This window comes from Netta rufina, assembly GCF_964035555.1.
Source record: "Netta rufina genome assembly, chromosome: 28".
NCBI classification, from domain to species: Eukaryota; Metazoa; Chordata; class Aves; order Anseriformes; family Anatidae; genus Netta; species Netta rufina.
Window position 1 is genome coordinate 1,953,480 of NC_140152.1, and position 254,503 is coordinate 2,207,982.

The 254,503-nt window shown below is 46.9% G+C and overlaps 13 protein-coding genes across 17 annotated transcripts in view; 7 read left to right on the top strand and 6 right to left on the bottom strand.

Annotated features, from left to right (window-relative positions):
* Positions 1-7,853, top strand: part of ANGPTL4 (angiopoietin like 4) — a gene marked incomplete at its 5' end in the record, with an annotated part of 8,754 nt that extends 901 nt beyond the window's left edge. Inside the window, 6 exons of the mRNA XM_084302798.1 lie at positions 219-329; positions 849-981; positions 5,202-5,315; positions 5,408-5,503; positions 5,785-6,060; positions 6,586-7,853. Coding sequence (XP_084158924.1) covers positions 219-329; positions 849-981; positions 5,202-5,315; positions 5,408-5,503; positions 5,785-6,060; positions 6,586-6,767 — 912 coding nt within the window. The 3' untranslated portion in view covers positions 6,768-7,853. The remainder of the gene's footprint in view (positions 1-218; positions 330-848; positions 982-5,201; positions 5,316-5,407; positions 5,504-5,784; positions 6,061-6,585) is intronic.
* Positions 7,854-11,834: 3,981 nt separating this feature from the next.
* Positions 11,835-27,681, top strand: RAB11B (RAB11B, member RAS oncogene family). Its single transcript, XM_084302815.1, has 5 exons — positions 11,835-11,940; positions 17,853-18,048; positions 19,931-20,124; positions 21,641-21,721; positions 25,873-27,681. The coding sequence occupies exons 1-5, from the start codon at positions 11,901-11,903 to the stop codon at positions 26,016-26,018; spliced, it is 657 nt and encodes a 218-aa protein (XP_084158941.1). The 5' UTR covers positions 11,835-11,900; the 3' UTR covers positions 26,019-27,681.
* Positions 27,682-28,745: 1,064 nt separating this feature from the next.
* On the top strand, positions 28,746-63,282 carry MARCHF2 (membrane associated ring-CH-type finger 2). 3 transcript variants are annotated; one of them, XM_084302809.1, is made up of 5 exons: positions 28,746-28,831; positions 40,850-41,055; positions 44,301-44,496; positions 57,397-57,606; positions 60,171-63,282. In XM_084302809.1, the coding sequence occupies exons 2-5, from the start codon at positions 40,880-40,882 to the stop codon at positions 60,327-60,329; spliced, it is 741 nt and encodes a 246-aa protein (XP_084158935.1). In that variant the 5' UTR covers positions 28,746-28,831; positions 40,850-40,879; the 3' UTR covers positions 60,330-63,282. The 3 variants fall into 3 exon arrangements, with proteins under 3 accessions (XP_084158935.1, XP_084158937.1, XP_084158936.1); XM_084302811.1 differs by lacking the exon at positions 28,746-28,831 and adding an exon at positions 36,483-36,644; XM_084302810.1 differs by lacking the exon at positions 28,746-28,831 and adding an exon at positions 39,455-39,575.
* Positions 63,283-64,501: 1,219 nt separating this feature from the next.
* On the bottom strand, positions 64,502-71,255 carry LOC311219600 (butyrophilin subfamily 1 member A1-like). Its single transcript, XM_084302800.1, has 7 exons — positions 70,682-71,255; positions 70,479-70,568; positions 69,353-69,700; positions 68,863-69,141; positions 68,326-68,424; positions 67,250-67,282; positions 64,502-66,035 (listed from the first exon to the last, which is right to left on the bottom strand). Exons 2-7 carry the CDS (start codon positions 70,549-70,551, stop codon positions 65,515-65,517), a joined length of 1,353 nt encoding a protein of 450 aa, XP_084158926.1. The 5' UTR covers positions 70,552-70,568; positions 70,682-71,255; the 3' UTR covers positions 64,502-65,514.
* Positions 71,256-71,459: 204 nt separating this feature from the next.
* On the top strand, positions 71,460-90,941 carry LOC311219457 (butyrophilin subfamily 2 member A2-like; the record flags this gene model as incomplete). The annotated part of the gene is made up of 18 exons (XM_084302595.1): positions 71,460-71,729; positions 73,701-73,796; positions 74,012-74,239; positions 74,408-74,430; positions 74,997-75,112; positions 75,929-75,988; positions 76,246-76,753; positions 82,119-82,168; positions 84,210-84,302; positions 85,011-85,358; positions 85,975-86,256; positions 86,789-86,893; positions 87,251-87,271; positions 87,906-87,926; positions 88,546-88,566; positions 89,017-89,037; positions 89,541-89,573; positions 90,025-90,941. 18 exons carry the CDS (start codon positions 71,460-71,462, stop codon positions 90,540-90,542), a joined length of 2,814 nt encoding a protein of 937 aa, XP_084158721.1. The 3' UTR covers positions 90,543-90,941.
* On the bottom strand, positions 80,076-83,440 carry LOC311219612 (E3 ubiquitin-protein ligase TRIM7-like). Its single transcript, XM_084302816.1, has 4 exons — positions 83,364-83,440; positions 82,159-82,443; positions 81,942-82,016; positions 80,076-81,300 (listed from the first exon to the last, which is right to left on the bottom strand). The coding sequence occupies exons 3-4, from the start codon at positions 82,012-82,014 to the stop codon at positions 80,780-80,782; spliced, it is 594 nt and encodes a 197-aa protein (XP_084158942.1). The 5' UTR covers positions 82,015-82,016; positions 82,159-82,443; positions 83,364-83,440; the 3' UTR covers positions 80,076-80,779.
* A 3,590-nt stretch (positions 90,942-94,531) lies between the features above and the next one.
* Positions 94,532-97,400, top strand: GP1BA (glycoprotein Ib platelet subunit alpha; the record flags this gene model as incomplete). The annotated part of the gene is given in 5 exon segments (XM_084302782.1): positions 94,532-94,570; positions 94,572-94,622; positions 94,624-94,687; positions 94,690-94,694; positions 95,184-97,400. Coding segments are annotated over 5 exon segments (2,307 nt in total). The 3' UTR covers positions 97,332-97,400.
* Positions 97,401-103,552: 6,152 nt separating this feature from the next.
* KLHL33 (kelch like family member 33) lies at positions 103,553-107,761 on the bottom strand (the record flags this gene model as incomplete). The annotated part of the gene is made up of 5 exons (XM_084302596.1): positions 107,748-107,761; positions 106,453-106,980; positions 105,219-106,152; positions 104,666-104,836; positions 103,553-104,129 (listed from the first exon to the last, which is right to left on the bottom strand). The coding sequence occupies exons 2-5, from the start codon at positions 106,973-106,975 to the stop codon at positions 103,553-103,555; spliced, it is 2,205 nt and encodes a 734-aa protein (XP_084158722.1). The 5' UTR covers positions 106,976-106,980; positions 107,748-107,761.
* A 1,625-nt stretch (positions 107,762-109,386) lies between these two features.
* Positions 109,387-113,374, bottom strand: NDUFA11 (NADH:ubiquinone oxidoreductase subunit A11). Its single transcript, XM_084302819.1, has 4 exons — positions 113,244-113,374; positions 112,942-113,034; positions 110,466-110,588; positions 109,387-109,578 (listed from the first exon to the last, which is right to left on the bottom strand). The coding sequence occupies exons 1-4, from the start codon at positions 113,323-113,325 to the stop codon at positions 109,466-109,468; spliced, it is 411 nt and encodes a 136-aa protein (XP_084158945.1). The 5' UTR covers positions 113,326-113,374; the 3' UTR covers positions 109,387-109,465.
* A 7,622-nt stretch (positions 113,375-120,996) lies between these two features.
* On the bottom strand, positions 120,997-162,698 carry RANBP3 (RAN binding protein 3). The gene is made up of 17 exons (XM_084302797.1): positions 162,568-162,698; positions 151,975-152,030; positions 141,376-141,412; positions 141,199-141,285; positions 137,650-137,721; positions 136,376-136,441; positions 134,857-134,949; positions 133,660-133,763; positions 131,586-131,705; positions 130,212-130,315; positions 128,887-128,965; positions 127,887-127,989; positions 126,845-126,969; positions 125,411-125,531; positions 124,593-124,735; positions 122,487-122,667; positions 120,997-121,309 (listed from the first exon to the last, which is right to left on the bottom strand). The coding sequence occupies exons 1-17, from the start codon at positions 162,587-162,589 to the stop codon at positions 121,266-121,268; spliced, it is 1,557 nt and encodes a 518-aa protein (XP_084158923.1). The 5' UTR covers positions 162,590-162,698; the 3' UTR covers positions 120,997-121,265.
* A 24,585-nt stretch (positions 162,699-187,283) lies between these two features.
* LOC311219596 (excitatory amino acid transporter 1-like) lies at positions 187,284-214,843 on the top strand. 3 transcript variants are annotated; one of them, XM_084302796.1, is made up of 12 exons: positions 194,150-194,271; positions 198,257-198,514; positions 199,449-199,586; positions 200,304-200,508; positions 201,455-201,497; positions 203,028-203,368; positions 205,988-206,221; positions 207,264-207,458; positions 207,897-208,031; positions 209,543-209,646; positions 213,727-213,763; positions 214,435-214,843. In XM_084302796.1, exons 1-11 carry the CDS (start codon positions 194,238-194,240, stop codon positions 213,729-213,731), a joined length of 1,692 nt encoding a protein of 563 aa, XP_084158922.1. In that variant the 5' UTR covers positions 194,150-194,237; the 3' UTR covers positions 213,732-213,763; positions 214,435-214,843. The 3 variants fall into 3 exon arrangements, with proteins under 3 accessions (XP_084158921.1, XP_084158922.1, XP_084158920.1); XM_084302795.1 differs by lacking the exons at positions 194,150-194,271; positions 213,727-213,763; positions 214,435-214,843 and adding an exon at positions 187,284-187,394 and having other exon boundaries at positions 209,543-209,806; XM_084302794.1 differs by lacking the exons at positions 213,727-213,763; positions 214,435-214,843 and having other exon boundaries at positions 209,543-209,806.
* Positions 214,844-217,824: 2,981 nt separating this feature from the next.
* Positions 217,825-237,803, top strand: LONP1 (lon peptidase 1, mitochondrial). The gene is made up of 18 exons (XM_084302780.1): positions 217,825-218,230; positions 219,735-219,823; positions 220,229-220,348; positions 221,807-222,035; positions 222,564-222,625; positions 223,189-223,318; positions 223,720-223,803; positions 225,046-225,266; positions 226,951-227,089; positions 228,612-228,790; positions 229,951-230,038; positions 231,825-231,947; positions 232,635-232,751; positions 233,054-233,194; positions 233,280-233,445; positions 234,609-234,817; positions 236,112-236,276; positions 236,957-237,803. Exons 1-18 carry the CDS (start codon positions 217,841-217,843, stop codon positions 237,119-237,121), a joined length of 2,817 nt encoding a protein of 938 aa, XP_084158906.1. The 5' UTR covers positions 217,825-217,840; the 3' UTR covers positions 237,122-237,803.
* A 1,921-nt stretch (positions 237,804-239,724) lies between these two features.
* Positions 239,725-241,928, bottom strand: RPL36 (ribosomal protein L36). Its single transcript, XM_084302823.1, has 4 exons — positions 241,888-241,928; positions 241,710-241,804; positions 240,343-240,477; positions 239,725-239,855 (listed from the first exon to the last, which is right to left on the bottom strand). The coding sequence occupies exons 2-4, from the start codon at positions 241,800-241,802 to the stop codon at positions 239,766-239,768; spliced, it is 318 nt and encodes a 105-aa protein (XP_084158949.1). The 5' UTR covers positions 241,803-241,804; positions 241,888-241,928; the 3' UTR covers positions 239,725-239,765.
* Between the last annotated feature and the right edge of the window lie 12,575 nt (positions 241,929-254,503).

Below are 254,503 nucleotides of genomic sequence, written 5' to 3' on the forward strand. Positions count from 1 at the left end.
ACTGGTGGGGACCCACCCTCCCAGGACACGGGGATCAGCACGGAGGGACCCGAGCCACCCGGAGCACTGTGACAGCGGTTTGGGGGGGACCCGACCGGTCTGGGGACACGGGAGCTGCCAGCGGGGACCTTGCCCCAGGGCACCGGGAGCACCGTCCTGCCCAGCTCCGTGCCGTACGTGCTGCTGCGGGGTTCACCGAGCTCTTCCCCCCCCCGCAGACCCTGATGGATGCCCAGAACTCCCGAATCGAGGAGCTCTTGCAGAAGATCAAGCAGCAGCAGTACAAGCTGGACAAGCAGAATCTGCAGATTAAAAGCCTGCAGAGCAAGGTGAGCACCCATCCGGCTCTGCACGCAGCAGCCGTGTGGCTGGGGACCACTGCTGAGTCCTGAAGCCATCCCTCAAAACCCGGCTGGCACGGCACGCTGGTGGCAGCAGCAGCAGTGTTGCTGTCCTCTGGCTTCAAGTCCCTGTGCTGTGGTGTTGGTGCACGGGTAGCAAAAAAGCAGAGCCGGGAGCTTCCATTGTGTTTGCACAGTGAAATGTGAGGTGTTGCTGTGTGGGAAATGAGCAGCTCCGTGCTGTGCTGTTTAGTTTAGCTGTAGAGTAAAATCATTAGCATGGGTGTGAAAAACCCACAATAATAATTCCTGGCTGTGCCAGCCTTGGATGCCTCTTGCTCCTTGAGCTCTCTGGGCAAGTTCAGCCCCCAGCTCTGGTCTGACCCCAGCAGCATCACCCTGGTGATGGGGGGCAGCGATGCCGTGACCCCTCGGCTCTGCTGGGCAGCGGTGTTGAAAACGAGCCGAGATAAAACTGTTCTGACTTGCATCTTCTCTTCTTTGCAGGTCAACCTACTGATCCCCTTACACCTGAAGGACAACAAAACGCAGTCTCCGAAGTGGAAGATAAACCTGAAGAAAAGCCTCAGCCACACCAACCAAAGCCAGAACGCGAGCGTGGACTCTGTGCTGACGCAGAGTAAGTATCTGCACGTGCCGCCCTGATTCTTGCTGGGGCGAACCAGCAGCAGTTGCAGTCATTCGGAAACAAAAGGTTCAGTTGTCCTGACTCAGGATGTGAGATTTGCTCACAAAACTGGGGCTTGGGAGCTTGGCCAGGCTGGATAAGATCTGGAGCATGGGCAGAACCCAGCCTTCAGGATCAGTATTAGTCCAGCAGGAATTTAAGGGTTTAGGAGGAATTTTTCTGCCTGATGTTAAGAATGCAGTGGGAAGCAAAGAAATTGCTAGCAGGTATTTTTCTCTGCTCCCTGGAGTTGGCTCTTGTTCACCTGCTCTCACTTTTGCCAAGCAGAATCTGCCTCTTGGGTAGAAGGGAGTGTTAGGGTGTCCTAGACCATGAGAAGACAGCTACATCCTTGTGCAACCATCTCCCTCTGCTTGTATTTGGGTCTCGAAAATGAAAGGCAAGTGCCTCAGCTCGTACTGTCCTTAGAGGACGGTGCTGAGCTGCAGCAAATGTCCGGGAGCTGCACTGGAGAGTCGCAGCCCTGGGAAACGTGTGCTAGAGCAGGCGAGTGGATGTCGTGTCCAAAGCCCCTGTTTCTGCCTGGAGCATCCCCTGGGGTGGTAGGGATGGAGGAGCTCCTGCAGGGCAGCGGAGCAGCCTGGAGAGGGGTCTTGGTGGCTTTCCCCGCCACGCTGTGCCTTGCAACCTCCCTCCCAGACAGAAACCTGCGATCCCGCAGGGTTCACTGGCCGGGAGCAGCTGCTCTCGTGTCGTGTCAGCTAAATCACAGCACTGGCTCCGCTGGCCAGGGAAGCGTCTGTGCAGCTGTCTGGGGATGTCCAGTCTGAGCCAAACAGAAACCGAGCAGGGCGAGGATCCACGGGGATATCCTGCTTAGGGCTTAACGCAGGGACAGCTATGGGAAAGCACATGGGAGGTTGTATGTGGAGCCCCGAGCTGTCACCGCTGTGCTTGAACACTGGGTGAGCTGAACAAAGAATCCGTGCAGATAAGGAGAGAGGGGACACGGTGCTCCAAACTCCTGGCACCTGACTTGGTGGGGCTGTGCAAGGTCTCCCCTGCTCAGAGCAATACTATCAAGCTGGAGGACTGTCTCCAAACCTCTTTTTTCCAGTTTCCTCCCAGCTTTTTGCTTTGTGGCTTGTCTCCAGCAGCATCTCCTGCTCTCCTCTCAGCTCTGGGTTACGCCGAAAGTGGGGTGCAAGGAGGTGGGCGAGGTCTGTGCTATTTCCTGGTGTCGAATGTGGGCTGCGCCGGCTGGTGGGTGCCGGGTGCTGCAGCCCTTGTGAAACGCCTCAGGGCGCAGCGAGGACCCCACCACCTGTGGGGGTGCAGCAAGGGGGTGTGTGAGAGCTCAGCACAGCGTGTTCCTGGCTCCCATCTGCACACCGTGGACCCTGCACGCCCTCAGCCTGCTGGGCATCCCAGCCACAGCGATGGGCTGACCGAGCCACGAGCTCCCCCCTTCTCTTGCCTAATCCCTGTTGTTGATATCAGTGACAGAAAACAAATTGGCTTCCTTTCGTTACCAAGTTAAGTGAGTTTTCTGGCAAATCTTAAAGCAGACAATATCTGGCAAGGCTGGCCCTGTGCCCCCTGCCTGGGAGGCTTGCTGGCAGCTCTTGGAGCAGGCAGTCGCGGCTCAGCCTCGTGCCCGTGGCTGCTCCCTGCCTATTGTCAGGCAGACCCACGATGCTGGCACAGCCCGGGGGAGCAGCAATGAACTCCACCAGCAGCCTTTTCAGAAAGACCCTTTTATTTGCATCCAGCGAACACAAGTTTTCAGGCCAGGGATGGCGGCGTGCCAAGCATGTGAAAGTTGAAGGCTTGGAGCAGCCTCGAGAGTGAAAGGTTTAATCACTTGCAGAAAGAGGATCACGTCTTTAGGCAGAGCCTGCGCTCCCTGGCAGCTGGCCCAGTAGGCGAAAGGTAAAGCCCCGCTCTCCCCGTGGTGCCGGGACTCCAAAATAATCGGGCTGGGGAGGGTGAGGGGCAGGCGATGCAACCAGCCCTGGTGGGGCGTGAGCGCAGCCAGGCACACCCAGCCCTCCGCCAGGACCGTGCTTGTCGCAGGTTGGTGACCTCCATCGTGGCTGGAGATCCCGCTGGGGAAATACTGTGCCATGCCTGGGGCTGCTCCAGTGAGCCTTGTTGATTTGAAGCCTTGTTTGGCTAAATAAAGGGGGAGGGAAAGGAAAACATCCAGTGCAGCCAGGAGGTCTTGTTGTTCTGCTGGTGCCATACGGATGTGCAACGCAAGCTGGAACGAACGAGCATGTTCCTCAAACAAAGATTGAGCTGAGGCTGTTCAAGCAGCTGCACCTCATTCAGCTGCTCGAAAGTCCCCATTGCCCCAGGAAAACAGAAGAGATAAGAGCGCAACGAGCTTGGTCAGAGCCCAGTGAAAAAACCAGCTGGGACAGGGCTGACTTCAGCACGCGGGAGCCACGTGGCGCAGCCGAGCATCCGCCTGGGCACCGTCCTGCCCAGGCTGGCGATAGTGTGGGAGAGGAGGCGAGGAGAGCACCAAGGGCTTGCTGCTGCTGGGAGCCTCCGGGACATCCCTGCTGCCTCTGTGTGAGCTGGGCTCGCCGTGGGGTCGGGGACCACCCTGGGTGGTTCCTTCCCTGGGGGCTTAAAGCCCCCTTTGCCTTCCCTGGCTGCTTTTGCCTAGGGAGCGTGCACGTTGGCGATGTGCTGGGTGTCCCAAAGCTCGGTGCTTTGATCCTTTGTGCAAAAAGCTCGCCCTCTGTCCGCGTGCATGCGAGCTGGGCTCTTGTCCTGTGCTGGCACCGGTGGCCTTGGTGGCACCTGGTCCTGCCTTGGCATCAGCCGGGGCTGAGGGATGCGAACGGCAGCACTGGGTGTGAGAGGGGGGCCGCCAAGGCGGGGAAAGTTCATGGCAGGGGGGGAGTGAAGGGGGGATAAGGGGCTGGAAGTGGGTGAAAGGTGGCGGTGGGTGTCACATTGCCATCCCCCGCCCCCCTCCCCGCTGACCTTTCCTCCAGTTCTGGCTCCGTTGCCCCAATGGGGATGGGGCCGGGGATGGGGCTGGTGTGATGTCCTGTGGGGCCGCCCTCCCCCTCAGCAGCCCAAAAGGCCCCACTCCCACCCTTTGGCCCCAGACGAAGCCCTGCGGCTCTGAGGGGAGGCTGCTCACCCTGCCCGGACCCCCGTGAGCCGCTGCTGCTGTGGGGGGATCCCAAGAGGGGCTGCAGGAGGGGGATGCCGGTGTTTGGGTCTCCCCAGCCGCCTGCGTTGGGGTCACGCCGGCAGCAGCTGCGAGCCACCCGAACCCACCCCACGTTCAGCCGGGAGCTGCCCCCACAGGCAGGGAACAGAGCGCCTTTGTCTGGGGGTGACAGGGCCGGGGGGCCGGGGGCACCTGTCCCGGCACACAAAGAGCCCCTTGAGCGTGCCGGCACCCCGTGGCTGAAGGCTCTACGCATCCTCCAGCAGCCTTTCGACTCGGGTTTTGTAACAGTTTTTTTTTTTTTTTTTTTTTTTTCCTTGCCGGGTGCTGCGGGTGGCGGTTCCCGGCTGGACTTTTATCAGCGCTGTTGAAACGCTGCGTTGCTGGCAGCCAGGGGCAAAGTCCCCAAGGGGTGGAAGGAGAGGTGGGAGCCCCGTGCCGGGGGTTGGCCTCACCCTGTGCGAGATCAGCCGGGGCTCCCCGTGCCCATCCACCCCGGTCAGCGAGTCTCAGGGCACCGCGGGCTCCCTGCCGGCCAGCAGCAGCATCAGGCTTGGCTTGGATGGGTGTTGGGCACCTTCTGGACTTTCTTCCCACCCCATTGCCCTTGGAGGGCTCCAGTATGGGGCTGAGATGGGGAAGCTTTCCCCTTGCAGGTGATTGCCCTGTCCCAAACCCTGGAGGGAGCTGGAAGTGCCTCGGTGTCTGCCCTCACCGGGGAGCCGTGCTCCCCAGCCCTGGGCTGCTGCCGCCTGGCCCGATGCCCAGCTTCTGCCTTGGATGGGAGCCCAAATAGCTGCGTAAGGATAAATGGGAAGATATTGGGTCACTGGCGTTGAAATGCTGGGGACCCAGGGGCTGCTGGCTCCAGCACACATCCAACACCACAGCCGTAGGTGCACGCAGCCGGTGGGCTCCTGGCGAGGGCTGTGCCTGCTGGGGTTGTGTTGACAGCAGCTGGGGGACATGGGACACGGGGATGTTTTCCTCAGACACCTTCTCCTTCTTCCTGCAGAGCTCCCAGAGGACTGCCAGCAGCTCTTCCTGGCCGGGCAGCAAAGCAGCGGCATCTTCCAGGTGCAGCCCTCGGGGTCTCAGCCCTTCAAAGTCTACTGCGACATGACTGCAGGTAACGCGCTGGGGATGCCGTGCGCCTCACAGCACGCTGCATGGCGGCCTTGCCGACGGTAGCCCTGAAATGACTGTCTGTAATCCCCGCAGAAGGTGGCTGGACAGTGATCCAGAGGCGCACAGATGGCTCTGTAGACTTTGACCAGCTTTGGGATGCCTACAAGAACGGCTTTGGAGACCTTCATGGTAGGTGGATGGTGGCATTGATCTTATCACAGGATGAGTGACAGCCTAACCAAGGACGAGTTATTCCCCCTTGTTGGCCCCTAGAGATCTCCACGTGCTGGAGCAGTGTTGGGGTGAGGAGAGGGGGGACACCGCTGTTGTGTCTGGTCTTTCTGACTTGTCCCATGGCCTGGCACGCAGCGGCTCAGGTGCTGCAGTGTCCTGGCTTGTCCCGTCCAGGGCCCCGTTTGCCTCTGCAGCCCGTCCTGTTCCTGGGACCAAGGCAAAGTTTCTTGTTTCAGGTGACTTCTGGCTGGGTCTGGAGAAGATCCATCACCTCGTCCAGGAGGGAAGGTACAACCTCCTGATCGAGCTGGAGGACTGGGAGGGAAATTCCCAGGCGGTTCAGTTTGAGTTCAGCCTCGGTGGAGAGAGCACAGCCTACACCCTCAACCTGCTGGGACCTCTGTCTGGAGAACTGGAAAATGCCATTGGGGACTTCAGGCAGCTGCCCTTCTCCACTCGGGATCGTGACCACGACCTCAAAGCTGACACAAACTGTGCCAAGCACCTCTCAGGTCAGTGTGGGCTCTTCCTTCCCAGGGACGGGTGCTTTCCCTTCCACCCCCGGTGGTGGGCTGGGGCTGGATGCTCCCTCTGGTGCTGAGCTGCTTTGTTCCCTTGCTCCTGAGACCTGGGGGAGGAGGGACCCATGGGAAGAGCCACGTGAGGAATGGGGATGGGAGCTGAAGCCATGGTTCAGGTCTTGCCCCAAGAAGTTGCCTCTGTAAGGGCTTTGCTGGCTGCCACCCTCAAGTAAAGCAGGGGCCAGACCCAGGCCTGAGATGGGGCTGCCGCAGGGTTTGGTGAAGTTTTATTGCATGCAAGAAAGAGCAGCAGGGACATACAGACATGTCCTGAACTCCTACTGGGTCCGTGCAAGGATTTCCAGTGCGTGGGACTCCTCAAACGTGTACGAGGTCTTGTAAGCTCCCAAAGCCCTGAGGTATGGGGAAAGCAGGGGCAGCAGCTGTCTTGAAGCTGGGTTTGTGTTCTGGCTGGAAGTGCTGTGGATTTAACCCTTCTCTGCATTGCCCTGGTAGGTGGCTGGTGGTTCAGCACCTGTGGCCATGCCAACCTCAACGGGAAGTATTTCCGCTCCATCCCTCGCCAAAGGCACGAGCGCAAGCAGGGCATCTTCTGGAAGACATGGAAAGGCAGGTACTACCCTCTGAAGTCCACCACCATGAAAATCCAACCCACAGCACTGGAAGCAGAGCCCTGAAGCTGCCATTGCAGACTTGACCTTCTCCGTGGAGCGCGGATGTGAGCTCCATCACTTGGTGTTTACAGAAAAATCAGCCCACCCTCCCCAGGAAGCCCCCAAGGACAGTTTCTCTTTGCTAGCAGCCCTTTAGCGGGCAGGGGCTGTGGCACGGCGCAGCTCCTCACTGCACGTAAAACAGCTCCGTGTCACCGAAACCCCTGGATGGGAGCTCCCAAAGCAAGAGGGGAGCTGCCGGCAGGGAGGCCAACCTCCAGAGCATGCCTGGGGGGTCTTCAAGTCATCTGGTGCTTTCTGTCCTGCCTCAACACTTCCATGCTGGTTTTGATGAGCTGGGGTAAAAGGGAGGCACGGGAAGGGTTTTGCTACCCTGCCCCAAGCCGTTGGGTACTGAGCCTTGCCGCATCCCACCGCTCACCGTTGTTCCCAAGCCAGTTGTACGCACCCCCTGTGAATTTCCCCTATTTCCCCCTGGCCCCGTGGGGCAGGAGCCTCTGACAGCTTGATCTTGCTTCTGCCATGCAGCCCTGCTCCCGTGACTTCAACCCGCTGGGAATGTGGGTGTCACTGGGAGGATGCAGGGCTCCTTTTGGACAAGGGGACTTTGGGCTCCCTCACCTCCCCTGGCCCCAAAGCTTTGAAGTCACTGCGATTTCTGGCTGTGCTGGCATTTGCTGGGAGCTGGAGAAAACACTCCCAGCTCCGGGAAAGGAGCTCCTGCCTTTGGGGTGGGTGTCAGGAAAGGGGGGCGAAGCAGGTCCCCAAAAACTGTTACGGGCCAAGCTGCCGTCTTGGGACTTCCCAAGCATCCTGCCCTATTGAAGTCATATTGACTACTGTGCTAGAGCTCCTAGCTGCTAAATATTGTACATAGTCATTTGTAGGATGTTGGATCTTTTTGATGAGTTTCCTGTTTTAATTTTGTTTCTGTATTTAAATGCAGTGTTAAAAACAATGTGGTGTAATTTATAAATGTTGACGCTGGAAAAAAAAAACAACTGTAGTTTGTGTATTTTAAACTTTTTTTTTTGTACTAAAATATCTTTTCTGAAGATGTCTTTTAATAAAAACAAGCCTGTAACTGTCCTGGCTGGATTATTTGCCTGATGGTTCACCAGTAAAGTTGTGTGGGAGCTGTGTGAGCACGCAGCATTCATAAACTTTGCTTTTATGTGTCCTTGATGGGAACACAACTTTTCCTTCTTGGCATTTTGCAATAGGCTTGTGGACCTCTGAGACAGCAGTGCCTGCTACAGCCCCAGCCATAGTTTTCAGTCTGCTTGAAGCTGATGGGTTTCTATGTTGTTTTTTTCACTGGAAACCAAGCCCTGGGACAGCAGTGACAGTGAGCAGGCCCTTATTCTTTGAAGGCAGAGTTTCACATGGGGGAGATTCCTTGCAGTCAGCAGGAAGGCTCCGTGCTGTGCAAGCACTCGCCAACACCTCGAACAAGAGCAGAGGCTGAGCTCTGAGTTACCTGCATGGGTTAAAGTCAGACCTGAGCAGGAGAAGCCCCAGTAAATAACTTCTTACCTGTTCATAACATACGTGCATAGTAATCTCCATGAGTATTTATTGCAGGTTTGGGGCAGTTGTTATGTGTAAAGGAATCTGGGGATCCAGCAGAAGCCTTGATGGTCTGCTCCTCAGGTAGAGCAGCGGGGCATGTGGTCCCGGACACGTGGCTCATCCAGAGTGATGGCAGAGCTAGAGAGAACAGCAACACATCTTTAGCTGATCATAGGTATTCTACAAGCACAAAAGATTAAAAAAAAAAAAAAAGAGGAGAAAAAAAATAAATAAGAATTGCTCACGCCAGAAGGGAAAGACAAGAATAAACACGGTTTGGGAAGTCCCATGGAGCAGCTGCACAAATACCTGACGCACCTATATGTGGCTTGCCTTCCCCAGCTCCTGTGTCCACCCCCCCTTCCCTGGGGAAAATCCCGGGGTTAATGATAGCCCCAAGCACAATTGCACAAAGAGCCCATTACGCTGCCCTCTGCTATCTATCCGCTCCCTCTTGCCTTCAGAAATACATTTTTAATGTTCCATTTGCTTAATCCAAAGCTTGTTTAGTCCCTGGGTACAGCAGCAGACCCCGGAGGGCCGTGTTTTAGCCTGGATGCCGAAGTGATTAGCCTAAGGTGGGCTTTGTGCATAAAATATAAATCAGTGCGGCAGCTACACCGTGCCCAGCCATGGCCATTTTTCGGCAGGACACGGGGTTGCCCCCAAGAAGTGCATTTATTTGATCTTCAGGCCTGAGAAGAAGAAGCTGCAGGACAACGTGGGGGTTCCCCAGCTGGGGGATGGCCGAAAACCCCAAATCCTGCCCACACCCGACACACACCCGCTGCTCCCTTCTCCGCCTGCGCCCCCCGACCCCAGGTCCCCCCAGCACCGCTCCCCGGCCGCCAGCTGCACCAGCTTTTGCGACCGGTCTCTGCGCACACAAAACGCGTCCTGGGTCTGTGTTTTCCTCCGAAACCTCCCTCGGATCCTCCAGCTCCTTCATTTTGAACAAACGCCTCGAATGCGGCGTGTGGCAGCTCCCTCCAGTGACAGCGACAGAAACGGCACCGGGCGCCGCTGCCCCCTGAACCCGGGGCAAGCACCTCCTGGCACCCAAAAAACCCCTCCATCTGCCGTCCTCCTCGAGTCCTCTGAGCAAAGCCTCGCCCTGCAGCTGGAAATACAGGCTGCCACTCGATCCACTTGATTTTTATTTTATTTTTTTTTGTTATCCAGCCTGCGTCACCAAGGGCAGCCTCGCCCCATCCTCGCCTCGCAGCTTTCTGCCCGTCTCAGCGGTGCCCGGGGGATGCTTGGTGCCCAGCGGTGACACGGAGGTGACACACAGCCTGTGCCTCTTTTTGTCAAGAGGCAGCAAAAATTGGGAGGAGGACAGATGGGAGCAGCACACTGAGCCCTCTCCGACCGGGTGGGCTGTGCGGTGCGGTCTCACTGAGCAGCACAACAAAATGAAAAAGGCAAATTGGCAAAGCGGTGCTCGAGGCCAAAATCTGGGGCAAGTCCAAGAAACAGCTGATGAATAACATGGCCCGAGTTCTTTGTGGTTCTCCCCTCCTGGCACAGCCCAGGCAGCCCCAGACAGGCTCTCTGGAACCCACAGAGAAACCAAGTCGCCAATGTCATCAGCGTGTCTGCTCTCAAGGCTTTGCATCCTGGTATATTGTAGTAAAAATGCTTGGGGTTTGTAGGACATCTGCAGACAGAGGCTCAATGGCCTATGACCAATTCTAGATGTGGGATTCTCAGAAAGCATCTGCAGACACGTTGCTCCAGCAGCAGCTGGTGACACGTGGCTGGTTTTGGTGACACAATGCCAATTCCCCAGTGCAAAACCCGCCATGAGCCTGGGGGACTCCTGAGGGCTGACAATGGGGGCTTGGGGCTCACACATAGCTCGGCATCGCCCTGGACCTCAGGGCACTGATCCTCCTCCTGCCCAGACATCATCTCACTGCCTGCAGCCAGCATCAAAGCTCTGCACACGCATGTCCTAGGACACTCTCTTCAAAACTTAAGGCAGCATTTCCCAGGCAGGGGGAGAAAGGGATTTGGATCCCAACCAGTAGGAAATAACTTTGCTTTTTCCTGCTAAATCCCCCTCCAGGATTCAGTTCAGAACTAATTAAGCTGCTTGTGATAATGAAAATGAGATGTTTCACTTCTGCTCGCCAGGGCTAAGGGAGGTGTGGGAGACGTTTGCCTTAGGGAATCCCAGGGTAATTCCCTTCCCCAGGGGCTTCTGCAGCTGACATATCACAGCCCTGCTTCTCTCGATAGCATTTAGCTGTTCAGCAGTTGGATGCTCGATATCCTGGGAGTGCTCGAGTCACTGCACAGCAGGGCCATTGGCTGCGGTCCTGCGGGAGGATGAATATCACAAACGGGAGAAGCTGATAATGCCTTCCTGCAGTCCTGGTTGATAAAACTCCCTTCTGCACAGATTAAAAGCCTGATGCCCTACACCGTGTGTTCTGTGAGCACTGAGATTGCAAAGAAAATGTGAAAAGAGACTTCCTCCCTGCTTCCTCAGAGATCTCTGTCTGTTGGAGAGGAGCAATTTGCCTGAACCTGTGCCGGGCCAGGCGATAGCATCTCCCCCAGAGCCCCACACGTCCATGCATTTATGGCTTTCCTCCCCAGCTGCTTCCGTTGCCTTTTATGCGATGCCCACACACAATTCCCCAGCATGGCAGCGGGACCGCAATGTGTGATTGCAACGCGCTCCGTTTCTCACCTCATTTTTAGACTACCGTTCATAAAAATGAATAATTTTCACTGCGCGATAAGCTGTTAGGCCGGGTGCTGCCTGCTCACAGGCTCCCACACGTTACCAGCAGGCACCGGGACCCCCCGAAACCTTGCTCCTGCGGGCCTGGGGGGCTCTGAGGTCTGGGACAAGTTGGGGGCTCCCCAGAGCCACAGGGCCTGGGGGGGTGCACAGGCACCCCCACATCATGCACCAAGGTGAGGGGGGCCCAGGCGGTGGGTGGCACCCCCAGTCCCCTCCAAGTCCCCCCCGGGTCCCCTCCCGCTCCCCCCCATCCTCCCCCCACGCCGCCGCCGTGCGGACTGAACTCCGAGCTGCGCAGCCCCGCCAAGCCCCGCCCCTCAAACCCCGCCCCCTCAAACCCCGCCCAATCAGGCACCACCCCCAACAAGGCCACGCCCACACTCCCAATAAGCACCACCCATCCTCGCCCAGACCCCGCCCACCCTCCCCCAGTCCCCGCCCCCTCTCCCCCCCGCCCCCTCTCCTCCCCGGCCCCTCCCTGCCCCCTCTCCTCTCATCCCAGGGTCCCGGCTCAGCCCGCCAAGCTCCTCCCCTCCCCACCTCCCCCCTCCCCATTGGACTCCTCCACCCGCCACTCAACGTCTCTCCGACCTCCTATTGGACAAAACCCACAGGGCCGGCGCGACGCCCGCCTCCCGCGGGCTGTGGCGGCCGCTGATAGGCTGCGGCGGTGAGGAGCGGCCCCCCCACACCCTCCTCCTCCTCCTCCTCCTCCTCCTCCTCCTCCTCCTCCTCCTCCTTCTCCTCCCACCCGGCTGGGCCGCGCTCGGTGCCTGGCAGCCAGAGGGGTCGGCGCCGCCATCGCCATGGGCACCCGCGACGACGAGTACGACTACCTCTTCAAAGGTACCGCCCCGCCGCCTCCTTTGTGAACGGGGCCGGGCCGCGGGCAGCCCCCGGGCCCACCCCGAGCCCCCTCGGGCCCACCCCAAGGCCCCCCCGGGCCCACCCTGAGGCCCGCGGGGTCGAGGCCTCGGCGCCCTGAGGGTGCCGCTGAGGCGGTGCCCCCCCCCCCCTCAGATCCCCCCTCAGGGCCTGCCCCGGTGCTGAGGGAGCTCGGGCACCGCTCGCTGCTGCCTCACGGCGCCCCCCGGCCCTCGGAGCCGCTGCCTGAGGGGTCTCCCGGGGGTCGGCGTCGTGTGGGGGCAGCCCCCGGCTTGTTCTCCTCGCCTTGGGCTCCCTCTGGGGGTCGCCTCCGTGAGTGTTTGGGGCCGGTGTTGTGCCCAGGTGCTGGGGCTGAGCTGGGGCAGCCCAGGAGAGGAGCAGCTGGGCTGAGCGGCCGGCCTCGTGCTCCCCAACCTGTTGTGGTTTGGGTTGCACCAGGTGACCGTGGAGCTTTCTTCCAGCCCGGACGATTCTTTGATCCCGTGGTCTCCCGCTGCTGACATCCGTGGGTTCACCCGCAGAGCTGCCCCTCTCCGAGGGTGCCCTCGCTGGGTGGCCTCGGGGCTGGGGGTTTCTCCATAGGCAGTCACCGAAAAATTCCCCCGGAGCTGGACGTTGGTGCTTGCTTTGTGGCCGTGACCCCTGGCAAGGGCAGCAGCAAGGCTCCATTCGCCGGTTGAGGAAAGGAACGAGCGGTTACTCACACGCTGGAAATGATTTCTGGGTGGCTTTGGCTATGTGGTGCCTTTGTTTGACAGTCTTCAGGACGGTGGGAAGGAAAAGCCCTTACAGGTAGAGTTAGAGGAGAACATAAAGCAGAGCTCTAGCCTCGGAAAATATGCTAAACTGTCTGGGTCTGAAACTAGTTTCTTTCTGAAGTCATTCCATCGTCTATTTCCCAAGTGGTTTAATAGCTGGGAACTTGAAAGCCTAAAAACTTAGTTTCTTGTTTCTTTCTGTGACTAGTCAATTAGGTAGGCAGAGCTGTATTCATCCCAAGGAACACTTCTGCTGCTTTGAAATGTGATTTTAATTTTATCGGGAGTGACACAACCTAAAGCTATTTGGGCAGGGACCATGCTGTTGTGTTGATACAGCAAATTGACTTGGCACACTTTGTAGCACTTAATTTAATGAAACGTGGGGGAGAGGATTGTTCTTTTCTGTGTCTTGGGTAGGGGTAGTTGTGTTATTGTTAAATAATAAAACAAAACAACACAAAAACCCCTTCCCTATCTAGTTGTCTTTCCTTCCTTCCTTCCTTCTGGGCTTTTTAGGACCGGACGAGAAGTGGCAAATGTAAACAAGATCAAGTGGGATGCGATCTCCACTGTAATAAGAAAATGAAGAGGATCAACTCGCCTTCTTTTCCCTCCTTGCCCCTCCTGTAATGGAATTAAATATCAAGGGGAATTGACATAATGAAAAAAATCAATGTCCAGGGGTTGATTGAGTTCTGGTCTAGCCCCTTCTTTGCTCCACAGATGGTGTTTGAACTCTTCTCTGTCAGGCACGTAGTGGTCAGAGATGGGGATGGTGGTGGAGGGGGTGGTTGCTGGCTGGGAGGGATTCATTTCGTTTCCTTACCTCTGAGGTTGACTTTAATTTCTGACCATTTCTTCAGCCCCCTGTTTCCAAAGGAAATCTGACTTCAGCCTTCACAGTTGCACTTGAAGAAATGATCATCCTCACGTTGTAATATTATTTAGGGACGGCTGCTGCTGCTGAATCCAGTTTTTAGCTTTTTATGTAGTGGAAGATCTGGAACTGCTTGTATAGGAGCTTGACTTCTGCCGTGGAGCACAGAATATATTAAGCAGCTTTATGAAGAGTTCAAAAGGCAGAGCCCCATTTGTTGGGAGCATCCTTTGTAAGAAATGCTGTAAGAAACAATTGCTCAGGGATGAAAACAGCGAAGGAGTTGGTAGCAATAATTTCCCCACGCAGCTGGCTCCCTGCTCTTAGGGTTCCCTCATGCAAGAGAATGATGACTGGTGTTGTCAGCCACTTTGTGCTCTAGGACTGGCCGCTTCAGTAGGGCAGTAGAAAAGACACACATTATTGGCTTATCGGGTGTAGCACGCAGAGGTCAAACCTAATTTGAGGTTTGGTGGTACTCTGGGGATGCAAATGTGGTTTTAGTCAAAGCTGCTCTGCTAAACTGGCTCCCCTTTATCGTTATGTGCAATTTTCCTTCCTTCTGCATGCACCCCTACAGCCAGAACTGCTCATTTTATCGATCGAAACAAAATGTTGTCAAAAAAGCAATGATCTCCTCATGTTGAGTTTCGAGTGGTTTGGGTCCGGGGTAGAATTTGACGTTTTAATAGCTGTCGAACTATGGGAAGCCTTGTACCTATTGAAGTGCGATCTCTGCGTCGGGTGTCCTCTCGGGAAGATAGATGCTATCGGCGTTTCTTTAAAGAATTGAATTTGAGATTGTGCAGACGTGCTGGCTCGTGAAAAAGGAAGGAAAACAGCACCCATAGGGAAAAGCTTGCTTTTACCTTTGTGGGAGATTGCGCCGCTCTGATTAGAGCGTAAGGCTAATGAGGGCTCTGCTTATTAAAATCAAATGTGTGTCGCGTTATTCATCAATACCTGCCAATCCTACGTACTTAATATTTATAACGAACTCTGCTGATGTGGGCTCTGCTCGAGTCTTAATCCTCCGCGTTGTGCAGAGCAATATTCTCCCTTTGCCAGCCAAATGAACTCTTCTGTTTATAATTATATAATAAACTTCACGTTTCCATTTCCCTTACCATGGAAGGGTTGTGCCAGGTTTTTAATTCTTTCGTTTGCTTCGTGCCAGGATCCCGAGGCGTGACGGGTGATGTGCGGAGAGGCGCTGTGCTCTGCCCTGTAGGTCTGTGCTGGAGGTTTCCCTTTCCTAAGGCCCAGAACCGAGGCATGGTGCCCGTGCTGCTGACACGGAGGCGTTAGGAGAGGCCTCTGATGCTTTGCAGTTGATGGCGGGGCGATGTGGTGAATGGTAAGCAGCAAATGGACACAGGGCAGGGGAGGAGAAATAAAATCAGGAAGGGCCAAAGGAGGGGCACTGCAGTTTGGGATGTGAACTGGGCACTGCGAGTGGCTTGCTTTTGTACTTCCCCATCTGATGAGGACTGACTGTTTCAGATCATGTCCGAGTCAAAACCAGCGTGCCTTTCCCTTAGCAGCGTGGCCCAGAGGCTGTTTGAGGAGAGTGATTTCAGTGGGAGATGTAGCGAGGGTTCACGCTCCTGCATTTGATTTGGGACTTGAGCTCTGTTCAGGTTTGTGCATTCTGACACGCAGTCCTGTCTAGTGAGCAGTTTCCAAGTAGAGGAACTTCCCCAAGTTCGATTTGCTTTTGTCCTGAAGTTCAAAGGTGTCTTCCTGCTCGATTCGCAAAGAAAATAGAGACGTGGGCTTCTTTGTGTCCTTCAGCTGCAAGAGAAAACGCTTGATTAATGGTCAAGATCAAGAATTAGCAAGAAGCACTTGCAGACTGTGAGGCAGAGAGAACATTGCTTTTGGTGCTGAGTTTGCACCTGACTGCCTTTCTTTGTCACTTCTGCATTCAGTGACATCTCAAAGCTGCTCTGAGCAGCAATGTTGGAGTGGGAACAGCCTGGTAAAGGGACGCTGCTGCTCTGAAGGTAGCCAGCTTGCAGCAGGGGCAGGTAAACCAGCTAAAGTGGCACGAGATGCCCTGAATTTTCTTCCTGCAGCAAATGGAGCTAATGACCCAAGAGCCATTTGCGGAGTTTAGGCTTGAAATTGGTGATTTTAAAACACCAGAGGGTGGAAGATGGATGTGACCTGGAGAGCTGGCTGTGCCTTCCTGAGCTGCAGTTTCATTAGAAGGTAACTCCTGTTAGAAGCAATTGAAAGCTTCGAGTTTTTGTCAAGCTGGGCTAGCCTGTGTGATTTATACTCTTGCTCTTGTGGCCAGGTTTCTGCTGTGGGGTGCAGCCCCCACAAGGCAGCAATCGCTGTCCGAAATGGGTGACCCGCGGCCCGTCCCCACAGTGCCCAGTGGGATGAGTTTTGGGTAGGGGTGAGAAGCATTGGTCTGGAAAATAAACTGACAGTCCTAGAGTTAGAACTGAGATTTTTTTTATCTACTCTCATGCCTGAAAAAAAAATAAAATTATATATATATATAAAATGCCGTAGGCTGCTTGCGAGTGAAGCCAGAGCTGCACGGAGCTGGTTTGAGCCATCCCGGGTGGGGAGCCATGGCTCTTTGCCACCACCTGATCTGCTGGCTGCTCGTTCCTGCCTTGCTTGTGTTTGGATTTTCAGCTGTGCGGGTACAATTGTCCGTCTGTCCGTGCTGTCAGCTGGATGAAGGGCCGGTGGCTGAATCCGGAGCCTTTCAGCGGTCTCCTGGTGCAGCTCAGGAGCTGGTGCAGCACGGCGAGGGGGGGTACAGCAAGAGTTAGGGAATGCTTGGTTGTGTTGTGTTGGGGGGGGTATGGGAGCTGGAGAGTGTGCTGCCAAATCCGTAGCCTGAAACAATGGCCTGAGCGTTGGAAAACAAAAAGCAAATCTGAAATAACACTGAGATGAGATCAGTTTGCAGCCAAAGTTGTAGCGAGAAGTATTCTGTAGTTTGCGGCGGATGGAGCAGGAGGGTCTTCTGCCTGTGCCTGCTTTTCTGTACGAAAAACAAATAAAAATAAGAAAGAACAACAAATCTGCAGTTTAAACAGAAGGAGGGAATATTCCCAAGGTTAAAGAAGTCTGCCTGAGAGTGTCTTTCTTCTGCTCGAGCTGTTAGCTCCAATACCCAAAGCCAAACGTTGTGGGGGGCTTGCTGGGACTACGGGAGGGTGGCTCAATGGGTTGTAGTCTCATTTCTCTTTGCTGAGCAGAGCAAGCAATAATGAACACAGGGATTTAAGAACATGCATGTAGTTGCTTTAGCAGTACAGAGAAGCCCCTGGTGTGACAGATATTGGGGCTGTCGAGGAGGAGAGCCCAGTGAAGAAGCAGTCTGCTGGACCAGAGGTGGGAAAGGGGTACGTTGGGGTCAGCTGGGAGCTTCAGCCCCAGAGCAGGGGAACTTCTACCATGAGATGTACCTTTTATTGCCATAATTCTTCTCAGCACAGCTGCCTTTCATGTGCTAAAAATCTCCCTGCACTAATGTTTTCCTGTTAACATGGCAACACCTTGTGCGGAGGCAGAGATTTTTAGCTCATCCTTTACTTCTCGTGCCATCCAGAGCTCGTCCTGCTGGATGAAGTTCGGGTTTGTTTTGTGCCTTGTTGATAGTATCAGCTGTATTTTGCTCTCCCCTTTTTGTGGGGAACGTATTGATGGATTAAATCATTAAAATACAACACACATGTGACCCCAGCAGGGACTGCAAGCAATTATTTACTTAGTGGTTGTTTTTTTTTTTTGTGTGTGTGTTTTTTAGTAAAAACAGAGCAGCCTATACAGTGCAGAGGCTCCTGGCAGGCAGGTAGCTGGGTGTTGTGCTCTTGACAAATGTTTCTCAAAGGGGGGTTGCAGCCTTCCTCTGCAAAAGGTTGGATGTGACGGGGACACCTTGTTGCCCCTAATTACTGGTGGTGGCGTGGTTCCTCCCAGACACCGCTGAGCTGTTGGCTATTGCTCTTGCTATTTCTCATTTCCATCTCTGAGGAACTGAGCAGCTGTGCGCAATGAAAAGGTTTGGGGCCGTTTTGGGGCTGGGGAAGCAAGCTGTGAGTAGTGAAATCCGAGGTGTTGTCGATGTAACTTTCTCCTACATTTATCTGGCTGTACATCTCTGGGGCTTGACTGCGAGGCAACGTAGCAGCCAGGTAGCACTACTGCTCTGTGAAAATGCTGGTGCGAAGAACTAATTCTGAAAATAATGCCTTTTCTTCCAGTTGTGTTGATTGGAGACTCCGGAGTTGGGAAGAGTAATCTTCTGTCACGCTTCACGCGCAATGAGTTCAACCTGGAAAGCAAGAGCACCATTGGGGTGGAATTTGCCACCAGGAGCATCCAGGTGGATGGGAAGACGATAAAAGCACAGATCTGGGACACTGCAGGACAGGAACGATACCGCGCCATTACTTCAGCGTGAGTACTGTGCCTTCCTCAGGCCAAGAGCAGAATTGTGGCAGAGACAGCACAGATACACCTCCAGGTGGAGAACAAATAAAACACATTTGGGACCTGATGGAATCAGACCTCGCTGTAGATCCAAGTCATAAGCTAGGAAATAACGATATGTGATTAATACAATGAAAATAAGTTTTAGATTCTAGTGATATTTTGATAGGTAAATGACACCTTAAATCTTAAGTCTGGGAAATTCTGTTTGAGTCTTGTGGTTCGGGTTTGTTTGTTTTTTTTTTTTTTACCTGCCCTCAGTGTGCTGTCTTCATCACGTGGAGTGTCATTTCTGATAGAAGCTGGGTGCTGTTGTGCATGAAGTTTGGGTCTAGGTATGGCAACTTACTGTACTGCAGGTGCCTTCTGGTCTTCATTACCGCCTCAATCTTGCAATTGAAGGCATTTTTAGGACAGTCTGCAGCCACAGACTCCCTTGAAATCTCAGTGAGTTGGAATTAGTCACGGCCCTGAAAATTAGGTCCAAGAGTGCATGCTGAACACCCAGTAAATGTAAATTACCTCTGGTTATGCTGACTTCAGCAATGGGCACGTCCCTGTTTAAAACAGGGGATGCTGAGGAGCTTTTGGGGCACTTTGTTAGTCCAGACAGTGCCTTAATATGTAACCTGTGATTGGATTTGTTTCTATACAGTTAGTAGGCAGAAGTATCTTTTAGAGGAAGAAAACTATCGGCAGGCTTGCTTATCCAGAACATATTCTGATCATGGGGTTGAGATGTTAGTGTTACAGATGTATGTCGCTGTTTAAAGGTTCAAACTTCATCCTGACTAATGCACAGATTGAGCCATTTATATTAAATTTAAGATGAGGGGAGTTTCTCTTGCTGAGGTGGATAGGGTAAGGCAAAACAGATGGGAGAAAAATAGAAGAGCACAGACCAAAGGGAATAATCTGTAGAGAAGGAATGCAAAAGCAAATTAATGCAGGAGGAGATAAGTGGTGAGTTCAACTTGCATTTTTTTTTTTATAGTCGCTAGTTTGTTTTTTCTCAAGTGTTTTTGTGTTCTTGCTGCTGTAAAAGTTTAGCAGAAACTAAGTCCAGCGATGCTGCCTCTCCTTTTGCTGGTGCAGGCTCTTGCCTGACACATTGCTAGGCCAGTTCAGCTTGCTAAGCCAGCAGAAGGCCAACCAGCAGTGAAAAGCGTGTGTTTTCTGCTGACTTGGTGCTCTGAATCGGTTCAGTGATTGCTGCACAGGTGCTGGCAGAGCAGAGGAGTAATGGTGGGATTGTGTGGACAACGGGTACGGACATCATAGGGACACGATCTAGGGTGATGATGGTGTCTTGAGCTCTTTGTCTTGAGTTGAAATGGGCTAAGACCTGCCTCAGTTTGCCCTGAGGGAGGGAGCAAACTGTTTTTAGTTTACAGGCTTGTAGATGTGTTAGTATAGCCTCGGGGTCTCCCTCTCAATTTTTTAGAGGGGCAGGAGATATTTGGAAGATCAGCAACAAATACGTTTTACCAGGGATTATCTTTCCTAGTTTAAAAATAAGCTATAACTTCACAAAAACTTTCTCATAGCGCTGACTCTGAAATGCACTGTTTTAGTAGACCAAAAGCATCATATCTTCTGCAGTCTTCATTTTGTTAAATGCATTTAAATTTTCTAGAAATGCCATTAAAAAACGCATTTGGAACTTGTTTTTAGGAGGTTTTTTTTTTTTCCTTTTAAAAACTAAAACAGTATTAGCATCAGCACAACTTTCTAAATGGGAGGGAACGTTTTTCGCTTTTTTAGTAGTGAACAGCACAGAAGAAGCAGGTAGGAGGTTTGGTGTAACATGGATAATTTCTCTAAAGACGGGTGCCTTTTGTGGTTCCAGGTATTACCGTGGTGCCGTTGGGGCTCTTCTCGTCTATGACATTGCCAAACATCTCACCTACGAGAACGTGGAGCGTTGGCTAAAGGAGCTCAGAGATCATGCAGACAACAACATTGTCATCATGCTGGTGGGTAATAAGAGCGACCTCCGCCATCTGAGAGCTGTGCCCACCGATGAGGCCCGGGCTTTTGCAGGTTTGTAGGCAGTGTGTTCTGGGCTGGTGCTTTCTGAACTCGTGTGTTGGTGCACACTGGAATCATGTTGTTGTTGTCCAGGACTGAACTTATACCTTACATTTTATTTTGGCCTAAAAAAAAAAAAAAAAAAGATATTTAAGACTTTGTAAATGAAAATATCCTGGCTTATTAATAGTTTATGGTGGATTTTTTTTTAAATCTGTTGGTAGGACATGTTTGTGAAGTGCTGTCCTTGAGCTGCCTGATATCTGAAGCATAAACGTGTCCTCTAGCAAGGCTAGAAACAGTAAGCAATGTTTAGAGGAGAAAATACCACAATATAAATATAAAATATCACAATGCAAAATGTCTTTCCCTCCTTCCTAGAGGCCTGGTTCTATGGAGAACTGCAAATGAATTCTGAACCTTCTCTTAGATGGTGTAGTTTCTGCTCCAGACCACTAATGTGTGTAGTAGTGTCATCTGGTTTCATTGAAATGCAATGATAATCAGACCTGGAGATAACCAATTGTTGGGAAAAGTCTAGTTGGTGATGTGAGCTGCTCCCTCTGCATTACTTCTCTCTCTCTTCCTTACCTTACAGAGGATCGGTCAAATATTCTTTTTGCCTGTATAGGCCAATGGACATTCAATTTACTGTTGTGTGGCTGTCAGGTTTGAGCTGGAATTTAAATACACAGCTTTTAAATTCCTTCTAGGAATATAAACGTTCTTCTGAAATTTGCTAGTAAGCGAGTGCCCTGTGTTTAGTGAAGCTGCTTTAAATTTTCAAATGAATGAAAGAGCCTATGTCAGAGTCATAACAAATTTGGTAGGCACTCTGAATAGAGCATTGCTGTGATTATTTGGTTCAGCAACTTACTTTTTTGCCCCTAACTTCCTACTAAGGCTGTTTTAAATATCTCACGATGGTACAGATGTTGCAGTTGCTCTGCCTGTATGCCTGTGTCTGGGTAGTGCTGTGCCACTCCAGGCTGGATGTTTGGTTGCTCATTACAGTTGTTCACTATGTGTAGATGTATCTTTTGCATTCCAAAAGGCAAGGAAAAAAAATAGATTGTATCACCAGGAGGTTTACTGTAGTTTGGAGGCAGGGTCTGTTTAAGATAGCTTAGATCTATTGATCTGGTTTGGGATGCAGAGGAGTATTTTGATTCCCCTTTCAGCTAACGTGTTAGCCTGTGCTCTTGCTGAAGGCACTTCTAGGAGTGATCTGTAGCCAGATGGGAATAATATTGTGCGAGACTGGAGAAAACGCATTGCTTGACTAAATGAGTGCAGTGAGGAAAATATTCTCACGCTGTGGAGAGGCAGTGGTCAAAGGTGCTGCTGCTGAAAGGCTTGTAGCTGATTAAGTGGTGCACCTAATTGCTCCCATTGTAACTGGGGGGGAGGGAGGGGGACCTAGGTCTTGGCTGACTTGGCCTAAAGAAATAAAGGTGAAAACCCCAAATAAAAGCAAAAATAAAGTGTTTTTAAAATTCTTAACTGAACCACTTGTTGTTTATTACAGAAAAAAATAACTTATCTTTTATTGAAACTTCTGCTCTGGATTCAACAAATGTAGAAGAAGCCTTCAAGAACATCCTTACAGGTATGGTTTGTTAGGGATTGAGAGGGCCTGCTGAGGTAGTGATCCTTTTTCACGGGCACTGTTTGCAGCTATCAGGACTGTTTTGGAAATGAATGTTGGGAATGCTGGGAATGATGATTTGTTTGCAAACCACCTGATCTTACCTTGTGTTCTTGCTCTCAAACCCCACGTGCCTTTCTGCCAAGGAATCTGGAGATGTTCTAGGCTCCTGATGTCATTGTAGTTGGTTTGTTGTAAGGGTTGCATGCCGCTATGCACCAACAGCGTAGTGGTACGCAGGCTGCCTTCTGGGAATGTCCCCTAACAGTCCCAGGAATCGTCTGCGAATGTGATAGCAGTCACGGGCCAAAATGAAGCCAAGGATCCTGATTTCCTCTGCCCAGGAATGTTCCTCGGCGTGTGTAAGTGGTGTAGATGAGTGCATGGTGTCCGGTTGCAATTTCAGGACTCGCTGTGGGAATACCACGTGGCTTATGCAGTGGATCCACTGTGCCTAGTATCAGAGGTACTCCAGGTAGTAGCATTATCCTACTTGCCAAGCCCCTGTCTGAAAGAGGACAAAAGCATTTCCATTCCTTTAGGTGGGACTTGTTTTCTGCATGTATCTTCTTGCTCCTGGAATAAGGGAGTGCCCTACTGCATGAGACCTAGGAGTCACCAGCGAAGCTTTATTACTGTAGATACACCAAGTCCTCCTTGCTGTACTAGGCAAAAAAAACAGGGGGGGAGGAATGATGAAAGGCATGATGAAAGCCCTTCCGCTGATTAGCTCACAGGGGTTTCCAGCTGGTGTTTTGCAAACTGAAGCTGAGCACTTATTTGGCTTCTGGAAGAGTGCAGCTCAGTTTTATGCTAAATACAACACGTGGGGAACTTGCTGTTTTCCTGACAGTGAGGTGGGCCCAGAAGTATGAGTGGTATGGTCAGCGGGTAGCAGGAGCAAGAAAGATGTGTACTGGGAGGTCTGCAGGCTGCGAAAGTGGGAAGCACATGGAGCAAGAGAGATGCTTCAGATAACTCCGCTGAGATAAGCAGTGCTTATTTGAGTGACTTCTTGGGGTATAGTTGGGTGGGGAACTTCTGCAATGGGTCTGGCCTGACCCTGCTCTAACTTCAGTTAGCTGCTGGTTTGCATGAGGTGCTGGGGTGTGTCAGCACTGCGTGCTCGAGCGCTCTGTCTTCCAGGGGATGCATTATTTTGGCACTACTCTGAAGTGACTCTCTGCAGTTGGGTAGCTCAGAGCCCGAGCTAATCCTTGGAAGCAGAGTTCTGGGAACCATGGTGCAGGCACATCCGAGCATGTTTGAAGGAAGGCAGCACGGGCCTGCAGGCCTGCTGAGCTGGAGCTAACAAACCCCAGTAAACTCGAGCATCTCTGCTGTCAGAGACTCTGCCTTCACTCTGCGTTCTGCAGTAGTCATATTATGAGGAATTCTGTGCTGAGGGATGTTCTGGCACCTTTTTTTTTTTTTTTTTTTTTTAATGGATAAGCAGGAATTTACTCTATAGCTACACTTTCTGTTAGTCCAGTCTCAAAATGCTATTTGATGTGACAGGGAAGTTACCTGCTGATGTTTGAAGGCATAGTCTTACGCTCCTGAAAGTAGAATTGGAAGTAATGGGTGATTAGCAAAAAAATCTTTAAATTTCAGTTTGACTTAAGTAGGAAGAGAGCTGTCAAAGAGGCATTGAATTACCGTGCTACCTCCGTCTGCCTCATGCAGTCTGAATCTTTTCTTAGAGGGGAGAAAAATCCATACAATTTGTCAGCTTGTTTGTACTCTCTCTTGAAAAGCTCTTTAAGATCCATGACATGGACCCTGGGCGAGGTCCAGTTCCTGGCTTTTGCTTACCATAGCTGAGATCTGGAAGGATAAACTATTTCTGTGTTCTCCCCCCCGTATGCCGTTTGGTGAGGTTGTGCCTAATTTGTGTCCTACTGCCCCTCAAGGTGACCATTTTCTGAGCTTTGTTGTGAGGAGATACTGGTGGCAGGTAGATGGGAAGGAGCCTTTGTTCTGGTGCTGCTCGGTGATCAGGAAGTGTCTGGTGTACGTTGGTTGTTGGACACTGACCAAAAAATGGGCTTTTTGTTACTGTTCCTTGATTACAGGCAAATGAGGACCTATTACTAGGAAGAGAGCTGAGTTTCAACACTGAATTCTGTGGGTGAAACCTGAATTCTCTCTCAGGCTTGTTTTACAGAGGTGTGAGGGTAAGCAGGGAGAAGAGGATCAGTAGGTCTGGTGCTGCCCAGCTCTGCTGATACCAAAAGCATGTTGCAGTGGGAGGAAGATGACCAAGAAGGAGGCAGGCAGGAGAAAAAAGGATAGCCCAGCAGGATTTGGATGTTACCAGAGCTGCTGGTGAAGTAACTGGGGGATATTGCTGTTGAGACAAAGCTGTAGAGAAGAGAAGACTGCCTAGGGCCTGAGCTCTTGCGCAGGGCAGCCTTGAGAGCAGGCACGTTGCTTTTTCTTGGCTGGACCCGAGGCAGCCTGCCTGGAACTGTCGGTGGGATCTGTGCTGTCAGTGGGGTCTGTGCTCTGCTCAGCTGTCACCATCCATCCTGTACTTTCCTTGCAGTGTTGTCCCAAGACTGACCCAGGGTAGAGAAGATGGGCAAAGGTTCTTCTAGGAGAGAGCTGTCCAGTGCCGTCTCCTGTAACAGATAAGGTGCTTCAGAGCCAGAACTTGAGCTGAGGTCAGGCCTGGGCAAACTGAACTCAAAGCACGGCCTCTTAGCAGCATCCTGGGCTCCCAAGGGTGCTGAGATTGGCCAGCTGAGGTACAGTGGGGATGTAGCTAGTGTGGCTGAGTAGCCCTAAAAAGGCTGTTCCTAGCGGGGGGCAGTCGTCCCTCTGAGGAAGGAAAAGAAACAAAAAATGTGCTGTGCAGAGCAGTGAGCTGGGTGAGACCATGGTCAACTTGGAGGGAAAGGAGCAGCAGGACAGGAGTTCCCTTGGTGGCCACCAGTTTGAGGGAGGTTTTGGTAATAATTCTGAACAGCTAGTATTAAAATTCACCACTGAGCACAAAAGAGGGTGGATGTCATTGTCTCTCCTTTTCCCTAACAGCAAAAAGGGGCTGAAGGTAGCAAGGGGATCAGTCTTGGGTTAAAAGATTCTATTTGAAACAGGGCAAATATGTGCAGATTCTTTCAAATGCAAACAAAACAAAAAAAAACACACCCAAACAAAGCTTCACAATTCCCCGTGATTTTTAATCTTTGATAATGAGTTGGCTGTTGCTGTTTTGAGGCTGTGGCTCTATGAATGTGGCCATAATATTTACCGCAGACTTCCAGGGAGGTGCTTGCCCTTTTCCTGTGTTACAATGGAGGGAAGTTGGAACGAGGACTTAGGCAGCGAAATAAATGATTTAAAAATATTTCAACTTGACTTATTTTTACTGACTCCGCAGTTGAGATGGTTTGTTTCTGAAAGCTAACCTGGCAGTCTCTCTTCAGCAGTTACGGCTTCGTGAATCCCTGTGCTTTCAGGCATAATTTGAGTCAAAGAAATCAATTCTTTCAGGAAAGGCATTTTCAGATCAGTATGGGGCCTTACGGGACCTCGTGTCTTTTTTACTGCCATAGGTGGGAAAAATGAATTGTTACAGAGAGGAACAAGCGTTTCTGTCACTTGGTAGGGACAGCTTGCCAGAAGCTAAAGGGTGAACTAGATGCTGTCATTGCTGCTGCATGGCGATGTTTTGCAAGCATCCTGTTGAATAATGTTTTAGATAACATTGCCAATTTTTATCAAAAAAAAAAAAAAAAAGATTCCCTGTTCTAGAAACGAGCATTGCTGCTCCTTTCTCATTTAACAAGCATTTTAGTAATATCCATGTTCATGGAATCATTGCAAAGAACATAGGAACATAGGAAGTAGCTGTCGTGGAAGACAGTAAGGAATCTTGTGTTGCTAATTTTTCCAGGCAGAACTGGAGTATCCATTACAGAGCTGGAAAGCCAGCCAGATGTTACACTGCACAGCTGCTCAGACCAGATTCCTTTTCACAGCTCACGAGTTAAAATCTTCTCCTTCCTGGGTTCAACCATCTTCATTGACAGCTTGCTGTGAGACGTGCACATGCTCTGTTGAAGAGAGTCTCTTCCTAGGCTCTAACAAGTCTGTTCTCATTTCAGAAATCTACCGCATTGTTTCGCAGAAGCAGATTGCAGATCGGTCTGCACACGATGAGTCTCCTGGCAACAACGTAGTCGATATCAGTGTCCCACCAACCACCGATGGACAGAAATCCAACAAACTCCAGTGCTGTCAGAACCTGTGACCTCCTGTAGATGACTCTTGTGCCCCTCACTTCGTCTGTGCTTCATTTAGAAACTTGTGTGCACTTCTTTATCTCCTGTGATTCAGTGACTCCCTCTCCCCTCCTTTACCCCATCCCAAGCTCCTCCTTCCATCTTAGAGCTTTAATTGTAGGGCTAACATTCCCTTGCCTCTGAAATCCCCTTGAATGTGATGACTTTTGGGCTTGAAATGTTGGCACTGATCTGATAGACATGTTTGTGTTGGAACATCTGCTGCTGGATATTATCCCATGAAACACTCTCCTCAAATGGTTCTGGGTTTTCTTTCTGGGAGAGAAGCCATGGGGTCTTGACTATAACAGTTGAAGAAATAACTACATTTAGGTTACAAGGTTTTTTCCTCCCATAGTCAGATTTTTCTCTCACGTTTCTGTAAACATAGGGGAGAAATTAAAAGAAAATAGCTATCCTACCAAATGCTCTGTTTTCTGTCCTGATGAAGTCTCACAGTGAGGTTTTAGTGGCTGCACACACATAAGAAAGGTGTTGAAAATAACATTACTTAATATGTAATTACCCCTAATACAGTTAGTCTGGCTGTGTAGTTTACCGTTTCCTGCTTGGGAAATCTTTCTCTATCCTTGTTTTATTTGGGAACAATGAAGTATGTCTGCATTGCTTTTTCTGCCACCATGAATGCCTGTGCTGCTTATGCAGGCTTTATGAAGTGGTTTAATATTTATTCATGGCTTATGTTAATCAGTTAACATTATTGTACAGTAAGTGCCAGCATATTCCTTTGAAAAAAAAATGTTTGCAACCTGTACAAGTAGGCTTATTTTGTACTGTAGATCAGTGTCTGAACGCAGGATCTTCTCTAGTTCCAGAATTTTTTTGCATGCTGCTTTTTCTCTAGATCTCCCCTACCCTGTTTTGAGTGAGTGAAGCAATATTTTCATGTCATGTATATACCTGCACTTGTAAGGGTTTGGTTGTTGTTAGAGAAACACAATACTTTATACATTTTGTAAAACTTCGGCAGAACCATAGCATCTTAAACTTTCTTTTCATGATCTTTCACTATTGACCTTGTGCATAAACTTCTTGACCTTTACTAAAACGCATAATATTAAGATTTCACTGAACTACTAACCTGTTGTTTCCCTCTTATTCTGTTTTACTGAATTGCGAACTGTAATTCTCAAATGATTGTACTTCACCTGATGTAACAGACCTGTTGTCAGCAGGGTTAACTACTATAATATTTTGTTTTGCTGAATGGGAAGAATGTTACCACAACATGTAGTCAGTCTCTTGCTAGCTTGTGGAAACTCTCTATGATGATGGCTTTTCAGCATTCACTAGCTCTTACACTTGCATCCCTCTGGTAACCACTGAATGTTATGGCGAGGCAATACTGGGTGAAATGATCTCAAGGAAGAGTTGGAGGCGATCTGCTGCTCTCTGAAGGCTAGTGAAGCAATTTGCAGTGAATTTTTGCTCTGTATTCTTCCAGATTTGGAGAACGTGCCTCACTTGATGAATCCTACCTGCATGTTAGCGAGTTGAAGTATTTTCTGATACAAAGCAAATATGAAACTGTAAATTGTGCTCGAAGGGGAAATCTGACATTCCAGTCTCAACTGTTCTGTCTGGTTATGTAATAAAATTAAGGGCGGTTAACTCTGATGGCTTTTCTTTTACAAGCTTTCCAGACCAATGCCTTCAATTTTGTAGCGTATGCACCTAGAGGGCTGTAGTTCAAAGCCGAGGTGGTGCCTACCCTTTCCATTCTCAGCTTTGTTTAGGGGATCCACTCCAGACAAAGGGCTGCATGCTTGCAGCCTGATCCCAGCGAATGATGGTATGAATTCCTCCTTGGACATCACAGGAATCTGTCCTAAGGGTGTCCCAGCACAGGAAGCACTTTGAGCACTTGGTATGTACTTGAATAACATCCTCTTGGGACGAAGTGCAGCACGTGGGAGCTGGAAACTTCTTTTTGGTGGTCCTATTTAGTAGGGTGAGCGCGGCGGCAGGGAGAGGGAACGCAGAGATACTGAAAAATCTCTCCTTTAAGAGCAGGTGGCCACGGGAGGAGCTGGGCTCCTTGATTGTTAAACAAAACTTCTAATAAATGAGTTGAGTGGTGTGAATAATCCTGCATCTGAGAAGCCTTCTGGGCCAGGGTGCCGTGTCAATGTGTTTGCTTTCCAAATCCTGTTCTTGACAGGGAGTTTATTGAGGTGATCGACTGCTGCACGAGGTTGAGACGCAGCCTGGCTGCTTCCCGGCCTCAAAGAGCTTTCCTTTGGTTTTTGACCCTGGGGGAGGCTCTGCTGTGAGGGCTGCTCTGTGCCCCCCATGCCCGGTGCCAGCAGGAGGGGGCAGGGGCTGGAGTGGGGCCAGGGGCGGCTCGGGGTGGCCACGGGGGTGCTTGGGCCTGCGCTGAGCGCGGGGCGTGGCCCCGCCCACAGCCCCGCCCCACATAGGCGTGGCATTTCCCGGCCCCGCCCCGCATGGGCGTGGTTAGGAATAGTGGGCGTTGCCACTCGCAGGGGCGTGGCCTCGACCCCCCGAGCCGCTCCCCTATTGGCCGCCTCCTGTTGCCAGCGTGGTCGCGTCGCGCCGCCGGCCCCCTCTCGGCGCGGCCCATTGGTGCGGGCGGGGGACCCGGCGTCAAGGCGGGGCGGCGATTGGCGGGCGGGCGGGGAGGAGGCCCCGCCTACTACCGCGAAGGGCGTGGCCCGGGTGGGCGGGGCCCGGCGGCCGCAGGAGCCGGCGATGGGGCGGCGCGCGCCGCGCTGAGGGGCCGCGGGCGCCGGGACCGCAGGTACGGGGCTGGGGGGGGGGGGGGGCGGCCACGGGCACGAAGCGACCGCACCGGGACCGGGACCGGGACCGAGCCCCGCAGCGGTTGGGGGGGGAGGCTCCGGGCGAGCCCGGCCCCGGGGGTCCCGCAGCCGCTGGGAGCCGGCGGGGACCGGCCCCGGGGTGGCGAACGGGGGGTGGGGGGGGCTCCAAATCGGCCCCCGCGGTTCCCTCCTCGCTCCGTGCCCGTCCCGGAGCGGCTCCGCTCCCGCATCCCGACCCCGCGGGGCCTGCGCGGCCCCGGCTTGGCCTCCCTTGAAGTTTCGCCGTCTCCTCTCCGCCGTTTTTTTAAAAATTTATTATTTTTATTTTTCTTATTTTTCTTATTTTTGACGTCTCAACCGGCGGCGGCGGAGGCCAAAAACTGCTGGATCACGGCACGCGTCCCAGGGGCGAGCCGGCCGGTGGCGGAGGAAGATGGCCGTGACATTGGAGGGGCCCTCCCGGCCTCCGAGCCTTCTGCTCCTGCCCGCTGGGCTCTGCCCGGTGCCGGGACCCCCTCGAGAAACCCAAAAGCCCCTCGGGGGTCTTTGGCCGAGGCCGCTTTGAGCAGGGCGACCTGTGGAAACGTCACGGCTCCGGGCTGGACGCTGCCCCTCAGGACGGCCCCGGCTGCCCCGCACCTTGGAGGAAGCCTTGCGGGGCTGAGGCCGTGCGAGGAGGCAGGTTGGGAACCGTGGGCAGCGGTGTCGGGGCCAGCAGGAGCAGCTCTGGTCACTCATCGGCACGGTGGCGTTTGGAGCTGTGGCTGCTTCACCCCAAGAACCGGCTGTCCTGCTCCAGCACGTGCGAGGGAGATCCCCCAGTTGGGGACCTGCTTCTCCTCCCGCCCCATGTCCCTCACGTATCCCTCCCTTGTGCTCATGGGGCTGTTTGTTCCCCCCTCTCGGCCCTGCTGCCAGCCCTTGTTTTCTTCAGGGCTCTGATTCTGCTCCTCTCTTCTTCCACCGAGCATTTCTGTGCGCCTTTCCCTTTGGATGTGGTTTCCGGCACTTTCTCCACCTTCCAGACCCTTTCCAGACTCTTGCCAAGAGTCCTGGTGATGCCGCTGTGCTGGGTCAGCTCCGGTGGCCGTGGCTGGTCCCCTTCACCCTGCTCACAGGGACGTGCGACCCTGCGTGGCTGTCAGGCTTGCACACGCATGGAGTAATCCTTCCAACAGCTGGATGTGAGCCTCGTCTTTCCAAAGCTTAAGTGTCTGAATACAGTTTTTGTATCTCCAAAGGATTACGGAGACAGCTGCAGGGCAGAGTGGAGGACTAGAAAAGCGCTGCTTTTCCAGGTGCACTTGAAGCACTGACGGTAAGGAGCCCTTCAGGAACAGGATTGGAGGGAGAGGAGCAGGGACTGGAAAATCCCTTTGTCACATGCGCCGTAGCGGTGAATTTAATAACCCAAACTGAGGATGCCAGGTCCAGCTTCCCGCAGGCGTGGGCTGGAGCGTTGCAGGCCAGCAACTGTGGGCCAGGTGGCACAGGAAGCCTGTGCTTCACGTGTGTGCCGTGGATGTTGAGTACCAGCTGTGAAATCTGGGTTGTCTGCGGGGCTCGCTGATCAACACCGCTGGCGTTATTGAAAAAATAAGTGGAAACAGAAAAAAAAGCAATAGAACCGATGGTTTCTTGTTTCTGTTGTGCTTGGCTGTGCTCGTTGGTTTTATTTTGCTGTGGAATTGCACTGAGGCTGCAGACTGAGGTCACCCCGTGCTGGACACCAAGGAGGCCGAGCAGAGGAGCAGTGTCATGAATGTACTGATCATAAACAGCTTCTGACAGAGTCCTTGCCTTAAGAGATGCTGGCAGAGGGGCTTTCTCATTCCAGGTTATTGATGCTGGCCTGGATCAAGCAAGTGGAGGACACGATGTTTCCCCAGGAGGAATTTGCAGAGATTCCTTCAGACAGCATGGCCAGAATCAACCCCAAATGCTTCCAGCACGATCTGGGAACTGGGGAAGGAGAGGCTGGATACGGGCTCTGAGAGCCTGTTGGCCCTGAGGGACTGCTGCAGGTCCTCACTGTGTGACTGCCTGGAGTAGTTCTGCAAGCCAAGATACAAAGTGTAGTGTAAATTTAGGGGCTTTTTTCTCTGTTGTTTAAAACATCTTAGCTTCTGACTCTGAAAAACGCAGAACCACTTCCTAGAAGATGAAGGGAGGAATCAGGCATCCTGCACTATAAACTACAGGATGAGATTGTTTTTCCCCTACTTGACTTTGACTCAGTTTCGAATATTTGGAGCTTTCAGAGTTTCCGTTTCATAAACTCTTTGCTCGTTTTCCTCTTGGAGCAGAGTTTGTAACTGGTGTGTTTTTTCCACCCCCCAGTTTTATTTGCTTCTAGGTGACTTGTGCTCGTGTGCTTTTAGCTCAGACTCTCCCCACGAGCGAGAAGGGATCTCCGTGTGCCTGCGTTTGTCCCCCTGGACACACGCTCACTGCTTCCAGCTTAGTAAGGAAGAGCCATGCGGGCCCCATGAGGTGAGAGAGGAGCCAGGTGAGAAATCAAGGGGGTCACAGGCAGAGCTGAGCGTGGCACAGGATTGATGCGAGTGCTGGGCAGGCAGCTCCCGTGTGGGTTGTGTCAAGCTGCTCTCCTTGGTGCCAACCCGCGGGGTTACCCTATGGGTTACCCTATGCCAGCCCAAGCCCTGGCTCCGTCTCTCCCTGCTCTGTGCTGGCCGTGACAGCACCGATCCCCTGGGGAGGACGTGGTCCCATGGGCTGTGTCGTGCTTGTGCCATGCTTGCCATCATTAGAGTGGGTCCCCTCTGGCACAGCAGCACTACAAATGCCACCAAGAGCCCCTCGGTGGTGGAACGGCTCCGTTCGTGTACCTGGTGTGTGTTACAAGAGCTCTGCGCGCTGGTGGCAAAATGCAGAATGGCAAAATCCTGAAGGCAAGGACTGATTAAGCATCTCAGGGGAGGGACTGAGCCATTCGTGTCCTCTTGTAAGCAAGCACCCACGGTCAGCCACACTGCCCCGGAGCCTGCCCTGCCTCTTGTGCTCAGTGCTGGCCTGGGCCTCTCCTGGGTGAGCAGCGACCTGTGATTTGTCCCCAGCTGCAGTCAGAACAGGCATCTCCATGTCTTTCCTTCCAGGTTTCCAACTCTCAGCTTCAATTTCTCAACTTTCCAGTTTCTGGTCAAACAGAAGGTGATTGAGTGTGGTTAACCTCAAGGACAGGCACTGGAAGGGCTCTTGCGATGTTAGCCGCCTGTCGTGGAGTCAGCGACAGGCTGAAGGAAGCATTTTCCTGCTGCTCCCCAAAAGAGGGTGTTTTTTCAGAGGAGCAAGGAGCAGTGCTGCCTTGGACAAAGTGTCAAGTACAAACAAACGAGCCAAGGTCTTGAAGTCTTGCTTTAACACCTATGGTCCTGTTTGAAGCTTTGATGTCTTTAGCCCTGTTTCAACCAAAAGCTTTGAGAGGGGTGAGAGGGGAAGGTGCTGTCAGCAGTTTGCAAGGTAAACTGAAGCTCTGGACTGTTCTCAACTTTTATTTCCTCCACGGTTTTTTGTACTTCCCTGCAGACAGATCGGTCAAGGCCTGTGTCTCCACAAGAAATGCAACCTAAGCAAAATCTCGCAGACTTAAGTGGGGGGGAGAGAGACTGGGATTTTGCAGCACTGGTATCAACAGTGAAGTTTCCCTTCAGAATTGAGTAGGGAGCATGTAGCAGTAAGGAGCAGGTGAAAGGGAGACGCTGGTGAAGGCAGCAGGGAGCAGCTACTCCTCCTTGGCCGTGGGGACTGAGGATGCTCATGGCTGGAGCCTGCCCTGGGGCTCTTCAGGTGTGGAGGGGTGGGAGCTGGCTTTGCTAGCAATCTCTTTGGAGACTGAGCAAGTGAAATTTTGGTGATATTTTGGTGAAATAGCAAGGTTGAAAAATATAAACAGGCAAGTTAAATTCCAGATCAGATACCTGCTCACAGATCAGCCTGGTTTCGAGCGCTGGCTGCGTGCTGGCCTGAGCCGTTGGCACGATCCCTCCTGAGCAGGGCCGCTGCGTGCTGCCAGGCAGCTTCCTCCAGCTCCAGTTTGTCTCCAGACGAAGCATTATTAATTGTAAAACAGCGTAAATGGTGCTTTGTAAACCAAGGGGGAGGACGCCGAGGCGAGCGCAAATTCTGGCACAGGATTCCCGGTCCCAAAATAATGTTTTGCATCCTTCTGAGTAATGATTGACCGACCCAACATTGTGTGGGCGCTTCCGTGTTGATCTGGTGCATGCGTTACTGCTACAGTAAAGTGTGGTTTGTTTTTTTTTCCTTCTGGTGTATTGCCCAGAGCTGGAAAATGCATTTGTTCCGAATAAAACTGAAACTGCCTGGGAGGTGACTGCACAGGACAGGGGAGCCGCTGAGCTTTGGTGTTGCTGCAGATGCTGCCTCTCTTTAACGGGGAGCTCTCTGAAGCTCTCGGGATAGGAAGCAGGAGCATTCATGCATTGTTACTGCTGTTATTTTGGTAGAAGTCTGAGGTGCAGAGGGAAATGAGAGGCCACCTAGCTCGGCAGGAGCAGGGGTGTGCTGGCAGGTAGCTGGGGGTTGTTTTCCCCTCTGCAAAGTAATTTCTGCAAGCATTGCTTAGTGGGCGTAATAGCCATGTGGTTTTCATCCTGGTTTGTGATTTAGAGAAAACTTGCAAGCCTTTCTAAAGCATCTTGCTTTCCCTACAGCAAGGGAATAATAAGGTGCAGGGGGAGGTGGGAACAGAGGCTGTACGGTTGCGTTACGTGGTGAATCATGCTGCTGCTCACCTCTTAAAAACTGATGGCCTCGGACTACTCGGAGGAGGAGCAGGTGTTCCTCATGTCCCAGCTTGTTTTCGATTGTTTCCTTATGGAACTTGCTATTAAAATGGCTGAGTTTTGGTTGGAGATATCCTCTGCAAAGAATTTTCTCTGAATGTTGCAATTCATTTTTCCAGATGTTGGTAATTAAGGAGCAGTAAACTTTCCTTTCATACGGTCTCGGGGCAGATAACAAGTCTCAGAAGATCTGAGATAACTTTGTTCGTTTTGGCACTCCAGCTGTTAGGCATGGCCTGATCTTTCCAAAGTACAGCCTGTAGCGAGAAAAAAAGTCATCCTTTCGGCTTCTCATTTTTACACTGATTATTTTCCAGCATCTTCGCTTGAGTCTTTTGCTTTTTGAGCACTGAGTAACACATTATTGCCTAATATAACCTATATTAGGCAATGATCTGCTGAAATAGTTAGGTTGACAAACCAGAAGGTGAAAGACACGATGTATATCCCAATCTCTGGGCTAACAGGAGCCCTGCCGTGTTCCAGGAGACCCATTCCTACAAAATTAAGTGAAAATGAGGGCCCACCTAAGGGGGAGCCCAGGGAGTAGCACTGGATACTCGCTGTCTGGGTTTCATCATTGCCAGTCACTAACCTGCCTGTGTGTGCTAGGCCTGGTACTAATGTGCAGGTAATCTTTTTTATTTTTTTTATTTTTTACCAGCAGGGAGTAGAAATCAGCTCACAGAATCACAGAATGGTTGGGGTTGGAAGGGGCCTTAAAGAGCTTCTAGTTCAAACCCCCTGCCATGGGCAGGGATGTCTCCCACCAGCCCAGGCTGCTCAAAGCCCCATCCAGCCTGGCCTTGAGCACCTCCAGGCCTGGGGCATCCACAGCTTCTCTGGGCAGCCTGTGCCAGGGCCTCACCACCCTCAGAGTAAAGAATTTCTTCCTTATATCTAACCTAAACCTACCCTATTTTAGTTTAAAGCCATTACCCCTTATCCTATCACAAAGAGTCCCTCCCCAGCTTTCCTGCAGCCCCTTCAGGTACTGGCAGGCCGCTGTAAGTTCTCCCCAAAGCCTTCTCTTCTCCAGGCTGAACACCCCCAACTCCCTCAGCATGTCCTCAGAGCAGAGCTGCTCCAGCCCCTGAGCATCCCTGTGGCCTCCTAGTATCGTTCTAATACATCCCTGTCCTTCTTGTGCTGGGGGCCCCAGAGCTGAACACAGGGCTCCCGGTGGGGTCTCACAAGAGCAGAGCAGAGGGGGACAATCCCCTCCCTCACCCTGCTGGCCACGCTGCTTTTGATGCAGCCCAGGATACGGCTGGCTTTCTGGGCTGCAGGCACACATTGCCAGCCTGTGTCTGTGCTTGGGATTGCCCCAGATGCAGAACCTTGCACTTGGCCTTGCTGAACCTCATGATGTTCTCAGAGGCACACCTCTTGAGCATGCCCAGGTCCCTCGGGATGGCATCCCTTCCCTCCAGCTCGTGACATCATTTTTCTCTGTGGAAAAAAAATAATAGAATCACATCCTTTGGTAGGCTGTGTTGTCATCTGTGTTTGGAAAACAAACACGTTCACCATCAAACCACAGTAAAAATGGTCAAGGCTGCGGAGAGCTTCTAGAATATATCCGAACAGGAGTTGGCCCAGAGATGGGAAGTTTTGGTCGTTGGTACCCAGCAAGAGCCTGGTGAGGGAAGGTTTGTGTTTCTATTTGATTTCTGGTGAGCTGAGGTATTGTAGATGTTGCAGGGCAGCTGAGTTGAGTCCCTTACAGAGGCAGATAAAATGCAAATGTGACAGAAACACGGGTCCAGATGCTTCCCAGAAGCTTCCAACGTCCTCCTGGGTGTGACACGGTGAAACCTGGAGAGCTGCACGAGCAGGTCCCGCACAGCATCTCCATCTCAACCTAAAGGGGCAGGAGGAGGTTGTTCCCAGCGGGAAGCTTTATTAGAGGGTTCACAAGTTCCCAGGACTTTGTCCCTTGATATTTTTTTGTTTATTTTTTTTGAGCCTAGGATCAGGTTTGGCCCGTGATGGACTGGTTCACAGCACTGCTCCACTGGCATCGTCTGAAGAGAAAGTTAATGCTGAAGGTCTTGCAGCATCTCAGCGAGATGTCGCAGGCCAGGCAGGAAATTGAGAAGCTGCCTGGGGAGCGAAATGCTTTCCTGTGTGCTGTGTTACAAAATTCTCTGGGACTCCAGGAGGTGTTGTGCAGCATCGGGTTTGATTCTGTGCTGGGTTTTATGGCGTGAAAGGTCGTGAGCATTTGCGCTAGGGGAGGGCTCTCCTTGCACCCCAACTCGCCGGGCTCTTGCCTTCAGAGCCTCTGGTTCCCGAGATTTCTTCCCAAGTCCTGGGCTGTGCAGGGGTAGCGCTGAAATTGCAGAGCTCCCTCCTCTGTGTCTGAGGGCACGTCTTGTGAAGCTTCACAGCTATCTTCAGCTGATGGATCAGGCGTGGGCAGATATGGCTTTTCGGGTACCTTAAAGCATTATTCAGCAGACCCACAGGGTGACTCCTGGGAGTCAGACGGGTGCTGAACAAGAACTTGTAGTTTTTTAAAGAACAAAGCAGTGCTGCTGTCTTCAGCCCTCAGCAGAGAATGTGTTTAAACAAGCAAAAATAAAAAACAAAGCCCTGCAGCAGCTTGGGGCTGATGGTTGGTTTTATTTGGATTTCTGCTTGTTTGCTTCTATAGATTAAAGCAGCTCTGCAACCGGTTAAAAGCAGCTGGGAGGACTTCAGACCACTCATCCCATCCCTCCGTGTGTGGACTTGGTGGCAGTGCCTCGAGGTGGCGAAGGAAGCAATCCTTTGTACCGACTCCCACAAGAAGTTTGAGTTCAGGCAGTCGTAGGGCCCCAGGATTTGGGAAATCCAGTTTTTGTGGTGAAAAGGAAAGCGCTGGTGTTTGAAAACGCCCTGCAGCAAGTGAAAACCTCTCAGTTCACTAACAACATCTGTAAGATCGTATGATTAGGAAACGCAGTGCCTGCGATCCCAGGTGAGATAAAAACTGGGTTGGAAAGGCAAGCTGGGAAGCCGTGCTCCTGGGGGTGAAATGTCAGCTTGCGTGAGCAGTGGTTGGATATTTGGCCATCTGCACACAAAGAATCTAATGGATTACCAGCTAAAAACAAACCAAACATTACTTGTGGTTCTGAGTGGGTTATGTTGCCTCCAGCTTGGTTATCTCCTGAGGTTGCTGTAGCCTGGTGCCAGATCTTGGGTATTGTCATCAGGGGAAGGGACTGCTCAGGGAGAGCAGCAAACGTGGCTGCTGGCAGCGCTGCCAGGAGGTGGGCTTCGTAGTGGAGACATTCCAGGGAAGCCATCAGCTTGGAAGATCACTACAAAAGCTGGTGAGCAGCACCCGAAGAAGGTGGAGCTGCTTCTGGTTCCAGTTTGCTCTGGATCCCATCAGAGCTCCAAAACTGCTCCAAGGCTTTACACCGGTTGAGATATTCATCATGTAGACAAGCTACGAGCAGCCCAGAGGAGCCACAACCTGAACCTAACAATTGCCCACTATTTAGCATCTTTCTTTCTTCCTTAGTCATTCCTGCTGCCTTTTTGATCTTGATTCTGGCTTTTCGCTGCGTGGCTTTGTTCCATACATTTATCTGGCCTGCTGTGGTTCCCCTGTCTGGGAGAAGGAGCTGAAGAGCTGTCTTATCAAGCTGCAGGCTGGAAATATGCAGAACAGAGCCTTTAGCTCCTTGTCTTTTGCTTTTCCTGCTGGGCATGACTTCTGGACAGAGAGCAGCCTGACCTCTGCAGCCCTGAGCTGCTCAATCGTTTTGGGGAGTTGAGAAACTCCCGTTGCCCTCTGGATGATACAAACCGGATTGCAATTCTCACTGCAATGCTGGAAGACTGCTAAGGAGGATTTTTTACAGGAATGTTTTGCGTGAGCTGGGCAGCAGGCAGGATCCTGCAGGAGCACCACGGGCCCTGCGGTGCAGCAGGGTGCTCGATGCTCTTCGAGGGACGCCTCATCTCGCTGCACGTGTTCGAGTTTTGGAGCCCTGGTGCACAAATCGCTCTGCTGAGCCAACTTTCCACAAACAGGGTTTGTTTTTCTTCAGCTTGAATAAGCCCTGAAAGCTCGACCGTTTGTATCCTGGATCTGCTTAGCAGCTTAGGCTACAAAATGTTGCTGAGAAGAGACCTCTGATTTATTTGCTCTTGTCTAAGCGAGCAGCAGAGGAGACATTGGTAATAAACTTAATGTCTCGGAGATCTTTATTGTTTTTTTTTTTTTTTTTTTTTTTTTAATAATGCGAATAAGAAATACATCTCCAAGGAGTAGGCTCAGAAATCACAGCTGCCCAGAAAAAGCCGTGTGTGGTTCAAACCAGCTGTTTGGTACTTCATCCCGGCTGTGTTTTTGGGGTTTCTGCTCAGAGGTTGGGTTTGGATTCGGTGAGCTGTTGACAGTTGTGAGAGGAGGCTGCGTGGTGATGAGCTGAAGCCTTCAGGGAGCCAGGAAAGGGACTGGCTTGGCTGTACACCGTGGTTCATGTGCAGCTGGGTATGGAATTGGAAATGGAGCACACCGCAGATGTTATCTTTGGATTTCAGTGACTTCCCCGCTAACTGTATCCATGAAAATCTCGCTGCTTTTCCTTTGTGTTTGCTGAATGACATGAGTCAGTTACATATTAAAGCGGTGAGTTCAGGCTCCACCCTGGGACGGACCCCGACAAGGAAATGCCAAATAACTTGTAATCGAAAACCATGCGCTTCCTGATAGACTGCGGGGTGGCGATTCCCCCGCACCCCGAGTGGGGCTGCCAGGGCAAGGACACGGGGCTGCCTGTAGCTGTCAGATGCGGAGCACAAAGAGCCTCAGTATAAATACTCCCAGGACACAGGGAGTGAGAGCAGTTTTATTCCAATACACAAAATGGGCCTTTTTTCCTCTGGACTTAAAAATAAACAAGATTTTGGCTGAACAAATGGAACCAACCTTTTTATTAAAAGCATATATCTTCTCATGTCTGCTTCAGTCAGAGGCTTTTAAAACTGAAAGAACTCCTTAACTTGCAAAACAGCTGACTTAAGTCATTCCAATAGCATTTATCATCTTACTTTTTGCTCTTTAGAGTTGGAGCAGCTTTTTATTTTTGCCTTTTTTTTTTAAAAAAAAAAAAAAAAAAGGAAAGCAATAAGAAAAGTGGCATTAACTCTGCATGCTCCTTGCGCAGAAGGACAGAGATGCTGAGCTGAGGCCATGCTGGACCCGTTCAGTTCATTTCAAAGCTGATGGAAAGATCTCTGGTCGTTTCAGCGGGGATTGACCTGCCCATGAGCTCGAGCCTATTCCTGTCCCAGTGCAGAGGAAGGGTTTGAAGATGGTTATCCAGAACAGCTGTGATAAATTAGAAGCTTTTCTATTACAAATCAGAAAATGTTCTGTGACTTGGGTGGATGCTGCTGAAGCGTTGGGTGCTGAGACACCAGAGAAGTGCTCCTCCTCCCCTCTTGAACGTGCTCACCCTGAAGGGAGCCATTTGGGCAGGTGAAGCTTTTGGTTGTGAAAGAATTGCTTAATTTACAAGAGGTGAAAAAACACCGGTGCTTACCCAAATCCGTGTTTTCAGGGCTCCAACGATCATGTTCTCGTACTGGCTTTTTGTTTTCTTCCTCTGTAGTCTGGCCAAGCCTCCGACCAGGAACAAGCCCTTATTTTCTTTAGCTATTTTAGTTTGATTTAGGCTTAGCTGAACCCGACAAAACTGCAGTTTCGTGGGAATGTTTGACTCCTGTTGTGCACAGAGATCTTGAGACAAAAAGGCATTTCCTCAGATGCGATGGCGAAGGTTTGTTTGTGTGCTTCCACCTCTGTGAGGCAGAGACTGAAGATTCCCTCTCACATCCCCCCATCTTCCCTAAATTAAACGAGCCTAATTCTTATAATATTTTTTCTCGGGTAAGTTGGTTTTTGAGACCTTTTTTCCTTTATTCGTTGCTTTCATTTGAGCTTTGTTTAGGAGTTTGTTTCTCTCTTGAAAGCCAGCCACCAGCATGAGACACTTCAGCAGCGATCCTCGTGGTGCTGGTGCTCAGGGATTGCTGTGCATGCCTTACGTAAGGCGGTCCTGTTTACAGACACAAGGATTTTGGTCTTTTCCAGCAGTATGATGTTGTTGGCTAACGTCCAGCCTGTGACTAATTGTAACCCCAGCTTTTTATTTCTGTGCAACCACCTCTGAGGGACCAGGCTAAGGGAGGTGGTGGGAAATGTCAGCTCTTTTTCTGAAGCTGCAAAGCGCATCTGTCTTCGGGGTTGAGATAACCCTGCCGGGGAGGAACGCGGCTCTTCCTGGCAGCCTGAGCAAGCTGCTGCCCTCCCTCGAAGGCAGAAAGCTCTCCTGGGTGCGTGGGGCTCTGCGCTTATCGGAGCCAGCTCCTGTTTTGTCACCTTGGGCTCTTTCTCTGCACCTCCTCCCTCATTCTTGCATTTGCTGCTTGTTCCTCGTGCTCTCTGCTGGGTAAGTCCCTGAGGTGCCAGAAGCGTGGCTGGGTGCCTTCGCTGTTTGCACAGGCTGGCGGAAAGGCTGTTGTAAAAGTCACGCCTGGCCTGAGGCTTCAAGAGGGAGAGGAGCAAAGGTGCGCCCTGCTGTCCTGGGTGAAGACCTGCAGCGCTTCTGGGTGGCTCACGCCTGCACACTCGCTGCGGGGACGTGGAAGTGGAGGCGCCTGTGTTTCTGTAAAGGAATAAAAAATGAAAAAACAGAATTTTTTGGATTTGGTGGCTTCGATGAGCTCAGAAAGCACCTGGGTGCAGCTGGAGAGAAGGGCCCTGCAGAGCTGTTCGGTCAGCGAAATATGACGGCTCCAAGGGGCCTGGGCCTACGTTTTGGGTCTGGCTGTGGCCAACCCAACCTGGCCCCGTGGGGCTTCTGGTGCCTGCCCCACATCGGTCAGTTCCGTCGGAAAGGCCTCATCAGGTTCAAGGCTGCGTGCCTACAGCTTTCACTGGGAAGGGCGGATTTGCAATGCTGAGGCGAACCAACAGAAGTAGGACACTTGGAGCCTCAATTTAATGTCCAGGCGGCCTCACATGACACATCAGAGGGGACAGAGGCTGAGCAAACCCTTGTTGATGGGGCCTGGTGGCGCCCGTGATGGCGAGGGGCTGGGGTGGGGGGCCTGCAGCAGGCACTGGGGTGCCGGGCGCTCACGGCGCTGCTGTCCCTGCAGGTCCCCGGGGCAGAAGGACCTGGAGCTGCGATGACGACGGGCGACTGCTGCCACCTCCCCGGCTCCCTCTGTGACTGCCCGGGCAGCGCTGCCCTCTCCAAGTCGGTGGAGGACTCCGACATAGGGCGCCCACAGTACGTCACGCAGGTCACCGCCAAGGACGGCCGCCTCCTCTCCACCGTCATCAAGGCGCTGGGCGCACAGAGGTAAGGCCGTGCCGGTAGTCGGGGCTCGTGCTGATCGCATCCGTGTTTTGTTTTATTTTCCCCGTTTTTCACAGCTCTCAGGGTGGAGGGGGGCGGCGAAGTCTTGCGAAGTTCTTGGTGAGGGGCTTCGCCAGCGGTACCGAGCGTGACTGCTGGTCGTGGAGACGATTTGAGGGCTGAAAACGGAGCAAAGCCCCTTTCCCAAATGGGCTTAGCATAAAGGCACGGGGTCGGTTTTGCAGCCCTGGGGAGAGGAGGGTGTTTGTGTTGCAGGAACTGCAGCACCCGGCTATTGCTGGAGGGGCTGGGTGGCACCTCCAGTTGCTCAAATTCTTCTTTCCCTGACTTCTCATCGTGTATTTTGAGCAGCTTCCGGAACAGAGGACATTTGGCAGCATTATTCAGCCCAGCTAGTAACATCGGTCACATTTTGTGTTTAAATCCTATCTGAACAGCTGTTACTTTTTTTTTTTTTTTTTTTTCAATGAAGTCAGCCAAACGTTGATGAGGTGTGAAAGTGGTGACTGCAAACGTGGGAGAGGGAGGTGGGAAGGCTGGATGGGAGCTGAGGAGAGAGAATTGCTCTGTCCAGCAAACCTGAGGCAGGGCATTAGAAATGCCAGGGGAGGTCACGTTGCCCTCTGACAGCAGAGAGCAGTTGTGCCTGCCCTTAAACCCCATGGAGGTGGGGAGATCAGGTGGGGAACTGCCTGAGATGACAGGTTTAAAAGAAAAACAAACAAGATTTGTTGTGGGGACGTCCACGTGGCCCAGTGGCCCATGCAGTTTGGCAGTGGCTGTCTCCAGCCTCTTCCCTGCCACAAGTACTTCACCGAGCCTGAAGGAGCCGCAGGACTTGGTGTGTCTGTGACGTGTCCGAGCTGAGGGCGTGTGAGACCAAACCTGACTGAAACACCCGAATGCAAGCCTTTGCCCTGCTGGTTACTGGAAGGACGTGAGGTGAAAGAGAAGCCGGAATCCAAACAGGAAGGTGGAAGGCACCGTGCTCGGAGAATACAAAACCTCCACAGCGGCAGACATCAAAATCCTGCGAGTGAAACAAGGCCAGGAGCAGCGTGGCTGCACGGACAGCCCGAGTTGGTGACAATTGGTGACAGCCCGAGTTGGTGACAAGGTCTCTCCAGGCTGCTGGGAAGCTGCCCCTGAGGGGGAATCGTGCAGGAACGGGGCCAGGCTCCTTCCCCCTCCAGACAGGGAGGAAGGAAAATGGAGTCTGATAACAAATACATTATTTTTTTCTCGCACCGTCAGCGAATTTTTTCCTCCTGGGTTGTTTATTGGTAGCCAAGGTTATATTAATGCTCTGGAAATATGAAACTTCTCAAACAGGAAGAGAAGGGATGAAATGTCTTACAGATGCTTTTCTTAGGAAATAACAGATGCGTGAGAGCACCCGAGGCCCGGGGGTTTTGTTGGTCAGTCACTAAGGCTTTACAGCAGCAGTGCTCGGAGGATCTCCAACTAAACCTGTGTGGAAGGGCCCTTTGGAGGGTGTCTGGGCCAGCCTCCCCTCAGAGCAAGGCCAACTTCAAAGTGGGGTCAGGCTGCTCAGAGCCATGTCCAGAGCAGTTCCCAGTGCCTCTGGGGATGGAGTTTCCAGCACCTCCCCTGTGGTGGGGATTATTTCTGCTGAAGAAGTCTCTTGAATAAAAGGCATTTAACAACTAGGAGACTGGGGTGGGTGGTGTTTGGCAGAGGGAAGGGGGTGGCACAGGGGTGTGCACGAGGAGGAGGGCTCAGAGCACCGGAGGAAGGATCTTGCTGGCTCACGGAGGGTGTGCTCACACCCCTCTGGTGCACCTCCAGGAGAGGAGCCTTGCTTCTGCTTTGCTGAGCTGAGGTGCACTTTTCGTGCTGGCCCTTCTCAGCCCTTCATGTCCCCCCGATGTGCTTCCCCATGGGCTCCTTTCCTGTGCGCTGTGCTCCCAGATCTGTTCCTTTCTCACCCTGTCTCCCGCTCCCAAATCCGTGTGGCTGTGGATAGAGGAGAAAGGTGGTGTTGGGTGAGAGATGCTTGGAAGGCAGGAAAGGGAGATAGCAGTGGTTCAGCAAGGGTAGGGCTGGGTTGGGCATCTGTTTTCCAGTGTTTTATTCCTGAATGCTGAGGAGATGTGTGGAGTTGTGGAGACCAGTGGACTCTGAAGTCTAAAGCCATCACAGGTTTTCCAGGGAGCCCAAGACATCGTCATGGGGCTGGCAGATGTGGCACGGGGCTTCCAGGAAACCTGTGCTTTTGGAGGCCAGCCAGGATGTCCTTGCAGCTAAAATGGCTCCAGCTGCCTAATTTAAGGCAACCAAACCTTACTGGAAGTGACCGCAGGCTAGAACAATAGGTGCAGTTCAGTGTGAAACGATGCAGCTGAAGGACACCCATCCCGGATTTGCGTGTGTGCTCAGGGGTTCAGAGGAAGGAGACCTGAGGCACGTGGCAGCAATGTGCAAGCTCCAGCAGAGAACAGAAAAGCAAATAAACTGCTGGGAATTAGGAATCGACAAAGGACAGAACATAGTCACTGCAAAAATCCCTGCTGTGCACGGATCCTGAAAACCATATGGCTCTGGTCCCTGCAGCTTTAAAAGGATGCTTTAGAAACACAAAAGGTACAGGGAAGGGTAGCAAAGGCAATCCGAGAGGTGGGTGTGTTTCTGAGATGTGATTGAATAGACTGGGACTCCTCATGAAAGACATGACCGGGCAGGGTATGGCACAGGTCTGTAAATCTGAGGGGCGTGGAAAACCTTTTTTTTTTTTTTTTTTTTTTTTACAGGACAAGAACTGGAGGGTAGTACACAACTTAGCTTGTAAAGCATTTCTGGTACTACGAGGTCCCAAGAGAGCAGACTGAGAGCACAGTCAAGGGATTTGGGTCTGTGGGTTGAGGCCTCGAGCCAAGAGGGGTGAGAAGTGGTGGCTGTTGGAGCACCGAGGTGTTCCCAAAAGGGTCCAGGTGGTTGGGGGCATGCAGTGCTCTCTGACTGGGGGTCGTCAGGCTTTGCTTTGGGCCTCTGGGCTTGTTTCAGCACTTTGGGGCCAGTCTTGGGGCTGGTGTCAGCCCCAGCCCAGCGCGAGTGGAGCTGCAGCCGGGGCTGTGGGTGCTGCCACCCAGGGGTGCTGCGTGTGCACCCTCCTGGGGCCCGGTGGGGTCTCCCCCTGATCTCTGGATGTGGCCGTGTCGTTGTGTCTGCTCTCACCGTGATTTCGTTCTGTTTGTCTGCCTCTTTAGTGACGGTCCCATCTGTCGAATCTGTCACGAAGGTGGAAATGGGGAGGGACTGCTTTCCCCGTGTGACTGCACAGGAACACTGGGCACCGTGCACAAGAGCTGCCTGGAAAAATGGTTATCCTCCTCCAACACAAGTTACTGTGAGCTCTGCCACACAGAATTTGTTGTAGAGAGAAGACCGAGACCTTTGACAGAGGTACTGCTTTCTTCCTGCTTCACTCTATTTCCTTACCGTTTGATGAAAAATGAACTGATTTGCCCTGCTGCCCCTGTGGTTCTGTCTCCTCCTCCTTGCAGCACTACTCACAAAGAACTATTTGTGCAGAGGGATCGAGTCTTTTATCAGACAAGTGACGTAGCTGTGAAAATGCAGTAGCAATGTTTGGGGCAGCCCTTATCTGTGAAGCCCCCCTTGCGCTACCGACAGCGGGCTGTTGAGCTGCAGAAAGCAATGCAGCAGTAGAGATGCTTCAATGCCTGAGCATCCAAACGCAGAGGTCACCACTCAACCCCCTGAAATATGAAGCTGTCAGAAATATGAGTCTTTTTTCCTGTTGGCTTTTATCTTATCTCCGTCTTACATTAGTGCAGCTCTCTCGCATGTGACTTCCTCGTCATGTTCTGCTCTGGAAAGTGAGATGTGGCGATTGCTGGCACTGTTCGTAAAGGACCCACACTCCTTGAGTAACGCTGATGTGTGCTTGAAAGCATTTGTCTGGCTCCTTCCTGCTGACCTGAGGTGTCCTGAGTAGCTCTGTCACTGTCCCGTGCTCCCCAAAGCCAGAGCAGGCAGGACGTGGCCCAGCCAGCCCTTACTCCTCTCCGCATTGCCTTAGGGGGACCAGGCTTTGGATGGGTCCGTCAGCCTTCTGGAGATGGATGGCACAGTCCAGGCTGCAGTTGGTGTTGTGTTTATATGTGCTTTGTGGTGCTTGTGTGTGTGTTTCCTTTTTTTTTTCTCATTTTTTTTTAATCACAGTACTCTCTTCCTTCCCCCTATCTAGGTGGTCTGCTGTGCTCCCCTGTAAGACTTCCTTTCTCCCCCAGGGATTGCAGTAGCTGCCTGCAGCGAGGCCCCTGGCACGCGAGGAACAAGGGCAGCTGGGCCAGGCCATCCTCTGTCCTCAGAATTCAGGTGCAGGTCCCCAAAGAGGAATGAGGAAATGAGTGCCTTACAGCCCCAGAGGGGCTTGTTTCAGAAGGCCGTTTATTCTAAGTAAGCTTGAGAGGTGCTGGCAGCTGAGCAGTTGGTGTAGATACGGCTGGTGTTCCTCAGGGTGCTGCAGGACCAGGTAGAAGGTGACGTAGGTGTGACTGAGATGCAGCCTGGAAGAGCAAAGCGAGCTCCTGTGCTCCTCACTATTCGGATCCTGTTCTCTGCCCGTGCCTGCATGCTGCTGGGCTGGGCTGGGCGCTCATCAGAGGCCACGAGGTGCCTCTCTGGCAGGGTTTGGACATAGCTCTGGGTTCTGTTTCCAAAGCTGCTTTTCCTGTTCATTATTTCAAACTGTTGCGAAGCCGTGCTGCTGCTCGGTCATCAGCGAGGCCACGGGAGGAGGGCTGTGAGCTGAGTCCCAACAGCGGGCTCCTTACCTGCCAGCGACCGGAGATTTGTCGGTGCCTGCCACCAGAAGTGCGTGAGGTTAATGCTGGTTTCTGACTGTGACTGCTCGTAGCCCACTCTGTCTTCCCCCCTGCTCCATCATCCAGACTAAAACTGAGTCACCACTGCAACAGTGAATTGCTTTTCCTGGTCCCATTTTTATCTGGTCCCATTCCCATTAATTCCAGAGGAATGATGTTCCCATCCCACCTCTCTCTCGAAGCCGTGCTCTCTTTCCCACGTTTTTATGTCCTCTGGGTGCCTGGAGAGCTGGCAGGGCAAAAGCCCCCCCTGGCTGGAGAAGCATTCAATCTGCATTTTGCAAAACCAATGCTCGGTTTATAATGATGACTGCTGAGTGGCCCGCTGACTGTCATTGACAGGGCAGCCCCATGCAGGAGGTGGCTTTAGACCACGGTGCTAAACTGAATCATGTCTTTAGAAAAGCAATTTGTGAAAGAGCATTACAGCAGTGGTTAGGACTGGCTGAGCCTTATCACTTTGCTCCCAGCTGCTGAAACATAGAACGGCTCTTTGACCAAAACCTTTGAAATGACTGTTTCAGAGGTTGAAAACCAATGCTTTAGAGCACTTGGGAAGGGCCAAAACATTTGGGAAGGGCCATATCTGGGCCTTGAGGACGTGCTGCAGGCAAGCCCAGTACCAGTGAGCTGGTTTGGGCTTACACTGGCCAAAATTTTGAGTGCGGGTTTCAGATGTTTTAGCTTAAGAGCTAGTAAAGTATTCAGGGCCAGAAACAAACATGTGGAAGTGCATTTAGACATAGTTCACAGATGCTGTAGCACCTCATAACTAGTACAGGCTTGGAAAACTGCACATTTGAATAAAAGGCAAAAGAGAGGCGTGTGCTGGAGGAGTTTCTCCTCTGCCACTGACCTCTGTGCCCCCGGCAGGCAGAGGAGTGAGCTGTGATGGTGCCAGCTGCACCCGCAGGTCCACCGAGCCCCAGGCTGGGTGAAGAGGTTTTAATTCCTCTTGAAACCTGCGATCAGTCCCTGCAAGCTGTGACCAGCGAGCACTGTGCGAGGAGCATGAGGCAGTGAGCGCTGAGCGCGCAGCGAGGCAGCATTTCGTGATCGTAATGCAAGAGAAACGCCGCCGGCTACAGGCAGGAACAGAGCCTCCAGCCACTCCTGACCGCTCAACAGCTGCCAAAGGGGTTGAGAAGCCGAGGATTTGTTACTTCTCAGCCCTGGGGAGAGTCAGGGAGCGCAGAGGAGGGGACGATCTGCCCTGCTGTGCTGGGGAGCGGGTTGTGTGGGGTGCCCTGAGCGCCTCGGGGGCTCGGAGGCTGGCTGAGAAGTCGCCTGTTACCTGCCTGAGGGCGATCCCTGCCCTGAGCAGAGCCCAACTGCAGCTTGCCATCATCATACGGCCCCTGAGCCAGTCCCTGGCCTGTGGTTTGTTGGCACCAAGCTTTTTCTCTGACTCACAGAGCAGCTGTAGCCCGCTTTAATTAATCTGGAGGTGGCAGCCTGCTCCAGAACTTCCCAAAATTGCTCACCTGGCTGGCAAGACCTCATATTTTGGCTGTACCACACTGTACAACACAAACGCACTGATCCCTGCCCCTGGAGCCCAGGGAAATTGCCCTGCAGTGCAGTTTCTGTTTTATTTTTTTTTCTTTTTCCTCTTTGTGCAGAGCCCTTCTGAAACAGCCCCTAATCGCTCTGCCAGTTTGCCAACACTTCCCATTAATACCCTCCGTCTGCAGCCTGGCGTAACCTCATCCCCTTGGCAGCTCGGACTGAAACTCGTCACCAAATCATTTTGGGAAGTTTCAGCCCCAAATTGTTCATCTGGTTCTCAGAAGAGGGCCAGGGAAAGAGGCCGCTTAGTCACTCCCAAATGACACGCTTCCCTCCGTCGCCTTATCTGAGCGATTCTCCCCTCCCGGCTGATGTTGCTGGGGGGTAGGGAGCGTTTTGAAACTTTCGGGGAAGTGATGCTGGCGTGTGAGCGTGGGCAGCAGCTGTGCTGAGAACCTGCTGCTCCCTGAGTGGAACTGGAGGGCACGTGCCAAGGAGCACCCCCGTCACGCCGTGAGAGCCTCAGCCCTGGGACGGACGGAGAGCTTGGAGTCTCCAGCCCTGGAGCAAAGCTTCCCCTGGGGTCTGCCCCGTCCCTGCTGCTCACCAAGCCCCCGCCGTGGCTCTCAGGGCTCTGGCCCAGCCCTGGGCATCTTGTGGGGCTGCTGTGGGCCTGAGCTGGGCCCTGGGTGCTGGGAAAGTGGCTGCGTGCTCAGGCAAGGAGCTGGTGATGGGAAAGGGACGGTCCCACGTGGCCGAGCAAGTGAAGCCTCTACTTTGCATGCTAAAAGGCTGGGAAGTCAAAGCAGGGATTGCTGAGCAGAGGATAAATGGGGTGCAGAGCAGGGCTGGAGGGAGAGCTGGTCTGAAGGGCTCTCAGGAGGGAGCCCCAGCTGACTGGGGGCTGGAGGAAGCATTTTAGCGAAAGCTGTGGGGAGGCTGCACGGCTGAGTCGAAATGCTTCTGCAGAAGCTGCAGGAAGTTCTTGGAAGTCAGGAAAAGCCACAATCAGAGTTGCCTTAGCTTTTCATTCAGTTCTCTGGTAAGCCTGCGTTGCAGTGTGGTCTCTGTGTGGTCGCAGGCTGCGCTTTCCAGGATCAGCACGGGGGCAGAAGATGCACACTGGCCAACTTTGTTTGTCCCGCTGTGTTGAGCCATGAGCTCTTCTGTCCCTGCTCTCAAGACAATTATTTATTTCCCCGTGGGCTTCTTTGGGGCACTTGTTGCTGTGACAGCTGAGCACTTCACAACCAGTAATTTAATTTTGCAGCCTTCTTTTGAGAAGAAGGATGGCAACTTTGCGCAGCGTGGATTAAAGATAATTTTTTAATAGAATCGGATTTTTATTTTCTTTAACTAGCCATTTATTTATGTTGTAGGCTGTTCAATCTTAAAATAGTAACAGTGTTTGCTGCCAGCGTGCCTGATCTCTCCTCCAGCAGTGAGGGACTTGTCAGAGCCCTGAGCCAGCTCTGGCAGCCATGGGCTGGCCCGTGGGTGCGGGGAGGAAACCTCCTGCAGTTCAGCCTCATTCAGTTATTTTTTAACTAAGAAGCTAGTGGAAAGCTGAAAAAAGCACAGAAGACTTTTGTTGACTGCTCTGCTGTCAGACTACGGGGCTGAATGCTTTTTTGGGAGCACGCGTGAGGCGCTGTGGGTGAAGATGGGGAGTCAAACAGCAGCCCTGGGTGCGTAGGAAGGGTGGGCAGCCAGCAGTGCGGGGTGCTGCCAGCTGGTGCCTGTGCTGCACGGGGCTGGGGCAGCTCCTGCTTGGCTCTTTGAAACCCCCTCTGGCACGAGAGGGTTGCAGAGCAGGGTTGTCGTATGAGGAGCACGTCCCCAGCAGGCAATGAGACTGCAGAGCCTTGGAGAGAGACGGCTTGCCAGTACTTAGCATCCCTGCGTTAACGTTAATTTGATGTGCATCTGTGTGTCTGCAGGGAAGTGACCTAAATCTGTGAGGCTAGCGAGCGTGGCCGACACGGGTGTGAAGTCTGGAGTAGGCTGCTGTGTGTGCTTCTTGGAAGGCTTCAGCAGCAGGGGTTCCGGTGAAGCATTCAAACTGCAAGTTGCAGTGCATGCAGCTTTCCTGGAACAGGTAGTTTCTGCTTTTTTTTTTTTTTTTCAGAGGTTAGACACAGAAAGGAGCCATCTTCTGAAGATACCCATATCTCTGGTGTCCAGAGCGTTTTGGAAGGAGGAGCACAGCCCTTTGGAAGCGTAGCACTGCTTCATTCTAAACAGCTTTCCCCCAGGCCATGGATGGTCACGCAATCCTCCAGGCAAGGTTGGGTTTATTTGCCCTAGCTTTGTCCACCTTAAATTTGCCTCAGCCCCGTTTTATTCTTTAGAATCCCATAGTCTCTGGAGAGAAGGAAATGCCTCTTGTGACCAGTTCATTCCTACCTCCTTAGAAACCTAGGTTAGGGTGGGTCAGCTTGTCTGGAGGTGCCTGGCTTTTTCTGGCTCTAGACAGAGCCAAGAGAAGTGCTGTTTCAGGCAGCTGGTTGTACAGGGGTATGTGTCCCACCTCGTAGCATTCTCCTTTTCACATAAACCCCTTTCTTTGGTTTGCAGTTCAATCCATCACAATCCAGTTCTCTCTTGCAAGGTGCTGTCTCTGCTGAAGATTTTGTCCTCTAGGATTTGGGGCAGGACTGCATGGATTGGGATATTTGGTACTGGATCTGATGCATCATGCATTTCTAGAAAGCATCATCAAAGGTGTTGCTGTGGCTTTGTTTCTGTGGCCACAAGCGAGCGCTGCCCTTCTGCACGTCTCCTGGTTGGTCCCTGTTCCTGAGACCTTCTGGCCTGATTTTGTTTTCAGACTGTTCCCTCTTTGTTTTCTCAGATTATCAGCAGAAGTATTTCCTTTCCGTGGATTCTTTGCCATGTGTATTTTGCCGTGGCACTGACCTTTGGGTCCCATCTCTCATCTCCCTGTGCTGCCTCCTCAGCCTCATCCCTTCTGCTGGACAACCCCTGTGTGCACGGGGAGCTCTCTGCATGGAAATGGCCGGGGCTGGCAGCTCGGGGAGGTGTCGGAGCAGCAGCCGTTTAATCCCAGCAACACGTCAGCCCATGTGAAAGAGGAAGGATGCGTTTCTGTCCACACATCATTTAAGTCCCAGGGAGAGGAACAGGATGACAGGGCTCAGTTGCGAGTGGATGTGTGTTTTTGGTGCTGGGGCCAAAGCTCTGGCTTTGCTAAAATTACTGGGATGTTGAAAGCCAACGTATCCTGGTAGCAAAAGCTAATGAGTGTTATGCATGACTTCTTCATAATGCCTCTCTAAGCCTTTAATGCCATTGCTAAAGCAAAACTTATATGAGACAGCTCGCTAATTACAAAAAACACCTCTCTGGTGAATCAGCCAAGGACTATTTCATATTGTCACTGCTGAGCAGCTTAACCACTCCCCACATTTCTGTCCTTGCAGGCAGGTCTCATGGTGGAGCCTCAAGAGAATTCCCCATCCATGTCTTCAGAGCTGGTGTTTTCCTGCAATGTGTGTGTCACTGTGCTTTATTTCAAAATGCCAGCGTTGGTAATATCTGCCTGTCCCTGTGCTTCTGCAAAACAGTTCTTTCCAAGTGTGTTATCCACCACGGGAGACTGACAAGTGTTTTTGTTGTTGCTGTTCCTACTGTTTGTGTTCTATTAGGCAATTTCGATTAAAGATGTTTGTTTTTCACTGATTGCTAATGCTTTTGGCTTGCTTAAGCTGGATGCTTTATATAGGTCAGTGAATTTTGTTTTGTCTCGTTTGGAAGTCGTGCTTTCCTTACACAACCGCTGTCTGCAAAGCTTGTTACACGTTCTCAGAGGCGTTTGTTGGAATGTGGGGTCGTGCTGTAGCCCAGGACACCTCCGTGGGTCTGCCACGTGCAGTCTTTCTGCTCCTCTCACAAGTCTCCTGTAGCTGTGAGGTGCTGATGCAATATCTCCATTACAAGCAGGATGAGCTTTGCAGGGAGCAGTGGTGATGTTCCTATTTAGCCCTGCTTCTATAACTAGGAAAAGAAATTTTGCTTTTGGGCACGGTGCCCAGCGCAGCGGTCACTGCCCCTCCTCCAGTTCAGAGAAGTGAGATGTGACGTGAGCTCTCCCCACCCTTCCTCCAGCCTTATCTTCCTCACAGACAGGCTTTTTTCTTTGCTTTCCTCGAACTCCTCTGCTGAACTCACTGCACCGTTCTCCATCTCCTCCACGTTCCTCTGTCCCCTTCCCCAACTTGTTGCTGTGGTCTCTCTCCTTTCTCAGTGCAAGCTGATGTTAGACTCCAGCACCTAGTAAAAATAAAACAAATCACTCAGCTTCAGCTGAGCCTTGTTCCTCTCTCATGTTTTCCTTCATCTCTTTGCTTGCATGTGCTGTCTGGAGATGTTCTTTCCCAGCTCCCACCCTCGATCCTCTCGGTGTTTCTCAGTGCGCTCCCTGGCATTGCTCTGCTGGACCCAGAGTGGCCTCTTTGAGGCCAAAGCTAGGAATTTTCATCCTTGCTCTCCTGGCAGTTACCGGCACCAGCATCTTTCTTACATCTCTGCCTTCACTGCATCGTCCAGCCCTGTTTGTGCTCTGGGGATCCCTAGGAGCGGGGCTCCTCTGGGGTGCAGCTGCTGGTGGTGCCGTGATCCCATAGCTGTGCATTTTGTGGCGTGGCATTTCCCGTGGTGGCAAACCACAGAAGCACACACTGGTGTGTAAGGAGGGGTCCTGGTGAGCTGCAGCTCTGCAGAATGGTTGCGTGGCCCTTTTCGCGAGGAGCACTGGGGGCTGGAGTCGGTTCCTGTCCTGTGCGCTCCTGCAGCACCGTGCGTGCCACTCCTGTTCCCTGCCCTGTGCTTCCCTGCAGCTGGAGCTGGGCTGAGGGTGTGGAGAAGGGGTTCTCAGGTCCCTCTCGAGAGAGATTCAGCTTTTGGAGGTTTGTGGAGCATCAGCAGTAGCTGGCTGTGCAGTAGGGAAAGGAGGCTGAGGAGGGTCAGCTGTTCCGTGGCACTTGACTGCCCTGCGTACAGGGCCGGGGGCATTTCTGGCCTCAGCTCCCTGACCTTTGGGTGCTCCATCAGAAAAGGTTCCTCGCCTTGGGAACAGGAGCAGGACCGTCCTGCTGGGCTGCAAAAGTGGCTTGGCGACCTGTGAGGAGTTTCAGTTGTTAAACACGGACCTGCAGGGAAGGGATGGGACAGTCCCTCTGCTGGAGCTGTGGTTTTCGAATCAGCGCGATTCTCGGGGCAGGACAGCGCTGGTCGTGCTCCTGTGAATCCAGGTCACGCTTTTTGTTCCTGCCTGACGTAGCCACGCAGCAGGTCAGCGATGAAAGGAACAGGCACCCGAGCAGCCACAGGTTAACGGTGGTGGATGGGAAGGACACAGGATGTTTTGTACACAGGTGGCTTCGTGCAGCCAAATGTTTCCTGTTTGTGGTGGCAGCGATGGCTGGAACAGGCAGCAGGTTACTGCGGTTGTGACCGGTGCTCTCCGGAGCAGGTGGCCCAGCTGCAGGGCAGGGAGAGACCCGAGCACCCGCTGGGACACTCCTTAATCAGTCCGTGCCCCTGCTCCTAGGTGGCAGGATGTCACCCAGCTCTCTGGGCTGGGATGGACTGTCTGGAAGACTGCTCTGATACGCCGTGAGCTCTGCCGTTGGCTTCCAGAGCAGCTGCTGATATGCTGGTGCCTTTTTCTGTGTGCCCTCCTCCTCCTGCTTTCCATCACCTGGTGCTTAGTCTAGTTTCGTGGGCACTGGAGCACCCAAAAATCAGAGACTCATCATTGCACAGCCCCGCTGTGAGTCCAAGAATGATGCTCCGCTCCACAGCCCTGCTGATCCCAGTAGAAAAAAACAGCTGAGAAAGCCCCAGGATTGTGCTGGAGGACAAAAAACTTGTGTGTAACAGGAGGACCTCTTGTCATGCAAGCAGGGTGCTTGTTCCTAGCGGGGTGTCCTGGCAGCCAGCTCATAGCCGAAGCGGGCAGAGCGGCCAGGCCAGGCTCTCTGCCTCCAGGCTCACACTTGTTTGCAGCACGGAGGCAATTGGTTTTGGACTTGGCCTGGAAGAAGATCAAGCTGTGCTTTTGTTGCTTTCCCATGTTTACTTGACAGTTTTCCCTACAAAAATTGTTTAATCTGACCACTTTTTGGATTGTTTACAAGGTTTATTTTAAGTCCCATGTGCATTAAGCTGCTGCTATGCCAGAAACCCTGCGCCCTTAGGGTGCCTTATTGTATTCTTTTTTTTATTGTGTCAGTGCACATTGGCTGAGTAAATCAACTACTTCAAAAGGAAATTAATTTGCTTCCTGCCTTTACATGTTTGGCTCCTGTCTTGGGGAGAAAGGGGGAGCTTCAAAGGTTACGAAGAATATAAATAGAGTAAGATTCAATAAAATACCAATTTGCCCTATTGTTACTCGTATTGTACAGGGGTCAGAAGTGACCCAAGCTGTCCTTGTTTACAGGGACAGGATGATCTGGGACTGCTGCTAGAGGGCTCTCAGCCCAGGTCTGGACAATTCAGCATTCACCCTAGTGCCACGCAGCCCGGACGGGTGGGTGCAGAGCTTGGGGCTGCCCGTGCCCTGTGTGTAGGAGCAGTTTTGCCTTGCAGCTGAGCTGCCATCCGCCCTCGCTTCCTTCCAGGGCTGCTCAGGACCGTGTGTGTGGTCCTTATCTTCCCCTCGCAGCTCATCACCGCTAATCTCCTCTGCAGAGACACGCAGAGGGTGACTTGCAGGGCTGCCTCCCTTCTTCCAGCTCCTCCTGTCCAAACCACAGTTGTGGCTGCTCTTCAATTTCCTTCTGGCTTTCAGGCCAGCCAGTCCTACTCAGAGTGGCTTTAAAAATGCTTTCAACTTGACCTTTCCTATTGCAGCATTGCTTGGTCTTTACCTTGTCTGTGCTCTTCAGTTCACTCTCCAGGTCCCCTCGTTTTTGCTCTGTTTGGTCTCTCAGATGCTTCAGGTCACATCTCTGAATGAGCACCCTGCTTCCGTCAGTCCTGCCAGCTGAAATTCCTAGCCAGCCTCTAACATGTCCTCTGGAAGTCCTCCTGTCTCTCCTCTGGCCTCATCCAGCTTGGTGTCCCACCGCAGACATCTGCAGAGCACGCTGCCACCACAGCCCTGAGCGCTGCAGCTCTGCTGCTGCCTCTTGCCCGGATCTGCCATCTCTCCCTTCTCCTTCCCATCTCAATGAGAGGCGTCTGCAGTTCTCAGCCTGCCTTTGCTGCTCTGCCACATCCTACTGGACATCCCTCATGCCAGATTTTCTCCTTATTTAACTCTGCACCAACCCGTGGGTATCCTTCCGTGCTCCCCTTGCGGGTCAGTGTTGCTTGCCTGTCCCTGGATCTCTTGTGGATATTCCTTTCCCTGCTCTGACTGCCTTTTTGGTCACGTTCTCCAGTTTTGGTTTGGTTTTGAGCAAAAAATCCTAAACAAGCCAAGTAGTTCTGGTGCAGGAAACAGGGAAGGCTCCAGCAGCCCAGCTATAGCAAACCCAAATGCACCGCAACAGCTCTGGGTATTGCTAGGAACGGCAGTCACTTGCTGTTCTAAAAAAAGGAAAGGAAAGGCTGAAAATAACATAATCCCAGGAAAACTAGAACAATTGCTGTTGTAAAAGTCAACTGTCTGAAAAGAATCCACACTTGGAAGCACGTCAGGGCTCTTAGAAGTAGTGACAGCTTCGAGGTTGTCTGCAGAGGGAAACCTGCCTGCAGCAGAGCTGTGCTCTTTTTGCTACCTGCTCACTGGCGAGTGCTGCAAGAAAGAAGCACTTGCAAAACTCGCAAAGCATCTTGATGACTGAGAGCAAGGTGCAGTCCCCATGATGGATCACTTAATGCGTGGGAGGAAGGCCACCAAGCCTGCAAACAGGAGGGAACCCAGCAGGATCAGCTCTGACGTAGTCCTGGCAGGTCTCTTCTGCCTGCCCGTCGTGTGGTGGCCAGTGGGAATGGAAAGGTTTGGGGGATTTTGCAGCTGTGGAGTTTTCAGCAGCTGTGACAGTGATCCTGAGACCTGGGAGAGAGCGGTGGGGGATCTTCCCCCCTGCACACCGAGCTCTGCCTCCCTCCTGACCTGACAGTCATGCTGATTTTTCTTTAGAAATAATCGACGCCTTTCTCTGGGAATTGGAATTTTTTACACCTGAAGACAAGGGTTTGGGCACAGATATTCCGTAAAAGAAAATGAGTTTACATCACCTTCTCCTTCAAGGGCCAGCCTGACTCTGCAGCCCCTTGGTTGCAGTTGCACTTTGCCTGCTCAGGTGCAAAGCTTTCTGGTAGCTATTCGCTTCCTTTTTGCCTTTTTTTTTTTCAACTCCTGGTTTCTTATTTGCTGAAGAGAGATGTTTTTTTCCCTTCTGTCATCATCTCAGTGGACAGACCAGGTGCGTGGGTGTTTGTGTTCCTCACTTGGGTGGGCGCGACGCTCCCCATGAGTAGCATTGCTGCAGCTTGCTCAGGCCCCAGGGACGGCACCGTGACCCTGAAGCTCTGCTTTCCCATAGCCCCTGCACCAATTCTAGAAGGGTTTGGAGTTGGAAGAGACCTTGAAGATCACCTTGTTCCAACCCCCCTGCCATGGGCCATGTTTCTCAAAGCCCCATCCAGCCTGGCCTTGAGCACCTCCAGGGATGGGGCACCCACAGCCTCTCTGGGCAGCCTGTGCCAGGGCCTCATCCAGCTAATTCCTCACCCACTGAGTGGTCCCTCTGTCAAATCCATGTCTCTTCAATTTATGAGACAAGGATATCATGGAGGACAGTGTCAAATGCTTTGCACAAGCCCAGGTAGATGATGTCTGCTGCTCTTCCTCCATCCACCAAAGCTGCAACCCCCTTGCAGAAGGCCACCAGATCTGTCAGGCACAAACTGCCCTTAGTGAGGCCATGCTGGCTGTCACCAATCACCTCCTTATTTTCCATGCCCCTTAGCAGAGCTTCCAGGAGGATCTGCCCCATGATCTTGCCAGGCACAGAGGTGAGATTGACTGTCCTGTAGTTCCCCAGGTCTTCTTTTTTTCCCTTTTTAAAAATTGGGGTTTTATTTCCCCTCTTGCAGTCAGTGGGAACTTCACTGGACTGCCACAGCTTCTCAAATATGATGGATCCTGGCTTAGCAGCTACATCTGCCACTTCCCTCAAGACCCACAGATGGATCTCATCAGGTCCTGTGGAGTTTTGCACCTTCAGGTTCCTTAGATGGCCTCACGCCTATCTCCTACACTGTGTGGTTCACCATTCTCCCAGTCCCTGCCTTTGTCTTCTGGGGCCCAGGCCATGTGGCTGGAGCTCTTGTCAGTGAAGACTGAGGCAAACTAGTCATTGAGTACCTCAGCTTTATTCATATTCCGGGTAACCAGGTCTCCCGCATCCTTCCAGATTGGGCCCACAATTTTCCCGGTCTTTTATCACCCATGTACCTATAGAATCCTTTCTTGTTGCCCTTGATGTCCCTGGACAAAATTCATTGTAAAAGGGCTTTGGCTTTCCTAACGTGATCCCTGGCTGTACCGGACAGTGTCTCTATATCCCTCGAGGCTCTCTGTCCCTGCTTCCACTCTCTGCAGGTCTCCTGGTTCTGTTAGAGTTTGGCCAGGAGCTCCTTGTTCATCCATGCAGACCTCCCTCTGCCTGCTACCTGCTGCCTTCTCTTCCAGTGCGGAGCCCAGCCTGCTCCTGTGTTTTCTGCCATCCTCCCTCCCACGTATTCTTCAGCTGTCTCTTGCCTTTCCCTTGATGGTTATTAAAAATGTACTTGATGTGCTCTAGCCCTATTTTTATGATGGTTTATGTGAGTTAAGTGGATGCAGCGGGTACGTATGGGCTGCAGAGAGCGTGTGAGAGCTTCCTGGTGCAGCAGTCCTGTTTCGCTAGCCCCCTGTGCGCCCTGCGTGCTGCTGATGCCCTTCTCACCTTCCTTCCCGCAGTGGCTGAAGGATCCTGGTCCCCGCAATGAGAAGAGGACCCTTTTCTGTGACATGGTGTGTTTCCTGTTCATTACTCCTCTGGCAGCAATCTCCGGCTGGCTGTGTCTTCGTGGAGCCCAGGATCATTTGCAGTTCAACAGCCGACTGGAGGCCATTGGACTCATAGCACTAACTATAGCACTTTTTACAATCTACGTCCTTTGGACGCTGGTAAGTGTGGAAGAGGGCTCTGCTCGCTGCTCCCGGGGGCCTTGTTCTTGTTCAAAATGTGAGGCTGAAGTCTTGGCTCACACTGCTGCGGTGCAGCTGGCCCGCGCGACTCCCCACGTGAGAAAAGCTTGGGCTCTTTCTCTTGAACGTCCATTTAATTATCTTTAAATGGAAGCTGTTAAAGTTGTCACTTAAAAAATGAGCTGTCTGGGAATGAGAAACCACTTCCTGGTGATCTCCTTTCCAGATTGACATGGGAGTCACGTTCCCCAGGGTGTAGTGTGCCCAGGCACAGGCGGGCCCAAGCGCGGCTGAGGCTGGGTGGGGAGGCCTGGAGCTGGCTGTTCCAGCTGCTGTGCCTGTTCCTATTTTCAAGAAAGAGCAGAAACACAATCTTGGCACCCGTGTGGTTTAGAGAAAAGTAAAATCTGGAAAATGTTTGGTCCCTTCAGAATCTGCCATCACATCCCTCCACGCTTTGTGGCCCACAGCTGAACAAATCCCTGCAAAAATATTTTAAAAGCATTGTTAGCATGGAAGGGTGTGTGCAAGGAATGCTCCAGCCCGGGGAGACCTCTGACTTCTCACACCAGATTTTCAGAATGGAACCCTGAGCTGAGGCCAGCCTGCCCTGGCCCACCACCGCTGCTTTACAGCTGCGCTGCTGGGGCTGGAGGTGCTGGGGACCAGTGGGAACCTGCACTCGATGCTGCCTGGATGTTTAACTGCTCCATGCTGGGAAAGGGCTTCCCGCAGATGCCTCTCTGTACTTCCTTCTGGACATGCTGAACTAGGCAGCCAGGAGCTTACAGCTTGGAGCAGGGCCAGAATAGCAGGAAAGCAAACACACATTGGTGGTGCAGCACGTATCCGTGAGCGCTCCCAGCTGGGCTCCTCCCTCTGTTCTCAGTTCAGTTCTTTCACATTCTGTTATCAGGTGGGTTTCTGGGTTTGAATCTCATTTCAGCTCTCCTCCTCTCAGCCCTGCATGTGCTCAGTACCCTTCTCCAGCCACTTGCACCATTTTGGGAAGGGAAGGGGTGCAGTCGCTGGGGGAGAAGCGGTGGGACCCTAGAAGATGGCAGTTCTGCAGTCAGTAAAAATGCCACAGCCCACCTGCCTGCCATCTGATGCTCTGATTTCTCAGAAGCAGAGCTTTCTCTGGGGTTAGGACATTCCTTGCAACTAATCCCAGGCAGATCCTGGTGCCAAGGAACGGTGAGCTGGGGCTTCAGCCTTCCCTTTGGTGGGACACATGCTGCTGTCGAAACACACAGAGATAGCAATGCACAGGGAGATGTGAAAGAAAAGCTCTGGCTGCATAAGGTTCACTTCTGTAGAAAGCCGAACTAAAATTGGAAACTTTAAGAGGAAGTGCTTCCGTCTTCTCTGTCCTGGGACTAGTCTGGTGCTGCCCCAAATCTGGAGGAAACGGAAAAATGTTTTCAGTGATATCATGCGTCATGACTCAAGTTGCCCTGCTTCTGCTGCACTTCCCACTTCCTTGAACAGGGAGGGATGTGAAGTGGAGCCCCTTTATTCAGCTTTACTGTACTCAGCTGCAGTTCCTCTGTGCCACTGCGGGCTGTGTGACACACAGGGCTGTTACACGGTCGGTGGTGATGTGCTGTAATCAGCGTGAGGATTGCAAGAGATGCCACGGCCGAGCTTGCAGCTTCTTCCTGTGGAGCAGGGTCTTTCCGTGAGGTTTGCATTACTTAGCTCCTCGTTTGCATGCTCTCTGAAGACTGCAAGATCCATTTGCTTCTTGTTTATAAGCAAACAACCTTATTCCCAGTTGTACCTCTACTGCAGGCAGAAGGGGAGCACAGATCAGTAGGCTGGATCACCCCAATGCTGCGGTGCAGCTCTGCCTCTCATAGCAGATGTCTCAGTCTCATACAAAAGCAATGGGAGTGCTGATGTTTCCTTGCCCAATCTGCTTCCTGGTTCTTCCTACTTGTCAGCAAAATGACACATTTCTTTTACAAAATGAGAAAGTTTGGTTCTGATGAGTGGCTGACTGGATTCAGCATTTAATTTTCTTTACCGCAATTTCTAGGAAAATAGACAGCAGGGAAATATATGCTGCTTTTATTCCTTCCTCGAAAAAATAAAATCATCTAGAAACATTTAATTTCAAAGCTAAGGAATTGGCAGGAGCTGTGAGAAAGTCTGTGGTGGGGTTTGTGATTGCAGAAGGGCACGGCAAGAGGCGCAGCCCATGCGGAAAGTGCAGCTCGAAGCTCCCCCTTGCAGGGCTGCTCTGAAACTGCAGGGCCAGCTGCTGCCCCTGGGCCAGGCTGCTGCAGGCACCTCCAGTCCCATCCTGCTGCTGCCCAGAAAGCTCCTTTGGCCACGCCAAGCTTATACATTTAGCACGAATTAATTTATTCCTCATTAGAGGCTTGGGTGACGGAGTACCCCAAACTGTTTTGGGGTCAGGGTTGCGTCCCTCATCAGGGGGGTGCTGGTGGGACAAAAACTGGGCAGAGCCTGCACGGGGTGGATGCTCTCTGTGTCTCCCCGGCCCTCTGCCTGTAACCAGCCTTGTTGCCCGCCAGGTCTCGTTCCGCTACCACTGCCAGCTGTACTCGGAGTGGCGAAGGACCAACCAGAAAGTCCGCCTGATGATCCCGGCCTCGCGGAGCCCTCACCCCGTGCCCCACTCCTTGCTCTCCGCCAAGCTCCTGAAGAAGACCGCGGACGAAACCACCGTCTGAGCCGTGGCTGCGCCCGCGGCCAGGGTGAGGGCGGCCCCCCCGGGGCCAGCAGAAGCAGAAGGGGCCGGGTCTCCCCCACACGCGTGCAGGGAGCGCAGCAGCCATGGAGGCACTAGGGAGCAGTCGTCCCACCCGAAGGGACTTCGCGGTCGGCATGTACTTCGTACGATGGCAAACACAGAGGATAAAGGTCTGTCGTGTGAAACGGCCCAAAAGAGCCAGATGGCGGAACACGCCTGTCTGCAGGGACACTTTGCTATAACTAAATACCGTACGTGGAAAATCTCTCACATATATATATATATATCTATATATAATATTATTTTTTAATGGCCATGAATATTGTGTTTCAGTCCTTTTGTGTTGATGTTCTAAGCTTCAGTATAGAAGCTGGCAGCCTGATCTCATTCAGAGGTTAAATCTATGCCTTTTCTCTAAATGAGCGTATAAAGAACACTTTTCATTGACCGTTCTCGAAAGTCCCTTCTCCTTTGCACTAAATTGGTTTTGATAATATTGCAGCAGCCTTTCCCGTTACTCTTTGGTCTCTTTCGTGGTGTTTCTGTGCTTTCTAGAAAGTTATGTGTTTTTAATAATTATTATAATCCCAGAAGGAGTAAAATGACATAATACTGAATGGAGACATTTTGTATTGTAAAGTACTGTAATTTTGAGGATTTCAAAATAAGTTTCAAAAGCGGAAAATCTGTTCCTGTGCAGACGTGATCTCACAAAATGCTTTCCCTGCAGATCCTGGCTCATCCCCAGGACTCAGATGCGCTCAGCTCTTGGCTTGTCTGACAAAGGTAGATAGATGGAGGATCTGAGGGTGGGAAATGACGGCTCATCCTAGCTAAACCCACCGTTGCCTTTTCCTTTTAAAGGGTTCAGAAAGGCTCTTTCCCAACCCCAAAAGCTGAGAATAGGAGTCTCTGTTTTTGCTGACGTCCTTACACAATCTTGAGGCTGGACCTCTTGTAGTGTCAGTTATCCACATACCTTCCAGGGACAGGCCATGCTCTGCAGCTCTCGGCAGGACATCTCGGCTGTCTCTGTGCGCTTTATTTGCACATTCCTTGGCAGCAGAGGAGCTGCTGTCATTTGATTCATCCCTGAAATCGCTGCCTGCCCATTATGTGTCCTCTAGCAAAACACCCCAAGTTCACTGGTTCCCAGAGGCGTGCAGGCTCCGGGTCCCTTTCCTTGCAGGGCTGGCTTTCCTCCTCCTCCTTCATCCTCCTGCATTTCCAGCATGCCCAGCTCCCAAACCCCTCTGCCCCAGAGTGGCCAGTCTGCTGCAGGTCTCTAGCACATAGCAGAGTCTCTCCCTCTTCCTGAGCTTGGTGTTAGTCCGTGCCTCTCCAGCTCCTCGCTGCTGTGCCAGGCAATGCCTGTGTTTGGTGCTGTGCTCTCCCGAGCCCTGCTTGCAGAACAGACCGTAAGGATGCCAGCACTGGCACTGCTCTGCTGAGTGCAGCTGCTCAAGCATGAGACAGCTCCTGGTCCCGCAGCAGTGAGGGTAGAAAGCAGGGAGGAGGCAGGCTCCAAGGGTGTCTTTGCAGTGGGTGGTCACAGAGCATGTCCCTCAGTTCCTTTCCTGATCCCAAGTGGATCAGTTGATGCCCTGCAAGACTGAGGCCTGTAATTTCTTGAATTCGCAGCACCACGTGCTGTTCCTGCTTCCTTCTAGCTGCAAAGCTGGATATTTTTCCTTGTGTGCCCCTGTTCTTTGGTTGTTTGTGGTTTTGTTTTTGTTTTTTTTTTTTTGTTTCTCTTCTGCCTGACCCTAGGCTGGAAGTCCCTGGTGGACATGAGCAGCAGTGGCCAGTATCCTCTCTCCAAATGGGATTGCTCCAACCCCAGGGCTGGCTCTGTGTCTGCTTTCCTCCTTTTATCTCCTGTCCCATGGTTATTCATGCGGCTCAGTGGTACCCCAGCACATCCTGCAGCAACACCTGTGCAGCTGTGTACCTGGGCAGGTCTCTGCTCTGAGCACGAGGGTCTCGTTGGATCACGGGCTGAATGCTGTGGCACAGCCGGGCTGTGTGTCTCTGCTCCCCTCTCTCTGGCCCTGTCTGGCCTGTTCCCTTCTGCTGCTTGCCCTGGGCACCTTCCCTGCCTTTCAGCTGTCACAAAGTGGGGGCTTGGCCCCTAGTGCTCTTGGAGGCTTGCAGTGAGGAGGCCTCTTCAGTCCAGCCTCAGCATCCTACAAGTGCTCGCTTTGAATCAGCTCGTGCAGAGGAACTGTTCCTGCTGCCCCCAGCTCCTGCCTGCTGCTCCCCCTGCGTGGAGGTTTGTCTGTGCTCTGAGGCCATGCAGTGGGCCCTCTGCCCCCGGCTCTGCTGGCTGCACTGCGGGAAGGGAGCTGCAGATCCAACGCGGGTGCTGCCTCCTTTCCCTTGGCAGTGGGCACCGCAGCACCACCCTGCCTTGTCCTAGGTACCCCTGCACTCAGCCTGTCCTAACAAAACCCGTGTCACCGAAACATTCCCGCTGCAACAAAAATCTGGGGATTTGGTTTAACCTTCCCAGCCCTGGCTGCCTCCCAGGAGCTTTGTCTTCCAACGCATCTAGTTCTGGCAGGTATGTAAGGATGTGCACTCCCACACCACGTTCCCATAGTAAGGACTTAAAGGAGCCAGTGTTCCGGCTAGGAAACCCACTGTTGATCCAAATATGCAACTGTGAAAGCCAGAAGTCCCTGGCTGGGGCAGATGGGACCTGGCCCTGTGCTGCTGCACGGCCATGGCTTCACTCTGCTTCATTGTCTTTATTGTAGTTGCCAATAATTGGAGTTGTTGCATGTGCCCCTGCAAAACCCAATAGTGACTCTTTGAGTTCTTCTCCTCCTTCCCAGAGGAGATGTTCAGCTTGTGAATGTGGGAAATCAGTGTCTCTGACCCGCCACATTCCAGTGTCATGGGGAAACGGGCTGTGCAATTATGTAAATAAAAGTGAGACAAACTTTGGGCTGTTGTGTTGTTACTGGAGGAGACGGGAGGGCCCAGGCTATCTCTGTGATAACGAGCCATGTATGCTGCCTTCCCAGGGCAGCTTTCCTTAACTGCCTCCAGGAGGGCTGGCAGAAGGTTTTGTATTGGAGCCGAAGATGGACAAATCCCAGGGCTTTTGTTTTGTTTGTGCACAGAAACTTGCCTCGTGTGAGCCAAGTGAGGTGAGTTCTGGGACAAGAGGCTCCTTACGGCCTCACCAGGATGGGCATGGGGCTGCACAGATCGGTCCTGGTGACCCTGCAATGCAGCCCCAGGGAGGCTCTGACTCTGCACTTTCTCTCTTTCAAAAAAAAAACATCCATAAACCTAACCCTAAGTATGACCCAAGAAAACATGGCTGTTGCCAAGTTCTCCCATCAGAAAGTGCTCCTAACAGAAGCCTTTGGGTAGGCCTGAACTCCCTTGGGGAGCCTTTTTGCAAACCCACATGCAACAGGACTCTGCTCATTCTCTCTTAGAGAACGTGGGTGTATCACATCTCCTATCACCCGCAAGCCTCTGGGAAGGTGGAGAAGTACAATGGGCTGTTAAAGACTATGTTACGAGCACTGGGTGCTGGGGTGTGGAAACACTGGGACATAAATCTACCAGAGGCCACTTGGCTAGCTAACAACAGAGGGGCTGACAGCTGTAACCCTAACCCTGACACAAAAAAGTGTCAGGGTTAGGGTTAGCGCCAATGTGTACAGCCTTCCGGTGACACTCAATATCCTCAGGGATGCCCTAGAGGCCTCCCAGGGCACTATAGGACACCCTATGAGCCTCCTCTTGTAACCTGGAGGCAAAATAAGGACACTTCCTGGAATCTAGAGCCCTCTGGAGGCTTCATAGGGCTCTCTAGTGCACTCTCATGCACACTTGAGCCCTCCTGTGGTCCTCCCCTGCACTCTAGATCCTCTGCAGGTCTACCAGGGCCACCCAGTGCCCTCTAGCTCCTGAATGCCTCCCAGTGACTCCCAGGTTCCTTTAGGATGTCCTAGAGGCCTTCAAGGGCATTCTAGACTGCCCTACAAGCCTCCTCTTGAACCCTAGAGGCAAAATAATGTGAGAAAAAAATCTCAATAATTTTCTTCAGACAGGATCTTCTGTGAAGCTATTTTATTCATGATTGCAACGGCGGGAGTCCTGCAAGCAGGAGCACGCAGTAAAATTTTATCATAACCTTATATTCTGTATTACCCGACACCTGGTTTCTCCCCTGTTTCCTCATTGGCTGAGTACAACAGGTTCACAACCTACTCGACGCACTTCTATACCGTATGTGTACAATTTGATTTGACCAACTATTAATTCCTACTTTTCCTTTTTTTTCCTTTTTCTCTTGTGACTAGAGGGTCCGTGATTTTTGTATTTACTGACTTCGTACTGCTCATCCTGTTTTCCTTAGCTAAACTCCTTATTTTGGGACAGTGGGACCATCCCCTTATCTGCTTAACATACCCCCCACTGCTATGCCACACAATCATTTTTGAGTATGCATGGTTAGTGGAATTTTCCACTGCAAAAACACCTTCTACTGCAAAAAACACACCTTTGTTTCTCCCAAGACTTCTTCAAGCCCCATGTTGAGTGGTGCCAAAAAGGACTGTGGTGGGCTAACCTCAGACAACAGCTAACCTGCTGGAAAAAAGGGATTGTGGAGCCACCACATCCTGAGGTTGGTGGTTATTCTGGCACAGGACATTTCCAACAAGCTGCAAAACCAAGGCAAAGGTGCTGAGTGGTGGTCATGGAACTCTGAGTTCTGGTCTCATAATCTTGCTGTTGTGTGCCAAAAGACGAGAGCCTGGCCTAAAATGTCATGTAGGTGGACAGCCGTGAATGAAGCTCAAGCTTTCTCATCATCTCTTTCCATTCATAGAAACACATAGTCTGTGCACCTTCAAAAAAAACAAGCGCCAGCCAGTAGGAATTGCTTTAGGACCACCCAGCTGTTACACAACACGTGGAAGAACTGCAAGCAAGGCTCAGCATGGACTACTGCCCTCCCAAGAGGGAAACCCTTTCTCTAAGCTGCCTGTCACCTTTTGACCCCTGCTCGCCTGTTAGCCTGCTGTTCGACAAAGCCATCCTAAAATATTGACCCTGCAGTTCACAAATTAATTCAGTAGGAAGTCTTCAGAAATGTAGAGTCAAGGCTAAACTAATACAGGTTCTCTAAGGGCCGTGCTTCAGGGAGACAACCTGAGCCAGGATTCTTTATCCCATACCCAGAGCCAAAGGTGGATTCTCTCTCCCTTGAACAATGCTGGCAGGAAAGTGAAGATGAGGACATCCGTATCAGCGTTTGAAAAGGCTACTTGACCCTTTTCATAATCCAGAGAAACGCGCATCCTTCTTGGGATGCAGGTCAGTGGCAGTGGGGTGCATTTAGGGGACGTCAGAGCCCGAAAAACTTTGTCCAGCTTCACCACAGCCCAGAGCCCCTCCTGGGGGCTGAGTGGGATCCGTCCCTTCCTCTGCAGAGAGGCCCTGGCAAGTCCCACGCCCCAGCTCTTCGCACTGTCCACGGTGACCTCCCAGGTGTGCTGCCCAGAAGTGAAGCCCTCGTAGCCCAGCACACAACACCACGTATCAAACCTCTCCGGTCCTTCAGGCCGCTTTTGCCACTCTGCTCCCCATCTCACGCCTTTACCATCCTTTGAGAGGAGCAGCCAGGGGTGAGCGGTGTCTGGATCCAGAGTCATGTTTGCTAGGAGAGAGAGAGACCTGATCAGTGGCTTAGGGTAGAGATTGGGATGGGGGTGGTGGCAGTGGTGGGGAAGAACCCCACCAGGGAATGAACCCTGCTGCTAGGATGCACCCAGTCCGGGAAGAAGACTCTGACCCACAGCAAAATGCCAGTGAGGTCATTCTCTTTCTGTCACTGCACTGTCTGTGCTGAACAGCACTCAGGGGACTGGGTTTCAGAGAGGTAATTTCTCCTCCACCTCACCCTTTCCCAGAAAACTGAAGTTTGACAACATAAACAGCATTGCTAGTTGTGATAGAAGACCAGAAAGGAGGCCAGGAGTCAAGTTTCTGTTTCTCTGTGAGATAGAAGAGCAAAGAGAAGAGTGAGCAACATGAGTATCGCTGTGACAGTCATTTGTCTGGGTGAGAAACAGGTGAGGAACTCACAATCCAGCTGCCTTGGCTAGGAAGAATGTCCAACACCAAGCACCTCCTGAATGACAAGCTAGAAGCAAGAACAAGCAAGAAAAGACAAACGGAGAAAGAGAAAGGAAAAGCGCACAGCAAGAAGAAGAAGGGGCAAGGAAATGGTGACCCACTGAGAGGAGAGACAAACAAAAGCCTCCCTCCCCAGTTGGGCTTCTGGTTGAGCAGATTACTTCAGGGAAGAAAGGCCATCCCATAATCAATGTATAATCATCTCTGCTAGAAAAAGAGGAACTCGAGGATGGACTTTGAGGGCTTGGCTCAACGCTGCATTGTAGTGCTGCAAATGGATCTTAGAACCCCGTAACTGAACCACCACTGACTCTTTTACATAAGCCAAAGTACAACCACACCTTTCTACCCATTCTCACTTTGAGTCTACTTTCTTCCCCTTTTCCCCCTCCGTGATACCTTGCAGTAGGTAAAACTGCTTGTATCTGCATCCACCATTTCCTGCTCTGGCTCCCAACCATCTCTCTTTGCCTGTGCAGAACTCTCAAGGCTATGTTTTCATCGCACTGTCTCCCAGACTCTTTTTCACTTGACTTTTTTTTTTTGATTCCCTTATCATGGGTACTTGGAAATTAGATAGGGTTCAGCCATCCTATTCTTTGAGCCACGAGTCTTCCCTTTGCAGCTGGTGGGGAGGAGTAAAGCAAAAGATGAGAAGAGCTGGGTAGGGAAATTGGGATTGTGGTTTTTGAACCAATGTAACAGGGGCTGCCCTTGAAGATGCTCTTAAATTACCTTTTCCTAGTTTGTCTGCAAATCTCTTCCACCCTGAAAATTAAAAAAAGATTCAAATGAGAAGTGACACAAACAAAACTTGCTTTCCTCTGGACTAGTTTATAGCTATGTCACCAAATCAATGGGCAACTATAAGGCAAAGGTGGATTCAGAATGTCTTGGGCTACACACTGTTTACCTCTCTATTCAAATGCATTTCCTCCTTGCCTCTTGAATTACCCTGACCAGACTTCGTCTCTCCAGAAAAACAAGTTAAACTGCAGCAAAAACAAACACACAGAGCTATTTATAGTTCCTGTTTCTTACAATGGGCATCTGTGATCAAACTCCACTAAATTCAGGGCAGTAAATATATGCATGATAAAAGAGAAGAGCCTAGCTTCTGCATTCATCGCTTCTCTGAGTCACTGAATTAGTAGTATTTCCTCCAGAGCATGTGTAAACCCGGAGAGACGCTCTACAGTTGCCTTAAAAGACGCTATAGTGAGGTAGGGATCAGGCTCTTCTCCCAAGCTCCAAGTGATAAGATGAAGAGAAATGGCTTCAAGTTGTGCCACGGGAGGTTTAGGTTGTATGTTAGGAGACACTTCTTTACCGAAAAGGTTGTGTAGCACTGGAACAGGCTGCCCAGGGAAGTGGCTGAGTCACCATCCCTGAAGTTTTCAAGAAATGTGTAGATGTAGAACTTAGCATGGTTTAGTGGTGGACTTTAATACTAGGTTAAAGGTTGGACTAGAGGATCTTGGAGGTCTTTACCAACCTAAATGATTCTGTGATTCTGTGAAATGGAGGGAGATCCTGCAGAGACTAGCAGAGGAGTATCAGATAAAATTTAGCTGTACATCTCTTGTTTTCCTCATTCTTGTCCCTATTTTTCCCTTTCACTCTTTCCACTCCATGAGTTTCATGCACCCAAGAAAAGAAAGCTCACTTCCTGTCTCCTCCATTCAGCATTTTCCTCCGCTTGCAGAGAGCAGCCCATGATCCTGCTCACCCTACCTGGATGTGTTTGCTAAAGGGCAGTTTCTTTGCCATAACCCAGATTCTCCTCTCTTGCAACTTGGGGAAACTTTTACCTTTGATCTTCAGCAGATAAGCAATGAAGCCAATGACAGCAAACACTGTTAGGATCACACTTGGAACAACCATGCCTGGAGAAGCTCCTTGTAAAAAGTCTAGGAACAAAAAAAATCCCAAGTTTACATTTTTTTTTTTTTTTTTCTGGGAACAGTAAGAGGGATGGCTGCAAGCCTATCACTAGCAGATCGTAGTACATATCAAAGCAAACAGGAGATCCTGTTTATGGTACACCAAGGTAAACGTACAAAATCTGTTCCACTTTTAACTTGCAATGGCCCCACAATGCAAAGACACCTCATGCACCAGAAGAGAGCTGAATTTAAATTTAAATTATTATATTTCTCACCAAAATGCTGGAATTATTCAGGCACCAAAGAGTAGATATTTTTTCTTTGCACAGCAAAAAGGAACCAATTAAACCTCTTTCTCACCTTCCAAAACACAAAATTCCCCACAAGAGGATCCAGGACATCAACCTGTTCAGAAACCCAGCTTTCCTCCAGTCTCACCATGCCTGCACTGGGGCAACTAACCTGACATTCGAAAAGCAGTTTCCTTTTCTTCATTGAGGTACATGTTCCTCACCACACAGGACAAGTCCTTTGGAGTACTTCCCATGACAAGGAGGGTGCTTTGTGCTTCAAAGAGGCCCCTTGCGTCCCGGGATCGGTTTTCAGCCTCTGAAGGTATGTGCTGATGGCTGGAATCTCTCCACAGGACCTGGGGCTCTGGGTACCAACCAGATGATCGACACACAATTCTGATGCCTCCTTGGATATTCTCCATGGAGATATGAGGAGCAGACCCCATGGCTAGGATGACATTAAAAAAAAAAAAAAATGGGTTAAGCTATTCATGTTTTCAAAATCTAAGATCTACTTTTAGATTCCAGAAACCGCCAATGGGGAGTTGCAACTATTTTGTGCAGGGCAGACTGGAAGAATAAGCTTTTCCGTCTTATCCCAAGCCAGTATTAACCTACAGGTATCCTTTAGATTTCAGAAGCACATGTGTCTGACGAACCTGTCACCTTCAGTTCCAGCTCAGCTTCTCTGTAGCTGATGCCACGACGAACCAAGCAGGTGTACTGCCCCTCATCAGAGGGTCGGACAGCAGAAAGTCTCAAATCCATGCAGCCCTGGCGGATGCGGTGCATCAGCAGTTCTGTCCTGCCTCGGTACTCCGGAGTCTGCTCCCTGTCCTGGCCCTTCTGCTCGCTGTAGTGATGCACAAGTGACGAGTGCGGCATCCGGAGCCAGCTCACCTCTGAGGGCCGAGCGCTCGCCCCCAGGTCAGGGCAGCAGGGCAGCACAGCAGCCTCCCCCACAGCAGCAAGGACAGGGTGACTGGGTGCTGGCACTGCAAACCCATCTGGGGAATGGCACCGGGGTGCAGGGGGAGAGAAAAGATTAATTAGAAGCAAACCTCCAAAGAGGGGGAAGATGTTAGAGAATGCAGGGCTGGACCTCGACGTTAGCCACTACGGATTCGCTGACCACCTGAGATCCCTGGATTCAGGAGGGGCCTGTAGTCAAGTCCCCCACTGAGGAAACCTGTGCCACCTCACCCAGCATCTCAGCAGGGTTTTCCTCTTTTGTCACAGTCCAGGAACACAATGCTGTCCTGACCCCCACATTCTTGTGGATTAAAACAAAGAGATTGACCCCTGGCATGGAAGATATTTGGAGGACACTGGGATAGTTTTGCTTGTATGCCTGCCCTGGTTTTACTGGGGAGGTGACAAGCTGTTTCAGTGAAAGGCTTTTGGCTCAGTAACGCACCCTCCCACCTGGCCTGACCACTGCATGTAGACAAGTGGTCCAAGCATCTGCTTGGTGGAAGAAGGAGCTGATTAAAGAGGCAAGGAAAACAGTTTTAATAACTTTAATCCCTTACAAAACATCCCTGACATGCATGCAGATTCATGCAAATACTCTTGGCACTTCTGATACTTGAATATATCCAGCCACCTGCCTGAGCTCAAAATAAATGGGGAGGCACATCAAAAAGCAAGCCAAGAAGTAAGCCACATTTAGTCCTGGAGTTAATCTGGGCTGAGAGCAATCTCTCCCTAGGACCTTGAGCCACTGCATCGGGTGGGAAGCAGGGAGGGAAGCACAAAGCTGATCTGAAACGGGCAGAGTCCTACCTGTCCCCAGCTTGTGAGTGAGGAGCATCATGACGCACGTAACAAAGGAATGGAAAAATGAAAGAAAATTCATCTCTGCCAACGTATGACCTATAAAGGAGGAAAAGGGCAGGAGGGAAAAAAATGCAGAGGGTAACTCAGGTGTAGAAGGAACACAAAAAAATGGGAGACAGTCTGTAGAAAAGGGTGTTCAAAAGTGTTACCTGGGTGACCGATAGAGGAAAATCTTGCTCAGGACAGCTGGGCTTCTTCTGGGTTACAGTGAGCCAGATCAAAACACTTCCTTTTAATCTTCAGTTCAGATTAGGGCAGGCTGGAAGGAGAGCTGGGGGCTGCGCTCCCCCTCCTGGCTTTGCAGCCACGTGGGGTCCCACAGCCGGGGCTGGTGCCAGTGGTGCCCCAGAGCCCCCCGAGGAGTCCCACGGCCACTGGGGCACCTGCAGCTCGGGGGGTGGGGGGGGACACACACACCCTGCAGCCCAGGGACCCTGCACCTGCCTTGTCCCAAAGCCACAAGAGGGATACCGAAGCCACGAGGGGGTCCCGAAGGCACAGAGGGGTCCTGAAGTCACTGGAGGGTCCCGAAGCCACAACGGGGGTTCCAAAGCCACGGGGGGGTCCCGAAGTCACCAGAGGGTCCCAAAGTCACGGGGGGGGGGGGGGTCCCGAAGGCACAGAGAGGTCCCAAAGCGACAGGAGGGTCCCAAAGGAATGGAGGGGTCCCGAAGCCACGAGGGGGGTCCCAAAGGCACCGGAGGGTCCCGAAGGCACTGGAGGGTCTTGAAGGGATGGGGGGGGTCCCAAAGCCAGGAGGGGGGTCCTGAAGTCATGGGAGTTTCCTGAAGGCACGGGGGGGAGGTCCCACAGCTGTCGGGATCTCGCAGCCGTGAGGCACCGCCGCCACCCCGGGCTCCCCTCCCGGTTCCGAAAGCGAAAGAACCCCAGAGCCAAGCCGGGAGCCGCACCCTGGGCCCCGCGGCCATGGCAGGCGGCAGCGAGGCGGCAGCGGAGCTGCAGGAAGAGGCGACCTGCGCCATCTGCTTGGATCTGTTCCGCAGCCCGGTGATGCTGGACTGCGGCCACAACTTCTGCCAGGCCTGCATCGGCCTGTGCTGGGCGAGATCCGCTGGGGCTCCCTCTTGCCCCCAGTGCCGCCAGACCCTGCCCAGCCGCAGCCTGAGGCCCAACCGGCAGCTGGGCAACATCGCGGCCGGGCTCAGGCGGCTCGGCCGGACCGCAGAGCCCCACCAGGTGAGGGGGAGCCAGGGAGGCCTCCGGAGCACCCTCAGTACCCGCTTTGGTGCCCGGGCTCTATCAGAGCCTGTGCGGCCGTGGCTCAGTCCTGTGTTGTGTGGGTCTTGCCCAGGGAGGCTGCGGAGCCTCCTCGGGAGGTAGCCAGCACCCGCCTGGACACCCTCCTGCACTATGGGGTCCTGCTCAGTGCAGGATTTGGGCCAGGAGATCTCCAGAGATCCCCTCCAACCTCGGCCATTCCGGGGTTCATTCTGCTCATAGCTTTCTCACACATCGCTTGCAAATTACGATTTTACATCTACATGCCTCTGAGCTTTGCAATCTGTCGGCAAAAGGCCACGCTCCCTGCAAGTTCACCCTGTGACTGCACCTTCTCTCTTCGCTTCTTTTCACCTTCCCTAAACGCTTACCAAGTTTTTGTAATGGAAGTCTGTCCTCAGGACTCTGGTAGATGGTTGGCATATGTGATGTTAATCATTTGCTGCCCCCGTGGGCTCTCCGGTGCCCCTCGGTGTGTTGCTGTCTCCCAGACCAGGGTGGTGGCAGTGGTTATAATAACCTTTAGTATTCTATTGATTTGTGGCTTCTCACTCCAAGGGAATTTTTTATCACTCTGTGCTTTGAATTTGGCTGTCTTCCTCCCACAAAGCTGTTGCTGCAATTACTAAATCTATATGATTATTATATCTCTTTCCTCTGTGGTGTTCCTTAGACATCCAGGATTTGTGCAGAAGCACAGCTTCACTGGGGGTCCAGACTTCCTCTAGTGGGAGACTTGGACTGCACAGAAGTTGCTTATTTTCTTTAAAGGAGGAGCAAAATGCGTAGAAACCAGCGTGTCCTTCCCCCAATCCCCACGGTAAGAGGCAGGAATCCCATGCACAGCTTCTGCTTTCCTTATGGTCCCTGCTAAGGGATGTGGCCACCACTGCCTGCACAGCACTGGCCCAGCACCTGCCTGCCCAGCAGCTGGTGCCCTGCCTGGGGACTCATACTGATCCCCCGTGAGCTGGTTTTGGGGACACACGGTGTTCCCACACCACTGCTGGTGGCTGAGACCCCCCCCCCAACACACACACACTCCAGCAGCTGCCACCGCAGCCCTGGGGCACCTACACCCCATCCAACTGCAGCAGCTGGCACCAAACCCACCCATGCCAGTTGCCCCAGTAGCTGACACTTGGTCCTTAGCACTCACACACTCAGGACAGACACTGTGGTTATGCAGATTTAATAACTTAAAGGATTTAATTAGAAGACAGGACAGACTACAGTGATCACGTGCAGGGCTCACTCAGGCCAGTGCACCAACCAGCCCTGTAGTACATGCAGCTGGCCCCTTTTATATCCTTTTCTGCCTGCTCCTCACCTTCTCCCTGCAGCTCCCTCATCGGTTTGCTCATTCCCACACCTGTGAGCACCCTGTGCCCTCAGGGCAGCACCCTCATTAGCTGCTAAGTTGCGGTTTACCTGCCCTTTCTGAGCAGCCCATATGTTTGTGACTGACCAGGTTTGTTCCCAGTCTTTGTCTCTTATGTTTTTCTGTCTGGTTTGTGTTTCTGGGTGTTCTTGCTTATGGCTTCCTGCTTTTCTTATCGTCCCCTTTTTGCAGTGAAAAGGTCCTTGACCAGATGCCCATAAAGGAGCAGGTGTTGTCCTACCATGTACCCTTACAGCCCCCAGTTCCATACACTTGCAAAATGGTACTTGACAGCACCATGCCTGCACTTAGCCTGCCCCCAACAAGCACGTTGAACCCTAAACTCTGAGAGAGTTGCTTTGTGGGGTGGCAGGGACATGACATTGCCTTTTGCTGCCCAGTTCTGCTTTGAGAGCCATGCTCTTGGTTGTTCAAGCAGGAAATGAGGCTGACTCAGTGCCAGAGGCTGTGTATGTTCGCCCCAGGGAATAAGCTGGTTTTTTGGATACATGTGGTGGGGAGCACCTAAAGGATTTCTCTCCCTCCAGGAGCAAAACCAGTCTGAGCTAGAGAGCCTCAGGAGAGAGAAAGGAGAGCTGGAGGAACAGCTAAAGAAGGAGCGATGTACCTGCCAGGGCTATCTGGTAGGTGCACAGGGCTACCTGAAGGAAATGTATTTGGGAAGGGTGGGGAAAATTTGATTCTTGGCCCTTGGATATGAAATCACTGTGTCCAGCTGTTGGTGCACAATATGCACATCAGGAAAGTAAAAGATAACTTTTAACTACTGCCCAACCCACCTTTTAATTACTCTTTGTGGTCCCACCCCACTTTGAGAGGATTGTTTCTGCTTATAAAGGACAAAGTAAAAGCAGAGAGGCAGAAGATTGCGTCTGAATTCAAGCAGCTGCACCAATACCTGGAGGAACAAGAGTGCCTGCTGACGGCTCGGTTGGGAGAGCTGGAGAGGCAGATTGAAATGAGAGTGAAGGAAAATGCTGATAAATTGTCCAAGAGGATTTTTCAGCTGGATGGCCTGATCAGGGAGAAGGAGGAGTCTCAGCTCTCAGGATGTGAGTTCCCACAGGTGAGGTCTACTAGAAACACCAGCACTGTCTTAACAAACAGATCTGAGGTACCAGCAGACTTGAAACACACAGCAGGCTAATTTTACGTAGATGCTGGTGTGACAGGAATGTGAGGATTGGGTATGGGATAAATTGCATTAAGCTGCTTCTGTCTTTCTCCCATCTAGGGTACTGGTGACATTCTGGGCAGGTAAGTACCTTTTTTCCCTGTATATCACAATATGACTTTGGGGGTACAAAGATTCCTGCCCCAAAACACAGACGGATTCCTCACGTGCCAGGGATGCCCCAAAAATGTTCATATTTCAGTTTTCCAGAAGTTGATGAAGTGGTATGGCTCTGACAACAAGGTCAATTCTTGAGGAAGCACTTGCAGAGGACATTTCATTTCTAAGGTCTCTGGTTGCGAGCCTGGCTGTCTTCTCCATGACCAATGTTTAGCAATACTAAGGCACAGAGACCAGAGCAAATGCAGCTTTGCTCTGAAGGGACAGAGTGACTGAGGACACCAGCACCAGCACTCATAATAGGAACTGAATCAGCAGTTAGAGCATCAGGACGGAGCAGTGGCCTAGCCAATGAAACCCGCTGTCTCTTTTCTCGCTGTACTGTGTAGAGCTGAATTGGAATGAATTTTCTGGAGGTAACGGATCCAGCATCAGAGCCGTTCAGCTAGGAAAAGGTCTCTAGCAACTGGCATTAACAGGAGACTGAGTTGAGGGAGGAAGATAAATGGTATGGCTTGTACATCTCCAGGTGCGAGAAGGGAAAATTCCAGCAAAAGGAGTGGACGAACCACAATCTGGAAAAGGCAGCTGGTGTCTGCTCAAAAAAACCTCCTGAACTAGAAGAGACAGCAAGAAAACTCCAAGGTACAAGGAAGGGATCCCAGAGAAGATCAGAGAAATGCCCCAGGGGTGGAAAGAAGGGGGTGGGAAATGCCCTGCAGAAGGGAGATAAAGCTGAGTATCCTTCCCTTCCCTTCCCTTCCCTTCCCTTCCCTTCCCTTCCCTTCCCTTCCCTTCCCTTCCCTTCCCTTCCCTTCCCTTCCCTTCCCTTCCCTTCCCTTCCCTTCCCTTCCCTTCCCTTCCCTTCCCTTCCCTTCCCTTCCCTTCCCTTCCCTTCCCTTCCCTTCCCTTCCCTTCCCTTCCCTTCCCTTCCCTTCCCTTCCCTTCCCTTCCCTTCCCTTCCCTTCCCTTCCCTTCCCCCCTTTTTTTTAGTGCATCTAGCAAGAATTTCACGTTCCAAGTTGTATTTGCTGCCTCTTGTCCTTATCACTGTGCAGTACCAAGAAGAGCCTGCCCCTGCTGTCCCATTAAATAACTATAGACATCAAAAAGATCTTGCCTTTACTTTTCTTAAGGCTGAACAAACCCAGTTCTCAGTGGTTCCCCATACTTCATCTTGTCCAGCCCAAACCATCCTGGTGACCCTCTGGATGTACTGCAGTATGTCAGCGTCCACTTCATACTAGGTAGCACCAAACATTTTTGGTCCTGCTGCTTTAGGTCCTCCTTTCCTACTCTAACCGGAGAAGGAGGTGAGCAGAGCAAGTAGTGCATGTGCTGGGAAAGAGGGGTGTAGCATCTCTGCTTGCTCCCTGGAGCTGATCTCCCCGGAGCACCTCCCAGGACTGGCATTATTATCCAGATGTCAGAGTTGATCTCTGGGCTCCATTTCCCTTTCAGATGCTTCAACAACTGCTCTGAGGGAGGAAGTGGAAGAGTCACAGGGCCTGTACACAAAAGGTGAGTTGTGCTGGGGAGCCTCCTAACATTAACCCTGCTTGCAAGGTATTCAACAGCCATTTGGGGGGAAGCAGTGAATCTTTGCGTAGCTTGGCTTAGGGTGCAGAGCTGCTCTTCACTTTGAGATCAGCATGTTCTGGAAGAAAGGTATTGCCTGTTTTCCTTCCAAATAGGACCAAACTTGTCCCCAGCATGGTGAAACTCTTCCCAGGACTGGTCTCTACCCCCAGTGCTTTGACCTGACCTCTCTTCTGCAGTGAACGTGACTCTGGATCCAGACACAGCTCAGTCACGGCTCATCTTATCAGAAGATCAGAAGAGTGTGATGCAGGGAGCCACGCAGCAACACCGGCCTGACAACCCGAAGCGGTTTGACCCATGGCCATGTGTGCTGGGCTGTGAGGGATTCGACTCAGGGCGACCGTGCTGGGAGGTGGAGGTGGGCCGTGGGTCCTGCTGGGCTGTGGGGGTGGCCCTGGAGTCTGTGAGGAGGAAGGGGCCGATTGACATGAACCCCGTGGGGGGGATCTGGGCAGTGGGGCAGTACAAGGAGAAGTTCCAGGCTCTGACTTCCCCCACTCCCACCCCTTTCCTCCCCAGCATGGTCCCCCGCAGGGTACGGGTCTGTCTGAACCATGCAGAGGGGCGGGTGACGTTTATCAATGCAGACAACGAGGCTACAATTTTCACTTTCCTGCAAGCCACATTTTCAGGAAAGCGAATCTACCCCTGGTTCTGGGTGGGGAAGGGGTCCCAGCTCAAACTGTGAGGCTGAGGAAGCACAGTCCTCTGAGGAGTCTGCACTGTGGCCACGCTGGCCTCTTGCACCCCCATCTCGCTAGGCCTTGGGACTCCTGCCCATTAGCAAGCCTGCTACCGTGATCCTCAAAGGCAGTTGAACTCATCTGCCTGCCCGTGGAGAGCCTCTCTGGAGCAGAGGTCCATGGGCTTCTCCAGTGGAGAAGGGCTCTTGGTGAAGAATGACAATTTCTGGGGAGATTTTATTTATGGAGGCCTCGAGGGGGAATGAGGGGCATAGCAGTGGCATTGGAGTAGCTACTGATAGTATACTTTTACTTGAGGAGATAAGTAGATGGGTAAGGAGGATAAAAACTTGCTCAACAGCCCACCTAGCCATGGGGTGACACTTGCTCTTTAGCCCTGAAGCCCAGTCAGTCTCCATGCGTTGTCCCTGTGGTGGGCCTGATTTGATTCTCTTAGCTCATGAAACCACAAGTCAACATTCATTTCTATGGGAGGTGTGAGTAGGATTTACATTTCAAAATAATTTAATCGGTTGAATTATAATCACTGTTTTTCAACGTATTAATGTACCTGATAATTCTTCAGTGTTTGACTACTTGATTTGTTTCCCTGGTTGTGATGGGCTTTTGGAAAGAAAATTTAGAGGTTTAGATCTTTTCCAACCACGGAACTACTACCAGGAATTTGCTGAAGTGTAGGAACAAACTAGAGGAATTGCTGTTTAGAGACTTGCAGATTTGTAGCAGTGCTGGGATTTATGGTGTTGCATGGTAGAAACTAAAAATATAAATAATCACGAATAAAACAAAGTTATACAAATAACCAATAAATAATCAAAGTTCAAATGCTGGTCAAACAAACACGCAGCTAAATCACATCCCAAAAAACCTTCTTGGTAGATTCAAAGGGCTTTAAATGTTTTAGCTCCGTCAGTTCCTGTTCAAAGAGCTGACGTGCAAAAGGGAGGTTGGGTGCTGGAGCCTGCAGGAGGAATGAGATTCAAAGAAAGGCAAAAGGGAGCAATGCTACAAACAAAAACAGCCGTGGACTTTTAATACAGTTTGTGAAAAAAGCACTTGTGAAAGTCATAGCTTGCTCTGGAGGCTTTGCAGGTGAAGCCCCCCCTGCTACCTGCCCCGTGGTCGGACGCCCTGTTGGCTTGCAGATGCCCACGGTGACCTGGATTTGTCAGCACTGCTGCTGTGGGGTTTGCTTCCAGCTCTCCCCACGCTCACACCAGGCTGCCTTCTTGTTCCACCTGAAGGCTCTCACTTTCCCTCTGATGTGCTTGTGGAAACGCGGAGCCATGGTCCCTGGCAGAGGTGAGCACAACGTGGGCACAACATCAGCTTTGGCACCAGGAGCTGAGGATGTGCTGGGAGGCTGCAGGGAGACCCTGTCCTTTCCTCCCAGGATTGGCTCCTCCTCTGTGCCCTGCCAGGAGCAGGAGTTGCCCCTGCTTTTTGGGGTCAGTTCCTTGGATGGTTGCTTTGCTGGACTTCTGTTCCAAAGATGCCTGGGCGCAATGGGGTGTCACCCCTCCCTGTGCAGTGCCAGAGGTTGGTAAGCCCATCCTCTCACCCTTGAGGCAGGATAACTCTGCCTGACCTCGTGCCGCGAGTCTTCCCAACTACTGGAGTAGCTTAGGGAGACCAGTGCTGCTGCCCATGCCTTGCTGCCACCGCAGCCTCCTCTTCTCCTAAGAGGAGGAGATAACAGACGAGGACAAAACAAGGTGCCTGACTGTGGGGACAAGCATATCCTTTGAACACCATGCCCCAAAAAGGTCTCGGAAAGGGAGAAGATGCTGGAATGGGTTGACATCACTTTGGGCTCTGCTATTCCTCCCCGTATCCCTACCTTCATCCCCTCCCACCCTTCCCTACCAAGTACATGCATACACAGGCTGCAGTGTCCCACAGGGCAGGAGAGGGCAGCTCAAACTCTGCCCGTGAAGCAGAGCAGGACTTGTGCTCCTCCAGACCCTGCAGGTGATGGGGAGAGACATGTCTGGTTTAGCATCTCTGCCCAGAGGTCCCCTTTTCCAGCTTTACCTGTGGTAACATAAGCTTACGTATCTGCTGTCTGCACAACAGGCTGGTAGACCAAGGCTCAAACAACTGCCATGCTCTCAAAAGAGATTGAAGGCAGAAGGTACGTTCAAATAAAGTCACAGCTGGATGTTTCAAAGTTGGAAGCTGCTGTCTTAGCTTGCCAGGATTTGATTTCCCATCCTGTAGAAGAGTCACCTGCCATTTCCTACAGGTCTGTGGCTCATGAATCCCACCCTAGCGCCGTGCATCATCAAGACAGTTACCAGTAATTCCTTCCCAGCCACAATCCTTTTGGATGAGATGCAATCACAGATTGGACCCCACATCACAGTGTTGGTTCCTGTACACCTGCAGCTAATCAGTCTTGTAAAATTAGGCCCATGTCCCATCACCTTTGCAGCTCTCAGGTGGGATTCAGCTGTGCTGGTACTGACTGCTTTAAGTCAGCACTTGTCAGACAATCTCCACAGATTTTCTTGGCTAATATTTAATAGTCATATTGTATGGACATAGAAATAAAAGAAATAAAACAGCTCCTAGCAAAGGGGGGAGAGAGGGGTGTGATTCTGTACATTAACCATTTCATGGCAAACTTATTTGAGGTGAGGTGGAAATGCAAAGCAGTTTTCAAAGATTAGAGAAAACAACTTTCTGATTTTCCTGTATTCTCCAGGAAAATAAAAGTTCTGGAAAGCCCAGGTGGGCTCGCTGCAGCTGCTGCAGCTGGAGAGGACGTGTGTGCATCTTTAACAATCCTTTCCCGACATTCATGTGTTTTCTTGGCCCCAGCAGCAGATTCTTGGCAAACAAGGAAGAAAGTTTAATTTCCTGTTACATCTCAGCCTTGACTGCTTCTGTTGACGAAACTGTGTAAAAGATCAGTTTCTAGCAGTAGGATTTCCCTGAACAGATTGCCTCTGAGTTATTCATGGGAGAGGCTGAAATTTTTCTGCACCCAGAAAATCTTTCTCTGATCTTTCTCAGATGAAAAACATTGACCCTATTGTTATAGAATTAGGATTTTTTTTCTCTCAGTCTAGCCCTACAGTTTCACGTCCTTGAAAACAGGTTATTTTTATGGCAAAACTTCTGCAAAGAAACATACAGCAGCTAAAGTCCCAAGGAGGCCGAAGGCTCTGTTAACTGGTAAATGTTTTTTGTAGATAAAGTTTAGGGGAGCAGAGTGGAAGATAAAGTGCTTCCACTTCAAACTGCCTTCCCTTTCCTTTATCCTTTCTATTTTGTCCACAAGTGGCCTGTGTGTTTTTTGACCAGCTGAAAGAATCTATAGGAGATGAGGAAAAGGAGACAGAGATGGGGGGAGGAAGAAGATCCAAAACTGGTAGATCTATGGGAATTATCTGGCCCATGGGATTCAGGCACCTCGATCAGTTTCTTGCTCACTTCCCTTCACGCATCCCTACAGCTCTTCCTAGTCTTCTGCTGTAAGAAATGTGAAAGAAAACACATGTGCCTAATGCAGATGCCAGTGAGAGCTGGAAATAAGGCAGGGAGAAGTTTTGGATGTATGGAAAAGATAAGTGTTATCATGAGGCCCAGAACCCAAATATGTTTTTATTTTTTTGACTTAATCATTAAGCTTAATTAAAGAAAGCCAGACACGGTACTTGGAAATTTTTAAGGCGTTTGGACCCGATGCATTTCTCACGGCCTTGCATGAACCTGCTCCACAGTGTCCCAGCACTCAACACCACATCTTTGCCTTGGGGCCTCCTTGCACCAAGCTCCTCTGTGCCTCAAATCCCCGTACCCCCATTGTCTCTGCAGTCCCCCCTGTGGGATCGAGCGGGACAAAGGAGCTTCTTTGGTGGTGTCCATCTCCAGGACCTTCCATTTCTCCCATTCATTGGCCAGAGGGACTGTGTGAGGAAAAAACAGCAAGGACACACGATGCTCCCAGCACCGTGATCCAAGGCCACGGCATTCATCTTTCTTCTGGTCGTCCTCCACGTCAGGGGCACAGCCTGAGGCACGAGTCCATCCCCACCCAGAGCCACGGGTGTAGCCTCTCCTCAGGACATGAAGCCAGGCAGAAAGCAAAGATTGGGGCTTCGTTTTCAGCATCAGCAAACGCCACCTGCCTGCCCACCAAGTCCAAAGAGACCTGGATGGCCCTGGGCACCTGGGCGAGGTGCAGGGGTGTCCAGTCAGGGTCGGTAAAAGCGTGGTACTGTCCAAACCACTGCCCCACGGCCCAGATCCCCTCCTCGGGGGTAAAACTGAGGACCCCCTTCCTCCTGACAGACTCCCGGGCCACCCCCGCAGCCCACCAGTCGCCCCCCTCGGCCACCTCCACCTCCCAGCAGTGCTGCCCCATGGTGAAACCCCGGCCCCCCAGCACACACGGCTCCGTGTCGAACCGCTCAGGGTTGTCGGGCAGCGACGCCCACGTGTCCCCACGCCTCACGTCTCGCCCATCATCAGCCAGGATGAGGAAGGGGTTGGCAGTGTTTGGGTCCAGGGTCACATCCGCTGGGGACAAGAAGAGAAGCCAGTCAGGACAGGCAGCCCTCGGGGGGTGCATCAGGGCTGTGCCCACCGCGGCAAGAGGAGGGATGGGAAAAGAACTGGAAAGATATCTTCCCCCTGGCCAGAACCCCCTCCCCCTTGTGCTGGACTGCCCCAGACTCAGTTCTGCCCTGTTCCTGCCCTCTCCTGGACTGTCTTTATGGTTCCTGGCCAAGGGGACCCTGATTTTTTCCTAAGGACAGTGCACCTGAGCGTTGGGGTGCACATCTGCTGTGCAGACACCTGGGCCTGCATGCAGGTTTCTGTGGTGATACAAGAGAGAAATGGGCATGTGGGGGCACAAACCAGCACACACTGTGACAGAGATTGACCCCAAGACCAATAACCCATGACCTCAGATTCCTCTTTCTCTGTGGGCAATGAAGAGAGACAAGGATGGCAGCTCAGGTGTCTGTGGTGGTGGTGGTGGGTCTACAGATAAACTAGAGGAATCCAGCTGGGGACAGTGCAGCCACCACATCTCAAACCCATGACAAGCCCTGGCTGGGACAAGCCCCAAGTGCCTCGACCTTAACTGGCTCCTCCACAGAAGAAGCAGGGTACAATTTTCTCCCAAACACGGCAGTTACCCTCTAAAAACTCACCTCTTCCACCCCCCTCCTCCACCTCATTGGCCAGGGTCTCCATCTCTTCTATCTCCATACTGGACGCCAGCATTCCTGCAGAAAAGTACCAGAAAGAGAGATGTATTCCCTGCTGAAAGTGGAAATTGCAAGACATAGAGACCATGTGAAGATGATAAAGGGGTCCCTGTCCCCCAGATGCAGAGGTAGTGATGAAGAAGCCAGAGCTAGCACTCACCTGCGGGAAGGTAGGTTTCAGATGGGTCTGAACATCTTCAGTTTGCTCTCCACTCCCTTGACCTCAGCAGATCTTGGCTAGACTGGACTTGCAGTGTTTCCTCCTCGTTCGAGTGAGTGGGTTGAACCCCAGAGGAGCTGGAAGGCTGGGAGAGCACCGCTGGGTGTCTGGCACCATCTGCTCCTTGCAGCTGGAGCTGCCAGCGGCTGCGTGGCCTCATCTAACACTCGTTTTGCTCATCTTTCTTCAGGAGTTCCCTCCCGGCGCTCCTGCAGTGCCCCTGTCCTGTTTGTGGAAATGCAGTTACTACATCACGGGAATTGCCATATCTCCCTCCCTTTGGCCAGCTGCAGGTTGGTGATAAGGTTCTCCTGCGCTGCTGGCAGAGGCTGCTCTGAGCCCTGCTGGGCCCAGTGCCCTGCACTCATCTCTGGTGTGCTGGGGGTGCCCTGGGGACCTGGGTGCCCTGGGGACACCATCCACAGACCAACAGTCAGGTCAGGCTCCTTACAGGCTTCCCCAGATTTATCATGCTGCCAGTGGGTTATGGGGGGAGATGTTTTCAGGGCATGCATTGCCTCAGTTTCTCTACTGGTAAACAGGGGAGTGGGGGACAGTGGGTGCCGGGCTTTGCATCCCACCTCCCCTTTCTCCAGGCAGCTTTTCACATGCCTAGAAGCGATGTGAAAAGCGTGGCCCCTGCCCCCGGGCACTCAGTCCGGGTTTCTCCTTGCCATCCTGCATGTTCCCAGCTCTTATTCAGGACTGGATTTAAAAAAAAAAAAAGAGTCCTCCACCCTTCACATGCTTCTTCTGAACCCCCCCCCCCAGTGCCTGCAACCTCCCATGTTTGCATCTTTATGAGTTGCAAAGCCCAGGCTGGCCCTTCTTTGAAGCGGTGCCTGTAATTTCTTGCTAGCCCCACAACTATTGTGAATTACAAAGCTGTTTTAATTATTGCTGCTATCACATCTGCCAGGCAGTGTCTCTGAATGCTTCGTTTATTGCCTCCCCCTTTTCTTTTCCATCCTGTTTCAACAAAGTCCTGGGAATAGCTGTTCTCACTCTACCAATCGGCATGAATGGATTTATTTCATGTTATCATCTCCGTTACAGTTTGTGGCTTGTGCCTCTGTGTGTTTTGCTTCCCCCTGTCCCTTGTCACCCTTGGCAGGTCCCGGAGCAGCCCCACCTGATGCTCTCACCTCCCAGATGCTGGGGCCGGACCGAGCTGGGGCATGGGGATGCAGCCGAAGAGCAGGGCTGGAAGGGAGTGTTTCCGGAGCAAAAGCATTGACAAGAAATGACCACATCTCTCGGTTACTTTCATTTTCCAGCGGAGGTGGCGCAAGAGGAAACAGGCAACAGGCCGGCAGTGACATCTCATTGAGATTGCACAGAGAAATTGCTTCCTGCTCCCTGACGAGACCACCCGTGTGCTTCATCCCTTGCCAGCAAAGCCGGGACAGAGGGAGAGGTAAGCTCGGGGCCAGGGTGGGTTGTTCGGGCTGCTGTTGTTGTGTTCCCCTCCGTTCTGAGACCTCCTGCCCATCACATCCCCAGTTTGGGCTGGGGGAGAAGCGTGGCCCCAGCCCCAGGGGCATTCAGTCTGAGTTTTTCCTTGCCATCCTGCATGTTCCCAGCTCTTATTCAGGGCTGACTAAAAAAAAAAATAAAAATAAATAAAAAAAGGAACTCTATATTCAAGTAACTGCTCGGTGCATGCTGCTTTGTGCACAAAGCACCCAAGTGGTATGAAAAGTTGTAGAAATTTCCCACATGGGGAAAGAAGGAAAAGCTACAACATCTCCTTTAATGCAATGAAAAAGTGGCAAAGTCAGACTGATGATGTAAAATTGACTTCAGCCTCGGGCAATTTAATCTTAGATTTTTTCCTGGATATTATAAAAAAGGTGCTGAAATCAGCAATAAACTCCTTTAAAAGGAAATTATTCCCTATAATATTCTGCCTTTCAAATCTTTACTTGTAACCCTTTTGTTCTGCCTTTCTCCCTTAACTTCTCCTTCTCCATCCCCAGGCTGAGCTCCAGCAAAGAGGATGGTCTTTGGCTGCCACCTCCAGTGCTCTCTGCTGGCTTTTATCCCTTACAGTTTGGTTTTCCATGTTTGTGAGCTTCAATCAGGTATGGATTCCCCTGTTTCCTGCTGATCCTTGCGGTACTCACTTCCAGCCTGAATATTTTCCTGAGCCACTCCCTGTGAATGGTTTAGCACTGAGCAGGGTCAGTTTAGCACGGAGTAGGACCCTTTTCAGAACCAATTCAATAAAGGGAGAAAGAACACCAACAAAAAATCTTTTAAAAACTATTTGAGTTTTGTACGTGCACAAGTTGTCTGCTTTCTCCAATCACCCACCTTCCAGCCACTTCCTCCTTTCTCCTGCTGTGGTGGTTTTTACCATGCTGGGCAGCCAGATTCCACCACAACCACTCTCTCACTGCCCCTTCTTAGAAAAAGAAAGTATGCTGGAAATAAAAAAAAAAAAAAAAAAAAAAAATCACGGGTTGAGATAGGGATAACTTAATTAAAGGGAAAAAGAAGAGGGAGAAAAAAAAAAAAAAAAAAAAGCAAAGGCGCTGCATGGCAGCACAGAGAGAAGACAAAACTTCTGTCTCCCCCCAAGCAGCATCTTGTCCCCTTGAGAACAACTCATCCTTTCAGTAGTTTGAAGACCTTGGGCAGGGCAGAGCAGGGGATGGTGGCCAGGTCCTGCTCCCAGCCCTCCTGCCTCCTGTTTCACCTGCTGTGGTTACCCTGCCACAGAGCAGCTCTGCTGGTTTTCAGGGCTGTCACCACAGCAAACTCATGGTCATTTCTTCTTTTTCTCCCAGCCACATTCAGCGTCAAGGGACCCCCTGACCCTGTGGCCATGGCTGTTGGCCAGGACGTGGTGCTGCCCTGCCACGTCTCCCCGGCGCAGAGCGTGCAGGACATGGAGGTGACCTGGTTTCGGGAGCAATTCACACCCTTTGTGCATCGCTACAAGGAGCGCCAGGACCAGTATGGGGACCAGATGGTTCAGTACCAAGGGCGCACGGAGCTGCTGAAAGACGGCCTCACCAATGGCAGCGTGGACTTGAGAATTTTCCGTGTCCAGTTGTCTGACAAAGGGCTTTACACTTGCTTTGTCCGCAGTGGTTCAGAGTACGATGAGGCTGTGGTGGAGCTGAAGGTGACAGGTCTGTAGTCTGTGTCCCTGTCTGCACTGCGGGGCTCTTCCCGTTACCTCTGATTTGCTTCCTTGCAGCCAGTGCTCTTCTTACCAGTCCTTCATCCCAGCAGCGACTTCAGGTGCTTGCTTTAGGAATAAGTCTTTATCAAGTGCTACAGTTGATAATGTTAATCAAGTTGTCTCAGAGATATAAAACCATCCACTGAGCAGCTGTGAAGAGCTCATGAGATATGTCCCAAGTGTTCTTGATCTTATTTTCTTAATATAAGTGGGTGTAGGAAAAAAAAAAGTCAATGGATAATAAAGTAAGAATGCCTTGTTTAATATTTTTATATTTTAATATCCAGGTCTAAGGATTAATTTGTTGAAGTAGCAGGTTCCAGGGCAGAGCTTTGGGTAATATGAAAAAGACTGGAAGAGGGGTCTCTGTGCATCTCTCTAACAGCTGGTGATACTGGTTAAGCTGCTGCTATGGCCCTAAATAAAACATGCATTTGCCTGTGTTGAGGCTCATCCCTTCTTGCCAGTAGAGGATCAAGCAGACCCCATTATTCCCCCCAGACCTGGCATCCCGTGGAACAGCTCCATCCGCACAATAACCCGGGTTCTCTGTTTTCCTGCAGCCAGCGGCTCTGCTCCGCGCATCGTGCTGGAGCGCTACCAGGACGGGGGCATCCGCGTGGCGTGCCACTCGGCCGGCTGGTTCCCACAGCCCCAGGTGCTGTGGCAGGACCACTGTGGGCAGCACCTGCCCTCCCTCTCAGAAAACATCACCCAGGACGAGAGCGGCCTCTTTGCAATGGAGAGCATCCTCATCCTCACCAGGAGTGCAAGCCAGGAGCTGGCCTGTGTGGTCAGACCTGCCCTGCAGAGCCAGGAGAAGGAGTCCTCTTTCTACATATCAGGTAAGCAGAGGACAGGAGCGTCATCCTGGTGACGTTTCCAGGGGATCAGTGCTCTTGGAGGTGCTGTAGGCAGAAAATTTGAGGTTCACTTGCACACCGGGTATGAGGTGCATCGAGTGCATTTTGCATGCTGCCACTGCAAACAACTTCCTTCCCCCTGTAGTTTTGGGCAGCATTTGTGAAACCTCCATCTCACCTGCTGTAAAATCCTGGTCTGATGATAAGATTTTCACAAGATCACGTGGTTTTCAGATCTAATTTGGTTCATTCTTATACTGGGGATGAACAATTTGGGAGAATTTATTTCCCCAGCAGGCCAATACCTTTCCCCTGATGGCAGTGCTCTCTACTCGAGTGTTCCTGTTAACACCCCTGTTAACCCGGGCTTTTACTGCTCCTATATTGACCAATGAAACATATAGAGAGATAAGATTCAGATCTGCTTGGAATAGGCTTGTATGAAATGGAAATAATCTGCTTTCTCTTTCTGCTTGCAGAGTAACCTAATCCCTTTGAGGCTTCTATTTTTCAGATCCCTTTTTCCAAAATGCCCATCCTTGGAAAATTGGCCTGGGCGTGGTCCTGGTTGCTGTGCTCTCTCTTTTCATCATCGCCGTTTATCTATTTAGAAGGAAAGGTATAGTCCTGGTACAGTGTTTGGGGCTGGGAGCTCTGTAAACCATCTTATTCAGCCCCTCTGGTTCTGGCTCATGGGTAGGTTTGGGCTATGAGGATGGTCCTGAGCCTGGAGCTCAGTGACGCCTCTGGACTGTGCCCCATCATGTAAATCATACAGAGGGATAAAGGAAATAGAAATCCCGATGTCTTGCAGAAGGGGCAGGGAGCCTGTGGGTCACAAAGGCACTGCAGCACGTTTAGACACCTCTGCCTTGCTGCCTTGTGTGTGGTTGTAATGTGGCTGTAGTTAATCAGAGCTCATTGGAAGTGGTGATTTTTTAAATGACTGACATTTCTTTCTTTCCCTCTTTCATAGGACAGCATGAGAAAAAAATAGGTAAGCTTCACTTTCTGTTTTCCAGAAACTGGAAAATGGGAGAATTCCCTTCAATTGAAGACTTGATGGGACATATTTTAGGGGTAGGAGTGGTGGAATCAAATGGGTTGCCTAGCAGCTATAGAAAATTATGAAATTCAATTCTGGAATGATGAAACTACAAAGCTGTGAAATAGTGTTGAAAGTTTAAGAAAAATCATGGCAGAACCAAAAAGAGCATGAACAGATATTGTATCAACAGTGGTCTTTGCTTTGCAAAGGGCTCTCCAGGTTCTTCCCGATTGGGGATCACACATTTCACGTTGTAGGAACACAGCCTTGTATCAGCACTAAAACAAAACAAAACAAAAAACAAAACAAAACAAAACAAAACAAAACAAAAATGTGGGAACAGAATGGTAACACAGCATCACAGCAATGAGTGAAATTTCACCCCTGCTCCTCCCCTGCTCATGCAAACCTGCTGGTGTCCAGCAATGTAGCAATGACCTCTGCCCTAGGGACTTGGAGGAACCCTTGGGCCGCAGCTTTTCCACCATGAAACAATTTTAGCCCCCTCCCTGCCCCAACAGGTGTATCAGTGAAAAAGGAATTGACTTGGGTGGTAATGCACTTTTTTGTTTTTGCTTTTCAGCAATGCAAGCAGCAGCACTGTGTAAGTCTCACTCCCTGTCTTCCCTGGTGAAATCCTCTGCAAAAACTTGTTATTCACCCTGTCGTTACATTCAAATGTTCTCTTTAGGCAAAGACTTTCCTCCCCCAAATAGCCAATAATATGAACATTCACTCTGTAACATTGTAGGAATTTTCTTCCTGAGTGACTGTCAGTGCTTTTTAACACTCATTTTAACTTAAGCAGTGAAGTAGCACTGAAAAGTTTGTGCTTTTTAGGGGATGACTATGGAAACATAAGCCCTTGAGAATTTTGTTATCAAGAGAAGGATGGTTTGACTACCAAGGAATTAAAAAATAAGAAAACATTTGAAGAGGGAATATAAATATATATTTGTTTGTTTTCAGCTCATTACCAATAAATAGTCCTTTGGCTATTAAAACGGAGCTCTTGCTCATTGCTAAAGTGATGCCATTACAGTTTGATAGGGAAAAGAAATACAGCTCAGCTCACTGGGAAATTAGGAGTCCATGCCAGGAGAGAACAAATCCATGCACCTGTCCTTTCAGGACAGCTCCCTTCACCTGTGCAGCCCCTTAGCTGGGATCCAAGGGCAGTGATTGGAAAGAGTAACCGGGATGTGCTTCTGTTTGCTGTTTAGGGCACCGTGCTGCTGAAATTGGTGAGTCTTCTTCCTTTCCTTAAAAAGGACTTTTTACTGACTGTATATTCTTAAGACGTGAAGCGAACCTAAGAGCAACTGAGAGTGTGGGGAAAAGAAAGAGTGAGGGAATTTAAGACCGCCAAAATGCAAGATGATTGAAAATGGTATCTGGGGTTGGGGTGTGGCTGACAACAGTGGCAGGGTGAGCATGCTGGGGGCTCCCTGCACACACCGTAAGCTGATGGCAGCGCTGTGGGACACATCCCCTGGCCAGGGAGGGACCTCTCAGGGACCTCTCTCAGCCCTGGGCTGAAGCAGGACCTGCACTGTCACCCTTCAAGGGCTTTGCATTGCTGGGGTCGGCAGAAGTACAGCCTCCTGCACAGGCAGATGGTTGCAGGAGAGGTGATATCCAAGCCGACATCCCACAACCCATTTGTGATGATTTACATGCATTTTGTTTTGCAGAGAGACAAGCTGAGGAGCTTGGTGAGTATCATTCTCCTTCCTTAGTAAGAGACTTCCTGGTAAGAGACTTTGATTTTCTCATTTGGGTGTTGCATTTATGGCCTAGTTTTGTTTTTTTCTTTTGGGAAAGGAAGAGGTGGCAAATGCTGAACTCATTTCAGAAACATTGTTTTCCTTTGCTCTGTATGTGTTTTTATGTTACTCTCTGTAATCCTTCTATACCAAGAAAAAATTGCTTTCATTTCACAAAGTACAAACAGAGGATAAGTATGTGTGTGAGGTCAGACAAAGGGATCATATTTATCAGAATGGATGAAGCACTTCCATGTAACTAGACACTGAAGTTTTGAAATTACACACTGTGAGATGACTTTTACAAATACAGCTACAGTTCAGGAAATGTGCAATTACACCAGCATATCATTATGTTGAGCTATTCCAGTACCACGAGGGTGTTCAGATTACTTCTCATCAGTATTTTTCTTTTGTTTGTTTTTGTTTTTGTCTTTTGTTTTTGTTTTAAGAATGGAGAAGACACGCAGTGCCTATTGAAAATGGTAATTGAAGTTCTGTCTTCCAGGGGGCTGAATCATCTTCCCTGCTTTTCTTTCTCTTCCTGACAACTCCCCTCCTGCAGTGACACTGGTGGCACCAGGGATGCTTACTTTGCAGTGCAGCACTCAGTCCCCTCATTCACTCGGTGCATGTTCCACTCTCAGACAAATCTGAAGAGTCCTGGTCCTTAGTGAGCAGCGCTGGCCATGCTTTAGAGATGCAAGGACTTCTTCAGCCTGGAGGTGTGCTGATGGTCCTCTTCCCTGTGTGCTCAGGGTCATCTCTCTGGTTCTTTTTCTGCTCCTCACACTAATGCCATCGCTTGTGCATCTTCCCATACCACAGCCAGCAAACTGTCGCCTTCACCCTTTTTCTTCTTCCTGAGGCAGCCTCAGCAGAGGCCTCTCCTGGGGAGAGCTCTGCCCTAACGTGTTGACTCCCTCTGTCCCACAGTGGCAGTGGTTCTGGATTCAGACACAGCCCACTGTGACCTTGTCCTGTCTGATGACTGCAAAAGCGTGAAGCGAGACGACAAGCTGCAGAACGTCCCCAGCCTCCCTCAGAGATTTGACCCCTGGCGCTGCGTGCTGGGCTGTGAAGGCTACGCCTCAGGGAGATACTACTGGGAGGTGGAGGTGGTGGATGGAGGAGGATGGGCCGTAGGGGTCTCTCGAGAAGATGTGAAGAGGAAGGGCGAGATTCAGTTCAGCCCGGAGGAGGGCATCTGGGCAGTGGGGAACTGGGCAGGGAAGTTCAAAGCTTTCACGTCCCCTGAGCACACTCTCCTTCATGAAAGCCAGGCTCCCACGCGGGTCCGGGTCTCTCTGGATTATGAAGTGGGCCGGGTGGCATTTTTCAGTGTTGATGAGAAGAATTCTATCTTCACATTTCCACTGGCATCATTCGATGGGTTCAGAGTCCACCCATGGGTCTGGCTGGGTCCTGGTACGTGGCTCAAAATGTGTCCCTGATGAAGGGAAGGGAGAAAGAGAAGGCTTCATATGGCACTGCCATAGTTCATAGACTCATAGCAAGATGGAGGTTGGAGGAAACTTGTAAAGGTTTCCACTGCAATCTCCTGCTCACAGCAGAGCTAACTTCAAAGCTACTTTAGGTAGCTTTGGGCTTTGTTCAGGTGAATTTAGTGTCTCCAAGGGTGGAGATTGTGCTACCTCTGTGGACCCAGGGCTGCACCTCTCTCATGGGGAAGACAGAATCCCTTATACACGATGGGTTTCCCCGATTGCAGCTTGTAACAGTGGCCTTTCATCCTCTTTCTCTACCTGTTGAGCAACACTTCCACTGAAAAGAGACACTCCCTCAGCAGGGACTGTTTGTAAAAAGTACAGAATAAAGTTATTTTAGCAGGATTTTTTTATGTGTGAGTCAGCATGAGATGTCTGTGCCTGCGGCTGTTGCATCCACATCCTTTAGGCAGGGGGAAGTTGCAGACACTTCTGAGACACGAGTCACCTCACCCTGCAGAAGTCCATGAAAGCACAGCAGTAGAACTTGCCCAGGCTGTACTTGTGCAGCCCCCTGGCCACAGCACAAGTCCAGGCAACTAGCTCATCTATCCACTTCCTAACATAGAGGGCAACTCCACCTCCCCTCCTTCCTCACCCACCCCTTCTGAACAGTTTGTAACCATCAAGAGCCACACTCCAGTCATGGGAATCATCCCACAAGGTTTCTATGATGGCAACTACATCATAGTTTCCTACTAGCACGGTGGCCTCCAGCTCCTCCTGTTTTTTACTCATACTGTGTGCATTAGTGTAAATGCACCTCAGCTGGGCCACCTTTTGGGATGATTCCTAATACCCTCTTGACCATACTCAGGTGCTTTCATAGTTACCAACCTCTCACCAACCCTTGTGTCCTTTCTGCAAATTGCTGTGTCATCCTCATCCTTCACCAAAACACAGGACTGCAAGGTCTTGCTAGTACTTTCCTCACCCACAAGAACTGGCATGTTACATTCAGACTCCTTTCTAGTGACCCCGGTTCTACCCTCACCCCCCTTCATACCTAGTTTAAAACTCTGTCAATGAACCCTGCCAAGTCCCATCCTAAAACCCTTTTCTGCTGGTCACCTGCCGGTGACACCAGGCTCGGAGCCAATTATTAATCTGCTGGCTCATCATGTCCAGTCCCTCATTATTTCCTGTAACTAGAGGGACAGAGAAGTACACAACTTGTGCTCCTGAACCCTTGACCTCTCTCCCCAAGTCTCTTTAATTGTACCATGGTTTCCAACTCCTTCTAATCGTTTCCCATGCTGTGTGCATTGGTGTAGAGGCACTTCAGCTGGGCTGTCGGTCTCAACACCTTTTCAGAGGAGCCCTTCCAAATTGCTTTGAGACAGTTCACAAGTATTTCCTAAAGGGACAGTGTTCCTAGGTTCATTTCCATCACTCACATGTACATCCCCCTTCCCCATCTGCATCTAGTTTAAAACCCTGCTTATAATCCCGGCAGGCTTATTATAATCATTTTGTCTGTAAGAGTATTTAGAGTAGGACAGTTGTAAGTATCAAAACATTCGGACTGTAAATTAAGTAGACATTAGGACGTTTTCCTTAGAAACAACTTTAGGTTTAAGAAGCTGACTTCTTTTCAGACAAAATAAAGTGCTACTTAAGCTGAGGGTGGGTGAGAGTCTACAAGGTGATGCAGCAGGGACAGCTGACCCTAACTGACCAAAGGGATGTCCCATATGCCGAGACTGGGGAACTACAGGCCAGTCAGTCTCACCTCTGTGCCTGGCAAGATCATGGAGAAGATCCTCCAGGAGACTCTGCTAAGGGACATGGAAAATAAGGAGGTAATTGGTGACAGCCAACATGGCCTCACTAAGGGCAGTTTGTGCCTGACAAACCTGGTGGCCTTCTACAAGGGGGTTACAGAATTGGTGGATGGGGGAAGAGCAGCAGACATCATCTACCTGGACTGTGCAAAGCATTTGACACTGTCCCCTATGATATCCTTGTCTCTAAACTGGAGAGACATGGACCTGACAGAGCGTGTTAGGACTCAAAACCATTAGGTAGGTCCAATGTGAAACAGGCATTATGAAACTAGCAAGGCGGAACGCTGACCTTGTGGGAACACACATTGCTAGCTCAGCGATATGGCACCAGGCCACAGGTCATCCGGCACGAGACAATGCTGCCATCCACACAGCACGTGCTGGCCATGCAGTTGTGCGTGATCGCAGCAGCCTATCAACTAGCAGCCTGTAGGGTTTGGGAGCACACAAGGGCAAAACTTATAAACAGAGCAAGTTGCTCTGCATCCGAGAGGCAGGAACATCAACCGAGGTCAACGTTGCCTCCACGGGGACACCTGCAAGACATTGATACCTACCACACTGACAGGGTGCCAATCATGACCTGGCTAAGTATCTGTGATCTATTGGGTTTCGGTAATGGACATCAGTGACCGGGAAAAGCATCACGCTCATTGGTACCCTTGCCATCACCCTGGGGTCGGTATGTTAACAAGCTAACTTATTAATAAATTCTTTGTTTTTCTATCTCTCCTCAGCTGTGTGTGTGTGTGTGCAAGTGTATTTGATATGCCTGAATAACTCGCTTGCTTTATATATATATACTCTTTTCTGATCCTTGCTGGGCTGAACTAATCAGCTTCAGCCCCTGGAATCTAACTAGAACACAGAGGGATCACTTGGTGGGTAAGGAATTGTCTGGATGGCCATATTCAAAGAGTTGCAGTTAGTGGCTCCAGGTCCAGGTGGAGACCAGGGATAAGTGGTGTCCCTTAGGGGTATGTACTATTCAGCACTACCAGCACTCTTCAACATCTTTGTCAGCGACATGGACAGTGGGACTGAGTGCATCCTAAGCATGTTTGCGGACAACACCAAGCTGCGTTGTGTGCTTGACACAGTGGAAGGATAGGATGCCATCCAAATGGGACCTAGATGGGCTTGAGACATGAGCCTGTGCTGAGCAACCTAATTTAGTGGAAGGTGTCCCTGCCCATGGCAGGAGACTAAACAGGTTGATCTTTAAAGGTCCCTTCTAACCCAAATCATGCTGTGTTTCTATTCTATTGTTCTATGACAGCATGCTCAGCAATAAACTTTGGGGTGTCTTTCCTAGGTACTGTGGGTCAGGGTCTGACTGGGCATTGGTCTGCTGGTGGGAGGCAATGAGTGATTGCCTTTGCATTACTTAGGTTTTCCTCCCTTCCCTTCTCTTATTAAACTCTCATTAACTCAACACATGAGGTGTTTTTTTTTTTGTTGTTTTGTTTTGTTTTGGTTTGGTTTGGTTTGGTTTGGTTTGGTTTGTTTGTTTGTTTTTTCCTTTTGCTTTTCCAGTTCTCTCCCCCATCCTGCTTTGGGGGGCAGTGGGCAAGCAGCTGCTGGGTCTTCAGCTGCTGACTGACATTAACCCGCCATGACCAACAGAATGTAGAAACAGTACAAAACCCGTATCTCCCCGCCTCTGCAGCACCTGCCCTTGTAGATTTTGGGTGACCCCCCAGCCCTGTTGCCCAAAGTGCTTGGTGGTAACCTGTGGGCCAGGGAAGTGGCGATGGCTTGGCCATGGGAATGGAGAGCAGGAAGAATTGCAAAACCCAGTTCCTTCCTCTGTTCCTAATCTCCTTGCCTGCACTGTGCTGTGGCTTCTCCCACTAACGTTAAAGCTGCCTTGCAGCTCTCCAGAAGAGCCATCCCTCTCTTTTCTGGGAAGCCAGAAAGAAAGGAGCCCTCCTGGACACCACCACCAACCAGCTGAGGTGATGTGCAAAAGCTGCTCCTCTCTGGTATGCCAAGCAGGCTGCAGTCCCCAGGTCAAGGGACCTTGAGCAAGAAATTATGTAGCCAAGCTGATCCACAGTTTCTTATGGAAACATGAGATGGAGGCGTTTGCAAAGAGCCATGTTGTGGCAGTGCAATTAAAGCGGGGGCTATACTGAAGGACAGCAGATGAGTTTGGCTTCTCCGGAAACCACAGCTCCCTTCCCAGCAGCTGGGGGTGCTGATAGAGGGCCTGGCCAGCCCTGCTGGGAGCGCCGCTGCCAGGGCAGCTTCCAGTGCTGGGGCAGGAGGGAGGCAAAGCAGCAGGAGAGCAGACGTTGAGGGGTTCACGGTGAGTGCCAGGGGAGCGGTGGCCATCGGGGGTGCTTGGGACAGTTATGCCTGTGCAGAGGAAGCCCTTCTGGTGATTTGTACTCCTGCCGCAGGAGCACAAGTCTTGCAGAGGGCTTCACTGGGCAAAAGCCTGCTGTCCTCAGAGGAGGGTGAGGACGGGAGGATGGGGTGGACACTGGCTGAGGCTGCAGGACTCCTCTGTCCCCTCGGCACAAAGCGATGAGGTGAGGGTGGGGGGGGAGGCCCCACATGGCTCTCCAGGGCAGCTAGTGGAGCGGGTGCTGCCACAGCACATGCATGAGCTCTGCACCATCCTTGGGGCTTGCTCCTGCTCCCCACATGCCAGGGAGGAGCTCGGAGCTCGGGGGGCTTCTGGGCAGGCTCAGGGGACTTCCAGAGGGCTTCATGTGGGCTGGCAGCACTGTTGCCAATGGTGGGGAGCAAAGCTGGGGCTGTACCCATGCGTGTCCAGGGCTCTCCCCTGCAGGCCATGCGGTTCCCTGTGCTGCTTGTGTTGATCCTCCTGGCCCTGCTGCCCCTGGCCAGTGCCACTGACCCACAACAGCCCTGCCCATCGGAGATGAACAAGGTGAAGGACGTCCTGGAGGTGAACTGCACGGGGCAGGCTCTCAGCGCAGTGCCTTCTGGCCTGCCCGAAGACACGGGAATCCTGCTGCTCAATGCCAACCACCTGACATCTGTCTCCACTGCCGCCTTCCTGCCCCTGGCCATACTGCAGGACCTCGACCTGTCTGAAAACGGGATGGTGGCCCTGAACACCGAGTCCCCACTGCCTTCCCTCAGGGAGCTGCTGCTGTCCCGCAACGCGCTGGTGGCCCTGCCCAACCTGCAGGGCCTGCCCGCACTCATCCGCCTGACCCTGTCCTACAACACCCTGCAGAATCTGGCCCCGGAGGCTTTCCGCGCCGTGCCGTTGCTGCAGGAGCTGGACCTGCGAGGGAACCGGCTGGAGACACTTCCCGGGGACACCTTTGCAGGGCTTCGGGCACTCAAGGATTTGGACCTCTCAGACAACCTTTTGGAGGAGCTCCCCAAGGAGCTGCTGCAGGACTTGGAAGCGCTGGAGACCCTCTGGCTCTCAGGGAACCTCCTCCGCACCCTTCCCAACGACTTCTTTGTTGATGGGCACATCTTTGCCTATGTCTTCCTCACTGAGAATCCCTGGCACTGTGACTGCGACCTGTCCTACCTGCGGAATTGGATCCGGATAAATGAGGGGAGCGTCTACCAGCCAGAGCGGGGCCTGGAGAAGACGAAGGTGGAGGTGGCCCCAGAGAAGGTGCTGTGCCACAGCCCCCCTGAGCATCAGCATCAGCCTGTCATCCACTTCAAGTCTGACTGCGGCAATGTGGGGGACACAGATGGGGATGAGTATGACTACAATGAGGAAGAAACACCCCAAAAAACTACCATGTCCCCTTCCCCCACGACACATCCAGCTGTCCCCAAAGAGCACACTACTACCCTACGTGCTCTTACCCAGCCTCCTCTCACTACCACAAATCCTCCCATCAGCTCCCCTTCTAGCTCCAGCCTTGCCCCAAGCACTTCCGATGAGGTTCCTGCAAGCACCATCACTCCCAGCACCATCGCTCCTGCACCAGTCAGTCCTACCATCCCATCCACTGTACAGCCCCCCAGCACTACCCCTGTTCTAACTGCTGCCCCCCCCACCACCTTCATCTCCACCACCTCACTGACAACTGCTGTGAGCACCGGACTCCCCAGCACCAGCAACCATCCCCAAACCAGCCTTGCCACCAGCACTGCCACCAGCACTCTCCCGATGTCCACTGGCATGTTTTCCACCAGCAGTCCCACAGCATTGCCTTCCACTAGCACGCCAAGGGCCTCTTCCGTCGTCGAATCTTCATCTTCTCTAACGTCCACCACACTGGTGGTCTCTACCACCATGCTTTCTCCTCATGCCCCAAAGTTGCTGGCTCCCCTGAACACCACACATTTCCTCCAGCCGTCCCCTCTGCCCCCACCTCAACCTCTCTGTCCTTGCTCCACCACAGCAGAGACTGTGCCCATGCTGCTCTTGCGGGCGGGTGGGGAGGGTCCTCAGTGGGTGCAGTGGGTGCTGAGCCACTGCTGCCTGCTGCACTGCGTGCTCTACCTGGCCTCCTTGGTTCTGCTGCTCCTGTCCATGCTGGCTTTAGCTTGCTGGCTGCTTTGGATGTGCCTGGTGGGATGGCCTTCCTCGCGCAAATCACTGCAGACCCAAGAGGTGCAGTACCCACTTTTGAGGCAGAGGGAATCAACAGAAAGTCCTGTGTGGCATCTCAGCAGCTTCCAAAGCCCCCTCCAACAAACCACATTCTGCACCATCAAGGAAATAGATCTGTGCCCTGAAGTCACTACATCCCACACCTACTGCACAATTAAAGACCTAGGAATACAGGGCAGTCCTCCTGCAGAGTCCTCCTTCTGCACAACAAAGGAGCTGTGGGTCTGCCACTGTCCCCCGAATACTTCATTCAAGTCTTTCTCCAGGAAGCCGACAGACACAAACCTTGGCCCCCTGAGGGCCCCTTCTGCTTACAGCCTGGATAGGGGTGCCGAGGCCATCGGCACTGTCAGCGTGAAGAATGCTGGCAACACCTTGTAAATGCTCCTGTATGTTCAGAGAGAGGGATGGAGGGTCATGGCTCTGCCTCATATACCTTTGTTGCACGAGGGGACGATCTACTTGCTACAGAAGGGGAAGTCATCCCATCCCTCCCCCTAGCACTCCTCTCACACTCATTGTGGTTGCTGGATCTGAAATAATTACTTGGGTAGTTGGCAGGGGTAGAAGTCACCCTAGAGCAGAGTTTGGGGCTGACACTGCCTGATTTTGGGGTGAGAACAGCTTTTTGAGCTTTTTTTTTTTCTTCTTTTGAGAAGAGCTTGCTTTGTACACTGTGTCCTAATCGCTTCTGTCTGAATGGTGCACATAAAGATGTGCTATGCTTTCAACTCAGTCTCAGGTTGCTAATCACAGAATAAATATTCTCTTTGCCTAACTTTCAAATGGGTGCTAGTTTCATTTTACTGGACCTCTGGTAGTCTTAAACTTTAAGTGATGCTTCAATGTTAACCCATTCTTTCCTGTATCCTTGAAGTAAATGGACAAGAGCAATCTCTATACAAGAAGAGACTGAATAGATGCAAAATAAATGTGATGTGGCACTATAGACACCAGTCCCCAACTTTGGTGTCACATATTGCTCTTTATAGGTACCTCAAGGGAGGCTGTAGCGAGGTGGGGGTTGGCCTGTTCTCCCACGTGCCTGGTGACAGGACGAGGGGGAATGGGCTTAAGTTGAGCCAGGGGAGTTTTAGGTTAGATGTTAGGAAGAACTTCTTCACTGAAAGGGTTGTGAGGCACTGGAACAGGCTGCCCAGGGAAGTGGTGGAGTCACCATCCCTGGAGGTCTTTAAAAGACGTTTAGATGTAGAACTTAGGGATATGGTTTAGTGGGGACTGTTAGCGTTAGGTCAGAGGTTGGACTCGATGACCTTGAGGTCTCTTCCAACCTAGAAAATTCTGTGATTCTGTGATTCTGTGATATGCATGACCCAAAAGGCCTTGAGAACTACATCAGGGAAATAAGTCACTTTTCCTTTCATGCATGACGACTCTACCCAGGATGCTGGTTGATGTCTGGAGTGAGGAGACCTCTTAGTGGTGTCCAGTGCTGCCTGAAGTCATCATGAGCTGGTGGTCCTGACTGGAGACCAAGTGTCCATCCTGTCCGTTCAGATACTTCATTTGCAACTATTAAGCAGGGAGCCACTGAGCCCTATATAAAATTTCTGGCTCGGTTGCACAATGTTTTAGACTGTCAGGTGGAGAATCCTGCCACATGGGAGAGTCTATTGCGACAATTGGCAATTAAAAACGCTAATGCAGACTGTAGGAAAATTTGGGGATCTATTAAAGCCGCTAACCCTACTATAGCCGATTTGATCAAAGCCTGACTGGATGGAGGAACAGAGAGCCATAAGATGTCGCTGTTGGCTGACGCTTTAACCTCGTATGTCAGGGTGGGGGTGGCACAAAAGGCCAATTGTTTAAATTTCGGGGAAAGCCTCTGGAACGAAAGTGCATAAAAGGAGCATAGCCAGGTAAAGACTCTTACTTACTTGATCACAATAAGAGTCCGTGCATTCAGATGCCACATATTCAGAAGAGGAAGCTGCAATGCAAAATCCCTGTTGGTACTGAGTACTCACATGTTTCTGAATCAACCAGATTCAGAAATTATCAACTGATTCTATTTTTCTGATGAATCCAATCAAAAGCACACATTCAGAAAAAACAGTCTTCACCAGGGTGTGATTTGCAGCTACATCTAGGCTGAGGTGAACTATTTCTATTGGCAGTGTCAGATAACATGGTCAACTCTATGAGTAAATTCACCTGTAGTTGACTGGAGCTGCCGATGTTCTCTGTCTCTATGCCATTCTTGTCCAATCTTATTTCTCTACCTGAACTAGCTCGGCCTTCTTTGGTGTTTGCATCTTGTTTTTAATAAGCTGTATTAATATTAGCTGATACTTGTCCTCTGCAATGATAAGGAAAAGGGCTCAGAAAAGAACATTCATTGATACGAATCTTGCACATCTTACACAAACAGCAGGACAATATTCCAAGGAAATTTTCTTTTTCACTTTGTTACTACTTTTATAAGGGTAAAAACCCCAGGACTGCAAAAGTGTCTGAGTTTTCTGAGGAGCAGCAATCACAGAATGGCTTAGGTTGGAGAGGAGTTCTGGAGATCATCTAGTCAAACAGGACAGTCAGAGCAGGTTGCCCAGGACCATGTCTAGTTGGTTTATAATATCTCCATAGATGGAGACTCCACAACTTGTTTCAGTGTTTGACTGCCCTCACAGTAAAAGTTTTTTCTTGAGTTCAGATGAAGTGACATGTGATCTGATCCTGTCTGAGCACTGCTGAGAAGACATTTCAGTCCACTTCATTGTCCATTTACCTACTGTGTACTTTGTTTTTGTCCCCAAAGAAGTCCAAGCAGGACTGATGGACCATTCCAGCATGCTTTGACAAGGGCAGGGAAACACTCCTGGCTGCTCCCAGCTCTGAAGCACTGGTCGTATGCAACTTTGAAATGTGCTAGCATGCATACATAAGGGGAAACTATCAGGCATACAGGCCAAACTTCTGTATGTATTTACTACAGAGAAAAGTGTTTCTGTGCTCAAGGAAAGCAAATAACTATGCACTTGTTAATTAGAAAAAAAAATTAAAATGTTTAAAAAATTCTTAATACTGCTAGGCTGTGTTTGCAACTTTCAGTTGGTTGTAGCATTTGAAAACACCCTGAGACACCACTGCTGGCAAATTCACCAGTGGTTGTACTTACAGGTAATGTTCTCTGCTTCTACAGCAATTCCATCATTCCATGTTTCTTTCCAAAGTTTGGTCTTGCTTCTGCTGTATTTGGGCCTACTCTTTTATACCAGGAGTCTGCAATAGTAATGCAGGTAATACCAGTACTCTGCAATAATAAAAATACGTTTATAAAATATATGTATATAGATTGATATGAATGACAGGAGGATTCCTTCTTCTCCTTGCTGCCTACCCAAGCACTTAGAGAAAGGTCAAGCAGGAGGGAGCAGTTTCCATCTTCACGAGCACTGTGGTCCCTTGTCAGCTGCTGAAAGCTTTGCTGATAAAGCACTGAGGGTCATGTCCTTGTGATAAAGACAGCTGCAATTTCTATGTTTAGGGGTGACTTGCTGAGCTTTGTTATTGAGGAGCGACAGAGAGGAGCTGTTACAGACTGGCCACATCCCCCACAACCCATCGCCCTGCACTGCTCGAGGTGAGGACAGGTGTAGGTGTCAGGAGAGAAGGAGCAGCAGAAGACAGTCTAGTTTTGGTCCTTGTTTCTCACAATCCAACACTATTTTAATTGGAAATAAATCAGTTTTCCCCAAGTTGAGTCTGTTTTACTCATGAGGGTAGTTGGTCAGTGATCTCCCTGTCTTTGTCTCAACTCACAAATGTTTTCATCTTATTTTTTCCCCATACCCTGTTGAAGAGGGGAAGTGGGAGAGCAGCTGGGTGGGTGTCTGGCAGCCAGAAAAGGTTAATGTGCCACAGCCAGCAAGAGTAACATGGGAATTAGTAAAACAGTCAACAAATGGGGAAAAAGGTAAACAACTACAGAAGGGTTAAGAGATCATCTAGGTTCAGAACAGTCTAACTTCCTCTAATTGCAAGCCCTTTGTACACTTAAAAACAATAAAAATAAAAATCTCAGAATAGTGTTCTCTCGGACACAAGGGCTGTTACACAAGCAAACATATCAGATTATAATGCATATACTAATCGTTTTATAATACTAAGTATTGCATAATTTCATGTAGATGCATGTAGGGTACAAGGTCCTGTCAGAGGACAGTGCTCCAGGGGGCGTGTGCAGGACACTGGCAGGTATTGCCTCAGCGTGGGCTCTTGAGTGCCAGGTCTATTGCTACAGGTGATCAAGGAGATGGGCATCTGCAGAGCTGGCCCCTGCCTTCACAAGAAATTTAAGATTTTGCTGTGTAGACAAAGGGTGGAATATCATACACTGAAGCTTACACAGAAGCACCAGGCAGATGGAAAGGCTCTACAAAAATGTTAAAGACAAAAAGTAAAACCATTAAATCTAGATGTGAGTACTGTGCAATACATTTCAGCAGGCAAATGAATCAATAGATCGGAGTACAAGTTCCATATGCAAAGTATTACCTGTAGAACAGGTGAAAATAGCAATACCAAAAGATAATTCTCTCATCTTGGTTGCCACAAGTCATGCTGAATAATATTGACATGTGGCAGGGGATAGGGCACACTGGAAATTGGACAGCATGGGCTTTAAATGACATGCAGTCATTGATGGAACTGAAAAACAGCAATATGTTGTAGGAATACAAGCTTTACATCAGAATCAACACATCGTTCAGACTGCAAGGCAAGTAGCTAGCTCTGATTCCTGGCTACTGCACTGTTAGCAATCACAGCAAGCATGCTGTGCATCAAAATTATGTCTACTATGATGAGCTGCAGATATGAGTACCAGACTGGCATGCAGGTGATCGCCTCCATGTCCATCAAGGAGTGGAGTGTAGTTGTCACCTGAATGATTGTTGTACAACTGCTGAAACACATAATGGCCAATCCAAGTGTATCGTGAACTCAATGTGACCACTGCTTGATCCTAAAAGACTATTTAATCAAATAATATTCTATCAGAAGTGTATGTGTATTGTATTGTTCTGTCCATTCAAAATATTATACATCTTTGATCACCATTTCTGGGTGTTGTCCCCAGGAACTGCAGGTTTATTAAACTCATTATCCCTCCTCCCCATTGCCCCCCCTCCCCCCCCTTTTTTTTTTTAATATGTGCTATGAATACCTTGTTATCACTGGTGATGACGGCAGCAGGAATAAGTCTTTTCCCCATGTGCTGGAAGTGGAAAGGTCCTGTCCTTCCAAAACATTTCCTCAATCGTTGTTTCCTGTGACCCATAACTAGCTCACTGTTCTGTCTGTAGTGGCTGGACAAAACATGGAAGGATATCTTTGTCTCTGCCACAGCACTTGTGCCAGCTGAAGTCCTAGAGACACACATTTCTTGCATAGTCTGCTGTTCTAACAAGGCACCAAGCCAAGAGGCCAGCAGGCAGCCAGTGGGGTGAAGAGCGGTACGTTTCCTCCAGGCAGGAGTTTGGTTTCCCAGTCTGCCATTCCCAGCCAGGAATAACACTCAGTGAAATGTCAAGATCGCTTGTGTCACGAATTGGTGAGGCTTATAAGGATTACAGTTATCTTTGTTCCTAAAGCCGGAATATTTCCTTTCACATAAGCTCCCAATATACTCAGTCGCTTTTTTGTTGTTGTTGTTGTCGTCTGTTTTTTGTAATCCCTCTCCCCCTGCCTTCTTCACCCAGAACCCTCAATTCCCTTCCTCAGGCTATCACGAGTACCCCAATTAACCCCGGAAACCCCATTGCCTCAGCCTCTCCCTGCAAGACCTCCCTAGAATTCCCCCCACCTCCAGATAACCTTCCAGGTAACTCCAGGAAGCCAAGACCCCCTAGGAACCTCCCTCTCCCCAGGAACCTCAAACCCTCCAACAGCCCTGTGTAGGTGGAGTCGCCATCCCTGGGGGTGTTTAAGGTTGGACTTGGTGCTTTGGGACACGGTTTAGTGGGTGATGTTGGTGGTAGGGGATAGTTGAACCAGATGACCTCGGAGGCCTTTTCCAACCTTAATCATTCTATGATTCTATGATCTACACCAAAACCCTGGCACCCCAGGACTCCCCTATTCTCTCAGAATCCCACACGAACTCCAAGATGCCTGTAAATCCCAAGACCCTTGCTCTATGCCCAATGAACACAGGCATTCAGAGTCCCAGTGCCCTCCATAACCATTCCTCAGCAGACCCCAGAATACAGGCAAGCCTGGTCCCCACCATCACCCGTCCAGGATACTCAGCCCTCTAGTCATCTGCTGTACTCATGTTCCTTGTGAGAAACCTCTGGATGCCTGGGTTCTCCAGCAGAACAAAGCAGACCCAGACGAGCTGTTCAGGAACCATGTTTATTCAATCCAAGTGTGGGGGGGAAATTGAGGTGGTGGAGCAACCTCCTGAGTATTCCTGGAGGCACAGTTTTGCAGTGTGGGGGTCTTTGTGTCCCACGGGGTCCCCACAATTTAGGGCAAAGTACCATGGGGGCTGAGGAGGGATCTGGGGTCAATTTTGCTCTGTAGAGATGCCCATTGGGAGACCAATAGGGGGGGTACAGAGTTTTTAAGGTCCACTAAGTGTTACGGTGGATGTCAGATGATCTAGAGGAAACCTCAAGGCAGTTGGGGCCACGTAAGGCTGAGGGCACAGTGAGGACACACACACGGAGGTCAGTATAGGCATGGGGCAAGGTGCCCCGGGTGATCCAGCGCCGGGTGCCTGGCTGGTAGGCATGGATCAAGTGAGTGTCCCGGTAGGTTTCATGACTGTACCCACCCAGTACGAGCAGCTCCCCTCCCAGCACAGCTGCACCCCCCACTACATGGGCTTGGGGCAGGGGGCTGAGCAGGACCCAGATATTTAGCTTGGGACTGTAGACCTCAAAGGCCAGCTGGTCCTTGTAGCCACTCTGCCCATCCCGCTGGCACAGCCCCCCAGCCACATAGAGCTGCCCACCTGCCTCCTCCATGACGTGGCCAGCTCGCTGGCCATTCATGGGGGCCAGGAGCGTGGCAGGAGCACCCGGAACATAGCGCAGAAGGGCCGTCTGGCACTGGTACGCCTCGTCACAGCCCCCTGACACATAGAGGGCACCATCCAGGGCACATGCTGCATGCCCACACAGAGCCATCGGCAGGGGCTGGCACGTCCTGGGCAAGGAGAGAGGGAACAGTGAAGGGCAGGTAAAGCAGGGCTGCCCCTCAGTGGCTGCCTGGCCAGCAGGTCCCTGCTGAGCACTGCTGGCCATGGATCTTTTGATCACTCAGCAGGCACTGCTGGCCGAGCCCCAGCGGGCAGCATTAGCTGCATGTAATGGATGAACAAGGGGCATTGCTCTTCAATAAATGACACCCTTAGTCGACCCACAAGGGACTCCCCCAGTGAGCAGTGTTGGCCAACACCTGGCAGAGCACCCAAAGAACACAGCTGGAAGGTATTTAAACGATTCCCGTCATTGGCAGATGCCCAGCAGACCCTCAGTGAACACTACTGGCCAACCCATTCACTACCAATAGGCATCACTGGCCAGCACCCAGTGTCCCAAGGGACACTTCTTCCACACATGCCAACTGCAGGCCAGTGACTCCTCCATGGGAGCGTCAGTGGGCACTCAGTGGGCACCACTGGCTAATTCAAGGGGCTATGAGGGCAGAGGAAAGCAGGTGTCCGAGAGGAGAGGTCTCACCTCCAGGTGTCAGCGGACAGGTCATAGCACTCCACGGTGTCTGTGCAGTAGAGGTCACCTGAGCTGCCCCCCAGGGCATAGATGAAGCCCCCAAGTGCCACAGCAGCGAAGTAGCTCCGCCCGCAGGTCATGCTGGCCAGGCGCTCCCAGGAGTCGTCCATGGGCCGATACCTGGTGTTAAAAGGACATGGGGGCAAGAGACTAGCTGTTACCCACAGCGGCATGAGGTGGTGTTGGCACTGCTGAGGACAGCAAACCACCCACAAGCAACCAACCCCATAACGCCCTGGAGACCCTTGCATAGAAACATCCTCCCCCCTCCAGCAATACCGATCCCATAAGGCTGTGAGGCCACATATCCTGGTGGGGGCCTCCCTGCCCTGTCCCCTACAAATCCTGTAACAACCCCAGGTGGGATAGCTCCACAGGGACAGGAAGCTCCCAGTCCAACAGACAACCGAAATACCACAGAGCTTTGGGTCCGTGTGGTAGCTCTTGCTCCCCCAATAATTCCAGTCCCACAGGACGCCTCTCGGTCCCCTGTAGCCCTCACCTGTAAACACTGGCCAGGGTGTCATGGACCCCATAGTAGCGCTTTCCACCCAGGACGTAGAGGACATTGCCTACCACAGCTACAGCATGGCGGAAGCGTGGACCGTCAGGAAAGTCCCCCAGTGCCCTCCACTCCACACGCTTCACCAGCCCCACAGCACTGAGGTAGCGGTGGGCAAACCAGAGGTGCCTGCTGGGCTTCCGAGCAGCCATGTTGGTTGTCAGTTTGTCTCCACCACAGACCACCAGCACCTCTTGCAAGGAACGCACCCGGCACGGCAGCTGGGCCACCGGCTCCAAACTTGCTATCATGAGCTGGCGGAGGAGGCCTGGGTCAGCTGCCCCCGCGGCCACCGACTGGACCTTCTTCAGCTCCTGACCGGACATGAGGGCAAAGCGAACACATGACAAGACTTCCTTGGCTATGTCCTCTTGGCCATCTCCATTGGCCACGAGCCACCGGGATGCTGCTTCCAAAGCCTCCAGTTCATGGAGGACATTGAGACCATCAGAGCGGAGGAGGCGGATCAGGAGGTGTGCAGGAAGCTCCAGGAAGGCTGGTGTGGTCACCACAGAGGGGAAGGTGGCCAAGATGTAGTCCTCTGCCACGCGGCTCACCTGGGCCAGCCCATAGTCCACAGCAAAGGCCAACACATCCAGACCAGTTTCTGGGGTCAGGCCATGGGTGAAAACATCCAGGCAGAGGGTGAGGAGCCCCCAGGCCTGGTAGCGCAGGGAGGTCTCGGCTGCCTCCAGGACTACAGGCCATGGTCCGGCCACAGCCCCTGTGTAGGCGAAGGAGAGGAGGAGGCGCAGCTCCTCTGGGGACAGTCCCGTGGCCAGTGGGGCAGCAGGGTCATGGGTTGCCTCCCGCATGGGGCAAGTGAAGAGGGCCCGGAAGAAGTCACAGGAGCAGCTCAGGGCCAGGCGCTGAACTAGGTGAAAGGAGGGAAAACGATGGGGGCAGGAGGGGGACCCAGTGTCTGGGTACTGCCCTTTGCACCTTGCAGCCCCCCAGAAGCTCAGGCATCCCCTGCTGGTCCTCCTGCTGACCCGACAGGACCAGACATGGGGCACCTCCAGCTCCCGCCCCACTTCAAGACAGGCACTGGAGACCCTGGCACTGACCCTGTGCACCCACCCTCCCTTCCCAGGGACCTAGGGGTCCCAGCTAGCCCTACCACCTCCTCAATTCCCTCCCTTCCTCCCCCCACAAGAGCCCACCCCCGGCTCACCTGGGATAACCTCATCCCCTGCCTGCAGCTGGAGGTCGCAACCCAAGCCGCAGGCATGGAGCTTCTCCATGGCTCTGAGAGTCTCCCACTGCTCCTCCAGGGCCTCAGGACCCCCCTCCTGGTGGTCATTCTCCAGCCTGGAGGCACAAGCTACCACCACCCGGGGGGCCCCCAGAGCCCTTGCAGCCTCCTCCACCTCCTTCTCTCTGCCACAGGGCACGGTTCCCTCATAGGCAAAGGCCAGCACGGCTCGCCAGCCCCATAGTGTGACCCCCGGTGGAAGGGGGACATGGGAAGGGGGTCCCTGGCGCAGCTCTCTGGTCCTGCCCTCCAGAAAGCGTAGGAAGAAGGAGCTGATGGATGCTAGGACCACGGCATGGGCCACATCACCCTCCGGACCCACAGCCACGTCCACCAGCTGTCCTGCGGTGCGGAGGTCATTGGCGACAGCCAGGAACTGTCCGGCGTGGGTCCCATCCCGCAGTTGCCATTGGGATGGGGATGGCCCCTCTGCAACCCACATCTTGCCTGTGGGAACATAGGGAGCAGAGGTAAGGGTGCCATCCCCACAACCAGAGCCTCTGGCCAATGGCAGGAGTCCTGGGTGGGGATGTGGGGTGCTGCTGCTGGCACTGCCCCATAGCGAAAGCCACTAGATCCATTGCCAAAGGCTCTAGAGACCACCACCAGGCTCTGCTACTGCCCCACAGCTGAGTTTGATGCCCCTTGCTGAAACTGCAGCTCCATAGATGCAGATGTGATGCCCCCTATCTGCCTCATCACTCAACCCTCTGCTCTACAGCATGGGATGAAGCTACTGAGCCATCACCAAAGCCAACTGAAAGCCACAGCCCCACAGCTGAGTGTCCCCATCAAAGCTTCTGCCCCATAGTAGAAGCCACGAAGTTCTGGCCCAGCCATTGCCCCACATTTAAAACTACTGGAGCACCACCACCACCAAAGCTGCTGACCCCTGCCCTGCCTCTCCTTGAAGACACCGCTCCCACCCCTTTGGTGCCTACCGCACGCAGCCACACGTTGCCCCATAAACCATGCGTGATGCCATGCGTCGTGCGTCCTCTCACACCGTTTGCCGTGCTGCATCGTGCCGACCCTGGCATGGCACATCACGCTGCATGCCCCGTCGCCCCGTGGCACCCCGCACATCGATCGCGTTGTTGCGGGGTGTCAAGTGTCCTTTGCAGCGCTGCCTGTCGCGTGGCACGTGCCGTGCGCTGCATCCTGCGCTGCCGTGCTGCGCGGTGTGCGGCAACCGCGCGCCTGTCCCCCCTTACCGCCTGCCGCAGCTCCAGGACGCTCCTGTGACCCCCTAGGAATGTGTCTGGGTAATTATAGCCCAGCCTGGACACGTGGCCCCAGCAACGGAGCTGGGATGGGCCCGGGCAGAGGGAGGGCCGTGGCCCCTGTCCCCGGGACGGGGCGGTCAGACACTGGGGTTCCCTGAGGACGGCAGGGCAGGAGGACACCGCTGGGATTATTTTCACCCCTCTCAGGCAAGGAGGGTGCAGGTAGGGCCATAAACCCTGGGTTTATCCCCAACAGGCTGTGCCAGCCTCTGGCCCATCAGATTCCCCCCCAAACCTTGCTCATTCTTATGGAGCCCCTTCCACAGCCCCCACCAGCACCCCCCACCCCAAAAAAGCCCTTGTGTCAGAGCAACCACCCCCCCTGCACTGCCAGCTGTATGGCAGGGAGACACCCTCACTGTTCTCCCAAGGTGCTGCCCAGCCCCGCCAACCCCCCCATAGAAGAGGCAGGGTTCCCCAGCCCACACAAGGGGGCACACAGGGACACCAACAGGGACACGACCCTTGGGGCCCTCACGTGCACCCATAGCAGCACAGCCTACCATGGCCGTGACCATGTCCCCACCCCATGCTGCTCCATCCCCACCTCTTCTGTCCTTGGATCCCCAAGTCTCCATGTCTGCTGTCCCAACCCCCTCCCATCTCGCTGTGCTCCCCTCTCCAATCCTGTTTCCCCTAGTACCCATGTTTCCCCTCTATGAACTCATATTCCCAGCCCCGAATTTCCTGTCCCTATACCCTCATGTTCCCATGTATCTGGCTCAATTTTCCATGTCCCCAGAGATGAAGGTCCATTTTATTCTCCGGGTCCATTTTCCGGTGCTTATTTACCCCATCTGTAGAGATTATATTTTCTTGTTCTAGCCAGGCACAATTTCACTTTCTGCAACTTGCACTTATTTTTGTCCTTTCACTGTGCACCCGAATCTGTCTTTTCTGTAACCACCAACTTGTGAAAAATCCTATTTGATCACCCCATCACCTTCTTTTCTCTGGGCTGAGCAACCCAGTTCTATTAGCCTCTCCTCATGCATCCCACACCTCAACACCCTAAAGCTGTTTGGTGGCCTTTGCTGGATGTGCTGCAGTCTGCACACAGAACATTTGACCACATCTGCTCCACCTCTGAGCTGGAAGACCTCTGGAGGTCCCTTTCAGCCTCAGGTATTTCCCAATTCTTTAGTTGTGGACTCTAGACTTCCTTAAAGTCTTACAGGAGAAAGCAACCAAGCTTCCAGACACTTAGCTATGGGCAAACCGTAACCCCTCCACCCCTCAAATTCTTCAACCTTAACCTAAAGCCAAACGTATCAGCTGTGACTCCAGACCCTAACTGACAGACTCAGTGAGGTGCCATCTTGCAGGACAAAATCTTGCAGGACTCAACAGAAACTACACGGTTAAAAAGCCTGAACGAAAACATTAAATCTGCCCCTCAGGTTTGTATGCACAATACAGAGAGATGGAGGCAAAGTGACTGATGCATGAAAAAATTCTCAGCAGGAGCACGAGATCAAAACTTTGTGTTTCAATGCCTTCAGCTTTTTCCACATCTCAGTCCCAACCCTGTAAACAGCTGGATGATGTTAAAATTTAGCGACAACTCATTTGACAGTATCTTTATTATACAATGTCTTATTACATACAGCACTCAAAGGACAGCTTGCACGGAGGAATGGCAACATTTACAGCCTGGGAGGTCCTGTCAGCCTCCAGCCCTCCTGTCTACCTATCTTCATTAAAGCAGCAACAGCTCCAAAACCCAAACACGCAATGGTGCCCGTCATGTAATTGCGAGCTGGAAAAAAAGAAAGAAAAAACAACCAATTAAAGCAAAAAAGATCTATCAGGACACAAGTACTACACAGTACATCTTGACATACTCTGCAATTTTTCATCAGCAGTTTGTGGTCCCTTGACCAAAATATCACTGAGGGCCAAGAGAAATCAGAAAAATGTATTTTTTGAATTAAGTTTTCTCATGATTTTGCCTACAGTTTCAACTATAAATATCCATAATCCACTGCCCTGTCTCCTTACACAGGGAATCTTAAATTGCTTACTTCAATGACTAAAACAACTGCTGCTTCAAACTCTCATCAGTTTAGCAACCAGGAAAAGTAAAGAGAAATCCTACTTCACCAGAATAGCAACTTCAGAAAAAAAAACCACACTCAGATCTTTAATACTGAGTCTACAAATGCCTGCAGAAAACAATACTGTGTAAAAATCTGCAGGAATTAATCTAGCCTGACAGCATCACATGAGCAAGAGCCAAAAGATACAGCTCATCCCTCAGACTGCATGAAAAATTCACAAAGCAGATGATAGACTGCATTTTCAATGTAAAATAAATTACATCTGCTGTTAAGAAAACAGATTTCCACAACTATGTTTTTCATATCCTGCAATTTCAAGTTACAACTTGTAGTTATAATCGTCAGAGCTGGGTCAGCTCCGTTTCAAGCTGTAAATCATCTTGCTATCATCTCTGGTCTCCTTCTGTATTTGTAGTATTTGTTTTAGCACACCTATGCAATGAAGCATCACTGAAACTGGCATAAAAGGGAATATACACACAGAGATGAATCTTTACCAAATAAGCCTGACATCAAGATTATTTAACTATTTTCCCTAATACAAAGGTTTCTGAAAACAGAGGGCTCATTTCATTGCAGGCATTACCTCTTGCACCTAAGACAACTCCTGTTGCACAGCCTCCTATGAAATAGTTCAAAGGATCCTCTGGCTTCTCTCGGATTTGGGCGCTGAGGCAGGTAGTCAAGCCAAACACGGCTCCTAGTGTAGCTGTAAACAAAAGGCAAAGAAACCAAATAAACCCCCTCAAGAAACTGAGAATAAAATATAAAGCATATTTTGGAGAAGCATGGTGCCATTCAGCAGTTCCTCTGGGAGGAAAGAGGATAATGAAGCATTAACATCTGCTTATGATTACCTGGGGCCATCGTAACCCAGGCACATGATTAGACTCCAGCACTGTGTAAGTCCCACGGGATTCTTTCCGGTACCTCCTCTGGTTCAGAAGCAGCACAGCCACCCTGTGCAGTGCAGATCCTGCACCAGCAGGTCCAGCTCGGTCGTGGCTGGAAGGGGCTGTGTGCCACAAGGCCGGCACATCCGCATGGCTACAGACAAAGGCCACCACGTCCAGCTTGCTTATGAGCTTGGAATTCATAAGAACCCTTGCTCGTGAGACAATGGGACAGCCCCCAGGCACTCAGAGGGTAACAGAAGAGAGGAGCAGGTTTCTCTGGAGCACTTTTGCTCAGGATGCAGGAGATAGCAGAGCAGTGTTTGTGCTCTTTGCTGAAACTTTGCTCCTGAGCCCCTCTGTACCCAGCCTTGCAGGGAATCAGGTAGAGAAAGGCAGGCGGCTCTGCTCTCTTTAAAGGTTGGTTTGCCCTTGCACTTTACATCCTGCTTTTGCCTGCCTGGGACTTGTAATGATTTTTAGAAAACAGAAAAATTGACTGAATTTGTAAGTTACTGATTTTTTAAAAATTGATTTTGGTATTGTAAATTGATTCCACAAACTGAAATAAGACAATGCAACTGTAGCATTTTCTTGTCTACTGAAGTACACATCCCGTTCCATCTGTGTAACTGAAAACTTTGGCAAATAACCATGTCAAGCAAACATATAAAAAGCTTCTTTGGTTTATAATACAGGTTCTTGATCAGAAACATAAAACTGGCTACCAGGCACTGTCTCCAGGTTCTAATTCATCCTTCTGGGAACAACACACTGACTCAAAAATGCCCAAGATGAAGTTTCCAGCCTGTATGGTAACTCATAAACTGGAAGCTCATGTTATAAAGCCTATCACTTTTTTCTGCAGAAAATGCGATTACACTGATCCTAAAGTCAATTTAAAAGAGTTCTAAAGAAACAAAACTCATAGACCAAGCACTGTACTTCAGCTCCCCCCACTTTTACTGCTTTGGACCAAGGACTCTGCAGGCAGAACACAGGGTTCCAGCCCATCAGGCTTGGCCTCCTTAGCAGTGGACATGATAAAATTCTTCCTTAGGTGTGAAAAGTAGCAAGAGGATTCTGTGCTAGTTTAGGATTACAAGATTTATGCAAGTAATAACTAATGACATTATCTGGTCCATTACAATGACCTGTCAGGGCTCAAGTCATTACGTGAGATTGCAGGTCCTATTTTAGAGTTGAAAAACTCAAAACTGCAGACGTGGATCACTTCTGAATCAGCTTCTAGTTCAGAACACCAATGCTGGGGTGACAGATAGAGGTGGCACAGGCCATTAAATTACACTGAAAAACAAGGTGAGCTTAGTGAAAAGAAACTGCATTTGCCAAGGGTTTGGGGAGGGAGAGGGGGCACCCTTGTGGATATGTACCTGCATCTGGAACAGACCCTCAGCTCCCTGCTTACTTCTTCAGCATCCTCTCCCTCTCGCAGACCACAGACAACTCAAGACAACTAAATGGTTTCTTCTTGGCTATACAACATGATTGGAAAAAAAACACTCATTTTCCTTTTAGCTTTTCAGAAACAGAAAGTCATTTATTAAGGGTAGTGCCTAACTTATATGAAGTAGAGGAGTAAAATAATTTTGCTTTTAAGTTTGCTTAAAAATAACTTTTGCTTCCCTTATGCTTTTGTCTTAGAACTGAATGCACACACACGTACATATAAATATATTAAGTATTAAAAACATGTACCTTTTACTCTAGTTTGTAAGAAATGCATCCTTTAAGTTTTAAATAAAGACTATGGTACTTGTTCTTATCCAGTTTTAGGGGCTGTCACCACAGGATGCACCTTCAGCCTGAGCTGTGATGGCTGTTCTTGTGTCTCAAGCACCTAACCAGGAGTTTCTTCTGCCATCCCCCCTGCAATCAGTGGCATTCCATTATCCAGCAGAAAACATTACCCACACGCAAGTGACACTTGCGCATGTAAATAAGTCGCAAGTTGGAATAAAGCAAAAGGAAGACACCAGCTGCAGTGCTTTGCTCTTAGGTGCTTTGAGGGGCTTTAGCATTTTGGTTTCCAGCTCCTGTCCTTAAACTGCTTTGAGGTCGGTGAGCGGTGGAAGCGCTGAGCCAAAGGGCCCCAGGGGACCGAGCACGGCCGGAGCCGAGACACCGCTGCAGGGCGCAGCCCCTTACCCATCGTGGCGCTGTCGGCGGCTGCCATCTGCAAGGCGGCGAGGGCGGTGCTGGGCCGGAGCAGGATGATGCGGTACGCCGACCCGACCAGGCCTGCAAGACGGAACGGGCCGGGTGAGCCGCGGGACGGGACCCACCGGGAACCCCCTGCAGCAGCACGGCAGCACCGGAGCCCGAGCACCGGGACGCGTCCGAGGGAACTGCGACCGGTCCGGGGCCGCCCTGCCCCGCTCCGCCAGCCCACCCCCGGCGGAGCTCGACCCCCGGCCCGGCCTCGAAGCCGCGGTCACCCCGCTCCTTACCGGCGGCGGCACCGACGCGGGTGGTGAGCCAGGTGCGGCGCGGGCAGTCCTCGCCCTCGGGGCCGTCCCAGTAGCCCGCCATGGCGCCGCAAGGGCACGGCCGCGCTCTCGCGAGATGGCGGCGCGGGGACCTCGCCTCGCTCCGCCCCGGGCCGGCGGCTGAGGGAGGCGGCGGGGACCCGGGGGAGCCGAGTGGGGGGGGTGGAAGCGGCTGCAGCGGAGCCCCGAGGGGGTTTCTCGGGGGCTGTGAGGGGATTGACGGCTGGGGAAGGGAGGGGGGAGCTCCAGGGCTTGAAGTGCTTGCAGTACTTGAAGGGAGCGTATAAAGAGGAGAAGGAGGAACTCCTGTTTATGCGTTGGTAGTGACAGGACAAGGGGGAATGGTTTTAAACCAAGACAGGGGAGATTTAGGTTGGAAATTAGAAGAAAGTTTTTCACTCGGGGTGGTGAGGCAGTGAAACGGGTTGCCCAGGGAGGCTGTGGATGCCCCACCCCTGGAGGCGGCTCTGGGCAGCCCGCTCTAGTGGTGGATATACAGCCCCCAGAGCAGGAGGGGTGGAACTGGATGATATTTAAGGTCCTTTTCAACCCAGGCCAGTCTATAATTTCGTGAGGAGAAGCATTCATCCCCGAAATCCCCTCGCGAGGTTGGATTCTGTCGTGGTTTTAAGCCACGGGGCGAGGCAGGTGGGTGCTGTGCAGCTCGCAGGCTTCTCACGAAGAAACTGCAGGATCGGTGCTTCTGCTGCTTTCCGGGGTTTTAATTCAAATCATGCTCCTGCCAAATCCCCAGCAGTGGTCCGAAGGTGCTGCTGCACCAAGCTCTGCCTGTCTGCTGTGCGACCCTCAGGATTTACCAAATTCCCGTCATTTTTCTAAGTTCATCTTTAGGTAAAGCAGAATCCCAAAAGCCCAGCTGGCGGTCACTGTACCTGCATTTTGATGAAGCTGGTGACGTGCTGCCCATCACAAATACCTTTCACAGGGGATGGGCTGTGTTAATTCCTCAGTCACAAACGAGCAACAAGGATAAAATGCTTCCAGTAGAAAAATTAATTTTGAGAAACTGTTTTGAACAAACGTATATTTATACAACTAGTTTTGAGGTGCACCACTAACCTGCTAAAACTCTTTTAATGTCCCAAGGAGTGATTGCTTTTTGCTCAAAGAAGCAGAGGCATGTAGAAGAAACACCTTCAATGTGATCCGTTCAGAGCTGGGCCAGTAAGCACAACTTTGAATAATAAATGAATAATAAATGTCTCGGGAAGCTCTGTGAGTGGCTTTGCTCAACTGTTGGCATTTTGTTACCTGATGGAATACTTGTGAGATGACTGCAGAGTTTGAAGAAACAGCCAGGAAGTTCCCTAATTCACCTTTTTTTCTGTTGTTGGTCAGCCGTGGGCCAACAGACAGGTTCTCTTTCTAAGGCTTTTTCCGTGTAGCTGGCACAAAGTCTCACTGTCATGACCTGACCTGGAGACGCAGCTAGGTTCAGGACAGAGCTGGCTGTGGGTACAAGTACTGGTCAGACTCCTTCCTCATCCCACCCCCAGAACTGATTTCTGCAGGTCCAGCCTAGATGTATGTTTAGGCCAGGGGTAGGATACCTTTGATGCAGAACTAGCTAATTTTCATCCAGCAGAAAGCAGATATTACCATGAGCTTGTGATCTTGTCCGTGAGACCTCCAAGACCTGTTGAATTCATTGCATGGCCTCTGTATGCCCAAATGTTTTCTAAAGGGAAGGGCTTCCTGAATGTGCTCCTATTTCCTGAAGTTCTTTAGTAGGACAAACTCTGGAAGATTTGTGGCTACTTCTCCTCCTCCTGCTGTGAATAGGCTCATCGTGCACACACAATGAAGTTACCCTGTTGGAAAACATCACATCAGCTTTATATTCTAATGTTTCCTGCTGTGAAAGCATTGGCTTTCACAGATATAATGCCTACACAAGGACTTGATTATACCTGAAATTCTTTAGAAAAGTAATTGTATTTCATGTTTCAACACATAGCCAATTCTTGGCTCTTAAAGTATCACTTGATTCCGGATAGTACAGCTCTGTACTAACAACACACCCTTCTGATAACTCCAATCCTTTAATTTTTCAGCAGTGGATGGTTTTGTGGTTGTACTTTTATTTTTGGTTTTGTTTTTGTTTATTTGTGTGTGTGGTTAAGGGCTACAGATATAACTAGTTAGGACTAGAGCTATTTCCTTTGGATTTTCAAGGGCTCTATTCTAATTCTGTCCTCTGTGTACTGTTTTATCTTTTTCTTCCAAAATAATAAAGATGTATTGATACATTTAGGCCACACTATGTATTTTTCAGTGGTTGTCACTTTGCTAATAAAAATATTTAGCAACTTACTATCATTCTTTCTCAGCAGTATGCCTTCAAATCAGGCTCTTCCATTCTTATTTTGCCACTGTTAACATAACTTCAGTAGCTGACTGGATGAAGTCCATAACTGGCTGGAATCTTGGTTCAAGCTTTATCTTCTCTTTAAGCATCTTTAAGATATGCTAAAGCATGTAGCATAAAGCATGTAGCTTTAGCATACCTTAAAGATTAAGTTGGAGCTGCTGGGTGGCATGCAAGATGAGGATGGCAGGGTCATCTCCAGTCCAGAGCTGCCCCAACTGTCAGTTTTAGGGTTGGTGTTTGGGTATATTAATGAGTCTCAGCCTAATCTTAAAGTGTCTGGTTATGGTGATGGTTGTATCCAGCAATAGCAGTAGGGCCATTGTACTACTGCTCTGTGCTCCAAAAATGTGCCTGTTCTTAAAAATAGAAACCAAACCCAACAATCAAGTACTTGCAACTTATTAAAGGAAGCAGTTCATAGAGCAGTTTTATTCCTCCTGCTAAGCACATCTAATGAAGGGTAGAATCACTATTACAGACTGCAGGGCTAGAAAACGCACGACAGCAGTCACACAGTGTCATGATGCATTTGCCCCAATGTAAAAAAACTGGGGCCAGTAAGCCTTGCATGGAGTAAGGCTCTATACCAGGTAACAAGTGACACTCCACAGTTTGAGCAGGTATCAAAAGCCTTTCTGGCCTGAGCACGTTATGTGTAGTTATTACCCGTAATGGATTCATACTGCATCTCCTGCACGCTTTTCATTTTTGCGCTCAGGTCAAGTCCTGGACTATTAACGCTCATCACAGAACCATTAGGAGACAGGAGCTTGCAACTTATTATAAACAAGCGAGTTCCAGGTAAAGCAACAAGCAAGTCAATCTAATTAATTAACATTACACTTAGACCAGCTATCTTGAGTCAAAATATTTTGGTTGCAGAGGGTTTACTGTAAGCCATGGCTACATGCCAGAGTTAGCTAATCCAGGCACAGTATTTGTGTTACCTCCCTGAACTGTTGGAGGTGGGGGGTAAAATGACTTGCCATTGTGCTACAAGAAACTCATTTCCCTTCTCCATCTGGAACTGTTGTAGAAGTAAGGACAGAACCACTGCCCTGTAAATCATATCCAAAAGAATTCCCCATTCTCCCCTCTTTGGAGCTTTTTGCATGGACTTACTCTCCACGTAGTTCAGCAGCCTAAGCTTGTAATCCGTACTTGTCAGAAAAGGAATTTTACCTCGCCTGCAAAACAGGCTAATCAAATCCAGTATCAACAATCAGTAAGCTGCTTTCCAGTGCTCAGTGTAAGAAGCAAGCTCCTCAGCCCATGTGCACAACTGATAGTCTAATGATTTTTTTGGGACTATTCAGGTAACTGCCATCAGTAGCCATGCCCCAAAATTGAAGAGACCATGCCCTGGTCTCTTCAAGAGTGGGAGGAGGACAAATACAACATTATTACTTTTTTTTCCTAGGTTTCATTAGAATCTGAGAGTAACCTACCAAAATTCAATCAGCATCTCCTTTAAAACATACCTCCCACTCAACGCACAGATACATTCACTGCCCCCAGCAACAGAATTCCTGGGATTCCTGCTGACAAATTCAGCTGTAGTTCTTTAAACCCTTGAAAAAAGGCAGTCACAAAAGGGAACTTTGAATACTATCTTTAAAAAATTAAAGAAAAATCTTGGAGCATTTCTGTATAAAAGAGCTGTAACCAAAACCTATGCGTTAGGAATTGACTTCAGGAGTCTTGCATAGCAATTGTATCTTGGCACCTTTGTTTCTCTCTCCTCATCTTTACAAGGTGGAAAAAAAAAGTTATCCTGGAAAATTAAAATACCATTCTGTAATGTTATTTCTGAATTTATCTGCTATCCATAACCTGTGAGCTCAAGTCCATTATACGAAAGTCAGTGCACCAAAAGACCAAAGAACAAGGGGAGAAAAAGCGCACAGTGAAAAGTCAGTTTAATGAAATCTTGCATGACAAATTATGGCAATTATCATAACTGGAATTGCTAAGACTAGAGATTACGGAGAAACATGGTAAATTTTCAAATCTGTCAGATGTTTCTATAAAGGAAATAAACCATTTTCTATACTCACTGGGAGAACAAGAGGCCAGTCAAACTGCAGAAAATGGGATGCATTAGGAAGAGTCTATTTAACGGCAGCAATACCTAAGCAATGGAATTGATTGGTACCTCAATGGCGAGACAAGGGGGAGAGCCATCGAAACGTTGCGGGTCTTTTATTATCTTATTTGGGTTTTATTCCCGTAGGCTTCTAACAATTTGGACACCTGCTCGGCCTGCTTTCAGTGGCAGACTGCCAAGGACTAGTTTGAGATCTTTCCCTGCCCCGTCTTCTCTGAAGCAGTGCGTTGCACACTGGGAAACGGACTGTGGAAAGATGCCAAAATGACACATTTTCTTATCTCAATGTTTAAATTTCCTGCAGGTCTAATCTTATTTTATATATATATTTTTTAAATAGGTTTATTTTTTTGTTTTACTAACACCACCATACTTGTAATATTCCCCCATCAAGTGTGTTACATGTTATTATCTTCAGTAAGCTGTTTTCCTGGAAATTGTTAATAACTATGGTGACATCAGTCAGCAGCCAGAACAAGAGATGCAGTAATTGCTAACAACATCCATACATCAACAACAGACTTAGAAGCAAAGATGCAGGGGGGAGGGTGGTGCAAGGGAAGATCATCGTAACACAGCACAACTGGGCATCGTAAGCCTCCAAAAAGCAGGAGGCTCAAGCACAGGAAACACAACACAGGGCTTGGGTTGTTTTGTTTGCTTGTTTTCTGTTAGAAGATTTAATGCAATCCCCAAATACACTTTCATATGACAGTCTTGCATAAATCTTTCAAAACACATGGGCATCATCTGGTTTTACTTGTCAGTAATTTACTAAGGCTTAAAGCAGAGAATTAAACAATTTTTGTTTGGTCTAACTATACCTTGCTGGACAGGGCTTGAAGTAAATCTATAGCTAATTCTGTTAGTGATTCACATTACTGTTTTTCTCTTCGTTGTAAACATATGCAAGGCTTCCAGCTGAAATAAAATTTGTATCAGGTAGTAGCTGCCAGATCATTTTTTTTTTTTTGGAATGCTGTAGGTGCCTGTGTACCACCACTAAACCCCATCAAAGCTGGCATGCTTAGGCCATTATTATTAATGTTCATGCACCATCAATTTCATGTTTAGGTAAAGCACCTCAAAGTGAGACTCTGCATAGACCCCAAAATTAATGGATTTTGGGACCAGGAAATAACACCTGTTTCTCCACAATTAGGCTCTGCTGACAAAGACACCTTGTTAATTTTCTTATGCTGACAACAATAAACTTTACGCTGCAAGGTTGTTTAAAAAGAGTAGTTTAAAATCTGAGTATCAGTGTAAAAAGATCAAAGATCCAAAATGCAGATCGCTCATTTGAAAATACAGAAGTTCCCCAGGACATGTGATGAAGAAACAATTGTGTGGGTGGGTGGTAAGAAACACGCTCATTTTCTGTTAGCGAGTTGCAAGGGAAAGGGTGCATCATAGGTTTGTGCGTGGTTAAAAAAAAAAAAAATAAAAAAAAAAAAAACAGAACAAAAACCCACAGCTGTAGGGAGAAAAAAATACAAAAGGAATGAGCAGACAGTCCAGAGAAATCATGAATACAATGGCACAGCTAATCATTAGCCCCTTTTTACTCCCAAGATGCTCCTTCAGAAGGCTATCACAGGAAAAGCAACCTTTCTACCCCCCACCCCACCAAGTGAAGTCTCAAACAGTGGCTAAAATTGGCCAACAATTAAACGTTCTCAACCCCCAATGAAGAAAAGTGTGTTTTCATAAAATAAAGGCAATAAGGGCTGTTTTGATCTTTGAATAAGTTGAAAGTTGCTTTTGTGCTGCAACCTAGGTTTTCATTTTCAATTCATGCCACATTAAAATAAACTGGAAGGGGAAGAAGCATTTAAATGGTGCATTTAGACCTCCTTAGTCTAAAGGAGAAAGGGCAAGCAAATGAGAAATTATCTAGCAGTAAGCTACTTATAAAGAACACAGAACACTTTGGGGAATTTACAGAAAAATGATGCAGTCACTGCTCTTAAGTGACTACCAAATTCCAGCTGTGCTCCATAACACCAGATGTTTTAATAACAAAATAAAACTCAACTTTCACACAAAAGGCCCAAATGATCAGAAAATGTCCAAAGTAAAAAAGTGAGTTACGGTTACAGTAGGAGTACTTCAGAATTACACACAGGAAAACACATTCTTGCTTTTATTTTGGTGGAACAGAATACAATATCCTTCAGCCCAAACTATTCAAAGCTGGCAATATTACCTTTTTCTTCATGCTGCAAGACTTCAGGAAACAGAATAAGGACAGGAAGGGTTAAAGGTTAATTTTCTATTTAAGGCCGTTAATTCAGCAAGATATTTAAAAATGTACTCAACTTTAAGCATGAATAGTTGCATTGACTTCAGTAAGATTATTCACATGTAGTTAAGTCAGGCAAGTGCTTAAATGGCTTGTTGAATCAAGCCATTAAATGAGAGCTGCTTTATTATACAGATTTATTTTAATGGCTGACCAAGCTCATTACATGAGCCTATTTTATTCTTCCAAGGGCTAACAGCTGCTTCCTCATCAACTTTTCTGAAGGTGTAACCTGTATGCCTCCCTACACTTTACTGTAGCCACAGAAACATATAATTTTCTAAGAAAAATTGTATGCAACATCTATTATATATAGTGGCTTAGCTCTCCCTTAAATAGTAACAGAAAAGAACAGTACAAAACAATAGTTTCACTTTTTCAACACACAAGAGCATCTTATTGAAAAACTAAAATAAAAAAGTATCACCACAATATAAATCCCCAAATAATAATAATGAAATGGGAAGAAAGAAAAGGAGTTAGCAAAATGTCCTGTGGACTTTAAAGTCTCTTATTAACGCATTAAAAAAGCTTCTCTGGTGAATCACAATGTTTTGTTTCTTTCTGTTTACAAACCCACTAGACAGGGAACAACGGTGTCCACAACCTACGTTGGGATTAAAAGGTAAAAATGCAAGCTGCCCCATCTGCAGTCCAAAAAGAGAATGAACCCAAAAGGGCAGTCAGTGAGCGTAGGAACTGGTGAGGACCCGGTTTCCCTGCAGGTGGCAGAAACTCATAAGGGGGAGTAGGGGGTTACCAAAGCAGAATTCATGTTGGAACCGTGTCGGAAAGTTCTATCTCGGAGGCCTGCAAGACATGAACTACTGAAGAAACAGTCAAAAGGTCCCAATGAAAAGCTGTGACAAGCTGTAATGTGCCATTTCAATTACAAGGAAGAGGGGAAATGTTTGGTTGTTTGTTTTTTTTTGGCTCATCAATATGATGAGCTTTCACGTCCCAAACCACATTCAGGTAGTTTCCAAGTCTGCTTTTTTTTTTTTTGTATGGAATCTACTGATCCAGACCAAAAAACCAAACAAACAGAACAGGGATGCACAGTTCTTAAGTCCTGGAGCCTTCAACACTGCCTGAAACAATAGCTGGCCTGGGGTATCCAGAGAGATGCCTGCAAGATGGTGTTCATAGCAGCCTTGCAAGCAGATCGGCTCACATCTGCTATGTGCTGCCAACATTCTGCCCATCACCTTCGTCATTAGGACCTGAAACAGACAACAGTTTTGTTATATATATTTTTTTCTTGCCTTACACTAAGACACCTCACTTGAGAGGCCTATAGACGTCTCACATTTAGGATTTCAACGACAGATTAGAATGACAGTTGCTTCTCTCCCCCCTCCCTCCAACTGACATATTCCCTCTACAGATAAAGTTCTGTCCACTGCAAAATTTTATATTCTTGACTAGCCTGGTTTTGGGATCCCAGTAGCATCCCAGAGCTCAGTTTGCAGCCTCTTCAAGTCTACACACTGTGGGTTTTTTTGGTTACGTATTAGTATTATTAGCATTTTTCCCCAGCAATGAACCAGGTTGGAGCACTGATCTGAGTAAAAGATGGAATGTATTAAGCCATAGGAAGGCAAAGCACAGACAGCTTGAGGTCAGAAGGAAACCTTCCTCACACTAATGATTGGTGCTCTGTTCATCTATGGTCTCTCTGCATACAACGAAAGCAATTACACTTTTTCCACTCCTTTTTGTAAATCTGCTTTCCAAACAGCACTCTACTCAAAGGTCAGCCTGTTTTGTTTTTTTAAAGTGCAAGCCTTGGCCATGTGGAAGGCAAAATTGAAACTCAAATCACCCTTTAATGGTCCTATAAACAAAGCCAGAACTAACTGAAGCATAGATCACTTCCACTAATCTGTGACGTAACTCAGCAGACAGAAGCAGCAGCCTTTTTACCAGTCTGGAGAAGTAACTAGAATCTTAGAATCGCTTGGGTTGGAAGGGACCCCACAGACCATCTAGTTCCAATCCCCTGACGCAGGCAGGGCTGCCACCCACTAGATCATGTTGCTCAGGGCCTCATCTAACCTGGTCTTGGACACCTACAATGATGGAGCATCCACAACCTCTCTGGGCAACCTGTTCCAATGCCTCACCACCCTCTGACAGATGAATTTCCTCCTAACCTCTAATCTAAATCTCCCCTCTTTTAGTTTAAAACCATTCCCCCTTGTCCTGCCATTATCCAATTGAGCAAACTAGAAACAATTTGGTTCAAAAAAGGCAACTCATATGAGTCATAATCCACAAACACTCAGAGAATTAACAGGCCAGAAGTGTATCTATGGTGTACAGAGAGGACAAACAGTCTGCCTTAAACAACAACAAAGAAAATGTATGGAGAAGAAATCCCATGTCTTGCTTGCTTACCACTTCCGACTGATCCTGAAGGTGCAAGGACATCATCATCACTGTCTTCCTCATTTGATTGTGTTACTTCTGGCTCAGGTGCTACATTCTTGACTTCTTGTTCTTGTTCCACTCTACTCCTCAAAGCCAAGATCCGGTGGTGTAATGCAGCATACAACTGCCCTGTATCCTTAGAGCTTGCCTAGATATTTTTTTTTTTAATATTCAGAAACAAGAAAAGGTGCAAGGAATTACAACAGAATAAAGCACTTACTTAATCTACAACAGTGAGGCCAAATTTCTCAAGCTACTTTTCAGTTTTCTCACATGGAGATTTTTCAAGCTAAGTCACAATGGGTTGTGGTATACATATTAAGATGTTAGATATACTCAATTCTGACATTCAGAGTATATTCCCCTCTGCTCAGCACCAACCTTCTCTGGATAACACAACTAGTACTTGCTGATTTTATGTAAGCTTCTTCACCCAGGTGTCACAAAGCTTTCATGACACCCCAAAAACCTTAAGATAAAAAGATCTTTTTAATAAAAAGTTTGTTTTGCACAGATTTTCCAGGTTTGCCAATCATTCAGCTTCACGTATTTGTTAATCATAATCAAGTCATTCAAATGTTTCACGATACAGCTACATAAAATTTCAACATGTGATATACTGAGAAAACTGAATGGGCATGCAATTGGGCAGGTGGTAGGTTGGTGGTTGCTTTTTTGTTTGTTAAAAATACACACATACACAAAAAAAAAAAGCCAACACTCCCATAAGAGAGCCATCAGTTCAGAGAGCCTCATTAGTGACCATCTGTCCAGAGTATTTTTTCCTCTTACTCTGAAAGTGGTTTATGACCACTTCATGGCTTCAAAAATAGTAATTTTTAGGCCTGTCAAACAAAATGTTCTGTGAACATTATAATCAATTTAAAAGAACTCTTCTATGAAGCTCTGTATTCACCATATCAATGAATTTCTCGCATTAACTACTATTACCTTTACACCCCGAATTAACTTTAAGATAACAATTTCACTTCTTAGATTACTTCATAAAAACAAGTTTCCACATCCAGCCCAACCTGTCACTTAAATCAGTCACCTCTGTATTTGTAAAATTCCCCTGAAGTGAGCTGCGGTGCAATCATTTATTCCATACAAGGTATTTTTAGAATTGATTAAAAAAGGAATACTGAATAACCCGATGACTTGTCAAGTCTAGAGAAAAGTGGTAAGGAAAGTTAACTGCTCGTTTCAGTGCTTTTTCTTCATCACTGGGTATTTGGTACCTTTAATACCAGACTCTGGGATTCCAGATCCCAGTCCTACAACCTTAACGTCACAAGAGAAGCTTTTTGTTGTTGTTCTCTTAATTTCTGTTCCACTTTAATTCCTTAGCAACCCCTTCTGTAAAACCAGCATAATTCAAAATAATGTGTTCAGACCTCTCAAATCTGTAAATGCTCTTGGCAGGCATTAGGGAATGACCCCTCTTTCTTGCTGAGTACATTATAATCTCTCAAGTGTTTTGGTAATTCTAATTGGCATTCCTGGTTACCCACTTAGCAAGCATCAAAATCACTTTAACTGTCCTGCTACTGCTTGGTACAGTCTGTATTAAAGGAAAATCAAAGATAAAACATGTTACTCTTAACTAGTAACATGCTGTTCTTGACAGATACTTAGTGTTCCAATTTTAGTGAGTCTGTGCATCCACCCACACTGTAGATGGACAACAATAACTTTCTTGTACTACAAATTGTGTAAGAATTTGAAACTTTGGTTTCATTACACAGAAAACTATGAAATTCCTATTTTCCTTTGATAATAGAAAATGATTAGCATTAATCTTATGCTGCAGTTATAGCCTGAATAGACATGAAAGATTCCACAACTCCATGGTAAATGCTTTGGAAAAATCAGGCTTCCTAGAGCAGCCTTTACATGGCACTTCTTCAAAACTAGTGATGATTTTTCAGAGAAGAAAAGTCTGTTAAGCCCCGTGTCTTGGGAGGGGGGGGGAACAGGGTGTGGAGAAGAATGGGAACGTTAGCTCAACTGCAATTTAAGCAAGCACCAATTTCAGTAGAGAGATTTAAGGTGTAAACCAAAACTACTCACTGATATAAGAAAAACTTTAACTCCCTGGTCCTCTGTATCCATGGCGGTGATCCGGATGCTCTTCTCACTGGCTTTATCGATCTGCATCTGAGCCCAGAGCTTGGTATTTAAGATTAACCTGAGACTCCCCTGAGTCCTCATCACTAAAGCAAACATACAAGACCAGTTAGGTGGAAAAAAGACAACAGGAACACGAGAATAGCCAAAATGGCTTTTAGTGTCTGTGTGTGCTGTAAGGCTGGGGCAGGGAGAGGAGAGAGGAATTCTTAAGTCTCCTCTACAATGAATAAATGTCAAGGGAAAGCCTTTGAAAGAGAAGTCTTGTCATGAGTGTTCAGCAGAAAGTAGGCTATTAAAGATGGTAAGACATGTCTAAAGATATTAGCCCAACGTCTCATATGTTTAATACATCAAAGTTCAATGGTCAGATCTGAGCTGATAATCTCAGGCTAATGCACCTTCCTGAAGGTCTGAAAACTCGTGCAGTATCCAAAGAGATTTCCCCCACAAGTCCTGAAGAGCAGAGAGCCCAGATCTGAAGAAGGTTGCCATACATTCCTAGTCAAATATACTAGTTGGCAAATACAGCTTGCTTTTAGGGGGAATTAAAAAAAATGGAACATTTGCTACAATAGGAAAATAGGCAAATATCCTGTCTTTGGAGGAAATAGTCTTAAAATAAAGCAAAAGGGCCAAACTTCCTTCGGAGTTGCTATAGCTAAGAGGACCTAAAGCAGACGCTACTGTGTGTCATGGAAACATCCTATGAAAATTACCCAGACTATTGTACAGTAACTCATTTCCCCAGTTCCTCTTACCCAGCCGGGACTGTAATGTTCCATCGTCCGCTGAAGCCATATCATTGAGTCTAAGAAGTCCTCGACCTCTTTCTACCCAAGATTGAGAGTTTTTATCAAATACAAACAGCTTGCATTGAATCTGTAACAGAAAATATCTCTATAGCGTAATGGTTGATTTTCAAATTCTGTATTTGAATTTTAAACTGTTTTAGCCGTGTCATCATCCCTTTTGCAATAAGTCTCTCAAAATACGCTAACTGGTATCAGAAGGTTTTATTAATGGAAGTTAGATATTCTTAGAGAACATCTATGTTCAAGATGAAACAAAAAGAGTGATTTTCAGAGTTACTCTCTTCAATCCTTCACATCCCTTGTTCCTCACATGGTATATATATTTGCTTTCCCTCTGTTTCTGTCTTTCTCTTATACAGAACACCCAGCTCCGTATACTTAATTTATGCCAGATTAATGTTGTTCTGTCTGTACAAGTCCCATTCAGTATTCCAGTGTATTAAGTATCACAGGGAAAAAGAAGAGAAGTTGGGTGAGAGACTATTAAGCTACAACATAACAGAGGACTGATTTGCATGAGTAAGCATATTACTGCTAAAATTTTCGAGTTGTGGTTTTCCTAAGCAAAACAGGACACTCCCATCTTGCTATTATTATAGATTATATCTTGCTTGGTCTGAGAAAACAAACATTATGATTACTTTGTATAATAATACAACTTCAACTGATATGCATTAGTTACTGAAAAAGTACATCTGTTTGGTGTCAGAAGAGACCAAAAAGTCATGGCAAAAACCTCTCCAAAAAAAGTACCCCACAATGTAATTCAGGTGCCAAGAAACTTAAAAGATCAAGAAAAAAAAAAACAAAACCATAAACAGAGGTACAAAGGGAGGAAGAAAAGAAGTATATGCCTTTCAGATTCACAGCAAAACCCTGCTTGTTTCTCTTAAAGACACTGAAGTTAATAAGTAAATTTAAGGTAATGAGTAACTACAAAGTTAAATAAATCACCACTGAAATCAGAAGCCTGAGTCATAACAACATCTTTTTAAAATGTCACTAATTCAAGCAAATATCCTCAGAATAAATTCTTGAGTACTGTTTTTTTTTATTATTATTATTGTTTCTGCCAGGCGTAATGGCCCATTCTGAGTTTTAAAAAAAAATATTCAGAAGTACAGTAATTGTTTTACACTTAATTCAAGGAAGTATGCTTAAGATTTTTTGGGTTGTCCAAATGCTGAAATTTCTCTGGAAAGAGGAAATTAAGAAACAACAGAGTAAGGATCTGACAATAAATATCCAAAGTCTGCACTCTAACACATGAAAGCACATCAGAGATAAAGAAGATGGCTCAGCTGAAGGAACAGGTGGTACCCTGGTCACCCATATTAATCCCCACAAGCTCAAAGCTCCCCTACATTATCAGTTTCTTACCTGTAAAACATTACTTTCGGCTTCCTCCCCGGTAATCACTTCTACCTTTGCTAATAAACACTTCCTTGCAGTTGCTTTAGTATAGGCTGCTGCAGACTCGGCCAGTGACTCTGAAATATTATTAGCTGAACAAAATTTTGAAAGTTTATTTTGAGAATGATTAGCTTATACTTATATAGGATTTCTAAAGTTCTCACAAGTAAACCAGTGTTTAGAGGGAAAAATACAGAAGAGGGACAGGGACAGAACATTAGAAACAGGCTTTAAGTTTAAAGTAGAAGTTAAAGCCTGCCCTTTCAAGCCTCGTTTTATAAACACAAGATACAAAGCACAGAAGAAAGAAGTTATTGAACATTTTGTTCCCACATAAAATGTTTTTTTTTTTTTTTTACATACAACTACGCAAAACCTTTACTAACTCATATACACCTACATATCTGTAGGTGTTCCAGCAGTACTAATGCTGCTACCAGCTAGCTACACTGTTGTGCCTACATATGTATACCATGATTCATTTTCCAATTTTGCATTGGCCTGCAAGCAGTTTGCTGGAGAAAACCCACTGCTCCCCAAATTTCCAGAAAATCTTGCGCATCTGAAGAGTCACAGAGGTCTATAATCCAGCAAACAATTCTTGGTTGAAACAACACATTTGGTACACCCACGCAACACAATATACAATCATTGGAAGTATAACAGAATTGTTAAAAAAAATGGTTTGCAACATTTCTTCTACACTCTAGAGGTCCAAGTATCTTCTCTGTTAAAACCTGCTTTCATTGCTGAAAACAATCCTAATAGTGCAGAAAAAAAACACATGAAAAAGACAGCATAACCTGTAGGTGTTTAATAGTAAAGACAGAAGCACAAGAGTATCTATAGCATGCAACATGTAACCCCCCCAACCCCAAAAGGCTCTATCTTTGGTTAAAAGAGACAATAAAGGCAACATTAAATGTTTTTATAAAGTAACAATATTGAAAACTTCAGTCATTTAAACAAGGCTTGACTACAGCTCCTGAAAAAATGTTTTATTTTTCACCTTTCTCTGGTGTGGCTTCCTGAGAAGATGATTCAGACCCAGACTCTGTAGCAGCATTCTCCTTATTACTCTCTGTGCTACCTTCATTTGATTTTGGTGGACTCTATCACAAATAGAAGATGAAGTAAACAGAAGAGAAAGCATACGCTAATTTTAGTTTTGCAGAAGACTAGTCATCAATCACGGAGGGAGGCCCCTAGTGTTTATAAACCATGTGGCAAGAGAAGAATCCCACAGATGACATCCTGTCACAGTAAAAGCTGCTTTACCGCCCCAGCCAAGGAATTAAATGGATTCTGACCTAAAAAAAAGCACTTCAAATTATTTTGTCCTCAACCGAAACCAAATTTCAACCCTTAATTTGAGGTTACGTCCAAACAAAGCTAACTAATTCCAGCCACAGTTCAGGCAAGTATGTCTCAAGTTGACCTCCCTGCTCAATGGTTAGGTAATTATGAATGCACAGTATTAAGTGCTTCCCTTTTGCACAATCATAACGATAAAACAGAAGTAGGAAACACTAAAGGCACTAGAAATTATACCTGGGGGTTGGCAAACAGTTAGGATTTCCTGAGTTGTACTGAGGTAGCTGCCTTACTGCTGGACTTGAAATCCCATCATTTGGAGCATCATGCAATTGAATTTCTGTCAATTTAGTTATAGTGAAGAAGCCATTGAAAGGAATCGAGCTGTGCCATATTTACACTGCTTGGATTTGAGAACCATGTGTGCCACAGAAAAGGGTATTCTACCTCCTTACACTGGCAGTGCTTAGCAGGGAAATCCTGGAGGGCACTGCAGTAGCACCCAATAGTTCATACAATGAAACCCCCAGATTTCACTCAGTTACCTAAGTGGGAAACACCAAAAGGAATCTGTGCTCCAGTGACAAGTATATTTAAATACTTGTAATACTTGTATATCGCACATTTCCTGAGTGAGAATCCATAGCACAAACTTCACAGAAAATTAGAACACTTCATAAAAAGTGGATACTCACTAGGACACGCTCACTCATGTTCTGTCCAAAAACAAACTTGTTGCTAGATGCATCTGCACTGTTTGTAGAGTTCTCTATACTAGAGGGGAAAAAATGTTTCTGTAAGTCAAGAAAATACCTGTTTATCCTCTACAGATCAAATTCCTCAAAAAGTGAGCAACTATTATTGACTTTAAAAAATTAACTATTGGCTTCCATAGAAACAAAGTAAAAAATTAATTTAACTTGGTAACATGAGAGCATGCATCATTTTTACAGAATGAGAATTATCCCAGAATAATGGCAAATTATTTTGTCCCTGTAAATATTTTCCCTCTGCATATCTAATTACTTATTAAGCAATGCTGAATGCTAAGCAAGGGCTTACTATTTAATCACATAACATACTTTTTAAAAAAACAGTATTCTACACGCACAGAAAACTCAAACCACTACACATCCTTAGGTCAATTTTCTCAAAAAGTCAGGGAAAGAACTGAAACAAAAACACCTGCAATACCAAACTGAAGCAACAGTAGCAGGGATGAGCCATGTCTTTTCTTGGACTAGCTGCAATGTTACAGACTTCCCAAGAAGTCTCACAATCAAGACTCATCCCTCTCATTTTCCTAATAGAAGAGCAACCTCCCACATGTGACATTTTTATTAGAAGATTTTAAACCCCTGTTTAGGAAGGGCGATAGTTTTACTACCATTTTACATACTCAAAAATTGAACAAGTCATTGTTCACCCATCTTCCCTGGGTACATACCTCTCTAAAAGTTAAGTTCAGCTCTAATACTCAGGTCCAAGAAGGAATACTCAATGATTGATAAGGGAACTGATATATTTCCAGAACAGGTACTATATGCCTACCAACAGGTAGGGAACTTCATGTAACTGATCTGCAAATCTGAAGGCTAGAAGTGCTTCAAATGAACAAGACAATAAACTAGAGGCTCTATAACTGCTAATACACGGTAAGGTCACCAGGAAAGATGGCCCAAAAAAAACAAAAACTGTTTTGGGACAGCCAATTCCTTAGACCGCAGGTAGGCATGAACAGGAAGACAATGTCCTGGAGACTCTCATGAAGTAAAGACATCCAAAGTGCACACCTGAGCTCATGTTATGAACACACCTGTTTTGCAGAAGGAGCTGTTCTGTGTAACCATGATCAGACAGAAATTGAAGACAAAAATAATTCAGAAAAAAATCTGAAGCTTGCTACCTGCTTTCTTCAGTGGGTTCCCACTGACCCAGTTATAATCCCTGCATCCAAAAAAGCAGAATCACAAATAATTTTAAGCACAAATTAAAGATATAGGATTCTCTGTAGTCTCACCTGGAACTGATGTACTGTAGGAAATAATTTGTTGCAGAAGGTGTGTCTGATGTCGGAAGGCCAGCATTCTGCACATCGGCAGTTTCATCACTTTCATCTCCTAACTACAAAAACAGTATTTATTAAGACAGCTTTAACTATGAACCACAAACATTTCAGCTCTTTTCTCCCTCAAGAAAATGCTCTGTTCGCAAACACTTTCTTAAATAAAGTAAGATAACCCCATATCCCAGTACTGCACTTTTTCTTTCGTTACGCTAGGAAACCTGTACTAACTTGCATTATAAGGGGGTACAAACAATCCAACCCAAATACTTCATGTACAGATTTGAACCCAAGCTGCCCTGTTTTTCTTTTCTTACTTTTTCTGTGAAACCTTGGTTGCATAGGAGCATCTTAGGAACAGATGTCAACTTAAATCTAACCCAAAAAGTGAGAGAAAATATTGTGTTGCATTGATCTGTTAGAATAGGTCCAGAGGAGGCCAAGAAGATGATCAGAGGGCTGGAGCACCTCTCCTATGAAAAAAGGTGAGAGCTGAGAGAGCTGGGGATGTTCAGCCTGAAGAAAAGGCTCAGGTGTGACCTTATTGCAGCTTTTCAGTACTTAAATGGGGACTTAGAAAAAAGACGGAGAGCAACTTTTTGTGCTAGGGCAGACAATGACTGTGCAAGGGGGAAAGACTATAAACTAAAAGAGGGGAGATTTACAGAATCACAGAATCACAGAATTTTCTAGGTTGGAAGAGACCTCAAGATCATCGAGTCCAACCTCTGACCTAACTCTAACAGTCCCCACTAAACCATTTCCCTAAGCTCTACATCTAAACGTCTTTTGAAGACTTCCAGGGATGGTGACTCCACCACTTCCCTGGGCAGCCTGTTCCAGTGCCTCACAACCCTTTCAGTGAAGAAAGTTACATTAGAGGTTAGGAGGAAACTCTTCACTCACAGGGTGTTGAGGCACTGGAACAGGTTGCCCAGAGAGGTTGTGGATGCCCCATCCCTGAAGGCACTTAAGACCAGGCTGGACAAGGCCCTGAGGAACCTGATCTAGTGGGTGGCATCCCTGCTCATGGCAGGGGGGTTGGAACTGGATGGTCTTTAAGACCCCTTCCAACCCAAGCTGTTCTATGATTCTGTGATTTGTAACAGTAACAGGAGTTTACTAAATAACTGGAAGACCAGTTTTACTAAGCAGCCAGCTGAACTGTGTACAGTTTTGGATTTGGCAAGAATGAAAGGAAGTTTTAACCCCATTATATAATGGCTTTGAATAACTTTATAAACAGTGTGCAACACTCATGCCAACAAATAGTCAAGTCCAGTGTTTCTTATCCTCAACTCCTAGTCAAGATAACAAGCATGTGTTTACCTTAACCCTATCTCTTAAGTTTTGCCCAAATACAAATGCTTGCTGTGCGTTTAACTCCGCCTTCTCACAGCTGTCGTCATCTGAAGTGTTGTTGGACTCTTTTTTCTGACATTCTCCTGCCTGAAGAAAGACATTGAAAATCTTAGTCTAGATAATTAAAAGCATTTTCTTTAAGCGAAAAATGAAGGTTATGATATGGTGAGTCACAGTCATTTACAATGCCAAGCCAATAAAATCTTCAGAGCTACAAGGCAAATTTTACATTTTAAAAAAACTGTTGTTGTTCAGATAATCTTTCTAAAAGAAACACAGAATAGTTCAGGGAACTTTAAATGCCATTTTGTTCAAACTGTGCTCAAAGCAGTATCAACTTCAAAGTTACACTAGGCTGGCTGCCTAGGACACTGTATAGGCAGGTTTAATACAAATCTAAGGATGGCAGCCCTACATTGTGTAGCCTGTTTCAATGTCTGAATGGACTCAATTCAATCATTTTGCCCTACTATCCAACTGGAGTCCTCCTTTCCCATGCTTGCTGCCTTTTATTTTTTTGATAGGCACTTCCAGGCTCATTCCACCTTGCTCACACTAGATGCAAGCCCCCAGCTATACACGATATTCCTGATGAAGCCCACAAAGTGGCAAGTAAACAGGGAACAGTCACTTTGCTTAACCTATTGGCTACCGCCTTAGGGAAACAGCCCAGCATGTTGTTTGTCTTAAAGTATGAACCCCTCTCATTCACATTCAACACTGTCTCATAGGACATTAAGGCTCTTGAACTTTCTGCAGTGTTAAAGTCCTTGTATCTGTACATCTGCATTGAACTTTCCACCTGCAGCCTTTCACTGCAGCTGCCAAGACAGGGGCATAGCTGAGCAGGTGCCCTGCTATGGCTATGCTCAGTGTGGCATCAAAAAGCAATCTACTCTCTAATGAATCCACAAAAACAAACCCCCAGACAAAAAGATGGTGCAAAATCACCGAACATCTCCTTATGCCCTCAGTCACTGTATCATAAGATACCAGTAGTTAGCTCAACACCTGCTGGCAAGAATGGACTAGACACGTTACAGAGAACACAGAAGGAACTACTCCACTGCTTTCCCTTCAAAATACCGCGTAACTTTTTTATGCACTTATATGCCTTTTCCCCCAGCTCAAATTTTTCAGCCCCCCATTACCTCTGCTCTCCCTCTACTGTTTCCCATATGGAATTTACTTGCTACCTCTTTACTAATTATCAGTTCCAACTCTATCACTCTAAACTTTTAAGTGTCACTCATTCACTTCAGTTTCTTGTATGCTTCCTGTCTTCAATATTTCCCAACACCATTCTACATTCAATTGTTAGAAATCAAGGTGGTAGCAGTAAAGCTATCCATGGGTAGGTGATGGCTTTTTGCTAGGCAGTCTAAGAAGGAAGACTGAACACAGTGTAAACTGCTCAGTGCCCCTTGCTCAAAACCAAAGGTTCTTCAGACTGGAAATGCTTCCTAGACTCCGGCCTGACAGAAGCAGCAGACCTGGCAATGGCCACTGGATGTTAAAACAGCTTTTCTCCCCTCAAAGAAGAAAGTTCCCTGAAATTCATGCCATCTGATAGAGGAAAAAGCAACATTCTGTCAGTCCACAGAACCAAGATACCTAACTACAGAAATTCAATGCCTATGATGGCAACAGCATCACCCATGCAGCAATAAGATTTTACCGTAAGATGAAACAAAGTAAGAGGGACAAAAGAAAACAGTGAGAGTAGAAGCAGAATTGAGCAGTTTTTTTCATACTTTGTAAGGAAAAAATACAGACTAAATTAATTCTAAATTCTCTATGATATTTCAACTCAGCAATCTTTGCCACAGTTCCTGATTTAGTAAATATAAACAGAGTAGTATTAGAACCGATAAAACCTACTTACTATTACTCCTAAAGTGGGCTAGCATAGTATGGATCGACAAAGGAGTCATCAGCTGATGAAACTGCACTCATATTAACGAACAGACAGGCTCCATTCAGAGATACTTGTTTTAAATTTTCTCAGATTGAGTGCCCTTTAAATCCTTCTCCAACTCACCTTGTCTTCAGAGTCAGAACTTTTCAGTGTTGCATTACTTAGTGATTCTGATGTGGCTGCAGAATCTGGTGGAATATTTACGCCATTGGTCCCACTGCTCAGAACTGCAACAAGGAATAACAAGCTGGCATTGATTCTCTAGCTATTTAGAGCACCCTAAAAGAAGCAGCAGTTTTCTATAGTAAATGGCATACTTGTCTCCCTCTCCTTTTTTTTTTTTTTTTTTTTTTTAAAATATAGGAAACATGGCAATGTAAACTACAGGGTTCCCATAGTATTTTGCAGAATGAAAATTCCAACTGCAGAAAACCATGTAAGGGAAATGTCACATAGTCTGTATAAATATGGGCTTCACCACATACAACTTCAAGCAACAACCCCCAATTTAATACTTTACAGCTCCTCTTTGGGCTGATCTAGAAACCTACATAATGAACTCCAAGAGGAAATTTTAACCCCAAAATTTAGGTCCTCTGTAGAATTAATTCTGCCAACAGGCAGACCAAGAAGTCAAGCTAGAAACGTTCAAAACAGTGTCAAATTCAGCAGTAGCTGACGTTACTTCTGTTTCACATCAATTAAACTTCCAAATAACAGAAGGCAGAAGAGCCAGGAAAGCATAAAAGTTTAGGAGATGTGGAAACCTTGAACAACTTTTTGCTTTAACTTTCATTTTCCAATAATGCCTGTTTCTAACTGCTATATTAGATTCCATAAGAATACATTAAATAATTAACATGCCTAAATTAACAATGAAAAACCTTGCTCAAAGTCTCTGCTTCACAAAGTTCCCTGGCTTGGAAACACCTGCTAGTGGTTCAGGCATTTTACATCACTCTGCAGGTAGCTGAAGTCTACCACACGGGCAGTAGCTCATTATGCCACGGTCAATGTTGTTGTTTGAGACTGCCAATTTACACACTTAGAAGTTTTTTTTTATTCCAAAAATGAAGCATGGATTACAACAAAGTTCAGGGCCTGGCAATGTCAGATAGTCATCCACACACAACTGAAAAGGTGACACAATCAAGCCTTATGTAACACAGATACGCTTAACGTGTAAGATGTTTCATTTCAGAAAGGAGAAACCTAGAAAAACAAAGGCAGCTGCTGAGTAAAATCAGACTGCTGCATGAAACAGATTCAGTATTTTTGTTCTTCCTCTGTGGTATTCCAGAAAGCAAAAGCATTATTTACCCATCTGTGAGAAAGCTTTTGGCTGTGGTGCCTGTAATACTGCAGGACGTAGCACACTTCGCTGCTGTTCCTTCGGTTTCTGGCTTGGGAGTCCTGCAAGTAGGAAATTTTTTCAAGAGTTATAAAGCTTTGAAGTCGAAAAATTTAGCTTCACCTAATCTTCTCCAGAAGTGCTTCCAATAGAACATGTAATGGAACACTAATCATTTTAAAAGCTTCCACCCCCCTGTTTTCCCATCCCTCATTCCACCCTGAAAAAATAAATCAGTCCCACATAGAGAAGCCAACCATTTGTTTTCTAGCCATAAGAGAGACCTTTGAATATATTCTCTACCTTAACCAGGAAAGCACCCAAGGAGAGGTTATGACATTAACTCAGAAACAAAATTCAGAAATGTAGGAAGTGAACAGTACATAAGCAATCCTATTTATTCACCAAAGTATTACTTGACTACACATTCCAAGTATTTTTTTCTCCTTCTAATGACGTCACTTTTGGATACTGATAAATTAATGTTTTCATTCTTCCTATGATCAAATATTGGCAGCATAATAAATGTACATGTTTTATTTAACAACCTTTTGGATTTGAGTTAACTTGGCCTCTCTGGTTTGCTGTAGAAAGATACAAGGCACTACAATTCTTTGTTTCAGCTCTGATTCAAAAAAGTCAACTGACATAAAACAAACCACTCAAAAAAAAAAAGTAACATCAACTCTAGATGGCTATGGTAATTCTAAAGGATTCAGATGTCTTCACTTAAAAAAAAAAAAAAACAAACAAAAAAAACACCACAAAACCACCACTAAAGTTGAATTCTTGATCCATTAAGATACTGTGATGGAAGCTACCCATACTGACTCACTTCAATATTTTGTATATCTAATATCTTAAGTCCAAACATTTATATGTCAGCTTCTTGTAAGAACATAATTTGATTACTTTTTGTTTTTATTTTGCTATGCCTCCTGAAAATGAAACCATTTCTATACACATTACATATAATTTCTTCCATTATCAAAACGTGTTATTTCCTTAAACTCCAATAAACTGTAATATTAACGTTCTTCCCCTACTGGCTAAGTCTACATTAGCAAATACAAAGCTCAAAACAAAACTATACTGCAGAACAGGTGTCATCAAGGACACCACACTTGTGCTGCATTCAAAGGCCAGAGACAGGGAAAGTGAAGGTTAAGAGTTTGAGTGCACATTAACAGCTAAGAACTTTCTGAGCACACTCGTAGTGCATGCCTTTTGTCCCCATTTGACACTAAAGGAACTGAGTTCATGAAGCCCAGGACTACTTTAAGTGAGCCAAAGCATGCTCAGCAGAGGCAACTGGGAATCCCATTTCAGAAATACATGGCTGGTCCAACCCAAAATTGTAATATGTCTAAGCAAAGGTTTCGCCACCTGGGTTTGCCAACAACAGGAGCATGAGAAAACTCCTAAATAGATAAAAATGCTTGAACTACCCTGGTTTCATTCCACTGCTGCAGAAAACATTGAACTTACCTGCACTGGGTGCTTGACCATGAATAAGTATTGGTGGCTTCAGCCGGAATCCACTGCTCTTTTCCTCTAGAAGCAAAACAGAATTAAAAGGACATAGATGTAAAATTCTACAGATGTAACCTACTTTCAGACAGTCATAACACTGCTCATACTTTCCCCATTGTAACAACCCACAAGCTTTATAAATATCCAATGCGAAGTCTTATTGAAATTTCCAAAAAATGAGATCCCTTCTACCAGAAGTCTAATTCCCAGTGATCATCACAGCACACATATACAATTTGTTGCAAGTATTCAAAGGTATTTTTCAGGAGAAAGATGAAACAGCATTTTCAAAAGAGAAACAGAGTTCTTTCTGTGTAAGTACTTAATAGATCTTTTATGTGAGAATCAAGAAAAAAACGGCAATCATCAGTAACTGAGCATGGCAAATGCTAACAAGCACCAACTGCCAATTATCATTAGCTAAGTCAAAGATTAATCGCTTAATATTAATTTATTGTAAATCCATTAGCTATTACCTTATGCTTTCATAGTATGAAGGCAAAAAAAAAATCCATGGTTGTACTTACTAAAGTTAAGGCTTTTAGATATAATACCTAAATTTCAAAAAAATAATATTCATAAATCCACAACTATTATGAAATCAGTTCCCCACAAAATTTACAAGATGTAATTATGAAGTGTTTTCTTTAAGGGTTGTAGCAGCTGTGCTCAGAATAAGATGACTGGCTCAGCACCATATCATCTTACTGTACTTCATCAGTCTCATGCCAGTTAAGCATAACAACATGCTATACAGTGGCACTAATACAACAACCTTGCAGAACAAGTGTGTTCAACAAAATAAACAGTACTGTGAACATTTGAAGGTCATGGTTCAACAAAATCATGACCATAGGTTATGGTTGATTGGATTGTGATATCAAAGAAACGGTATTAAACAGGTAGACAAGTGACATTTCCCTTAAGTTTTATCTTGAGGTTAACAGGTAAAAATATTCCCGTTGCACTCCATCACTCCCAAAGCGTTTATAAATTTTTGTATTCATTATTTTAATTACCTCCAGCAAGCATGAAAACAAGTAAGTATGAACAAGAGAAGAAGTAAGCAAGTGAGAACAAGAAATAAGCATGATAAAAGCTGTAAGACCAGACCCACCATTTCCCTTCTCCCAGATAGGGTCTAATTTCTGAAGTGTCAGAATATTTTGGATTGTCATAGACTGCCAGCAGTTTGCTGAGACAAAGGAGGAAAAACTAAGAAATCTCACCTTGTTCTGAGTCAGAATTGCCTGTAGAAGGTTCACAGAAGCTTGATGGCATAAAGACATTGTTCTTTGTTACTGTGGTCAAGGGGAAAAAGAAAAAGAGAAGTTGGGTATGTTGTTCTTAATGATAAACTCCCTTCCAGGCATATCATGGCTACAGATTGAACACAGTTTTTCTGGTCATTTGTTTTATTTTAGGTTTTTCTGTCTTTAACTTATATAGTATTGCAACCACAGAAATAAACTGTTCATTGTAAAATAAATAAATAAATAAAATTAATTTGAAAAAAACACTTCAGTTTCTCCTGAAACAGAGAAAAAGTAAACTTCAGTTGTAAAGGGAAGACAAACACAGTATTCCTGGTCTGAATTCTATTTGAACTAGGAATTAATAAAGATAATAGAATATGAAATACAATTACAAAACACATACAACATTTCAAAAGTTAAATTTTTTAAGTCCATGGGACCTGATGGGATTCATCCCAGGGTACTCAGAGAGCAGGCTGATACCATCACGGGACCCCTCTCAAATATTTTCAATGGTCTTGGGAATCCGGAGAGGTCCCAGTTGACTGGAAGCTGGCAAATATGGTCCTAATTTTCAAGAAGGGCAAGGAAGAAGATCCTAGCAATTATAGGCCTATAAGTCTCGCTTCAATGCCTGGTAAAATTATGGAGATCATTCGGGGAGTTATTGAAAAACACCTGAAGGACGCCACAGTCATTGGTAAAATCCAACATGGTTTCACAACATGTTTAACAAAATTTATTTTTATGACAAGATCACCCATCTCGTTGACCAAAGGAAGCCAGCTGATGTAATCTTTCTGGATTTCAGTATAGCTTTCGATACCGTCTTTCACAGTATCCTTCTGGACAAATTGACCAGAGTACAGCTAGGTGTATATAATACATAACTTCTAAACTAACTTCTACATTTTAAAAAGCCTTGTCATTTCTCCAACCGGTCTGAGTCCTTACTTAGTGGGCAGTTCAAAGGATCCTTTGAAGAATTTAATGTCAGGTAAGAAATGCACTCAATCATAACAGCTGCAAATAACTGCTCAGTCAAGTCCATTCAAAGTCATCCACTTCCAAAGGTACTTTCTGAGATAATTTGAGATCTTGAAGAAGTGATATTGAAACACTGTGGAAGTGGATCTCAAAGATCTGTTATCACTGCGGGAACCACCCTATAAAGGAACACACAACCCTAGAAACAGAATCCAAGCTGGTAACCCAAGAGCTGCCCTCCAAAGCTCAACTGTCCCCTCACGTGGGCCCTCTGCTGAAGGAAATGGGAGACCTAATTATGCAGGATATGAAGAAAGCTGAGATACTCCACAACTTTTTTTGCCTCAATCTTCTTTGGCAAGTGTTCGAGGCAAAAAAATAAAAGTTAAAATTGAACTCTGGGGACTTCCAGAGTTGCATGAAACATTTAACAGAAGATGATTAGTAATTAAACTACTAAGGCAATATACGATAGCACTCCTGTTCAGGCATAAGACTAAGCCTCACAAAATAAAAGGCAAAGTATCAGGGCAATCTAATAAAATCAGCAAAAAAAAAAAAGTCTTAATAAATCTCTCGTGTAACATTAACAGCAAACGTCAGAATCATAGCAGTAGCTGTTGTATACAGTGATCTTAGAAGTAGGTTAAAAATAGTAGCTATATGAAAGATGTTGAAGAGGTTTCCCTACCTAAGTAAGGTAAGGTGAGGGAAGTACATGTAGGATGCTTTTGCAGTGAGCTGTACACTTGCAAAATCTTCACAGTATTTATCACTACTTAAAAGACTTGGAGCGATGAGAAGGCTGGCAACAACAAGCTTCAAGCAATGAACAAGAGAAATGAGCTTTTAAGCAGTATTCTTAGTAAACATAGGGAAATTATGTTGTTTCCATAGCAAGAGAAGAGTCTGGGGCAGAAAACGTACACAGCAAATTCTTGAAGCCAGGCTGAAGAAAATACAACCTTTGAAGATTTCTACAGTTAGAACAGAAACATCAGCTAAGCTGTGTTATACAAAGCAAGTCACAAAAGAGTAGAAAAACAGAGGGAATTAAGAGTCTTAAGTGATTTGGGAAATAGTCCTTAAATGACAGAGGATGGAGAATTCCTCCCAAGTGGCACAAGTGTTTCGAAAATGAAGACAAAAAGAGTTCAACTTTAAAAGCTGGTGTAAAACACAGTGCTCAGAAGGAAACAGCAGATAGGATCAAATGCCACAGAGATCTGTTGGATCAGAAGTTTGGATCTGTTCAAGGAGGCAGCAAAAGCTGTTTGAACAGACCTGAAAGGACAAACTCACTACAGGAATAGACGTGAGGCTAGCCAAGTGAGAAGTGTTTATAAGAAAACTAGAAATATGAGGTCCAATAAATAAAGAAGCTCCTAAGGGGCTATACACATTCTGTGTTCCTCTAAGAAAATCTGCAGACAAAAAAAAATCCATTATTTTTGTGCAAAGTGTTCTTCTACGAAGAGTGATGAGAAAGCAGACAGCAGCAACACTTGCCCCCTGAAACTTACTCAGTTAACAGGACTGCACCTTGAAACTGGCTAAACACCAGAAAATCTAGATCTTGTAATTCTCACCCTGACTAGCACTGGTGATATGAAATACTCTGTCCATAAAATAACAGCAACTGCATTTAAAATTCCAGTCACCTATTCCTTTAAAGGACAGCAAAATAATTAATTAGTTCTGTACCTTTTAATCACACTTCCTGAATGTGCTGCATATGCTAGAGGAATATTTATTGTTTGACTGTTTTCCCAACCTACTTTCCCAGCTAAGACAGAAATGAAAGATCAAAGTCTCCAAGCATTGAAGTCTCTTAATTAAAACAATCCTCAAACAAAACTAAAAACTTTGTATTGTTTGTGAAGAGAGAAGGCACAAATTTTAGAGACAGTTCCTGTACGTGAACACAGGTGTCAAACATGACCATTCCACTGTATATGAACTGCAAAAACTTATCCAGGCCCTCTCCAGTGGTGTTGCTGTACTAACTACATATACATTCAGATGGTGGTCAGTATCGCTCACATATGCCAGGTGTGAATATTGTTGAAATGCACTGAATTCTCTCAATTTCAGAAGGAATGGGAGAAAAGAAACAGACTAAAGGAACTCAAGCACAACTTGAGACTTGGAAGATTTGCTTGGCAGCAGAACAACTAAAGGAAAAACACAGCATTTACATAGATTTTGTAAGAAGTGACCTGATCACAACAGGGCAAAAAGATTTCTTATAAATTCTTCCATCGAACAGCATAAGATTAAAAGATAAAACTAGAAAGGGTGTGTGTGTATAAACAGACGCACATAAGCTTGTCTATCTCGATTCCTCCAGGCTTGATTCAATTTACTATCACAGACCACAGAAGAAAATCTGAAATCAGACTACATGAGTACATGGTTGCTGCAGTCTTTCAAACCAAAGCACAGCATGCAATAGTAAGACTGACAGCATGACTGTGAAAAAAAATAAACAACTCACCTCTCTCGCATATTAATATGGTAAAAATTAATATTTACCTGACTGAGAAGGAGGGAACTGAGTTAATGATGAAGTTCTCTCACGCTTTACAGGCGGACAGTAGTTTCCATCCTCTCGATCAGATTCTGTAGAAAAAAAAAGCAATTAGAGAAAACACATAAAATCCTGGAAAGATGTTTACTAGTGCTTCTTAATCTTATGATCAAATTTCTTACCATCTCCATCTTCTGGACTTGATCCATCTGCTGATCTCTGAAATCAGATGACAGTGATAAAACAAAATCACATAATGAACATTTCAGTCTTTTGGGTACACAGAAATGCTTTAATCCTCAGTTCAGAGGCTTTTTCTTTACTGCCAGTGATATACGTTTAAGGAAAAACATCTTTATGAATTACTTATATGCATATCAAATTTCCTCCAGACACTATACATAACATTATTTCAAAACATTTCATTTACAAGATAACTGAAAACTCAAGTCCAGGGACTAACATCCGTAACAGAGACCATGCAATGATTGTTAGTTTTCTCTACACTGAAAATGGTAATTCTCAAATGTGGTTTGATTTAAAAAAAAAAAAACAAAATCATTCAAGTTCTAAACTCATCGTGAAGACATCTGTTGTTTGGGAGTTCATTCCAAAGCACTTTTTCTAATTAATGTCACTGACATCAGTTCCTTCAACAAAACACCAGTGTTGGAGGGATGTCTTTCAAAGCACTATTGACCAGCACTATGAGGTTTTCATAGGAATTAGCAATGGATAGTTTCATAGCATCTTCACAGTACCAGAGAAAAAAAAAGAGGCATCACTGGCTACAACATTAAGAAGTCTTTGAACAAAGTTTTCACGTCTTCTCTGAGGATTTCTAAGTCTCACCCCTCCTACTCACCCTGTCAGTTCCCCAGCTAACATTTCCCTTGTTCCTGCAAAATGTAACCCCACAAGGGATTCCTTCCACAACAGAAGGCACCTGGAGGAGCCTAAGCCTGTCCTTACAAGACCTCTTGACATACTGCACTTTGCCCTACACCAGCACTGCTCACTCCTTCGTCCTGCTCCTGCTGCAATACAAACCCTCGGCGGCTCGCAGCTGCTGTCCTCCAGCACAAGGAGAGAACGGGCAGACACAGGGATCAGGCAGCACAAACCGGGACTGCTTAGAGCTGCACAGAACTACCAGCTAAACGACAGACTGGATACATGAACAGCAGAAATCACAAAATGTTCTGTCTGGTACTGTATGTGTTTATAATCTAGATACGGATGTACTATCGGTGTTCTATCCAATGTTAATAAGTACTTTATCCAATGCTAATAAAAAGCATGTTTGCTTCAAGGCAAGCAATTCTGTCTATGCAATAAAGTCTAAGGGTTAATGGAAGAATGTCAATATTTCACTAGCACCCCAGACAAGTACCACCTTTGAAACCTTCACCATACAGAATGAAAAGTCATTTACAGTTTTGAAATGCAATTTCCCCACCCCAACACAGCTGTCAGCCCAACCTCAATAAACTGTTTGATAATCCATGCTACTCCTACATAATTCACCAAGTAATCCACATTCTTGTGGATCACTGCAATATGATCTTATTAGGCATCTCTGTTGCCAATATACCAGTGTCCTAAAAGGAAAGGGTAAGTGGGAACCCATGCTATCTCCTATTTCAGCAATCACTATCTGAAGTAAGAAAAAAACTCTGTTTTGTAGAAAGAGCACTATTGTCATACACCAGCAATTTGTTTCAGTTGTTAGCAAAAATCCTAAAAGCAAAAGGAAACTATTTGGTAACGGAAAGTTGCACTAAATTGCAGATCTATATGTGCAAAAATTCTTGAAAATCAACAAGTCCAGAACTTAAAAAACTTCTAAAACTGTTAAATAGTACTCTGGCACTGAGAACAGAGCAATGATGTATGCAACACTGACCAAAAAAATCAAATCTGTACAGAACAAGCTTCAAATTATCACATCACTGTCTTTTTATTAACTGATGCACGGCTGTCACTGTACTTAGTATGCAAGGAGCATCAATAACCAAAACCAAGTCTGTAACCTATGGAGGGCAAGGCAGAGCTGGTATCTACTCTCTCTGAATTATTTCTCTGCTTTCGAGCCCAAGAGTTTCAGGAGATTAAAAGTTGGGCAAGAGCCACATGACAAGTGTTACAGTGGTTACTGACACAGCCTGCCCTAGCCGAAGCAGCTGCTGCACAGAATAGAAAAGGTATTCCTTTGTCTCAAATATATTTTTCCTACCTATACATCTAAATATGTATATCATTTGGTATGCTACCTCCTATCCTTACCCATTCACACACTGTTAAAACCGTCTATTACCACTTGGAGAAGTAAGGGCAGAGTTTGCTAATAACTCCTACCAGAAAAACAAGCAAACAACAGAGTTAAAGCTTTCATAGGCTCAGGAATTCAAAGGCCATGGGAAAAAAAAAGTCTTAATCTCTTAGGCTGGCCTCCATGCACAGACAGGCTGAAGACCCTCATTTGTGTCTGCCTCACTCCTGAAAGTCCTGCATTTAAGACATCCAGGTTTGATTTTCTACTTTTAAATGAATGAGGATATGCAAGAGTTATTCCACTGCAGTTACCAACACTGTTGAGAACTGCTTTTAATTTTGTTATATTTAGCTTCCAGCAAAAGACACACCCCATACCTTTTCCTTGCTTTTATTAAAAAAAAAAAAAAAACCTGCAATAAATATTTACTCCCTGTTAGTTTGGCATTCACTAGTCAAGTCTCGCCAGCCTTGGATAAATCTTCAGTTTTCTCAGTATGATGCCTTCACAAGTGACCAATTCACTTACAGTGAAGGACATTCATTGTCCTTCTTTGCTAGGAAAAGATTTTACAGAAAAAAAAAGCTGGTCTAAAGAAACCTGATTTTCCATGGATCCTACAGAGATGACGATGTGGAATAACCTACAGTGAGAAGACAAATGCCAGTGGCGGAGAGATGTTTCCTATCCAGCTTTCATGTATCCACAAACTGTACAGAAACTGTATAAAATAAACAAACAACAGGTCATCAAACAAACCCAGACAGTCTGGGTGCCAGAAGGTGCATAACCTACAGATGTTCATACCTTGTCATGACAATCCATTCTGCCCTGGGTTGAAAAGATCCGTTCTTGGAAATAAGAGCAGTGCAAGGAAAAGCGTGCACATAAAGGGCAGGGCAGCCCTAACAGACCAAAATCAAACAGCCCCTGCCTGTGAGCGGTAGAATGTGTGGTCACAATTAGGAATGAGACTCCCCTGCACCCAGAAACCACGCTTCACCAAACAGGTTAGGACCAATTTTAAAATCTCTCTGAAAGACTGCATGGTGGCCGTCACTTAGTCACCTCATCTTTCCAGAAGTATTTGCCTGCACCAGCAGTAGAAAAGTCTTAAGCTGGCACTGCTGATAGCTTTCCATACCTCAAGACACTGAAATTGTGCTTTTTCAAGTACCTAAATTCAAACTTCTGCTTAAGCATCTTTCTTGCTGCTTTTGACCTGTTAAGTACATTACTGGTCGGCATGACAAGCTCCAGCTCACATCCAGTGCGAACGGAGCATCAGCTACTTGCTTCGTCAGGCTGCAGCATTACTGCTCAGAAGGAACAAAGAATCCTCCTCTAACCTGCTTTGAGGCAAATCCTTCTCATAGAGCCACCTTCTCACTCACTTTCCTTTCATCCCCTTGGCAGCAGAAGCACTTGGTAGATTCACGTTTACCCGTGCCAGTTCCTGTTGAATAGGAGCAAGCAGGGCTTCAGAGATGGGGCTCAGAGTAGCACTGACTGAGGCAACAGGAGCAGAAAGCTCAGAGCTGTGTCCACCAGCTGGGGCTTTGCAACCCAATGGGGGGGCTCAACCTCTTCCTGGGGGTCCTCACCTGAATCCAACAAACCTTTTTGTCTTTTTTTACTCCCAGTCCCCTGCAGGGCAAAGTTCCTTCAATGCAAGGTTGCAACATGATGGAGGAGCGGTCCTAGCGAGAGATCTGTTTCAGCATTTAAAGCTCTATCCCCTTCCTATCGTGAGCAGAATCAGCAAGCTTTCAAGGTTATGGGGAGCTCATCAGAAGAGCACAGGTAGCACAGCCTCATCAGCCTGGCTTCCTGCTTCAAAGCAGGCTCCCAGATCCACCCGGACAGCCACCAGAGATGCCACCAGTACGACCCAACAGATCACAGACCTGCTCCAATTGCTGCACTGGTGGAGGAGACGACCCTGCCATTATTCACAGAGCCTCTGAAGAACTGGGGTAAACCCTAACATCCACAGTGGGGAAAATGCTGAAAAATATAAACAGAATGTTACTAAGGAAATGGAGAAGACCATCCTTGTCAACGGACCTCATGAATCTCAGGATGAGCTTACTATGGACAGACACTGGGGCTGATGATGACTTGGAAGATTCAGTGTCTGTAAGAAGCAAAATAACGCATAGGAAAGGGTACAGAAGTGTTTCCATATGAAAAATAGATAAATAACTTAGGATTCTTCAGCCATAACGCACAGATTTTTTTTGGGGGGAGAAGGAAGAATACAAATCAGGAGCTGTACACAGGATGACAATGTAGTGACTCAGTACAAGAGCTAGAAGTAGTCAATTAAACTAGGCTGTAAGAAGTTCCAAACTCCAACCCCAAAAACCCAAACAAGATGAAAAGCTTAGCATACCGAACCCCTTGTTGAGGATCATGCGGATGTCTGTAGCTCATATGCTTGGGTTCAGCAAGCAATTGGAAAAATTCAAAGAAAAAAAAAAAAAAACAGAGTCCTACTACCAGTTCACATTCACCTCCAGCCATAGATCATAAAATTGTCAACAATGCAGGAAGAGGCAAGAACATTGAAGGCACACTTCTGCTATATTGTTAACAGGGGAAATGACAAATTCTTTTCCAAACAATTCATATCAATACAGTTCAGAACATTTCAAAGTTAAACATGCAACAGATTTAAGTAATTTAAGTAATTCTTGTAATATTTGGCAAGGGTCAGTAATTGAAAAAGTGAAGCAAGGCATCCTACTGGTATAAATCCGATTTCTCTCCTAAGCAAAACCGTAATATGTGCTCTAGGACATAAAAAAAAAAAAAAAAAAAAAAAAAAGAGAGAGAGAGGAATTAAGCAAAACTAGCCATTAATGCCAATCACCACTTACACAGAAAAATCAGATGTCGAGGTGAGAGTCTCCTGGCCAGGTCAATTCATAAAACATATTTTTCTTAATTAATATATTAAATGGAACAAAAGCTGCTGCAAGTGTTAGATTTTTGCAATTGGATTGTCCAACCAAAACTGTGAGACAGACATTTGTACAGCTGTTCTGAAAAAAGCACATCCAAAGGGAACTGCAAACTCCCCCAGAATTCATTTTAGACTTCAGTCACGCTTGCTATTTAAAGTACTTCCTAATCTCTTCAGAAATTCTGATCTGAGTTCTTGTTCTAAGTTCCTTGGCACTCATAAGGAACAGTTCCTTCTCTTCCTTCTTGCCGTAATGTTTTATACCAGTGACAACCTGTCTCCTTGAGCCTTCTCTTCTCTAGAGAGTCCTAAGAAGCACAGCTCTGGGGAGACCTTGGCAGAAACCTGTTCCTGTTTCTTAAATGCTAAGACGATCGTTGGATCATCAGCGAGACTAACGATGCTAGGAAGCCACTTACACCAACTCACCTTGCTCAACCAGATGAAACAAAATCTATTTTATTAAAATAAACAAAAATAACATATCTAGGCCAAATATGTAGAAGTCTACTTGGAGGTTTGGCCTCCTCTGTATTACACGAAATAAATGAGACACAAAGAAACAGACAGACTAATATGATGCTGGAATATCAAATACAGGCAAGGAAGTAATACCACTTTTAAATAAAGACTGGCACAAACCCTCTTAGCCTGTTTTTACTCACAGTTATGTTTATGTGCTATTTATGGTTCCGTTACTCTTTCCCCAGCCTAGCATCCATACCCAGTGGCCCCATGTACGGCTTCCAGTTTCGCAATCTTTATCTGCTTAGAGCCCAGGAGTTGTACAACTCTTGTTGGTACTCTCAGAAGCCTTTGGCATTATCAGCCTCTCAATATCCCTCTAATCTCTGCCACATACAACTGTCCTAAAACATCTACAATTATTCTTTTAAGTGCAGCAGTGTAGCAACATATTCACAATGAGCCCTTAATTTTAAATATCCTGTTGACTTCCAGCACCGTTCAACTCACTCTCCCCAAGAAACCTCTGACTAGCTATGCTGACACTGCCAAGGCTGTCTGTAAAATGATATTGTTGCCTCTCCCCTGTAAAAGTTACTTTTTCCACATTTCTTTCTCTGCCACCATCCAAACCCTACCAATCATACCCCAGCACGCAAACATCTTCTAATCACCCAGTTCCTCAAACCACCAAAACCCAGACATACCCAAGTCACTTTAATTAAATCAGGACTTCAACCCATCCCTTACTGCGTTGTGCACTAACACAACTTTCTCTTTTTTAAGCTCAGACACATGACCTTGCTCTCTGGACTACATGCGAATGCCACCAGCCTACGTCACCTTTTCGACACCACATCTTCTAACACTCCACAGCTAAGACCTCGGTAACAGATTTAACAACTTAGGGATGAGAATCGTTGTTCACTGCACAACTAACCCCCTACCTTTATGACCCAGGTGTCATTTACCCCTTAAACTCTGCATCATCTTGCAGTACCATTCAGGTATGAGCCATGATCCAAGCAAACATCACACAACTTACCTTCCTTCAGAGCCATCCTTAACAGCTCACCACTAGCACTTCACCCCTAGAGCACACTGACCAACACCAGGCACATAACAAGCTAGAAGCAGTGTTCATTTTTATCTTCTACCACCTTACCCAGCCCAGACTGGTGGGGGGAAGAGAACAAGCTACAGGCCATGTGCAATACTGGCCTATTTTAAAGTGCAAAATTATTCTGAAAATCTGAACAGAGCATCTACCTTTTGTAGTATTCACAACCAATGTCTTTAAGATGTTCATAGCATATACTTGCAGAACAAGGGACAGTACTGTAAAAGCATTTTTGGACAAAATATTTCTTGGAAACTGTTTCTTAGCTTGGAAATGAGGAGACATTTCTTCTCAGAAAGAGCAGTCAGGCATTGGGACGAGTTGCCCAAGGAGGTGGTGGAGTCACCGTCCCTGGGGGTGTTCAAGGAAAGGTTGGACCTGGCGCTTGGGGACGTGGTTTAGTGGGTGACGTTGGTGGTAGGGGGATGGTTGGACCAGATGATCTTGGAGGGCTTTTCCAACCTCAATGATTCCTTGATTCTGTAAGTTATTGGTACAGATAACAGAGTAACAGTAATATTCTATGATCAGCATAATGAGGTTAGGACTTTATGGTGCTTTCTGGTCTCAGTAAGTCCAGAGTCTTTTAAGTCTTCATAAGCTGAGGCAATTTTCCAACCAGTGCCAGCACCAGCAGCTCTGACTAGCAGTGTAAAAGAAACAAGCAATGTATATGGTCACCACCGTTCAGATATGAAGCTGAGGGAACACTGTAAAAAACTTTATAAGGAGACAAAGAGGTAAGAATAATTAAAATACAGACTCATTCAACAAATGTGGAAACTGAGGAAACACCAATGTGTGAAAGGAACAAGTCCAAAACAGAAACTCTGAAAGGAACTGAAAACACGGATCTGAAAATGCAGCTCAGCAGTTACAGCACTTCAACAAGAGAGGGCAGGGGGGGAACAGCATGCCTGAACTAGACAATTGAAAAAAAAACAATGAGGTTAGAATTCAGAACATGACACAAGAAGAGCAGTAAGACACTAGGCCACATACCAATAAGTAGATACACCACCACTACACTCAATTAGATTTTCAAACAAACATATGTGGAGGTGTTCAAGACCAGGTTAGATGAGGCCCTGGGAAATGTGATCTAGTGGGTGGTGTCTGGGCCTATGGCAGGGATTGGGACTAAATGGTCTTTAATGTCCCTTCCAACCCAAGCCATTCTGTGATTGTATGATACCTGGTCTGTTATTTGTTCCAGCTCCTTGGAGCATCCAGAATAATTGTAAAAAGCCCTGCTTCGAAAGAGCAAGTAACTGTCTTATGAAGCAACAAGACTTAGAAATAATTATGGACTAGTCATGGGCATCCAGCTTTACATCCACCATTAACTATTATAATACAAATCAGAACAGATACGCAAATCCTCTATTTTTAACTTTGAAACAACCAGAATCTCCTTATTGAAAGTTAGAGACATTACTCTGAACCACCACTTTGTATCCCCTCTAAATAAACACGACAAGCTGCACATCTGATGCTTCACTAAACTGTATACACATTTATTTGGAAAAACAATTCCAAAATTACTTTACAGATTAGCACGCATTTTGTTCTGCAGCATGCTGAATCTTTTGCAACTGCTAACAAAGAAATAGATGTCTGACACCTTCAAAAAAACAAACTTAGGTAGAGAGAAAAATATTCCTTAACTTAATCATAGATAACGTTAGCTCCGGAAAACCACTGAATAATATCAACCCAGCTTGTAGACACTGCCAGAAAAAAATTCTGCTCAGGATGTCCTGTTTGATGGAGGAGAGCACTAGACAAACATCTCAACGTTCATCATGGACAGCAAAAACTTAACTGGAATATACAATGCAGTGCCTCCTCCTCGCTCTCAGCTCACCATCAGATCGCTGTATTGGCACTGAAAAGCCTCCATGAAGACTTTGTTTACAGCTCTGGATGAAAGCCAACTTGACCACACAGATATCTTGCTAAACGGAAATTATGATTTAGATAGCTGACAAACAACACACTTGTAAAATACGTCATTTCACTTTCTTATTCTTTTCTAAATGCTATCCTAGGAAAAACTCCTCTTAACAGATTTTCTTGTTAGCTTTACTAACGATCAGCTCTTGTGGAAGGTAATTCACTTACCCAAACACCTCACACAGAAGGTAGTCTGCTGGTAACTGTAACACTCACAGGGCTATCAATCCTTTCAAAAACACAGTGAAAGGCCTCAACCAGCATGTAGCCCGAACACCACTTCTTGATTAAAGTTAGAGACACTCAGCTGGCCTGAATGTTGGGTTCTGATAAATTCAACACGTATTAAGCGGCTGTTGCTTTTGGCTGCCAGCACCACAGCCTGGCTGTATTGCTGACCTACCAGCTCCACAAAGGATGGCTACTGGAACAAGCACCAAGCAAACTTTGGCCCTCCACTTACAAAGCGGCACACAGCACAGCACCAATGCTTCTGTTGCTCTATTCCAGTCTCAGTTGCACACAGTGTAAGCTACTAAAGTGATCATTAACTCCCCTTAAGAAAATTGTACATCTCCGCACGTTTACACAGCTTAACATAAATGTTTGTATTTGTTACTAGGTGTGTTTACAGTTTGGAAATCAGCCACCACCTGACAGATGCCACTGGTGGGGTCTGAATGACCTCCTTCAAGGAATGAGCTTAGTTCCCCAGCAGACCAGGGCTCCTCCACAGCCATGCAGACCATGGCTCACCCCTTCTCAAAAGGTCTGATTATATCAACATGACACAGTACTTAGATCAGTTCTTAACTCATTTCTCTCCAGCGTGAGGTCAAGTTGCTTGGCTCCACTACAAATCTCCATGCAGTCGCTCCGCTCAGCCCCCAGGCCGGCTTTCTGGCCAAGCCTTAGCAGTCCTGAAGGCAGCACCTACCCAGCACCGCAACCACCTGCAGCATCTGTGTAGGCAGCTAGGGAGAAGAAATGATAGACCTCCTTCTCTGCAATCCACCAGCCCAAAGAGACATTGAGCTGTTAGTTCCTTCAGATTCTTTACGAATATTTTCTTGAAACACACCAAGTGCAACAGATCCATCCCACAGCCTGACACAAGCTCCTACAGCATGGCCCCGCAGGGATGCGCTGCGTGCAGGTCTGCACCCTGTGCAGATGGCACAGAAAGCAACACGACTGTGCAAGACCTGGTGGCTTACAGCTGGGGAAGGAGGCCAGAGAAGAAAGGACACAGCCCCACATCGCTCTGCTCGGGCTGCATGCTCTGATCACCATTTTCAAGCCGGCTGTGGAAGCACTGCCAGCTTAAAAAGGGAGAAAAATCACCAGCACAGAAGGGACTTCAGGAACTGTCCAAACAACAGTGGGTGACTGAGAGCTGTCTCCTTGATAGTGCTAACTCTACTACTCCCGGCGTTCCAAACTGCATGTAAATTGTCACTGTGAAGACTCGTTGGAAAGAATACCTCAAAACTAGTACTTACAGTAAGATACATTTAACTGGATGAGCTAATATTAGAAAAAAACAGCAGATTTAATCCTTGCTAATCTGACAAAAGATTTCAAGCAAGCACCTGCTGATGAATATGCCCCCCAAAAAGTGAGAAAACTCACATCTTGTTCCAAAGAAAAGCTACAAACCACAAAACAGTTTGATATTTCTATTGAAACATTTGATATTTTCTGATCGTGCAGATAAACATAACAATCCAGTGATTCCAAAAAGGTCTCTCTCAAAGTAGCATTTGCAGTTTTGAGAAAGTTTATTGTGAAAGACTGGCTACAGTGGGGGAATATCCACATCTAACTACCACTGCAGCAGCTTCTTCACCCTACACCCAGTAATAGTGTTACTGCTCTATTGTCCATCTTCACCGTCAGAAAAATACACACAAGTGGCTGCTCACCACAGAGTATGAGTTATACGAGTTAGGGCTACAGAACAAAGAAGTTAATATACATTATCAACATCTCCTTACCTTCTGTGCTTTATCCTTCTGAAATACAAAGACAGGTGGAGCAATGGCAGGTTTTTCTGCAAAAAGAAAAATTGTTGTTGTTTTTGTTTTTCCAACCACATTAATTAGTAACTAATATGTTACACTTTATGATGCTTTGACAGACAATGAATCTCTAGACCAGTTAAATCTCGGTTACATGAATTGTTTGACTGGTTCCTGGTAATGTGTAGTTATTCTTAAGCACTTGATCTTCAATAGGAAGAAGTGTTTTGAGAACAGCAATACAACTGACAGAAATGATACCTGAAAGCTCGATCAGTTTCCTTGTCTCTGCAGATCTCTCTGTGTTAAAGCAGTACTTTCACCATCCTTGGGTACATCAGCAGGAAAAGGCCCTTTACTACGACACTTCACTTTTGTACACACCAACATTCTGCTTTCGTAGAGGAAAGCGACTGTTTACAGATACATGATTTAAACCAAACATCCCATGTGTATTATCACAGAGGCACCAGCCTCATGTATGTAACTAGAAAGCAAGTCCGCTATGTACTTGAAGTTCAGATTCAAACATTAGCAGGACATTTTTCTACACATACCACCATTTGGTCAAGTCCAGACTGAATTTCTGAAATGAGTGCACGTCTTCCTCTGTCCTTAATGACCTCAAAACAAGGGGGTGGGTGGTGTGAAATCACAAGAAGCGAGCTTTCCTCAGAGTTCAACAAAATTATACCACACGTATGTGTTGTATTTGAAGACAAACTGCACGTACAGTATGCAGTCAGCAACCCTCCTCTATGTTTGCAGGGCTTAAGGTGAGTATAACATTTAAAACTGTCTTCAGACTGAGACTGCAGTGAAATGAGAATTCAGGGAGGGCTGTACTTTGGCTAATTTCTTTGCAGAAGTTCCATCTTTGCAATTATTTAGTTCTATGAACAAGACCAGGCTCTTAATAAAAACTGACTGTAAATCTTTTTGGACTTGAAAAGATACCACAAAAAAGAAATAAAAACCAACAAGAATTACCTCGCTCTGAAAAAAGGACAGGATCACAAAATTCTCCATACGTCAGTTGGGTCAGTGCAGGAATACACAGAACAGAAGAAAAAAGGGATGAGATTTTTCAGGGAACTGCTAGCTATTAGATTGGTTGAGGTTAAGAAATGAACCTTTACCTGGCAAGCACACACACACACAAAAAAATTTCTAAGAACTCCGTGCACTTATTTGGGAGGGTGGACTTTCCACCCTCCTGTGAGTCTCACCCAGAGGGACAACCCAGCAAAGACTGACTTTGCAAGATCAGTGTTCGACGTGTTCGACAAAAGGTAAAGCAGCCATGAAATGAAGACCATTATTACAGCCTTTGTCCTGCTCTTTTTCCTTTGTTTTCTAAGGTCTCTGGCAATTCTACCCACAACACAGCGCTGAATCTTAAAAATGCTTATTAATGAGAGCAATGCAGACAAGCTATTTCAAAAATCAAAAGTAATCTACAGTCAGACAAACTTAACTGCTATCCTTGTCCTAAAAGGAGAGTCTGCTGAAAGGGAACGGGGTCTTCAAATTACTCTGAAGGAACACCTGCATCCATAGAAGCCAGGGCTCCTCTTTAATTCCTCTGGCCTCCCTATAACCTGTGTGGGGGAGGTTCCCCGTGCAGGGGGGCGAGCTTTTAACACTTTACTTCAAAGAGATTTTCGTTTTATTTTTTCTACCACATTTGGTCTAGTTTAATATTCATTAATGAGGAAGTTACAGCAGTGACTAGCACGCATTCTACCCAACTAGTTTTATCTAAGACCACCCACCCAGTCAATAATATCCTGTATTAGTGCTCTTCCCTTTTGGAGAGCTGCCTGAAATCAGGACTCAATTGTGTAGTGCAAGACATACCCGAGACTCCTGTACCGAGTTCCAGAGATACCACAGAGGATCAAACAGAAAGCAGCTACTTGTCTATTTAGTACTTAATACGGGATCAAAGCCCTGAGGCAGAAGAAAGCAAACAGTAAAAACAAAATGAAACAAACAAACAAAAACAGACTCAGCCATGCAAAGGCCAGAGGAAACACTGGCCGGCTGGCAAAAGGCTACAGCAGGGAGCCAAAGATGAGGCAAAGGAACAGGACAAAATAAGAGACAGGGTCTGGTGACAGAAAACAGAGTCCTCAAAGAAAGGTACAGGGATGCCAAGAGCAGAAAACTCACAAATAAAGATGACTGGCTGGAGGAACCAAAGAAAAAAGAAAAGAAAATCAAGTATTGCAGATTGTGCCCAGCTACAGCAAATAAAGCTGGGAAAAGGAGCTAGTGAAAAACTGCGGTGAGATCCGTTAGTGAAGGTGGAAGGAGAGATCAGACGTGTGCAAGATAAGGGAGTTTCTAGGTACTGAAGGAACGCCATCCTCCAAGCTGGAGGTTTAGAAAGCTCCCTGTTCCTCGCTGCTTGTGAGACACCGGACAAGCTGGCAGCCGGCAGGACCAAGGGCACTACAGCAGGCAGTCGCTGCTACCAACTATCCCATGGCTTAACCAGGCACACTCCTTACTGTGGATCCTAAACTTACAGCACTGCCGAGGATGTGTGCATGCGCTGCTGCACCGTTACACAATGGATGTGCTGTTTAGCAGAGAATACTTTCAGAAAATTACTTCCACTAAATCAGCATTAATTTTTTAGAGGTTGACTGCCACTGCACACTTCAGTGACAACCGCATGATCTTCAGTCAGTTTCTGGTGCGTATATATGAAGCCTTTAAAGAAATGATCATTGTTTCTCTTGCAGACTTACTTCTTTGAGAAGCACAAGAGATCTTTATATAGGAAAAAAAAGTAAGGGGAGCTGTATAAAGGTCATCTTTTCTCTTGTTCATCGTGTCCTTAAGTCTGCAATGCAACCACAAGGCTGGAGAAGCGTTTGCCTAATTCTAGCCCACAGCAAGCAAGGATTGCTAGGTCATCTAATCTGACCTTCATACCAAGCCATTGCGTATTTTCCTGAGCCTTAAAGTTTTGAGGAAACATTTTCAGCAAAGGCATTCATTCTTGAAGACATTAGAAGAAAAGCTTTGTTACCATTGATCATTTGTTACCTCACTTGTATAAAAAAAAAAAAAAAAAAAGAAAGAAAGAAAAAAAACGCTGCAGCGTCTAATTTCCCATTCAAATGTCTGGCTTCAACTTTCTGCTCTGATTCCTAAGTATGTTTTTGGAATGCATTTCTCTGCTGTATTAATGGGCTCTAGTATTTACTGTTTTCCCTGTACCCAGGTCCCCTTCCATATTGCTTTTCATTAAAGAGGACAGAACCAATCTCTCTCAATTGATGACTTACATCTTATCAACATACGCCATTGTGAAAAGCCTGCCTCTTTCTGATAACCTCCATGTAGACCGTGGAAAGCTCCAAATGTGGCTCTCTGAAGCTTTCCCTTTTCTAGGATGGAAAATCCCAGTTCCTTCAGCCACAAAGTGTCATGCAACCCAGGCCCCTTCCCATCTCGGTCACCCAAACGAAACTTTGAAATGTTAGAAGAAGCCCAGACCCTAAGTCATGGTAACAACTCCAAATTCCTCACCAGCACCACTGTAGCAAGCTCATGACAAGGTGATTTCATCTTTTAAACCTAAGAACCACAGCATTGCAAACCTTTTCTAAATTTACCATTTAAAGGTACAACAGCGCCTGACTACACAGAAACTTGTAACACAGGCAAAAGAAATGCGTACAAGTTGAGAACAACTGCCTTGACTTCAACTCATAACTTATCACCTGAGACAAAAAGTAGATAGTAGCTATGAACCATGAGTAAGTGTTAAATGGCTAAGGACAATTAGGTTGTCAATTCATGAAACAGATTCAGTGTGGTAAACTGTTATCTATTAAAAGCTGAGGGGTAGACCAACACATGAACTGCAATGCACTATAAAAACTGTATTTGTTGTACCTGCAATTCTTAATATCTAAGGCTATTTCTGAATTTTAGCTCCCAGACATACTCCAGAGGATATTTCCTGGGAGGTAGCACTGAGGAATAGATCCTAAGAGCTGTCTTAGAGAGCCCCTCACCAGGATCTAGGTGTCCATCCTTACCAGCTGCCCAGTAAGAGTTCACTTCCACTCCCAGCTCTCCAGAGGCTTCTGGGGTTCATTACAGTCTGGGCAGTACAGCTATGAAAATCTAGGAATTTTGGATATTTCTGTTGAAGCAAGGATTTGCTGGCCTGTTTGAAATCGCTGCCCGTTCCTGAAGCACAGGCTAGTTCCACTCAAGAAAACATTGGTGCATTTTCTTCTGATGTTACTGAGACTGAAGGCAGTACAAAGGGGAAGGGTTCCTTGGGGGGTATCTTTCTACATCAGCTTTTTCCTGTGTATGTTCTACTTAATATTTTGACACTGTGGTTGCAGACACCAGGAATACATGGTAGTCAATCAACTGATACACACAATCAACAGAAAGAAAAAAACAGTTATCTGAAAACATGATGTACTTCCCCTGAAGTCTAAAACATTAAGCATGCATTGGGTGGTGAAAGAGCATTTCCCAGGAAAATGCTCTTCTTTTCCACCTCAAGGCGCTCCACGTTGTCAAGAAGAGTTAAACTAAATCTTCTGGGCAGCAGCGCACAGCCTTACCCATTCCTCTCTTACTTATGCTTTCTTCTAGACTCAGAATTACCAACTGCCTTTCTCCAGGATGGTTGAACTGATTAACATAACCAAGTTAATCACTGACCCGCTTGGTTCTCAAATTATGTAGTTATCAAGGTAACTACCTTTAGTTCAGATCTGAAGACAAGCATGTATGTCCCGAAACTGGTCTGCTTTTTCCAACATAGACCAACTGTCCTAATGAGATATTTTCTTTCCCACAAACGATTCCTCCCTTACATCCTTACACCACTGTAAAACATACCAGCAATCACCAAGAACACTACTAGTACGTCATCTTCTCATCTTTTAAGAAAAACATAAGGAGCTTCAACAGCTCATAGGATCGATATCATTTCTTCTCAAGACTTCCATTTGCAGCAGCTGCCACAGCACCTAGCCACGCACACCTGCTTAGCTCTTCCCAAGCAGAACCTATCCTTTCCAGCTCAGCTTGGTGGGAGCACACCAAAACGAGGTAAAACCAAGACAGAAATAAACACTAAAGCTGGGTGACAAATATTCATCAAAAAAAGAATGACATAAAAGAAGGGAGAATGAAAAGAGTACCTAGGGAGGGGAGAAGCACCAACGTTTTGACACCCTGATAGGATTTGAAGAAAAACTCATCTTGTTCCTTCACACTAACTGCAGTACTAAAATATTGCTGAGGATACAAGGTAAAAGGCCTATTTAAATGCCACAGAAGGTTTTCTTTACGATTCTGTAAGATTTTGGTAAAATAAGTACCAATAAAAATATTCAAAAAATAAAAACAATGGGCAATAAAAAAAGCCTATTAGTTATAAACAGAACAAAGTGTTGGATATATGGATTGTAAGCATTTTCTCAGCATATTCCGCTTCCTTATCACACAAGCTGTTCTTCCTGTTTGCTTTGGTACCAGTCAAAACACAGCTATGAAATAGCGGCTGAATCCTACATGTATACAAGCCTGCATGGTATCAATCCTGGAAAAGAACTGCATGTGTTTGCTTTATACTACATTCTGGAAGAAAAAAAAAAAGAAGTGGTAGTGACAAAAACTGTGCCAGTCATAGAATATTAGATGGCAATAGCTTATTAAGAAGAAGGAAAAAAAAACGTTATGGAAGGAAGCATGCAGGCAAACAGAAAATGTTTGATTTGCGAACAACTGCACACGCAGACTGCTTCCATTCCTTTAAGGAATAAACTTGTATGTGGAATCAGATAAAAACACAGCTCTGCAATTTTACAAAGACAAATGTCTTTCCAACATTCCCTGATATAATACTGTTTCATAAAACAAATATATGTTTAAAAAACAGTACTCACTAAAATCATTTGTTCCTTGCTTAAAAAAGGTTATGCTGAATGCAACCAAACATAGAATCACTGAGGCTACTAAATTTGTTTCAAGTTTAGGGACTTTCTGTCTTAAAGAAAAAAAGAAATCGCATGTTAAGAAAAAAAAATGCTTTTCTGTAGGTGCTGATTTACAGCCTGCACGCAGGAAGTTCCAACCACTGTGAACTCAGAAGTAACCTTCTGATTGTGATGGGTGCCAACTCAAAGTAGAAAGACAAGTTCCTTTGACTAAAGGTTGAATGAAAGGAAGATAAAAAATTAAGCTCAAGGTTAAATTTAATTATGCTTACTTGAGCAGTTCAGATAGCAAAAAATGTTCTTTCACCTTAATACTACTTAAGTTATGAAAAGCAGAGTAATCATGTCACAAAGATAATATATAAATTAAAAAAGAGACAAACAGGCTTTTGTAGCTTTATAAAAGGGGCTGATACCAAAACAAGACTCCTGTCTCTCCCAATAGCTATGACTAGACTGAAAGCAATGAGCAAGCGACCAAGCCAGCAGCTGATCACTGAAAATGACCCCACAAGAAAAGTCCAATCATACCTAATGTCATTAGATCACTTACATCCAGACTTCACAAATGATGTCATAGCGAATATAACTGACAACAGGAGGGAGAAAAAAAAAAAAGAAAAAAGATGCTTCTGCCTCACTTTCAAAACTCTAATAAATTGCTTGTTATGAATTAAAACATCTGATGACTTGGTTCATCTTCAAACCATTTATTTTGTCTTCTGTAACATGAACAAGGCTACTTCTAGGTAGTACTTCCACAGCTGGCATGGGAATGTGGAATGCTTTTTACATATTTAAGACGAGAAGAAATTTTAGATCATATTTGAAGCGCAAACCTTTTGTGTTTGCAGAGTATGTGTTGTTTTGTTTCCTGCACCCTTGTCACATTAATAAATTACCCTCTGCATTAGGTCATTTTACTATTTCAGCACAGACACTTCACACAAAGCAAATGCTACAAGTCAGAAATGGAAAAAAAAGTAGCTTAATTTCAGCTGGTAGGAAGAAGAAAACCATGAGGCAGACAATTACTCTGCAGTGTAGATATCTATAAAGAACTCTGAAAAGTGCTAACAACAAATTTTAAACATATGTAGACAGTTCTGTCTTGTAAACTAAACGCTCGTTTGTGGCATTTGGATGTGAGTTATTAGCACATCTCAAAAAAAAAAAAATCCCAACAGCAAACAAATCATTCAGTCTAACTTTGTATCCGTTAGTGAAGAAAATTACCAAGGAGGGGAAGATATTGCTCAAAGAGTCTGTAAGGTTTAGAGACAGTGGCAAATGCCAGGTTTTGCCCTCAAAGTAGCAGAAGACCTCCCTCTCTCCAAACGTAGAGCTGGAGGGAAGAACTGACACAGAAGCACCTACTGAACGGGAAATGTAAAGGAAGTCATCAAGTGTTAGCCATGAAAAAAACCTGTACCTCTTCAACAACTGAAAGGAAATAAAATAATTCACGCTCACCATGAAGAGATCCTATCACCTAAAGAGCAGCTTCAGAAACAAGTTATATACCAATTAGTAGTTGTCTATTAACAGCGAGTTAACGAGAAGAGCATTCAGGTTTATGTGAATATACGCCTGACAGTGTTCTAGTTCTCCATCATACAACACTGACAGACTCATGAATGTGAAGTGCCAATTTTAAGATGCGATCTGGCTAGAATACTGATGTAGAAAGAAGATCATACCAAAGACTTCAGAGGAAATTTCTAACACCATTTGATAACTATTTTATACAATAGTGACAATAACAATTGTGAATACTATTTCAAAATCCTGGTTTTCAGTGATGGTATAAATCAAATCAACAGTCAAGGTGCCAATCCCCAAAGCCTGTATCTCAATCTCACTAAGTCTTTGTGATAAAGTCAATCAAACTTTAAACAGCTGGAGAACTCTTCCTTCTTCCTCCTCATTAGCTCCATAATCATCAGCTTCACCAGTGGTTTCACCAGGTGCAGCTTCACCAACACACCAGAGAAAAAGAAGGAAAGACAAGTGAATGAAAAAAAAAAAAAAATTGAACAATTAGATTGAGGGCAATTAAGTAATTCTGAGAATACTGGAGCTATCAAGAAATGCATCACAGAAAGACTGTCCATGAGAACAGTTTGAAGACTTTGAGGACATTGAATGGTTACTTGGAGACTACTGACATCTCAGTGGTGGTTTAAGACAGACAATAGAGTAAGAGAAGAGCAGTCAGCACCTAGAAGTAAAAGTAACAAATCTACTTACTCCTGGAAAAGAATGAATGAATTGAAACAAAGGAGTGCCATGATAAAAGTGACAGGTTAAAAATGCTACGCATGAGTGAGCTGTAAGGATATGAGCAAAACGAAATGGCACTTCTCAAGGCCAGAAGAAGGTTTGTTGCAGTAACCAGACCGATAAGATCCCAAGTGAGTTTCACTTGCATGAACCAACAAGAAGAGCTATTGCTTAAGCATGCTAAGCAAAAACATTCCACAAAAATGACTGAAACCACCTTCTACGTACTTGTGCCTATTATGTGTCAAGGAATAATTAGCTTTGCACTTCATAACGAAGTATGATTGAGACAGCACTGCTGTACAAACCAATCAAGATTAAGGAATGTTAAGAGCTTTGTTTTAACCATGCTTGGTTTGTGAACATGAACATTTAGCTATCAAACACTTAAAAGAAGATCAATAAAAAGTATAAGATCAAATAATTAACAGTACTGAAATAGTCATTACTTATATTCAGTGAAAATACACAGTATGGGGAAAGAAAACATTCACCTACGGTCCTGGAAAAATTAAACACTGATACGTGTTAGAATGAGGAGAAAATGGTCAAAGTCACCTGAGAGTATTGCTGCAGTATCAGAGACAGCAAACAATGCAAGTAGAGAGATCACAGAATCCACTGACTTCCAGCAGCCACCAGTTCCAGAAAGTACATGTATTTGCTCCGCTATACCAAGAACAGATACCTCAAAAGTGGAACTGGAGGAAAGAAAACTAACACCATACAATGACATCAGAATGAGCCGAACAGCCTATAGTTCAGAGGTGATCTTGCTTAACTTTAAGGCAGTTTAAATCCCGTTCTTATTGAGAGAAGACAGACAAAAGGGACGAATGAAGACAGCAACTCTGGAAGGAGATGCAAGCACAAACTAATGAGATTAGCAAGTGAGGGAAATCACTGGAGTCAGGAAAGGGTCTGAAGGGGAAAAAGAGAAAGATGAAAAAGAATAGATGATACCACATTGGGATTTTTTTTCCACCACAGAAAGTGTACAAGATTCTGCAGAAATACAGAGATAAGAATAGCAACACAAGATAAGTCAGCATCAAATGATGTAATGAACACTGGTAATTTAGAATTCACCTTTCAGCTATTTCCTACTAGAAGGTAAAGTGAGGGACTTGCATGAATTAAGATAGCCATTCCCAAACTTTGGGCGCTAAAAAATGCAACAAGCCATCAAAATTTATTACAAGGTTTTACATACCATCAGCAAATTTCTCACCAAAAATCAGTACATATTTGACTATGTACTACAGCCCTCAAAACTATTTATCGTGCCTCTCTGTGCACTGACAGCACATCTTCAGTTTGGGAGCCAGCAGCTCCAGACATGCTGCATCAGAGGATTTGTCAAATAACTTCAGTGTAATTATGTGGTTAGCTGCTGGTAGGATTCCTCTTCAAAAGCTACACCTACAACAGATATCTGCTTCCTGGTGTTTAATATCAGAAGCATAATTATAACTGAAATGCAATTTCAGGTATCAGAAAAATTCTTGACAGAAGGGGCTATGCATGTTTTCATTTGCCTCCTACAGAGATTCACCCCCTCTGTTAGCCCAAGAAAAATAACGAGAAATGGACGGTTGAGAACAAACTTGGTTTTACTGAGAGTTCAAGGGGAGTTACTCTCAAACACACGCTGCTGGTGCCCGCTGTCAGTTAACCAAGCCTGCACAGCTCGGAGCAGAACCCTCAAAACCTACACCGGCGCAGCCCAGCTTACCCTAGACTTCTGCCGAGAAAAAGAGGAATTCTTTATTTCAGAGACACTCCAGCTAAAAATAAACAAAACTATTCCACTTCGCCTAGCGCCCCCCAGCCGCCTCGATCACCCCCTTTTGCCGGGGGAAGGATTAACGAGCGCGGCAGCCGAGGGAGCGCTGCGAACACCCGCAGGCTGCGGACGGCGGCCCCGAGGAGCGGCGCGGGGGCCCCGGGGCACGGCCGCTGCGCGCAGGAAGTGCGGGAGCCGGGAGCTGGGACCCGGCGGGAGGCAGCCGCCGGCGCCGCCTCACGGGGCGCAGCGGGCGGCCCGGCCGGGCGCTCCCTTTGTCCGGGCCGCTCGCCCCGCCGGGGGGGGGAGGCCGGGGCACGGAGAGGCCGCGGGGAGGGGGCACTTCCGAGGGCAGGCCCGCCGCCGGGGCGCACCCACAGCCCCCGCCGGGAGCAGGGCGCGGAGGAGGGAGCCGGGAGCGCGGCGGCCCCGCGGTGAGAACCAAACCGGCGGGGGAAGCGGTGACGGGCCCGCGGCCGGCATCGCTGCGCAGCGCCAGCGCCCGCCTACCTTCGTTCGCTAGGTCCGCCATTTTACTTCCTCAGTCACGCCCAAGATGCATCGCGCAGCCGGGCGGCCTCCACTGCCCGCCGGCCCCGCCTGGCGGCGCCTGCGCTACCTCACGGCCGGCTCGCGGCGGCAGCGCGCGTGCGCCGCTGGGCGGGCGGGGAGAACGGGGAGAACGGGGGGGGGGATGATGGCGGAGGGGTGGTTACCGGGTGCCGGGCGCTGCCGCGCGTGCGCAGTGGGGGGGTGCGGGGGGTGCTTAAAGTGTGGCGGCCGCCTCAGAGCCGTCAGTGTGGGGATGTTGGTGGAGGGCGAGGTTGCGGTGTGTGGGGCTGTCTCTTAGCGTCCTGCACTTGTCGTCCTTAGGCACCCGCAGTCCTTCAGGACTGGCTGGCCGTGAATCTTTCTTTTCCCCTCCAGTCAGCCTCCGTGGCTTCCTGTGGCTGCAGGGTTCCGAAGTTCACTCCAGAGTTAAATGGCTTTTTAATTCCTGTTACTCCTTTCAGTAGTGCTCCACAGTTTTGGTCTTGTGGGATTTGCTGGGCATAAGTTCTGTGTTTAGGTGTGACTTTATGATCGTTGCCTGAATCTGCCATAGCCATGCCACAGACTGAAGAATTCAAACCGTTTGTTTCTTAGAAGGCTTTTTCTCCATCCCCAAATCCATTTTTTAGCTCTATGTGGACTCTAAGCCTACTTGTTAATGTGGCATGGACTAGGTCTCCACTCCAAAGATAGGGACCCAATAGCAACAACTAGTTCAGAGGGAGACATCTGGGGTTATGCTACTTCACTCATACCCTTAACATTTTTTTCCAGTGTGGTGGCACAATGTAACAACTGCATTCATAGATCCTGATCATTTGAAGGTATCACAAGCATAAAGCAGAATCCAAACAGCTGGCTCCTGATCTCTATTCAATGTACCCTGTATAAAAACCATCCAGTGTAGCTGCTGGGAAATTTTTCAGCCAGGAATATGACAGCAGAACTGGCAAAAGTTGGTAAAAATAAATGAATGGTGCTAGTTTAGAAAAGTTATAGGATATCTGTCTAATTTAGTCAGTTGTTAGTAATCACTGAAACTTTTCTGTAGATCAGAAATACTCAGGATTGTCTGTCACCAATCACCTCCATATATTCTATATCCCTTAGCACAGTTTCCAGGAGGATCAGCTTAATGGTCTTGCCAGGCACAGAGGTGAGACTGACTGGCCTGTAGTTCCCCAGGTCTTCCTTTTACAAATGGGTTCCCCAGGTCTTACTTTTTAAAACTGGAGGTTCTGTTTCCCCTCTTCCAGTCAGTGGGAACTTCACTGAACTGCCACAGCTTCTCAGATAGGATGGACAGCTTAGCAACTACATCTCCCAGTTCCCGTAGGACCCATGAGGGATATGATGATGTATCTCATCAGGTCCTGTGGACTTGTGCACCTTCAGGTTCCTTAGATGGCCTCACACCTGATCTTCTCCTATGCTGGGCAGTTCATCGTTCTCCCAGTCCCTGCCTTTCCCTTCTGAGGCCCGGACCATGTGGTTGGAGATCTTGTCTGTGAAGACTGAGGCAAAAAAGTCATTGAGTACCTCAGCTTTATCCATATTCTGAGTGACCAGGTCTCTCACTTCCTTCCAGAGAGGGTCCACAATGTCACCAGTCCTACAACCATACATAGATTTGCCAGATTCAAATGGCCCTTTCAGTCCCCTTCCCTTTGTCAGAAAAAAAGCTACCTGTACTCCCAAGTCTTTTCTTGCTGCTCCCAGGGCTCTGTAATCCCACATGACTGCTCCTGCCTGTATCACTGGTGCCCACGTGAAACAGCAGCAGCAGATAATAGTGCTTAGGCTGCACAAGGCTTGGCAGTCTCTTGGTGACAGCCCTGATACGAGCCCCTGGTAAGCAGCAGACTTGCCTCAAGAGTGGATTGGGTTGGCAGAAGGACGCCTCAGTACCTCTTATCAGAGTCTCCTGCTGCTATCACCCATCACCTTTTCTTAGTGGGACTGGTTGTTATATGGGGAGCAGACCAGACTGCCTTACTCAGCTCCAACCCCCTGCCACAGGTCTTTCCTTTTCCATCTGCAGAGGGGTGAAGCAGTTCTGTAAGTGCACCTCAGGCTTTGGGGGAAGGCTCTTGGGAAAACTCTTCCTCCTGCTCATCCTCGTTGTTGTCAACTTCCACTCTCTGGTGTTATTGCCCCCCCTGCTTCTCCTGTGAGTGCTGGTGAGGGAGTCTAGGGGTGCTTGGCCATGGGCTGTGGGTCCAGCTGTCTAACTCCTCCTCAGCCTCCCTGTTCCTGGATTTTCATTATCTCCACGCATGGAGATTCCACCAGTTCTCTGAGTCTCTCTCATAGGTTTGGACACAGTTGGAACAGACACAGTACAAGCAATGTAAGCCTTTACCCTACCATTTCCGATTACGTCTATTGGATACGGTTGGACTGTTTCAAGAATGAGTAGTCCCCATGACAACTTACTGGGTGGTTTCTGCAAAGAGCCCCAGAGCAGGGGCTGAAAAACCTGGAGGACACACAGCAAGGCTTCAGAAATGTTTGGGTTAGGCCTCTGCAGGAACATCTCCTTTCTGGAGCTAAGAACATGAAAGAGATTTGCAAAATTATTGTTTGTCTAGAAAAAGTCCCAGATCCTCAAAGTTGCTGAGCTCACTGACTTCCATAGGGATTAAGCATCTAAGGCCTGGAGAGGATCCAAGACTTAAAATAAAATGGACTCAGCAGAGAAAATCATTCAACAAAATTATTAATAATTAATTAATTATTCTGTGTTTGGTGCAGAGTCTGATTGCAATGCATTTGAAAGCAAAGCACGATGCCTGTAAGGAGGCTCAAAAGAGAGGCTGGACAGTTACCTCTTCAGTAAGGACAGTCACATTTGCTCCTAAACAGGAAAAAAGTTTGAAAGGACAGAGCTACCATGACTGTCTATCAAACATCTTGTTCACAAGGCAGCTGTGAAAAGCTGAGCAACCTTAATGGCCGCTCAGTGTAAAATTTTGAGCAGTAATCTTATACACAGGAACGGGATTTTCCTCATGAGGGGTAAAGCTGCAGCTGCACTCAGACTAAATCCAACTTTGCAGAGACTAAGTGCAACTTCTGACTTTCTTCTTCACAGAGAATAAAAACTGTTCCTCCTCATTTGGGTGTAAACTCTCTGACTTCACATGCATTATACTTCAGGCATTTTCCAGCTCTTATAAAAGTGTCAAATGTACTTGTTTTTATAGAAGATAATGTTTTAAGCACTACAAGTGGACTAAATCCAAGAGCGAAGGGCGCTTCAACTTTTGTGAAGGAGAAAGTAAAATGATCCAGTGAAACTGCAAATGCAGCCTGTCAGTCAGTCAGTGCAGTTTTTTTGAAATTCCCATGGTAATTGTATGTCCTTCCCAAATATTAGATTCTGGTTCTTCACTTCTTTTTTCCAGTTAATGGGGGTATTGCAAAATAGAGCCTAGGACTCCTTTTCAAATGAAAATGTTTATTTTCTATCTGAACTGTCATAATGAAATGAACTGCATGCTATTTATTAGGATGTGTTATCTGGGTTAGGAACACAATTCACTGCAGTACCTTAAGAGCTCTCTCAACTTGGAAAGTGACAGGACCAACTTTATCACCCAGAGAAATGAACAGATGCCTTTATCTGAAAGTGTAGGTTTTCTGTTAACAGCATCTGAATGAAATAAGTAGCTGATATGGCTCAAAGAAACCACCACAGATACAAGAAAATATCCAGCAAGCAGCTGGATATTGAACAGCTTTGTAAGATTTTATCATTCTGTGCATGTCCACTGGAAATTTACAGGGCTAGGCATTACTGCTGGCAGCTGTGTGATGTCCAAACCTAGATGATGTCTAGACCTTGGCTGTGCCTCTTCACTGGATAATTGGATAATTGTGTTTGGTGCACACAATTTGCAGAAAATTTAGCTGAAAACATTAGCATGTCTAAACCCATGAGAACCGTAGTTTTCACACATATACAATGTGGCTGACTTAGCTCCAGTTTGCATGGAATTAAGTCCCTGTCCCAAAGCAGACATGCCCTACAAACCGAGGAAATCACTCATATTGAATTGGTGAGAGTAATTGCCCATTATTTAAGTATCTAAAACCCAGAAATTATATTTTGAACTTAAGCGCTTATTCTGATACACTTACCTGTCACAGAAATTTTCACTTTCAGAGCATTAAAGCCTGTTAAACCTATAAGAAACTGCAAACATGCTTTTATCATGGAAATGTTGGGCAACTTTAATTATAAGCACTACTGTACTGTGCTTCTCTAATGAATACATGGTACTAGTGGGTGGTGTGACCTAGTTAAAGGAAGTGATTTAGCAAGAATTTACCTCTGAAAGTTACACTCACTAGACCTTAAGAGCCAGCAGGTCACAGTGTGTTCTCTATTCATGTTCTAATTAGAGCCCATACTTCTCCGGCATTAACACAAGAGAGGAAAATTAACAGTTTTATCTTATCACAGTTTGGAGGCCAGATTCTGATTTAATTTACCTCCAAGTCTATAATAATACCAGGGTAAATGTGATTCTGGCACTTTATTATTTCAATAAAAAGTAAACTCCACCCACACCAACTTTACAGTTCCTGTGACTTTTAGAAATTAATTACAAGAGGTGTCTGTACCCTGTGAGCTTGTCAACTTGCTGATATAACTAGAATCTATTTTGGGTGCATGCCATTAAGATACTATAAATGCCGTGCTTTCTGATTAGTACTATTGTTAGGTCAGCATTTCTAAAGGGACATGGCCTAAAAGTCACTATGACTTTGACAAATTAAATATTTTTCCATGGCAGAGTGCTCTCTCTCTCTCTCTCTCTCAAAAACAAACAAACAAAAAAACCCACAACCACCCTGTTTGGACACTTTCTTCTTCTGAGACTTCATAATTTGAATGAGCTCAGACCCTGAAAGATTTACACAGTGTTGTGCTTTGTAGCATGATACTAATAATATCACTTGGCATTTTGATCCATAGGTATAAGCATGCAGCAGCAGTATAGGAAACAGGCTGTAGAGTGAAGACAGCACCACAGGTGATCATAATCTCATTTCCAGTTCTTATCTCTCTACCACTGCCCTGGACCAGAAGACGATCACGCTGGATGTGCACAGCATGTAGGTCAGTGGATGTACAACCTTTTCTGCTGTTGCTGGCTCAAGCAGAAAGTTGTACAAGAGGTCTCCATAGATGCCTTCTACCAGCACTTGTATGATTTGTAATGACACAGTGACCATTATAACTCGGGAGTTCTATCCAGGACACGAAGTCAGATTCTGCTCAAACTGATCCAGTCAAACACCTCTTTTTTTTTTTTTTTTTTTTTTTTTTTTTTTTTTTTTTTTTTTGCTGGTCTCTGCTCTGTTGGACTGATTACTTGTGGTACAAGACAGCTGGTGGGAACGAGCAACCTCAGAAAGGATAGGACTTCCCTTTTCTTTTTTTCAGCAGCATGGGTTTATGTTAAACTCAGTTGACCTATGTCACAGCTAGTGGTAGCAGTTCACAGCCTTTCCCAGCTGGTAGAACCATTTCTGTGGATCTTCTGGACCCACTTCTGCACGATGTAGTATTAGAATCCTGATCCCTCTCATGACTGCTGATCCCTCCTGTGGCATCATGACCCCTAGCCAGAAACCACTGTGTTAACGACATTGGGTTATTGAATACCTGCTAAGCTACAGATTTGCAAACATTTCCTTGCTGGAAATTATAACAATTAAGAAAATGCATCTGGTGGACTGACTTCAAGGCACCTGCAACTGTGAAGGCAGTAGTTCATCCCTGAAAACTAACAGCTGTGTATAAGTTAATGTGAGCATCCTTAACACCATAACAGTGACATTAGTTACCACCATTAGTGTTTTCAGGGGTTCTAACTCAGCACATGATTTCTTATCAAATATTTACTTCCCACTTAGCAAAGACGGTGAGCCACAGAGCCTTCCCCAGGGAAGGAAAGTCTTCCATCTTTCTCCATCTGTAAGGAAAGAAGATATCTGATAGTTTTGAGGAAGTCCATATGAGTCCATATGAGAAACCTACACTTACTCTTGTCATTGGCATCTGGTACAGTTTCAGTAAACTTTAAAAAGGGGGAAGAAGAAGAAAGTAGAGGAGCAATTTTCTCTTCATATCTTCTTAAAAGAGGAAAAGAACTGTTGCCAACCTCTGAAAAGAAATGTTGCATGCCTGTTTCCTTGTAGGTATGGTTATTTCAAGATCAGGATTACTTTTTTTTTTAAACTTCTTTCATTACTTTTAACTGAGACCTATGGACAGGTACCTTGAGAAATTGTAAAGTCAGAAGAGACCCTTGCATATCCAAAGTCCATTAAAATTCATATGTTTAAGTCCTTCTTTTATATTCAGTAACTAAAGCACTAAAGCACTATATTCAGTAACTAAAGCAATTAATGGTACCCGAAAGCACTCCTTCTGGAGAGAAACCATGCATCTCACCAACAGATCCTTACATCACCAAAGCTGCAATGTCTGCCTCAAAACACCAATACCCCAACATAACACTGTTACATCCCTTTCACCATGCCACTCCATCCATGACCCGTCACTACAGTGTCTTCTTCACTACAGCTTACACACCTGCCCCACACAAATCACCATCATTTTTGCTTCACCCTTACTGCATCCTTCACAAAATCATGTAGCTCTGTCCTATGTAAAAAAAGCTTAATGCAGACAAAGGTGCATTGGGATGTTTTTGAAGCAGGTATGCTAGGTTGCTGCCTTCCAGTTTTATCGATTGGGCCTTTGCTGCTCAAATAAGCCTGTGGCGTTTTTTGTGAGACATCATAGTATCAGTCTCCTGGCAGTAGCTACCTAAGCACCAAGGCCTGGAGGTCTCCAGTCCCCATTCCCACCCAGAGCAAAGCCAACTTCAAAGCAAAATCATGCAGCTCAGGGCCTTCCCATTGAGTTTGGAATACCACCAAGGATGGTGATCCCCACCAATCCTTTTCATAGAATCAGAGAATTACAGAATGGCTTGGGTTGGAAGAAACCTTAAAAACCATCTATTTCCAACCCCACTGGGCATTTTGATCCATAGGTATAAGCATGCAGCAGCAGTATAGGAAACAGGCTGTAGAGTGAAGACAGCACCACAGGTGATCATAATCTCATTTCCAGTTCTTATCATCCCTGCCCCACTGGGCAGGGATGCCTCCCACTAGATCAGTTTGTTTGTTTGTTTGTTTGTTTGTTTGTTTGTTTTTAAACAAAAACAACACCAACAAAAAAACTCTAACTTTTAGGTCCCTATTCCTGGGGTTTCTGCAAAGTCTAATTACTGATGGTAAGTATATGAAAACAATGGATGTTAGAACTCTGCGAGCTTGTTTCATTTCTTTTCACTTCTGATTTGATCCATCTGGAGTGTCTTCATCGTTCCTCTTTGGTTCTTTTCTGTTTTGACATGTGAGTTGTCATCCTAGCCAACAGTACAATTTGCTTCATATTTATTTTCTTTAACTTTTCTTATATCAGAATTCCTTCTGCATCTTACCTGATATGTTTAGTCTATTTTCCTCTCCACTGAGGAGAGATGCAAAGTACAGCTGTGTTGGCAGACAGTTCTGCTTATTTTTCAATAGTCTGATAAAAAATCAGTCTCATTTTATTTTTTTTCTTCCATTAATTTGAAGCACAAAAAAGGATATGGGCTCATTTGAACTGAAGCTGGGATAAGCAAGCCAGGCCTCTCCCATGCACTGATTTCTGTTTTAAAAAATAACAATAATCCTCCAGCATGTGAGTTTACTCCTCCTTAAGAATACCGATCTGCAGCACTCATTACCAAAAGCTGCATTCATCGCTGAGGTTTCCTGCGGACATGCACACATGCCTAGACACAGAGACGCAAACACAAGCACACCTCTGACAGTGACACTTGCATGTGTGCACGTGTACATACTTTCATGCACAGATACTCATGCATGTGCACACACACGCACAGAGAAATGCTTGTGGTACATTGGCTTTCTTAGTGCCTTCCATTAAAAAAACAGACAGCTTAGTAAGTGCTGCATGCGGTTATAGCTGGCACGGCCATCACTGGAACTAAATGTCACAAAACCTCTTACTAGGTCTCTGCTTCTGTTTTCACTTCTGCTTGAGGGTGGACCTTTTCATGGAAGCCAGGTGACTTGGGGGAGTTCATGTATTCCAGCAGCAGAAGGTCCACATCCAAAACACACAGGACCTGGAACAGAGCTGAGTCTTATCATTGCCCTAGCCTTTGTGCCTACTTACTGCACCCCTCTCTGGAGGCACGCACAGGACACAGTCACAACTTACTGACCAATAACACCTGACAGTGCAGGAGACCTTGGCTGTTGTCAAGCTCAACTTCCCTATAAGAGTATAAAAGTGATGACTGCAAGGTTTTCAGGTAGAAAGGTCCACATCCAGGTTCTCTGCAAGGGGATGGTCACTGCCCTCCCTAGCAGGGCTGTGTCTTCCAAGAACTTGTGCCTCTGTAGCAGGCAGCTGCCTTTGTTTTCAGAAGTCTTGCTATCCTATTCTTCTACATCAGTTGAGGGCCATTCAAGGGTGGAAACTTCATGGAGTTAGAGGCCAGGAATATGAATCCCCAAAGGATATCCATTGCCAGGGTGCCTCAGGTGATTGTCCAGTGCCCCAACCTCTCCAACTACTCCAAGCTACAGGGGGTAGCTGGGGTTTCACACGTGTGTGTTATGCCAGGGAACTCCTATGACTGAATCATCTGCAAGAGGAGACTGTCAAATTGGGTGGAAAGCTGAGCAGAATACCAAAAAATGTCATGTTCAGCATCATCTGGTACCACAATTACACATTCAGTTCTAGCACCTCCACCTCCCTTCTGTACACATCCAGGCTAGGACTTACCCCTCTCTAGCTGTGAATATCAGCCTGCATCTGACACTGTACCATACTGGTATGTGCCAGTTCCCTGCTACAGCTGACAATCATGTAGTCATTTCAAGAAAACTGCAGACAGGTGTGATGGCCAGCATGACGTGGATGAAGAATTCATTCAGCCATGCATCTGCAGGTTGATATGCCCTGGAGGACGCATTGCACAGTGGTGTCCCTCAGCTGTGCACTACACTGCAGGCTGTGGTACCATGCCCCATCCATGTGAGGACATTGTTGAACCATTCCAGACAGACCCTTCAGCTTTAGATGTTGAACTTAGCGATATGGTTTAGTGGAGGACTTGTTAGTGTTAGGTCAGAGGTTGGACTCGATGATCTTGAGGTCTCTTCCAACCTAAACAATTCTGTGATTCTGTACTGCTAGCAGTGAGGGCAAGAAGTGCATGAAGCAGAATGGGTCCCTCTGGTGCTTGAGCATCAGAGCTGCTTTATCTGAGTTCAGGAGTTAGCCCAAAAACAGATGTCCCCTTCTTCTCATTGCTCTATACCACCCACCAGTCAGTCACAAAAGATATTTACTCATATCATTGCCAATGATCAGCTTCATTGTTTTCATTGCTGGTCAGAGCTGCTGTACAAATGAGTGGCATTGGCTTCACCCAGCGTCCGTGGTCATGTCCAGACTCACCTGTTCCTGGTTTGCAGCTGTGACATCAAGGTCAGAGATGGGAAGGTGGTGCACTGGTTCTTCCCCGGGCTCCTCAGGAGCAGGTGGCCATCAGGATGAGGAAGGAGAGCCTGTTGCTTCAGGGATATTCTTGGCTTTGAAGCCAGAAGACACAAATGAGATTTGCCATAGAGGCAGGTGAAACCTGTGACTGTGAGGTGTTGATTCACAGCTTCATATGTGGTGGATGATAGGAAGCAATGCGTGAAGGGTTGGGCTTATTGGCCTGGCTTTGAGGACATGGCACTATGTTTTCTGCTCTGCAGGGACATGACCATGTTCAGGTGCCAGACAGTTCTACTCTTCAGCAGTGCCAATCTGTGTCCCAACAGGACTGGTGGTGAGGATGTCTGGTGGAAATGCAGAAGGGATCTCAAAGATCTACTGCACCTCTGTAACAAAAGCTGTAGAAGATTTGTTGGCAAAGGCTTCTGCTGGTATGCCAGACCTGGTCTCCATCTGATTTGGGTGCTGTATGGCCTGCATGTCTTGCTTGCCAGCCATGCTGGATATCTGAGAGGCTAATGGTAGAGGGGAAAGGGGCATATAGGAAAGGTGCTTGCCCTCCCCAAAGCCCCTTCGTTCTGGAGCCAGAGCAGGCAGGCAGGTGATATGAAGGCCAGGTTGCCATCTCGCCCAAGTTCTAGAGGGGGACATCTCCCACAGCTCTTCAGAGCATTGCCTCCCAGCACCCATATGCATCTCAGCACTGCCAGGTCAGCCATCCAGAACTGCTCTTGGCATCTCTGGGATGCCATGAAGCAGGTTTCATCTTCTTGAGCTTTGGGGTTAGTCCTGCTTCCTGCTGGCACACAGCTCTGCATCAGGGCATTTCTCTTGGGTCAGTTCAGAAGAGCAACCTGGTCTCAAATCACCACATATCCCTCGTCTATGGCTGTTACGTGATCACCGGCACCCACTAGATGGTAGTCTAGGATAACAAGAAGGAGGCTTCATCGCCCCTGAGAGCAGCAGGCCAGGTGTCATTTTGCTTGAGGCGCTGCAGGAATGTGTTAAAGCACAAGACCTGTCGGCCCCATCCTAAAAATGCCGAGGGGGTGGGAGGGAGGATCACTGAAACTGCCCTTCTGGAAAGAGATGATGTTTTGTTTCAGAGGGAGCAAGCTGGATCACTCAAAGTTGTGGCTGACTTCCAGAAACACGTATATGTGAGAGGGCAACTAAGAACACTCATAAACACAAAGAAATGCCTTAGAATGGTTCATAGTCTATAGTTCCCATCTCTATTTCTTTTGAAACTCGAACCCTGTTCTCAGGATTTGACTCTCTGGACCCAATGGTATAAAAGGGTGTGCTGGTAGCTCTCACAGCTCTTGGTGGGTTGTACATAACAACAGGGCCTAAAAGTATGAGCAAGAGCCTCAGCAATTACAGCTGTACAGGGGTTGAATTAAATGGCTTATGTACTTCACTGATCTCCCTGCAGCGCTGGGAGATGCTGGCAGTTTGAGTCTGTGTTTGGCACAACCTAAGAGGTAAAGAGCAAAGAGCATCTTCTTTGATGCAGCCTTTTTCTAAACAGGAAGTTAAAATATAAAATGTCCTACCCTACATGTATCGTTCTATGATTTTGTTATATATTTGATCTCTTTCACATTCAGAGTACTGTCTAAGATGAGCTGTGAAGGTAGAAGGGGAAGAGGATGTGGACCAGTTACCACTGGAACAGCCTTACCATCTGAAGAGGACCTGCAAAACCATGTATCATCACATTTGTGGTGTTCGATCCTAGCGTTCAATCCCACAGGTGAATGCGTACAGCCCCAGCCTTGTGACCAACAGCCAATTTTTACTGGAGCCTTCTTCCTTCTCAACATAACCACTAGATGGGGAAGCAAGCACTTCATTTTACACAATTTCTTACTCCAAAATTTCACTTTCTTGCTTTTGGCTGTTCTCATATAAAGTCCTGATTCACTGCATTCTTGCCTTTCTTTCTTGTTGGTGCCTCTGTGATACAAAGTGTAGTAAAAGTTAGAGAAATTAGTGTATAATGGGCACAAATAAACCCTAACTTTCTTTATTTGTCCTGTCGACATGTCTGCAGGAAATTTTGAAAATTAACACATTTCTGCATCTTGTTGGTTTATTATAGGACTATCACTGTGGTCTATAGGAGGCACTACTGCATCTGAGAGCACCAGCAAGTCTCAAATACAGTACTGCAAAATGTACTGCAAATACAACAGTGCTCTTCTGCTGCAGAACAGGTATCCTGGGGGGCTCTGAAATGCCTCTGGTACACAAAGTAAAGCAAGGTTTTGATTTTAATCACCACTGACTAGAGGCTTCATGTTGAGTACTTATCCATGTTGGGCTGCTGTAGACTTCAGAAAAGATGCAGAACAATTGGAGAAGCCAGACAAGGAAAACAGGCAAGATCTGGAAAACATAACCCACAAAGAAATATAGGTGAATTTTGAGTTGTTCAGCCTTTGACATTGTTCAGACTTTCTGTAGCTCTGGTGAATGCATTCATCACAGAGTAAGTGGGCACTTCCAAACTTCAGTCTGGAAGAGGTGGATTTATAGCTGCTTATGAACAAAGCAGTAAGATAGTTCTTATTGTAGCGGAAAATATATGTGTATCTATAAAGCTGTTTTCAAAGTCACATTAAAGTAATGTTGATTTCATTGAAACAGTGCTGGCAACTGAGACTATTCTTGTATTTTTCTAAGGATTTTTCTATTCTTGGAAGATATAGAAATGACCATTCTTGCTAAAGGAGTAAAAAAAAAAAAAAAAAAAAAAAAAATTGCAAAGAAGCACTTATGCGTGCAGCAGTGTGTGATACTGTGCATGGGAGTTTGTGCTGTGGCTGCTGGCTGCAAAGCCAGTGCTTATGCTGCTGCACAGGACACAGCTGGAGGCCAGAGCTGCTGCCTGTCTCCACTGATGTCCTGGCAGACCATGAGACCTTCCTAGAAGTTCCATTCTAGGAATTACCAGTGGTAAATTTGAGCTTGATTGCATCCACTGACTTTTTGTAATTTCTCTGATAATTCCCAACTTCTCTCATGGTGATCAGGTGTTCTATTAAATCCGGACACGTGACATTTAGTACAATTCATAGCTTTTAAAGGCAAAAATGACATCCACACTGGTCTCCTGTATAGCAAAAGAATTTTTCTCATTTTGTCTGCAATTAGCTTCATGAGTTAGAATTAGAACATAGCCTTGAAAGGGGATATCCAATTCTGGCATAAAGCATGCTGAATTAAAGGACTTTTCTGATACTCTGGCATGCGATAGTGATTAAAAATTGTTGCTCTTAAAGGGCTGTATCTAGTTTGGATATGTCTAGCTTCAGCTCCCAACTGTAGAATTTTATTCTGTATTTGTTTTAAATTAATATGCCCTCTCTTCATGTCTTCTGATGACACTTGACTACTTCAAGTCACGTCTTCAGCTCTTCTTGATCAGTTGAATTAATGAGCCTAAATAAACATAGCCTGTATGTTGTTGTCGCACCTACGATTTCCAGAGAACCACAGCAATGCTGTTGAAGACCACTTCTTTCAGGGACATGAATCTGTGCACATTCCCCAGCACACTGGATTCAGCTGCTTGTGTGGACTAGCTGCACAAAGCCATAGGCACGAGACACTTCACAGAACTGTCAGACACCTTGCAAATGTTTTACACTTGTTTCTGTTCAGATATCATAGACGATTTAACCAGTCAATTACAGACTAAAAGAAAATGAGAACTGAAAGTTTGGGTATAACTGCAGTGTAATTAAGTGTTTGTTCTTCTCATTTGAGTTAGTCAATTTTGTTGTGAGTTTGGGTAATACTCGAGTCATCTTTATCTCCTATGCTTCTTTCTCTAGTTGCTTCTGTACTATCTGATGAATCTCTTGAAGAATGTATTGTACAAAAGAATACATGAGTCCTCAACTTCTCTCTTAATACAAGATTTTGCAGTATAGGGACAGGCTGTAGCTAGTCCAGTGTGTTGCAAAATCATGCAGAAGCTTTTCCAGGCTCTTTATGACTTTTTTCATCTTGCCCAACTTCCTCCTCTGAGCTGTGGTGCCCCCTGCGATTCTGTAGAAGTATCAGTAGACGTTAAGTAGTCAGTCTCTGGAAAGCAACATGAGCAACACCTTCATGCATTGGTACATGGGCTGTATGTGCAACATACCAGGTAGCATCAGCTCAATGTTCCCATGCAGGAACAGCCAGGTGCTGAGCAGCTCTGCCCTGCCACTGGGTCATCTTGGGCCAGCAAGGAGCTGGTCCCTGTGCTGCAGGTCAAGGCTGTGGTGTTCAGGGCTCAGGAAAGAGGTTGTCTGGCACTTTTCAGGGACCTCTGTGCCTGTCTGTGTGCTCTGAGAAGGGCCCCCTCTGTTCTGACTTTGCAAATGGTTCATCATTAATATCAAACAGCATTATTATCACTGTGACTTGCAGTCACTTCTGTCCCCAGGACAAGCTGTCTCCCTCAGCTCTCAGTGTTACTAAAGCTGATCTCAGGCCTCCTGGCTCCTTCCTGCTTCTCCCCTCCCGCAGATCCTGCTGCCCTCCCTAGCCCTTGCCCAACATCTCTCAGCAGCAAGCGCACAGGGTCTGAGCCCTGCCAGCCGTCTGCTCTCGCCATGCCGCTATCTGTGCATGCTGCTCAGCCACGGGGACCGCCGCGTTCCTTCCACTGCAGCTCGTGCCGACCCTGGCTCCCAGCCCGACTGGGAGGGCAACAGCACAGCCTTGCTCCTGGAGGCCGGCAGAAGTCAAAGTCACAAGAAGGAACAAGGAGCGAGCCACGGATGTGACGCTGTGTGGGGCTTGTGGATAACTGCTCCTCTCCAAAGGATTTCTTTCCATCTTTGATAGCTCAGTGCCTGGCTTTCCTCTGCAGCTGGGAGTTTGCAGATGCTGTCGTTTGGCCTCAGCAGGCAGAGGCTGGCCCCTGAGTGAACTTGAGCTCCCTGCTGCCTCCCAAGCCTTCCAGATTCTTCGCTTCAGGTCTACTGCATGCAGGTATGGTGAGAACCTTGTAAAAGTAATAATCAGTGTGATGATTGATTTTGCATCAAGACTTTGTTATCCACAGAGGAGATCCTAAACTTGGAGAGGATTTCTGATCCAGGGAAAGCACTAAAGGTGCTAAAAGACTTTCAACGCTCAGAAATACTCTTTTTTTTCTGGTATTCAGATATTCTGTACCATTTCCCATTGTCACAGGAATGGGTGATGAGGATATGGGATATATCTAATACAATTCGTTTATCTTACAAAATGTATGCAAATCCATGAAGCTCACATGCCTGTGACCTTTGAGAAGCAGCTTTGCTTCTGGGCTTCATGTAAGTAAAGGCAGGACATCGAGCTTGTCACCTCACTCACTCCTGTTCTTTCTTTTACATTTTCTGCCATGGCTATGTAAGACATGCACTTTAACCAGAACTCGAGAATTATGTTATGTGCTAGTTGCCTGGAAATGTTGGTTAAACTGAGCAAGCATCACTTCTTCAAATCCCTGTCCCTCTTCTGATACCTTATTTTAAAATAACTGACCTGGAAAGTGCTAACAGACCTCCCCCACTGACTGTTTTCTGAGGCATTATTTTAAGCATGTGGATAAAACATGTATATGCATCTAAAAACCCAACTAAGGGAAAGCATATCATGGAAATGAAGCATTAGTAAACAACCCTGTTACTGAGGACCTAAGTAAAATCCTTCAGAGCATGCATCCTGCTTGCACCTCACTGCCCTTCTCAGTGCCAAGAATATGTTAGTGCCGCAAGGTGCTTGTTTGGTCTCTTGGATGGTTGTAGAGACACTTGCTCTGCATTTCCTTGTGCCTGCAGTGATCACAAGCAGCTGGGTGCTTTGAGGCCATTAGCAAGTGAGAGGCTGCAAGTTTTCGGAACGTTACAGGAAAAAGTCTGAATAATGTTTATTTCTTGCTTTGCTGTTTATATGTGTAAGCTTCTGAGATGCCTTCTGTGGTATTTCAGTGCTTAGTATTGAAAGGAATCCAGCAATAGTACGTTTGAAGTGCAAAGCCTAGTTTCCAGGAATTACAGCTGCCTAATTCCCATGGGATTTATTCCCATTGGTTGCTAATGGGTGGCTGCTGGTGACCTCAGTGACATTGTAACACGAGGCTTTCCACCCAGACACTTGCAGGCTTTTCTTGCCTCCTAACAGGGGATTAAACATCCCCACAGCAAGCACAGCTGCAAATCCGGAAGGTAAGAGCATGTCAGTGGGTGGGAGTGCGCAAGCATTAAAAAGGGAGAGGGGGGAAAGTTGTGCGGAAGTGTGGCAGAGAGAGAGGGGGGCTGGGAGCACTTGAAACCTTTCCGATCTTCAGCCAGTCAGTATTCCTTCAGTACTGGAAGGCTAAATGTTCTAATATTTATTAGGATTACTTTGAGATTCGTGGTTTGATAGTCAGAAGACACCGTTGTAAGTCATTTGACCAATTCTACGCAAGTTTAGCAGGTTTCAGGTTGGTCTGGGGTGGGGATGTCCGCAGCTGCTCACATAGCAGAGGTGCCAGGAGAGAAAGCATCAAGGAGCTGGGTTCTTGTGCACAGCTTGGCCAGAGCTGGAGGAGAAGCTGGTCCTGCTGACATCCTTACTCCAGAGCCTCACCCTTTGAGCTACCCTGTATTACTGTCAGCCGTGCTAAAATAATACAATGAAACAGAGCAAAGGAAGCAGGATGCTGTTTCGTAGCTACTTCTTATCACGGTACTAAAAGAGCGCTGAGCAGATAGTGCAGGTGTCCTGGCAAATGGGACACAATTCACAGCAGCAAAGCAGAGCAGCAGCCTGGCAGGCAGATAAACACACCGCTGGCAGGGCTTGCTTCCTAAGCGCCCGAGTGTGGTCTGCAGTGATGAAGAGGAGTGGAATTTTCCAGCCGGGCAGGCAGATTGCGCGTGCCACGCTCGCGCCTCCCCACCGTGGCTGCTTGCTGATGCCCATTTAGCTGCAGGCTATGAACTGTGAGATTTCTCAGGGGCTTCTCCTAGGTCAGGAACAATCACTTGAAAAGTAGATCAGAGAGCTCACAGAGGAGGTGGCCTGATAAGCTGGGAACGTGCCTTCCCTTTGGCTCAGTTTCTGTAATGAGCTGTGAGACAGTTTGCATTGCCTCTGTTGACAGCGTGCAGCCAGCACCACTCCAAGCTTCTCTGTGCTACAATTTGGGTCCTGGGTGCTTGCCTGAGCTCAGTCTGACACCCACAGGAATCAGGGCCACCGCTTCACCCTTCTGCTTTATGATCTGTGATAGGGGACAGGAACAATACCTCAAAGGAGGCTATAGCAGGGTGGAGGTCAGTCCCTTCTCCCAAGCAGCAAGTGGTAAGGCAAGAGGAAATGACCCCCAGTTGTGCCAGGGAAGGTTTAGGTTGGGTGTTAGGAAAAATTCTTCACTGAAAGAGTTGTGAGGCATTGGAACAGGCAGCCCATGGAAGTAGTTGGGTCACCATCCCTGGAGGTCTTCAAAAGATGTGTAGATGTGGTGCTCAGCGATATGGTTTAGTGGTAGGCCTGGCAGTGCAAGGTTAAAGGTTGGACTTGATAATCCCAGAGGTCTTTTCTGACCTAAATGATTCTGTGATTCTAAGCCCAGTGCTGTACCTGCAGGTCAGGTGCTCCCTGCTTGTTCCAGGGAGCCACAGACAACAAATCCACACCACCTGGCTGGGTGATGGGTGCCCACCAGACACTTCAGTAGCCCTGTGTGGGGAAAAGTTGTCACCGAGACACCAGTTCTGGAGAAGGCTATACCTTCATCTGGATACTTCAAAGTATTGAGCGTTAGAGTAGGGCTATACCCCAAGGTAAACAGGTTTTTTGTCAAAATTACGAGTGTAAGAAACATGACAGAAGGGTGTCATAAAAGGAGTGACAAAAAAAAAGTCTCTGAAGAAGAGATAGGTAGAGTGTGATTTTCCTAGAGAGAACTGGTGGGAATGAAAGGCCAAGTCCATCAGGAGTGGTTGAAAGTAGCTGGTTTTAGGGGATTCTGAAATTCTGTGAAGGAAAGCCAAGGGTATAGAATTGCCATACAGCTGTTTTCTCTGAAATCCTGTAGTTTTGAATTCTCCTTCAAGAAAGCTAGTAAATGTTTGCATAAATTCCTAAAGGAAAGCAAATTGTGAAATCAGATTTGCATGTCTACATGCAAATGTTGTTTAAGGTATGCTACAGGCTCTTGGTGTGATAAAGCAGTGTTACTATTAGCACTAAGTTCAGTTCAGCTCATTTACAGCAGCAGCTGACTGCTTCTTCCAAATTATCATGCATAATTTCAAGGGTCAGGTAGACCCAGGCTTATATAATTTACCCGGAATTGTGGTGAATTCATCACCACCAGAAAGGAGTAATGCAGGTTCAGAAATTTTTCTAAATAGTATATTCTACTTAAAAGAAAATTAATTAACACAGGACTATTCCTGTCCTGAAAAAGGAGGTCAGACTAGATGATCACAAATGGTCCCTTTTGTCCTTGTAATATACATATATACAGCGTTGGGAACTAATGGAGAAGAGCATAATGCCAATGGTAATACCATGTGGAGAATACCAGAGAAAATGGGCCAAGTTAAATTTGGACAAATATATCATCGGAGCAGCAGAAGTATTTCCATCCTGTTTTCCCAGCTCAGAGAAGGCAGACTTAACCCACAGTAGCATCGGACCAAGCTACTTGAAATATCAGTAAGGTTTTTTTGACGTTTTCCAGCTTGTACCACTCACTAATATAGGATGCCCAGAAGTCACATGCTGTTGTTGGAAAGCCATGAAAGCCATTCCCCTGAAGTAATGAATTGCCAGTTGAGGCATTTCAGGCTGTTAATATGGAGCAGGGTGTACATGAAGGTGCTATATCACAGTTTCTCATCCAGAGAAACAAACCACACTCAGAACAAGTAATAACTGTGTCCACTACTGTTCAGTGGACTGCTGCTCCTGCCAAGAAACATTGTTCACAAATTTTGTATTATTTGGCTGCGCAAAAGTCACAATCAGACAGCATGGTATAGCCCACGTGCAGGTCTGCAGCTTTCTCTCAACCCAAAAGCTGTTTCAGTTCTGGCCTTCCTGCTACCATGGGCTGCCATCACCCCCCACTGAAGATTAAATTTCCCCCTCCATGACTTCCCAGGACCCAGGGACCAGCTCACATCCCTCAAGCCAGAGACTGTTCCAGAGCAGCTACTGCCAACCTAACAACCTGTTTCCTGAGTACCCAACTCTTATCCAGAAATTGTGTGGGATTCTCTTCTCCCCAGCCATTATTCGTTGCCCCATTATCACCCAGCTGTATCAGTGGGGAGGCTGGGGAAGGAGAGCAGGAAGGAGATGCTGGGGACAGAAAGGACAAAGTGAGAAAGACTCTGAACATGTTAATGCCCCCAGAAAAGACCCTGAACTGTGGAAGAAAATACGTAAGATTTGAGCCTCGCTGTTTGAAATGCATCCCTCAGAAGAAATGTGGTGAAATCAGACAAGGCAGGAGGTGAAGGGATAAGAACAGGTCACATTCATCTCATGCTAGGATGGGCATTTAGCTCCTGCCTGTCTGAATTGCCTCTTGTCGTGCTAGATAGATGTGTCAGAAATAAAGTTGTGGAAAAAGGGATAGGAAAAGCAGGGACAGCAGCCTGTCCTGGCTGCTCCAAGACCAGCAGTGACAAGGCACATCCAACTTGTGTAGCTCAAGTTTTGAATAGTGCCTTTCTCCACAGCAGGAAATATTCTTATTGAACCAATTTGCATTTGACAGTTTCAATAAGAAAACATTTTTTCTTTAAGAGCAGTCCCTAGGAGTGATGCTGTCTCTCATGCTGGCAGGATGTTTTATGGTCCTTCAAAAATTGTATGAAAATGGAGCGGGAGGTGGGGTGGGAGAATTCAGGTCAGTTTCCACTAAGGAACATATTGGGGATAGAGCAGGAGATTCCAGTGGAAATATCAGTAAAGACTGTGGAAAAGTTTGACAAAATGCTGGGTTTAGGACTTCGGACATCACCACCAGATTAGGCATTTGCAGCTCATACTGACAGGGGCTATATGTAGTGATATACTGAGGTTTGTGAAAAATGGTATGGAGCAAATGACACAGCCTCCTGAAGCAGAACTGCCCTTGCAAGTGTGCAGCACATGTTCCCTGTGTGCCTGGGAGGAGCAGGGAGCATGAGTTGACATTCAGCATAGCTGAAACCTCTCGATCCCATGTACTCTCAGGAGAACCAAGGAGAAAATGGCCACACCTCTGAACAGCAGATATGGCAGGAGTTCAGACAAGTTTGTCTCACTCATCAGTTGAAACCCAGTCAAAAATCAGTGGTGAGAATTTTTTCTCATCAGAAATATCAATTTTTAACTATTACTTTCTTTGCTGGCTGTCAGAAATTCTAACCAGAATGTCCTGTCAGCAAGAATTGCACCACATCTCTTTTGGCCCTTCTGGCCCTGTTCTCCTTGGCCTTTGCTCATCCTCAAGGCTGCATCAAGGACGAGGCACCACAGGAGCTCCACAACAGGGCATGCTGCAGTGTAACATGAGAGCTGCAGTCTATCCTACAAGGTAAAAATATGCTCATGAGAGGCATTCTTCACATGAAGAAACATTACAGCTCAAGTGGGAGCAGATTTACATCAGCCTGATCCCAGCCAAAATGTTTCTTTACATTTCTGCTAGAATTTTTCTGAACATCGTGTGTTGCAAGAGTTTGAGTTTTGACTTTTTGTTTCAAAATAGGGCAAAAATAAATGTTGAAATATTGGCATTTCCCATAGGAAGGAAATTCCATTATTTGAGCAGCTCTGTGAAACAGAAAAGGAGGTTCATTTGCAGAAACTCTGCTAACTTTGAATGAAGGTCATGGCTGGACTACGCTCCCTGGGCCAAGTGAGCAGTGCAAGATAGAAAATTAATCCCAGCCCCCAAAGTGAGGTTACTGTAACAAGGGGAACCAGACCACAGAATTGCAAAATCCAGGAAAGGAAGAGTTGAAGGGTTGCTTAACATACAAGAAAATCACATCTTTCCCCATGGCAATTAGCAAGTGGGAATATTAGCAACTGGGTTTTCTAACACCCCAGCGGAAACCATCCACATTCCTCTGACAGGTCTAGGTAAGGGTTGCTCACGGACCTCCTCATCAGCATGGTCAGGTGACAAGGGTGCACACACCCTGGTGATTCACTGCAGCATGCTCCTTAATGTGTTTTTCACAGCAGTTCAGAGAGATTTATCTCTTTCAAAAGGCTGTTTACAATAAATGCTGATTGTAAAGCAGTGAACCTATGGGATAACAGACACAGCTATCTGCTGTTTTTGGGGGTTTTGTTTTTTCCCAACCTGATCCTGCAGTCTCAATGCTTCATCCGAGTTGCATACAGCAACCCGAATGTGCCAGGACTGCATTTTAACAGAGATTCATGTGTGGGGCTTTCCTTATAATTACATCAGGAATCAACACTTGACTGTCCATCTTTAGGTGTTCTGCTTTTCAAATACCAAATAGGTAATCAAGGTCTCCCTTAAAGAACAAAGAGGTAAAAAAGATGTAGTCATTCTGCTGGGCCTGCAAACCTCATTTAGAGAGACATAAACCCATAAGCACTGTGTAAAAATCTGTCTCAAGAGTCCTTGCCCCAGAACTTCACTCATTTAGGACTGAGGTCTTTCCAAGCCGCACAGAGACAGAGACTGAGGGTGTGTTAAAGAGGGAGTGGGCGCCAAACAAACTGCCCTGTCCCTATATGACATTTTTAGTCTACTTGTGAGATTAGCATAAATCAATTTGAAAGGCACTTTACAGAGAAAATCACAAGGGAGGTGATTTGGAAAAGCTGTTCCAGGCTGTTTCTCAACAAGCCCTTTCTTTATCTTCACTCTCAAATGGCTGCACAGAGACAGCTCAGTGGACTGAGCGGTAACTCAGTGCCACGAGGAGCTGTGGTCTCATCTCTTCTCAATGCGTCTCACAAGGGTGACATCGAGAGTTTCCCTTATACCTGTTGTCGATAACTTGCAGTATCACATGGCCTCTATGCGACGTGGCTGATGAGGTGTGCCTGGCACTCACGGGAAGAGGCAAGTCTCGGGGTCTTATCTCATGGTGGGGTTTGTTCCCCAAGGAATGCTCCACCCTGGGAAGGCTCTGCCCTCTACCAGGGCCACCATCCTGAGGGAGCAGAGCTCTTCACCTCCTCCATAGCTTCAGATTGCTGCTCTGTGTCCTACTTTATAACTTGAAGGTGTCTGGAAACTGCCGTAGGTAAAAGTCAAAATGAAACATTGAGGAAATTGGTGAAAGAGAAGTGTTAAGGCACTAATCACTGTGAGTTTATGGCTAAAGGAGGCTTAGAGGTATTAACCTGGGGTTTAAGAAACTGGGTAGGAATTACTACAGACCCTAGGAGCCAAGCTGAACTGCAGGCATAGAAGGTGAAAACAGGCAATTATCCACCTTTAGTCAACCATTTCTCCTTCAAGTAGGTTCACGGAAAAAAAAAAAAAAAAAAAAAAAAAAGTGCAGCTGTTGCGAGATGGCCAAGTGCGTGGCAGCTCTGCCCCTCGCTGGGTAGTGTCAGAAATGCACTGTCCATGCAAAGAGCACTCTTCTGACTGCTGCTGATCACCCAAGCCTGCAGCACACAGCTAACAGCGAAGTCAGCTACCCATCTGTGATAAAGCTGCTGGCTAAGGCACTGGGAGAAGCAGGGCAGGCGCACTAAGGGATGTCCTTCCTCCAGGACCACCCCACTGGCAGCCGATGGCCGTGAACCAGCAGAAGGAGCAGAGATGAGCTGTGCACAAGGCTGCACTTACACAATCTGCCTCCTTTTCCCTCTGCTGCTGGACTGGCTCTCATCCACATTTCTGCAGGAATACTTTGGGTGCATAGTGCAGGCAGAATGCTGGAGCCTGTGTCACAAAACCAGAGACATTTATTTTGGAAAAAAAAAAAAAAAAAAAAGAAGAAAAAAAAATCTCACATTCCAATATGTGTTTTGCTGAAAAGATAACTGAAACTTTGCAGAGTACAGGGCTAGGGTTTCCAGTCCCCAGCTGACACTCACATGACCTGAGACCTCACTGAACTTCTGTATCCTTCAGTAGGAAAACTAGCGCTGTTTCCTCCATTTACAAATGAGCAACTGAGTCACATGAAGACCGAGCAATTTGTTGGGTGCAGACAGTGTGTCCTTGCCTCCTGATGTAGCAATGGTCTGTGTCCGTGCTGATTTGGCAGATGGAGGAAGTTATAACAAGGGAGAGTGATAGAAGTAGTCAAGACCCTAGGTTCCAAATGGCCCATCCAGCAAAATTCCAGCTAATCACCCTCCTGATTGATGTCTGTCTTTTTCTGGAAGGAAGCCAGTGCGTGTTGGGAGCTGCTCTCTGTAGCATGGGGCTGAGGAGGTTTAGCTCTCCCCTTCCCGCAGAGTCCAAAGAGGACAGAGGGCTGGGGGATTTCGGTTCCAGGACTCTGCCCGATGAGCCTGACACTGAGGCTTTGATCTTCTCCCTGCTGGATAAGTCACACTCCATGGCAAGTTCTGGCTGCAGACACGGTGCACTGCTGCTGGTGTGTACTGAAGCTGGGGCACACAGCAAAGCCCCTACACCTGAAATAGGGAGAAGTCTACCAGCAGGTTACAACCAACGCATCTCCCTGTGAGTTGTGTATCTGACAGGAATAGAAATAGAAGTGCTGTTGGAACCTTGGGCTTGTATTTTGGTAATAATTCATCACTTTACCCCATCCAGAAGCTAGCACTATGTGTCACTCACACCTTCAATTTGACTTGTGTTTTTGGCATCATGCATTAGTGTACATTTTGTAATGCAGGACTCCCAAGTGCAGTGGGAATCAATATTTAATTGATCAATGAATCACAGAATCATTCAGGTTGGAGAAGACCTCCAAGATCCTCTAGTCCAACATTTAACCTAGTACTAAAGTCCACCACTAAATCATGTTACTAAGTTCTACATCTCCATGTTTCCTGAAAACCTCCAGGGATGGTGACTCAGCCACTTCCCTGGGCAGCCTGTTCCAGTGCTGCACAATCCTTTCAGTTAAGAAATTTCTCTTAATATCAACCCTAAACCTCCCCTGGTGCAGCTTGGAACCATTTCCCTTTGTCTTACCACTTGGTGCTTGTGAGAAAAGCTCGATCCCCACCTCACTACAGCCTCATTTAAGGTAATTGTAAGGTACAATAAGGTCTCTCCTGAGCCTTCTCTTCTTCAAGTTAAATAGCCCTAGCTCCCTCAGCCGCCCCTCATAAGACTTGTTCTCTAGACCCTTCACCAGCTTCGTCGCTCTCCTTTGGGCACGCTCCAGCACCTCGATGTCCTTCTTGCAGTGAGATGAGTAAAGACAGTGCCTGCTTCCTTGAAAGCAGAGTTTGGCTCACTGACAGGCTGGATTGCTAACGTATTTCCTTTGCACACCCAGTGAACGGATTCTTGCCTTGTGACTTGCCTAACACACCACTGGGAAATTACAGCTATTTGGCTGAGGCGCAGACACATGTCCATCCCCTCAGGCCGGTCTGGACAAACCACAGAGGTGTGTCTGGATCTCTGAGGCCCTGCTTACACAGACGGGGCTGGTGAAGGACCTGCCTGCTCTGAGTATACAGCTGTTGCTGCCGGCTGGATTTCTGCACACAGCCACCCTCGAGGAAGGCAGCAGACTGAGGGGGCAGGACTGGGATGGGGATGAGATCTGGTTCTCATTTAACAGCTCGCCCTGCTCTCTGTTGCTACTAACTCTCTTTGCAGCTCGTGTGAGGAGGGAGAAGAAAGTGCAAAACCTCTGGTATTGTTAAACTCAGAGTGGACTAAATGCAACATCACGGTGACAGGTGCTTGCTGTCCTCTGGTCTCCTGCAATCATCGAAGATTTTTTCAGTCTCCTCCTACATGCCACTCCCCCACCCCCTACTGCCATGTATCCTGAGCATATTACAGTCTTCCTTTCCTCTCTCAGGAGGTATTGCTCAGAGCTCTCTGCTAACGCTGCACCTTTCTAAGGAGAAAATCCTGCGTCCTGCCTTTGAGCTTAAAGAATTAAAGAACAAAACAACTCAGAATAATCCCCCAAGCCGAAAAAGACCCGCTGTTGTCCTGCTCGACAACTGACGCTTGTTCCAGGTGAGTGGTTTTGTCAGCAAATCTGGATGCATGAATAAGAGCGGTGCCAGGTCCAGTGGCTGGAGGACAGCAGGCGATTTCCTTGGGCACATGCATGAGAGGGCAGGAGGGATAGCTCTCGCCCTGCTTTGGGAGAGGGGACTGCCCCCAAGGGAGTGCTTTAAAAGTGGGACTGTGTGCCTGGGGCTGGGTGAAATGCCTGGTGGGCAGGCAGAAAGAGCCAGCCTCGTCACAGGACATCAGTATGAGCAGGGGGCTTTGGAGAGAAAGGGACTTGTCCTCCCAGGATTGGACTTAGGCTGCAGGCCAGCTGATCAGTAAGTGATCACTGTCACTGCAGGGCTTAGTGGGGATGAAATTCCTGCCCATCGCATGGTCCCCTCCACTTGGCCGGTTCCCTCACACCGACATGTGCCAGCGGCTGGACCCTGGGCAGATCCGTTCTCATCCTGCGTCCATCGCTGTGGCAGGAGTTGGCTGGGGGGAAGCTGGCTGCCAGTCAGGGAGTGAAAAATGGACAAGCCCTAGCACTGCACCGAGTGGGAAGCCCTGCCAGGGGCTGCTATAGCAACTCAAAGACGGCTGAGTTGAGCCCAGCTGGGCTGGTGAGTGGAAGTTTTCTGTGTAGGCACTTTGGCTGCATTGCTTTCAGCATGTGCTGTCCTTATGAGGGCAAGCAACGGGGCGGGCTGCAGAGGATCCAAGAGCAAGAGGGGTGAGGGTGCCTTCAGCCCAAGGCTTTGTGAGCCCTCTCTGTCTTGGTCCTCAGTACTGGAAAACAGAACACATAATGGCACAGTGGCTGGATTCAGTGCTCCTAACAGCAGGCACTGAGCTACCAATGTGGCAGTGCGACAAGAGCAGAGGCACCCAAGACAGCCCCTGCGAAGTGCCTGTTTTTCTTGGTGCTGGAGGTATTTTGTAGATTCCTGGTCTGGAGTACCCGTTGTCTGCCCAGAAGCAGGTAGGACCTGCTTGCTGTTAAACTGAAGTTGCCAGGCCACTGAGCAGAGCCCCGAGAGCAAGGCACGGCCCTGCCTGCCCTCCACAAGCAGCCTGGTGCGTCCCTTCCTCCCAAGCTTGATCCTTCCCTCTCTCCTCACAAGAGTGGGCTATTTAATTTCTGCCTCCTTATTTTCTGACCCAGTGCCAGAAGCTGTCCACCTCAGAAAGACTCGAGCAGCTTTCTCATGGACCCTCTCTCCTCCTTCTCCTTCTTCTCCCCCTTAGCATGCTTCCCTGCTGCTCCTTGTGGAGACTTCCCTCCTTGAAAATCCTACTCATTTTGATATTAAACATAATAGCAGAGTTTCCTTGGAGACAAGAGAAACAGTGGGCTCAAAAGTGCTGATTATTTCACAGTTCCTGGCTGGCTTTCAGCAATGGAAAAAAAAAAAAAAAGAGAGAGAGAGAGAGAGAGGGAGAGAGAGAAAAAGAAAAGGAAAGAAAAAGAAAAGGAGAGAGAGAAGGAGAGGGAAGAAAAAGAAAAGAAAAAAGAGAAAAGAAAAGAAAAGAAAAGAAAAGAAAAGAAAAGAAAAGAAAAGAAAAGAAAAGAAAAGAAAAGAAAAGAAAAGAAAAGAAAAGAAAAGAAAAGAAAAGAAAAGAAAAGAAAAAGTAAAGAGTTGTGTTAGAAAGAGGGAGCCTGGGGCAGCCACTCTTCAGGGGGGCACCAGCCACTGACTTCCTTTTCCAGTGCTGTCTTTACAGCAAGGCTTGCCTAAGCACTGGGCCAGTGCTCGTGGCAGTGGTGTGACAGCACACGCTGTACCGAACACCACAGCTTTGGGATTCTGTTGCCACTCCAGTCCCTGGAGGCTGGTAAACTGGAGAGAGACTTTTTGATGGGCAGTTCTAATTTGGCTGATTTCTGTCAGTCCCGGGAGTACAACTGACTAATTAGATTAACCCTTTGTGTATTTTTCTACACAGACTTTAGCAATAGTGGGACAACAACATAAAGCGCTAGCATTTAAGTCCTTATCTCCTATCCATTTGTCCCAAGGTATGACAAGAGTGTTTGTTCCAGCCCAGAGCTTGAGTCCACCAGGAGACACCAGTGCTCTCCTCTGCTGTGCTGGCCACACAGGTTTTTGCGTTGCACTGGGGCTGGGTTTGTGCTATCTGGCTGACATGTCTGCCGTACTTGGGCAGAGGGAGCAGGGGACGGACTGAGTGCTGATGCTCTGCCCCACAGGAGGACAAAGGGCAAGACAAAAATGCAGAAAGTCTTCACTTAAATTTTGCATTTACCTTCTCCAACACCAGACACCATGGCAAGAGTGCCCTGTAATGCCGCATCCTGCCAGTGTCCAGGAACTTCCTTGTCCCAGAGGAGTATCTCACAGAGGATTGCACTTGACTGATGGTTCCCCCTCTGCTGAGACACCCCTGGGGTCCCCACAATCTGTCTGCAACAAATGGCACTTGGTCATTTCCCTGAAGCAGCATTTTCTTGTTTATTTTTCAGTGTGGTGCAAGAGTGCTGTGCAGGGGTTAGAGGGTGAGAGAAGAAGAGAGGGAAACCAGACCATAGCCCTGTGCCAATTAGATGTATAAATTAGTTCCAGGACACGACTGGGGATGGGGTTGTGTCAGTGCTGTGTGAGAGGCCTGCAAAGCCTTGTCACGCAGTGCTTCAACAGGACATGGAAGGACCACAGAATGGCTGAGATTGGCAAGGACCTCTGGAGATCATCTCATCAACATTCCTCCTCAAAGCAGTGTCAGCCACAACTGGTTGCTCAGGACCATTACTCAGAACCATGCCCAGTCTGTTTTTGAGTATCTCCAAGGATGGAGACCCTACAGCCCCTCTGGGCAACCTGCTCCAGAACTCAACCTTAAAGAGTAAAAAAAAAAACAAAAAACAAACAAACAAACAAACCACCACAGCTCTTTTCTTATGCATAAGTAGAATTTCTTTGTACTTCAGTGTCCACAATGTTATGCTTTGTTCACCTCCTCCCCCTCCTGGCCTATTCTTGTCGAGGAGCCTGTACTTGTCTTCTCCAGCTCTTCTGCTAGGTGAGCTGTGCCACCACATCTCTGTGAGTTCAACGAGACTGCAGCCTTGTTACTTCATGTGGATCTCTTAATTTCTCCTTTTGGTTTGCCATGCTGTTGTGCTCACTAGCATACATGCACCTCAGAGGGGCACACATCTGTGCTCTTTTTCCCAGAAAATTGTGAGAACTTGCTGAATCATTTTGCCTTAGAATCATAGAATGGTTTAGGTTGGAACGGATGTTAAAGACCATCCAGTTCCAACCCCCCTGCCACAGGCAAGAACACCTCACACCAGCACAGGTTGCCCAAAGCCCTGCCCAACCTTGCCTTGAACACTTCCAGGGATGGGGCATCCACAGAATGTCTCCATGGCCATAAAAGCCAAAAACCTGTTATTTATACCAGCTGTTCACCCGCAGGATCCATTCAGTCCTCCACAAGTCCCTCTCACAAGCAGGATCAGTGAAGACAACGCCTGGGCCACCATACCATGCTCTTGACCATTGCCTCCAAAGCCATGTGGTCAAGCTTCATATGCTCCGAGAATCTTCTGGCCATATCACTTGGAGCAACAGCCCAAGGGCTGGACAAGCATCAGCAGTTTCTCCACAGCATCCCTGATCTGAGCCCCAGGTAGGCAGGAAACCTCTCTAGATGCCAGAGCTTGACAGATGGGGGCCTCTGTCACTTTCAGAAGGGAGTCTCCATTCCTAACCCTCACCGCTTCTTCCTGGTGCTCCTACAGGGTTCCAGCAGCTCAGAGTTTTGTTGGTCAGAGCCTTCAGCCCTCCTCTCTTACCAGGGCCGAATCTGTCCCATCACTGCAGATCTGCAGGTGAAGCAGGAGCTCTCCTCTTGTTGCCAGAAGCCGCAGACTTCCAGCCTTCCAGACTCCTTATGGGAGTCTTTATTTCTCAACCTGATATGCACAGACTCTGCTTGCCCCTACTGTGGTGCAGTTGGGGGTTCACATTCTTGTATCTGCTGTCAGATGTGACTCAGAATATGCAGTTAGTCTTTTTTCCATTGCCGCAGATGCTGCACAGTTGGCTGACCTCTTCATCCGGATCCCTCACTTGGTGATACAAATCCTCAGCCAGTGCACACCTCCTGAAGGCAAGAGACCATTCCCCTGCCCCATCGAAAGGTCCCAGACACTTCCTGCAGAGTTGTATCCTACCTGTGTCTGGGTTGAGGCAGCTAATGTACCAGCAACGGCTCCAGCCAGTGCTGGGGACCGTGCCCCGGGGACCATCAACACCGCTGCACACATACAGCAGCTTCTGAGCACCTTCTGTGCATCTCCATGAAAGTACACTCCAAGTAGAGAACATAAGGCTGAGACCCAGGCATGTTTCCCTGGCTGTTGGGCAAAGGTTTGGGGAGTGGGGAGAGGACATCTCTTTTTAATCACCTGTTTTTTTCGCCTGTGAAGAAGCTGCTTCATCCTTTTTCACTGAATCAAATCCAGGTTGAGTCCTAGCAACCTGGTCACAAAGACCGTCTTGCTCAAGTGAAGAGAAGCAATCTGCACTGGAAAGTGTGAGGCAGAGTCTGAACAGGACTGATAAATAATGATCCTGAAGCTTGATTAACTTAGGTCTTCCTGTGCCTGCATCTGTCTCCCCCACCTTCAGACTGCCTTTCTCTGTGTAACAGCTGCCAAGCAGGTGAAGGGCATGAATAAGGACATGGGGCCCAGTGTGTATTGAAGATTCTTTAGTGAAAGCGTACATTTATGATATTTCAAGAAGTTTCTCTGCTGAGTGCAATATTTTGTTCTCTTAGTTTCTGTTTCTAAGTTTGGAACTACCCAGTTCCCACTATTTCTGAGGACAAGACTCTCCCTGTGAGCCACCAGGCTGCAGCAGAGCAGTGGACGCAGAGCAGAAAGCTCAGTCCGTGTTGTGGGGCTGTTTTATTGCTGTCCTTAGGACTTCAGATGGATGGGCAGACTCGTGCTTGTGCCCAGCATTCCCCATTGTGCAAAAGTTAGATAAATTTGCGAATAACCCTCAGTAGGTGGTAGCGTCAGGGCAGATTTGTATCGCCCTGTCAGAGATCTGAGTAGAACTAGGATACCACTTGGAAAATGAAATGAGTTTCAAAGAATCATAGAATTGTGGAATCACTGAGGTTAGAAATGACCTTCAAGATCATCAAGTCCAACCATTAACCTGACCTTCTGAGTCATTATGGAGCAAATTACCTAAGCCATGAGCAGCCAGTTTCTGCAGAACAATAGTGTCCTGACATTTCTTAGCTCCTGTTTACTATAAAGTGATATTTAGGGATAAGCCTGCAATTGGAGGTAAAAGTATGCGATCTGTGGCATGGGGATAAAAATCTGCCTTGAGGCTACCCCTGTTAACCTGCCAGTGAAACTACCTCTTTCATTCAACTCCTGCATCCAGATGATTCATTAACATGTTGAATGGGACTGGCCCTAGAAATGAGCCCTGGGGAGCACCACTAGTGAGCAGTCACCAGCTAAATGTAGCCCCATTCGCTAAAACCCTTTGAGTTCTACCATCAAGCCAGTTCATCACCCAGTGTAGCATGAACCTGGTTATCTCACAGTCAGACAGCTTGTCCAGAAGGCTGCTGTGAGGGACAGTATCAAAGGCCTTACTGACATCCAGGAAGATTACATCCGCATCCTTTCCTTCCACCACCGAGTGGGTGACCTTATCATAGAAGGAGATCAAATTACTAAGGCGAGTCTTTCCCTTGATGAACTCATGTTGACTATGCCTGATAATAGCTTTGTTCTTGAAATGCCTTTCAATCTGCCCCAGCACAATCTTCTCCAAGATTGGTGAGTGTGCAATGGCTACTTCTGCTTTCCCTTCAGCCAGGATTTTGTTACCTGGTGTCTTTAAAATATACCCATGGAAGGTGATGTACATTGGATGGTTTCAGCTCTTCTGATTTGGTAGCTTTAGTGAAGACAAGGCATAGAGGGGAGGGATGTTCCTCAAACACAGCACAAGCTGGAAAAAACACATCTCTGTTGAGTCAGAGATTCCTTATTTTTCAGCTCTTTATAGGTTTAAACGCTCTTCACAAACCTGTCTGTTGTGCCCATCCTACTGTGCTGGAAATCCTCTCTCCATACAGATGGGAAGATGACCACACAAAACTCTGCAAAAAGCATAACAAAAAATACAGTTCAAAAATCTTACTTTCCCATTTTTTACTTTCACCATCTTCTGATTGCTCTCCCTAAAACAGCCAACATTCCACTGTTTATGTGAAACTTCACTGCCAGGAACTAGGCATTAATTTTGCAATACTGAACTTTCTTACAAAACATCCTGTCCTTCCTGGTCTAGTCTTGAAGTTACCTCCAAAAATGCTCTCTCAAATATCTCAATGCTTTTGGCAGAACGGAGATTGGAAAAGCAGACATGAATAGGAGAACCTTTACCAAGAGATCAAAGCCACCGTTCTCCTCCTAAGAAGGAAAATCCATGCCATTGGCAGCTTGTTTATCTTCAAGGAGTGTATTTTGATGACTTACTGCAGCAGTCTGAGAACTTCCAGCTGATGCAATAGAGAATATTTACACAATTTCAGGCTGGCAATGCAGAGGGAATGTGCTGTGGAGGGGACTGCTGTATTGCAAAATATGCAGATGGAGAAAGGAGCTAGTCATCGAGAGGGTGGGGACTTAGCAGGAGCGAGTTCTTCTGGTGAGCTTCTTCTGTGAGATAAGCGTTGCTCTGAGAAGGCTGCTGAGCATATGGTGGAACATGGGATCTAGTGACTCATCCGGAATTTTCCATCAAAATTGAAATTTCATTTTCTTTGCACAAAAATACTGTCTTCCAGTACATGTGGATGGGGAGACATCTGGAGAAAAAAGCAGGTGAGTCCCTTTATACAAGTGGGTTCTGCTCCCATCTTCCCTGTACAGGAATTCTTGTAATTGCTGTGGTATGGTCTGACACTAAGAAAAAGTTTGGAGGAGAGATGAGTCTACATTTCCATACCCGTGTTTTAGTGCAGGACTCCTGGGGTCACCATGGCAAATGGGAAGCCTAGTTTGCATTTAGTAAGCCTGTAATGGATGATTTCAGAGCTGTCAATGTGACTGTTTTCATTTCGTTGAAGAAATGGTAGCTGTGCATGTCAAAGTGAGGTAGCACTTTACCTTACCAGGGTTTGCTTGGTTTTCTGGTGAACAGTGGTTGGGGTGTAAGAAATCTTGGAGGGTTTGAAACTTTCTTTGGTGGTTTACCTTCTGGAAGTGTTTACCTTGGGCAGTCAGCCATTTGCCTGTAAGAAGTCATCCTATGTCCCAAAAGCCACTGACGGTGCAAACAATTACATTTCTCACTGTTAGGGCAGTAAGGTCTGGGACAGGCTTCTGGAAATCCTGCAGACAAAGGAAGATAAGATTGATCCTGTTAAACTCGGGAAAGGGATTATTCAGTGAGTCTGATAGCAAAGAGTGAGATCTGAGAGGTGTCCTAATGTAGGGACAGTAATACTAGTAACTGCTAAGACAGGAGGATAAAAGATGTGTGAAATCCCTGTCTCATTTGAACCTTACAGTTAACCGTTTTGTTTGTCTAAATCTATAACTGGGAGACAACTAGATAATACAAGACTCTTCTAGGGTACAGAGATAGCTTCTTAATGTACTGTGAAGTTCAGGAGGCACAAAATCAATGCACTGAAGAAATATGTAACTTGGAGTTTCCTTATTTTGTGCCTAACTGTGAAAAGGAGGCAGTCTGACAGTGAAAAGGAGGAAGACAGGCAAAATTTTCACCCAGTCTTATGTATACTGGCTCCACCAGCAGAAAAGAAGTGGGGGTGGTGTAATGAGGAAGTGAATATGTGATGAAGCGAGAATTAGGTCTCTGTCCAAAATCCGTGGAATGCTGTTGCAAATCCAAGAGCTTGGGTGACCCACAGCAGCACTGCAAGGATCCTGCAGCAAAAACCCAGAACCTTTGCCAGTGGCCTTCACGCAGCTTAGTCTTGGGAGGACTTGGAGTGACTTGGCTCAGCAGCCTCAGGCGTGTTTCTCTACTGCTCTGAACCTCATGAAGGCATTAGCATCTGTGTAAATGATTCTTCTATTAGAATGGGGATTTCCACAGGAGGTTTAGGTTGAATATTAAGAAAAACTTCTTTACCGTAAGGGTTGTTAGGCATTGGAATGGGCTGCCCAGGGAAGTGGTTGAGTCACCGTCCCTGGAGGTATTTAAAAGATGTTTAGATGTAGAACTTGGTGATATGGTTTAGTGGAGGACTGGTTAGTGTTTGGTCAGAGGTTGAACTAAGTAGTCTTGGAGGTCTCTTCCAACTTAAATGATTCTGTGATTCTGTAAAGAACATGAGGCTTTCCTCCATGTCTCTGTTGGAGAAGACAATGTGCAATCAGAGCTCTTCTGTTCAGGGGTGAAATTTAGGAAAAAAATAAACTTTTTTTTTCTTTTTTTCCACTGGCTTCCACAGTGTGGGACATCCCAGGCCAAGCATTCATCTCTTTCAGGAGGGGAGAACAACATGCCTGGCAAAGTGAGAACTCTGGTGATCACTGTGTGAGCACACACACAGTAGAGATCTTGCAGTGCCCCATAGTGGCAGGCGGGCACATGCAATGCCATTAGGGTGATGTGTGATGTCTGTCCCTTTCTCTGCCTGTGTCCATCTTTCTAAGTACGGGTGAGGGGCCTGAGAGGGGTTGCTTATGTTGACCACGCAGCCCAACCTACTTAGACATAGAGCGTGGCAGTGAATGGAGCACAGAACAGTTTTGAGGTGGCTGGGCCTAGGCCTACCTCGTCATGGAAGGGAGCATTTCAAAACAAAATAGAACAAAACAAAACAAAACTTAATTTCCTAATGAAAAGTGAAGCAAAAGGGAAGTCAGAATGGAAAGTCAAAAGTTTATAAATGAAGCTCCCTTCCCATTGCAGCTCTGTAGACGGGTGCTTGATTTGTACCAAATCAGCGTGGTTGAAGCAAACTCTGCACAGTCCTTCTGCCCTGGAGAACTTTTATATCTGTCACTCTGAGGCCTGGCCATAGCCGGCCCTGTCCCTCCTTGGGGTCTGTCAGCTCCAGAAGGTTCCAGACCCCTGTAAACCTCCAGTCTCCAGCTGGGCCCTGTGCCTGTTACACGGGATCTCCTTGCCTCCAGCCAGCCCTGGTGATGCTCTTGTAGAAGTGTAATCCACAAAGTCGGGCACTGTGTGTTGTGGTGGCCTTTCTGTACTGCTAGAGCTTTCATCTTCTGGATCTGCCTGTCTTAAGTCAATTCTGCTTTGAGACCTTCAGACCAGTCCTCTCCCCTCATTGGCACTGGGACCAGTTCTGGCTGTACAGATCCATCCCTGCACCTCCCCTGCATTTCCACCAGTTTTCTCTGTCCCTTAGGGGAGTAGGTTAAGGTATCTCTCTCCCTTTCCCTGGGCTGAGGAGGAAACATACATCCTCTGCTTCATCTCATCTGACATGCAGTTGTGTTTCTAGCCCAGGAGAAAACGATAATGTTGAAAAAGTGATCCAAAAATAAGCTTACACCGTGTGTTAACAGTGATTTTTCCAGACCTTGTATTCAGAGTTTGGTTCAGTTGTGAGGCCAGGCACTGAGGAAGAAAAATTGATTGATTAATTACCTAGTTTTATTCTTGTGTGGCTTAAAGCCTGTATACTTAATGCCTTCTTTTAAAGGTGGTTAGATTTTAGGGCAGCAGAGACATCTGGAGGGATTTTCAGAATCATCAGTGCATCTTTTGCATCTCCTGGTTCTTAAATATGTCTTAAAATCTGCTTCTCAATATCAACTCAGTTACAGATGAAAACATTTAATAATTCAGTGTCATTATTAAAATTATATATACATAATAATAATTAAAAAAAGAGTCCAAATAAAACAAGTCATACCATGAACTGATGATGGCTGTTTTAGGTGATGCCTTTGATTCATTACAGATATTTATCTGGGTACAAATGACAGAGACTAGATATGTATTGTATAGGGAATATAATCCCAAAATGTGATGGTTTCTTTGATTTAAAATTAGGATTGCAACTGGAGCGGCTGTTATTTGACTTGCATCTCCAAATAAACTTCTCTCAGCACCTGCTGATGTACTAAGGTGACTTTGTGCTTTTAGAGTTGTTTGGATTCATCTAGTCATATTTTCTTTGTGAACTCTTGGAAAAAATAATCATTTTCAGGTCATATTTGCCAAGGCACAGTGACAGTAGGGAACTGGCACCTGCATAGTAGGCAGTAATATTCCAAATGATAAGAAGTGTTGGATTATTGGTGCCTCCTAGCACTCCAGTTTCAATTGATATGCAAGTGTATCTCCCTTGTTCTTTTCATTTGAGGAATATGGGAATAATAGTGAAAAATGAAGGAAGAACAGTAAAGAGACTGCTCCAGGCCTTGTGGCCAGTAGGTAATGGAGCAGAACTGGTCCTTTGGAGTGGGTTTGATCTCAATCTTAGTATTTATGGAGCCAGTTTGTGTACTGGAACTGGCTTTATTGCCAGATGATAAAAACTCATTTCTGTGCAAACTGATAAATGTCTAAGAACAAACTTAGGTGGCTGTGGAGCCCCTCCTGGCTCCCCAGGCCACTATGGGCTGCTCCTTGGTGCAGGTGGGCTACAGAAGCCAGAGCTTCTCCAGAGACACCAGAGCACCTACCTGGCCACAGTCGTGACAAGACTGCAGTGGTCCTTTTGACACCTCACACCGAGACCAGTTTCTTATTCAACACTAAATAAGGATGCTCAGGGTCCCAGAGAAATGACTTGAAAATGAAGGCAAGGTGTCAGGTACTGCAGCTTATGCTTTCTTTCCCGTGTTCCTCCCTGCCCAGCACAGGCAGAGCCGTGCCCTGGGGACCGAGCGGCCGTGCCAGCCATGAGCGAGCAGAGCCACGTCAACAGCCTGTTCCTCAACGAGGATGCAGCCAAGAGGCTCAGTGCCGAGGGACGGGTCCAGAGGTTCCGGCAGGCAGTGCAGAAGCGGGCAGCGCGGGCCAAGAAACGGATGCACAGCATCACCGCCGAGAGCGCCAAGAGCTTCTTCAGGAGAAATGCCTTCGTCCTCTTCACCATCGCTGCAGTCTTACTAGGTATGGAGCTGATGGTGGGCTTAGGGGCAGGTGGTGGGCACCAAATATAAATGTGGGGAAAAGTTTATCCCACAAAGATTTTATTTTATCATAATAAATATAAATATCAGCTGGGGAAGTGAAACTGGACAGCCCCTTTGTATATAGCTGCACTCACAAGAAGCCTCTGAGCAAACCTGGGTGATTTTTTCTGAGGATTAGTAGAGCTAGATCAGCAAACTGTTTCTGTTGTGGAATCTCCCTAAGCTCCAGCCAGAAGCAAAGACTCCCTCACACTCCCCCTCTGCAAGGGCTGTTGTCTTGCGTGCAAGAGCTCTTCTGATTTGGACAGCATTTTGACTGCTGCTAGCTGGCCAGCCTCAAGCTGAACTCTACATGCAGCAGGCTTGTCAGAGTTCTCCTGAAACCATTAATCTGTGCTGTGTTTTGTAAGCCAAAAAGCATCCTACAAGTTTAGTTCCATAGTACAAAAAGGGGGAACTGATGCAGACAACTGGTCTGTGATACTGTGCAAACTAAAGCTGCCAAGCAGAGAGTGAATTTTCCCTAACTTCTAATCCAGGCTGGCTGAACTCAACTCTAATAGGTGGCTGGAAAAGGTCCCTGGGCTAACAAGGTGGGCAGTCACATCTCTTTGGTGGTAATGAGCTTCCTAGGAACAGACTCCAGAGGAGCAGCAGACAATACAGCAGGGAGTGGTACGCCTGTGGTTCAGCACGAGGCTCCTGTGCATACAGATATGTCAAAGGGATATAAAGCATACAGTAAAAATTGGAACATAACCTTTTAGAAAAGAAAGAGCATTTGCTCCTTTGCAGAGGGGAGAAGCTGAAAGGAGAAGAGGAAAAGGAAAGCCATATTGTAGGACTGACTGAGGGACAGACCACTGGATCACACTTTTCCATTTCCATTCTCATTCCTTGTTGATTCACAGGGATCATCCTGGCATTTTCCCTTCGGCCCTACCAGCTGACCTATCGCCAGATCAAGTATTTCTCCTTCCCAGGAGAGCTGCTGATGCGTATGCTCCAGATGCTGGTTCTTCCTCTCATTGTCTCTAGCTTGATTACAGGTGAGCAGAGCTTTCTGGTGCTTTCAGCCAAGACTATGCTAGTTGTCAGAGTACCCCTTTGTGTCCCAACTGCAGGTGTTGGGATAAGGTGGGCTAATAGTGACAAGCCTAAACCTACAGCTGTAGTGACCATGATTTACACTCATACCCTCACTGACTCAGTAGTGGGAAAGAGAAGCAGAAGACCTTTTGCTTTCTCATTAGACTGGGAAAGGCACAATGTGGTGTTTCCAATGCCCAACTCTTGAGCACTAGCAAGGATTTACCTGCTCTAGGTATCCTTGCTTGTGCAGAAGAGTTAGACAAGATGACCAACAGAGGTCCCTTCCAGCGTTAAGCAGTCAGTGATTCTGTGATTTCATTCCACATAACCTTAAACATCAAAGTGTGTTGCCCAAATCTGGTTCAAGCTTCCAGTAGCCTAGGAGAGGTTAATTTGTGTAAGTCCAAAGAACTGAAGTTGATCACCAGCTGGAGAGCCTGTTTCATCCAGGTCTTCACAGAAGATACCCCAGCCAGCAAACTTTCAGACAGTGTAAAGGGTTGCAATACTTTCCACCCCTGAAACATCCCACCATTATGAATGTAAAGATCCAATGTACTGGGGTTGGATGTTATTTCCTTTCTGATAGCTTTAGGAGGAAGCTTTATATTAAGATAATATAAGATTGATAGATAATAGACCTTCTCACCTTGTCTGACTGTTTGCCTACACAGGAATGGCCTCACTGGATGGCAGAGCCTCAGGGAAGATGGGGATGCGGGCTGTGGTCTACTACATGGTGACCACAATCATAGCAGTCTTCATTGGCATCCTCATGGTGATCATCATCCACCCAGGGAAAGGATCCAAGGACAAGCTTCACCGAGAAGGCAGAATTGAGCAAGTGCAGACCACAGATGCCTTCATGGATTTGGTGAGGTAGGTGAACAAGCTGGTCTCGTGTGAGTCCGTATCAGTGAGAGTACATTCCTGCACTGAATGTCCTTTTGAAGTGTCACAGCTTTTGGAATACACTGTCAGGGAAAGAGGTCTTTGGCTGAGTCTTGCCTGGCCTGCTACTTTTAGCTCAGTCAGGACAGGCTTATCACCTTTCTGCAGAGCTACAGCCTTTGTACCGTGCTTGAGTTTACACTTGAGCAAATCAGGCCCATTCTGCTAACCAGCTGTTTTGCATCAGGTGATGCTGGTTTATTAATGATCCCAGTAAAAAAGGTACTCAGACTCTGTAAAATAGAAATTTTAAATGCTATTTATTAAAGCTAACACCATAAAGAAAGAGAGGATAGTACAGATAATTTTATATCCTTTCAGATGTTGTGAACTCCAAGTTGTGCAGCATCTGTGACCAGGGTCTGTGAAAAAAAGTGTGGGAATGTTACTGGCAGCTGGGTATTCCTGCTCTGTGGGAAATTCCAAAGTTATATTTTTTAAGTGTTGTTTTGCAATGGACTGAAAAGTCCCAACTTCAGAATTTTCTACAGAAAAACAAAATGGAAATTTTCATCCTAAACATCTGGAAAAGTCAATCCATTCTTACCATTTTGTAAGCTTAACTCTGAGATGCTCAGCCTCTCCCTTTTTGCTTGTCAGGATATTAAGAAGCAAAGACCAGGGATGTGGTCCCACATGACATCCTCATCTCCAAACTGGAGAGAGATGGATTCAAAAGGTGGACCATTCAGAGGATAAGGAATTGGCTTGAAGGTCACACCCAGAGAGTGGTGGTCAGTGGCTCTATGTCCAGGTGGAGGCCAGTGACAAGTGGTGTCCCTCAGGGGTCTGTCTTGGGACCATTCTATGAAGCCCATGTTTGCTTGCTAGTCAAACAGGACAATTAACTCTTTCCTTGTTTTATCTACTGCAGGAATATGTTCCCGCCCAACCTGGTAGAAGCCTGCTTCAAACAGGTATGAAAACCCATCTAACCTATCACCTTCCTTGATGCCCTGTTCAGTAGGCAATGGTCCAGCCTACTTCTCTGAGGGATGAGAACAAAGTTTGCTTTTTTACTGCTTTTCTCTAACTCCAACTGCTCAAGAAGGGGCATTGCAGTCATTAGCCTGTATTATAGCATCCCTCATGCAAGTTTTTTAGGCTGTCTGTACGTGGGGGGCTTCAAACCCTGGAGTAGACAGAGCAGAGCAACTCTGGTTTCCTGCTTCCATCTCATTCCACACTCAAAGTTAGGAAGAATTTGTGTAACCTCAGTTAGCAGATTTGGACTGGAAGTAAAGTGGGAACAGATTCTCCAAGGATTTGTCTCTTCCATAGTGCTAGTGCCCTTGGAAGCAGTATAAAGGGTTCCAGAAGTATAAAGAGGAGCCAGAATATCTGGGCCTCAGAGCTGGGGGTTCCCTAGCTGTGCTCCAAGATAGACACCTTCGCCTGATGGTAAGTAACAGGTTGCTGTAGTCATGGTGTTTGGTATTAGAGGGAAGAGCAATTTTAGAAGTATTTGTCCAACAAATAATCCTGTGGTGTTTTGTTGTTTGTTTTTTTTGCTAAACTTGGTAAACTGTGATTGAATGCAACTTAAAAAAAAATCACATGTCTAGGAACAAGGAGTGTGAAGAGTCCTACAGAAAGGGAGACCATATCCTGGAAAGCAGCGTCTCTGAAAAGGGTGTGGGGATATTGCAGAGAACATCAGTGACTGTGAACTTTTATTCTATGGTTAAATGGTCCTACGTGAGCCTAGGATTTCCAAACAGAGAAGGAAGTAGTTAATTTTGTGTTAGTATCTCTAATTGCAAAGAGAAATGCTGAACACAGATAAACTACCTCCCTTTTAAAGTTGTTAAACATTAGAAGGCTACAGAGAAGAACTACAGTGCAGAGGAAAACTGATCAAATAACATATGACCAAAACTGGTCATAAGTGAACAACTTCAGGGACTCAGTCTGTTTAGTCTATCAAATAAAGAGTCTTTGTCTTGCAAGAGTATAAATATATCCAAAGGAGAGAACAATCATATCAAAGGGACCAAGGGATCTCATGCCCAAGGTGGATGCATGATATTAGAAGTAATAATGACTGTAAAATGAGAGCAACAGTTCATATGGAAAAGTCAATGCAGATTTTAACAGTGAAACAAACAATCCAGGACAGTACAGAATTTGGTCTCTCAATATTTTTAAATTGAGATTAACAAAAAGGATGCTTTAGCAATATACAACCATACCCGAGTCAGTAAATGGTATCTAGGTGAAGTCCTCCAGATGCTCCAGTGCTCTCTTTCGACCTTAAGCTCTGTGAACATTTCAATGAAAGCACTAAGCCAGGGAGACTGAGAACACTCAAGGCAAGTTTCCCACAGAGGTCAGTAAGAACTTGCCATACTCTCCTTTCTTTAGGAAGCAATGCAATAGTCTAGCATGTTGTCCTAAGCTTCTGAACAAGGGCCTGTGAGTGCATCTGATAATCTGTGTCATTTCAGTACAAGACGCAGTACAGCACCAGGGTCTTCACCAGAACCGTTCTCCACAGCAGCAATGTCACAGCAGGTGTGACAACCACTCCACTCCCTGTGCCTGAGAACTTCACTGGCATCCTGGAGAACGTCACTCATGCCCTGGGGACCATCTCCGAGGTGCTGACCTTTGAAGAAGTCATTCCCATCCCAGGCTCAGCCAATGGGGTGAACGCGCTGGGGCTGGTAGTGTTCTCCATGTGCTTCGGTTTGGTGATCGGCAGCATGAAGCAGAAGGGACGGGCCCTGCGGGAGTTCTTTAACTGCCTCAACGAAGCCATCATGAGGCTGGTGGCCATTATCATCTGGTGAGGAACACGGCCGGTTGGAGCAGGAGGTCTGCAGGTGCAGTTTCCGCTGACCTGATGAGAAATGGGGTAGCATTAAGGATGACATGCACAGGAAAAGCAGATGGGCACAGCTCTCCTTTGGCTCCATCAGGCTGGAGGGAAAAGTCTGGATGGGATATTTGTTCACATTTCATTTCCTGTTTTTTTGTTTTTACCTTAGAAATATCAGGTACACCAGGACTTGCTTTCCTTGAGGCTGCTGGAAACATCCTTGGAAGACCAGAGAGCTGAAGTGGAAGATCTCTTAGCCTTACCAACAGGGGTAGGGTGTGAGGCTTTCCCACAGAAAGCTTTCCTTCCAGCTATGTTTCAGGAGTCTGACTTAGCTATGAGTCACAATAACCTACTGCCAGTTTCCTGCCACTCAGAGTGACACCTGTATGCATTAGCTGTGAAAGTGGACCTGGGTTGGCAAGATCATCTCAAAATTACTGCCTTTCAGTTTGAGGTCTCCCAGGCCCCAGCTCCTCTAGAGCTCAGCTGCTTGGTGCTTCCTGTATAAGGCTGACTATACTACATGGTTCAGATAAGCAAGGCATTGCTGCAATGAGTCTTCTTAGAAAACGGCATTTTAACAAATCTTATTTGAAGCTCCTTACCTATCTAAAACTCAAGCTCTGAATAGGAGCTTGTGGTAGGTACCATGAGACAGGAAAGATATGGGGCTGGCAGAATACAAGGGAATGCCTGACAGGGCATCTGTTAGCCCCACATCCTCTCCCCTATTTTTGATCACTCCAGCTTTCTTTCCCTGGTTTTCTAGTCACAGTCTTGTATTGTAGAGAAACATCCTAGGCACAGAGGGACAGGTCTTACACAAAAAGAAATAAAGGGGAACCCTGAGCTCATGGCAGAGAAATTCACTGCCTGGGGAGTTCCAGCCCCTCTGGGATCTTTTTCTCCACGGACAAGCCAAAATCTGGGGCCTTGCTTTCTTAAGGGGAGATAAGAGTTGCCTAAGGGCAAGAAAGGGAGAACACAGTGGAAAAAGTGGACCTGCATGCTACTCCCAGAGACGATTGCAAACTGCCTTCAACTGCCTCTTCCAGCAAAGAAAGGCAGGGTGTTGAGGGATAGGATATTGGTTGCACTTAGGAAGCTGCCTGTGCACATACACAGTAATGTTTGAAGACATCTCCTGACTTAACAAAATCCTGCGGGTATAGGAGGCAGGAGTATCCCCTGAGGCTCAGCACTCCTTCCTGAAGCCACAGTCTGCAGAGCATCTCCCAGGAGCTTCTTTTTCCTAGGGAGATCTGGTCATTACCTGCAGCCAAGAGTGTCTTCTACGAAAAAGGTCAGAGGAAATGAAATATTTGTGAAATCCTTTCCTGAAACTTTTCCAAACCTCCTACGCTAAGTTGGAGTTTGGCATGTGGACCTCTGAGCCTTGTGCATGAATTGCATGTGAGCTCCCGAGCTGTAGAGGCCAAGTCCTGAGAGGTGTGGCCATGGAGCTGTGATTTTCTTTAGTCCAGTTATTTGTCCATGTTTAGTTTAGTGCCCATGATATTCTCCATGTGTGTGTCATGACTTCCTTCTTGTGCAGCCTCACTGCTGCTCATGAGATGCATTGTTATGGGGGGAAAAAACCTGTAAGGAATGGAAAGGATAGCAGTGTAGCTGTGGGGTTTTACCTTGCTGGGCAGCTAACTCCACCACAACCGCTGTCTCATTCCCCCTCCTCAGAAGAGGAGGGGGAGAAGAAAGTATGCTGCAAAGAAAAAGAAAGTCTCATGGGTTGAGATCAGGATAATTTAATTAAAGGGAAAAAAAAAAAAAAAGACTTCATAAGAGAGGGAAAAAAAATTATTCTCTACTTCCCATCAATGAACAATGTTCAGCCACATCCTGGGAAGCAGGGCCTCAGTATGTGTAGTGGTTGCTTGGGAGGGCAGACGTCTTCATAACAAGAGCCCCCCCTCTCCTTCCCCTTTCCCAGCGGTTGTGGTAGAGTTTAGCTGCCCAGCAAGGTAAAATTACCACTGCACCTCAAAAAGAGGTTTCATACAAGCCACAGCTGTCTTCACAGATGTTGGTATGCCCAGTCCAAACTATACTAGCTATGGATTTTCTGTATGTTCCTATTCCCTGTACGTGAACCTCTAAAGATAACAAGGCTGATATCCCAGAGCATGCAGGACAATATTGCTTCTGCTCCCTCCTTCCCTTTTACTTCTGTAACTTTCTGTGCCTCTCAGTAAAAAGGACACCCTCAGCTCAGGCTCTGTTAGGAAAGGAAGGGACTGTGCAAACTCCTCTGTATAACCTTCACTAGCAGTGCTGCAAGGAGTGTTGAGGAGACATGTAGGAACCTGGAAGGAGGAGGAAACCTTCACCACGTACTGTGTGCACACAGCAGTTCCCCAAAAGAGCATCAAGTGCTGTTTTTTGACTGCACAGCAAACAAGTCCAAGATCTTTTCACATTGCCAGAAAAGAAACCAGCAGTATCATCCACTAACTAGCACACTTCTGATGTGGCAGCTTATTGAGGATATGTCCAGAAAGCATGCATTGAAGCAAGTATGAAGTGTGGATGTCAGTTCTGAGAATTGTCCTTGTGTTTCTGCCACAGGTATGCCCCAGTTGGGATCATGTTTTTAATTGCTGGCAAAATCCTGGAGATGGATGACCTTGCAGTGATGGGGGGCCAGCTGGGGATGTACACGCTCACTGTCATCGTTGGACTCCTCATCCATGCCCTCTGCATCCTGCCGCTGCTCTACTTTATCGTCACCCACAGGAACCCCTGGGTATTCATTGCAGGGCTTCTGCAGGCCCTCATCACAGCCCTGGGCACCTCCTCAAGGTACGATGGCCACATAGTCCTGGGGAGAAGTACGGTGTGGATATTCTGGGGCTGCTTCTCAGCACTTCCATCGCCCTCAGTGCAGTGCTGAGGTCTCACCATTTCTAGCACTACCAGCGTTTTGCACTGGTCCAGCCAACTCAATTGAGAGTGGAAGGATTCCCACTCCCCTGCTCAGGAGCCCGAATTGTGTTGCCATCTCTAACCACCAGTGCGTGACCCATAGTCCTCCTCACCAAGCACAGTGGAGGCTCTTTTTGCAGCACTGAAATACCGAGCTCAAAAGACAAATCAATCACCCCTCAATTCCAACATTATTCCCCGTGCACATATCTCCACACACATGTACTTGCACACATTTGCACATTTCTCTTTTCCAGGCACACAGACTGTGTGCAGCTGGCATTAAACTCACAGGAAGCCTAGGCAAAAGCACAAACAAATGTTCGGTGACTCACACAACCAAAGCAACAGATTGTAGGTTGCTGTTATATTATTAAGTGGTGTTTCTTGACGTATTCATTTCCTGGCAAGCACAGAGTCTCTCCCACGTGCATTTTGACACCGAAACACACAGCATTTTTCTTGCTCGTGTTCTCTTTCAGAAACAATTCTCTGCTTTTGCTGCAAGGTATATTCTCACACTTGGGTCATTCTTGTCTTATGCACTGAGCTGGGGAAGAGAGAGGACTCAAGTTTTTTAATAGCTGGAAGAGGAGTTTTGGTCTTGAGGCTCTGTCCTATGTACCCAGAATTCCCCAGAATCACCTTCTTTTGGTGTTGTACCAGCTTCACCAGCTTCAGGGCCACACAGCCCCTGCCCAGCCCCTGAGGAAAGTCATGTCTGAATGTGCAACTGCAGCGTGCAGCATATCTGAGGAACCCTTGCTTAGACTGTTCTTTCTCCTAGCAGCATCTGGCCTCTGGCTCACATGGCAGGGTGAAAAAGCAGGTGGGTAAGGTCATAAACCAGGCAGAGGCTTAGTCCCTCTTCCACAGTCAGCATATACCCAATTCATGTTGTTTTGTAAATTCCTTTCAGCTCAGCGACTCTGCCCATCACCTTCAGGTGTTTGGAAGAAAACAATGGTGTGGACAGGCGCATCACGAGGTTTGTTCTGCCTGTGGGAGCTACAATTAACATGGATGGCACTGCTCTGTACGAGGCCCTTGCAGCCATCTTCATTGCACAAGTCAACAACTATGAACTTGACTTCGGGCAGATCATCACAATAAGGTGACTTTTGAAAGAGTTATGGGGCTACAGGAGGGATTCCAGATTTGTTGGCTTATCTGAGGTGCTTTCAAGTTCCTCCTTTGCTCAGAAGATACAATGAGATTAAAAAGATATGGAAAAGGAAGGTGAAACCTCCAGGTGTATAAGTAAATGTGGTTTTGGGTGCCATATCTTGGAGGCTCCCCTCGAGCCTTTATTGGATTTCCAAGTCTGGGCCATCCCTTAGATAGAGCTGCAGTGTGCAGTCCACGATGGGTGGGTGCCTGCAGGGGAAGCTTGGGTGCTGTGTCGATGTCATCATCCTGCTCTGTGACCAGAGCAGAAGGGTTGCCCAGATGGTTTGTAAATAATATGTTGAGATACTTCCTGACACTTCTGCAAATGCGACTGCCTGTTTTCTTCCCTCTGCTGATAGCTGTGCTTTCCTCTTCCCTCCAGCATCACTGCCACGGCAGCCAGCATTGGAGCCGCAGGTATTCCCCAGGCAGGACTGGTGACCATGGTCATAGTGTTGACATCAGTGGGGCTGCCTACGGAAGACATTACGCTGATCATCGCAGTGGACTGGTTTCTGTGAGTTCTCTACTCAGCAGCATGCATTTCTCTGTGCTCCCTGCCAATGTGTACAGAGTTCATCTGCATTCCCAGTGTCTCTGCTACAAGCAGACTCAGTAACCTGAGGCCTGAAACACACCCGTATCCACGAGACCTTTGCTCAGTAACCCTCTGTTCATGCTAGAGTCTTCACCATAGACTTCAGTGACCAAGTTCATGTACAGACCAGCTTGGTGACCAAGCAGAATGTCCTTTGTTTGGTTTATCTAACAAGATAATTATCAGAAACAATCTGCAGGCTGATAGGGACAGGTTGTGCCAGTAATACGCAAATTCATGCTGCAAAGTGATGCTGGTTCTGCCCTACCAAACAAGGCAGGTGGGATAAGACTGGCCTGTACAAAGTTGAGGAGGTCATAGAGGGGTGCAGCTAGCCAACTACATTGCTCCTTTTCTGCTTTCTTCCCCTTTAAAACCTTAGGAGAAGTGATTTCACAGGAGTGTTCTTAGGAACCAGATTGAAGAATGCATTTAGACAATGCTCTCAGACACATGATCTGATTTTTTTATTTTTTTTTGGGGGGGTGGTCCTTTGGGATAGGTTTGCATCAGAATTTCTGAATTTATAAAACAAATACAACTGAATTATAATGGATGTGGCAAGGCTCATCTAAATCTGCAGAAAGGCTTGAGCAGGCCTTTGGAGAGGAATCCATCTCTATGGATCCACAGTAACAACGTTTTTCCTCATTTTCCTCATTTCCTCTGGGAGTATTGCGTCCAGTTCTGGACTCCCCAGTACAAGAGGGACATAGAAGGGCTACTAAGATGATTAGAGGACTGGAGCACCTGTTGTACAAGGACAGGCTGAAAGAATTATGCTTGTTTAGCCTGGAAAAGAGAAGACTGAGAGGAGACCACATTAAAGTATATAACTTATATGAGGGGAGGGTGCAAGAGGATGGAGCCAGTCTCTTTTCAGTTGTGCCCAGTGACAGGACGAGAGGCAACAGACACAAACTGAAGCACAAGAGGATCCAGACAAATATAAGGTGGCACTTCTTTACTGTGAGGGTGACAGAGCACTGGGACAGGCTGCCCAGAGAGATTTTGGAGTCTCCTTCTCTGGAGATATTCAAAACCTGCCTGGATGCCATCCTGTGCAAAGTGTTCTAGGTGATCCTGCTTGGCAAGGGGGTTGGACTAGATGATCTTCAGAGGTCCCTTCCAACCTCGTCTGTTCTGTGATTTTGTGATTCTGTGATTTTGTGGCAAGTCCAAAATTTTTCATTGAGATATTGGGAACGCAACAGAACAGGAATGAATGTGAAGCCTGTACTCAGGCTAGCAATGTAGGAGAGCTCTCTGGGAGTAATTTCTCTGTAAATATTGAAATGCCAATTATTAGAGTGACTTGAAAAGTCAAAAAAAAAAAATCATTGAAGAAAACTTCATGTTTCTTGAAATATTCTTAATCCCCTTAGCTGATACTAAGAAGCTGCATCTAATTTTTCTCCCTGATTTTTCAGAGACCGCCTTAGAACGACCACCAATGTCCTGGGGGATTCTCTGGGTGCTGGCATTGTGGAGCATCTCTCCCGGCATGAGCTGGATGCACAGGACTGCGAACTTGGTAATTCTGTGATAGAGGAGAAACAGCAGCCTTCCCACCTGGTCTGCCCACAGAACGACACCCTTTGGCACCCCAGGAGTGAGACAGCATTGTGAAATCAGGCAGCAGAGAGCAAATTAATGCTGTAAAAAGCCAAGACTTGAAAAAGAAGTCTTGGAGGACATTCTGGAGAACAGAGAAAGATCCACTTTCAAAGATCTACACTTTTCTCCTCCCTCTCCCACATGCAGTTCCCTTAATCCCATTTCTCCCCTATCTCTTTCCGACTGACATTAAAGAAGAGAAAATTAAACTGCAAAGAAACTTTTGTTCCACAAAAGCCTGATTTAGTCATTCTTATCGGGATCCAAGAGTTTGACCTGAGTAAGTAAGACTCAGTGAATGAGCTGGACTAAGAGCTCCCTCATTTCTGAGCTTAAGTATGAGCACAGTTAAGTGACAAAGTGGGTTGGTGACACCACCACCTGTGGACCGGGACCAGAATATTGCCATGATGTCTCCTTCCTGCAGGAAAGAGCTGCAGAGCAGCAAAGCCTTTATTTGTTCAGTGGCTTCCCCTGAGCATGTAAAGCTTTTAGCATTGGCCGTTTGGAGATCTCTGGAGAGCCCCAGCACTCCTGTTCAACTCTTCACTGGCAAGTGTTTATGGTAAACCCAGTGTCCTCCTTGCTCACAGTCCTGGTGTTTGCACAGTAACACCACTAATGCTTCCTGAAGGCTTCTTGCTCCTCTGGCAACCTTTCTGGCTGTAGGTATTAATGTCGCCCAGCTCCTGAAGGAATGTGCAGCAGGGACAGGGCTTATTGTGCTGGCTGGTAGTACAAATAGAGGTCATACCAGCCTTTTATTAATGGCAGCAACTAAAGGATCGTGAAAGCAGCAATTGAAGAATTGATTAGATCTGTTATTGAGCCTCTGAACCAGCTCTCCCCTCTACAAAGCTCTGCCAAACAGCAGTTAACTTCGTTTCTTTTTAGAAATCTGTTCTCTTATTGAAACCAGAAGGGAACTGCATAGGTCGTGACCAGTCTGCCCACCTGAGTAGCTGGATGGTGCCTCCATGCCAGGGATGACTCCCTACCACCCGTTTCACTCAGATAACTCCTCATCATAAAACTCCAAGGAAACAGTTCGTTCAGGCATCTTTGGCTATTTTCAGAAGCGCCTTTCCTTCAAACACAGTGCTCAAGAATGTGCTTCAAAATCTCTTGGTCTTTCTACAGCTCTTTATCTTTTCTAGACAGTGCACAATCACTTCTCAGCACTTGTAGAAGATGCCAGACCCCAAACTTATAAATGTAGTTTTCATCAGGATAAATTTCTTAGTTCCTACCAAATTGAGTTCAGTTTCTGTTTCACACATGGGCATAAGCCCACATGACATCTGGATCATCTCATAGGTCCAAGCAACAAGTAGGGACCTGCTTTGTCTGTGCTCTATCCCCCTTCCATGGAACAGAGGAACAGAGTCCTCATGTCTCACATCAGTAAACAGGACCAGCAGGACTTGCTTCATAATCTTCAGGTCATCTCCACGAACATCCAGAAAATGAGTATCTAAGACCCAACTTTGAAGATGGAAAGGATCCACAGTTTTGAGGCTACTCTATTGTAACTATTCTGCTTCTGAAAGGCCAGAAACAGCAGCAAACAGCCTCCTGGCACAGCTGAGCTATCTAAACTTGATTGAGGATATCAACCAGTCTGCTCATTACTCCAGACTCAGTATATCTCTTGAACCCCTCTACCCTGGCTTCCCAGAATGATCCTTTCCATCCAAAAGCCCTAGCCATACGCTGACAGGCACCTCTAAGTGGACCACAGGACAGAAGACCCCAGAGCCATCTGCTCGAGGCAGCTTTTCCAACTACAATCACGCCTGCCTGTCTTTAGCTCCTCAGTGTAAGAAAAACTTCATAGAACACATTTCTTGAAGTGCCCAAAGCCAGATCCTGAGGCTCTTTTTGGTCCTTCAGGACTTGCAGGGTTATACATTTGTGCTGCCATGTTCCACAGCCTGTAGGTGAACACAGTTTTCTATGTTTATGGGTTGGGATAAAGGTGGGAATCTGAGATAAACAGTCAAATGCATCTCTTTCAGATAAAAACAGGTAACACAGAAGAATTGTACTGTAGTCCTGCTTAGTAGTAGTTGGCCCCAGACTTCACAGCAGCAGGCTGTTTCCTGACCACTGGAGGCAGGTTACTTGTTCTGACAAGAGATCTATGCTAGCAGGGGCAAGCTGCTGTTGTACAGTTACGTATCTGGTTGTTCTTCACAAATATTATTCCTATTCCATCAGCTAAAACATTCTTAGATGTATAGATTTTGACCTACTGCATGCTTTGTCTGGTGCAGTGCACCCTTCCTCTCCTGAGACTGTCATCAGTAAAAGCAACCAGAGCAACTGTAGAACCCAGTGGTATTTTGGTCCCTGAAAGGTGATGGTCAGTTGGTTTTTTTATATATTATTATTTATTTACTTATGTTTTGTTTTGTTTTGTTTTGTTTTGTTTTTAAACTGAGATAGTGGAAGACTGCTGGGTAACAGTGGAAGATAATAAACTCTTAATTAGAATATACATGGCCCAAGAAATTGGCGTTGTGTGGAATATGCTGCTGAACCTAGGAAAAGATGACATTTGCAGCTGTTGTAACTGTTTCCTAAGTTTTTCTTGGTTACGGAGATGTAACAGGAACAAAAAAAAATGTCCCAGTTCAATGAGTGTTGGCTTTCATATGGGACCTGACCTGTGCATAACATCTAGACAATTAAAATTCTGTTTAAAAGGAAGGAGGAGGTAAATGGGAATTAGATCCTTGTTCATCAAGTATCGAACTGAGATGATAATCAAGTGTGGGCCTTGGCTTCTACAAATGGACATTTGCCTTGTACAAATTTGTACTTTTTCAGCTCAGAGGCAGGGACAGATGACAAAATCTATCCTGTACCTTTGCATTAATCACCTGCATCTCTGCCACAGTAACATGGACAGAATATTTCTATCTTACACTTCGGGTTTTCTCACTCTTAATGCCTGAACTATGCTATTTAAGTTGGCTGGACTATCACTTCCCTATCCAAGACCAGTTTAAAAAAATAATAATAATAATCAGTCTGACAAACTCAGAAGGAACCCGAAGGAGCTCTGGTTAACATTATTTTCTTATTTTTACCTGCCATTGGGTGCCCAAGGTCAGGTATCCCAGAGGGAAGGCTGGCTACACCTGTGGGTCCAGGACCTCAGGGACCAAACTGGTCCACATACTCTGACTGATGATTTTCCATCTGTGTTTTGGTTTCTGTAGCTGTAAAACAAATAAACGGATGCTATCTGCCCCATAATAGCTAGAAATGTAGCTACAATATCAAGGTTGCTAAGTCTAAAACGAGAAAAGTTACCAATTGTTTCTTTAATTTTTATAAACTATTGTAGTACAACTTTTGAGGCAAAACTAAACCTTTAAAGCAGAAGGCCAGAACACTTAGTTCACAGCAGTGTTTATTATTCTCTACATTCAATTAAAGGATTACAAATGTTCAAAATATAAGAATAGCTTCTAGGACAGTCATTCTTGGTGTAGGACTGTAAATAGCACTAACAGGAATACATCACTCAAGAATGTCTGAGATGTTAAAACAACAAAATCCAACTGCTCAAATCTTCTTGGTCATAATTACTTGCTATTTATACCCAGGAATAGAGAGCAGTTACTATGACTTTCAGCATACATTGGATTTTTTTTTTCCTGTCTTTATGGGACTTACAGAAAATAGCACTGAAAAAGATCCCAAGAAGTCATCTAGGACATTCTATGTTCCCAGGCAGCAAGAGCTAGACCCAAAACAATCCCCCCCCCCAAGAAAAAAAAGCTGCTTGTTAAGCTCTTCTGATCTCCAAGTTAAGTGTTCCAATGCATTTTTTTTTCTTCTCTGACACAAATCTCTCTTGTTACAATGCAAGAACATTATTTCTTGTCCTGTCCCAGTGAGTAGGATAAGAGATTATTATCCTCCTCTTTGCAGCATTTTTATCTTGTATGAATGGTATTATAATGTCTGCTCTTCTCCTTTCTAGACTAAACAGACCCAGTTCTTTCAGTATACCCTCACAGGTAATAATCATTCACATTCCTGTCCTCTGGACTTTTTCCTCGCTCTTTCACATCTTTCTTAAAGTGGAGTAACTAAAATTTGACACAACAATCCAACTAAAGATTTATTAGTGCTAAGCACTGAGGAAAGACTCTTTCATGTACATTAAGATTTAGATCTTAGACTCAAATTACCATAGTTTAACAGCATGCTCTGCTTCAGCTGATCAAGGTAACTGTCCATGATGCATACCTACAGCAAGTTCAAGTCTGTTCAGCTTATCTTAAATCTTAGTGAGGTTAGACTCTAACTTTGATGAGATGGCTGTATCCAAAGACTGGATCTTAATCAAAGAGTTTTAAGATACACTGCATTAGCTTGTATCTGCAGTGGGCTAAGACAGCACTAACTTACCATTAACACAGCTCAGCTGACATGAGTCTAACCCATCATAAAGAACAGACCTGCTTACAAAATCCAGTAAAATGCTTGATTTTTTCACAACAGCATGACAGCACCGATAGCAGTGGTAATCCATGCTAATTCCTACATCATTTTAAGCAGAACTGCTGCCTAGCTAGTAATTTCCCAGCCTGTGTTTGTGCTGCTGATTATTGTTACCTGAATATAGTAATTTCTATTTGTCTATATTGAATTGCATCTAGTTTTTCTTCTTTTCTTCTTTTTGCAGACTATTTGTCCAACTTCTCAAGAAAGCATTGAATTCTAATCCTGAAGAGACTTCCTGTATATAAAGGGCAAACTGGTGGATGAATTGGAAGAAAAGATTGATGGATTGGACTCTAGCTCAAATAGGAATCAATTCTGGGAAGTCTGTGGCTTGGGTTATACCTAGAGTCAAACTAGATGATCATAAGGGTCCCTTCTGGCTTTATAATATATGCACGTGCTTTCTGGTTTAGAGATATTGCAAAGGGTCCTCCTAGCTTGATCATTTTCAAAAGCTATCTGAAAGGATCCTAATGATACTTCTGTAAAAATCAGCAGGACTCTAAACTGTTTTCAGTTGCTGTTAGCAGATATGTAAACATACCACAAAAGGGGCTCTCCATGTCACATTGCATCAAAATGTCCTCAGTTGTTCCCACAAAGTAGCACACTCCAAGGCTGGCCATTTGTGATTTCCTACCTTCCACACAAGATTAACGGAGCACAAACAAGTAGTCATTTTTGAATACTGCAAACCATTCTACTGTGGGGAATTTCAGAATTCAGATCATATTTTTTAGCTCTGGTGTTTACCCATGTTGTTAACCAATTTATGATTGGGATTGTCTATCCGTTTACAATACCCAGACAGTATTGTTAGGAATTTGTTTACGTATATATGTGTGTGTGTGTTTGTGTGTATAGGTATATATATATATCGGTGTATATAGAGAGAGAGATATAAATATATATATAGGCTTATATATATATATATGAAAGGGGCGCGTGTACACAAATACATACATATATACACAGAGTTAACTTTTTTTTTTTGCTAATCCAAAAGAGAAAGAAGATACTAAACTCTCACTCTGTTAAGTTGCATACTTAATTTTGATGCCTGACTTGTTTTGCATAATTAATTCTATCCTTAAAACAGCAGAAGCTATTTCATATCTTTCCCGTAATGAATCTTCTAAAGCAAGGTTTGTCAGGAAGGAGCTCAATGCATGCTGCTTTTGAGTTGTACCTGCTGGTGACATAATTAGAACTTATCAACATGTGGAGAGAACTCTACAATTCATCTTTGAATTCCCTGCATATATCCCAAGGACTCCAGTCCCTGATGTGTCTAACCTTGCAAAGAGGCAGTCTTTTAAGAGCTCAGCCAATAACATGAAAGTGTTTGTATTCTTTCCAAACCCAAACACTGACCTTGTACTAAATCAGCCTTCGAAACTGCATAACTGACAATATGAAATCATTTTATCAGCTGTCTTTTTAAATTATCAGATATTTGAGATTTTATACAGTCTTTTCTTTACTGCAGTAGCAGCTTCTAGTTGCAGAAATTATTTAAGTTTCTCCTTTTGGCAAGCAATTTATTCCTAATGATCAGATGGGCAATATTTGGATGAAATAGGGAGTTATCTCAATGCATATGTACATGAGGAGCTCTTGGATTAGGGCACATCTCTTCAAAATTAATTTAAAGAGAGAAAATAGATGAAGAATATGGATTTTCACACAATAGGCCATGAATCACATTAAGTATGTTATATGTGTACACTGTCTCAGGAGCCAGATCTGCCCATATGATCTGTCCTGAAATCATGTCCTTTTGCTATACCCAAGGAGGAAAGAAATAACTGGAAATCACTGCTATATAGCGTGTTTGTAGCATTCTGGCAGTTTTACAATGTTAATTTCCAAGGCCTTTCTCTTCATGCTGTGAGTTTCAGTGTCAATAAAGATTGCATATTTGAAAAATAAAGGGAATTTTTTTCCACGATGCTTTTCAATTCTTTTTTTTTTTTTCTAATATTTTCCCTCGGAACCATGACAGTTAGGAATGTTACTTTTAGCATTAGGCATCACACATCTTTATGTGTTTAACAACATGAGACACCAGTACATTTTGAAGGCCAACCAGCTTGGAAAGCAGTTGGCAGAAAAGGATCTGAAGGTCCTGGCAGACACCAAGTTGGGCATGGGCAAGGAATGTGACCTTGTGGCAAAGAGGCTAATGGTATTCTGGATTGCATTACGAGGAGCATTGCCAGCAGGTCAAGGGAGGTGATCCTTCCACTCTACTCAGCACTGGTGAAGCCACACCTGAAGCACTGTGTCCAGTGCTGTACTCCCCAGTACAAGAGATGGAGCTATTGGAGAGAGTCCAACAAGTGGGCACAAAGGTGATGAAGGGACTGCAGCACTTCTGTGATGAAAGGCTCAGAGCTGGGACTGTTCAGGCTGAAGAAGCGGAGGTTTGGGAAGGAAAGGGGTCTTATCAATGTATGTAAAAGTCTGAAGGGAGGGTGCAGACTCTTGTCAGTAGTGCCCAGTGCCAGGATGAGAGGCCATGGGCACAACAAGAGGTGACACAGGGCGCTCTGTCTGAACACCAGCAAGCACTGCTGTGCTGTGTGGTGATGGAGCACTGCCAAATGCTGCCCAGAGAGGCTGTGGAGCCTCCCTCCTTGGAGATCTCCAAAAACCATCTGGACGTGGCCCTGGGCACCCTACGCTGGGTAACCACTGAGGTCTTGTCCCACTGAGGACTTGAGAGTCCTTACAGAGCCTTGACCAAAGGGGCTGCAGGGCACTGCCTGTGCAGGGTCCTCTCTCTAGCGGGAAGGGACCTGCCCAGGTACAGCAAAGGCAAGGGACTGTGTGGCCTTTCTTCCCACTCCTCCAAAGCCTCTCAGGGAGGTGCTGTGGTGCACTTTTCTTTCAGATTCTTTCAGTATCACAGCTGATTCCCTTCATTTCTCTCCTCGTTTCACCCAGGGCAATTTGGTTTCTCCACAGAATCGCACAGAACTGAAGGGGTTGGAAAGGACCTCAAAAGATCATCGGGTCCAACCCCCCTGCCAAAGCAGTTCCCCAGAGCAGGCTGCCCAGGGAGGCATCCAGACAGGCCTTGAATATCTCCAGAGGAGCCCCCCCAGCCTCCCTGGGCAGCCTGTCCCAGCGCTCCGGCACCCTCTCCGGGAAGAAGTTCTTCGGCGTGTTGGTGCGGAACTGCCTGGGCTGTATCTTGTGACCATTACTCTTTGTCCTGTCCCCGCAAACCACTGAAAAGAGGTTGGCCAAATCCCTCTGTCTCCCACCCCTCATGTATTCATGCACATTGATGAGATCCCCTCTCAGCCTTCTTTTCTCCAGGCTGACCAGCCCCAGCTCTCTCAGCCTTTCCTCGTAAGGAAGGTGCTCCAGGCCCCGGATCATCTTTGTGGCCCTCCGCTCCTCCTCCCGCAAGCCCACCGGCCCCCGACAGAGCCGGGACTCGAACCCGCGACCCCAGGGGGAGGCCCCCGCAGCTCGCAGCGGACGTGCGCGGCCCCACGCTCGGCGAGTCCCCGCGGCTCCCCCGGCGCCTGCGCGGGGCGGCGCGGGCCGGAAGTGCGGCAGCGCCCGCCGGCAGCATGGCGGCCGCCCGCTGCTTGCGGCTCTGCGGCCGCTGGCGGCCGGCGCTGCTGGGGCCCGCGCGGCGCCGCCTCTTGGCGGCCGCCTCGGCTTCCCCGGGCCCCGCCGCCGCCTCTCCGAGCTCCGCTCCGCCGGCCCGCGCCGCCTTCAGCACCGCCCCGCGGTGGCACCAGTGGAGCCCCGGGGGCCTGGCGGGGGGCGACGCGCTGGAGGGCGGCGGCGGGGGAGCCGAGGACGGCGGCGGCGGCGGCGGCGGGGCGGACCCCGGCGGGGCCGCGCCGGTGATGACGGCGCTGACGCCGCTGATGGTCCCGGAGCATTTCCCCAACGTGCCGCTCATCGCCGTGACGCGCAACCCGGTTTTCCCTCGCTTCATCAAGATCATTGAGGTGAGCGGCCCGGGGGGGGGACCCGGGGCTGCAGCTCGGGGCCGTGCCCGGGCCCGGGATCCGTCAGGCGGCTCCCGACGGGTCCTGGGGCGGCTCCCCTGCAGCACAGGCACCGGGCTCGGGAGCTTCCCTCCCGGTTTGTGCCTTTTTTGTCCTTATTATTTACAAATCCCGCTTAATTACTCGGGAAGGCAGCGCGGTGTGGCACGCTCGAGGGCCTTCTGCTTCTCCGTGTTAGTTTTTAGCGGTCTAATTTTACTGACACATTGCTTTTTGGGGCTGGTAGCGGCTGTACGGTTTCACAAGTATTGCATCAGAGCCCGTTATGCTGCTTCTGAGGGGGCAATCGCGCGGGAACTCTTCCAGAGGTCGCTGTCCTCGCTCCTTTGCTGAAGGTTAAGGGAAAGTGTCCTTGGTTTAGCTTCATGGGCTTGTGTCGAGGCACCACGAGAAATATTTTTGTGAAGGCAGTAATCGGTGAGGTGCAAGAGGAAGGCTCGAGTCCAGTGTAGAGCAATGCTGCTAAGTGGGATTGGGTGCTGAGACAGGATGATAATTGCAAAATATAAGTTTGATCTTTGACATGTGATGTGAGCTCACAAGGCAGACATATTTTCTCTTCCTGGAAGGTAATCATTTTGGAACAAACACTCATGTTTGTACCACCCAATAGTATTTTTCCAAACCAATTTTGGGGGAAATGGAACAGATACTGAACCAATAATTCCCTATTCATGTAGTGCTATTTATCCTAATGTAATTCCTACTGGATTTTTTTGCATATCTGAATCTGATATATGCAAATTCTAGTGGCTTTGTAGCTGTGTTGGGGAGCGTAGAAGCTTGTGTATTATTGTGATCTTCAGACATGTAATCATATGACACTTCTATATATAAGTGATTAATTTCAGTGCACAGGTCAGGTCTTACATTTAGACAGTTGTTAAATGCTGTCTTATATCCTGTGAATTCACAGAGCTACCATTTATTACTTTCGTGACAAAGTGAGGTACTATCGTGAATATGGAAGGGCCCCTGGGTAGGCTGCTGGGGCTGTAGGAGATAAGGAACAGGACAGGTTTTGGATATGAGGATTTAAATTAGGCTGGATGGGTTGATGGGGAAGGTCGGGCTAGCTGCCTAGTTGGAGTGGAGGGCTGGGACACACAGGTGTTGAAGTGATAGCAACAGAAATACTTACAAAGTGTTGCTCAAGTGACTGAGAAGTTTCTTGCTCAGAAGATTTGTAGGGTTTAGGCCTGATTTCTTCCCCTGCCTTCAAGTTAATTTCATATACTCAGTGCCTTGTCTTAAATATTCAGTTTTCCCATTTCTCTAATATTCTTCCATTTCTGTGTTACTATCCCTTAATGAAGACAAGACTGGAAAGAACAAAGATTAGACTTGATAATTCAGTCAAAGGGTTTCCCCATGCCTGCTCTTACACACTGAGTGTTCAAAGCTTATGGAAAATCTACATCTGACTTCACACTTATTGTCTCAGGTAAAAAATAAGAAGCTGGTGGAGCTGCTGAGGAGGAAGGTTCGTCTTGCTCAGCCTTATGCTGGTGTATTCCTTAAAAAGGATGACAAGTAAGTTGTTTCTCTTGATCTTTTTAACAATAAAATAATTCCACGACTAGCCTACATTTACACAAAAGGCTGTCATTTGAGATCCCCTGCCTTGGATAGTATTAGAGAAATCTATATATATGCTTGGACCATTCTCTTACTACGACAGTTTCTGTTACCACCACCAGCACTGCCAGGGGCTTGAGTCTTGCTATAGGAAGGGCTGTTGTTGTCTGGGAGGGGGATGAACCATCCAGATAATTGAGTGATTTGTAAAGGGACATGGTGATGACTGCAAATAATGCGAACAGTCTTTGCTCCTGAATCCAGTTTGAAGTTCTGCAAACAGTGATTGTTTTTATCCTTTTTTATATTTTATCTGTTTTCTCAAGATTGTGAATATCTACTCTGTTTGTTTCTCAATAGTAATGAATCTGATGTAGTGGAGGATCTGAATGAAATCTACCAGATGGGAACTTTTGTACAGATTCATGAAATGCAAGACCTCGGAGACAAGTTGCGTATGATAGTCATGGGGCACCGAAGGTAAATACTTGTACTTCCACCACATCTTGTCAGAATTTTTTTCTAAAGATATGTCCCTTGATCATTTTCACCGTGTATATACAGTTCCGTATGCAGCTCTTGTACAACAAGCTTTTATTTTGTTACCACGATGTATTCTGACAGTATTCCAGATGCAATATTCTGTGTACTGTCACAGATGCAGCAGGTTAGCCCCCAAAAAGAAGAGCCTCATGCATGTCATTCTTCTGTAAACCATAATGTGATGCAAACAAGCATTCAAGATGTGGGAAATTGGTCTTTATTTGATTGAGATGGAGAGCACTGTTCAGTTGCCTCCACAGGAGGAACCAGACTGGGTATCAGATCTCAGGAGCATGCTGCATTTTGGAGGAAAAAATATAGAAAAGGGAATTGTTTTATCAGCAGCCATAATAATGAGATGTGGTGTCCCTACAAGTGTGGGTCCTCTCATTTCTAAATCCCTCCCTTAGCTCTTCCCATACACCTTCTGGAATGTGGCAGCAACATCTTTATGAATGTCTTTGTAATGAGAACTTGAGGAAGTGAATGGGAAAGCTACAATCTGAAACAAATGATGATCTTTAGAAATAGTGGAATTCATTTGTAGTGGTCTAAGAATACATGCAAGGTAAGCGCAGTAGCGTATTTTTTAGACTAGCGTTATTGTTGGAAGAAAGGCAAGCAAAGACAGATGAGCTTTAGAGCTTAAAAACTTTGTTGAGGAACTGAACTTGAATATGAGCATTTCAAGAGGAGTGCAAAGGGGTTTTGACTTGATAACTTGGTCCCTTTTTAAATATCTTACATCACGCATTAAGTTAGCAGGAACACATTTAGGAAGCATTGAGGAGTAAAAGCTAATTTGAAACTATATCCAAGTACTGAAAGAACCTTTCAGGGTTCATACTAGATACAGAGGAAATAGTAGGAGGTGTCTTTTTGTTTGCTGAAGAATATTTTAACAGCCCATTCCTTTAACTCTCGACTTAATATCACGATACAATCTTAAGTACATAACGATTTGACGCAGTGGGAGCAGCTTAGGTATCCATCTTCCTTCAGAAAAGCCTCCTATTACTTCTTCCAGCTATTTATGATTTTGTTTGAGAAAGCTAGCCTGTCAAAAACTGGAGAGCAGAAACAGAAATAGGCAGGTCAATTAACTTTTTTTTTTTTTGAATACTTACTCACTGTGAATAGAGATTACATACTCACTGTAAAATTACTTAAGTCCCATCCATATCTATCATTTTACTGTTTTACTAAATCAAGCCTTATTTTGACAGAATGAACCCAAACCTAAACCTTATCAAAATACATAGTCTATTAGTTGCCTTTGTCAAATTTGGGAATTTTAGGTTATTCAAAATACAACTCTTTCCTTTTCATGCTGAAGAGCTGAAGTTACATACAGCGGAGGAGAATTGGTTGTATCTGGTTTCTTTTGGCTTTCAGGATTCGTATAAACAGGCAGCTGGAGGTTGAGCCTGAGGAGCCTGAAAACAAACAGAAAGCTAGAAGGAAACAGAAACGCTCTAAGAAAGAGGCTGAAGAGGAGTCAGGAGCAAAGGACCAAGCCGTGGAAGTGGTACTAGATCCTGTAGCTGCTTCCTCACAAGAAGTTCTCATGGTAGAAGTAGAGAATGTGGTTCATGAAGATTTTCAGATCACAGAAGAGGTTAAAGTAAGTGAATTAATCATGCAAGCCTCAGCCTGTCCTGTAGAATTGCATCCATATTTGTTGCTAAAAGGAAGAGTTCTAAAATGAAGCTCTAATATCAGGCTTTGGAAACCATTTCCTTTTTCTCACAGTCACTGCCTGAGGGGACTTCATGAAAATAATGGTTTTTCATTGCAACACCTCAATTCCTTAGAATCAGTCACTTCAAAAAATTGCTGACTGAAGACATTAAACTGTGCTTAAGTCTGTGTAATATCTTTTATCAAATCGGACCTTTGCGCCAAGGTGACTTGAGTGGTCAACCTGACTGTATCTCTGTCCCAGAACAAGTTTTGTGCATGCAGGAAGCCAGCCTGCAGCCCTTGCCCCCCAGGAGAAGTAACTGCCCCAACATGAAATACCATTTCAGCACAGCATTAGAGACAGATGGATTGAGTTCCCACAGTGGAGGGGTTGGGGAACATTGTGTTTATACTGAGGCCTTGTCCTTTTCCAGTCTTTTTCTTGATTAATTCTCTCTTGTGTTTATAGGCTCTTACTGCAGAAATTGTCAAAACTATCCGGGACATCATTGCCTTGAACCCTTTGTACAGGTACATATTTCTCACACTGCTCTGCCTTGGGAACGGTGTATTCTCAGGCTGAAGTACCCCGAGATTCTCTGTTCCATTTGTCCTTTCGCTGTAACAAAGAGGAGACACTTGCTGAATTGCTACCTAGAAGTTTGTTTTGAGATGTAAGCTTTAGCATCCATTGTTAGTAAAAGAGAGGAACATTTGAAACCTATGAAATAGGACAATTGGACTTGCAGCAGGTGGTTTGGATCTATGTGAAACTCACTGCAATAACAGTCACGATCTTGATGCATGTAGTATGAGCATAGTAAGAGACTTAGCATAGTGGGACACAAAAATTTTGTGTGACTATTGAGATAACACTTCACCTAGTTGATTATATTTATCATTGATCATTCCTTTCATCAAGTGATGTATGCGCTTGGTAAAATTTTTAAAAAGTTTTTAAAAGTTCCTTTGCTATGAAACTGAGCAGCATTTAATTTCTTTACCATTATAACAAGTAAGTAACCCCATAATGTTACTCCCTTATGAATGCACGTATTTACTGAGCATTTTGGTTTTTACTACCATTTTTCTAGAGAGTCCGTGCTTCAGATGATGCAGGCTGGACAACGTGTGGTAGATAACCCTATCTATCTGAGTGACATGGGTGCAGCACTGACAGGAGCAGAGTCGCACGAACTTCAAGATATCTTGGAAGAAACCAGTGTAAGATGAAACTTTTAACTAAAGCTGTATTAGCTGAACCAAAAGTGTGTTTGCCATATGCCATGGTTTCTCTACCAGCCTCACTACGGAGGAGATTTCAGTACTACATTTGATGATATCAGTTAGTATCAGTGATGAGATTCCTGCTGAAGGATATAGTGAGTAATTAATAACTTGCCTTCAGGGAAAGGATGCTCTGCATCTTTGGTGGCAAACGTATTGGTTGTGTGTTGCTGTATTGCTAAATGGTTGGTCTTTCTACATCTGTGGGTGCTGGAGAATTAGAAAATGTAACTCCCAGGCAATCTGATAGAGCTTTTTATTCTAGATTATAGCCTTTTGTACAGGGAGCTGACATGACTACAGTGCTTGAAAACTCATTTTGTATCTATTGTTTCCAGATTCCTAAAAGGCTTTACAAAGCCCTCTCACTTCTTAAGAAGGAATATGAGTTGAGCAAACTTCAGCAACGTCTTGGAAGGGAGGTAAGTCTTTCAAGTAACGTGGATCTCTCTCTCTCTATATATATATACACATGTATAATATAATATGATATATATTTATATCATGTCCACCACTGCGGTGCTTAGCACTACCAGTGATGAATTTTAAAGCAAATAACACACACACTAAAGGAAGTTGATTATTTTAGAGCTTGGAATTTGATACTTTTTTCCATTAGAAATTTGATTTTTCTTGCACATTTGTAAAAATAATACAGAATCTGATGTTAAATGTTAAATGCTTTCTCCTGGAAGCCTGTGCAGGCAAATGAAGGAGAAGGAGATGATTTGGAAGAGCCAGAAGGCATTTTAAAAGAGCAAACTGGGCCTGACCAAAGTGATTACCTTCTCAGATAAGAAGGCCTAGAGCACAAAGGAAGAACAATACGTACTGTATACCTTGATGTTAGCAAGGCCTTTGTTGTGGTCATCATTAGTATTCTTATGGTCAAATTGGGTGATATAGACTAGAAGGATGAAGTACAAGATGTGTGAAAAAGTTGGCTAGATTGCTGGACAGAAAGGATTATGATCAACAATACAAAGTCTAAAATGCAACTAGTTGGTAGTGCTGTCTCTCAGAGAGTCAATAAGAACCTCCTTGAGTTCAGCAAAGAGAAATTCATAGTCCTACAGGTGAGTTGGAATAATCCCATGCAACAGGCCAGGCGTCTGCATAGAAAACAACTTTGTGAAAAGGACTTTGAGATCCTGATTATTGTCTAAAAAACTGAAATGTCAGTCAAGCCTAATTTTCCTAAGTGGAGGACAAGAAGGATGAACTACAGCTTTTCCTTCTGTGAGATAAATTAAACTGCAGAGCCCTTCAATATGCTTGGATAGTGGGCATAGAAGAATGAGAAGTTATGGTATGTCGGAGGGGTGTGTGAAGGTAAAATGCTTAGTCCCCTATGGGGCTATGCTCTTAAGGAGGCTCATTTTTTTGCAGGTCATTTCCAGAGTTGTTTGCAAAAGTTCTCCAGCTTATAGTATATCTGTATATATGTACATGTACACAAAAACAGTTGTGGAGATACTGTTGTCTCAGAGTGCTTGAAATGGTACAATTAGAGTCACCTGTTATATTAGAACACGCTTCAAATGAAGATTTCTGTTGTATTTTCAGCTGCTGAGGAGGTCATAACTCAGAAATGCTTGGAAGCATTTGATGTTTCTTGGTGGTACCAGGAACAGAATAGTAACGATACTTGTTGCTGTGTGTAGGTTGAGGAGAAGATCAAGCAGACGCATCGCAAGTATCTTCTCCAGGAGCAGCTGAAGATCATTAAAAAAGAGCTAGGTCTGGAAAAAGAGGACAAGGATGCTATAGAAGAAAAATTCCGTGAACGACTAAAAGATCTGGTAGTGCCAAAGCATGTTATGGATGTGATTGATGAAGAGTTGAACAAGTTGGGCTTGCTGGATAATCACTCCTCAGAATTCAAGTGAGCGCATGCTTGTGTCCTCTGCTATCAGGATTAGTTAGTGGAATGTGGGAAATGGGAGAAATCTATCCAGTTCTGTTCAACTCTTACCTTAAGTATTTATTTTCTCTTTTTGTTGTAATTGTATTCCCTGCATGTAGTATCTGATAACACCATAGTTGTAGGATGCTTATCTAAATCTCCAGGGTTTTACTGTATTTGACCTTTTCTGGAACATTTTAGCTCTTCTCTTGCAACCTAATGCTATGTGTAAGTACAGTTCTATTCCTCCTCATGAAAAATGCAGTGATTCCTACAGTCCTTAAGTTTGTCTCTTCTTGCATCATCTTAGGTGTTTTCATTAGATGCTAGCGAAAAGAAGCAAGTAGCTAACACACAACACTGGCTGTGTGTTTGATTCCCTGAGCTGAGTGTGCAGAGTTTTAGAACAGACGAGTGCTGCTTTCACACATGTTCTCCTCTGTAGTAGTCTGTTTAAACTGCTTACCTCTGCCATTAGTTTCTCCATTAACATCCTTTTCTCCCAGTCTGAAATCTTTCTTTGTCATACCATACATCCAGCCCTTTTTCCTTCTTCTTGTACCAGGAAGCTTTCTTTATGTTGTCTTGGTCCACTGGGAAAGCAGACAATCCTAGTTTGCTGTTTTAAAGTTTCATAGCCTGATTCAAACAGTAGACAGTTGTGCAGAGCTTACAAACAATTTCACTCAGCTTCAGACAGGAACCAGCACAACACCAAGAAATAGTACAAGGAAACTGTGTGCAGCAATCCAAGTGTTTGAACAGTACATTGGAGGTGCTGCTTTTTTTTTTTTTTATTTTTAAACCAACATTACTGAGGATTTTCACACGAAAAATATAAACTTGTCACATGCAGAAAGTTCCTGCTCTGGCATATTTCAAATCTTCCACTTCTGAAGCATGGTGAGGGGAGTATACCACAGCGGAAAAGTGTCAGTATTGTTTAGCAGTTTCCTTTTGTCCAAATTAGGCGGGTCTGGTTGTTTGATTTTTCATTGATAATTATCTGTGGTTAAAATTAAAGGTCTGTTTTATTGCTAGAACGTTAGACCAGAACTCTTGGCAAAGTCGCAGCATGGTTTCAAATGTCTTGTAAAAGGGAGCGGCGTGTGCTTGTGTTAGTTGGTGATACCAGACTGTAAGATCAGGTGTAAAAATAAATAACCACAAAGCCAGTATCACCTTTAAGTCCAGCATTGCTGTGCACCCACTGGATAACAAACAGGTCTTGTTTTCAAGCCTTGCTTCACTACAAACTGGATTTTTATGCAGTATTTACTGCAACCACGTGATTCTAGCTATAAGTGCTCATGTGGGATAGTCCTGGCAAGCCAACAGCCTTTGTCTCCTAAATAATGCAAGCAAAAGGAAGTAAGCCGATGTGGGAGTTCAACAGAAGGGAATTTACCACCTAGACCAAGGTTCTTTTTCATAGATTTTGCTTTCCTGAGACAAACGTTTTGATTTTCTAGGGAAGGAGCAAGCGAATGAAGACGTCAATGAAAGGTTAGCAGTGACTGCTCAGATCATGATGATATTTTCATAGTCCCCTGTTCATGAGTACAGTTTATACCCCATTTGTTTTGGGCAAGGTTATTTTGAAAGGCAGTGGAGAGTGGGAGCTGGTTGTTGTTAAATCACTCTCATTGCGTGTTTCTGTCAGTGTTACACGGAACTACTTGGACTGGCTGACATCCATCCCGTGGGGCAAGTGCAGTGAGGAGAACCTGGAGCTGACCAGAGCCCGAGCAGTTCTGGAGGAGGATCATTATGGAATGGATGATGTCAAGAAGCGAATCCTGGTAAGGGACGAATAGGCAGAGAGCATAGCTTCACGCTCTGCCTGACCCTGGGCAGTTTGTTTGTGTTTCAGCTTGTGGCTCTCCATTGAATTTGCATTAGTTCATGAATCACAGAAAGCTGGAGGAATGTTCTGGTGATAAGTTAATGTGTTTAATTGCCAGTGACAGTGAAAGTCATGTTCTGATTTAAATGACAATATACCTCTTTTGTTACTTAAAAGAGGTATGCTGAGGAAATGAATAAATATTCAAGGGGAGCAATCTCTGGATTTTAATCAATGTATCATCAAAATAGTTCATTACAACAGGCAAAGTTTCTGCCCTTCCAAAGTATATTGAACCTCTGCTTAAATCTCTCCAGTTAAGGCAGGGGGAGATGTTAGCTAAGATGCATGTTTGCCTCATGACCTTTACCTGTCCCTGGAGTTGTGTTGCAAGCTGAAGGGTTTATAACGTTGCCTTGTTCCACAACTTCCCTTGCTTTTGCCTGAAGGTGTCCCACCTGCACTTAACATTGTTAGTGACACTGTTATGTATAAGACTAGATACATGCAACAGGTTGCAGAAACTTGCAGTGGGAGCTGCCTGCCTGTCCAGAGGACAGGAATAGGATCCTGCTTTTAGGCAGCTAGTGATTTCAAGCAGTGAAACATGACCCCAGTGTTGGCAGGATTCTGGGAGGAGTGCATGAAAATGCCCTGTAGAGAGGAGGCAGGTGCAAATACTGACTTTGTGTTACAAATTTGCAGCGAGACCTTGCCAGATTTGGTGCAGCTACCGAGTACAGCTAGCCTTCAGCTTGGCCTAGATGCCATTTCCTTCCAACAGTGCATTAAGACAGTTTCTCTTATTGTTCGATGTGCCGTAGGAAGCAGAGCTCTGTGTTACCTTGTGGACAGAACTGATTGCAGTTAGGCCACCTCAGTAATCACTGTGCACAGAAACAGAAGCTGTAGAGGCACCTCCTAAGCTACCAGTGAAATATTGATACGTATAACAAACCATAAATTCTTAGCTGTCCTGGATCTTTATTTTTATTAAATGGCTTTGTTCCACTCTGTAGAAAAAGGTAAAGGTTGTGAAATGTCTTCTCTCTGATCCTGAAAGGGGGATTCTTTCCCTAGTAGCACCCAAGACTTGTGAATTAATCCCACTATCTAATTCATTATTTTAAATGCTTTACAGTAAGCCCATGTTGCACGTCAGCAAGCAGGCAGTTCTTTTTGAGTATCAGCCAGCCATGCTGCTCATCAGCACTAGCACTATTTATGCTGTCTATGCCCAGTCTTTATACAGAATCAGATTGAGTTGCATCATGCAGGTCTGTGGATTTGATTACTGATGTGGCTGATTCCATGCAGTGGAAGAGTTGCACCAGTAATCTTAACTTCTCCCATTGCCCCCTCCAGCTCCTCTGGGGACCAGTTTTGTGTATGATGCTCATTTTCTAAGTGTTGCTTGACACAATAACAAATATGCTGCAATTGCCCTCTTCACTACTGGTGCTTCATCTGTTGTGCAGGAATTTATCGCAGTCAGCCAGCTGCGAGGATCCACCCAAGGAAAAATCCTGTGTTTTTATGGCCCCCCTGGGGTTGGCAAAACCAGCATTGCCCGCTCCATTGCCAGAGCCCTAAACAGAGAGTACTTTCGCTTCAGTGTTGGAGGGATGACCGATGTGGCAGAAATAAAAGGACACAGGTGAGTGTACCTTGAGCAATTTCTCTGTCCAGCAATTTTTATTAATGTCGTCAAAATAGGAGTGTGACTGAAGTTGGACAATGTGTGTAATTTCATCTCTGTTCTCCAACTCCCTTCAGCAAGAGTTGGCATAGAGGAAGAGGTGAAAATGATAGCAAAGGGAGGAGTTCATCGAAATAATATCCGTGCCTCAAAATGCCATTGCTTGCTGTTTCTTACGTATGCTTACAGGTGATCTTTGAAAAGTTTTGAGAGCTTCACAAAAGCATTGGACTTAAATGCAAACGTTAATTTGTGTTTGTCTATAATAGCCAGCACTAGAGGATGGGTACAGTTTGAACAAGGTGATTCACTTGTTTTCAAATGTAACTGAGACTTGGTGTCTGAATGATCAGGAGAGAGGTGCTGCATGAGGGAAACTTGGGAACAAGAATATTCATGGAAGAATGGGAAGTGAATACAAAAATCAGTAAAGCAGCTCCTGCCAGGGGGGTATTTTTCCCCTGTGTATACCTTAAAACATTTTTTTTCAAACTAGTAAGAAAAGCAGCAGTTCTGCAAGTTCTACAGCATGGATTGAACCTGTGAGGTTCTGCCCTGTGTGATACAGAAGTAGAGATAAATATTTTAGATGCTTTTCAGGAAGTTCTCTGCTCTGTGCCTCCTGGCATTCATCTTGCTGTTATCCTCTTGCTCTTCTGCCTGTTCCTCTAACAGGATTGTGTTTTGCTGTTAGCAATAAGTACCTTCAGTGTACCTCTTGATTTACACTGATCCTCCTTTTTTTCTGTCTACCAAGTGAAGAAATGAAACGTTCCCTTTCCGAACATTTATTTAACTAAAAACAAGAGGTTGCTTTTCAACCCTCTCACTTCTTAGCTTTACCTATTTGCTTCTCACTGATTTAAAAGAGATTAAAACTAAAGATAAAAACTGCAGTTCAGGAGTAGTCTGACAAAATTCAAGTCTGATCTCTAGTAGAAACAGACTGTATAGGTCTGGGTGCTTAGTATGGTGATGGAGAATGCTTTTAATAGATGTTAAAGAAATGCAGGCTTGTTTTCCAGCAGGATATACCTGTTCCACCACCTGCATGCTGTGTTGTGTGATGTGTGCTGTACTGCATGGTTCTTCCCTAAACATGGTTTCTGGTAAAACAGGAGGACCTATGTTGGAGCAATGCCAGGAAAAATCATCCAGTGTCTGAAGAAGACCAAGACAGAGAATCCACTTATACTGATCGATGAGGTGATGTATCTGCCCTTCTAGTTTTTGCTCTTAAAAACATATGTCAGTTACTGACACCAACAGAAAAGCTGCAGCAGTGACTAGATTCTTTTTGTTTTTAAATTATGCTGGGCTCTCTGGTTCTTTAGGTGACAGTGATACCTTAGATCTTTTTCTCTTCCTATAATAGACTTCAACTTCTATATTTCAGTTGTGCTCTTCTCTTTAAATTGCAATTATTTGAATCATGAGGATTGTAGTGATGCTGGCTGAGTATTCAGAGAATTCAGTAGCTCTCACATTCCCTATCTAGTTGCCGATACACCATTGTGCACAAAAACATATGATTATTAGAAAAAGTCACTTTTGGCAAGTCTAAAGCAATACCATAAGGAGTAAGATGTTTACAGTCACTTTCAGGTCTGATTTGAGAATAAATAAGAGCCAGGTCTAACAGTCCACTGCTTTGTGGAAAAGCAAATAGGGACGGGATATAGAAGCAGGTGTTCAGAATGGACCAGAGATGTCTCTAGTTCCATTACATGCCATGCATGGGAAAGATCAACAGCAGGTGTTTTGGAAATGCTATAGAGGACTAAGAAGCTGGGTAAGGAGTTGCAGTGTAGTGAAACCATTAAGCAACTGGTAACGATTTGAAAGATAATGAAATCTGTAGCTCATGGCACTTCTATTTAAGTGGCATTGGTGAGGAGCTGTGTGTTGGCCATAGCAGCACACTGTGTAACTATTGTCTAGTTAATTCTTTTTATGGAGGGAAAAAGCAGTGGAGAGGCACCTTGTTGAGAGCTTGTCCTCCTTCTGGGAGCATGGACAACACAGAAAGTAACAGCAACCGTGGAGATGCTCAAAAGCTGGTCCTGGGCAGCCAGCTCTATAGGTGGCCTCACTTGAGCAGGGATGTTGGACAAGATGATGCCCTCCAGAGAGGTCTATCCCAACCTCAGCCAGTTTGTGATTCTGTCAAAGTAGCCAAGTCCTCTAGCTGAGCTGTTTTCAGTGGCTATATGTATGTGTATTATTTGAGTATGCATTGGTTTTGGTATTACAGCTGCAGGGGTATTACAGCCCCCATTCCCCTTTCTCCTGCGCTGCTCAGGGGATGCCATAGAAGAGGATGGATGCAGAGGAAGGTGGTTTTAGCTTGCTTTTAGTTTCTCACTGTTCTAGCCTGCTAGTGATAGGCCATACATTACATTAATATCTCTGTGCTGAATCTGTTTTGCCCATGATATAGTTGTTGAGTGATCTCCCTGTCCTTATCTCAACCCTTGAGCCCTTTCCATTTTATTTTCTCCCCTTTTTTTTCTTTGAGGAGGAGGAGGAGTGAGAGTGGTTGTGGTGGAGTTCAGCTGCGTAGCAGGGTAAAACCACCACAGTACGCACTTTGCACTTTGAGCAGTGTAAGTAAGGCATCTTAGATTAAATATTAGGGGAATGGTTTAAGCTAGCACCCTGTAGTCCTCCCGCTGTGGGTTCTGTGAATATAGCTTGGATTGGCAAATAGCCCACTGATCCATGCTAACTCATTTGTTTCTAATTACACGCACACTTCTGAGACTTTGTGGTGCTTCTCCAAACCACTGTTAAGAGTCCTGTGTCTTGTTAGTGTGCCACAGGTTAATTACTGTAAGATTGTAGTAACTTGGGTAAATCTACAGAAAGCTTGGTAGTGGCTGTTTATGAACAAACACAGGAAGATTTTGAGATGGAGTCTTTAAAGAATCTTTACATGGCAATCTATTGTGGTGAGAAACGTCTTGTAGCATGTAAATTATGTCTCCCATAGGTGGATAAAATAGGAAGAGGATATCAGGGGGATCCATCCTCAGCACTTCTAGAGCTGCTGGACCCAGAACAGAACTCTAACTTCTTGGATCATTACCTTGATGTTCCTGTGGACTTATCAAAGGTAAGGTTCTTAAGGTGTAGACTTATCAAAGGTTAGTTTCTGGCTGTCTTGGATAACCTCCTTGTCTCCAGGCCACATGTCCCTGCTTCCACTGCCTCTGCATTTCTTTCTTGTGCCTCAGGCTGGCCAGCAGGTCCTTGCTCAGCCATCCAGGTTTTCTGCTCTCCCTGCCCACTTTCTTACCCAGGGGGTTGGAGAGTTCTTGTGCCCAAAGGAAAACATCCTTAGAGTTGCCAGCTCTGTTCAGCTCCTTTGTCCCTAACAACAATGTTCCAGGGCATCTCTTCCACTAGGTCTTTAAATAGCTGGAAGTTTGCTCTTTGGAAAAATTCAGGGTCCTGACTTTGCTCTTTGCCAGGCCCGTATTCCTCGAGATCACAAACTCCACTAGGGCATGGACATTGCAGCCCAGACTGGCACTGATCTTAACCTCTTTAATGAGTTTGTCTGCATTGGTGAGCACCAGGTCCAGTAATGCTTCAATAGGGAACATCCTATTACATAGTTCTAGAATCCAAAGCATTATCTGTAATAAAAAAAAAAATAGACTCCACAAAGGACATGACCTTGTTCCATCCCTTCAGATCTTGCTCCAGCTCTTCAGACAGAAACGCAGTGAGGATGTACTGCTTGGAATAAAGTAGCAGCTTAATGAAATGACTAAAAGGGATCTGGTTATGCTTTCAGGTACTTTTTATTTGTACTGCCAATGTAACGGAAACCATTCCAGAGCCACTGCGGGATAGAATGGAAGTGATCAATGTGTCAGGATATGTAGCAGAAGAGAAACTTGCAATTGCAGAGGTGAGAGAAACTACTTCAGTGATGCACTGTAAATTACATCTAATAATGTTTTTTGGCAGCTTCAGGCTTGCATATCTACATCCAACTATATCAACAAATATTAGGCACATGGTGTTGTGGACATTGTACCTCTGATTTGAATACCCACTTAAAATAATTCCAGCATTCTGTAACAGTCTGTGGACTCCAGCAAATGTCATTCAGCTAATGGCAGATTGAAGTTAAGTAAATTGGAACTACCAGGCTTTTTTTTTTTCCCCCACAAATACTGACAAACGAATGTGCTGGATGATCTCTTTCAGAGGTACTTGGTCCCTCAAGCACGAGTTCTGTGTGGCTTGGATGAAAACAAAGCCAAAATCACATCGGATGTTTTGACTGTTCTCATCAAGCAGTACTGCAGAGAGAGTGGGGTGAGGAATCTGCAGAAACAAGTAGAAAAGGTAATGGAAAATTATGTGTAACCGTGACCTCTTTGCTTCAGCATTCTCAGCTTTTCCTACAGAAACAAATTCTTGTCTCACTCAGGTACTGAGAAAATCAGCCTATAAAATTGTGAGTGGAGAAGCAGAGACAGTCCAAGTAACACCTGAAAACCTGCAGGACTTTGTAGGAAAGCCCATCTTCACTGTGGATCGAATGTATGAAACCACTCCTCCAGGAGTGGTGATGGGTCTGGCCTGGACAGCTATGGGTAAGAGTTGTGCAGGTACCCAATGTGCAGTTAAACAGTGGCTTTTGGGTAAATGTGCATTTCCAGAAGAAATGCTTCCTCTTATCCTGCATTGAGGTGAGGCTGCAGGTTCTGAAATGTAAGTACTAGCTGGAAAACTGAAATGTGTGTCTACATTTCCATATAATTTTCAAAAATTAAGTGTGGTAGTCAAACTGAATTCTCCCAAGTCCACCAAAGTTCTTCTGCTGGCATCCGTAATGTTAACTTCTGTTGCTTTTTAGATTCTGACCTCTTCTTCCCTAAAGAAAGGACTTTTTTTTTTTTTTTTTTTATAAGCCCAGGCTAATTTTGACTTCAGGCCAGAATGTTTTATCTTCATGCTCCATATCCTGTATGAACTGCATACATTAGGAACAGTAACAATTAAAAGCATAATACTTGCTAAAAGCAAGGACAAAACCTTGTCTTACTTCCTTAAAAGCAGGAGGTGCTTACGGCACAGCTGGGGCATGCTGTATCTCTTCCATGATGTCTCACCACTGACTTGGCTTTCGATGTCAAGGGCAGATACAGGTATTCCAGCACTCCGTTGAAGTGGGTGGAAGTGACTAGTTACATAGGTCCTTGGATTACTCCCAATAGTACCTTGGAGGCTTATGAATACCACTGAAAGGAAATACAGTACATAATAAAGGATAAGGTTTTGCATATGACTCCTGTGTATTCTAATTGACTTTTGGTAGAACTGAAATCCTGGAAGTAGTTAGGAGGGAAAGAAATCAGTATAGCGGAGAACGTAAAGAGGTGTCTGACAATGGAAACTAGAACTGGCCAGAAGTGTGTTATGGTGTGAGCTTGTCTTACTTTGTAGCCAAAAAAGTGCCTTAAACCTTTATAAGAACTGCTTGTTTTCACTAACTTTGGGTTGCATATGTGTTGGTGGAGTATAAAGTCTAAAGAAGCAATGAATGGAGGCTGTCAATGCAGGTCTGCTGAGAATTCTACCTAAGCTTTCTGAAGAGATCTGGAAAGCAGGTTTTAATTGCTCTTTACCCAAGAGCTTCTGTCTCATTAGAGGGCCACAGACTCAAATCTGACATCACTGCTGCATCACCAAAGCCGCCTGCTCAAATTTTCCTTTAACTTCTTTCAGAATGTCCTTTTTCTATTGTTTTTCTTAGGAGGTTCCACTCTGTTTGTTGAAACATCCCTGAAGCGACCCAAAGACAAGGAGAACAAGGATGGGTCCCTTGAAGTAACAGGGCAACTGGGAGATGTAATGAAAGAGAGTGCCAAAATAGCATACACATTTGCAAGAGCATTTCTGATGCAGAAGGAACCCAGCAATGACTTCCTCGTGTCCTCCCATATCCACCTGCATGTGCCAGAGGTAATCTGATACAGAATTCAGAGGTGCATAGCAGCTACGTTTACTTGCTACCTATGACATGAAGTTGGGAAACACTTAATTTGTCCATGTGTTGTCCATGTATTGAATGCACTCTTTTAGCAGTAAAACCTAGAAAAGAAGACATTTTCCTCAGGATCCTGTGAAAACATTCTTATGAGCCATGTGTCTGTTCCTGTCTGCAGCAAATATGTGGCAAGAATACAGGGGATTTCATAATACTGCAAGCAATCTTAGGCTTCTGTTATAGCTATTGGCCCTGTTGTGCAGGTGGTGGAACCATGGCAGAGATGAGTCTGCAGCTAAAGGAAGCTGAAGTTTTTGTTTCTGTGTTACTAGTTATTCATAAAGGCTTCAGATCATTTTAACATTATTGAAGATGCTTCTCTGGGCTGTGGTTCCTAGTCAGTGATTGCATTTCTCCAGTGTTTGGAATAGAGAATAGACATGCACGATCCTTAGAGGTGCTCATATACTGTGTTGCCAGGCTTTGGGCAGGTGCTTTGCTGAAGACAGAGTTTGTCGTACCACTGTACACAAGCTTTGCTTCTGTTAAAGCATGATTTACCATAGTGCACAGTCTCCTTATTGAAGCTTTCAGTGCAGTAGAAACTTGGTTGTAACCTGAGTATTGGTTTCCTGGAGGATTAGAAAGCAGCAGATGCTTTCTCTTCCTCTGCTCCCTCAAACACTTGTTTCCTTGGCTTTCACCTCATCACCTCAACTTTCACCTTGAAGATCTGTTTGATACCAGATAAATCCAGGCTGTCACTGGTTTAGGCTTTTTTTTTTTTTTGGGTACTAAACTGAACAGTACTTTCTGCCTTGAATGATTTTTAGTATTGTTCTCCATTATTTTGTGAGTCTTGATGCTCTCTTCCCTTGTGATACTGACCTCTGTTACTTGCATCCATGTTTGGCTTAGTTCAACAAAAAGCATTAATGCATTCACACTCATTTTTGCTCAGGATGCTAATTGCAACTTGCTCAAGTCCTGAGCCTTATGAGTATCATGGTGGCATCAGTCCAGAAACCAAATTCCAGACTCATTTGGTTTATTCCTCGTGAATAAGATGAGGAATGTATTAGATGGGCCAATTCAAGAATTCCATCGGTGACGACTTGACAAAAAGCTTTGTGTAGTGAATTTTCACCAACCTGAAATTGGTGCCATTGTAAAAACAACAAGAGCAAAGATTTTGTCTGGTTTTGCTACTCTTTGAATGAGGTAAGAAGTGTTTTTGTACTTGTTTTATTTTTGTTTTTTTTTTAAAAGGGAGCAACACCAAAGGATGGACCAAGTGCAGGGTGTACAATAGTAACAGCTTTGCTGTCGTTGGCCATGAATTGCCCAGTGAGGCAGAATGTGGCCATGACTGGAGAGGTGTCATTAACTGGAAAAATTCTTCCTGTTGGTGGAATCAAGGAGAAGACTATTGCGGTAAGAGCTCTCTCTGTCTCCATGCATCATGGATTCATCTCAGGAGTATTTTGCTTTATGATGGTCATTACAGAAGGAATAGCATACAATAGGGATGTCTGCAGGTCTGATGATGAGCTGCGCTTGCAGGACCATGAATGGCCCCCAGAGATAAATGCAAGATCACCCAGAGAGTGGGTGAAAACTTGCCAGTTGATGAGCGGGTTCCACTTACGTGCTGTTTCTGATGCATGTGTCTGTATTGAAAGGCTTTGTAGAACTGTGCTATGGGTCATGCTGTGGTGGGTTGGTCTGATAGACTTCATTTGAATTTAAGGTTTATCCTCAGACAAGTTGGAGCGGGCTTCTAAAACTCAGTAAAACACTACGAATTAGCGTAACAGTCCCCTGGTGTGCTCTCATAGTCCTACTAAAATACCTCCCCCTTCATCTGACCACACACCCCCTGGAAAGTGTTTTTGTGGGGCTTGAAGAGATCTTGAAATATGATCTGTCCTAGTGACAGCTTCTATGAGTAATGTCATTGCTGCTCTCTGAAGAAGAGAGTAAAGCCAGATCATGTTCCTTAATAACTGTGCTTGTTCTTGCTTTCTGAAGTGGGAGAGAATCTCTGTTTTTAGTAGAGTGATGGATTTCTAGGACTAAACACGCAGACTGCATAATTTTCTTTTTCCCCATAGGCAAAGAGAGCAGGTGTTACCTGCATCATTTTGCCATCAGAGAATAAAAAGGATTATTACGACCTTGCTGGATTCATTACAGAAGGACTAGAAGTGCATTTTGTTGAGCACTACAATGAGGTGTTTGATATAGCATTTTCAAAACTGGATTCGGCTGGAGGATGATGTTCAACAACCTGATGACTTCAAGGTGGTTTGTACCTTAATGCTCTGCCTCAGCTCAGAAATGGGGCAGTCCTGAAGTGGGACATGGAGCTATTGCTGCTGCGCAGCTGCTGAAATGAATTCAAGCTTTGGTAGAATAAAGTATTTCTCACTCTTTCATATTGAATTATGATTCAACTTAAGTATTTCCAATAAAAATAAAGCTGTGAAATTTTACCTAGAGAATGTGCATCTTATCAGCCAGCAGCAGTGGAGCTAGTTTTCCCTTAAGTATAAAAGAGACTAATGTTTTCAGTTATTTCACTGTAAATCTTAGTATCTGCTTCAGGAAATATTTAACTAGAACATATAAAGCGGTCATGATGTGGTACTGGTGGTTGAGTAGCTCACAAAAACCTCTCCCTGTCTTGGCTTAAAAGCCCACACTAAGCTAGAGGGAAAATTGAAATTCTCCTCGGACACTGCAGTAGATCTAGCAAATTCAGCTGCAGAGAAAAATGGTTCTTTTATTACAGAATAAACCATATACCATCAGTAACAGTTTCAAGCTTAAAGAGAGCAAACTGGGACAAAAGAGAAACCTGCTCAGTGGCAGTAGTCAGCACTGCACACCACTATAGGCTTTGTCACTATAGCAGCTGTGTTATGTTCACTGAGGGGAAAAAAGGAATTAAATGTGTTAGTGTGACTATTGTGCATCAATAAACACAGGCTTGTTCTAGAGAATTTGAGTACTTCATCTATGTCAAGCACTAGAAAAACTGAGTTTAAATAGGACTCATTAAGTAGCTGAAGAGTAGTTCCATGAAGCATTTGAAATGCATTTCCTTCTGCTGGAAGAACAGCAGCTGCCCTGTCTCTCAGCGAGGTAGTCCTCAGTGGAGAATAAGGAATTCGGGCAGCTGGTACTAACTCCAGTTCTTTAATGATTTGAAAACATGCTGAACCTAGCGTGAGCGGAGGATGCAAAGGGAGAAAGGCAAGAACAATAGAAACTGCAGAAGGAACACGTTGAAGTATCAAGAGGGAGAAGTGCAAAGTTGTTACTGTTAGTAACAATTCTTGCCCCTGATGTCTGCCTGCACACCTACACACGGGTAGGGGAGGCTGAGAAAGGATTTCCCTGGTAGCCTTCGAAAACTGGTCTATTGCCGAGACCAACCCTATCCCAAGGAAGCCCAGTTCAGTGAAACCAGGAGATGTGTTCTTCCTCTGGAATGTATCAACAGGACAGTTTCAGGGACAACTCCAAGCCTGAGATGGCACAAGCCTGGACAAAAAGGGCTCGAGCTCAGGGTGTTCCAGAACAGTTAAACTCCCTGCAGGATACAAAGGAAAGACAGATCCAGGCCCGTTGTTTTGCAGGACCTGACAACCACCTGAAGTGGTAAAGCATAGCTCACTATTATCACCATCTTTACTTTTTTATATGTACTTCTTGCACTAACTCCAGATCTGGGCATTCTGTGCTTTGCTAGAAAACAGGTACTGTGTTTTGCAGCAACTTCTGTCTGCATCCCCAGTTGGGCCAGTCATTAACTAGTCTTTCTCTGTCATGATCAGAGGGGCGCTGGAGTGTCAGGACAGGCAGACTTCACCACCTATTGGCAGTTATTTCCTCTCCTCATTTTCCTTTTAATGATTTACTTGTGGTTCAGTGGAACAGCCAGGCCGACATACCTAAAAGAAGGTGGGATGCTCAAAGGTGTAAGGGAAGCATCCCTTTCCTTACATCAGGTGGGACAGATGACAACACATGCTGAGGCTGGTCCCAGCTGCCTGAAGTGCAGTGAAATGGTGTAGGATGGTCACAGGTTCAGGAACCTGCCTTGACTCAAGGATGCAGCACAGCCTGGAGTTAAGGGAGAACATCATGACACCCGTACCTGATGATATCCTCTGTCCAGCTGCCACCAAATCTAGGACAGGAGCTCTGTGGAATGTAACTCCTCCTTGATGCTATACTGGGGACTTCTGCAACCACCAGGAGTCAAAAGGTAGACTTAAGAGTGGAAAACAGGTAGAGTTCACAGAAAGGAAGAAGGGATGGATTATAGCCAGGTACGTTACTGCTTGTTGTGGCAGGCTGCCGGGCAGGATGGGGGGTATTCAGCCTCAGAAGCCCTGTGCGGTTTTCTGCAACAGGATTTAGCTTTTTCCACCGTCTCTTTATGTTATGAGAGGCTCTTTGAAAGGACAGGCCTTTTCTCGGTAGACAGCGTGAGAAGGCTGTGAGCCACACTGCTCTGGAGGAGCAGAAGCTGTGGCTCTGCACATACAGAAAACATTCGCAGAGTTGCCTGCAGTCCCTGCAGGGCTTTTTCTGTGCTCTGGATGGTTTTCCTGCACTTCCCTTTCCCCTAGTGCCTGTTTTGAGAATGACGATGAACTGCCCTGCTACTGCAACAGGCACAAAAGGGATTTTAAAAGGAGTTCATCCACATTTAGGAAGGCAGAAGTTGCAGGAGGGAGTGGAAGAATAAGGGCATCACCATCTGCAGCATTTTTTCCAGCTTACTGTATCTTACGGATTCAGCATCCCCAGGAGCTACCCCAGTCCCCACAGACTGAAGCAGACAGACCATCAACAGCTGCTACACCGCTTTTGTGAGAAAGGACTTTATTGAGTTACAGACTGTACAACTCAATCCTTCTTTGCAGCAGCTTTCCTCATGGCTGCCAGGACGTTACTGAGCTCCTCCCGCTTTCGCTTGGCCCGAATGTGAGTGCCAACCTGCAGAGACGAGAGCAGTACAGTCAGCATTCATCCCAGAAAAGAGCACGGAAAAGAACCTTGTCAGACTTCAACCCCATCAACCTCAACAGGCAAGCCAGGAACTACTTAACATCACAGCTCAGTAGTATTTCTACTCTAAATTTTTGGGGGCAAGGCAGATGATGCTCTCAACTATTGGAGCTGCCTTCAACAAACTCTCAAGTCACCTGGTTAATGGTACCCAGCCTCCATCAACGCTGCTATCCTGATCCCAGCACCAGCTTTGCAAATACAAAAACAGCAAAGAAAATCTATTGCTGTAGCTTGAGGCCTTGTCAGCAAAGTATCTTTGTCTGCCACCCTCTCTCCCACTGTCACTTGGCTGCTAACTGCGCTAACTGAAAAACAAAATAAATAAACAGCAAAGTTTCCCTAGGAAAGGGCAGAAAACAAAGTTGGCAAAAAAAGTTTCTGATATCCTCATTATGGCATCAGATTGACCTACCCGTTTCTTTATGAACTTCAGAGCACGTTTATCTTTGGAAACTTTCAGCAGTTCCATAGCACGTCTCTCATAGGGTGCAAAGCCACAGACTTCCCTGATCATGTCTCGCACAAACTTGGTGTGTTTGGTCAGGCGCTACAGGAAGGGGAAAAAAATGTAAGTCACAATGAACACGAGCACTAACACAGCCAGCATCAATATTTCCATCAAAGCAGTTACAATAAAATAACTTTTGTTTTAAAGCTCGATTCAGCAACATGCAAAAACCATCCTTCTTAAGTGCCAGGATCAGTGCAGCCCTTTCACATACCTTCAAGGTTTTCAACTACCTTGGCTGCTTGCCTGCACTTCTAGCACAGCTGGAGAGGAAGCAGACTTAGCTATCTGAAAACACCTCCTAGAGAGCAGGGATACACCCTACTGGAACATCTGAATAATCTAAACCAAGCAGTCTCCAGTTGTATGTTAGTCACCTGCACTCAGTCAGCCTGGAACACTGATCATACTCACACATCAGAGCTTTCAGGAAAATATTCCCCTCAGCAAACAGAGGAGTTTGGGTGTACCACGCAGCAATGTTTCACACACAGAAACAAATCCCACACCACACAAGCAACTTTACAAAGAATGTAGGCAAACTGCTTGTACATTACTATTTAAGTACCAAAATGCAATTTAGGAATTCAAAAGAAAGTACATAGTAGTATGGTTGGGTGGAACTTGTCTTCCTGGACTGAAGGCCCGGACTGCAAAGGGCTGTGGCAAACCCTAGGTTAAGACCCCAAACCCATTATGCCGTTAGCACATCTCAGAAGACCCCTCGTAGGCTGTAAGCAGCACGGTGCTTTCAGAGACATGCTACTCTCTGCTCATTTTAGCCATAACACCTCTTATTGCGTGCATCTGCGTGCACCAACACCTTTAGATGGGGCCAAGAGGAATCCACAGTGTGTAGTGCTACACATCTCAAACACCCTGTGCAAATACTCCATTTAACCAAAGTGTGAGAAAAGATACAAACTGAATTTCTGTCACGTGCTGAACCTTCACAGCTCCCTGTATCTGTCATCAGCTGTCAGTGACATAGAAACCTGCTGCTGTTCCCCAAACAAGCAGACTAGGAAGGCCTTCGGCAGCCATCCAGCCCGTTTTCTATTTCGCTATTAATTCAGCTTAAACCGTGCTCACCTACCTTTTTCTTTCACCTTCTCGTCCACCTACCTTATTCTCCCACTACCGACTCCTCCCCCGCTAGCTCGGGGCCGCGCCTCCAATTCCTGCTCCGCTGCCAGCGACCCCCCCGGCACCCCCCCCCCCCCGGTACCTCAGGGGCCGTGCGCGCCCCACCCCCCCCGCCCCGTACTCACCCCGCGGCGGCGGCACTGGCGCGGCTTGGTCACGTTCTTCGTCACTTTATAGCCTTTGTTGAGGCCCACGGCCATCGGGTAGCGGATCGCCATGTCTGCGGGGAGAGAGCGGTCAGCGCTGAGCCTCCGATGGCCGCGGATGGAGGCGGATCCCGGCCCGGCCCGGCCCGCTCCTCACCTGCCGCTCCGCCGATGGCGCCGCACCGGAAGGAAAGACCTCGCGCGGGGCTCTGAGGCGGCACTTCCGGTGGCACTTCCGCCAGCCCGCCCCTCGCCCCGCCCGGCGGCCGCTCTATCTCGCCTCTGCACCATCGAGGTGGCGGACTGGAGGACTGGCGGGCTCCCTGAGGGGACTGAACGCAGGCACAGGAGGGCAGCTGCCCTGGGGGCAAATGGTCCTTAATTGGGAATGGCATTTGTGCCTTTCTCTGTGCCAGAGCGCCTGTAGTTTCTGTCTAGCTCGTGCTTGAAATGCTGCTGAAAGTGGCTGCTTCTCCAGGAGCTGCTGGGGAAGGTTTTTGCCTTTTCCTCTTGCTGCTTCCTCAGCTCCAGCTCCACCACTTGCAAGCCCAAAGCCCCTTGGCCTCAGGCCTTGCTAGCAGGCAGCATTAATGTTCAATAGGATGTGAGGGTTTGTGCACACTTCCAGACTTTTCAGGCTCTGTAGCAGTAAGAGGACTCGAGCAGGTTGCTGCTAAATTCTGAAGGGCAAACCAAGGAAGGAAGCTGTTTGATTTCCCCCTGATAGTTTTACAAATATATTTTAATTTTGATAAACGGATCAAATTAAACAGTGTAAACAGAAGTTTTTGAAATGAAAGCGCTTAGATTTTCCTGCCTGAACAAATCCTTGCCTCTTAGAAAGAACAGAGAGGAACACGTAGTTCAACCCAAAGAACTGTTTTCTACTTCCAAAGGCTGATAATATTTTTAACTGAAAATATTGAATTGAAAATATAAAATTGAAAACATTTCATTTTAAAGCAAATTATAGAATATAATTAAGAAGTTATTACATCTCACCATTAGATGTAAAGATCACATTAGATGTATAGATCACACAGTATAGAACTAGTCCGGATGCGAGACTCATTCCTGCTGTACCAGGGTGGTTGTTTCAACCAACACGCGAATCGTGTTTGGATTCCCTGTCACCCAGCTCATGGCATAGATTCAAGAGCTGGGGAATCTTCATCCCATACATCCTGGAGCAGGTCCAGCTGTAACTTTTTTCTCCACAGGAGGGCAGAATATTGACGGACCTGTGCAGCAGGGAAGTGACTGTCCCATAGAGACAAAAGAAATCCCGAATCTGCTTCATTCTAACGTTTCTGAAAGTCATTAAAGCAACATTAGGAATGCCAAATTTGTTATACGCACCTCTACAATCAGCCCAAATTTGGTATAATGTTTATTAAAACAGAACTATCATACAAGGCAAATAAAGCTCCATCCATCCACAAGCCCTTGTTTTCGTTCAGGAGATGTTGTATGCCCCAAGCTGGACAAGATGTCATGTCCCCTGCCTGGGGCTATTTTGGTTGCTGCCTACATCAGCTCTGGGTGTGCAGAAGGGGAACATCCACCCACTTGGTCCCTGTAGCCACCAGCCAGCAAGGTGGCTCTGAAACAAGCACTTGCCTGAAGGAGGAAGAGGCCACTGCCTTCTGTGGCCTGATTCTGCGAGCACAATTGAACCAGGATGTGCTTCGGGATGGGTATTTTCCTCCACTCACCTGGCTACTGGAATATTCCACTCATGATGCTTTCTTCTTTCCCACTCAATGTGCAGACACATCGATGTACTGCTACCAACCTCTTCTTGGGTTTCTCCTCATTTTGCCTCCCTATTCTTCACTAAAAACCCCGAGAAAAACCATCTTTCCCCCATCCTTTTAGATCCTTTGCATCCCATCATTGCTTTTACAAGTCCCTTATCACCTACTTGAAAATCCAGTCTTGCAGTTCCCAAAAGCCTCTGCCACATTCCATCAGAGGTAAATGCCTTGTCCCACATTTCCAGCATTTGCAAGTGGTTTGCATCTCAGCAGAATTTCCCCCTTTAATTAATTCCGCATTAAGTCTCCGTGCTCTTTTCCCTTATTAATTTCTCAGAGCTGTTATGAGCAAAGTCTCCATCAGGGGAGCGTGGAGGTTTTGTCTGGCCCAAGTACAGGAAGGGTGGAGGCTGTTCCCAGATGAGTAACTAATTCTTTTGCCCAAAGCTTCGGTTGGCTAGGTCAGGCAAAAAGGGCTCATAGACATTCCCAGGTGGGGATGAACCTGAGCTGGTCCCCAGAGTCGATGATTCAGCAGGCATATAAGAACACAGGTATTTAAAATCCAAGTTGTAAAATAGTTGGCTGCAGGGAAGTTTGTGGGTCTTTTCAAGTCAGATTCTTCCGAATCTCCCTTTTAGAACTGGTGACTCTAGGATGACTAATTCTTTCACTTTTACACAATGGCTGTCTGTTATGCTCTTCAAGGCAATTTTTACATGAATCAGCCATTTCGGAGAACAAGCAAGGAAAATGTGCTTTCACCACCAAATGTGGTTAATGTGGCCAAGGTTGAATCAGTGCCTTTTTTCCCTTCGTCTTCACCAACAGGTTCTCCCAGACTTTTAAGCCTACAGACAGAGATTTCTCGAGAAAATACCTACATCTCTACAGGACCAAATGAGATGCAGCCAGTGGTGCAAAGACGCCTGGCTGATATCAATGCAAGACTGCTGTCTAATTTCTGAAAGCTCATGGAAATCACTGATGATCACTGAGAAAGCACAACATTGCACCAGCCTTCAAAAAGTAGTTCCACGCATTAACTTAATTAACTTAATTGTTACATCTCCACAGAAGTGAGAACAGTCAGGAAGCTGTAGCCTGCTGCTGTCTAGCCATGGTCCACCTTCGTGTCTTACCTGTCCTTGACCAAGGCCTTGCATGTTGTAGGCATTTGCATTTGCCTGGATCCAGCCATACTTTTCTGCTGGATGTCTTCTAGAAAGCAGCACAGGGTCACTCTGCCCACTGAGTGGTTGGAAAGCTGCCTGGCGGAGAAGGACCTGGGAGTATTGGTGGATAGTCGGCTGAATATGAGCCATCAGTGTGCTCAGGTGGCCAAGAAGGCCAACAGCATCCTGGCTTGTATAAGAAGCAGTGTGGCCAGCAGGTCTAGGGAAGTGATTGTCCCCCTGTACTCAGCTCTGGTGAGGCCGCACCTTGAGTACTGTGTTCAGTTTTGGGCCCCTCGCTACAAGAAGGACATCGAGGTGCTCGAGCGGGTCCAGAGAAGGGTGACAAAGCTGGTGAGGGGCCTGGAGAACAAGTCCTACAAGGAGCAGCTGAGGGAGCTGGGCTTTTTCAGCCTGAAGAAAAGGAGGCTCATGGGCAACCTTGTCGCTCTTTATAAGTACATTAAAGGAGGCTGTAGCGGGGTGGGGTTGGTCTATTCTCCCATGTGCCTGGTGACAGGATGAGGGGGAATGGGCTAAAGTTGCGCCGGGGAGTTTTAGGTTGGATATTAGGAAGAACTTCTTTACCGAGAGGGTTGTTAGGCATTGGAATGGGCTGCCCAGGGAGGCGGTGGAGTCACCATCCCTGGAGGTCTTTAAAAGACGTTTAGATGTTGAACTTAGCGATATGGTTTAGTGGAGGACTTGCTAGTGTTAGATCAGAGGTTGGATTCAATGATCTTGAGGTCTCTTCCAACATAGACAATTCTGTGATTCTGTGACTCTGTGAGACAGCAGATCCAGGGAAACTGGTAGAGCTGGGCATCAGAAAGGCAAGAAGGAGATTGCTCATGAAGGAGGCTCAGCCTCATGCCTAAATCCAGGACACTTTAAATTTAAAGTCTACTGTCTTAGGTTAATTAACAAAAATACACACAGCAACCAGTGTGAAAATACTTCAGCACCATTCCCACAGGCAGCCAGAGGCCTCCCCTTTGAGCTGAGACCTTGTTGCTCTCAGTGCACCAATCTTGTCGGGAAGTGCTGCTTCCCAGTGCTCTCCTGGCTGTCCCTTCTAGACCTAAAACTCTTGAGAGCTCCACTCACTTCTGCAAGGATCTGAGCTGTTCGGATCTGCACTGAGGTCTGCTCTCACGTGCTAATGTGTTTTATCAGCTCACCTTCGTATGTTCTTGCAGGGTGTTTCCCCAAGTGATGGAGCTGCACTGTCTTCCAGGAAACAATTACTCACGAACGTAACCATCACAGGACTCATCATATGCGGTATTTCTGCAACTGAGATCATCACAGTTAGGGATGAAAATACCCCCATGCACCAAGAACGCACCAAGAACAGGAACAGCTAGAACAGGGCTCCGAAAAGAGGATGTGGGGACAGGAGCAGTGATAACATCTCTCTGCCATCTAAAAAGTGACTGTGGCTGTCAGACACAGAAACTTGAGATTCTGAGTGTGCCCCTCTCACAGGCACGCAGTGCTATGCTGGCACAGCTTGGGCACTTTGTCACAGTTGCCACCATTGCTCCACTGTGCTCTTCTGAGGGGACAGGAGAGAGCTAGGGAATGGGTCCCCGCAGCTTCTCTTGGTGAGATGCTGAAGGTGGAGAGGATCCTTGATGTGCAATGGGGCTGTCTGGGGAGTGATCAGAGCCAAATCAGGGTGGCCCTTCCTTGCCCAAGCAAGCTGAGGATTCCCCACTACTCGATCTTTAATAAAAACAGCCCTCCTGTGTAAGAATGACTCCACTGTCTTTGTCAGCTTTGTCTATCTCCTACATAGTGTTTGCTACGCAAGCCTCAGTGCACAGGAACGTGCTGCATCAGTCTCAGCCCAGCCAGGCTGACCTCTGGCTGGCTTCTGCTGGACTGTGTTGTTCACCATCTCCTTCACAAAGTTTTTTGCTGCTTTGAGGCAGTTAGAGACCCAAAACACTTTCTTTGATGGTGGTTTATTAGGCAAGTTTAAGCACACTTTATACAAAACACTGCTTTGCACATTGTAGAGAAATTTTTACATTGGTCTTTGATTCTTGCCATTTGAACTAAATTTAAAGAAAGCTCTGGTCTTGGTAAGTAAACTGGGGTTGAGAAAATATCACCCTGAAATATTTGGTATCTTGCAAGACTTCCAATAGCAAAATCAGAAACCAGCAGCTTCTGTCCAGAAAATAAAAATAAATAAATAAGCAAACCAAAAAAAAAAAAAAAAAAAAAAAAAAAAAAAAAAAAAAGCAGAATCCTTCTCTTATGTGACCCCATAAACAAGGGCACCAGCTGCTCCACTTGAACCAAAATCTGCCCTCTGAAGCAGTGCAAGTGCGTGGACATACAGACACACATACAGAAACCATGAAAACAGCACTCCCGAGAGGGGAAAGGCAGATGACAGTCCCCCTCTGTTAACATCACCGAACAGAGAAGCCAACGTATGTCTCTGGTGTTATGCTTCGTGCACAGGCTTCTTTTGTAGCCTTTTATAGCACAGGCACAGTGCTAAAGCCATCACCCAAGCTGTCCCATACCAGCATCTGTTCCTGAGCCCACCTGCTCCAGGAAAAACTGGACAACAACCCCTGCCTGTTCCTTGGGGCTGCTGCTGAACGATGGCTGTCATCCACCTGGCCAGTCCAATGCCTCCTCTGTCCGAGCGTAGGAACCACCTGCAGCTGCCATTTCAGGAGGGTTGCTGCTATTGCAGGAAATAATTTAACCCTTCCAGGGCTGCAAAGGTTGGTTTGTACAATCTGGGCTACTGTACTTAAACTCTGCTGCCATGCAAGGGAATGTCTTAATTTTTGATCCTCTTCTGCAATTGCATATGCCTGAGCTTTGGTCTTCCTTCCAAGTTGCTCATCACATCCAAGTAAAAAGGCTGAGCTTGGGTAAAAGGATATTGCTTGGAGAAGCAAATCTCCTTTCTTTACGTAGGGTATTGCATAGAGGAGGACTTCAGTTTCCCCTGCAGCTGCTGTACCGGTGTATCACATACTGCTTCTCCCTTCTGCCAGCACACCCTTCAGCAGTGACTTACCTCCCTATTTGCTGCTGCTGCTGAGGATGGAAAGGTTTCTCAGATGGAAGTTGAGAGCTGGCCCTCATTTCTTGTTTTCCTTTACCTGGGCACGGCAGCCTGGAACAGGAACAGGACAATTGTTACAAGCTGCTGTGCTCTGTGCAGGTGGATATGTGTACATCCCAGGCTGTGTGGTGTCTGTGAAGGGATCCCTCATCCCTCTGGCATGGGCTCTCCTGCAGCATTTGTCTGAAATGGTATTACCTGTGGATGGTCACTGCCTGCTCAGACCTGCTCCCATTAAGCAAGTCTCCCACCCAGCCTGAGACCAGCAAGCCCTGGTGGAGACAAGAAGAGCTCCCCAGCTCAGCCCTGTCTGTCTCCAGTGACACTGCCCCAGAGGATCAGCTGCAGGGAGCCTGCAGAAAGCTGTGCTGTCTGCTCACACCACACACCACCAGGCAGCTGGAAACTCAACTTTTCCCACTTCTCACTTGCACGAATGTATTACCGGCCCACGCTTCATTGCTGCTGCCTGGGGACATCTGAAGAGCCCAGGACATACCTGTGACCACCGGATGGGGAGGAAGCAGCCACCGGTTATGGAGGCAGGAAAGGTAGAGTGAGGAAAAGATGGATAAAAAGCAGGGAAGCAGCACCAAATCCTAGCTGTAGAAGTGAGACAACAAAGAGAAGGGAGGGGAGAGATGCTCTTCTGCCCCAGAGGCTACAGTGACTGTGCAACACTAAAACAGCAAGAATGATGCAAGGGTTGGGTAAAATGGGGAACTACAAAGAGGAGATCCTTCCCAAAGTAAGTTTTTACAGGAAAAGACCCAACTGAAAGGTCAAGGATTGCAAGGACAACTCTGCAAGATTGTGTCCAGAGTAGAAGGAAGTAGAGTAATGGGGGTATCCACCTCCCAAGGAGGTGTTGATCCTTCCTTGTTCACACACCAACAGGAGAGCCCTGTGGAAAGCAAATGTTGCTATTGATTTTACATAAGAAGGCATTTTGACAAGAATGAACAGGAAAGTTGGTCATGAGTTGGTTGGTATGGCCAGGGTGCTGCTAGCTGTCAACATCAAAGGAGAATTGTGCAGGGTGGAGAAAACCTGGAAAGAAAAAAAGAAACTGAATTCAAGAGATCTGTGAAAAGACAGAAAAGGCAATTAGGTAAACAGTCACAGTGCCCCTAAGTGGCCCATGTAATGTAGACCTTTCACATAAGATTTTCTCCATGTGGGAGTCCTGCTTTCTGGTCATTCAGCCAAAGATGTCCTGAGTCTCACTGAGGTGCCTCTCCAGGCACCCAGTTGCTACACTGGAAGACATTCCAGCTCCTTGCCAGCTGCAGGGTGGAGGTTTTCTCCCCTCTGGCCTCAGGACAGTCCTGCAGACCCAACCCTGGCCACTGGGAAACTGGGCAGGGTGGCTGCTGAACCAGAACCGCTGGGTGACATTTCACACAAAATGTGTTTGCTTAGTGGGAGGGGTAGAGTAGGTAGGGATTTATACTCTGCAGCACACAAATGCTTTGCAGGCTTGTACAGACCAGAGCCCTTGCTCCTGCAGTCCTGTTCAGACCAGCACGATGTAGGTGTGTGAATGAGGATGCTAACGGAGCCATCCACATGCTGACTTGCAGGCAGGCAGCCAGGCTCCTACAAGTAGCAGTTCATATGTGATACCAGCTGTGCACTGCAGGAGGTGACAGTGGGGTTACAGACTTAACTCTTTACTGCTTTTTAAGTTAAATTGTAGGTATCAGCTGTCAATGGCCTCACCTGGTCATAGCCTGACACCAAACCCTGCGTCCCTCAGCATCTGCGGCCAGTTAGCAGTTTGCACTGTTTCTAAGCACTCCTTGGTATCCCATACAAATGCTACAAAAATGCAAAATCATCAACACTTGCATAACAAAGGTTATCAACTGCTTCTTTATCATCCAACATACATCAGCGTAACCTGACTGTTTTAAACTGGGCAGGCAGAGTCCAGGTCTCACACGTCCGATGGGTGCTTACAGGTAGACTACTCTTGGAGACCACCACCGAAGGGGTGCTAGACGCTGAGCAGGCATCAAGAACACATCCACACGTGCCACAGGGGTTGTGCACATCTGCCCTGGGTTGTAACACTGTGGCTGGGGGGGGCTACGCCTGAGGTTAGTGTCTCAGGTAGTGGTCACGGTGCTGGTAAACTGAAGCAATCTCCCAATGCACTTTCTGGTATGCTGAGGGAGAGCTGGTCTGTTCTCTTGGGAAGAAGAACTGTCAGCTAGCAAATGCATGTCAGTTATTATCTCTTGGCAGATTGGGAAGCTCAATACTTCAAGCTTACAGGTTGTTTCTCTGGATTCCACAGAGTTATAATCTTTTGCACTCGAGGGAGCTCAAGGACTCAATCCAAGCAGGCCCAGCTGTGAAATTGCTTGCACCTGGGCATATGACTGAGCAATGACATTCGTGCCTCCCATTGCCACTGCATGATGTCTTCATCTTTCCAATAGGCAATATGGTCACTCTGTCACTGCACTGTGGTGGTTTCACAGATATTAACTGTGTAAATTTCACAGTCACGTGAATTTTGTTGCAAGCCCATTACAGTGCTTGATATATTATCCTTTGTAAAACACACTGATGTCTTAGGGCAGAGTGCACTTTGGAATTGCTGAATGCATGCATGCATTCTTCCCATCTCCTGTATTAATCATACAATATACACAACAGAGACTGATCCTAAGCACATGCCTCTTTATCTCCACAGATGTTGTCTTCCCCACCTCACATGTGTTTACTCTGTAAACTGTACCTTTGACAGAGGCTGTCTCAAAGAATCCCACATGTACACAGCATTTCTCATGTTACTGTACATGATGGGCTAATTATCTTTCAAAGCGAAACCAAAGATTTCTACTTTTACCTCTATTTGCTAAAAACTGAGTTCCTAACACTGAGGTTTTGGGGCTGATTGTTGAACAGAATAAAATCTTTGCTTATCTCCAGCAAGACCACAACAGAGCCTGAGCCTGCCTGGCCAGACATGAGGTACATAGCAGGTTATTACAGCTGCTGGGGGAAAATATGTAAGTAGCTCTATGGTGATGGGCACAGAGCCAGCAGCAGTTGGTTTAAGGATTTGAAAATAAGGCGCCAAATGGTTGTTTTGAAAAAAACACTGGGTTTGTTTTCACTAGCATTTGAGATCAGTGCCAGGGTTTTATATAACAGCGTGGGGGTGTGAGCACTACATGCTCCCCTCCCACAGCTTTGCTGGAGTGGCGATGATCTAAGTGATCCTAGGGGCAGGCAGAGCTGGGATTGCTCCTGGCTGATAAAGCAAGCTTTGTGAACCCAGAGGAACTGCGTTTCAGAGCCAGCCCCCACCCTCCTGCACTAGGCACTCCAAGCTACCAAATAGCTAAAATATTAGGAACTTGCTCGTTTTGAGGGAACCTGAACTCCATGGAATGCTATGGATGTCCTTTATTGACTAGAATAAGACTCAGAATGTGAAAATCAAAACTCAAAATGTCCAAATTTACTGGTATAACATTTCATTAAAGGTGATAAGCACAAACCCTTCCTTGAGTTTAGATTAAATTTGCTATCACCTCCACAAATAGCAGCTAGGTATACACATGAAGACTTGACCTCCCCAGGCTCCAGGGCTGCCTGCAGCCAGACTAGAAGGAAATGGTAGTATTGTTCCCACCTGGCCACCTCATTTGTTTTCAGTGGTATTTTCACAGTACTTTATTGCCAAGAAGTCTGTCTTCCTATTACTTTGGAAGAATTCCTGAGCTATGGGGAGCCAGCGAAGGGAAATCTCAGTACCTAATGGTACACTTCCTTAGCCCGATAAAGGCTCTATTGAAGAAACCCTCTCCACTGCTCTCGTGTTACGGAAGTGGCTTTTTGGCAGGCGGGATGATAAATCACTGCATGGAGAAGTGACGAGGTAGGATTGTTTTAAATTGAGGAGCCCTAAGCCCCTAGCTTCTTCCTTTTTTTGTTGAGATGGGAAAAAATGAGGTGTTCTTTTTTAAAAAAATTCTCAGTTCTTTCTGGTCACATGAGACTAGGATCTGGTTTCAGTACTAGAATCTAAAGAACCACCCAGGCCCTCCTGACATTGAAAGTCACTTGCCTTTCTGCCACAAAGGAGTGAACAATTTGAAGCACAGACCTGAATTCTCTTCCCCAGGCTTGGTTAATGCATTTCCCAGCATGATACAGGTTGAATTCTGCCTCAGTGAGGAGGTAAATGCTGTAGCAGAAGGATGTTATTGTCCAAGGGTCCTGCCAAGCATTATTTGCCTGGAAATTAGAAATAAATACATCTGCTACACATTAGAGGGTGTCTTGTTTTGAAAAAACCCTTGTTCTACATACAGTCTAATAGCCGTTTGCTTTAATCCCACAACTGTGCACTGTGTTCCTCTTTGCTCTTCTTTATATGTCTCTTAGCAAACTTTTTCATAAGCAGGCAAGGAAGATGTCCCTGCTGGAAGCAATTTTATTTAGTGGAAGCTGGAATTCAGGAACAGAAATCTGTGGTGTAGTATGAATACTTCTTCCAGACTTTAAGTCATTGGTAGCAATTTTTAAATTACCGTTGAACTGGGTTGAATGTGGACTGCTAGGAAAATGTTTTGTGCTATGTGTTCAATCCATGTCCCTTCCTAAAATTAATGAAAGTATCTGAGACTATCAACTAAATAGGCAGTTCAGAGTGAAATAAGGAACATGAGGCAGAGAAGAAGTTGGATGACCAGAGGAAAGGCAGAGACAATCTTGCTATGAAAGACATACGAATAACAAAGGGTGGGATGAGAAAGTAGAGAACGTGACAGCAGCTGCTGAGAAAGTAAAACAGTTGAGGTAAGAAACAGCAATGGAAAGCCCGTGTCCCCAGATTTGTCAAAATGTCAGAATCATTATGGAATCCAAGACAGCATCAGAAAACTCTTTACATCAAAATGTACAGGAAAGTGGCCAATGACAGAGAACATGCTTTGCGTCAAAGGATATGTGAGGTTTTCCTTTGTCTTTATTACCCAGTTTAATTGTTTTTTCATTTATCTAATGGGAAGAAGCACTCGAGTGCTAGGCAGAGCCTGTCACTGCTCTCTATGTTCTTTGACATCCCAAGAATTTATTCTTAACCTACCCAAACAGTCAGGTGTTGCAAGTACCTTTGATATAGGGCTCCAAAACAGAGCCTAGGCACTTCCAAGTTCCTGACTTTATATCAGAATGAAAGTTGTACATGCACCAGCCTGTGCTCAGCTTTACATGAAAAGTAAACCTGGTAAAGTTGATGAGACAGCAGCCTTCATGTGCTCCAAACAAGTTTGCAATCTGAAAAGCCAGGAACACAGCTCCACTGATTGCCATGGCCCTCTGCCACCACAGGCAGGTAAGGCTTACACATCCTTAGACTGTCCCTTTGTTGTGGGACAACAAAGTAAATGATTGTGCCCTTATGTAGCAAATCATTTCTACCTTCTGAAAGCAGACAGGGAGTTTTGGTATTAAATTATTTTGTGTACCACTGAACTCATGGTCCTTAATAGTAAACTAATTGCTAAATATTGAGACAAATTGACTCTGGTTCAACACTAACCTATATCATCACGGTGATACAAAACGACCAGTATTTGAACAGATGCTGATTCCACCAGTAAAGCATGTGTAGTACTCCATGTGAAGCACAGTCATCTACTGACTATTGGCTTTTGCACTTCCCTTCCTCCTTTTTTTCCCCTCTTCCCCATCCCACTCTCAAACTGTTCTCTTTAGCAGAGGTATGAAAAGCAAAAATACACATTCAGCAAACAGGGAGGGAAGACAAGTGCCTAAGACAAAAGTTTGCTAATGTTCTGGCTACTGCTTAAGAAAGGCACCTTCTAAGAAGTGTAGAAAATATTAAATCATAGAATCATTTAGGTTGGAAAAGACCTTTAAGATCATCAAGTCCAACCATCCACCTAACACTACCAAGTCTACCACTAAACCATGTCCCTAAGTGCCACATCCACGCATCTCTTAAGTGGTATTTCAAGAAACATGTGAAAAAAAATATGTTACTGTGACATGGGATCAGCACTATGAAAATAACTGGTAATATTAGATGGCAAAACAAACAAACTTGAAACATACAAAGTTAGTAAGGCATCATTTAAAAATCTGACAAAAAATAACAGGAGGAGTTTGGGCTAAACTTTTTGAACAAAGGGGACTTATATATGAATTACATTATCAAACAAAATGAGGAAAAAGGTTTAAAGGAATTTCCAAAATATGATAGATGTGCAGGGTGTCACATCAAATAACAAAAGAAATGAGCTAGCCCAAAAATGCTTATTCAGAGGCTTTCAGCATTCCAAAAAGTATTTTTCTTCTGGTTTAATATAACCAAACTTTATTAGTGGTCTTCCACGATTTTCCTGGTGTGGGGAACTGTATGCTGGGAGAGAAAAAGTTCATTCCAAGTGCACAGCTTGAGGCTCACGAGCATTTTTCTTTGCTTCGCCCAGGGGAAGGCAGCTACGTTTGAAATGACACAGACTCACACGGGCAGCTCCTGCAAAGGCTGGGGGCTGGAGCCGATCCAGCAGCAGTTGGTTTACAGTTTGCAAGTGGCGCCGAAATTCAAAAAACGCACTGTACTTCAAATCTAGAGACGCAGATGAAAACAATGAGGAAGGAGGTGGCTTCAGAGCCTCCTGGGCTGTCCTTGGCGTGGCTCCCTGCCCTGAGCGGGCAGATGGTGGGTCAGACCTCCCTGCTGAGCAGAGA

What these genes read in the sequence shown, in the direction of transcription:
- MARCHF2 (XM_084302809.1), top strand. Translation starts at nt 40,880, where the DNA reads ATGACGACGGGCGACTGCTGCCACCTCCCCGGCTCCCTCTGTGACTGC. An exon ending in GACCGAGACCTTTGACAGAG is followed by an intron (nt 44,497 to 57,396) that starts GTACTGCTTTCT and finishes TCCTTCCCGCAG; the next exon opens with TGGCTGAAGGATCCTGGTCC. An exon ending in TCTACGTCCTTTGGACGCTG is followed by an intron (nt 57,607 to 60,170) that starts GTAAGTGTGGAA and finishes GTTGCCCGCCAG; the next exon opens with GTCTCGTTCCGCTACCACTG.
- LOC311219596 (XM_084302794.1), top strand. Translation starts at nt 194,238, where the DNA reads ATGTGGATGGGGAGACATCTGGAGAAAAAAGCAG. An exon ending in ACATCTGGAGAAAAAAGCAG is followed by an intron (nt 194,272 to 198,256) that starts GTGAGTCCCTTT and finishes CTCCCTGCCCAG; the next exon opens with CACAGGCAGAGCCGTGCCCT. An exon ending in GCCTTCATGGATTTGGTGAG is followed by an intron (nt 200,509 to 201,454) that starts GTAGGTGAACAA and finishes TATCTACTGCAG; the next exon opens with GAATATGTTCCCGCCCAACC.
- RANBP3 (XM_084302797.1), bottom strand. Translation starts at nt 162,589, where the DNA reads ATGGCGGACCTAGCGAACGAAG. An exon ending in AGAAGGATAAAGCACAGAAG is followed by an intron (nt 141,413 to 151,974) that starts GTAAGGAGATGT and finishes ATCTGATTTCAG; the next exon opens with AGATCAGCAGATGGATCAAG. An exon ending in CTACAGTACATCAGTTCCAG is followed by an intron (nt 128,966 to 130,211) that starts GTGAGACTACAG and finishes TTTCCCCTCTAG; the next exon opens with TATAGAGAACTCTACAAACA.
- LONP1 (XM_084302780.1), top strand. Translation starts at nt 217,841, where the DNA reads ATGGCGGCCGCCCGCTGCTTGCGGCTCTGCGGCCGCTGGCGGCCGGCG. An exon ending in CACTTATACTGATCGATGAG is followed by an intron (nt 230,039 to 231,824) that starts GTGATGTATCTG and finishes TGTCTCCCATAG; the next exon opens with GTGGATAAAATAGGAAGAGG. An exon ending in AGAAACTTGCAATTGCAGAG is followed by an intron (nt 232,752 to 233,053) that starts GTGAGAGAAACT and finishes GATCTCTTTCAG; the next exon opens with AGGTACTTGGTCCCTCAAGC.
- LOC311219600 (XM_084302800.1), bottom strand. Translation starts at nt 70,551, where the DNA reads ATGAATTTTCTTTCATTTTTCCATTCCTTTGTTACGTGCGTCATGATG. An exon ending in CACTCACAAGCTGGGGACAG is followed by an intron (nt 69,701 to 70,478) that starts GTAGGACTCTGC and finishes GCCATTCCCCAG; the next exon opens with ATGGGTTTGCAGTGCCAGCA. An exon ending in TTATCTGCTGAAGATCAAAG is followed by an intron (nt 67,283 to 68,325) that starts GTAAAAGTTTCC and finishes TTTAATTTTCAG; the next exon opens with GGTGGAAGAGATTTGCAGAC.
- NDUFA11 (XM_084302819.1), bottom strand. Translation starts at nt 113,325, where the DNA reads ATGGCGGGCTACTGGGACGGCCCCGAGGGCGAGGACTGCCCGCGCCGC. An exon ending in CGCCGACAGCGCCACGATGG is followed by an intron (nt 110,589 to 112,941) that starts GTAAGGGGCTGC and finishes TTTTGTTTACAG; the next exon opens with CTACACTAGGAGCCGTGTTT. An exon ending in AGTTGTCTTAGGTGCAAGAG is followed by an intron (nt 109,579 to 110,465) that starts GTAATGCCTGCA and finishes CTTTTTTTCCAG; the next exon opens with CTCGCAATTACATGACGGGC.
- RAB11B (XM_084302815.1), top strand. Translation starts at nt 11,901, where the DNA reads ATGGGCACCCGCGACGACGAGTACGACTACCTCTTCAAAG. An exon ending in TGAGGCCCGGGCTTTTGCAG is followed by an intron (nt 20,125 to 21,640) that starts GTTTGTAGGCAG and finishes TGTTTATTACAG; the next exon opens with AAAAAAATAACTTATCTTTT. An exon ending in CTTCAAGAACATCCTTACAG is followed by an intron (nt 21,722 to 25,872) that starts GTATGGTTTGTT and finishes TTCTCATTTCAG; the next exon opens with AAATCTACCGCATTGTTTCG.
- RPL36 (XM_084302823.1), bottom strand. Translation starts at nt 241,802, where the DNA reads ATGGCGATCCGCTACCCGATGGCCGTGGGCCTCAACAAAGGCTATAAA. An exon ending in GCCAGTGCCGCCGCCGCGGG is followed by an intron (nt 240,478 to 241,709) that starts GTGAGTACGGGG and finishes CCCTTCCTGTAG; the next exon opens with CGCCTGACCAAACACACCAA. An exon ending in TGAAGTTCATAAAGAAACGG is followed by an intron (nt 239,856 to 240,342) that starts GTAGGTCAATCT and finishes TCGTCTCTGCAG; the next exon opens with GTTGGCACTCACATTCGGGC.
- LOC311219612 (XM_084302816.1), bottom strand. Translation starts at nt 82,014, where the DNA reads ATGCTGGCGTCCAGTATGGAGATAGAAGAGATGGAGACCCTGGCCAAT. An exon ending in GGAGGAGGGGGGTGGAAGAG is followed by an intron (nt 81,301 to 81,941) that starts GTGAGTTTTTAG and finishes TCTTGTCCCCAG; the next exon opens with CGGATGTGACCCTGGACCCA.